We start from the raw sequence: 202,117 nt of genomic DNA, 5'->3' as shown, positions 1-202,117 counted from the left end.
GGTGTGCCATATTTGGGGAGCCTTCAGTAAATACTAGGCTGTGCAGCTGAGGAGGAAATATTCAGGCAGTATGAGAAGGTAGAAAAATGTGGTTTATCAAAAAGCAAGCTGCTTTGGGACTCATTAAAAGCTAAGGGAGAGCTCCAGCTGCTTTCAGTAGGCTTGTGATCAGTCAGAGACTAGAAAGTCCCATCTGGGCTATTAGCAGCAAGTCTTGGTTTTGTTTCTTTCAGTCTGTAAAGTCTGGGGACGCAGCCTCCTTTGGGGGCCAGTCCTGCCATGGCAGCAGGGAGGTTTGCCTGCTTCAGCTCTGTCTTTGCTTTTCCCTTAATCTGGTCTTCATTTGCACCTTGCCCCTTGTGTCTCTGGTTGTTCTCTGCATCCCTGGGTGAGGTGAGCATCTCCCATCATTGCTTCTGGGCCTTGGCTATGGACTGTCAGCACTGCAGGGCAGGTTTTGGGGTGCTGCATGATACAGGAGCAGGCAGAGCTCAGGGGGCTCACCTTAGCCCCCAGAACCTTGACTTCCTGACCTGTGTAACAATCCTTGTCTATTTGGGTCTCATGTTCTATGGGGAAACATTTAAAATAATGATGCTTTTGTAATGATGATAATAATATTAGGCTGTCATATATAACTTAATCTTATTTATTTATTTGTTTGCCCTTTCTTAGAGGGAATTGCTGCTATTTTCTGGGCATCGGGCCCAATTTTTGTTTGTTCTGTCTGCGTCCACACTGCATCCTGGATGCTGCACCCAAAGATGGAGCCTGTGTGGATGAGCACATTCAGGCTGCTCCAAACCTGGAGGCAGCATTTTGTGCCTCCCGTGTTGTTCCCACCCATCATCTTACCACCCGCAGGATTTTCAGCCTCGGCCACGTGAATGCGAAGCAGGTGGCATTTCCGTCTGAATTAATATACTCAGAGTCCTTGGATGTGGGAAGGGGGTTAAACTGGATTTGCTGATGGACCTTGTTGCAGGAGAGCAGTTTGTCTCCTGGCAGGGCAGCACACATCACCTCTACAGAAGAGGTGGGAGCTGCCTGGAGGTGAATGTATGGCCGAGAGAGGAAGGAGCAGCTGAGAGGTCACCATTCTCGCAGATCATTAGAGCATCTGTGTGCATCATGTCCTAGGTACAGAGCGATGACAAGTTTGGATGCTTCAGGAGGGAAATGTTTGCTTCCTGGTGAGAAGTAAATTAGGGTGGTTTGCCTAGTGTCAGTATGTTATGAGTCAGGGACGTTCATTAACATTTACCAAAATCTGAGTGAAAACCGAGTTCTTAGTTTGACAAAAAAGGTTGGGTGTGATTTTGCTGGGTTTGGGGGAAAATTCTCCAAAGAACGGAGCTTTATTTTTAATAGACATCTGCATGCCTGCCTGCAGGAGACTGCAGTTCTGTGTGCGCTGATATATGGCATCTGTTGTGTTGTCAGGGTACCTGGTGGTACGGACTGTCATCAGCGTTACATGGTGGTGGGTGTCCCAGCTTCATGCCAGACCCACCACACCTGAGTCAGCAGAAAGTTTGTAGTGGGGGAGTTGTCCCTACAAAATACTTCAGATACGTTTTCCTGGGCAAGGTGAGTTTCCATGCAGCATTTTGCTCCATGTTCTCACAGCCTTTCGCTTCTGGCACTCCTTGCTTAAAAGTCCACCTCCAGTAGCTTTTGGAACCTGAGATTTATTGATGTGAACCCAGGAGGAGATTAGGTAAAAACACCAGTTTGTGACCAACTCCCTGAGCAAGCCACAACTCGGCATTTTCCCGGGAGCCTGTGGCAGGCTGCAGGGAGCCTGTGACCTTCCTGGCTGGTGATGGGGCTCTGTCCCTGCCCGGAAAGGTTGCCAGAGAAGTGCTGAGCATGGCCACACTGGCTGTGAGACCTCGCCCTACCCATCGCTCGCTCCTCTGTGATGATCTACCTGCTGCATTGCTCTATGCCGGCAGCCACAAACTGGCTGGGAGAGGCTGTGCTGTGAGCAAGTGCCATGTGTTGCTTCCGTCCCTTGTGCGTTCCCGGCCCCAGAGGCTGTGGGTGGCTCACCCAGCCTGCCTAGCTGGTGCTGAGCACTGGAGGGGGCACTGCTGTGTGGACTGCAGCCTGCTTGCAGCAACAGGGCACTGAATCAGGGCGACCCCTTTGAGCAGCAGTGTGGCTGGAGCCGTGAGTGGGCAGCGTGCCACCCGCGCCCCTGCTCAGTATGCACAGAGCATCTCTCTGGCTCGCCCGTGCTGTGAGCTGGGATGCCAGCGGTGCTGCCACAGTCTCCAGGGGCTGGGACAGCCCTGCTTCCAGCTCCAGGGAACGCAACGCAACAGGACAGCGGCTCCTGACCCTGCGTGGTGACCTTCCCTTCTCCGGAGAGGTCTGGTGGGGACTCACCCTGCTGAGGCAGGGAGATGGGGTGAAGGGAGGTGTGCTTCGACCCAGCTTCTGCTTTGCTCCCCTCGGGCACAGCGGGGCTTTGCTAGGGAAGAGGCAGGGGGCTGGCCGCCCTCGCTGGCGGCCGTGCGGGCCGGCCACAGCCCTCATTCCTCCGCTGCTGGGTACCGCTTTGTTGCTAGCTGGTGACATCACCCGAGAGCCCACCCCCTGCCTCTTATCCGTCTCTCCGTCTCGCTCATTTATTCACAGGCAGCGCTGGCAGGATCAGGGGCTGCGTGAGAGCCGGAGCTGGCGGCAGCAGCAGCATGCGTGCGGCGTCTGAGGCTCAGGGCGCGAGAACCACGTAAGGTGCCCGCCGGAGCCTCCCCCTTCACCTGCCTCTGCTTCCTTCAGCACAAACTTCACGGCTCCCTCACGCACGGTCCGGGCTTCTCCGGCGAGGCTTGGCAGCGACAGCCGCATGCATGACACTCCGAAAAGGAGAGAAAATGACCATAAGTATCCAGGAGCACATGGCTATTGACGTCTGCCCCGGCCCCATCAAACCCATCAAGCAGATCTCCGACTACTTCCCCCGTTTCCCACGCGGGCTCCCCGCTGGTGTTGGCCGCAGCAGCACCCTGCGCTCCGCTGTCAGCCAGCCCTCTGTCAGCCCCGCCGAGGCGCCCCGCGAAGAGGATGAGGACGTGGACCAGCTTTTCGGGGCATATGGCACAACACCCACGGAGCAGCCAGCCAAGTGCCAGGCACCCGAGGAGGTGGTGGACCCCGAGGGCTACGAGTCCGATGACTGCAGTGAGTTTCTAAGTTTCCATAGGAGTTTGCTGGGTGCTGAGGGGAAGGGTGGGTCTTAGGGACTGGTCCCCCATGTTACTGCCTGAGCCTTGCACCCTGCCCGGCTGCTGGCCACACTGTCTGTCCCTGGGATTACATTGCAGCAGTGACAAGCTCTGCTCTAGCCAGGGAGGCTGTCACCGCGCTGCTTCGGTGCTGCCCTGGGTGGAGGGAGGCCCTGGGAGTGTCCCTGCTGCAGCTAGGCTGGCCGCTGAACCCAAACTAGGGAAGTCTCCCAAGAGCCACCAGTTGCTGTGCTTTGCTCTTGTGGTTGAAACCTCATCCCTCCTCAGCTGCTTGCCTCCAAAGGCTGCCAGCTGGGTTCAAACCCTTTGGTTAATCTGTCTCGGTGGTGCAGCCTGCTCTAGCCACGCTGCTGATTAGCTGGTGATACACTCCAGCATCACCCGGCTCCAGATCGGAGAGATTCATTGGGAATGATATCTGCCTGGGAAATCTCTGTCCTCTCCCTCAGTAAACTCCGGTGTGCCATTCCTCACCTTCCAGCTGCAGATAGAGCCCTCCGTGAGGTTGGGGGGGGGGGGGGCTTTTGAACAGAAGGCTTTGCTTCTGGTAGATGCAGGTGTTTGCAGTGAGGTTTAACCCCTTCCCACCCAAAACATCCTTCCCACCCAGCTTGCTGGAGCTTGCAGGCTGCAAAGCAGCTGTGTCAGACTCGGCCAGCCACGGTGATTTGGGATAGCATTGCTTTCCTTGAGGTGGGTTAAAACTCAAGGTCTCCATTCAGCCCAGCCTTTAGGGGCCAGATCCTGCGAGGGACTGAGCATGAAGTTTGAAGCTGTGGGATGCTGAGGAAGGGAGTCAGTGCTGCTGAACAGTGCTGCATGCTCTTCCTGGGGGAAGGGGAGGCTGAGCTCCCACAACGCTGAGCTGTTTACAGCCCAACGCCGGGCTTTTCCTATGCAAAATGTCACAGCCCTGCCCCGGCATCACTCCCTCTCTGCCGGGCTGGCCTGGGCTGCTGCCATCTATGCCAGATCCTGGAGTGTGAGAGGGCTCCCCAAGAGCTGTGCTTACTGCAGGGTGGCACAGCCACCCCTGTGCTCCTCTCTGCCCGCTCACCACCAGCTCTGGCAGAGGCTGGGGCTCTGGGTACAAGTCAGACCAATGCTCCCTCTCTCCCCGTCCCAGGGTCATGCTCTCTATGCAGAAGCTGAGAACCGCTGTGCTCCCAGGGAGAACATCTCTGCTAAGCCACGTTTGTCCCAGCCAGGCAGTTAACAGTGACTTTAACCGGATTTGGGTTATTTTCTGCTCTCATCATTAGATCGTCTTTGCTCACCCCAGCAATGGAAATGAGAGCAACTGGGCTTCTTGAGCAGGGGTGTGTGTGGGAGCTGAAGCACTTGGGGCCATGGGGTGCAGCGCTTTCACTGAGCACTTGTATGGAAATTGCCCAGGGCACTGCATTCTGGATTTAGCCCTGGCAGCGCTGCTGGAAGCAGCTTGACTCAGTGCTGGGGCCGGCAGGTGTTTGTCTCGCCCCAGCTGCTATTAGGAAGAGTGTTTCTTACGGCGTAACAGGTGTCAGGCAAACTGTTTTGCCAGATGTGGCGGGTGAAAGCACACCAGTGCCAGAGCGGGGAGGTGGGACTGCTGGTGTCACAGCTCTGGGGACAGCATGGGATGGCCTCAGCTGCTCTCAGGGCACTGGCTGGCATAAACGGGCAGGATGAGACTGTCACTCCTCCATGTTCAGTGGCCAAGTGGCAAAGCCAGGCGAGGGCTCGCTGGCCCCATTTTCCAGGCAAGGAGCTGGGAGGGGATTTGAGTGGCTTGGCTTGAGCCATCCGCTACGCTATGGAGTGGCTTTTAGCTCCCCCACATCCCGTGGTGGGTGATTCAGGGCTGCTGTATTAGTCACCTGCACTAAACTCCCCCTGGGGAACCTGTCTCTGCCTGTACAGCAGACAGGTTGGGATTTAGGTTGTGACAGTTCCCTCAGGTGACACACAGGGATGGTGATGTTGGAGCCTGGGTGCAGCACCCACAAGTCAAGGTCTTGCTGGGCAAGGTCTCATCTTACCTCATTCCCCAGAGATGCTCCCAGCACAGCCTCACAGAGGTGCAGGGAGAGGGATTTTCCTGTGTCAGGATCCATTGGGAGGAGTAGAGGATGGCTCCTTCCCGTTTGTGCCACCTGCCTGTAGGTTTCTCTCCTCCAACACCATTGTGATGGTGCTGGCTGACTGGGAGGGAGGACAAGAGCTGCCCCTGCCTGGAGAAATGCAGCATTTGCCTGGGTTTCCCCTATGCTCATTCCAGTTTGATGTTTCTGGGTTTCCAGCAGCACCAGCCTGATGGGTGATGGGACTGTGTTGCTCAGTCACTGCATTGGGCAGGAGCTGGATGGCAGCTGCTAGCCTCTTTGCCTGATCCCCTGCCTCCCTGGAAGGGCTGCAGGGAGCTGTGCAGGTCATTTAGGCACCATTCACTGGGACACATTTGCAGAGGCTCAGGTTGATGGCTCTGAGACATACGGGGCTGAGGCCAGTGTTTCAGGGCACCACAATTGCAGCCCTGTGGAGCCAGGGAGCTCAGCACTCAGGGGAGCTGTAGAAGTGCCAAGGAAAACAAGCGTGGTCCCGGTGGGGCAGCCATAACCAGCCTGTTGAATGCAGCGAGTGGCAGGGAGCAGGCAGGGCCAGGGAGCTAACAGAGCAGATAATGAGCAGAGATGTTGGGGCTGGCTCTGGGAGCACTGGGAATTGCGTGGAGCCAGCCCTTCCCGTCAGACCTGCCAGCAGCGCTGCTGTGAGGATTTGCAGGGTCATGGCTGGCACGCTTTGCCATCCCAAGTCTCTTGGAAGAAGAACTCATCACTGCTCTATGCCTTCTCTATCCTCTGTCTGCAGGGATGCTCCAGGACTGGAGCCCAAGCTGTACAGAGCAGGTCTCTTCCCGCAGCAGGTTTGTCCCTAATGAAACTGCTGAGGAGGTGGAAGAAGTCAGGAGAGGTGGGGAAACGTGTGGTGCAAACCCTGCAGAAGGGTGGTTGTGTGCTGTTGGACCAGTGCTAGCATCTGCTGTGAGCGGAGGACCCACAGGGATTTGGGGCTGGGAAGGAAGGGGATTCGCTCCTCCTATCTTGGGACACTCGGCTGTCACCTCATCTCTGGTTCCCCTGGCTGGTGCCTGCTGACAGCAGCAGTGCTGTGTCCCCTGGGGTCCGCAGCCGCCAGGGATGCTTCCCACCCAGCCAGGCGGCATGCTGCCGGGGGAACTTGGTTCGCAAGGAAAATAAGCAAACGCCAGCTAGGTGGCAATGTGCCACCTGCGAGGAGCTGGGTCTTGCTTCCCATCTCCCCTGATTCCAATCAAATCCCTGCCCTTCCAGTGCCTGTGCTTTCCCCTCCACAGCACCAAGGTGAATTTGTACCTGATGGATTTTTAAGGGTCTCAGAAACCTCTGCAAGCAGCACAGAGGTAGAAACGTGGACACTGAGGGAGCACTGCTGCGGCTTCTCTTTGCCCGAGGACAGCATTGGAGGCAGCTCCCACCCTTCTCTAATGTGCAGGCAAGTTTCTAACCCTTGAAGAAACGCTTCATTTCCCTTAGCTGCTGTTTGGCTTTGGAGCAAGGCCGTGGACAGTGCTGGGCAATTTCCTTCCTCCTCTGTGTATGTTTGGCTCTGGTTTTTCAGATGGGAAGGCAGCCTGAGAGCAAGGGGATGCAGCGGGAGCTGGTGGTTATGGAAGAGTTACTCCATACTGTTCCTGCCAGTGCTCCGAGGCTATTCATATGTGTACAAACCCAGCCAGTTCTATAGCATGTCCAGCTTTATTCATGGGAGGAGCAGGCTTGTGATTTCCTGAGCTGCAGCAGCATAAAAACAACTTCACACTACAGCTGAGAGGCCTGTCCTGGTGCACGGCTGCTCGTGACGCCTGCTGCAAGCAACGACACAGAAGTTATTTAGGAAGACTCTCATTCTGAGCAAAGAAGATAATTAGGCAGGCAAAGCTGTCATGCAGATATTAATTACTGGCTGTTTAAAGACGTAAAGAAGAATGAAAGTCTTAAGGGGTGCAGGGTTTGCAAGTCACCTGGCAATGCTTTTGGTCAGACAGGAGGAGGCAAGAAGAGATGACGAGGGGAAATGTGCATTGAAATGATGAGGATATTTACTTCTGAAGCACAGCTCTTTAGCATATGCTGCCACTGCTATTTATAACCTTTGAATCGTCTTTTCAATCCAGATAAGGCCAAAAGAAGTATTTTTTTTTTACACAGGAAACAAAACAAACCACTGCTGATTTCGGCAGAGCCTGGAGCATGGGTTTGCCAACCCTATCACAACCCGAGCTGCTGACGCCAAAGAAATGTGTGTAGGTACTGGGCAGTGTCAGACCTGGGCTCAGTCAGACCTGAGAGTGAAGGGTATCAGGGAGCTTGTAGCCCTTCCAAGGGTGACACAGGGTGTTAATTAACCAGGGTGGCTTTGGATTAGCTCCTGTCTGGTTTCCAGGAGGATACCTCGGTATCAGGAAGGTGCTGGCATTTGGTGAGGTCTCACCTTTTCCTGCTGGCTGCCCCATCAGCAGTCTAGGTGAAGGTTGCACATTGGGTGCTCTTGGTCCTCCAGAGATCCTTCAGCCCCTGGAGATGCTCATTCCCAGGGGGTGTCCATGGACTGAGACACCCTAAAGTGCTAGAGATAAATGTAGGGCACCCAGCAAGACCAGCACATGAGGATGGGCAGGGTCTGTCTGGGCATCCCTTCTCCAGCAGAGATGAGGGAGCATATGGGCTGTGGCCTCCAGCGTCTCTGTTAATGAAGGAGCCATGCAGCTGCTGGTTAATGAGGGGTCTCCCTTCTCCCTGGCTTCCTCCCTCCCCAGCAGCCTGCCCAGCCCTTCCCCTTCTCCTGGTCCCAGTGTCCAGGAGGGAAGCTTTCTGTCCCAGGGTGACTCTGCCACCCTCATTCCTTCACTGACACCCCTTGCTCCAATGTGCTTGAGCCCGGGGGGTTCCCAGATCTTTTATCTTTGTATTTAACACTGAAGGCAATTTTGGGGGGTTGTTAATTGCAATGTTGTCTTTCATTAAAGGAAGAGAGAGGGAGAAATTTGAAGGCCATCTCTAAATTGAAATTGCCGAAAGTCTAATTGCTGCTGACATCAGGGACCATTTAGTGCTGTAAAACATAATTACGTCTCTGAACTGTTCTGAACAGATAAGTGTTCCTCTGAACACTCCTCCTGGAGAAAACAGAAGAGCTGATGAGCATCCATCAACCAGCATCACAAAGAAGCAGCTCCATGCTCTGGAGCTTGCCAGGGGCTGGCGCTGTGTCTCCAAAATGAGGCAATATTAATTGCCATAGATTTTAAATGAAAAACCCACGATGAGGCAGGGAGCAGTTGCAAGAAAGAAAAGTTGTGTTTGTTCCTCACTCCTGGTCCTGTTGAATTCAACCACATCTGTGGAACTCTGGAGGAAGGAGGGATTCCTGCCTGTGTGCTGGATCTGGTCCCTGTGTTGGCCCAGAGAATTGGTCCTCGAGCTGCCCCATGTGTGCCACTGGACCTGGTTGAGGCACTGATGCACATCCAGGGAAGCAGGAGTACACACAGCTGCCTGCCAGAGTGATCTTCTGTAGCCCTGCTTGGAAATGGCAAGAAATAATTTCTGTTCTTCCTGAGGAGTCATTTACCAACGTTTTACATGGGGCTGTAAGTGCACAGAATTACTTGCTGCCTTTCAGGACCTTTAAAATTATCTCCATTGCAGAGGAAAATTAAAGCAATGGAAGAATAGGGACCTATCTTTTATAGTGCATTAAAAAATACCCAGTCTGAAGGTTACTGAACCTGTGCTTTCTGTAAGGAAGAGCTAATCCAGACAATCCCCAGCAGTCTTTTTACTCCTCCACTCTGATCTCCCTGGCACAAAATCCATGAGCAGGTTATCTTGGGAGCAGCAACGCTGATAAGCAAGAGGACTTAAGGCCCTTGGACTTCCTTTTAATTAGTTCTATAGTGATTTTTTTTTTTCTGTGCAAACCTCAATTTCTTCTAGTGTAGAGCCTTGCTGGGCTTTCTAATGGCAGTAGTGCTGTGAAAGCTTCCTTGACTTTGGAAGGTAAGGAGCCCATTTACTTCCTTCCTCTGTGGGCTTTGCTGAAACTTGTGGGTCTGTTCTGCATGCATCGATGCCTCTTTTACATCTTGGCCATTTCTTGGGCTGAGAAACTCTTCTCCTTGGGGTGTCCCTGGTCACCAAGGGGTAGATCTGCTGCACTGTGCAGCCCAGGCAAGTGTACGTAGCCCGAAAGACAGGGGCTGGATAAGGAAGCAGAGAAGAGATACCGTGGTACTTTGCCTTTCATCCCTCAGGTAGAAATAGAAGCTACTTCAGCCTCGCCGTCTCCCTGGGCCCTGATGGGAAATGTCAGCAATAGACAACTTCTGCCGACTCCACCACCACGGGCGCAGCGGAGCTGTGCTGGGATGCAGTGATGCCCGGGGGCTCCAGGCGCTCGCTGTATCCTGTGGCTAAGCCCGGAGATGCATCTCTCCATTATGCTGCCGTCTGATAATTTTGTGGCCCACTGAATTAATCAGAATGCCAAAGGTCAGGGGGAGAAGGGGCTGTATTCCTGTGCAAGTCAGATTTATTTTCCTTTTTAGAATGTGTGTTAAATGCCAGATCCTGGCCGGCACCTTCCCATCAATCTCTCCCAATTCATGAAGAAGAAAGAAGGTCAGAACCTGCTAATGAGTTCAGCTCTTCTAATGGTTATTTTATCATTGGAGCAGAATAATTGTAATAATAATGATACATCCTGCCTGCTGTCTGGAGAGCGTAAAGCTGCCTTTGTAATGCCTGATAAAAACATTTATTTATACTTTTTTATTTGCAGCCTGTGTGATTAGAGGGCAGTGTTCAGAGTCGAGTTAAATATGTCTAGTAACAGTGCTTGGAGTCTAATTGCTGCCCTTTGCTTTTTTAGGCACTTACTCCCTTAATTAAAACCACAATCAAGATGCATCTCAGCTGTGAGGATGGGTGGGAAGGGGAAATCAATCAAAGAAGGGTGATTCAGCCACTTTGCAGAGGGCTTTGCTTGTGGCCAGCTTCGGTCCCAGTCCTGGTGTCTGGAGACAGCAGGTCTGCAGGAGGAGTGAGGGTCGTGAGACCCATGCTGGTGTTTGGTGTTGGCTTGCCCGGCCACTCACTTGGTGTGTTCCCTGCTCTGGGAGCACAGGGCTGGCTGTGGTCCCGTTAGGGGTTCACACAGAGCTGCTGTGGGATGCAGGGCTCCCACCCCTGGATTCAGCTGGAGTTAGCCTGATCCCTTTTGTCATCTCCATACGGCTGCACTTTAAACAATTAGCACAACATGTGCTGCTGATGTTTTAACATCCCTCTGCCGAAGGCAGATCCTTCCTTGGGAATCAAGACTCACTGTCAATGAAAAAATACCCCTGTATAGAGGAAAACCCTTCCAGGGCTAGAAGAGAGCTGGGAACAGAATACAGCAGGGCTGGGGAAAGGCATTCACCCCTGTCCATGCCCTCCCATCTGCTGGCAGCTCTGGGGTGAAAGGGAACTGCTCAAGGTTTGCTCATGGACCTCCGGTGCTGGGCAGCAGGACCTGAGTTCCCATTTACAAAACACATTGCTGTGCTTTTAGGTGATGCCTGTCTTGCTGGCACAGGGCTCCCTGCTGCCCTCACCCTGGGCAAAAGTTGTGGCACTGAGGGGACAGGAGGCTTTGTCATTATTTCCTGGCTGAAGGCTGTTTTCACTCCAAGCTTTTAATTTGTTTTATAAATTGCCCAATCCAGCAGGATAAGCCACGGGCCTCCTTCTGTGATAAAAATAAAATAACAGCTTGAACTTGGGAGGGCCAAGCGGTGGAGCGGGCAGGAAGCGGCTGATTAAAGGGCAGGTGGAAATGATGAGGCTCTGAAATCGGAGGCTTCATTTTCCGCTCTCCAGTGAAAACACAGACTAGTGGAGTTTTGCTGACTTGCTTGTCACCCGTGTGCTGTGCAGCTTCCCACTACACCCACCCCACCACAGTGGGCTGTGCCAGCCCCCCCCAGGTTGGTGCTGTGATGCTGCTGTATGTGGCTGTGAGCTCCCCGTCGCCAGGCAGAGGCATCTAGCCACCAGCACACTGGGCACTGATGTGCTCTTTCTTCCTCCCTGCATGATGCAGAGCAACTTTGGACATTTGGAAATGCCCAATCGGCCAAAACCAGAGGTGATGCACAAGGTGTTGCCTCATCCCATATCACTTCATCTTCCCTGAGCCCCATCAGGTAAACCCCACTGATTTATAACTTACCTAAACCAGTAGCTAATGTGCCATGAAATTAGTCCAGGACAAGGGGGGGTACATTATTCTGGCTCTGAAATAGCTCTGAATATTTGCTTTGCTTTGAAGGCAAGATGTTTGCTCCAGAGCAATGATTTTTATTTGCTAGCAGGCAAACCTGTAGCTTGCTTGGGTTTGGGCCGGAAGATCACTGTGAAATTGCAGCAGGAAGGTTTCAGTCCCCTGAATACCTGCCACCTCCCAGGGTGCCTGGTTGCAGAGACTATTGACACTTATTATTTCGTGCCATAAAGTTTGTCAAATTTGCCTCCCAGGCAGCAAACCCTGCTTTGATATTAAACAAAATTGTTCTGGTTTTTGTTTTGGATTCTTTCCCCCCTGCTCTGAACCTGTGTGCTGCACGAAGGTGCAGTTTCCTTGGAAACAGTGGTGGGATGCTGCATGGCGGCAGGGCAGCACTCCAGCAGACCCCTTTTGGAAAGGTGGGCATGGAAAAGTGTGGGTTGTCAGGTCTTGAACTGCTGTGGAAGTTCAAGGCTGGTGGCAGGTGAAGCTGTGTTGGGAGATGCCGCTCCTTGTCTGGGCTTTGGTGTGCAAATCAGGTGCAGAAGCCATGGAGAAGGTTAAATCCTGGTTTTGGAAAACATCTTTTTAAGACTTTTCCTCCGCTCTGGATTAGCGTGACTTGCTCAGATCATCCAAAGGGAAAGACCTTCTCAAATCAAATACACTTCTGCTGCTGAAGCTCTTCTGGTTTGTTCTGATCTCCTGGCCCTTCCCTGTGGTCCCGTCCCAGGAGCTGCCCCATCACTGCTATTCCAGGGTTGCATGTGCCATAAGGGAGTGCTGCTCTGATTAAAAGCTGCAGGTGTTTTTTATTTTAACCATAAAAGTATTTTCATTCTCACTGGGTTTAATTTACAGATTGCAGCCAAATTGGAGCTGGGAAGGGATCCCATTGGTGGCTCATTTGCTTGAAGGTCCCAGTATACAAATATGCATTCTGGAATGCCCGCAGTGCTGGAGGGGGTAGATGTGCTGACAGTGGGTCTGTGCCTGGATCCTCCCAGACAAAACCCTTCAGTTCCTGGGGGATGGAAGCTGCTGGCTGCAGTGGGCCTGCTGATAGATGGGGGTGACCTGTGTGAAAGCCCATGGAGGCAAAGCCTCTGCACTGACTACAGTGCTGGGGTAAGCTGGAGTCATTCATCCCTCTTTCTACTCTCCAGGGCTGTACCAGCCCCACCAACCTCCCAGCATGAAGCCATGTTTCATAACAGGCTTACAGGAGGATGTTTTATGTTTTATAATGTCTGCAGCCATTTCTCTAGCGTCTTTGTCCATTCCTTTTGTGCTTAGAGGGAGAAAAGCCAGTGTTTGCTGGGCTGCAGGTTAATAACATCTTTTATCCTTTGCAGCCACTCTGGGGACGCTGGATTTCAGCTTGCTCTATGATCAGGAAAACAACGCTCTCCACTGCACGATCAATAAAGCCAAGGTATGTCTTAGCACTGGGTGCGTGAACAGCAAGGACTAAGTATGCCCAGAGCTGGCCACCTTTGTGCTCTGTTATGAGGCCACCAGGGACTGTTGATGTCCCCCACTACAACTTTCCCTTTGCCAACTTCATTTTCATCCTGACTCCCAGTGCTTCTGCCTTCTCCTTCCCCTCCATCCCTGCTTTCCAGAGTGTTTCCAGCAGGATGGAGACGGCTGCTCATCCCCGTGGTGAGATGGTTGCAGCTATTGATGCTTTTAGAAAAGCACCCAACCCGATGTTGTTATTTACTTGACGCTGTGACCGGCTGTCAGTTTATAAATGGCTCTTTTAAATGCTGCTAATCATTGCCACAAAGTGCTCTGCCTCAGTTCCTTTGCTGTCTGTGTGATTGAGGCAATTAGGGTTTCTTTTGCACATTTTGAAGCAGAAATAGATAACTGAGGTCCCTTTGGTCCCATGAAAGGTGCTTCTGGGTGCTGCTTGGTTCCTCGTTGCTTCTCCATGCAGGATGACCAGAGCAGCAAGGGCTCCAGGTCAACATGGCTGGACCCCAAAAGATGGGTTGGTGGAAGAAGACCCAAGTCCCTGTACATCTTGGGATAGGGTAGGGGGTTTTTGCAGAAGACAGAAGAAACTGCAGGGTATCAGGCTGTAAGCTGAGCCCCTGGAGGTTGAGACTATGTTGTTTGCCTTCATAGGATGCTCCTCTCCCTTCCAGCTGCAACTGGCTTATTTGCAGCCCTCACACCAGAGCCCACTGTGCTGAGCGCTAAGCTGGATGCTGAGGATGCACATTCCTGCCCCATGGTTCTTCCCATCTGGAATAAGACCTCAAGCACAAAAGCTTGGCTTTGGGGATGAGGTTGGAGGCATCTACCCAGGCAGGCCTGGAGCTGCTCCGGGCTGGGGGGTAAGCACAGCACCCACAGCTCCCTGTGCAGGGCAGAGGCAGTTTTGCTTCCTCCCCTGCCTGTCGCTTATGAATCCACCGGCAGCCGCTGGGTACGGCTTCCCTTGGCGCACTCAGGAGCAGTGCCAAGGAGGAGATTTCTAATTGGGTTTGCAGTGGGTGGAAGATGGAGAGGAAGGAGACCTGCGAGCGGCAAGTGATAGATCTAACATCAGCGAGAGCAAAGGCAGGGCTGGCGGAACAGAATAGCAATTGCTGTCCCCATCCCATGGGGCTGGGAGCACCACATGGCACCGGCATCACCCCTACTCATAGGGTGGGCAGACCCCCCCCCCCCCCCCGCTGCCCTGACATTCAAGCGTTCGAGTCCTGTTCATTTCCATTCTGCTCTCATTCTCCCATTTTTCTCTTTTATTTACATTGCCATCTGCTCGCTCTCATTTCATCTCTCGCCTGGGGAAAGCTGCCAAAACTTGACTACAGAAAGGTAAGGGCCAGGACCCTGGCTGCCATCGGTGTAGCTGTTAGAAGTAGTGGTGTAGAGAAGGTGATGTGGTGACCAGGGACGCCAGGGGCCATGTGCACAAGCCGCAGCACAGTGCCGGGATGTGCAATGCCCTCGGACCTGGGCTGAGGCTGGTCTGGCTGGGGTTTTGTGTGCATGTCTCAGGCCCTCAGGATGTGTCCCAACTTCAGCAGCTCCTGAAGCTTCAGTCACTGCTAGCAGCCATTAAAACCTGGACTCCTTCAGCCATGAGAGAAATGTTTTTCTTTCTCCCTTTGATAACCCCCCCAAGACAACCCTTTTCCTCCCTTTAGATCATTTTACTTCTATTTTTTTGCACCTCCAGCACTCTATATATGTTGATGCCCCTCCTGAGTCCTGTTATCAGCTCCTGAGGAGTGGGAAGGGGTTAGCAGGCTCTTGGAGACACCATTGGCAGGTTAAATCTAATCTGTTGTGCTCCACCACCAGTTCTCTGCTCTGCAGCCGTCAGCTGCTGTAGTGTATTGTGCAGGAGGTCGGGATGGCCACTCAGCTTGACCAGGGTTTTGCCCTGGTGCCCAATGCTTGGGGACATCTGAGCTATTTCTTGTTCCCAGACCCCCACGTTTGGATGGAACTGGAATAGGGAACAAAAGGAGGTTTGCTTCACTGCAGGAAGTATGGGTGTGGAAGCTGGCAGCCTTGGGGCTATCCCAGGCTGTGTGATTACACCAGGATTAAGGTGCTTGGTGCCTCAGTTTCCCTAATAGCACAGAGAGGTGCCCAGCCATCAAGCACTTTGAACTTCCAATCTGGAAGGTGATTTTGGAAAGCAGTGCTGGGCACCTCTGCAGGCTCTAGCCTGGAAAGTGAGGATCTTGTTTCCTCCTGGAGATGAATGGATTGAGTGCGGGATTGCAAGGCGAGTTCTGCCTCTGCAGGATGAGGAATGCTCAAACAGCATCCATCTCCAGCCTTAACCTCTTGGGAAGTCCTTCGCTTTGGCATTGCCTTTAGCAGGTACAATCGAGGTATGGTCTCAGCAGGTGGGGCAGATGCTGCACCTCTCCCTGTGCTGCCTGCAATGGCACCAAGTTGTTACTCTGCCGCAATGGTGTGATCTCTAGGCCACTGCAGCAGCATCAGGGCTCGCTGGTGATGCGCTGTGGGAACAAAGCAGATGCTGTCTTGGGTTACCACAGCACTGGAGAGGTAAAGACCAAGAACCCCCGTCACTTCCCAGGCTGGAGCAGGGCTGTGGTGCTGTTCCCAACGTTCCTGCTGCCTCTCCCTGGTCAGCAGAAAGCTCAGGACCCGTGCAGGCAGGAGCAGGCAGGCTGCCAACAGCCACCTTGCACTAATGTCTTTGGGTCTTGGCAGCAGCCCTGCCTGTACCCTGCCTTTCACGCTTCAGGCACGGCTGAATTAAGGCACGTTGCAGCTCAGCTCAGATCGATGGGAGAATAAATCAGGGCAGTGTGGGAGCCTGTTTGTGGCTGCGGGAGCAACCGTGTGGCAGGCTGGCAGGAGGGCTCTCCCCTTGCTGCCGTGCAGGAGCACCCTGTGCTCTGTTGATCCGTACTGTCATATGTGGGAGCTGCAATGGGCATCACCCCCTCCTGTAAAATCTGATAGAAAATGACACCATTAACTTATCACTGCCCTGGCTTTGATGAGGGGCTCATTTTCTGCTGAGCTTTGCAAAGCCTAACATGTTGCATGGAGGGAGATAATAACCTGCTATAGTGAGGATCTACAGAGGTCTGTGGCAGTGCAGCCACTGTGGGGCTGTGCTATCCTGTAGCTCTGTTTGTCTCCGGCTTTTGGGAGCAGGATGCCCTGGGCGAGTCTCAGGTGTCTGTGCAGGCAGCTCCCTGGCCCCAGGCAGGCCATGCAGGGCAGATGCTGCCCCTGTGAACATGTACCTGGGCTGCTGTCCCTGCACTGCTGGCTGCAGCTGCAGCTAGAAAACACCCGGGAGTTTCCATCCTGCCGAGCATTTGGATGCTCGTCTCTTCCAACTGAAACCGAGTGCTGGAGGTTTGCACTTACGGATTTACTCATAAATATTTATCACTCCAGGGAAATTCCCATCTCAAAGCTGTGTGCTTCCTCTGGGCTGTCAGGGTGGAAGCGGAGACTTTGCCCCATTTCAGAGCAGGATGTCTTGGCCTGGGAAGAGGTATCCTGGCTGGTTTTTGGGTGGCAGGGAGCCTGCTCACCCTGCAGGCAGCTCATCATGGGGTGAATGATGGAACGAATCTGTCTCCTGTGATATCTGTATGCCTCTAGCATGGTGTTAATCGGCAGCCCGATTAGCCTGACTTGTAATTAAATCCTATTGATTAGCTAAATGTCACTGGCACGGAGAGCAGCTGGCAGCAGCTGGGATGCAGCAGGGCTCTTGGTCTCCATAGGTTTGCAGCAGGGGTTTTGAGATTGGGTAGAGGAAGGGGTAAAAATGAAACTTGGTCTGAGCTCCATCACCTGTGCCATGGTGCAAAGCACCATAAATTGGTTGTGGCAGGAAGACTGGTTGGAGCTGGGGCTGCACTGGCTGAAGCCAATGGGAGATTCTACCTCATGTATGAGCTCTTTGGTCCTCCTCTGCCTCTTGGAGCAGCTTTGGGCTGGAGAGTGCTCCGTGCAGGGGAAGCAATGGTGCTGGTCCATCTGTGGGTGCCTGGGAGAGGTGAGCTCCCACAGAAGCAGCTTTGTGGGGCAGAGCCTTTGGGGCTGCTCTCATGTTAAATTCAGCTCTCTGCCAAACTCATATCGAGTGACACAGGAGGGAGGTAGATGTGACATTAAGATGCATTTGCCGGGCTCCTGTCACTCCATCTTCCATAGCGCATTGTCCTGGGTTCAGCAGTAGCAGTCATGTTTTTCCTTTGTGGTAGCTGGTGCAGTGCTGTGTTTTGACTTTCAGCCTGGGAACAGTGTTGGTGAAGCCGATGTTCTCGGTTGTTGCTAAGTGATGTTTACCCTGACCAAGGACTCTGTGAGGCTCATGCTCTGCCAGGGAGGAGGGGAAGCTGTGAGGAAGCAGAGACGGGGCGCCTGACCCGGGCTAGCCGGGGAGGTATTCCATACCACAGCACGTCATGCCCAGGGTGGGAGGTAACTGGGAGTTACCCGGAAGGACAGGGGCTTCCGGGTGGGACTCGTTTTCTTGGCTGGTGGTATCGTATTCTCTTCCCTTGTTATTTTCCCTTATCATTGTGGTAGTTGATAGTAGCGGTGGTGATTTGTGTTGTACATTGGTTGCTGGACTGTTCTTGTCTCAACCCGTAGGAGTTGCACTCTTTCGATCCTCCTCCCCGTTCCTCCGGGAGCGGGGAAGGGGAGAGCCCCGGTGGGGGGGGGGGGGGACGGCCCTCAATTGTTGTCAGCTCGGCACCACTCACTGGGAGTGAGTGAACAAGTTCCCTGACTGGGTTTAAACCACGACACGCATCTATTAAAAAACTCCTTTAATAGCCTCCTCAGAAGGTAATTTAATTGAACTGAATTGATGGGTGAAGTACAGAACTGCCTGTCCTTCTCCATCCATTTTTATTGGAATTTTCTTGCTTGCTTCTGTTTCACTTATGGCACAGCATCAGGCAGGAGGGGCACCTCAGGCTGGGGAGAGCCCTTGCCTAGCCAGAGAGATCCCCTCTGGAGCCTGGGGACCAGTGTCTACCTATGGATCTGCAGCAGACGCCACCACCTTCCTCCCATCCTCCATATCTGCTGCCTTCCTCTTCTGCTTGGCCAGGGACATCACCTGAGAGGCACTGTAATTAAAGCAGAGCCTTTTAGCCTCCATTCGCTACTGATATTTTTATCCTTTTGGCTCTGCTTTAGAAGCAAAATCCTCTTTGCTGGGCAGCACCATTTGGTCTCCCTTGCTCCAGGGCAGTGTGCTTGTCTGAAGCAGAGCCCTCACCAAGGTCAGGAGCAGCTCAGACCCTCAGCTGTGTTGTGCAAATCAGGGAGGGGTGGAATGGGGCATCCTGAGGGGCTGCCTTGGTGTCCTGGGTTAAGTGGGGTGTTTTATCTCACACATGTGAAGTATGGAAGTGATTTCTCCAACATTTCCCTCTTTAATTTGCCTAAAGCCAGGCCTTGATGATTACAATTTCATTGCACGCAGCTTTTCCACCAGCAGCCCATACAAATGCTTTCCTGCCAGGTGGATTCCTGGCAGCTGCACACACTCATTAATCCCATGCACTGAATACTCTGCTCATCACACCAAGTGTGTGACGAGTCTTTAGCATCACCCAGCCTGGTTTCCATGCCCAGGTTGGAGCTGGGGTTGGATGGGTGTCTCTGCAGAGAAACACTCCTCTGATCCAGGCAGAAGATTGCCTTCAGACAGCCTAGCTATAACTCCTACAAGGATCCTGTAGCCAAGATGGAAATAATCCAAGGACTTTCATGATGTAGCCATTATCATTTACACTTAAAACTGGTAAAAATTAGGCTCCATTTTTCATGATCCTTTTTCTTCCCTACCCTGTGGAGTTTGTTTCCATGCAGTCTGTGCAGTTACGGCTTTGGGCTGGGTTTCTGCATCACTCTTGGATAGTTTTCAGCCTGCTTGTTGTTTAGAAGGGGAGCAGGTTTGTCTGCTCCCTCTGCCTGAAGCAGGATCAACTCCAGAGCATCGCTGTGACAAGCATGATCCACATTATCCTTTAAAAGCTATAACGGTCTTGCCGAAAATGCATCAGGGATGGTCAGAGTGAGTGTTTCCTTGTGTTTGTGCTCCAGTACTCCCAGATTTTCCTGCCAATGCCATGGCAGTCGACTGGCGACAACCTCCCACTGGCCCGAAAGCTGTTCTTCCTTCAGCTGTGCCTTAATAAGGAAGAGTAGGTAGGTGCTATCACACCCTCTGGGAGCGCTTAGAAGTAACACCACAACAGCAGAGGTGTGTGTTTGCTCAGAAGCAATTATTAAATGACAAAAGCCTGTAATTTTGAACCTTGAGAATCACTGCGCTGATTTACTTAACCCCCAAATTAATTGTGATCAGGATGTCAGAGTCAGCTGCTGGAAGAGAGGAGCGCTGCTTTGCGACCAATGCCAAGTGCAGATGAGAAGTCTTCCCACAGCTCGGCACAAACCGCAGACAGCATTGGAATGCTGAGTGTGCTCAGCTTTTGCTGTACAAACCATATTCTCCTCCTTCCCCACTCCTGGGGAAACTCTGCAACTACTCCGTGGATCAACAGCATCCCAGGGGAATGGGCATGAGTAAATGGGGTCAGCCAAGCCACGCTACCTGCCCAGCATCCTAACTCCTGCGTTTTCTGTTTCCTCTCCAGGGCCTGAAGCCGATGGACCATAATGGTTTGGCGGATCCATATGTCAAATTGCACTTGCTCCCCGGAGCCAGTAAGGTGAGATGCCTTTTCACTTCTTCTCTTCCTGGGGCTGCACCTTTCCCTTTGGAGTCAGACCAGGGAGGTTTCCCAGGGAGAAGCTCTTCACTGGCTGACCTCAGTGTCCTGCCCAGCTCTTACTCAGGCAACCAGGAGGGAGCAGCAGCAGGAGGTAAGAACTGGGGCTAAATCCAGCCCTAACTCCTCGCCCTTGGGAGCAGGGGGTGTGAACACTGTGCTCTAGAAGCCTCTGGGAAGCACCAAGTGAAATGATCCAGAGCTATAAACAAACACCTCTTTTCTTCCTCCCCCCCCCCCTTTTCTTTTGCATCTAACCCCCCTCAGATCATAATAAACCAGAGTTTAAATCATAAGGGAAATATTTCCATCTACTTAGGTTCAGCACTTGCTGGAGAGAAGAGTAATTAAAGATATTAATGTATATCGTGAGAGCTTGGTGTAACTGCTGGGATGTTGAATTTAAATGCTAAATGTATGTGTTATGAATATCAATTGCACTCTTATTACACTAAAGGAAAGACCTTTTGGGGGGAGGTATATTTACTTGTTACGGTTCAGTTGAATTAATTCATAATGTTCAGGGCGGTAAGCGGGAGTTTTTAACCACATTTCGAGTTCTGCTGGAAATAGGAGAGCCAGAAGCATTTCTGTCAGCGATATTATCTGTCATTTCCATGTTTTGCAAATGCATTGATTAGCATTTCTGCTGGAGGTGATGGAGATGAGGGAGGCGGGAGGAAAGCTGTGTGCTGAGGGTAGTGAAAGAGCTACAGACTCTACAGGCAGCCGTGGGGATCTCTCCTTGCCCACACATCCCTCTGGCTCCATGATTCCTGTCTCTGCACCTTGTTTCCAAACAGCACTGCCCAAATCTGCTCTGGGAGAGGTGAGCACATCTGGGGTAACTGTGTCCTGGCCTGGATGTTTCTGTACAGTCATTCCAGCAGGAGCAGGGCAGTCTTCAAGTTCATTGAGTGTTTCTGTCCCAGACTGGAGCTCTTGGGCACCTGTTGCAGAGCTGAAACCAGAGATGTGGGAAGCAGGGCTGGATTTGTTCACTTCATGCAGAGGTCTCCAAGTGAGCTGGTTACTGAGTAAATCATTCCAGGTGGGAGAAAAGGGCTATCCCAGAGCTCAGTTGCTTTGATTTAGTTTGCATTCATTGCTCAGAGCAGCATTGGCTGCTGGGTGATACCCAACATGTTTACCCCCTTAGCTAAAGCTGCTTTCCTTCCTGAGCCACAGAGCCCCAGGATCAGGCCCCAGTGGGTCTGAGCAGGCAGTGTGTGCCATCAGGGTGCTTCCTCTGCTGTCCTTGTCACCCCTCAGCAGGCTCTTCTCTCTGATACGTATCTTGCTGCTTGGGCTGGAGCCTGGTGTGGTGGCCACAATATCACTGAGGAAGGAGAAAAAATAGGTATGGGATGAAACCTGGTATGACATAGTGGCTTGTTTGGAGCAATTTTACAAAGCTGGGGAAGTTTTAAGGCAAATGAGGTATTAAATCAATAGCAACAGCAGGTCATAAATGAGAGCACCCGTCTGCAGTCTCCTTTGGTCTGCATCGCTGTGCTGTCACTGCTGGACATGCCTCTGGGCACACAGGGATTGTCTCAGTGAGGCTGATGCCCAGGAGCTTCTCTTTCCATGCTGCAAACAGACTTCTGCCTGAGTGATGTGAAAAGCAATTGGTGTTGCAGGGCTTTAGATGCTGCTGCTAATTGAGTCCCTCCTGCCCCTGTATCCCAGTCGGCTCCTGGAGCATCGTGCCTTGCTCCAGGGGTATCCTCCTCCTAACCTAGTGCTCAGCGTTTCACAGCTCCTCACCCAGCTTCATCAGTGCTGCACAGGGCACAGGTTTCTTTAAAAGACAGAAATGGCTTTGCAGACCTAAATGAAGCACAGCACAAAATACAGAGGTTTTCTCTGTCTCTGAGAGATCAAACCCAGCAGCTGCTTTGCATGGTGAATTTGGGAGTGAGACGCTGTGCTGTGGTCCCTCGATGGCTCCGCAGCACTGGCAGCTCCTCAGCCAGTGGCTGTCTGGTGAATCTGGAAGAGGTTGTGTGTTTGGGGTGCTTTTGGTGGGGAAAGGACATGCTAACAAGGTGACTTGCACAAGCTCTTTTCTTCAGCCCGGGCTTCACATCCCACTCAGATTGACTCAGGGATGGTGACCCAAAGATGGGGAATGTAGCAGCTTTTCACATAGCCACACAAGACAAGTTTGAAGTATTAGTTTCCTGAGAGTTCCTTATGCCCAGCAGTGGCTGAGGCAGGGATTGAACTTTCTGACTTTACATGTAATTAGAAGGAAAACTTCTGCTCTGCCTGTCTGTCCCAGGCTGGGGTGCTGATGGAGAAGCCTCATCTGAAGCCTGCAGCCCTTTGCTTCTGTCCTCAGCAGAAGCAGGTGGCTCAGGGAGTGGGAAGATCAATATCCCCTGACCTGGGGGGTGTGTGTGTGCCAGGATGCCCCATCCATGCCAGGGACACAAGTGGCTGTGACAGCCCCGCTGTCCCTCACCTCTGCAGAGCTGTGGCTCTGGAAAGAGTTGCCAGTGATAAAAAATGTGTATAAAGGAAGTTATTTTGAGGCAGGCAGGAATGAGAGCTGTGCTGGGAGCAGGAATGCAAATAAACAGCCAGAACAGCAAATTGGTATTTTTTAATGAACCTGAAAAGACCTTTTTTTCTCTCTGTTGCTCTCTCCTGCTGCATAAATGAAATCCCCATCCTCTCTCTGCTCTCTGCCAAAGTTCCCATTTTGCTGCCTGTTCCCAGAGTGGGGGATGTGGGGTTGGATTGCTTTGCAAATGAGCACTTTGCCATGTCTCTGGTTATTGCTGTGGGTGGGGTGGATTTGGGCCATCCCATTGAGGACTGACCAGGTTACAGCACTGGGGCAGAAGGGTGATAGTATCAGTTGCCCCTTCATCTCCAAACAGTGCTTTCTTTTCTCCCCCTTCACTGCCCATCAATGCCCAAACGACTGCCTGGGGCTGGGTCCTGCTGACCTCCATCTCCTTTGTTTTCCAGGCGAATAAGCTGAGAACCAAAACGCTGCGGAACACTCTGAACCCCACCTGGAACGAGACGCTCACCTACTACGGCATCACCGACGAGGACATGATCCGCAAGACCCTGCGGTAGGGCCCTGTGGGATGAGCGGGGTGCTGAGCCCAGCACTGGGGGGAACACGTATCCCTTCCCTCAGGGTCACCTCCCTATCCCAGTGACAGTTTCCTGGGGGAGATCTTGGGGACCCGCATTCCCCAGCCCCACAGAATGATCTTGGCAGCTCCTCATAGCAGAGTTATTACTCACCAGAGCCTATAGATGGTGGTCATGCCCTGCACACCCCATCACCACCACGGTGACCAGCATTTGATTTACTGTGAGCCTGGGCTGGAATAGCTAGTGAGGAGCATGGTCCTGCATAACTCACTGGGCTCTGGCCTGTAGAAGTGGTGTTATTTGGATTTAACCTCTTCATACCCAGCTTTTGTGGGCATGTGTTAAGGCTTTGCAGTGATGTCTTGCTGGGAAAATCTCCCCAGGAAAGTTCTGGGCCCTTTGAAGGCTGAGCTTTTTGCAAGAAAGCTGGAGGCATCTGTGAGTTATTGCCAGACTAAAAGAGAAGCGTTTGTATGTATTTATTCCATTCTCTTAGTTTGGATCAGTCTCTGTGCATTGGCATCTCCTGGAAGCATCTCCCAGGGGCTGTGTGAGCTTGGAGGTGCTGCTTTGCAGGGTCAGAGCCCTGTGAATGAAAAGGTTTTCGTGTCTTGCCCACTGTCCCACATGGGTGAGGTCAAGGAATGACCTGGAGCCTGTGAATGGATCCTGCCCAGGGCTGCTCCAGCACTGCTCTGATCTAGGACCATTATGCAGGAGGATTTGCTGTAAGATCTGCTGTTGAACAAAGGAGGATCTTACATCCTGCTCTGCGGACTTGGGGCTTTTGTCAGCTCCATGGCTGGCATCTGACCCTCCTTATCTGCAGGTACGCTGGGAGTTATTTTCCCCAAGACAAGCTTTATAAAAGGTCTTGCTCCGAGGTGAATTTGGGCAGAGCCTACCTGTTGTCTGCAAAGTGCATAGAGATGAGAAATTTAGTGCCGCAGATTATTATTTCACGTGGAAAATATTAGTCATGCTCAAAGTGCTGCAGGCTTCTTGGGCTGGAAAGCCTCTGCTTTAATTTATTATTATTATTGGCTACTTTTTCCCCCATTTTTTCACTCCGGGCTTTGAAGTTTTCAGCCTTTTCAAGCGCGGAAATCAGTTTGTAGAGAGGTGTTTGGCTGAGTTGTTTGCTGAAAGGCACCAGGGAGCAGAAGGATTTGACCCCCACCTATTTGAGGCGCTGGTTGCTACTTCTCCCTGGGGAAGAGCTGCACTCACCTGCTCCGCGGAGGCAGCAGGGAGGTGTGGGATGCTCAGTGGCAGGGGGACATGCAGAAACGTGTGCTGGATTTGCCCTTCTCCCCACAGGCATCCCTCATTAGCGTATCCCTGCTCCTGCTGACAGCCTGGGTGCTGCGGGTGCTTTTTGGGGAGCCAGCTGTGGCCATGGGTTGAATGGAGACAGCGTTTCTGTCCTGGGAGCTCCACGGGGAGCTCAGGAGATTGCTGTCGAGGTCAATTAATGGCTCATTACCCAAAGTGGCTTCAAAGGGCACCTTTCCAGGGAGGCAAGGGAAGCTTGGAGCCTGCCTGCCATGCAGTTGTCCTGTGTGAGTTCCCAGCTGGGCACTCTGCAAGGAGCAAAACTCCCTGTGAAGCCTCATCTGCTCATACAGGGGTAGCCTCCCCATCTGTGAGGAGATTTCTCACAGATCTGTGGTTTGGCATCTCTTTGTGCCATCAGAGCCATCCGTCCATCTCGTGCCTTCACACCCATTGGAGCTGCCTCTTTGCAGGGGGTTCCCAGGCTCTCCAGTGCTCTGCACTTTGCAGCTGAGGTTTCCTTGCCAGCAGCTAACCCCAGTGAATTAGGTGATAATTAAGGATCAAAATACTCTCCATATGGAGAGGAATATCCAAGCAGGATTCTGATTCATTGGCATTTGCAGCTAGTCAGTGGGATTTGCTGAAGCACCTCCCCATGGAGGTGGTGAACCCCATGATGACATGGCCACGGGGACCATGCGGATACCCACCTCACCTCCAAGTGTAGTGCTGGGGTCTGGCACTACATTCAGATGGAGTGGGTTCTGTCCTATGGGATTTAGCACAGCCCAGTCCCTGCCAGAAGTGTGGGAGCCCCAAGCCCCACCACCCCAGCACTAATGAGGCTCAAGACGGGGCTGGAAGAGGCTTAGGGAGGCTCTGCTGTCTCCCTGGGGAGGTTGCGTGAGCAGAGAAGTAGAGAGGTTTGTGAAGTGGAACTTGCCATGGGGCTGGGGCTTCTGGCTTTGGTTTTGCCTGGTAAAGATTCCGGAGAATTAAAGAAGCAAACTTCTGGGTAGAGAAGGTTTCCCAGGCATCACCTCTGCTGCGGGGCTGTCACCTATCCTGTGGGCCATCTCCTCTCCTGCTGTGGGGTGGCCCTGTGTCCTTCCATGAATTTGGTGCTTCTTCCCAGCCTGCCCTTGGGCAATGGGCCTGTGTTCAGCTGCTCTGCCCAGTGGGTTTGGCAGAATTTCAGGTGGGATTTCAAGCTCTTGTCTATGGCCCAGGAAATTCCTGTTCTAAAACAAAGCTTCTGAGCACTGTGGCTCCATTTCTTATCTTGCATGGGGGAGCCGGGGCCTAAAATTCAACTGCTCTTCGTTTTCTTTAGGAGCAATTCCCCAACCCCCTCTTTTCTTTTCTCCATCTTTGAGGTTGAAGATATTGGCAAAGGAGATTTTACTTATCCTGAGGCAGGTTTAGATGAGATCAGACTTCTCGCAAACCAGACGCAAGGTAGAAAAATCCATTTTTTATTTGAATTCCTTGCTTGGATTTTCTACTTCTCAGACACCAGGTACTGAATGGAGTAGAAGGACACAAGGCTGGGAGATGTTGCACCTCCTCAGGGGAGGGATCTCTGCTTTACCTGAGGATGGGCTGGGGTCTCTGGTGACTGGGGCTCAGCAAGGACTCTTTTATTTGTGGGTTGAGCTGTTTCTCTTCTATGAGCCTCTCCATAACACCAGTGGCAATGGCCCTTCACCCTTGTGGTGGGTGCCACTTCCTGTAGGAAGCATCTCCCATGCTGTGTATCGTCCTGCCTTCGGTGCTTCACTTTGCCTGCCCATCATTTTGGCAAAGTATCTCCTTCTCTGCCAGGAAAAGAGGACTTCAAAGCTGCAGGGACGCTGGCTTTCCTTGTGCTAATCAGGCAAGGCTCCTGCAAGGCAGCTGTGGGTAGTTGAAAGAGCATGAGTGATGCTATCCTCGGTCTGGGAGGTGATTGTTCCCCGGGTGCCTCCTCGGTGCTGAGATTCATGGAGGGGCAGGGAACGCGATTTGCAAAGTCTCTTTAATGTGAAAATAACGGTGGAGATCAAAGCTGCCGCCAGCCTTTGCCTCCCTGCCACCTGCAGAGCACGTGGTGCAGCAGCAAAGCTGGAAAAGCACCCAAAAATCTTCCCTGTCCACCTGGGCACTTGGTGGGCTGTGTCCAGCACGGGTTGGTGGGGCAGTGCTGGCACAGGGCTCTCTGCTGGTGCCTGCAGCCCTCCTGGGGGGATGAGTGGCATTCACCTCATTGCAGGGGCCAGAGTAGGGGCATCCCCTGCCTCCTGGAGAGCAGAGTAATGGATCCCTCTTGCCCGAGACCCCCAGCCCCATGCCATGCCCCGGCAGGCTGCCTCTCATCCCCATGTGGCCTCATCGAAGCTGGTCGAGTGACTTTGCTGTGACAGACCCAAGCCCTGGGACCATTGGGGTTCATCTCCCAAGGAGAGCCACCCCCAAGGGAGAAGGAGAGGTGAAGGCTGCCCAGCTAATTGCGCTGTCAAGCAGGATTTTGTTAATGAATCAACCCCCTCAAAAAACACCAGATACTTCAGATTTCATGAAACACAGTAGGTGGGAGGATCTTGAAAGGTCTCATCCATTCATTGAATTAAATATCCTTGAGTCTAGCCCAAGGCTTAATAGCAACGAAACCACCCACCATCCTGAGAGAAGGGAAATTCAGAGCCGCTCAAAAGATGCTGGACTCGGAGGGCTGGGATGGCCGTGACTGAGAGCAGGTTCCCGGTTTGCTCCAGGGGGAAATCCCACCCTGCAGTCCCCGCTTCCAGTCCCTGTTTGCAGGCACCGTTTCTCCCCATCTGCAGCTGTGCCGCAGCAGTCTCTGGTGGTGGGAAGCCAGGGTGCATGACAGGGGGAGGCAGAGAAATGCTACAGGGGAAATTGGAATAGGCAGAATACGCTCGCCTACGTTTAAATAATACATGTAATGTGCAATAAATAGATTGTATTCATAATAAATATCAGAGCTGGACAGATATTGGATACAATTATTCATATCCAGATATATTGGCAAAGTGATGCATTATTCATATCATACTCAGCTAGCTCACGAATGCCAGGAATTATTTGTTTAATCATGTGTTTGACAAACATCATGACTCATTAAATATATTATTCAGGAAATAGTATTTGATCAGGTCTAATAGGCATACTGCAGACACTTAGAGATTTGGGGTCCCAAATTGCTTTACTCCAGAAGTGCTGAATAAGCTTTGCTCCAGAACTGCAGGCACACTCCTAATTTCATCTAACTTTTACTGTGGTTGCTATGCTCAGACTTTGAGGCATTTTGTGATGGAGCCCAGCACTGGATACTCCTTTTGCTTTAGGAAAGCTGGATGGTCCCAGGACTCTGCCTTTTTCTCTTCTCTTACCAGGCACTGTCTGTCCTTAAGCCAAGCAGGCATCACCTGCACATCTGCTCCTCCGTTGAGAGCCTCCCAAGTTGCTATAGGGACTGTTCAGGATCTTAGCTACAGGAGATTTGTCTGCACACTCTGGTGCCTATTACATGCATGTGCATTGTAGAGGAGGGTCCTCATTGACCCCTGTTTTCCTTCTTCCACAATGGGAAAGAGGCCGGAGGAATGTGTGTGTGAGGACGAGTCGTGAGTCAATGGAGCGGGGTTGCTTGAGCTGTGCGTGAGTCAGGGCTGTAACCCAGGAGCCCAGGGTGAGTAGGAGGGAGAATAAGTTTAGTGAGCAGCGATTGTTCACTTGCTGCTTAGTTTTCTTCCAAGGTGGTTTTCACAGCCCTTAAACTTAAAGGTGGGGACCCCTCAGTGGAAGCTGTCAAATCAAAAGCTGAGCTCAAGGGGTAGGGATTAATAAAAAGAGATGAGGGAGGGGTGATGTTTGAGTTACAGGGATCAGGATGGCAGGTGAGTGTGGCCGCCAAAGACACCTCTTGGTGCTTGTTATGGAGCTGACTTTCTAATCCAAGGCATAAAATTCCATCACATCAGTTTCTTGTAATAAAGTTCAAGCTGGTGTAATTGCAGAGGGAGGGCTGGGGCCGGAGCTGCCTGCTCATCGGACTCAGCTCTCTGCCCTCACTTCCATCACTGGTGCACCACCAGTCTACCCACCTTAAAAATCCCACCTGGAGAAGATGAGCTGCAGCCAGGGAGAGGGACTGGGTGGGCTGACATGAAACTGTGTCTGAATCCCCTCTGGTCACCATACAAAGAGGGGACCCACCTGAGAGGTGGCCAGAGATGCCAGAAAGAAAATGGGAGAGACCTGGCAGTGTCACCAGCTGCTTGAAGACAGCAGCAGTTCCCAGGTCTTGCAGGTGTGCCTCCCAAGGGACTCGGGTCTGTGCAAACACCTTAACTAGCTGGGGACATCAGTAGGGACAAAGGGGGTGGCCAACACCCCAGTGATGTGTGTTGCCTTCAGTGGGATGCAGCTTGGGCAGCTGTGGGGTGTTCTTGTGCCCTGCTGCTGCTGAAGGAGGGCTCTGTGGTGCAGAGGCACAGGAGTCATCCCTGGGGAGGGCACGCAGGGGCTTGCATGAGCTGTAGCATGCTGTACAGGAGCTGGTGTTCTCAGAGCTGCTTGGTAAGGTGGGAGCAAGTGGGTTCCCATGGCCCCATGGGCAGTGAAATAGGGCTCGGTGGGGCTCTCCAGCTTCTCCTGGTGTGACACCGGAGATGCTTTCCTTGTCACCACTGCTGAAGTTTTCCAGTCATTTCCTTCCTGGGCTTCCACTCGTCCTGGGTGGTTCTGGAGCTTCACATCAAGTAGGACGCTGCATTTGGTATCTTGTGCTTTTGGGCATATCTAGACATTGTCAGGGGAAGATCTTGTTACTCATGTTCTTACCAGGTGAAACAGGCACCAAATCCTGCCTCCCCTGAGCATGCAGGAGACCACACCGCTCTGCAACGGCCGGGTGTGAAAACAGACCCCGGGCTGCCAGCTCCTGGTGAGGACCACGCTCCTCTCCTCTGCTTCGATCGCTGCACGCTTGCTTCTCCTCCCCAGAGCCTTGGCCAGATGGGCGTGGGGTTGCACACGCCTGGCAGATGCTGCTGCTTGTCTGGAGCTCCTGCTGCTCCTTTTTTGGTTTTGTTCTTTAAAAGAGAGGCGGGAGGAGGAAGGGAAATGGGAAATATTGTGCCTGCTTTTGAGATTCTCTTCAAAGATTTTACTGTTGTGGTGGGGTGAGGATTTTTTTTTTTTTGCAGGTATCTATAGTAACGCTGCATCCAGCTATGGTTTTCTGCAGAGCAGCATTCCCCATCTTCCCAATTGGATTACTTTTTGCCAACCCCCCTTCCTGTGCCACTCTGTCGCCCTAATGGTCCTTGTGCTGTGTGACTGAGCCATTCCCATGCCTCCCTTGCCACCTGGTTATTCACTTGTGACCAGGAGAGTGGCATCTACAGATAAACCATCCATGGGTAAACCATCCAGGCACTGCACAGGCCAGAAGCACGGGGTGCAATTAGTTACTCTGAGGTGGAATAGCAGGTCACTATCTTTAATTACTTTTAGCCCTTCCCAAATAGGTCCTGTTTGTTGGAACCCAGCAAGGTGGAGCATGGTCTCTGCAGCAGAAGTGCTGCCCATGAGAAACGGGCACCAACAGGAGTGGATAAAAGAAAGAAAAAATCAGGCAGCAAAAGGATGAGAAGAGACTGTAAGAAGATTTTTTTAAAGTGGGGGGAAAGGAGGAAAGGGAAGGGAAGCCCCTTTCCTTTATGGGTGTAGAGTACTGATGGTCCCTGCGTGGTTCTTGTAGGGATGCCGGATGTTTCCTTTGGTGGGGATGGGATGGCTTTCCCTGTTTCCAGTTCCAGCAGCACTGCTGGGGGATGGCCAGTCCCTCACAAGGCAGCCACCACCCTCCTGAACCCTCTCTGGGATTTTAGGAGCTGCGAGCAGAGTCTTCCTGCAAGCACTAACTGCTCTTCTGTTGTCTCTCCTGATGCTGCGAATGGGCTGGGAAGCAGCAGAGAAATGACTCATTAGCTGCCAGCTCAGGGAAAGGCATTTATAGCTTTTGCATGGAAAACAGCCTTCACTCAGCATCGGATGTAGCTGTCGTCACAGGGTGCAGGACCCCGGCGGGGCTGGGGGAGCTGCACTTGGCCGAGGTGTGATGCCTTCTGCAGTGCTGGGTCTGCAGATCCCATGTCTGCATGGTGGAAGAGGAGGTGGAAGACCCCCTCTGTGTCCCAGCCTGGACAGCCAGATCCCCAGGACCAGGGCACACCCTGAGACATGCTCAGGAACTCCTCAGGTCAGAAGAGAGGGAGCCCTGCTGGGAATCATGCTTCTCCTGGCCCTGTAGTTCAAGAGTGGGTTTAGGAAGAGCCTCCACAGCCAGGCAGGATGCAGCCTGGCTGGTGGTAGCTCAGATGAGTTTTGCTTTAGTCACTGATGACTTTGATAATGGAAGAGCCATGAGGATGCTTGAGGCACTGGGTTGCTTTTCTGACAGTGCCTGGGCTGGGGTGTGTTAGGCTCAGCAACTGCAGCACTGCAGGTTGTGATGTTCAGGGTTTGTGAGCATCTCCCTGGAGGAGCCCAGTGCCTGCAGGGCAACAGCCATCCCGAAGGGTGCAGAAGCCCTGGCCAGGACGGGGTCTGAGCATGAGAGATGGCTGTGGGACCCGGCTGGGTTGTGCAGGTGGCTCTGCGTTTGTGACTCTGTGAAGGAGCTGTGAGACATGGTGTGATGCAGCCTCTCTCTCTCATCCCCCTGCTTCCCCAGACCTTGCCCATAATCCATCCCGGCAGCCTCAGGTTTCTGCTGTGGAGGTGAAGCAGACCAAGACATTGGGTGTCACATTTAAACATCATGAGCTGCTCTGGCGAGGCTGTAGCAGCAGATTTATGTCCTCCAGCTGCCTACGAAGGAGGTGCAGTCACTGGCCTGGGGAACGGTGGCCTTGAAATCCTCCCCTCACTGGGGGACGTGCCAGGGCAGCCCCTTGCCCCATGCCATCGCCTCCCTTCTCCCCAGCAGCCCCGCTCACCCCATGCTTGTTGCAGCATCTCGGTCTGCGATGAGGACAAGTTCCGCCACAACGAGTTCATTGGAGAGACGCGGATCCCGCTGAAGAAACTAAAGCCCAACCAGACCAAAAACTTCAGCATCTGCCTGGAGAAGCAGCTGCCGGTGAGTGTGGTGGGGATCAGACCAGCATTCCCCAGCGTGGGCCCTGTGGCGCGTTGGAGAGTGGGTTAGTTTGACTCCTCAAACGTGATCAGGGATGGGCAGAGCATCCCTCGTGGTGGGGAGGTGGGTGTCCGGCTGTGCTGTCCTGGAGCAGCCCCCAGACTGCGTGCATTCCCTCCCCAGATAGATAAAACAGAGGACAAGTCGCTGGAGGAGCGCGGTCGGATCCTCATCTCCCTCAAGTACAGCTCACAGAAGCAGGGGCTGCTGGTGGGCATCATCCGCTGCGCCCACCTCGCTGCCATGGACGCCAATGGCTACTCCGACCCCTACGTCAAGATGTGAGTGCTGCTCCGTGCCGTGCCAGTCCCGGTGAGGCTGTGCTCTCCCCTCTGGTCTCTCTCTGCAGTGGAAACTACTTGAGCTCATTAGGAGAGCAATGAGCAATGAGCTTGCATTCATCTGGAGCGTGTTACTGCCCAGTGATTGTTTCACAGTGCTCCAAAGCTCCATGTGTGCAGGAGCTGCCCGGTGCTGTGTGGCCCTGCTGGGGCAGCACATTGTCCCTGCCAGCTGATGGTGGCCGTGGTGCCCCGTGGCAGTCTCAGCACTGCCCATGGCACTTGGGAGAGGGTCTGTGGCAGGGGCAGAGTGGGTAGCCCAAGGCAGACAGGTATGGTTGGGCTTTGCTGATTGCATGGCCCCAGCCCAGCCAGTGGTGGGTCTCATCTGTCAGCATGGGGTTGGGCTCTCCCTGAGCAGGACAGTGCCTGTGGCGATGGTCCTGGACCTCACCAGCAGCTGTGAGCACCTTTGTCTTCTTTCCCAGGGTTATCCACAGCTTTTTCACTCTTGGAAGCCAGCATCATCCATGGAAAGGCTCTAACTACATTGTGTGTGTGTGTGTGTGTGTGTGTGTGTGTGTGTGTGTGTGTGTGTGATTAGCTCAGATAGCACTTTAGGTGCAGCCCATGGCTCCGGTGGCTCCAGGGTCTGGTTAGCAGAGCTGAGGGCACATTTACAGGTCCCTCTCCAATGTGAATGACTGGAAAAATACCAGCGTTATTAAACAAAAAGAAAAGACATTTAAATGACTGTAAGGGGCTGCTGGAACTCAGCCTCGCCCAAGTGATTCAGGGAAGGTGGTGTCATCCTGGGGCTATTAAGGGATGCTGAGGAAGATGGTGGTTTGCTGACTCAGAGCCCTGCAGCCACACAGCTCCTGGTTTTTTTTGGCACAGCATTTTTCAAACTCACTCTCTGCAAAGCAGGGGGTCATGGTGAGGAAGGGCCGGCAGCACCCCTGGGCCCATCCCATGCCCTTGTGCTCCCCCAGCGCTGACCCAGACTTTGGCACTTTCAGAGGTGACATTTGTTTAGGCAGAGCTCCTGGGATAAACTGCACCCGGGAGGCCTGTAAGGAAGTTTATCAGCAGCACGCTTTCACCTTCCTATTGAATTGTTCTTTAAAGTGGAGGTGTTTGCCTAAAAATCCACTCTTGCTTTTTTAAATGCTCATTGGAGGCTCAATCTCTGAACTAACAGAATTACAGTTGTTGTACAATTGTTTTGTAGGTGCCCCTTGTGCTGTCTGCAGTAGACTGTATCTGCGGGGCTTTAATCAGAGCAGATATAGACAAGTGATGCTTCTTGGTACAAGCCCTAATTTTTTAATTATGAGCAAGATCTGGAAAGTGTAACGAGGAAGTAGAACTGATGTTTAAAGGAGCAGCACCAGCACAAAAGAATGATGGCACAGATTTCAGGTGCCCTGTCTGCTTGATGACACTTTAATCTCCTTTGCTTTCTGACGCTGCTGCTGTGCTGCTAAATATCTGCAGGTAACAACTGTGGACAAAGCTGCAGCCACTGCACTTGCTCCTGCTCCCTCCTACACACCTGCCTGTGGCCTTTGTCTCCTGGCAAGGCTCTGGATGAGCAGACTGGTCACACAGTCCCAAATCTGGACTAATCTGGGCTGGAAGTGTTTGGGTTTGGGAGCTGGGAGCATGTGTGCAGTGCCAGTGTCCCCTAGGGACTGGAGATGGGATAATCGGTGCTCTCTGATGGCAGCTCTGACGGTCTTGTGCTAACGTGGGGAAATGCTGCTTCCTTCCAGCCATCTCCAGCATCTTGGCAGGTAGGGGAGGAGGGAGCTGCAGGTTTGGGGGGCTCAGTGCCCCATCTCACCCTGCCTCTGCTCAGGAGCTTGTTCCACAGCCAGAGGTTGCCCCCATGTGTACCTGGGCTGCAGGGGGGGGGCCCACAGCCCTTCCTTGCTGGGAGCAGGCACAGGAGCTGTGTGTGACAGTGCATTGGTTTCGTTGCAGTTACTTGAAACCAGATGAGGACAAGAAATCAAAGCATAAGACGGCGGTGAAGAAGAAGACGCTGAACCCCGAGTTCAATGAGGTGGGGTTTTGATGGTTGGTGAAAGCCAGGGGCTTTCTCAGTCCTCAGACTTAAAAGGGGTTAAAAAAAACCAACCCAGCCCCCTGGTTCCTTCTGACTCTGTCTCTGCTCCCCAACAGGAGTTTTGCTATGAAATAAAGCATGGGGACCTGGCAAAAAAGACCTTGGAAGTCACAGTGTGGGACTATGATATTGGGAAATCAAATGATTTCATAGGTGAGTGGGGCACTCCAGAGGCTTCCTTAGCCTCTTTTTATCTTCACCTTCTGTGGCTCTCTTGTTTCATCTGCTGCTTTCCTGCACTTCTCCAGCCACCTGGCTTGTTCTCCATCCCACATTCATTCTTGCTGGGTTTCTCTTCTGCTTTTATCCCACTCTTGCACCTGAGCCTCCTCTCCCACAGCCAGCCCCACTGCTCATTGCTTCACAAGCAGCACCCAATCAGGGAGAAGACGCATCCCCCTCTCCCTTCTGTTTTCAGATCTTCTGAGTAAAAAACAGGTTTAAGGGGAGGTTTCATTTATCTCTATTTGGGTATCTAGGCTTCGTGTGATTTTGTTACTGGTCACTGTGATTTATTGCTAACAAGTGCCCAATGTCTCTGACAGCCACTGCAATTGCAATGAATCCTTGGCACAAGCACAAGCAGGTCCCAGACCACAGCCATGAGGCGCTGGGGAAGCCAGGCTGTGATTGCCCGTGTGTCACATCAGGTTGTGGCATCGGATGCTGTGAGAGCAGCTGTGTGACCTGGCTCCATCCTGCATCCCTCAGCATCCCTCACAGGGCTGATGGTCACCTCCACCTCTCCCTCTCTCTGTGTCTGTCTCTCAAGGTGGAGTTGTGTTGGGCATTAACGCCAAGGGTGAGCGGCTGAAGCACTGGTTCGACTGCCTGAAAAACAAGGACAAGAAAATCGAGCGCTGGCACACGCTAACGAATGAGCTGCCGGGGGCCGTCCTCAGCGACTGAGCACCACGGGGCTGCTTCCAGGGCCAGCACGGCTCTGCCGGCCACAGCCTTTGGACTCCACTCCTTTATGGCTTTGGATACGGGGGATCGTGGTACCGGGGCAGCCGGCAGAGCAGGACACCCCATGCCACGGCCTGGCTGCAGGGAATCCCTTCCCAGGGAGCAGGGCAGCAGTGGTTTGCTCTGCTCAGCAGGTCCCGTCCCCTAAGGCTTTTCCAGAATGCCTCTTTGCACCCTGACACACACTCATGAGCATGCACACGCATGCACACACACACACACGTGCACATGGACACCACACGCCTGCATGCACTGCAGTTGTGACTCCTCTCCTAACTCTCTGCTCTACAGAATTACCTTCTCGCTGCCTTGTAATTCAGTGGCAGGAATGAATGCATCATTTCCATTCATGTATCTAATATGATCAAAAGGTGTCTCTAAAACTGGTACTGTTTTCTCAAGGCAATTGTGCCATATTTCTGGTGGTTTGTCAGTCTCTGTGATTTGGGCCTAAACAGTCTTTTATGCATTTAAAGCTCCTCCATTTGAATGATTGTGTCCTCTGGTAACCTAGAAGACTGTTTGCTTTCCTTCCAGGAATGTTGTGCTCGTCCTCTCCAGTAACCCACGTGAAGGCAGCCAGAAAGCTGGCAGTGCTGTGCAGACTATGGCTTCCCTCTCTCAGTCCCAGGATCAGGCAAAAGAGGGGAAGCAGCCGCTCTCCTAATGAAACCATGCCTTCCCCCCGGAGCCATGCTCCAGCACGGCTGTTCTTCCAGCAAAGCTGGCTTTCAAGCTAAGTTTTTCTATCACTTTTCCCTTATTCTGCCTTTTCCAATTCATGCCATTACCTAAAATCCAACCAAGGCACTTTGCACTGTGAGCTGCTGGTGTGAGCTGAGCCACGGGGCTGAGCAGTGTTCATGTTTGTGGAGATGCTCAGCTCCAGCACAGCCATTCGTTGGTCTATTTTCTGCCTCAAACAGCTTCCAGACCAAATTTCTGTGTACAGCACAGTAACAGTATAATAATATTATCATAATATATCCCAGCTCTCATCCTCCATGACCCACGCTGGCCAGTCCCTGCATCCTCATCCCATCAGGCTCTGGCTCTCGTGCAAACACCGCTTTGTCACATTTGCACAAGAGCTGGTACATGGTGGGATGAGCTAAAACTGTCTGTGAAATGCTGCACCTTGCCAGCAAGTTATGAAGCCTTTAAACCATGATTTCTTAGGAAGAGCTGCTGTTTGCCCATCAGTCTCAATTACCTACAGCTTCTGAGCCCTGTAGCTCTGTGTGTGTGTGTGTGTGTGTTGCCAACTTCTTTCTTTGGAGAGCAATTGGATCTCTGGAAACCTAGGTCTCCTTTCCAAAGTGACGATCGTGTTACACCTTGTTTGATATGGGGGGGACCAACATTCATAGGGTTTTTTTTTAATACCTTAATATTTGTAATATACTCTCCAGATATGCATGGATTTTGTTTGAATGCCGGCAGCGTGTCAAGTAGGATGTTCCCAATAATCCTCTCAGTCTGTCACTGGTCCAGCACCTTAAAACCTGCCTTGGGTTTGAGCTTCCAGGAGAGCCACAGGAGCACCATGTCGGCTGTGCCTCCCTTTTCTGGTGAAGTTACTTTCAATCCATCATTTGTTTTAGCTCATCTTGCTATGAAACCGAAGTAGAGTAGGACATGATGTGTGTGTGGGTCCCTTCACTTTGTATCCCAGTCTTTTCTAAGCGGACATCCGTCCGTCCGTCCCAGCTGCATGCAGTGGTGGTTGTCATGCCAGGCCTTGTGAAATGTTTGATACCAATGTTTTGCTACCATGTGAAGGCTGCAGAAACTGTCCTTACCTGCATCCTAAAAGACTTTTGTATTTCAGTATTATCTATCTGTGTACTTTTTGTCAGATTTGTTAATATTTATAATGAGAACCCAAAATAAAAAGGGAAAATAAAAAAGGTTAGTGCTGGTGCTGTAGCTTTTGAATCTCCCCATGTTGCTATCATGGTGTGTGAGCTTGGGGCATCGCAGATGGAGCATTGAGTGACCCAGAGACACGAGATGAAGAGGATCTGGGCCCCAGCAAGGACTCAGGGGGAGCAGGAGATAGTTTTAAACCAGAGCATCAGGTGTTGCTGGGCTTTATCCTCCACTTTGCAACCTTTTGCTGCTGAAAAAACACCACAGAAGACACTATAACAGTGTGGGTCCCATGTCCCCTACTTCCACCAGGACCCTGCTCTGCTTTGGTGCTGTGAGCTTGCACAGGGACCATAAGGGCTGGCAGTGGAGGGTGAGGGAAATCAGTCAAGACAGGATTATAAAACCAAAAAAACCCCAGGTCTTTCTGAAGTTCCCATTAACTTCACAGCACCCAGGGGCCTGCTCAGCAGCAGCAGCAGAAGGGCATTGGAGATGCCCCATGTGGTGCCCGTGGCTGGGCCGGGGCAGTCTCCACATGGATTTTTGCCATCTTGGACACTGTGACTGTGCTCCCCAGGGTGAAGGTGCAGAGACACCTCCCTGTTCTGGGAGGGTGCCGCGTGCTCCAACTGCCTCCTGTAATGTCTGTTTTCCCCACTATAGTTTTGGGTTGATTGAATGTATATTTGCAGAGGTTAATACTCGGGCCAGGCTGCTTATCAGTGCTTAAGGCAATCCCCTCCTTGGAGGCTGTTATTTCCCTTGGGATGCCCTGATGATGTTAGCTCTTCACATCCACCTTCATCATCACTGCTCCTTGACCAAGACTGTTGCATTGAAATGAAAACACACACACACGCTCACTCTTTACATATATATCCACTCCCTAAAGCAATACAAATATATATATCTATATGCACATACTATATATACCTGTATCCTCATGCATGTGCTTTAGCTTATGGCCATTGCACCTCATCCGGTTGCTGGGCGCCACTGAAAAGAGTCTGGCCCCATCCCCCTGCCACCTGCCTTTGAGATATTGATCTGCATTAATGAGATCCCCTCTCTCTCTGCTCTTCTATAGACTAAAGCCCATCTGCTGCAATCTCTCCTTGTAAGAGAGATGCTCCACACCCCTGATCATCCTTGTGGCCTCCACTGGACCCTGCCAGTCGCTCCTTGTCCTTTTTGTGCTGAGGAGCCCAGAACTGACCACAGTTCACATGAATGAGTTAATTAATTACATGCTTGTCTCTGCAGGAGCAGCAGTGGGACAGGATCCAGAGCCAGGCTGAGCATCCCTGGACACATGCACGTGTGGTGCGTGTCAGGGCAGTGACAGCAGCTAAGGACCAAGGCTCCCATCTCAAGCTGGGCACTGGGTTGGTGCTACATGATCTGTATTGGCCCCAGCCTGCAGCAGCCCAGGAAGAGTCCAGCCCCACACACAGCGTTAATGCATCAACCCCATTTAATGGGCTCAGGGGACCAAAGCCTTGCATGGGGCTGTGGCCACCCAGGGATGTGCGGCCGGGGAGGGGGGGAGTGGGGTGGGTGTCAGGGGTGTCTGTCAGTGTACAACTATACATAGCTAGCTATATAACTATATATATAAGTATATAAATTCACTTTCTATAGTAATTTTTCTATAGAAAGTGAATGCTATATAATTATTATATGCATAGAAATATGTAATTTATATGTGTGTGTATAAAATGTATAACTATAATACAGAAATTATTAATATAAAAGTATACACTATATCATATAGTGTATGTGTATATACTGTAGTGTATACTTTATGTGTATATAGAACTCTACATACATGTATACAAGCTATATATGTATCCATGTATGTATGGACATGCATTGTTGTATATTATTTTATGCATGTGTATAAAAAATATAAATATTTACATAGCTATATATGTGTATATGTGTCTGTTTATATGCTACATCTACTATATAAAATATATACTGTATATATCTAATACTCTATATAAAAATATATATGTGAATTTAAGTATCATATATAGTTACAGATACAGGTAGCTATATTCAAAGGTGTACATACCTATGAAAGCATGCATATATATGCACTCTTTATAACGTAATAAAATATGTATTATATATATACTCTGTATGTTTATATGTATGCAGTACATATAAACGTGTATGTCTATGTGTATACCTGATATACCTATATAAGCCTATATGTATATCTGATATAGATATGCATATCTATGTGTATAACAGATTTTTACTTAATAGGTTATGTAAGTGTATTCTACATATTATATAGGTAGTCTGTATTATATATTATATATGTATGACGCACAGTTACAGGCAGCATGCTTGCTCATGATCTTCCTTGCATGCTCCATCCAAATACATTCATGTATGAATGTATAGGCATACATACACACTAATTCTTCTAGATAATATTATAAATATGTAATATATATTATATAGGACCTATATTTAGTTTTAAAATATGTTATTTGGTATATTACTATATTTAATGTATGTTTATCATGTATATTTGTAACTGAAGCAGCTGAACCAGACCAGGGCCAGCACGTGGCTGTTGGCAGTAGCCGGCTGGCCGCCCTCAGGAGCCAATGTGCTTGGCTGGGATTTTCCTTTGCTCCTTTTCTCAAGCAAAAGGGGAGCTTCTGCCTCCATCCCAACACCCCGCACCTCGCTGAGGCCATGCAGGGCTGGGCAGGGGTCATCTTAATGGGGAAGGCAGCTGGGAAGCAGCAGGCAAACCAATCTATTTACTCAATTAAATGATGCACTATTCAGTCATCAGGTTTTAAGTCACCTTTTATCCCCTCCAGAATAAAGAGCTGATTATAAAAGGGGGGGTGGGAGGCCAAACCCTTCAGATTAAATAAAAGCTTAAGGTATTTCAATGCAAAGCTCCTCTGGGGTGCGTCAGCCCCTCCTGCTTTATAAAGAGGCTTTGCATTTGGGGAGGGTCACCTGCATAAGGGGCACCGGTGCTACTGCTCCAGAAGACCCATGTACTCCAACAGCTCGCAGGAGCCCCCAGATAACAGGACCCCGGGGCCTTTCGACGGCCCCCAGTGGCCCTACCAGGCCCCACGGAGCATGTACCTGTTGGTGGCCGTGCTGATGGGCTTCGTTGTGGTCTTTGCCTCGGTTGTGAACACCTTGGTCATCGTGGTTTCCATCAGCTACAAGAAGCTCCGGTCGCCCCTGAACTACATCCTGGTGAACCTGGCCGTGGCCAACCTGCTGGTGACGCTCTGTGGCAGCTCCGTCAGCTTCTCCAACAACATCAACGGCTTCTTTGTGTTCGGCAAACGGCTGTGTGAGCTGGAGGGCTTCATGGTCTCCCTGACAGGTAAGGGCACAAACCTCAAGACCTGTCTTGGTCTTTGGTTGGGGCTGTTGTGTTTAGTAAAGAAGCTCTGGGGAATGTTTCACTGCACAAAACCTTTGTCAGGGACATTCCAGTGGAGAAACTGGTTGTAACCACGATGTACCACTGACACGCAATTGCCAACTTCATTTTTAAGGGTGAAACAGCCTCCCAGCTGCCCCTGTCATAACAAAACCCATCTGACTTCTTGTTATGACTTCAACAGCTCTTAATCATTGTCTGCCACGTCCCAGCACAGGCAGCAGAGCAGTAAGAGAGCCTGCTCCCAAGCCAACCCTCCTTCTCTCCCAGGTATTGTGGGGCTGTGGTCCTTGGCCATCCTGGCCTTCGAGCGGTACATTGTGGTCTGCAGACCCCTGGGAGATTTCCGGCTCCAGCACCGGCACGCCATCAGCGGCTGCGCCTTCACGTGGAGCTGGTCACTGCTCTGGACGACCCCACCGCTCATGGGCTGGAGCAGCTATGTGCCCGAAGGTAGGGGAGATGTGCTGCAGACCCCAAAGCGTTGCCCTCTTGCATACAGTTCTCAAGAATGGAGTAGTTGGAGAGTGTCTGTGCTGGTACTTAGAATTTAACACCACTGCTTGCGCAGTCAACGATCCTCTCTCAGAGGTTGTTCTTCAGCAGTTACCCACTGCTTGACACAATAAATTGTTCTTCCATGTCTGATGGCCATTGGAGCCACGGGCTGCTCTGGCTGCTGGTGCACATCGAGCAGCACCCAGCACACACCCAGCCCAAATCTGCTTGCGGAGAGGCTCGGCATAACACTGTACATCACAACACATCACTCTCCTCTGACACAGCAAGCAGCCAGCCAGCAAAAGTGGTGGCTGATCTCCAAGTCACTGGGGATGGAAAAGCCAGAGGTGCTTGAGCAGCATCGATACAAGGGGGCAGTGCTGGTGGTTGCTGTTTTGGAGGCTGTTACTGAGACCCTGTCCAAGCCCATGACCAGTTTAGGCTTGATTCAAAACTTACTTGTTCCAGGTCTGAGAACCTCTTGTGGGCCCAACTGGTACACCGGTGGCAGCAACAACAACAGCTACATCTTGGCCTTGTTTGTCACCTGCTTTGTGATGCCCCTCAGCCTGATCCTCTTCTCCTATGCCAACCTGCTGATGACCCTGCGGGCAGTAAGTACGGCCAGTACAGGCGAGTTAATGGTTTTCTGGTCACAAAACTGACGGTAAGGCTACATCACCCCATGTAGCCATGGGATCATGAACCTCACATCAGGTTTTTGTGACAGTCACCAGAGCAGCCATCTCCTGGTGCTGATGTCAGAGTGCCTGAGGGATGGAAATGCTGTTGGAAGTTGTTAATGGGCATCTCTCTTCCCAACTCCCCACAGGCTGCGGCGCAGCAGCAGGAATCAGACACAACGCAGCAGGCAGAGAGGGAGGTGACGCGCATGGTGATCGTGATGGTGATGGCCTTCCTCATCTGCTGGCTGCCTTACACCACGTTTGCCCTGGTGGTGGCCACCAACACAGACATCACTATCCAGCCAGCTCTCGCATCCCTGCCCTCCTACTTCTCCAAGACAGCCACGGTTTACAACCCAATCATTTACGTCTTCATGAACAAACAGGTGAGAGAGAAAATCATTCACTAATGAAACCACGGCTTCACTGGGGCTTCTGGAGAGCAACTTAATGGCCTCATAAAATACGGAGGAACCATCTATCTTACCTGGAAGCGTAGATGCAGGCTCTGGGAGTTGCTGTATAAGCTGCAAGGTTTGGGGGAATAAAATGCAAAAGGAGGGAGCAGCCTCTGAGCCCAAAGGAGAGCTCATTTTCTGCTTCCATGATTTTATGGGGTCGGACAACTTAATTTTAGATCACAAACTGCTCATTGAACAGACAAGGCAAACAGAATGAAACTTTTATTGTCAATGAACTGCCAGGACCTGCAAGGAGGTGGGCTGGAAATTGATGCAGATCTCACCCAAACTACACCAAAGTGTCCACCCCTCAGCCTCTGCCCCCAGGTCTCGAGGTGGACACCAGCCTTCTGCCACGACACATAACCTGTCCCCTCCTGCCCAGTTTCAGAGCTGCCTGCTGACAACACTCTGCTGCGGAGCCCACCCTGGGGGCAAGGGAAGAACTCTTGCTGCCCCCGGCCCCCATGCAGGCGCTGCTGCAGGCAGGCTGCGGAATAAGGTGACCCCGTGCCCCCCCGTCTAACTGCTGCCAGACCCTGCCCGCACCAACGTCAGCTCTGGGCTCAGCCTCGTCCAGCACGGGCAGAGAAGGGCCCTGTGGTGTCGCTGCTCCCCATGCCCAGGAGATGGGTGGCTCTTGGAGGTTAGAGAGGTCCCCGCAACCTGATGCTGCCCTGACACACATGATGTTGTCCTCTTGTGGGACAGGAGCCACCCCGTCATGGCTTGAACTGCAAACTTCCTTTGCTCTCCCAGGGAAACACCCCTGCAGCCCCTCACCTGGGGCAGCAGAGTCTTTTAAGAACAAAACAAAGCACAGTAATTTTAACTCGATGCAAAACATCCCAGGTGGCTGTTCCGGCCCGGAGGGAAGTTGAACATGGTCCAGCTGTGATACCACCTCCAAAGCGGTCATGTTCACCGTCCTTAGACAGACTGAGCCCTGTTTGCATTGCCCGATCCCACACTGACGTCTGAGGTCACGCTGGGAAGCTAGCACAAACCCAGCAGGTATGTTTAGGTGCAGACTGTGTTAATAAACATTAATGAATATGGACAAGGTCACAGGCTTTATTGGCTGATAGAGGGTGCGACAGCAAACAGCTTCCTGCTACTACAGCTGGCACTGTGTCTCGTGTGGCAAGTGCCACATAGGCTGTGGTAACTGATGGCAAGGAAACCAGCTCAAAAGCACAGAGATGGGTTTTGTTGTTTTGGTTTTTTTTTAACATATTTAAGGCAATAAGGTCTTAAATCCACTGATTTTCCAGCAAGGGTAAAAGCACAAGCTGAAACAGGCTCTAAGGACAAGGCACAGCAGAACTACTGCTGCCAGAACGCCAGGACATTATCAGAAAGTAAAATATGCCACAGCCTGCGAGAAACAAATAAAAGACAAAAACCCTCCATGGGGCTCCACGCCTGATCTTGAACCTCAGCACACAATGTTTACCCACAGCAGCTGCAGTTACACTTCTGGACTGCAAGGCAATTCATGTGATTTAGGAGCCTATGGGCATGGCTTCTAAGCTCCAGGTCTAGACAATACCACAGACAGCAATTCCCCAAGACTGTTTTATCAAATCACTCTACCTTTAAAAACTCCATCAACAGCTTGTCTGCCTTCATAGTAAATCATCTTTCAAATTTTGATTCTGCTTTCAAAATGAGACTGATCCAGTCACAAGATGATTTAAAGGTTCATGCTCCGCTCTGCAGTTTTGTTTCTATTGCACATGATCCCAACACACACTTCACCCCACTCCTCCTCCCACCATCTTCCACAGCTTTTGCTGTTGCAGCAAACCCATGAAGGAGGTAGAGGGAAGCAATGCTGGAAGTTGTTCCTCACCTCGCTTAATTGCCTCACTAGCATGCAGCCTGCAAGCTGCTAACAAGCAGTCAGAGCAGCAATTTGGGCTAGCAGAGATAACCATGAGATTTGGGAGGCCAATTTGTTTTTTTCTCTGAGGTTCTCTGCTCCAAAACAAGAACAAAACAGAACTCCCCCAATGGAGACCAGTACAACAGCAGGTACAAGGAAGCTGGAAGACAGCTGCTTAGAGAATGGACATTTTTCTTCTTGTCTTCCTCAAACTGATTTCAAGGCTTCTGCAAGTGCCTCCATCCTGGGTGCAGGGGGACTGGACACACATCCTCACCCCCAGCCCTGTCTCCTCACCTTCCTCTGCTTCTTTCCTACACACCAAGCAGCTCAGAGAGGAATTAGACCAGCTCAGCTTCACTGTTTTTAATTTAATTAATTGGCTTTCATTCTCTATGAAGCCCCAAAGCACCATTACATGGGCCCCCTCTGATCTCCTCTGCTGTCTTTTGCTGGTCCTTGTTTAATTGTTCCTGTTAATTACAGCTTTTGTGTCCATGCTTTATGTTATTAGGATGAATTACATTCATGTTAAACTTAAATCTGGGAAAGTACAAGCAGCTGAAAAACTGTAGTCGCTAGCTGCTGCATTCTGGTCTCGATAAGGAGAGCAGGCAGGCTATGGGACTAGTGGAAAGGCTCTCTGCCAACAGAAATAAAAATTCTCCACATTAAGATTAAAAAAAGATAGTGAAATAGTTCACCATCCGCTCACCATTTGGGCTGACAGATAAAACAGACAAATAAATGCTAGAAGCTAAGGAGATTTTTACATGTTGAAAACCAAAGTAATACAGTTACATGGATATAGAAATGCATGTGTGCTTGCTCCACTGCCACACTGCTGCAGCCCTTCAAGTTTTAATTTCTTTTTATTTCACTAAGCAAGTTCAGGAAAGATAACAAAACACTGCCCAAAGTGACAGAGAATGCCCAAAGTGAGAGGGAATGCCTGCTTATCAGTTATGTGTCACAAGCCACTAAGGACACAATAATACAATAAATTAGTGATTTCACTTTTGCATGCATTTGTCATGACTCTGCTGCTTACAGCACAATGCTCTGCACAGCCCCAGGCCAATGTGAAGTAGGATCTTCTTTCAGCAGCTTATATCAAGAAAATGAAGTTCTTCTGCCTGCAGCAAGGATACAGAACTCACAGGGAAAACCAGGTACCTGCAGTTGACAGAAGCCCAGGTTAGAAAATATTAAACTTTGGCCTGGACAGAATGATGTAATGCCCAAAAAATGAACCCCATTTTCCATGCACTGGCACTGCTGTTAACTTGAGGGGCAGAACTCAAACTGCAGCCTCCTTTTGCTGCTGTTTCTGCTCTAGCTCTATCGCTACCACACCACCACTAAATAGATGGAACATCTATTTTTTCTTGATTTCTTCTGAAGAAAGCTCCCCCAGGTCTGCCAGTCTGCAGCATCTTCCCTGGGAGTAGCTCTGTCAGTATCTAGTTTAACAAACAGTCTGGTGATGGGAAACATAGTTAACAACCAGTGAAAAAACCCCAGACTCCCCAGAAAACACTCAAAGCCAACCCCCCCCAAAAACAGAAAAAGAACCACATGGCAGCACAATAACCTTAGAAACTTTTATTAATTTGGTTTAACAACTCTGACCAACACTTACAGGTAGGCAGCATTTCCCTACACAAACACGAATGGAAAGGCAAGATGCTGTACACCCAGCTAAAGGCAGCTGTGATCCCATGGTCAGGTAGACTGGGACAGGGACAGTCATCACACCTCTTGCACCTCAACAGCATTTATCACAAGAAAAATTAACTATAAAGTTGCTGTACTCATTAAAATCCAGATCCAAACCTCAATTATATGCAGGGACTTTGGTGGTTTTTTGGATGAGGCCTTTACGAGGAGTGTGGTTTAATTAAACAACAAGTATTTTGTAATACTAACCAGATCTTCTCATACTCCACCTTTTTCTCATTAGCTTTTTGCACAGCAATTAATCCCCTTAATCAGTCAAATCAGTTCAACACTAGATCAAAAAAGCACTAAGAAAAAACAATAAACTACCTTGTTAAATTTAATGAACAAGGGAAAACACACACCAGAAGGCTGACAGAAAATAGAGTCATCATGCTAATACTGTGCAGAGAGATACTCTGCAACCCCAGTGAATGGTCCACAATGCTGTCAGTCTCAACTGCCCCTCAAAACTGGAAAATTTCCTCTGGACAACTTAAGCCTAGAGCAGCTTCCTCTCCTTTAAAACCACAGGGTAGAAACAGTACCCAGAAATCAAGCAAAGCAAAAGCTTAGCCTGTGCAAGCTCCACAAATTGAGTGCTAACAATATAATAAACGTGATACTGCCCAGCACAGCATCCAGTAGCTTTTACAGATGAAGAGGACCTTCTGAACTCCCTGCACAGCTTCCTGGTGCTCTGCCTGCGGCCCCAGCTCCCTCCTTTTTTCCATCATCTTCTGGATCTTGCAGACTTGCAGCCCTTGAATGACAGAAATATTGTGTATGATCCCAATTTTTTATACTTGCTTTTAGACAGGATGAATACAGAGCACTAAACCAGAAGCCTCTGGAGGTATCAGATGCCTTTTTATTTTTACCCTGACCTATACTGGACATCTGCCCCCTTCAACCCCCAAAAATCTGCCTCTCCTCTCTGAGACTACAGATGTGCTGTAGTTTTACATATGCAGACTCTAATGATTTTGAATGTAACAGCATTGAGTAAATGTAGTCTAACTACAAGTGGGAATAGGCTTTGGATCGAGCCATTTATGAACACAGCAGTATATACACTGCAGGGATCAGCCTGCCTGGTTGGCAAGATCCTCCTGGTTATCATGACATTTGCCTTCTGTGTTTAGTAACAACAACAATTCCTGATGCAAACACAAGAATATCTTGTGTTCCTTAGTAATATATGTTAGGCATGATTTATGACTATTCACTGGCGTTCAGTTTCTAGGCTCTGATCTTTGGTGCTACGAGGAAAAAAAGTTATTTAGACTATGAATCTTTTCCTCAAAGTGATGTATATGGGACTTCTGCCGTTTTCTTTGTTTCCTCCTATATTGCCATGACAGTATAACCATCTTCTCAAACTCTTCCTTAAAGTCTTTTCTAAAGAGCTTTCATGATTCTGTTTACTTACATTCTTCTCCATCTCAAAAAAATCTACAATTTTGTCAGATTATCTCTGATTTCTGTGACGACTATGCACTGCCTTCCAAGCCTACTGAAGTATTTGCTTTCCACCTACAGGAAATTATATTAACAAAACATTCATTTCCCTCTTAATTTAGTATGGAAGATTCAGATTGCTGTCTCCAGGCAAGTCCCCTGACACACTACTCTCTAAGGAGTGACAGCCCATTTTCTTATGGGCAAGTCCTGCATAGGTCTGTACACAGAACATAGAATAAACTTATGAACAAAAGAAAAAAATCAAACCAAAGAGCATGTTCGTGAGGTTGTTCTTGGATCTCCTCATCCCCAGGAACTGCACGGATCATCCTTTCTAAAATACCATCAAGACTAGAGTGAGCCCTGTTGAGTAAAATATTGTAAATGGATGCTGGCAAGTTTAATGCTACACATTTTAAAAGACAACAGTCATAATTACCAGGGTTCTTAAAAAAGTTAGCTTCCTCTAAGCAATAAATCTTGTTAAAATATATGAAACCATTACTCTAAATCTTTGTGACTCAAAGCCAAACATGCTTTATCCTTTTCTCCATACCTTTCTGTTTCCTCCGATAGATTAAATGACTCCTTAGTCCATAAACTATGATCTCCTTCATTTCTCTCAGATTCTTCTTTTGACTCTCTGTCTTCCATTTGAATTTGATTGGGAACTATTACACATAAACAGAAATATTTTAATATCAAAGGTATGAAGGAAGATAATAAAGAAATTAAAATGTGTTTTCATTTACTATACTTGGGAAGCTTCCAGTTGTCTGCCTCCCAACTACTCTTTCCTCAGCCATCTGATTTTCTACCAGTTAAGCAAATTCACATTCTCTGTAGTCAAAGGTGGCCAGTAGCAAGACCTAGATAAATATTTTACTGCAACACATTTTTAGATTCACAGGACTGAACAGCTTGCTTCATACTAAAATGAAAAATACATGTAGAAATTAATCTTTAATCTTTCCCTTTACAATCCCAGATATGGGAGAAAAATCAAAAGAAAACCTGTGGATGTTAGCTTTGTTACCCTGCTTAGCAAAATCCAGTGATACCCCCAAGAATTATCTCAGTAAGTTCTGTTCCCTACAGCATGTGAATATATTCAGCCACCTTCTGCTAAGCTATGATAAGCAGGAAGCAGTAGGCTGTCACAAAAATGGAGTCTGAAATAGCTGCACTTTATGCAAATACAACAAAACCACAGCGATAGAATGGCAAGCAATACAGGCTGCTGCATTCCTTACCACCTAAAACCAAGATATTCCTATGAATAAACTCAGTAGCTTCTATCCTTTGGGAAAAGATCTAACAAAGCTGTAGGATAACACAAACAAGTGCCAGTGTCGTTCTCAAGTGACTATGCTATTTAGCTTTTTTACAGACTAACTCATGTTCTGCCTTCTTTTTTTTCCTTTTTTGTCTATTTTTTAAACTGCTCTTCCCTTTGTGACTCATTGGAAAGAAATGCAGAGCCTGTGAAGATTTAGGTTTTCTGCTCCTCTGACATTACTTGCTGTACATCTGAAAATTATTCTCACTTATTACTATTTGCAGTTCAGAAAGCAGAGATTCATGACTGCTATCTTTGGTATCTTTGTAAAAGAACAGGAAATATAATACTGATTACCCCAGTGGATGCTATTTTCTTACACTATGAGATCAGAGGCATTATTTCATTATGGTGAATAAGAACCACAAGTGTGCACTGGCCACTTCCTCAACTGAACCACCCTTTCACAATGGAAACCTCAGTTCTCTCTTACATCAGCTGCCCACCATCTATACTTCTGTGGGTTTCATCACTTCTGTTTGAACACAGCATATGTTACAGTGCCATAATAAAAGTAGAAGATTAATTCCAGTAGCTCAAACCAGCAAGCCTTCCACACCAGAACCCTTTAGACTTTAGAGAGAGGCTATACAGAGAAAGACAGCAAACACTGGTGGAGGAGTTACTATTTGCAAAACCACTGCATATAACCTTACTGAGAAAGGGAGAATCCTCTTAAATTTCTGCTGAACTACAAATACACACACACAAAAAAGTGCTAATAACTGAAATTTATCATATAGTTGAACATACAGGGACAAGCATCCAGAGCAATTCTGCAGCAATGCAAAAGTGATTTTCCATTTGCAATCTCTACTTCAGGACTATTATCAACTAACCATTTATTTGCACTCCACAATCATACAACCCATTTTCTTCGAAGTCTTGAGCAACGGAATCTTGCAGCTTTAAATATTCTGTTAAAACCAGCACATTTCCTTATTCATCTACTCTTTCTAAATTGACATTACACAATGTAAAGTACCATATTACGTTATCCATCCAAACCCAGATGAAAATCTTTACATAATCTATAGTTAGTTCATGTACTTATCCTAAAAATTGTCTCTATCATTTATTCACTTGATGCCAGTCTTCACATGTCTTTGTTTTGGTGAATAAGGAACTAAAAAGATTAGAATGTAGGTACCATATTTCTCAAAGAGCATAGGAGCTATATACATTTAATTATCCCAATGTCTGGTTTGTAACTGAATAACCAAAGCAAATTCTTCGGTAACACACACCAGTAAAAACAACGCGGTGTTTTCACGCTGTGTTCTGTCTGAAGATGTATGTGATTACAAGAAGAAACGTAAATCACTGAGACTAAACTCCGCAAAAATACCCGAGGGATGCAGCTGCCTGGCTTGTATTCATTTTAATGGAGAACATGCAGTGCTCCAGGACACCTTTGAAAAGGTCTACACAAAATTCAGTTCCAGTGTTAAATTACATCTTGACTCAACAGACTGGCTGCTGTCTTCATCAGCAAGTAACCATTAGGTGAAATGCAGACAGTTCAGGGACTAACTTAGAGAACTGCCAGTTACTTACGTTGTTGATGCCTAATCTCCTAATCATTGACCTGACTGCAACTAATTTGGAAGCTCTTGTGTATTTTAGCAGTGAATGACTTGGGATAAATCCTGATTGAACACAGCTGGCAAGCCTCATACCATTTTGGGTGAAGTACCTCTTACCAATTTCATCCAGCAGCTCTTGGGCTGGTGGAGGCAGCTCATCAGTGAAGTGGTTAGATGCCTGTGAGAGTGCTGAGATAGAAAAAGAGTCTAGTTAATTAGCAGTGATTAATCCTTAATAACTGTGATACAGGCTTACATTATGACAGCATCTTGCTGACATATTTATCAACCTGCATGAGTCTGGCTCATTCACTTTTTATCCTTTAATAATTTCATAAATGAAAAAATCCTTTAGAGCTAGACTTGCACATTCAGTTCTCAATCCTGTATTGCAAGTTTTAGGCTAGTAATATTTACACTTTAAATGTAGGTTGACTGGAAGCCAGAGTTCTTAGTCTGCAGGTGCAAACACAAAATCCACAACCTAATTAGCACTAGCAATACACAGTTGTGTGCAACTACTGCATCATCCCTATAAAAATTGACACCAGAGATAGAAAAAAGAAGAGGGAGTAAAACTGCACAAATTTTTCAAAGCTGTTTCTCTGTTTATTGATCTTTCCATTTGGGCTGAGTTAAGACACTTACCAGATGCCTTTCTGGTTCCTCTCAAGGATGAGGGAACTGGCAACCCATCCTGTGGAGAAGAGGAGGCTGTGTGGAGACCTCATAGCAGCCTTCCAGTATCTGAAGGGGGCCTATAGGGATGCTGGGGAGGGACTCTTCATTAGGGACTGTAGTGACAGGACAAGGGGTAACGGATTAAAACTTAAACAGGGGAAGTTTAGATTGGATATAAGGAGGAAATTCTTTCCTATTAGGGTGTTGAGGCACTGGAATGGGTTCCCCAGGGAGGTTGTGAATGCTCCATCCCTGGCAGTGTTCAAGACCAGGTTGGGACGAGGCCTTGGGTGATATGGTTTGGTGTGAGGTATCCCTGCCCGTGGCAGGGGGGTTGGAACTTGATGACCTTAAGGTCCTTTCCAACCCTAACTATTCTATGATTCTAAGATCATACTGAATGAAACACAAGGTAAATGGAAGAACTGTTGATCTTCAATCCTCCCCTTCAAAATACTAAACCCCAAATGAGGTAAAGCCTGAATTAAAATCTTAGTTGACCATTACATTTTAAAATAAGCTCTTCAATCAGTTCAGAATATGAAAACAGAGGTAGCATCCAGGTAAGACAGATATGTCAAAAATGTTGCTTAGGCTGCTGTGCACTCATCTTTTAGCCAGCCACAAGGTACTGTCAGCTATATAATCTTTATCTGTTTCAGTACTCTGTATGAACAATTAGATGGGAGTTCTCTGAAAGAGCAGTTCCAACATCTCTCAAATTCCCATTCTCTGCTTTGAATCTTTAATAATTAAAGCCAGGCACACCTATCCACTAGAAGGGCCCACAAAAATCAAGACTGTAATAACAGGCAAGTCCTTGCTGTCCTCAAAATGCAAAGAGGTGCTTCATATACTTAATCCTACAATAAGATTTTAAACAAGAAAGTAACACAGTCAAGTATCTCTGCAGAGGCTGTCAGGGCAGCACTGCACTGTTAATGGGCTTAATGGATTCCAACTGTCTGCTACAAACACAGAAAGACACAGACCTAACCCGATGACAACAAATGCAACTGCTACTGTTCTGGTTGAACAAACTCCAATTTAACCTTTAAATGATAACTCCATCAATGGATAGCAGTAAGAAAAGCAAAAAGGAAACTATTTTATGTATAACTGTCTGAAAAGACAGTTAATGCTGTGGCTCCAGGACACCTTCAGTTCCAAAAAGATTACTGAAAAATCACTAAAATGACCTTGGAAATTGTCAACTCCAAAGAAAGAGGATTTTTTGATACAGAAAAATTGATAACATTATGCCACATCTGTGCAGAATGAGGACAAACTTAATCCCCTAATACAAGGGCTTTCTGAACCTTTACTTGCTTCCGAACTACTAGATAGAGTCTTTCACCTCACTTTTCTTTCTCAAAGACTCACTCGTTTATGTACTCCCCAAAAAAAAATTTGAAGAATGTGAAAAACTTACATACTTAAGCAGGAATGCACATACATTTATTTCCATTAAAGTTTATACCCCACTTCCACATAGTCAAAAGCCTGTAGTTCACAAAACACAGAGTGTGCATTCAGAGTGGTTCAGATAAGCACCAGAAGACCAAGTGATCGACCACCCCCTCTGCCCCCAATAGAAACACACCTTTTCTACCCAACCACTTTGCAGATACCTACCACTTCAGTGTCCTGAGATTACCACATCCAATGCTGGGAAATTCTTTACAGCCAGTGAAGGGGTGGAGGGAAAGCAAAGCCACTTTGAAGGTGGTTAACATTTACATACAATTAGGTGCAAGGGGAAGCCAACTCTGTGTAATCAGTGGCACACACTGACTGCTTTGAAATCAATCTGAATTCCTGTCATTATGTCTACAGACCCGGGATTCCAAAACACCCACAGAGACCTAGAAATACTCCTGTGCTTCTTATCTTGCATTTGTTTTATGGAAAAATAGTTTCTAAAAATGCTTTTAAATGGCTGGCATAAGGCAACTTTTCTAGACTTACAGGTTGATTCAGTGCAGATGAGCAAACTCCTGAAGCAACTGAAGGAATCTCAGCGCTCTTTCCCTCCTTATGGGCTGTAGTGAATATCCTGGATGCTGCAGAGGTCTCTTCAGAACCGCAAAAGGAAGAATCTGAAGCTACTTCATGGCAGCATTTGTATTTTTCAAAGGCTACTGGATTTTTTTCTTCTAGAATTAAAATAAGAGAGCAGAGCTGGAAAGTTCTTTTTGGTTTTGTTTTTTTGTATCTTCATCACATTTCAAAAGAACCAGAAAAAGGCTTCTTGTACTTGAACAGGCACCTGCACAGGAAACTCTAGGTAACTACTGCCCATAAATAATCCCTAAACAGAAGTCCAAATGGATTACCTAGGAGTTCCACCTCAGAATATTTATGCAAAACACTGCCAAGTGAGAGATTTCTACTACTGTATTACACCAAATTAATGAAAGTACAAAGCAAATGATGATTCATTGCTTGTAAATGCCACAAGTTCAACAAACATTGATATCACTTTATCAACACTCAAAACATACTAAGTGCTTATTATATTGTCTGTCTTTAGAATGCTAAAATTTATAGGTATCACTTCAAATCAATTTCTAGATGAACAATTTCTGATTTATGAAGGCTACCATTAACTACCAAGTAATTTCAGAGGCCTTTCAGACAGTGGCTATTTTAGCTATGTCCCCATAAATTCCCCTTTGGTTTGGTGGTTTTGATTTATTTTGACTGAACAGGCTCCAACTACAAAGCTGTAGCTATCCAGACCAAAACAATGAGATTTCAAGCCACAAGTACAGCATTACTTGTGCTTATTTATTCCAAGGCTGACATTTCTGCATTGGTAGGAGTTTCCACGATTCACATCAAGGATTTTTACATTAGCAAGTCTTGGCAGAAAGGTCTGAGTCCTAGCATAGAAAGGTTAAGTAATTCACTGATCCTTCTTTCTTTCCCCTGTAGTTACCTGAGCTGAGTGGAGTGCTGAAGCTCCTTGGTGCATGACTCACTCTGGGAGTTTTACAGTCTACATCCCTGTAGCAGCAATCTTGCTCATAGGGGATATTCGACAAATTGTGAATATCTGTCACTGATCTGAAGTATTGAAAGATGTTCTGACAGTTAGAATAGCTACTTTTACACTTATGAACCAGTAATTCTGCTATTTTTGGGTTCTTTAAATTTTATTTTTGCTCAGCATTATCTAGTTTGCCATAAGAAAGAGAGACATTCCTTTTCAAAACTTCCCATAGAATTCCTGGAAGGCTATAGATCACCACCTTCAATAATCTTGCAGAGACATAAAAGGTTATCATATTTGCTTTCCCTTCCTTTATAGGATTTCTTAATTTTAATAATTTTCCTACAGAAGCGAGCTCAGGAAACTGCCTCTAGAATGGGCAAGAACTCCAAATGTGAGCCACTAGGCAGAAAACTTATCCAAAGCCAATGGAAGACCTCAGAGTTTAATAAAAAATAACAATCCATTAAGACTAAACATAGGTCTTAGGAGCCTTTAGAGTAATTAACCAGATAAATTGAACCTGCTAAAGACATGCACAGTGATGTCCACCCAAGTTACAACAATTCTCCAGTGGCTGCAGGACCACATTATATTAAGGAAACTAACATCTTCTGCAGATATATGCTGGATTACATTGTCCTCAGAAAACCGTAAAATGAACAAATGTCTACTCTCACTGAATCAGTAATTTCTATGCAAATCCCCATTATCTGTAAAAAGAAACTAACTTTACTATTTAAGTCACAAGCATATTGTGCAATTTTTTTCCTGAAAATCTCAATCGTGACTTTTCAGTAATAAAATTTATTTAGCTACAGACTAAAAATTTGCTCTTTTTAGTAATTTTACTACTTGTCATACAGACAGAAGAAACAAGGAATCCTAACACCAATGTAAAGAAGCACACCCAGATTAACACTAATTACTTATGAATATGAAAATATTTCAAACTAAGGACAACTGGATGAGATAGCTCTTTTACACCAATCTCCCATCTTATCACATGAATATATTCTTTCAGTACTTCAGTGCACTTTCTCTCTCTCAGCTTTAGTCTGTTTCATCTTCCTGTTTGCACCAACCCAAAACTTTTACAGTGATAATGACCAACTTGCTGAAGTTTTGATAGAAAATGGTCTGTGGCTCTTACACATCCTTTTCTTGGCATTCTTCCTGTGTTATTTCTTGTGCTGCTTCAACACTGGAATAAGGGAAGAAAGGCCATATTCAGTGCATTTAGTTCTCTCGAAAAGTTGAGAGGACTACCTTTTATCTGAGGCAGACTGCAGCTCATAAAAATATTTTGCTTAAAACCTTGCAAGAAAAATGCCATTTTAAGCACATTAAGGAGAAAACTTTTAACTGACATACGCAGTATCAAAACAGGAAGTTAAATAAAAATCTATGACTATACATCACTATATTGTTTCATCATCCTTTGACTGGTCTGCATTGCAAACTATTCTCTCAAACTGTAACAAGTCCTTTCAAGGTCAGAGGCATTCAAAGGGGATTAGTCAGATGGCCAGAAAGCAACCGTCCTCTGTCCTGCTGGCAAATGCTCAATTCCTAAGTGAAGGGAGCAACCAAAACCATTACAATTTACCTTCAGGCCAAGTATTTACACACTTGCTGCCTACTTTTGACAAGGGTAACTCAGTTCCTCCAGTAGAGGAGAGAGAGCACAACACTGACAAGGCAGTAAAAGCTGCTCTCACTCCCCCACTTGGAATGAGTGAGCAGCAGCTAACTCTGGAGGAACACAAGCTCAGCTACAGTGAGGCTAGGGGTTTTGAAGAAGCCCAAAAGCCACTGCTGAAAGACCGTTAGGGCAAGAACTTTTCTACTTTAAACAGAAATACTCCTTGCAGCATGAGGTGGTGATTCTGGCCAACATCTCTGCATATTAATAGAACATAAAATGCACAAAAATACTGGATATAAACATCTCATGTCTGACAGATGAGACTGCAAGTCTCCGAGCATGGGCTAATGTTATCTGCAGGCAAGATACAGCAAGCATACTTGCGTTGGATTGTTCCCACAGTAGAGGAAAAGGCATGATCTTCATGCCACTTGAGCTCCATAAACGAAAGCACAACAAAATTAAAACAGATGACTGAAACCTTAATTTGAATTATCTCTGCTCTGTTTAAGACCGTAGCTTATCAGTGTGAAAGGAATTGCAATATATACATGACTTCTTTTTCCTATTTTAGCTTCCTCATTAAGCAAGCCACAACTGAGTATTACCGTAAAAGTCAAAGCCCCATGAGATCTGTGAAAGGCCTTTTAGTATTTTCTTGGCAAGGAACTATGATATGTAGATAATAATTAAAAAGCACCACTGGCATCTTATTTGAATATTATATATATTTATATATACAGAATTAATAAAGATAGCACACTTTATAACCTAATTTATGCTTGGAGTAACAATGAAAGTATATTTATCTACCTGGCTACAGGCATATGACTAAGTTGATTCACTCCTAGCATGCTACTGCCAAAATTCTGCGCCGCTGTGCTGCAGAGTAGTGTTTTTCCTCCTGAATACAAATGATAAATGTTCCCTGTTACTGGGTTTTGCAAGTACAAAAGAAAGCAATAACTCATTGAGCAGGAAATTGCAACTTTATTAAATTTTTTTTAGTTCTTATGACCTTTGTTGTTTTCAAGAGACAAATGTGTTTTAAAGACACATTTTCATAAACATACCACAGCTGTCAGACAGTCAACCACTGAAGCATTGGGGAATATCACAACACTTACAAATTTGAGCTAAGAGAGGCAACAGACTACTGAAACAATCATCCTTCCATTATTCTGCGCACAGAATGTTAGCTTTTACAGTTAAGCTCAAGATCCTTCTAGCAATAAGCATATTAACATGTAGATACAACTCTAGCTCAGTTTCCAGCAACATAGCAAGTTGCATAAAAAGATACAACATTGCCCTGGGGTAAAAATAAAAGGGTTGCGAACAAGTTCTTTTTTTTTTAACTGAAACACAGCAAGAACATAATCTTCACACTTGACAATATTTCAGTTACTGCAATGCCCAAACCTCATCTTCCAAAACTTTGAGCGTCCTGAACTCTCACTAAAATCATGAGGAATAAGAGCCCAAGCAACCCTGAAGAATCAAGCTCCAGCCTTCTGACAGGAGTGCTGCTGACAGAAAAAAAAACCAATCTACGTGCAACAAGACTCCATCTCACTGACTCAAAAGTGCCTTCAAAACAAAGTGCACATTTACCTGAATCCTGAATTCCTGATCCTGCATCTTCAGGTAACTGTTTCTGCAAAAGTCGGCCACAAGGATCTTCTAATTTGCCCTCAGCATCTGAGGTCTGAAGGGGGGGGGGGGGGGGAAGGCGGCAAACTCAATTTCTCACAGGCAAGCTGTAAAGGGTAGGACAACACTCACAGGATGATGTTCACAATAATCAGAATTGGAAAGAGAAACTTCTCAGGAGCTTATCAGCAAGCAGCATGGATTGGATTGAACAGACCATACAACAGTTTGGAAACTTAAGAAATGAATGAACACTGTTTGAAGACTACCGAGTACTGTACTTGTTAGATCTGTGAAATAGAGACTATCAACTGCCTAAAACTTTTCTCAGTGACAGGTTATTTAATTGCCTCATAAACAAATTATGAAAACATGTCCCTTATGTGTTTTGGGAGTCTGGGTGTTTGTGTGTGTTTGGTTTGGGGTTGTTTTTTTTGGTTTGGGGTTTTTTTTTTGGAGGGTGTTGAAGGAACAGGGCCAGAATTTTCTTACTTTTAAATAAATCTTTATTTATAGATATAATGTCAAAAGAAAAGAATAAAAACTATCTCTCATTTTCTACAGCTTTTCTTCAAATCAAAAGGGAGCATAATGAAACCACATGATGTGTAACCTGTGTCCAAAGTTCTTGCTGCAGACTTCATTCCTGTCTTTTCTGTTTTTTCTATCTCTAGCTCTGATCTTACCTGAGTAGTAGAAGGAAGGAAATAATCAGGAGTGAAGAATTCTTCAGACACATCAGAACATGAATTAAAGGAACTAGGTAATTCTCTTGAACGCCCCTGTGAAAGACATCATCATTTGAGATGCTTTCTCCACTCTCTACTAAAGAAACCACACACTTTAGTCAGTAATAATAAACAATACTGCATCAAATTGAAATTGCATTTAATTTGATCACTTTGAGTCTCAACCTACCTCCTGCTCCTTACATTACCTTGATGGTTTATAGAACCAAACAAAAAAGGGGGGAGGAGGGAAGATTGTAGGTCAGATTTTAACTGAAAAGATCAGCTCATGGCAGCTCAGTGCGCAACACGGAGACACCAGGCTAAACTGTTTTATAGGTAACTATTCGCACTGCTGTACATACTCTAGAGACATTCTCGATTTGTTGAGGAAGGACTGAATTCTTAAGAATGGCTATGCCAGACTCTGCTTTTTCATCTTGTGATGGTGATTGGGAACTTCTCCCTAGGATGTCAGAATGGAACAAAATTATTAGGCACAAAATAAATGAAGTGAGTGATCTGAACCACTGATGGAATACTAATGAGAGCAGACAGTAAAACTACATTGTCTGCCAGGAACATGGTGAAACAATGACATGTAAATACTTACATTGTTAATCTAGGCATCAGAAGCTTTCCCTGTTCCTTTATCTGTAACTATTACAAAAGTACTTATCCATTATGCTGCCACAGAAAAAAGCATCTCTCTAGTCTAACTGAAGGAGATAAAGTGTGAGAGCATACTTGTGGATTTGAAAGCTTTAGGTCTCCCAGCTCACTGGACATTACCTCCACCTATTAATGTGTGACACCCATCTTAGCCCATTATTTATGTTCACCAATGACTGACTTACAGACCTGGTTCTGGGGCAAGACTCTGGAAGACAAAATTGACAATTAGTGTAACAAAATAACAGAAAGTAAAATCTGCTGGGAGATGAAGAGAGACAAACAGGAGAAATTATTTTTCATTTTTCAACCCTACCTCCAGAACTTCTCAATGCAGATTCCATATCACTCTCCTCCGATTCAGATCTATTCTCTCTGCCCAAATCCTGAGGCTCAACGTTATCACCTGACTGCCACCTATATCTCTGTTGGTCTTGACTTTCTTTGACTCTAACAGTGACGTGTTGAAAGGCTTCATTTGTACTCTCTGCTTCACTTTCAGATGTACATTCACTGGCTGGATAAGGACAGCAAAATTCTAAGCTTCCTGAGGCTGCTCTTCTGGCCAATTGCTTTACTTCAGCTACAGAACAATGACAAAATTACCAGTTTGCACAACAGAATCTGGACCTTCAAGCATTCCCTGTGTTTCATCGTGTCTGCAGACTTGGAAATGCTGAAGTTATAGCCTGTAAACTCCTTCGTAAGGGAGAGAGCGCTAAAAACTTCTTTCAGTTTGAAAGAAAGCTTAAAACCTGCATACCTTGTTATGGGTCTTTACATGAACAATTTTTGGTAGTCTCCATTCTCTATTATTCATGCCTGTACTGCCATCCACTGGTCATGGCTATACTACCCCGTCTAAATTCATACAGTGTCCCTCCCTTATATCCTCCAAAACAGGAGCAAAAATTCCTTGTGCTTTATTATCAAACACTCTTAATGTGGTTGTGATTATTTTATGCCCTTAATGCGCAAGACACAGTATCCCACTCATTTGGTTTTCATCCAAGCACAGCCTAGTACAGCTTTAGCAATTAAGGCAGACAGACCTTTCTTAAGTAACAAAATCTGTTAAGTTTTAATGCACTGCAGTAAGACTTGCTAACATTAATGCCAAGCTAACACTGATTTACTTACTCCTCCATTCTGACTGCATCATCCTTCTCTCCTCACTCATTTTTGTACTGTAAATTTCAGACCTTGATTTTGGATAGCACCTATAATAATAAATCATCATGAAATGCATTAAACTCTGTTAATGCACAAGTGTGCTGTGTTAATTATTCCCCAGTCAGTAGAAGTCTAGAAGTTGGTTTAATGCTAATTAAAAGGCTGAGAGTACACAGGTTCTAAGAACCCAGCAGAACTAGCAGATTGAGCCATCAGAAGCTTAGAAATCACAGCCAGTTATTTAAGACAACCTGTACATTAAAATCTAGATTTCAAAAGCTGTCAATGGCCTTCGGATGATATATCTATATAAACACTAACAGAGAGCGAATGCTATGTAGATGTGTTTTATTCAGGTCAATATGGTGATCAGGGGACAACTGATGATACTCAGAACTTCAGACTTGTATATCAACAACCCTACCACCAACCTGATCCCAACCTAGATTTCCTTCACTTCAGCTAACCTCATATCTGGAATATTCATGTTCTAATCAAGTATATCCTTCAGTTGGTCTTACTGACCCAATAGGGTCATGAATCAACTTCAAAATTGCAATAGTTTTCCCAACTGATTTGACCCAAACATTGAAGGAGATGCCTGTCCCCCGCTTTCCAACTAATAAGATATATTAATTTGCACAAGTTTTGACAGGTACTTTTAATATGTACTTTCCACCTACACGTAGAAATACATAGAGGCAACATTAAAAAGCATGGCAAACAGAAAGAAGTAATGCACGCTCCGTTGTCACTGGATTTAACAAGACTGTTTTACTCCCACAGCCCCTAACATAGGTCCTAGTCCTATAGCTATGAAAACCAAAGTATTTCTACTGAGCATTGAATGAGGCTGTGCAGAACGAGGACAACCACCCCTACTAGTAACTTACTAATTGCTCTCCTTAGGCACTGTTGCAGTTTTGGACCACTGACCTCCATCAGAGAGGCATTTGGAATCTATCTGAACACCACTCTGACTGATGCAGCACCAGTCACCCTGTCAGTTCTGCAGCTGACAGTGACTCACAGTAGGGTCCTAACTGGACAGATGGATTTGCCTTACTGAAAACACATTCAATGCCATCCTTGATTCTGGAAGTGCCTACTTTGGACAGTGACTGTAATAAGATAAATCTGCTAAATTATTTTTTCTGTGAATATGATCAAAACTCACCACCTCTCTTCTTCACTTCCACTTGCTGCAGAATGTGAATCGCCTCCTCTCTGATACTGCAAATTGGACTTTGTTTTGCTTCTTACAGACAAATGTGGGAATAAATTCTGAAATGGGTCCAACAAGCCCTGATTCAGCACATGCCAGGCATTCTGGTAATTACAAGTTGAGCTGTCTATAAGATATACTAAGAATTGGACTGTCCAAATTTTATTCCCTAGGTTATATTTTAGTAGCACTGCTCATGACAAAGGATAACTCCAGGCCTCAGCCTAGAAAAAACTCCATTCTGGATTTATAGCAGGTTTCACATGTACACAGGCAGGCTATCATGGGGAATGAGCGGACCTAAATGACTCAGGATTATTCCCACAGCAGGTAAGTACATACATTTTTATCTTTCTCTCTGGGCTAAGCATAGCAGATACTTATATTTAACAACGAAAATGATCTAGAAGCCCTTATTAAGGACACCTTATGATCTCAATAATAAGAATGGAGATAAATGTAAATAAATTATATCCATAATTAAGTATACAAACAAAAATCTCTGCTTGCCCTTTTCCCCAACAGTCCCATCTCTATTTTAGAACAGGATTTTATCCCCTCCTGAGCCACTGGATTAGTATTTTGCTTGGGATGAGGGGTGGGGAGAAAAGAAATAATACTATTGCCCTGCTGACCTGACAATTTTCATTCCTACAATGCATATGGCATGTGCAATACTGTAAACAACAGATTCACCCCTCCTCTTTGACACCATCCATAACTATGTCTCTTTATCTGCTAAGGAATAAAGGACTGATGAAGACAATCACCCTACTCAACCCTTTACCTCGTGGTCCAGGCTCACTTGATCGTCCTGTATTTTCATCACAGTAAAGGTGGTATCATGATGGTTGTTTTCATTTTTACTCTTATTCACCTCATGAAAGCACTTCCACTTCTCATTCTGAATTGCCTCGATTGCTTTTGCTGTCTTTGAAACAGCTTGGAAAACACCTCCACCCAATGCTCCTTGGGCCTGACATGTTACTACTGGTGGAACATAGTTTCTTGATGGTGGACCTACAGCCTTCCATGAAAAGGTATTAACTCCAGAAAAAGGGTTATCAGTATTTTGGGAAGTACCATCAGATCTGTTAGAGTGTCCTTGAAAGTTTTGCTTAGAAAGCCGATTCATTCTGACTTCCTGGCGCATCTTGTTCTGGTTTTTAGTGGCCTCTGATTTGTCCAGTTTCTCCTCTAGCCTGCACAGGGAATCTGATATCTGCTGCACCATGCTTTGAGATATCTTTACACTAAGGACACATTTGCTGATGCGCTGCTCAGTTCTGGACAGATTACTCACCAGTCTGCCAGCATCTCTCACCTGTGCCAGTTCAGAGGCCTCACTCATGCTCTGCTGGGCTTCTGTAGAGTACTCTGTATCTGACTCCGAAAAGCTGTCTTCCTCATAAACTGGCTTTTCCTCACAGTGCACTCTAGGGGATGCAGACACGTCTTTGAAGCTAGCCTTCTCTTCTTCTTTGAAGGTAGCCTTATTTTCTTCCTTTTGCTGCCTTTTTTTGTCCTTTAGAGTTTGACTTAATCCAGCCCCTTCTTCCAGGAAGTCTTTGTGAAGTTCTGGGAAACTGGCAAAGATTTCATTGATTTCAAAACTACAGAGGCTGTCATCCACATCACTGACACTCATGGTCATCTCAAGCTCAGAAGCCACATCCTGATTTTCACTCTGTGTAACTGTCTGTAGACTGGTTGATGCCTCTTGGGGCACTAAAACACTTTTCTCCTCAGGAAAAAGAGAGTATATTGAGGAAGTAGAGCTGTCTGGGAAAAAAAAATACATTAGAAAAAATAAATGGAGAGAGATTTTAGATGTTAAGCCATTTCTCCAGATGTCCAAACACACTGTTTTTGTACAATCAGGAATTCATGTCTTTTGTAGATGACATGAACAGCATTTAACACCTCTGCTGAAAACATGCCTAAACTTCAAATATTAACCAGATTTAGTCTTGAGTTTACATTAAGGGTGGCAGCCAGAACACAAAACTAACTGCTTTCCATTTCCAAACTGTATCATAAAATCTGTAAGTGCTCAAATTTTAATTATTTATATAAGACCTTTATGGACTGAGGACCACGCTAAGTGAAGGACACACAACATCTTCTAAAAGAAACTCACCAGCCTTGGTTTTCTGTTTTCCCCCAAATTCCTGTGTTTTATTCTGGGTTCTTGCAGCTGATACCAAGCAGACGTTCACATCTGCAAAACCAGTGGGTCTCTGTGCTTTCGGCATTTCATCAGCATGACCAGTTTGAGACTTAAGTAAATCCTGTAACACAAAAAACAGAATAAAAGATAACTACATTCAACAGTTCAATGTCTCTACCTTCTCTTTGAAGGTGGCCTGCCTCCATAATCAGTAAAGGATTGTTTGGATTGTCTCCCACCTAGATTTAAGCAGAACAACTTGAATCTGAATGGATACAAAACTGCTGGTTTAAATACATGAAAGGCTAGAATCCTGGAAGTCACCTTTAAGTCGTTTTTCAGCATATATTGAATATCCTGAAGATTCATGGAGCGGTTCTTCTGTTTAGGTTCCAGCCCTGACTTTACAATATCGTAATAAGGCACAGGAAGTCTAACATCTGCTTCCAACTGCTGTCCTGAAATTATGAGCTGTTTAATAACTGAGTCTTTGCAACCCTTCCAGGGGAGGGTCTCTGCAAGACATAAATACAGACTTCATGTCAAAAGCTGCATATCGGTGCTCGTGAAAACAAAGAAAAAAGAAAAAAAGGTAAAAAGAATCAGATATTGAAGCATTATTATCTGCACATTCTCTAATTTACAGCTACTGTCTCACTAACATTTAGGGTTTTGGCTGAAGGGTTCCTTTTCCAGTTAACTCTGTATAAGCCATCACAGCAAGGTTTCATCCAGTCACACAGAGGAATTAAACAGACATTAGGGGCAGACAGTCTGCACTGAAAACATTTGGTGGCTTACCCAAGTGACAAAAGTCTAAACCTGCAGATATACCTGTCAAGGCCTCCTGCACTACTGCACAGAAGCTATAAATATCCGATTTGACTGTGACAACTTTTTCAAAGATTACTTCAGGAGAGCACCACTTATACAGCTGCACTGGGACAGGAATACGTGTCAGATCACTGTGTTCTCCACCATCTTTGCTGTATAAAGGGAAAAAAGTTGTAAATTGGGATGTACAACACAATCAACCAGAAGGTATATTGGAATTCTGGATTTTGGAATTCAAACACCCGAGTTTGTTGTATTTGCTTTTAGTTTAAATACCTAAAAGGTCCAGAGTGTATCCTCAAATAAAACATGTAGTATTTTCACATCAATAAAGTGTATTCTGGCACATTGCAGCAAAGACTTTCTGGTGAAAGTAACACCTGCTTTAACAAATTTACACTCAAAAAGACATTGGAGAAAGCCAAAAATTTCTCAATATGAATTTTACAAGCAACCCCTGAGCTCTGGCCAGTGTTGTCCGACTGCGGACAAAACATAAGAAGGTATCACCTGGCCTGACAATGCTTATTTTGCGATGTCTAGAAGGTAATTTCCTCCTCATATTTAACTACAAGGATTTTGTTATTTATTTCACAGCAAGTTGTATCTGAAATAGACAAGAAATGGACAAGCTTTATTAATAAAGTGAGCTCACAAGGAGATTAGGAAGTATCTTTGTTCCTTTCAGGGCATTACTACCAGCAAATTTTTGTTTATTATCAATTTTACTCTTTCTTTACAGTCTAACCAGCCACTTACTTCCTTTCTAATCAGACTGCACTACAAGAAAGAAGTAAAAACAATGTATATAAGTAATAATCTACCAAGATGAAATAGTGTCCCTCATAAAAGAAACTTTGTCACCAGTGGCATTTAATTACTACCAGTTCCATGAGGTGTGGAATCTTCAACCATTTAGGTAAGTCTCCAAAAACACAAGTTGAGGATAACAAAAGGACACTTAAATTATTTTTAGCCCAGCAGCAGAATTAATAACTCAAAATGGAATTACATCTCTGGTCTGTAAGATTAGATTCTATTTCTCTATGACGGTATTTTTATACTGCAGTAAAGAGCTGCTTCTCTTACTAGTTTCTGTTTTCAGATACAACACAGAAACTAAGTCCCCCTGAAGCCTGCTGTACTGCCTGTGGCAAAGGTAATGTACCTGAGCAGTTATAATTTACTCCAGTAACTCCATTGCCTAACCCAGAGGCAGGACTCCCTTGCCATCAAGGGGGGTACATCAGCAGAATTTCATACTCAATTTACTCATGTTTGTTCCTTCCACAGAAACAGTGAGGACACTCTTTACCTCTCTATCATGTATTCCAAGTTGCACAGCTTTGCCTCACCAGAAGAAACAATCTGAATAGCGTACGAGGTAACTGAACGGTGAATAAATCCACAGGAGTGTAGAAAACGCAAAGCATCGATAATTTGAAGCAGCACATGCAAAATTATCTCCATGTGCAGTACTGGGAATTCTGTATGCTGGAATAAAACCCAAAAGTACCAAATTAATATTGAAAATAAAACACAAACCGGTTGATTAGAAAAAAAGAAAAAAGCACAACTGAGTTCAAACCTTTGCTTTTATACACAGGCATTTTGCAATGTATTACACACAAATATTCAAGGGCAAAAGCTGGTTTTGCCACATTTGCAGTCTACAGTGACATGCAGAAAATTAAAAGCTCAGCCATGTTAAGACTGACACCAAACTAGAATACCAGTGCAACTGCACCTAAACACTAAGTGAACTATTTGCCAATTATAAATTTTACCAGGTTACAGAGTACCTGGTACTGTGCAAAGAAGCAGAAACCTGGATATGCAGACTGGCAATTTTGTCTTCTTATTCTTTGAGTAAAGTTGGCAGATGTAGTTACTAAACTTCTTCCTCTCAATTAACTACTGTTTAAAAAATAAGTTTTCCAATTACCCTTTCATGAAGGATACTGTACAGAGTACCAAAGTTAACTCTTTCATATACCAAACGGGTTTTCTCCAAGTCACTAGACAGACACACAGCCATCAACTGTAGCAAATGAGGATGTCTGAGTTTACTGCAAAGAGAGAGGTGGGGGGGGGGGAGTAAGGCAAATCTGAGATTAAAAAAGTCCTGGCTTTCTAGATGTTTTTAATCAATACAACATGAATGTTTCTAACTTTTCATGGAAATACACCAAGTTTTAAAAGAACCATAGATTAGGAAGCATTTAGGAAACAGTGCTTATTGTCACAATTAGAAGAATCTATAAATAAGCTATCCAAGCAAAGTGCAATAAAGCATTCATCCAGACATATGAGAAGAGAGTATCATCATCCTCTGTATTATCCACTGGGGAGCAAATGGAATGGAAATAGGCAGGAGAAGAAAGAGACCTGTATTTCTCATTTGGAGAGCAAGGACAACCACAGTCCTCCCGAGGTTAATCACATTTCCTCACATCCCTGGAGACACCCAAACCCCAGGAGCCCTTGTGGCTACTGCACATTCTCTCTTACCTGCTGTGTTCCTGCTCTGCAACAAGAAGATCGGCGAAGCGCAGTTTACTGCAGCTCTGATGGGGCTCTAAGCCAAGTTCCTTCACTGTAACTCTGCTGCCTCCCCACATTAAGCTACAAGAAAAGGAATTTCTACGAGATGTTTTCTGCAGTATTTTCTCCCAGTTACAGGGTTACTTACAAATAATTCTGAAATGCTTTGGTTCTGCCTCCTTTTGTTAGTAACATTACTCTGACAACACCAGCTATGGCATATCCTTTTTCAAACTGACAATAAAGTCTCATCCAGTTAAGGACTGGATGTAACAGGCCAGGTTTGCTGTCCAAAGACGCTACCCTTCCATGACTCAAGGTAAAGAACAAGGTCACTTTAAAACTTCCCCCTCTAAAGGCCATCAGGCTACTGTGATACAAGCCAGAGCTTTGGGAAGCTTAAATCACCAATTTATCAGTTCTCTGGATGCCTCTGAGGCACAACTATTTGCTACACAATACAAAAGATTAAAACCCAAGAAGATTCAGTCTGAACTTTCAACTCGCATTTCACCACAGGTTTGAGCAAGTACGCTGAAGACATGCATATGCAGAAGCCCAAGGTTTGAGCCAACAATTACAAGGACTCAACACTGTGCAACCGCAGCAACTCATTTCCCATCACAAAAGGAATCAGTACTGAAACACCGCTATCAGTGAGTAATGATAATTGGGTTAATATGGCTGGAAAGGACCAGAGCAACCTACCCATGTTGAGGGAGTCTAAAGAAAATATCGGTCTGTGCACTGCAAAAAACAAGTTGCAAACAGAAAGCAGTAGATGAATACAGAACAGACCAGGAAAACTCTCCAAACAAAGCCTGTGCTACAACTTGCTGCTTAATAGATATAGATACACACTAAGAAGGGCTAAAATCTCTTTGATTCCACTTACTTTGTCATGACCATGTATGGACCAACATGGTAAGAGAATGCTGGTTCATCATCTGCCTGAACCAGGTCTTTTTCCCCAATAATAAGGAGAGATGCCAAGTACTCAAGATGCCCGTTACCTGCAAGATAAAACTGAAACACCACCAGACCATAACTAAAAGGAACTTCCCAAGATCCACCACATGTGCCACAAGCTCACTAAAAACCAAGTGCAACCAGTACAATGGGAGCATCAGCCAAAGCATCAAAATGGAATGTTACAGTATCTATACCAAAAGCCTAACTTTCTAACGAAGCTGAAATAAGGAAAGCAGAAACAGTTGTTAAGAACTCCCACAGGTGACATTTAAACAGGAGAGGGTTTTTTTTGCCTGTTCTGAAACAGCTTCCTCTGATACTAATGACTAACAGACTCAATATCTGCACTCTCCACAGGTTTTCCCCACCGTTTCAGTAAAAATAAGAACTCACTAAAAATTTAAAATAACATGGGTGGGGTAATTACTGTGAAGAATATGTGACTGTGAAAAACTGCATTAATATCATTAGAAAACCACTACCCAGAGCATCTTACCTTCCCAAATCCAAAGCTGTAAACGTTCTTGGCTGCATTAGCTCCACCTTTTAGAAATCTGCCCAGAGGACTGACAACACTTCTACGTATTGAAAAAAATAAGCAAAAAGAGTAACTGATACGCCAAGGCTTTGAGGAAAATACAAGAGAAAAAAGCAGAAATTCTTCAACAGCCATGTATTTCAAATGGTTCATTTGAGTAGTCCACACAAAAAGTGTGATGCAGATGCTGAAATTCTAAATTACTGTGCAAATCATTAAAATTTTGTAGGTATACTGTTATGATATGTATTTGTTTAAAGCAAGACAGACTAATACACATGTAGGAATCTTGGATGGCTTTTTGTTCACAAATATGTATTTTTCCTATAACGTATATGACATAAAAGCTCTTGAAAAGGTTGGCAGCACACACCCAAAGACCTAAAAAGGTCAAGACACAAACTACTTCCTGTTACCTTCATTTTAATAATACTAAAGTCCAGTATTGCTGACTTCAAGAGTATCCCTTAATGTACAGATATTTACAATTATCAAGTTTCTATTTGGAACTCTCACAACAGAAATAAAAAGGACCATCATTCCTTACACACACTGGTTTTAATTGGATATTGTCAAAAAGAAACAAGAACATATTCATTTTAACATCACAGAATATGGAAGTAAGAGTCCTTGTAGCTTAGTCCCTCAGTACTGAAGAATATGTTCTTACCCTTGCACAAGGCTACCTAACCGAGATGGACTGTAGGCCAGGGCTTTTGAGGAGCCAACCTTCCTGAGTAGATCAGGGGGAAAATTTTGAATGGCAGCCTGCATGTGCCATGTGCAACGCTGTATAAATTTCAGCATCTAGAGAGGAGAGGGAGGGAAAAACAACAACATGAAATTACTTCAGAACTGCAAGATAAACAATTTCAAATTAATAGATTGTGACTGCTGAAAAATTAACTGGTTAGTGGCAGTATTGTAAATAGGCCTTTCAAGAAATGGACAGACAGAAAAACTTGAAGAAAATCAATTACATGACAATGTAAGAGAAAGCTTACTTTAGTACTAAACGATTAACTTTCATGACATCCACCTACTGAAAATTGTAATATAAGGTTTCTTTTTAAGAGGAGTCTTGTGAGTTTTAATTCAACATCACACTTTGCAAAACTGACACATTTGCTGACACTGTTCATGCACAGTCTCAGACACACTTGAAAATTATTTAAGGTTTACTCCTGAACTGCACATACATGCCAACAAACTACATATATCAGAGGTACAAAACAAGAGCCTGTCATTCTCCTCACTGCACACTTATACATAAAGGTTCTAACAAGTTACGGGCAGACATGCTCCTACACCTGAGCAAAACTTTAGTTAAAACTGAATCACGAGGACGTCAAAATACCATTACTGATGTAGAAAAGTAATTTTAAATATTTAATTATCTAACATGTAAAGGTCAAGAATTGCTTCATAAAATGCTGGAGTTTCTTCACTTTAAGATAAAGATGTGAGCACATATCTAGCACATATTCAAAACATATTACACACACATACCTGAGCACTGGTTTCTTTATCAGCTGACATAGCCCAGCACTGAGGTTTTTTCCCATTCTTATCATGCACCCTCAAATCACCTCCTTCATCCAATAACCTGCTAAGAATCCACTGATTTCCTGAGAATGCAGCTGCATGGACTGGAGTGCTTCCATCGTAACAGCGACTGGGGAACATTAAAGTAGAAATGTTTCAAGCTACCTCTCCTACACTCAGCCAGTTGTGCTTCTTGGGAAAACAGCTGCATGCCTGGAATGTTTCTATACTCCCAAACAATAAGATACACTATGAAACGAGGAAAATTATGCACCTACATACCTCTAAGGATCTTCGGCTAACACAGAAACATGCATCTTAAGCAATTCTTCATTTATATACAATAAATATTGTTTATTACATTACTAAACCCACTAAAAGATTAATTTAAATTTAAGGAAAAAAAAATATACTTAACTGATTAGCATCAGAGCCATAATCCAGCAGTATATCCACTATTTTACCAAGACCCAGCAATGCAGCAGTGAAGAGAGAAGTCTGGCCCATGGAATTTACAGCATCAACAAAAACACCTACAAGGAAACAAAACATTAGGAGGTAAGTGCTTATGTTCTGCCCCCCAACCCAAAATAAAGGAAATGTTTCATTAACACTGACACTAATGGCCATATTCCATCTGAAATACTGAAAACGTGAAAACATTAATGGCACATTCAATGCCAGGCTGGTTGTGGCTCTGAGCAACCTGATCTAAGTGAAGGCATCCCTGCTCATTGCAGGGCGTTTGGACGGATGTTCTCTGTAACGGTCTATACATACCAAGCATTGCTCCTCCAATGTTTTCAAATACTGAATGTATAAATAGCAGAGACACTGTATTAACGGGGATAAGCAAAGACAACACTGAAGGACTGTAATAATAAAATGATAAATCCTTCTAAGGCAGTAACTGAGAGATGGATGAATATTTTGTTACTTTGACCAACTTTCTTCAAATTACCAAGCTCCACTCCACATTAAAACAGAATACAAAGTAACCAGATGGATACGGATCGGAAACCACAACCGCACAGCGAGCTCACTCTAAACCACTCACAAAGCCACTCCATCACCTACTTTTTGAACCGTGATTAAAGAAAGGCCACAAACCACTCAGCCCGTGCTCTCTCCCTCCCGACACCACAAGGGGCGGGAACGGTCATCGATGGCGGGAGGCTCCTGCACAAGCAGCGCCGCCCGCCCGCCTCGCGCTCAGGAGACAGCACCTCGCTCCTCCTCGTGGCTTGTGACGCCGTTCAGGTGCGATCACTCTCCTCTAGTGACCAACTACAGAAATGATCCCTGAAAGTATAGTCTTAACTTCATGCCCCCTGCGCGCACAGCCCCACCGCCGCGCACCGCCCTCTAGCACATGGACACCCGACACCGACCGACCAGCCGCGGGAACCGGCACCGACCCGCCGAGCCTGCCTCCGGGGAACCGAGTCCAGCGAGCCCCCCGGGACCCCCGGCACTGCCGCGCTTGGCGGGAATCGGGCCCCGGTTCCTAATTTCCATCCTCTACCTGAGACGACCAATCAGACGCGCCGCTCCGCCTTCGCTCCCGCACACGTGACATGCCCCTTGCGGCCTCCCGCGACAAGCGCTCCGTTCCCGGCACACACAGAGGTGTAGGTCCGCAGACACCGGGCTCCGCGCTGGGGGTACACCCGCCCGAGCTGCTGCCGTTTTCATTACACCATCCAAGAGACGACACCGCTTCGGTTCGGGGTCCACTGCCCAGTACCGCTGTAGGAGCAGAGGCCCAGGCACTAAGACCAGGCAACACTGAACATCTCTTGCATGGCGCTCTGAAGGGATTGTGCTGGCTTCCGGCATCTACCGTGGCCCAGCACCTTCAGGCATGCTCTCGTGCACCAGCTACAACAACTCCACAGAACACAGCCTTAAACACGATCTTTGACATCCCCCAGATCGAACCGAGCACAAGGACTCCCACACAGGAGCTAATGGTGTTATCACCGGGTAGTTCTCAACCCTAGACCCCAGCAGACACTCTGTGCCCCTGGGTCCAACCTGACCTGCCCCACCTTCCATGGCACTGCATTGTATAAAGGGCACAAAATCAAGCAATCTCTCCCAAACCTCCATCAGACTCTGATCAAATGCTCCAGGTCTGGCCTGAGTGACAGAAGCTCCCAGGAAAGGCGAATCCCAGTCTGCCCCCAGCCTCTCGTCACTCTCTGACAAACACTCAACACTAACCACCGACTCACCCTGCCCTACACCATAGATGGCTCAAGAACACCATCGCCTGCCTTGCACACACAGGTGCTAGCAAACTTTCAAAGTGTTTCTTTTCACTGAACAATCACACCGGATTTAAAGCCTAAATCCGTCTGCCCACTTCCCCCCTCCCCGGCACTGCCTTTGGAAGGTCCCCAATGCCACCGCTATAGAATACCCAAGGAGAGGCTGGGGACGTAGATGGCAGCCGAGAACCTCTGGGAATGCGTTGGATCGCATGTAACTGCCCGGGCAAGAAGCATTCCCCGCTGCCGCATCATCTGCTTTTAGAACTGCGATTAAACAACGGCCAGAAACCACTCAGCCCGGGCTCTCTCCCTCCCGACACCACAAGGGGCGGGAACGGTCATCGATGGCGGGAGGCTCCTGCACAAGCAGCGCCGCCCGCCCGCCTCGCGCTCAGGAGACAGCACCTCGCTCCTCCTCGTGGTTTGTGACGCCGTTCAGGTGCGATCACTCTCCTCTAGTGACCAACTACAGAAATGATCCCTGAAAGTATAGTCTTAACTTCATCCCCCCTGCGCGCACAGCCCCACCGCCGCGCACCGCCCTCTAGCACATGGACACCCGACACCGACCGACCAGCCGCGGGAACCGGCACCGACCCGCCGAGCCCTGCCTCCGGGGAACCGAGTCCGGCGAGCCCCCCCGGGCCCGCCCCGGGCCCCCCGGCACTGCCGCGCTTGGCGGGAATCGGGCCCCGGTTCCTCATTTGCATCGTCTGGCTGAGACGACCAACCAGAGGCGCGCGCTCAGTCGCACCCCTCTCCCGGCGGTCTCAGGACTCCGCCCCAAGGCTCGGTGTCGCCCTTCAGCGGGCTCGGACAGCGCTTCGGTCGGCGCAGGGGGTTCCCCTTGAAGGAGCCGCACAAGCCGTTCTCTGCGCGCCGTTCCCGCAGTCAGCGGGGCGAGGTCCGCGGCGCAGAGATACGAGTGATGCAACGTCAACGGCAAGCATACACCTCCGAGCGGGCTGGGGCGGCCCCCGCACCCCTCTGCGCCGCGCTGCTCCTGTGCAAGAGCGTGCACGGTCCCTCTCTCATGCCAAGGAACGACATCTGCGGCTCAAAACCCAGCCTTCAGGAACAGTCAAGTGACGGGAAGAGAGAGGAGTCACCCTGGCCCAGAGCCTCTCGACAGCACTAGGCCACCTTCGCAGCACCCCTACTGTTCAGGCAGCTAACTGCTGCTGCAGCAGCAGCAGGAAGAGTATTCTCGTTGGAGGGCACTATTTCCACCGCACCATAATTCCCACTACTATTTCTCATTCACCTGTTTTTAGAACTCCGACAAAAAAAAACACCACAAACCACTCAGCCCGTGCTCTCTCCCTCCCGACACCACAAGGGGCGGGAACGGTCATCGATGGCGGGAGGCTCCTGCACAAGCAGCGCCGCCCGCCCGCCTCGCGCTCAGGAGACAGCACCTCGCTCCTCCTCGTGGTTTGTGACGCCGTTCAGGTGCGATCACTCTCCTCTAGTGACCAACTACAGAAATGATCCCTGAAAGTATAGTCTTAACTTCCTCGCCCTGACGCGCAGAGCCCCACCGCCGCGCACCGCCCTCTAGGACATGGACACCCGACACCGACCGACCACCCGCGGGAACTGGCACCGACCCGCCGAGCCTCACCACCGCGGACCGTGTCCCGCGACTCCCGGGACCCCCGGCACTGCCGCGAGTGGCGGAAATCAGGCCCCGGTTCCTCATTTGCATCGTCTGCCTGAGACGACCAATCAGACGCGCGCTCTTAGCCAGGGGCGTCTACGGCCCCGCCCCGGGCTGCGCAGCTCAAGGGGAGCCGAGTACACACTATGACAGATGATCCCGGTTTCTCCCTAGTCTCCTCACTCTCTGATGAACATATGGGTCACATCAGCCTCATGCACCACTGCAGGCTTGGGGAAGAGTGGCTGGTAAAATGTCCGGCATAAAAGGGCTTGGGGGTATTGGCTGACAGCTGAATAGGAACAGCAGCGTGCGCACGTGGCCAAGCAGGTCAAGAGCATCCTGGATTGTATCAGGAACAGTGTGGACAGCAGGACTTGGGAGAGATCACCCTCCTCTGCTCAGCACGAGCGACGCTACAACTCGAAAACCGTGTTCAGGTTTGGGCCCTCACCACAAGAAAGCGAGGTGTTGGAGCGTGTGCAGAGAAGACCAGCAAACTTGCGAGCGCGTTAACTCTCAGGGAACAGCCCGGGCAGGAAGCACTCCCCGCTTCCTCATCATCTGCTTTTAGAACCGTAATTAAAGAGGCCCACAAACCACTCAGCCCGTGCTCTCTCCCTCCCGACACCACAAGGGGCGGGAACGGTCATCGATGGCGGGAGGCTCCTGCACAAGCAGCGCCGCCCGCCCGCCTCGCGCTCAGGAGACAGCACCTCGCTCCTCCTCGTGGTTTGTGACGCCGTTCAGGTGCGATCACTCTCCTCTAGTGACCAACTACAGAAATGATCCCTGAAAGTATAGTCTTAACTTCATCCCCCCTGCGCGCACAGCCCCACCGCCGCGCACTGCCCTCTAGCACATGGACACCCGACACCGACCGACCAGCCGCGGGAACCGGCACCGACCCGCCGAGCCCTGCCTCCGGGGAACCGAGTCCGGCGAGCCCCCCCGGGCCCGCCCCGGGACTCCCGGCACTGCCGCGCTTGGCGGGAATCGGGCCCCGGTTCCTCATTTGCATCGTCTGGCTGAGACGACCAATCAGAGGCGCGCTGTCAGTCACGCAGGCGCGGCCTCCAGGTGCGCAGCCGCACGGCGCGGAGGGAATCGCGTGCAGTGGGTGCTGCGGCAGGGGTCCCGCTCCCAGCGCATTTTCCCGCGGTATCGGCAGCTGCGGCCGTGGGGCAGCGAAAACCGGACTGATCTGCAGCGTTTACACAAGGCCCTGCTCCCACGAAGTTAAAAATCCATATGTCAAAAATCCCAACGTCTGAACCACACCTGAAGCATTCTTCTATCAGAATTAAAGTCCTATTTAATGAGACTATTCCTAAAGTTGACTCTTTAAGAGTTCTAGTTTTATAAAACAGAGCCAATTTCTTTACGAGCACCTTACAACTAAAAGCTTAATTTTCTTCCCAAGTTATTTTCATACTTATTTACATATTGTAAAAAACACGTTTTAAATCTGTATTTAAATAGATTTACAATTTTAATTCAGTAATTAGTGCCAGTTTCCCCAAAAGGCCAACTATATATCATTATGTAAATAAATTCCATCCAGAAAACTGCACTGTACAGCATGCTATTTTTCACCCCAAATCTACTCATACAGCACAAAGTAAAACTCTTCTGCCAGTGCTTGTCTAAACTTCACTTTTACCTTGTTTCAGCAGCTTCTTTACTCTCACAGAGTTTCCTTGCCTGACACACTCATGCAGCTGAGCTTCCAGGGAGTCACCTATGATGCTGCCAAGCTGGGTAGGGCAGGGCATGGTCAGACGGACAGTGTGAGCCATATTCTTTCCTCAACAGAACTAGGAAAGAGTATGAAAATTAATGAAGCTGCAAGGTGCCATAGCTCAAAAATATATATTTTATTTTTTTTTATCCCAAACCCTTCAGGTCTTCACTGAGAGGGTGGTCAGACATTGGAACAGGATTGCTAGGGCAGTGGTGGAATTACCATTCTGGAAGTGCACATTCCCTGTTCCATTCCCTGGAAGCCATATAAACGAGGCCCTTATTAACACGTTTTAGGGTGGACCTGGCAGTCCTGGGGTAATGGTTGGACTTCCTGACCTGCAAGGTCTTTTCCAACCCAGCTGATTCTATGATTCTAGGAGTTGACAAAGTCAGTTCCGGCTGTTTCCTCCAGACAAATCCCAAGATAAACGGTGAAAGCACCTCCCCTCCCCTCCCTTACCCTCTGAGGCAAGGCCTGTCCGTGATGCTGATGAAGGGCTACTTGTGGCACCAGTCTGGCCATGGGGAAACGCGGCCCTAAGGAGGAAAAGGGAGAGGTGAGAACCAGGGTGCGGCAAACACCGCTGAAGCCTGACAGGTGTGTCATCCTCTGGCACGACAAAGCCAGCACCGTTCCCTGATCGGGTCACACCCCGGAGCCTTTTGGCTGCTTCAGCCCCTTCTAACGGCCCAAGTCCGGCCCCATCCCGCCTCACCGCCTCCTCCCCGACGGTCGCAGCACGCGCTCACAGCCTCACGCACCGCACATGCGCAGAGGCCACCGCCGCCTCCACCTCCCTTCCCGCCGCCGGTGGTGGGCGGGGCCCGTCGGGCCGGTGGGCGGGGCTGTGGTGGCCTAGCGGGGCCGCGCCATGCAGCGCGATGTGGGGAGCCTTCCGCTGGCGCCTGCGGTGCGCACTCGGCTCGTCAGCGCCGGCTTCCAGACGGTGCAGGAGCTGCTGGAGACCGGCCCCTGCGGGCTGAGCAAAGGTACCGGCGGGTCGGCGGGAGGGAGCGAGCGGCTCCGCCGCCGCTTCCCGCCCTTCCTCTGCGAGGTCTCCCGCAGCCCTTCCCTTTCCGCTGTAGCTGACTGGCGCGGGTGGGGTGTCGGCAGGTTTAACCTTACCGGAGGGTACCCCATCCCAGGCAGTGCTCAAGGCCAGGTTGGACAGGGCTTGGAGCAAGCTGCTCTAGTGGAAGGTGTCCCTGCCCGTATCGGGGTTTGGGACTGGATGAGCTTTAGGGTCCATTCCAACCGAAACCATTCTATGATCCTATGTGTTTAGTGTACACCGAGCAGCTCAGGCAGGTGAGGGGCTTGATCCATACGGAAGGGCCGTGGCTCGGCTCTGGGAAGCTCCCCTGCGCAGCCTGAGACCCCAGTGAGCCTGGGCGAATGGACAGAGTTAAACCTTTCCCGGATTTCAGGTTTGCCTGAGCAGAGAAACAGACAAAACCCGATGATTCTGATAAAAGATTATTCTTGCAGTGAGTGATGGGTGTCAATGGGATGCAGAAAAGGGAAAAAACAAAGGATTCTCTCTCATTCCTTTTCTTTCCCCATCTGTATGTTCTTTAAAGTAAACTTCCCTGCAGTAAGAAAGTCACCTTTGTCAAGTTAAAATAAGATTTCTTTCTAAGAAACATTTAATGATAGTTTTATTATCTGTAATAAGATGTAATAGTTTTGCCTTGAAGATCAAAGTGAAGTAGCTAGAGTCCGACATATATGTGCGTAAAGGCAGACACGCAGAGGTGTTTGCTGGTGTCTCATCTTTGTTACTGGGTATGTGTTTCAAATCTAGAGGTGACACATCAGGTATACAGCCCTGGAATACCCCAAGAATTCGGAGCACGATCAGTAGCTGTCCTTGTCACTTACCAGTCTGCAGCCTGACTTCTTTTCCAGGACTTTATTTGCTTGAAATTAAATGAATATGATGGGACATTCCGTGCAGAATAGGTGAATTGCTCTGTCAGATCTCATTCATGTAGTGAACGGCAGTTTTGATTATTTTTTCTATTTGCAGACAGCTTACTGGCACCTGAATTCTGAACACAGGGCATCACTGCTGAGCTCTTCTGAAAATCATATAATTAGTTCCAGAGATGTTGGCAAGCTGTATGCATCGTTGTACTAAAAGGATTAATATTTTGTGTTACACTGCAGAACGTTCAGTTTCTGTCAAACAAGTTGAATTATCTCTTTGTACTTTCAATAAATCACTATTTATAAAAATAAGGTAGCGTTTCATGCTTTTGACTTTTCTAGAAACTGGAATCTCCAAGGAAGAAGCCCTAGAAGTGTTACAGGTTGTGAGGCAGGAATGTCATGGGGATGCAGCAAGGACCGCTGCAAGATCAGGTGCCTCCCGAAAATGCACCGCCCTGGAACTTCTGGAACAAGAGCAAGCCCAGGGCTTCATCATCACCTTTTGTTCAGCCCTAGACAATATTCTAGGAGGTGGTGTGCAGCTAACCAAAATCACCGAGGTCTGTGGAGCACCTGGTGTTGGGAAAACACAGCTATGGTATTTCATTTTTAGATTACTTTTGCGTTTCTTTGAGGAGAGATTATCTTTCTTGTTGTCAATCTCTGATTCTTCTACAGCATTATAAATAAAATCATGATAATGGCTGCAGTGCTTCCTGCTCCATGTATTCCTCAGCAGAAATGTCACTTCAGGAGTTGGGAGGGGAGAGCTTTGTGACGTGGATATTTATCTGGTTTTTCTGTTTTCCCTGGCAGTATGCAGTTGGCGGTAGACGTACAGATCCCAGAATGCTTTGGAGGTGTAGCTGGAGAAGCCGTGTTCATTGATACCGAAGGAAGTTTTATAGTAGACAGAGTAGTGGATATTGCAGCTGCCTGTGTGCAGCATTGCCACCTTATTGCTGAAGCTCATCAAGAAGAAGGTACGTTGCCAAGTCATTTCTTTCTGCCTCGTAGACTGGGGGATCAGAGTGAGATGAGTGACTCCTGGGCTGCAGTTCTACCATTTCAGAAGTAGTGTTGGCTCCAGAAGTTCTTGCTGCCAGTCTTTAATTTCTACCTGAAATAAAACATCATACCCTGAACAGCGTCAGCATGTGGAGCCCATGCTGCAAACTGAGCTGATCCACTTTAAGCATAATTCTTCTATGTGACAGTTTGGAGGGGGTTTTGCCCCTCTTTTTCTTTTTTAGCACTTGAATGAATGAATTCACAGCAAAACACAATTCTGTCAGCAGAACTTGAGGGATAATATGGGACAGGAAGAACAGCTGGGGAAAGGGAAGAGGAACAATAGAGGCAGTGTTGCTGCTGAAGCCCCATACTGTAAAACTCTAGTTGGAGTTCACCTCCTTCATGAGGTCAGTATAGCCAAGATGCATTCAATGAAGAGTAGTTCTAGAATTCTAGAACTCATCAGTGTGTTGGGGATACTGACACAACTTTTGTGTTACTCTTAAGAGTATTTTATGCAGCAAACTTCTGTTTGAACTGAATGGACACCATATTAAATGAGCTACTACCTGTACATGAAGCAACAGATGATTAATAGTCAGTGTTGTCCTCTGGTGGTGATCTGGCTTGAAAATGATTTACTGGAAAAGTTCTATTTTCAGAAGTAGATTTTTCATTTTTGGAGCACTCCCTTGGAGGCTCTGGTGTATCTGTGTGCGAATGCTGAGATAGCATCTGCTCACCACTTTCTTGACTTTCAAGCCAGATGGAAGGTATGTTTCCCACACTCTGTACCTCAACTGTTTCTGTTTCAGGGGGTTCTGCTGTTGCTATATGTGGAGGGCATTGTTCGGTAGAATGATGAAAGCAGCAATATGCTATTACAGACTTCTGGCTCATTTACTCATCTGTTTATCTGTTCTCAGATCATCTAAAAGCTTTGGAGACTTTCTCTGTTGAAAGTATCCTTTCTCACATATATTACTTCCGTTGCCGTGACTACATAGAGCTTCTTGCACAGGTCTACCTCCTCCCAGACTTTCTTTCGGAGCACTCAAAGGTAAGGATTATTGCAGATTTAGGGGAAGATACCACTCGTCTTCACACTAAGGATTTTCAAGGTTGCTCAGCTGTTATAGTAAGAGTAACATGAGTAACGCCTGGGTACCTTGTCAGCTTGGCAGTAATGTATTGGCTGATGGTGGAGTACAAATGTAAGCTTGGCTGCTTGTTTGCTTTGTCATTCCCATCCCAATTACTCTTGAAAGCAATTTGCTTTTGCTACCACTGCTGCCATCTTTCTGAATCTCCTTTTTGAAGTGAAGATACTGGACCTATGTTGCCACATGTTTTGTTTCTATAAGCACCGAGTTCTGAATCGTTATAAAACTGCTTTACAGAAGAATCTCTGACCCAGGTGTATGTGTGATGACCATGATGCAGGGGGATCAGAAAGGCTTAGTGCCACTCACTTCTGTCGTAGAAGATCACTGAGGACCAGAGGCATTCTGTACCATCCTGACATACACAAAGGGACTTCTTCTTTCCCACACTTCTGTTGCTACAAGCAGCCAGAGCCTGCAGCTGGACTCTTGGGTGAACTACAGCCAAAAAGTTTCCTAGTTCCTAGCGTTTTAGTGAAATGCTATTGTAGGGCAGATTTTCAGCACCTCTTTTCCAGATTTTTAGGTTCTAACAGCATTTGGGAAAGATGAAGTGTACCCCATTCTAATGGAGCACAAATCAGTGTTGTTTAGTTAGATTGTCTTTTGTATGTAATTTCAGTTTTTGGAACCTGTTATCTTCTTGAAAGCACAGATGGGAGTCTTTCTTTTGCTTAGTGTAGTCTGGTATTTCCCTTTCTCTGCCAGGTACTAACGGTGCCCTGTTATGTTTGCTCTTGTGGAAAGTACAGTTGCATTAGCACAGTTGCATTGGGCTGCAGTTCTCTGGTACCATCTGTGCTGATTATCTGTGCTTGGCCTAGAGCCTGAAATACTACTGAAGGTTGCAGGAGAGCCATAAGACCTTCTGATGATTCCTTGGATAGGATATAAGCGACTTGACAGATTGCTCATTGCAGTCCAGCTCTCATTAAAATTAGTCTGATCCCAGTGTGCAGACCTGGAGCTGAGACTGGGACCACAGAAACCTACAGATTTTAGGTATTTTTTTTTGAGAGACCTAGTTGTAGAGTGTCATTTGGAAACAGGAATTAGTTTGAGATCTTGTTAAGAATATGAGAGAGGCCAATAATATGAAAAAGGCTATGTTAGAAAATATTCTTGTCATAATAAATCTAGTTCTTTAAGGTCTAGTAGAGACACACTGGCATGGGGAAGGCATTTGTTACCAAGCTTTCTCTATACAGCCTATGTTAGAATACTTTACGTCTACTTGTTATTTTATAGGAAGTACCACTGCAAGAAAATAAACTAATCTGCATCCTACCCGGACATATTAATCTGATAGGCAAGTTATATGTATGTATATGTTCCATTCTAGCACAAGTAATTTTTTTCATTTGGAGGTTCAGGGCCATTTCACAGAGTGATGTTTGCAGCAAGCTTGCATGTTCCAGTCACAAAGCAACTTCCCAGTAATGAGTTAAATCTATAATAGAGACAACCCATGTTCTTGTGTTGTTTCCGATTTGTTATCTTGTGCATTAATGCAAGGACTTGCAGATACCTAGGATTTGAGTGACATCTGAACATGCAGATGCTGTAAAACCATCCATTTCCCTTCTGTATTTCAGACAAACTTGGGTCATCAGAACAGCCACAGCAAATGAAGTTAGAATAAATCAAAGTCCCTGACTAATGTTTATCTAGTGTCTTGAGGGTGATGGGCCAGCAGCAGCATTGTGTTCAAGCTTCAGCTAATGATTGCTACAAAAGAAACAATTCAGCAAAGCAAACATCTTCAGGCAAGATAGATACTCAGCTCCATTGCACAGTGTCTGGAATGTCTTCATGCATCAGTTCAACTCCATGTTTCTAAGATAACTCATCTGATTCTGTATCAGTGATCTATCTTAACAGTGACTACAGACAGCATGTGTTCTAATCTTGTTAGGATTTATTTTTTGAGGGAAAAGGTGAAATAAATTAGTGTTCATGGAGAGCTGATCAGAGTACAACCTTCATGTTTAACAATTTATTTTTCTCCAGCTCCTCTTCTGCAAGGCTTTAAGTCCAGGTTTATTATTTTGTATTCTGTGTGGGGTGCTCCAGAGAAGTCAGCTCTAAGTGAGCAAGCTCTGAAACTGGAAAGAGCTCTGTGCTGCCTTAACTAATGGGACATATTAGTGCAGCATTTTGTTTAAGCTAGTGCAGCTACAGTCTGAGCTAGTATCCCTTAATAAAGCAGTACTGCACTTAGCAAGTGTCTTAGTGTGTTCAAAGCTTGGAGCTGTTTACTCTGCACTCTTACGGAGTGCTGATTGTTCCCAGTATATATCTAGAGACAATAGGTGTTACGCTGTTAATGCACATTTGAGTATGAAATAAGGTTGTCATCACCTTATACAAAACATTCCAGTGCACTTAAAAAGATGTCTTGCTGCTTTTTGTCATTTGCTTGTAGGATAATAAAGGTAGTTCTCCTTTTCTTCCACGTTTAGGTCCGACTGGTGGTAGTTGATGGAATTGCATTTCCTTTTCGCCATGAGTTTGAAGACCTCTCACTCCGGACAAGGCTTTTGAATGGTCTGGCGCAGCAGCTGATCATCATAGCAAATGATCATAAGTCAGCAGTAAGTCTGGGGCAGGTTTAGATCAGAAAAGATGCTACTTTAGAATAAATGCATTTCAAAGAATGAAGCAAATGTGATTTGCTGGAAATAACAAAACAGAACTGCAAGAATGCCCTCTACATCCGTGTTTGCCAGTTTAGCTAGTAAATACTGGGGTGTGGGGTGGGGCACAGGCAAAACTATTTGGGTGGAAAATTCCTAGACTTGCCAGAATAAGTAAAATCTTTATTAAAAACATCCTGTGGATCTTAATTAATTGGTAGCATATCAATCTATCGTGCTGTTTCACATAATTTTTTTAATGATTTGGTTGGACAAGGAATGACTTTGGTGACTTTCTACCTACAGAACACACACAAAAAATATGTCAGAGTATTCGGCAGTTCCAAATACTGTCCACTCTTTGTTTAAAAATAAACTACAGTCTTAGTGGAGGAACTGTTCTTAGGGAGGAAAAGCACTTTATCTGCTGGTTTGGTTTGCTCTTCTGGCATCCATGGAAACTCACAGCTTCCTTCCTGGGCATTGTTTCTATGTCATTTACGCCAAGATGGAGGCCAGCAAATCTGCAGCCCAGTAGCCAGCAGATGGCACTCAGAAGCTACATCTGTTCCAGAAGTTGTTTCAGCAAGTCCTTTACAGTACAGAAAAACATTGTTCAGGAATTGGAGCTTAAACCATCTCAAAATGGTACTTGTGCCTGCAATTCTTTCCAGGTGACTTGCAGCCTTGTCACCCACAACTCTGGCGCAAATGGGTTTTGTTCCTCACTGCTAAAAATAAGCCTCCCCTTGTGCTTCCTCTGATAGCTGCAGGAAGGGACAGAACACAGCTCTACATTCCACCCTGGTGAAGCGATTGGGCTTGCTGCTGAAACCATACCCTCTCTGTCATCCTGAAATGAAATATGAAGCTTTTTGCTGGTGTGGGTACCAAGGGAAGTGAATGTTTTATGACTGCTTGATTTTGCACAGCCTCCAGTTTACTGAGTGCTTTCACTCATAAATTTGGTACCTGGTGACCTTGAACAAGAGCAGTTGTCATTGTACAGTCTGTTTTTCTTTGGTCAAGGGGCACATATGTCACTTCTTTCTATTGAACAAGTGAGCAGTTTAGTACAAGCACTTGCTGAATAAACACTTGCTACAGAAGCAATAAACACAGAGCTTCAGAAATGATTTAGCTCCGAGTGGCCCTCCTGTTAGTTTTTGAGTTAGTTCCATGTAGCTTGCAAGCAGTCTAAATTCAGCTGCGTGCCAGAGGTTACTCCTTGGGCAGCAAAGCTGGGCAGACTGAATGCTCTTAATATGGATGGGAGTTTGTTTAGTTTCTAAAGCTGAACTCAGTGGGTTGTGCTACGATGTCCAGAGCAGGCCAGCTCCAGTGAAACAGGGAGCCTGTTTGGGGTTGTTACCATCCATATATGATGAGTTACTTTTCGAAAATACACAGTACATGCCTTGAGGATGTCAGCTATGTAAATGTCTTAGGTGTGTGCCCTCTGTGCTCAGTGGAGTTGCTTGCTCTAGCACACTTTAACTGTTCAAGCAAGAATTGTACAAGCATGTCAAACAATGAAAACCCCATAGGTTTAAGATAGGTACAATTTTTTTATTTTTCATTTTTAATGAACTTTGCAATTAATATTCCTGGCTCTTTTCTGTCTCACCCACCCCCACTTCTACCAGGGATCTAACCTAGACTGTCTGTGAACCTCCTACAAGTGATTTGTGCTGTGAAAACACTCCCCCGCTCTGTCTGTTCACTTTTCATTCTGCTTTGTATTGTACCCACTTGCGCATTTTTAGAAGACAAGGCACAGAAATTCTGTTAATCACTAGGCTTATGCATGTTTTGAGCAGCAGCACCAAATTCATTAATGCCAATGACTGAAAGCTGTCTCTTTACAGAGGGCTGGTGTAAGTCATGTGAACCTAAATACAGATCCAGACAGTATTTAGTACAAATACAGTGGAATATACAGTTTGCATCCCTTGGGGAGGGAGAAATTTAGGTTTCTTTAAAGTCTTGAATGAAAGAAATCTACCTCCTATGCAAATGGAAAATACATTTTTCAGGGTTCTATTATTTTGTTTGGGCTATTGAGCAGATGAGGCACCTTTACAGTTTCTTCTTGCTAACATGGATCTTCACCTGAGTAACTACTTTATTGTTAAAAGTTTTTTGAAAAATGGCTCTCTTCCCTCCCACCAGTGTGCTTATTTTCTGGAGATTTTCTTGTTTGTGTGCTTCTGTTTCCTCTTTTAGGTAGTTCTGACAAACCAAATGACAACAAGGATTGGACAGAGCCAGTCCACATTGGTACCTGCTTTAGGTAGGCGTTTAGCTTCTGAGCTGAAAATTGAGCTTATCTTCAAATATATGACTTTGTTTCTTTTGGCATCGTGTGCAAAGAAAATGAAATTGCTTGCTGAATTTCTGCAGTGTAGCAGAATCCACGGTGAAAGTCATTCCAGATGGGTCTCAGGCTAGTATTGTGGAACTCTGCAGTAGTGTTTACCTATGGCAGCTTTGTCAGTATAATGAGCAGCTATCAAACTTTATTCTAAACTCAAGCATGGTGTGCAGATTAAAATCCTGGTTAGATTTTTTTAAAAGGGATTACAAATATTTTTAAAAGTAGTGACATTTTCAGATTGCAGAAACACAGGTTGAGAGTGTTGTTGGATATTTTTTTCCTTTTTAAAAACCAAGAATGTTAATGCTAAACTTGCTATTAAATCTATCATCATTCCTTTAAGATGACTGCATCACCCTTTATGGGGAAGCACTAGATACTAAGAGCTCTGAGTAAGTAGCTTTTTAGAAGCACAGCTAATGTACTGCAGCCTTCCCCTGAGGATCTAGGCTGTTACCTTTATCCTAGCTGTGGCTGTGTCAACTAAGGAGGCCACTACCCCTGCTTGAGGTCACTGCTGCATCCTATATGCTGGCTGAGCTGTTTATTGATTGTCTCCTACGCCATTTCTGCCAAAAGTGGCCCAGTGAAATTTGAGCCATTTAAATAATAAGTAAACCTCTGATAAATCAAGTAATTTAGACTGCAATTGGCTGGTGAGTATCTTACAGAAAATGCAGGGATGGACCTGGGAGCAGTAAACCTCTAGCAGGAATGTGGTGATGAACAGATTAAACCACTAATAGAATAACACAACTTAATAGTTGCACACTTCAAACTATGCTGCAATTTCTTCAATTCCCTGAGAATCATCCACTGCTTTTCCAGAACAGTTTAAGTTGTTTATTTTGCCATTGCACTTGAGCATGTTCCATTAATTATTTGCAAAGTCATTGCATATTTGCTGCATAGCTGGAGCTCCCTACCCATTGTTCAGTGCAGTTACGGCATAGAGAGAAGTTATGTGTGGGATCCTCAACTACAGCCTGTCTAGAGTGAGTTTAAGTGTTTTTTACAGGCTGCTCAATTTTGCCCTGTAATGAGCAGAGTACCTCATACATATTCTTTTGCTGCAGTCACAGGGGAAAATAGAACAGTTCTTCTCAAGTAGAGATTTTGACACATTAAGAAAAAGCTCAGTGTTTAAATCTTCTTTCAGGTCATAACTTTGTATTATTTTATGGTACACTTAAAGGGCAACAAATCCTCTGTCCACAGCTTCAGTTTCTGTGGACTAAGAAATGATTCCCTTGTTCCGGAGCAGAGGGAGAAGGGGACACGTACAAAGGCAAAGATAATTCCCAGTGTCTGTACAGGCATTGAACCATTTGGCAGAGATGTAAGATAAAATGAACAAATACAGACTGTCTCCATCGAGCATGTGAAGAATGTGGAATTTTGAGCTGTGCACGCAGATATAGACCCAGCTTCTAGTGTCTGACCCTTCTTGTCATTTTTGCCTCTTGCTCTCTGATGTATTATTTTTGGCAGCCTTTCTGGCTATAAACTCAATTCAAGTTAATAGATTCTGTCTTTTTATTTCAGTAGCCAGTGTTTGAGAGGTGGTGTGTTTATGGAGTCATAAGGATAGTAAAGAATGTGAAGACATACATAGTAGGTTATAAGTCAAAGATATCACGTATTGTCTTGTGCATATTTTCTTTTACAAATATTTAATTCGACATAACCTCACCCACACTGACCATAAACTGATTGTGATTCTCACCAGAATGGGTGTGTAGTAAACATATAGTATTGTTGAGTTGTATGTACTCTGCAAAAGTGAAACTTTGCACCAGTTGTTAAAATATTTAGGTTAAGAGATATTCCCCCTATCCTAAACAGCCTTTTCTAAGATTTCACAAGAGCATTAATCTCTAAACTCTTATTCAGCTTCTCAGCAGAAGGGAACTTCTTAATTATGGGGAAAAAAAGGCACAGATGCTGCAAGGTATTAAGTCAAGAGCTTTATGAAGAGGACAGCTTTCTTTCCCACTAGTAATAGCTAAGCTGGGTGTTCCTAGACATTTCTACTGGATATATTTAGAAAGGAGGTCAAATATAAATCTGCAGCCAGTTTAACTCAGAAATACCCCATTTTACCGTAGCATTTTTCTTTCATACTCGATACAGTTGGAAACATTCTAGTGTGGAATTTGTACCCATTGTAAAATGTGTTTTGATCTCTGACTCAGAACCGTATCTGATGACTAGAATCTTCAGTCTCAACTTACATATAGTGGAGCAAGGTCTAGCAAGATACCTACAGGGTCTAGGTCTTCATTACAGCTGAATCTTATTTTTTGTCTTCTCTGTGCTGTAATGACCACCAGAGCACATGGGGCATGTGGGGCTAGTGACATGATGCAGACCAACAAGTGATTCAGAAGTTAATGGGGCAGTATGGAGGTGAAGAGGAGAGGCTTGCAGCACTGAAACAAAATGACTGGTTTCAAATGCAGTCCATCTTTGGACTACTGACTGTATCCAGGGATAAACAGAGGAAAACACCCAATAAAACTGTCTATAAATTGACTGAGCTCATGGTCAGGTGTGAACTGAAACAACAGGACTATTTCCCCTGAAATAGGATAACAATCCAAACTTCCTTCTTTCTTTCCACCATGCCCTCCCTCTTGCATTTGGTTGTGTTCTTTTGCATTTTGCTGTCAGAAGCAGAAGACTGCTTCAGGGGCCCTTAATACTTTAATAATCATTGACTTTTCTCCCAAAGCTTGTATCCCAAAGGGAGTGATGTTTGCTCATAATTATTCCTGAGAGGCAGAGTATCAGAATTTTGAAGTAGGATTTAGCCATACTCAACTAGGCTCTTTCAGTAGTAATTAGAAAAATCTTAATGCTATGTCTGTTTTCAAGACTTGTCTAGTACCTGTCCTTTATTAGTTATATAGAAAATCTTTCTACAAATATGGAAGTACTGCATCAAGCTTTCTATAAAACACTGATTATAGAGGTTATTCCTTGTCTCAGTGTACTTGGTAAACTAGTTGTGAAATCCTTGCACATTGATACAAAATACGTGGTTTATTACTGCGAGAAAGGTGTATATGTGTTTAATCATGGAGGTTTTTTGGAAGACTGGTCTAATTTACTGATGATGGTGCTGCTATAGGAGCATAAATAAAATGGCCTCTATTTTGTGTCACTCAGGAGAAAGCTGGGGACATGCTGCTACTGTCCGTTTAATCTTTCACTGGGACAACAGTCAGAGGTAAGTGAAAGTGTATGTGAAGTACATAACACTGACCAATGTGATATTTGAGAATCCTTCCCTGAATGGCCAAACAGGGATTTGAACTTGACTTCCAGCTTTGCTCTGCCATGTCCCAGGCTACTGCAGCTCAAGAAGAGCTTTCTAGTTCAGGCTAAGACAGCGTGGGCTGAACTGTCATGCTCCTCCCTCTCACCATGGTCAGCTTGCTGCAGCGCTGTACTTTCTTTCTGACAAGATGCTATGTCTCATCGAACTATAACATCCTAACGGCAGCTGCTCAGACACAAGAACTGAGGATCTGGTGCCTAAGTAGAAATTTTTACTCTCTGTATTTTGTAAGCAGGGAGTAGAATGTCTTTGCTTCAGCCTTTTAGGCCCCAGTCAGTACAAAGCCAAAGATGCCAAAGGTAGCTTTCCACCTAGGTAGCAATTCTCAGGACAGAAAAAGCTTGCTGAGCCCTGAGCCTTAGTGGCAGCCTTTGAACCTTTCTGCTTTTGAATGTAGCAGGATGGTTCCAAGTTACAATGACCTGCAGGAAGAGCTTCATTTACTCCCAGTTCAGAGCTGAGTTATGGAGGATGATTTTAGCAGCCCAAAGGAATGAGGATGACCCTTCTAAAAACCATATGAAGTTCTGTTTCCTGGTTCTTTTTTTTTTCCTCTTCAGTATATTGCAAGCTCACTTCTCTTTCCTGGTCAGTTAAATTTGTCTTGTGTGTAATATCACAGTGCAGCAACTTGGGATTATGAAGTCTTGCTTCAATTCCCTAATCTTCTGCAAACAGTGAACAAAAATGCTGCTGGAATGTTGTTGTGCATAGTTTGGTTTGTTAAACCTGAAAGAGACAGGCAGTGACACTTTCTTGTGGAGTTTTGGTTTTTTAAAGTCTAAGTTTGAAGGAAATGCAGAATGATTACAGCAGGCTGTTTATGTTGGAATTAAATTAACATCACTGATCAGTTAACAGCCTTTATAAGACAGAAGTTGCATCAACACAACGGTTGCAGAGTGAACAAAAGTTAATTTTATGTATCAAAACTAAGGAGGTTTTTTTTCTTCTCCAACAGCTAGGAAGGTTGTAGATAACATGTTTCAGGAAGTGAGCCAAAGATAGACAAACATGTTTTATTTACTGTTCTAAACGTGTAGCTAATATGGGCAGGGCAAGCAGAAGCACAGCAATTCCGGTGAAAGCTGCCTAACTGTAAAAAGCAGCAATAGCTACATTCTGTTGCATTTTTCACACAAGCTACCTATACCTGATGATACATCAGGGCTTCTTGTTATTTTTATATTAAGCTATTGAGGCACAAAGATATTTGAGTATCCATTTGCCACCTTCTTCTTTATTAATTGTGCTTTGGCCTAATATGATACCTGTCTCTTTCTTTCTCTCTACTACTGAAAATGGCAGAGCTTAATTATAAGGGGGCTTATTGCTGTGAGGTAAGATCCTGTTGAGTCAGAGGCATGCAGCAGAGCTCCAGCTGAGCACTTGTGAAAGTGTGGCTTCTGCAGCTTCAGATTTAGGCTATTTTGTGAAGTATAACCCACCCCTTAAATGTTCTGAGGAATTCCCTGTGTAGCTAATGTGAAGTGGCAGTGTTCCTCAGGCTGTAATTACGTGCTCTCTAATAGAATGGCACCTCAGGGAGGTAAAAAAACCCTGAAAATAATTAACGGGATCTTTGGCAGGGTGTCTGGATACAGATAGCAGAACACTTTCCATACTGGCTTCACCTAAGTGTGAGTTTTGGGGAGGTGAGCATGGTTTAGACTAGCATCAGCCCTGGGACTGGTTGAAAAATCCCTTATTTTTGAGCTGCTGTGCAGTCTTCTTAAAAGCAGGCATTTATTGGGCTAGGTGCTACCACAAATCAAGATGCATTGCTTAGAGTCTAAATGCACAAAATCAAAGAGACGAGAAATACACGGAGACTATTTTCTCAAGGTTATGCTGTGTGTCAGTGGCAAGATCAGGCTTAGAAATAGAACATCTTATGCTCCTTCTCCATCGACTAGGTGATGTTGACAGGCCTGGGAAATATCTAGGAAAAAAACTTCCCTAGAATATGAATTCTTGAGGGTATCTCCCAGTGTCGAGATGTCAGTGAACGAAAGATTGCTTAACAGAATAGGAAAAAATTGTGCTCAAAACCTTGTTTGTTTGCATTTTAAAAGTGGTGTTTGGAATTGCTATAATGAATATTTTTTTTAAAAATGATGAAATCCTGTGATAAAACAACGGTGATTAATCACTCGTTTTAGTAGGTCTACATTGTATTTGAGCTGACAGGGCATATAAGGATGGGAAATTGGCATCCACACTTTAAATACCTATATGAAAATACATACATAAGAATTCCACTGGTCACGTACCCCATGTTTGTGGGGAAAACTTGAATCTAGTCATTTGGCTACTTGGAATTTTTATTATTGTATTCACTAATCGTAATTATCTGGTGTTTTTTCTTTAACCAGGCTGGCTACATTGTACAAATCACCAAGTCAGAAGGAAGCAACTATACCGTATCACATCACAGTTAGTATTTCTTTTGGGATGGAAATTGCTAGCTGTAAAGGAATTTTCAGACACAAAGACAAATCTGTGAATGATGTTTTCTTAGTGTTGCTTTTCAGTTGCCTTATGAACGTAACTGGTAATACTGGGATATCTCCAGGTTTATTAATATTTTGCACCTTTTCTCTTTAGAAAAATGACCCAGCATGTTAGTTCTCTTAGAATTAAAACATTTTGATTTCCAGATCAAATTTATAGGCAGCCTGTCCCCATTTGTTCTTCTGCTAATACTGCTTATTTTATCTACCCTTGATGTTAACTTTTGGCCTAAGTGCAATTACAGAGAACAATCACACACTTGCTGAGCATTCATTTTGGGAGACTTGGACAAGCCAAGCTGCGTTCTCCCTTGTCAGGTAGTATGCTATTGTTTCCTTAGTGGCTCTTCTCTGCATCTTCCAGGTGAGTTTCTCTGTCTAAGACAAAGGTGAGCTGAATCACACATGGTATTGCAGAGGTTTCACCAGTACTTTGTGCCATACATATTTCCACATCTCTGCTTTAAGTGCATTGCCTGATACAATCTAGGTTGTGTTTCTCTTTCATAGCTCCATCCTACTGGTAACCCTATGACCAGCCAATATATACAGATTTTTCTATTCTGCCACTGTCACATGAGGAGTTTCCAGCTTATGGTTGGAGTTCTTATTCACCCCTAGTTAAATCCTGTGATTTTCTTTTGTGGAGTCCTTAGATACATATTAATGAGAATACACACACAGCCTAAGCTGTATTTAGGTTAAAAAAAAAAAATCCAGCCCCACCACTCGACTCTTATATCTCAAAATGTCAGATACATAGGTACATGCCATACCTATTTGCCATGTGTCCTCATGGAAACACACTGCCGTAGCACTTCCTGCAGATTTGAATGCTGCCATGAGATCTTCAAACTATTGAATAGGTATTTCCTTTTTCAGTCCTGAATGTATTCACCTAGACAGAAGAAATATTGCAAATATATATATATGTGTAAAAAATATATATATATAAATGTTATGTAAGGACTGGAAGGATAAGTGGGACCACATCCCAAAGTTGTTTGGATCGTGCAGTGTGAGCTCAGCCCTTTCTCACCAGCTGATAAACAGATGGACTTTACCTTAGACAGTTTAATAGCCTTTTCCTTTCAGTTCTGTATGCATTATAAAACAGATATACTCTCTTCTTCAGTGTGGATGCACACAATTTTGAAATACAGTTGAGAGTGTATCCTAATCAAAGATTAGTTAAAATTTTAAAAGATTATCCCAGTGTTTCTCCTGTAATCCTGTTGAGCTGCTTCAGCAGACAGTTTCTGGAAGTAAAAAATGTATTATCCCTGTTTTTTTTTTTAACTCCTCAAATTCAGGCTTGATGGTAACGGTCTGCTGTTAGCATTTCTCATTCCCATCTCTGCAGCTAAACTGGAGAATGTAAATACGTGTTCCATGTTTCCAAATCTGATCTAGCACATCTATGCATAACCAGCATACAAAAAAAAAAAAAAAATTAAAAAATAATAAATTCCTCAAGCCTATTTCCTCAAAGATGTTTAGACTTAGACAAATTAGATACTGTGGTACCATTGGCAAACCGGCTGTTCACTCTGAGCAAGTGTGGAAGCTGTGGAACATGTATCAGATGAAGTATTTTCTTTCACAGGCTGGTTAAGGATTCATTCTTAAATGCAGAGTATAGAAATGTAAATTGATTTATGCACAAGGGAGTAATTATATCTTCTGATCCACCTAAATTTCCCAGGTACTGTAACATGATTATTTCACTATAAAAGATAGAGCCCTAGGACCTATATTCTCAGCAGGAATAAACAGTATTTCCCTGAACTGTGGAGGGTCTGCCAGACTAGCAATGAGAACACCACTCAAGTAATAAAGCCATCTGCTTTTGTCAACCTTGATGCAGTCTGTAGCTGCCAGAAAATATTAAAGAAAAAATCAAAATGACTGTAGACTGAGCTTTGTAGGTCCTTGGTTCCATTGCCCACATGGTTGATACCTAAAACTCACTAACAAATATACAGATAAACCACTTCAAAATATACACAAAAACCTTGTAATTTTGAGGCACTCTGTCCAGAAGGGCTTTAACTAAAAGCAAAACCTCCATACTAAGCAGTCTACTTTATCATGTTCTGGCCTTTATAAGCATTGGAATGCTTTTGCTGCAAGTCTAGCATGCTGGATTAAGTGGATTCTTGGCTACAGATCCACCTTTGTGCCTAAGGGAAATGGCAGAGATTAGATGCAAGCAACAGTGAAACACTAAACTTGAAGATTCCCCATTACGCTATTCAGAATAACACTTGAGTTGCTTATAATAGCAGAGGGACTGCACAAATACTGCCCTTGTGGCACCTCTTGCTGTTTGTTCCTTTGAAAAATTAGCAGGCTGCGTGAGGTGAGGCATTTGGAAATAGAAATACAGAGGTAGGACACTTAAGCAAAACATTTTGATTGGGTTCTTATGTTGTTTTGGATTGATCTCAGTGTGGGGGACACTGGTGTTTTAGGAAAGTCACATGTCTGATAGTAACTCTACCTGCTTTTTCACACTGCACCAACACAAAAAAGCTTTAGATGAAATTCTATCATCCCCCCATTGTCTCTACCTGAGTATTTAGGATCCCCAAAGCAATTTCTTTTTCAGATTAACCCCTTTTCCTAAGTCTGCACTGCAGTGAGAGTCGTCATTGTGCTGTCAGCAGTGCTCCCTGCACAGCATTTGCTGGGAGATGGGAAGATGGACAGTCACAGGCTTCACATCCCATCTCAGTATTTCCATCTGCACTGATGACATGATTAACTAACTGCTTTTCCAGATATTTAAAAATCTTTAAAAATCATTAAATTGTGAGGTACAGTAACAGAAAATACAAATGGTACTAAGCCAAATAGATCACTTTAAGCTCTTTCCTGAGTAGCAGCATCTCATTTTCACTTCCACATTTAGTTTTTGGCAGTTAAAGGTTCTCATCCCACTCTGTCCCATAAATTACTATGCTGGGACAGTCTTTGCAGTCTAGAGACTGTTTCAAATATGCTGTTCTCTTACAATGTCTCATTGATGTTTTCAGTTCATTAAGTAGATACATGAAAGAAAAATATCCTAGGTTTTAGAAATTCAGAGTTCTGTTTCTGAAAATGACTGAGGCAATTAATCCAGTCATCTCCTTGCTTCTGTGGAAGCTTGAATAAGGGCTGAAGGATTTGGCTTTTAATTTATTTAAATAGGCAACTTAATTTACAAAGAAGCAGTGCTTCACAGCCATAGGGGTTATCAGTGATAAAATGAAAATAATAGCCTGGTGAAAATAAAATAATAAAATGATGAGACTCAGTTATTAGTTGGCACATGTGTTAAAAGACTTGCTGTTCTGAACTTAGCCTGGTCTAAAAACGGTCTGTGGCCACTCATCTAAAATAAAAGACAACATCATACCTTATTCTGATCTTCTGGGAACTAGTTACTCATGGTTTATATCCATAGAAGTGTTATCACATGATTTTGCTTATATCTCACAGTCTCATGGCTTCCGAGACGTGCAGCCTCCAGCTGTCACTCAAAATGCAGAAGGTGCTGAAATGAACCCTCGCAAACGGCCACGGAGAGAAGAGGAAAAGTAATTGAGATTCAAAAGTTGAATGTTAAAAAATGTGTGCTACAGGAGAACAGTTGCATAGTCAACGTGCAACCAAAGGTAGCCTGAGAGACTAACTTAAATTCCTGCTCTGGATGTTATTTTAACATTTGTGTGGCAGGAAATTCCTTTGTGTATGGCATAATTTTATAATAAAAAATTCTATGTTTTCTATAACAAGAGGCTTCAGCTCTTTCTTTTTTTTGGGGGGGGGGGAGTGGGGAGAGATGGAGAATATAAGGTTTTTTTACTCTGGGTAAAATAGCAATGAAATGCGAGCATCTAGTAGAGTGTATTTAATGACATAAGTCTTGACCACTCATCTGGTTTTATGTGTATCTGAATTTTAACAAGGTTTCATGTAGCAGTCTGTTCACATGCCTCAGACCAGGGCAAAAGGCAGTGGAGCTGCTGATGGATGCTTTAAGATAAATACATGCTTAAAAGCTGTGCCAGATGGGGGCATTAGCCCTTACCTGCCGCAAAGTCCTTGATCAAGGACAATCAAAGCACTGTTTTGAACTTCTCATTTATCTTTTAGTGGCAACAATAGAGATGAAAACCTAGATCTGAAGGACAAAAGATTTAATCCAGCATGGTAATTTTCTGCTTCTATCATAGAAAGAATATTTTATCATCAAGCTCAAACCAAACTGCTGCATAGCCCTTAACTTCCATGTTCATTCTTTACCAAAGCATTCACAGTGAGCTGCTGTAATCAGGATCTGTTTTGTTCATGGCTTTGATAAAGAGGAAGCCCAGGCTGCTTAGACACCAGCAATATAGATTAGCAGCTCCCAAATCTAAACCAAATAAAGGAATGAATGTACACTGAAAATACAGCACGGTTTTGTCCTTTCTAGTAAGAGAAAACAAATCGATCAGATTATTAGAGGGAAAGAAAGGTACTGCAGTGCAAAACAGTAATTACTTCAATTATGAGAGGTGTGTGTACACATGCACACATATGACCCCTTTCTGGCATAGTGCTTGATAATGTTATAGCTGAGGAAACTCAGCCAGCAAGCTAAATGGAGAATTCAAGTTGTGGGAGTCACTATCTTTAATTTATAATTTAGTAACACTAAGCTGCCTTTGCTTTGAAACAAAATTCAATGCTGAATCTGAGTCACGAAACCTGTCTATTCAAAAAGCCGCAAAAAAAAAAAAGTGGCAGTGATTTCTGGATCACTATAGTGTTTAGATATAAATTACATAATAAAGTATTAAAAGGAAAAGTATTCAGCTGCTATGCAGCAACCCAGGCTGTGTCAAAATTTCAAACCTGTGAGTCAGGGAGAAGCTCTCAAGCAAGCATGACACAGGAAGAAAGGCAGTGGGATTTGTGACTCAGACAAACATTTCAATGCAGGAGACACAGGCAAACAAAAGGATCCTACCGCATGTGATGTCAGCAAATGCTCCATTTGGGAATAATAGCTTCCTACGTATTGCAGTGCAAGAAGGGGGAGCTAGCACAGTACACATGCCTACGTAGCCACAAGGAAAACCATCCATTAAGAATGTTGTAGCAGGATTTTAAGAAGCACTGCTGGTTACTAGTGATAGCTGCTCTCTACCGTGTTTGATATTTATGGAAAAATCCGTTTCTCTCCGTTTACTGTGCTCTGATTAAATATCCCCAACACGTTCTTCCATGTGCGAGTAAGGGCATGCCTCCAATATACTATTAATTTCAGCTGACTGTTGTTCTCTTATTTTGTTTGTAGTAGAGTAGCATCCAGAAGCCCTAGCTGAGATGCTGATCCTGTTATACCAAGATAAATCGTTTTGGCTGAGTGAATGTTACATCTTCCAGTATTCCAGGCATCATTATCAAACTAAAAAAATTGTATAGTTACTGGTGAACAGTGGGAGTTACAAAACATCCAGAGGAGACACCAGAGGCTCTCTGTGCTGAGATTTATTTATTTTTTTTATATTGAAGTTATAATAAAAATCAGCTCTGCAGACCAGAACTAGAGAGAAAGATCTGTTGGCTGAGACAAAATTAGATTAAATGAGCCAGATTTTGTTCTCATCTGCTGGAGACAAGGAAGCTGTTCCAGGCTTAGAAATGAGTATAAAGAAAGAATTTGACCGTTGCCTCAACAATAAATCTTCCATGGCAAGTTGGTATTTTCTTACGTGTGCCTGGAACTCTCTTACATTTCACAGCATCAGTGCACAACAGTGAGTGGAATGAGAGAATTCTATGACTGCACAGAAAGTAAGATTCTGACTAGATAATGTCACAGTACTGAGTCAAAAATAAAACAGGTTGTTTGACTTGCTGCCTCAGTCCCAGTTTTCTGAAAGCCAAAAGCTTTAACTATCATGCTGAGTTTAGAATTATTCCATTTTGTAGGGATGACATTTACTTGTGGTGTAAGATCCTACTTTGTCACCACAACAAGAACACAGCATCTACCACAGGGCTCGCCAACAGGAAAACACTGCGGTCACAGTATACTGCTTCTCAAGCCCAGAACCATGCTTTGAAACTCTTCAGTTTGGTCAGGGACAAAACCAATTTATTTCTTCCTGGTTTTATGTGTTCTGCCCCTTTTCCATTATGAAACACTGAGAAGCCAAACAGCTTCCAAGTAGAATAAATTTAAGAAAACATGAAGAAGAAATAGCTTAACATAAGGTAAGAAGATGTAGCCAAGGTCAAGTTCTGCAATCACAGTCTTGTAGTGAAGTCAATTACAAACTTGTGGGCTAATGTGGAAGGCAATTCAGCTGCTAACCTGGATGTTGAATACAGTGCTGAGAAAAGTACATTTAAAACATAACATTTATTTTTCTATTGAATTTAGTTATTTGGGGGCTCTTAACTTAGAATCTAAGGTATTTCATGGATTAACAACAAAGGTGTTGTTGAAATCCTTACTGCCTGCCTTTTTAACTCCATCCTTTTTCTGAACAAAAGAAGATACCTAAGTTGGAAAGAGAAGTCATTGTGTCCCAGCTTCTCAGATTGTCTTTACCATCCTGGGGATCATAATTATTTAGAAAGGCACATTACGCTGTATTATACTGTTTTAACACATGCTAATTCTGTATGAAATACATTTGATGAAGTTTTGAAATACGGTTTGATGCTTTCTTGTCCTAAGATAGAGTACTTTGAGGGAAATGGAATAAATAAAGCACATTGAAGTAACATAAATGTTACAACAGAATACATAGGGGATAGAATACGTCTTTTTATGGGATGAGAACCAGGGAAGTTAACCTGCAATTCCCAAACCAGCTGATACGAAAGGGCCCTGGCTAAGAGTATACACACAGGAGGCTGGCTGCAGGGAAATGTGGCACTGGCTGCTGGAGCTGGCAGTGCCTTAGGGCTGCCAAGCAGCCTGCCCAAGCCTCCTCCGCACCAGTCCTCCTCTCGACTTGAGGAACCAGTGCCAGCTGCTACCTGCTCCTTGGCTTCCCCTCTCCCTGGCTCCCCAGGCTGTGTTCCCAATGTCTTGTGGCTTCCAGCCATAGTGTCATTTTGGATGATTAGGGTCAGGAGAGTTGGCTTCTTCCTTTGGCTACTGCAAGATCCTGCATTAATGTTCTATACTGAAGAATGAAATCACTGGGAACTGGCCCCCTTCCCAGTACCGAGTTTCACCCATAAATGCACCCACTGCTAGATTGTAAGATACTGTCTTGCTTCCTACAAGCAGGAAATATTCATGCAATATGCACTATTTATTGAAGTCTAAGCTTTACGCAGTTTTAACTATACCTGTAGAAATAATAAACGGTATTAAAAGCAATAGTTCAAGCACTGCACAACCAGTAAAAATGTTGGATGATATGCTGAAAGGATCCATAGAAAAGTATGTATTTTACTAATTGATTCTTCAAGAATTATAGCTAATATTGTTCATTACAAGAATTACTTGTCATTGATTTAAATAAAGCCAGAGAAGCATCACAATACAAAATAAAATAAAATAAATAAATCACATTTCATTTTCAAACAATAAGAAGGGGGAATATTTAAAACAGAAAACATCTAGTGATGTATATGGGAAAGCAACAAGGAATCTCTACAGACCTCAATAAATGGTTCTAATTGCATCTGGATGCTTTTCTCAAACATGCTGTTTGAATACTTGCTCAGTTTGGTATCTCACACTGCATTATTTTGGAGTTAGAAATTTATGACACGTGTACTTCTAATACTCTATTTAGTGTGAACCACTGCACTTTTAGCAACACAGTTACAACTACATTAGTGACTCTTTTTGTATTATAGATGTTGATAAAATAAAATGTTTTGGGCTCAAGAACAAGTCTCCTCAGCATGAAAATTATGCCTCTGAAGTCTAGCATGTCAATATGAGACTGTAACATAATTTGTGACACCTTTTTTGCTGTATAAACTTACTACACATTTGGCTGTAAATGCTAAGGAATACATCACACCAATGTATCTCTTTAAAAGTCTTTTTTTTTTTTCTTTTTACAGTTAGCAAAAATTTCTGTGGCTAAATCATAGAATTTGAGACTGTCCACCCACTGCATACATACTTCAAAATCTATGAATCCTACCACTCTATTTTATCTGTTCTCTTATAGCACATATATTACAAAAATAATAGACACAGCAGTGGTTGCTTTCTGGCACTCTTGTGACTGATTTTTAAAAAAATAATTTTAAAGGCATTTCTAAGTACATGCCTGTAAAATTCAAGGTCTTGTGACTGGAGCAGAATATCACAGAATCAGGGATCTAATCTGCAGTGAAATGATGAACAAGTCATTTAAAGTAAGTCCATGGAAGAGCCAATGTATTTTCAATCCCACTAGGCACCTGCCTTAAATTTTGCTCTCATTGTAGGATGAACCTCACTTTCCACCCTAAAAGCACAGAATATGCACTCACTGTTATACCCCTAGAACAGAACATAAATAGGATTGAAGCAGTACATACCTTTGTATTGCCTCCTGTGAGCAGAAGTGATTTGCAGGCTCAGGAATTCCAGTAGTGTTACATTCAGACAGTATGGTACTGTGGGACTTCAGCCTCAGATGAAATGTGTTGCAAAAGTAGAAAGTACAGAGGAAGGCCCTGGCACAGTAGCACTGCCAGCAAGCTCTTCTGTTGTTTGCTGATATCCAGGAGGCCTGTGCCCCTCATCTCTGTTTAGCAGTAAAAGGAAATTATGCTGATGAACAGTGACTGACTGCTGAAGTGGATCAGCCTTAATGAGAAGATACTGGACTCTGGTGTGCTCCTGCCTGCAGGATGATCTCATGATTTGACAACATCCAGACCACATTACTAAGTGTTACGTGGTCAGCTGTGTTTTGCTGCAGCAATCCCATGGGCACCAATCTACAAGCCCACTTTGGTCAGTCAATCAAAGGTTTACCATGTAACAAACTTTGTTTTTCTTAATAAGAAACAAGGCATGTTGTGCTGTATCTGCTTTGACAGTGTTCCAGATCTGTTTAGTCCTTTTGAGGGGCTCAGCTTTTCATTAGCTCTTTCTTACACATGCTTTACTTCAACAGATTTCCAAATCTAACGAAATAGACATGGACTAATATCCTGTCTCTCGCTATTGCTATTCAAAGAACCACCTTTCCTAAAGTGAGGTCTGAATGGAAGGCTGAAAATGGAATTTTCCTTTGGAATGGGATTGGAAATTTCCATGACAGCTGCGAAGTGGTGTACAGGCCTGAAATCTTGTGTTTTGCAATGGATTTGGATATTTCAGAAGAATCTTTGATCATTAAACTGGAAAAGCTGACCTGACCTTAAAAACTTTTAAAAATCCAAAACAAACAAAGGGTGAGTGAAAAAAAACAGAGAGAAGGATTTTGGTATTTAAGAACATCCTAATACAGTACTTATGGTAAAGGAACCAGTAAAATTGTGGTAACAGAAGTTACTGTGCTTTTTAAAACTGCAGCTGAACAAAGACTGCACCTAAGAAAATTAACTGGAGCTTGATGCAGCTTGTCAACAGGAGCCTTCTCACTGCATTCCTTTCAAATTCTTGCTCTCTTTACTCTTAACCAATTGAAATTATTTTAGTGAATTGACCAATAATTGTCTCATTGAATTTGAGGAGACAAAAAGAGCAGGCCTATACAGTGACATTCACAAGGTTACCAATATCAATCATATGAATATGTATAAAGAACTGTATTCTCTTTCAAGAATATCCTGCAAGCATCATTTCGTGTATTATCTCATTTACAACCCTACATTCAACAGTAGATGTGCCTTCAACAGGAGAACAGCCAAGGCTTGAAAATACTTGCTTATCTGGTGGTTTCATCTGGCCAGGAAAACAGAATATAGATTCTAAAACTACTTCTGGTTTATTGCAAAAGCACTACTTTTTTAAAGAGATCACTTTAGAAAGGCAATTTATTTGCCATTGGGTTTTCCCATTACATTTTTTTTTTGTCTGGTGTTAGAGTGTATATCATAGGTATTTTAAGTATTGTCAAATCATGCTTAATGCCCCTACACGTTTTCTACTTGTCAGTGTACAGGAACCACTTCCAAAGGTTACAAAAAATTAAAAAGCACTTCTTTTTGCACTCCATACAATTCAGGTCACCTCCCCAAGGCCTGCTCAAACCCTGCTTATTTCTCACCAGCAAAATGAAAAAGAGGAAGGCACCATTTTACGGCTAAATAAAACAGGTTTCGTTTGAAAAAACACTATAAAACCTTCTTTAAAAAACAAAATCCAACATGATGGAGGCACACAGGATGCAAACGCCTGTGTTTCCTTCTCAACTCAGGTCCTCTGTTTGACAATACATTGCAAACCAGTAATTTTCAGAGTCAAAATTTTATGAATTGTGAGTTTATTCCAAGCACCTAACTTCATCTCATAGAAACCATTCATACTACTACCCAGCAATTCGGAGTGCACTGAGGCATTCTGAATTTAACTTCCAGAGTTATTAAATACTAAAACCATTTCATAATAGCACTAAACACACCTGTCATAGATTAGTGATTTACTTGATAGTACGGTGTATTTAGGGCTTCCTTTTCTGGACACCAGTAACTAACACTGTGGTTACCTCCTGTGGTAATTGCCCACCCCACTGTCTCCACTTCATGAAGCGATAGCAGGTTCCTGGCTGCCTAACTTAGCCATACCACCCACAGCCACCATATGTTCCACACTGCAGGTTAATAAGAACAGTTTTTCACCTTTCCCTCCCAGAAACAAATGTCAGCATGGCTTACAGCCATAAGCTCTTTATTTAATATTGAAGCAAAACAATACTAACTTGACCACAGTGCCAAAACTTGACAAAGTATCCGGAGTATAAAGTTCTACTCTATTTCATTTTAATTAGTGTCCTTTGCAATTAGACAAATGATGAAAAGCACATGGGGACTGCCAAGATGAATCAAGGACATCTGGTAACTTTAACATTTCAACATGAAACAGAGTAGGTATGTCAGATGCTCTTATGTGCTGTTTGAAACAACTAAAAAAAAATAAAACACAATTAACAACAATTTAAGAAAAAGACTATCTAAAAGCTTTTGAGTCTTTTCTTGGACAGCCTTCATCACTGTTCACCACACTACACTAACGTGATTGTATATCTTGTTGAATTAGCTGTTACTTCCCTAAAATACTGTTATAATAGAAATTTTTAGAGTTGAGATTACACTAAGATTATCTGGATTATAGTTTCTTAGAAACTCCAACTGCCTCTGAATTACTAGTGAAAAACTACTTATCATTAACTTAAAGCTGCTTTTTTGATACTTGCAGTGATGCACATTCTCCAGGCTTGTGACTCACTGATGATGTACACACAAACCTAAAAAAATAAAAACAAAATCCAGCAATGACATCATCAGCTGCAACTGTGGGTGATATCTTCAAAAAAGAACTGCAGTGTTTTCTACCCCTCAAACCCACCTGGCATTCCTGAAGAAATGAATGCTACATTGAAAATATATAAATTGTATATATATTGAAAGAAACTACTTGGATTCTTTCAGGACAAGCTACACAATTTTCCGTGGCTCTAACAGCTTTTGGCTGTGAAAGTCTAAGGCTAACTGTGACAACCACATTTTTAACTCTCAGGGCTTTTACATATTCACAAGATTGCAATGTGATCAGTCAATGCTGTTGCCAGAAATATTCTAAAATTAGTTTGGCTCTGAAATAACAATTCACCAAACAGAAGATAGATTTACAGCAGCACCTGACATGCAGAGCTAATTACTATAATGCAGAGAACACCACATTTCAGCAAGCTACTGTCCTGGTTACAATCCGTTAAAACTTGAGAGTATTTTTGCCTGCAATTTGGCCATTTTTCAAGGTGCAGCTGACATTAAGGATACTACTGCCTCCCATGTGTACAAGTCATTTTAAATGCGTGGCAATTATACCTGTTGGTTGTTGGTATTTATGGACCTGGTAGCTCTGAAAATACCTTTTCAGCAGCAATGAATAAAACAAAGCAAAACACCTTTCACAAATGAAAGACATTTATTAAACAGCAGTAGAGTATCAACTACAGGTTGTCTCCCACTGACTGGCTGTAAGTTTTTTTAAGTTTCATTTGGTGTAGTATCTCCAGCTACTTACGAAAACACTCCAGCTACTTACCCCTTCACCAGAACATTGAATAGGTAGAGACCATGTAACTACTCATATAGTGATCTCAGAGAATCACAGAGCGGTTTGGGTTGGAAGGGACCTTAAAGTTCATACAGTCCCAACCCCTGTCACAGGGACACCTTCCACTAGAGCAGCTTGCTCTAAGCCCCTGTGTCCAACCTGGCCTTGAACACTGCCAGGGATGGGGCAGCCACAGCTTCTCTGGGCACCCTGTGCCAGCGCCTCAGCACCCTCACAGTACGTGCCAGGTTTACTGCAAAGTGCTGGAAGTCGGAAAATGCGACCCGCAGCTCCCCTTCCCACCCTTCACCAACCACAGCTCTTCCGCAGAGGACATTTCTGCTGACATTCCCTATGTTTAATTGTCGCTTTCCCTCACGCTAACCCCCTCAGTTTTCCCAACCGCTCTTCACTCCGCCCGGCAGCGAGGAGAGGCCAGGCCGGGTCGGGCCGCCCCCAGCCCCGCTTACCGCCGGCCCCGTCCTGAACAGCGAGCGGGAGCCCGCGAAGGCGACACCGGCGCCGGAAACGATGAGCGCAGGGAAATCCTGAGGCAGAGATTAGGTAACAGGGAATGTGCTCTCAGGTTTCCTTCGGGTTCCTGTGAGGAACCTACGCGTCTGGCTGCCTTCGCATGACTCATCACATCAGCGCGGCTGTCAGAGCGCCTGCCTCCCCGCCTCAGCCTCCTCCCACCCCTTCTCCTCCCGCTCGGCTGCCGTCCCGTCCCGTCCAGCCCCACCGCTGCCGAGACTCCCCTCAAGCCGCAGCCCGGACCCCTCAGCCCCCACAGCGCCGGCCGCGCCCCCGAAGTGCGCGCGCCCCCTCCCTCCCCCCGCTTCGCGTCCCGCGGCGTGCGCGTCCTCGCGGGTCCGGCTCGGGTGCGCGCGCGCAGGCGGGAGGCGGCTGGCGGCGGGCAGGGAGCTCTCTGCGGGCGCAGTGCTGATCCGCCGGCGGGCGGCCGGGAATGCGAAGCAATGGCCGCGGGCGGCCCGGGCAGCGCGGAGGAGAAGACCTACCGCCGCTTCCTCGAGCTGTTCTTGGGCGAGTTCCGCGGGCCCTTCGGGGTAGAGCCGGAGCCAGAAGCGGAGCCGGAGCCGGCGCCAGCTCCCCCCTCCGATGCCGACGCCGCGGCCGCCGCTGCCGAGGAGCCGGGGGCAGAGGGAGAAGCGGGAACGGCCGCCGAGACGGAGGAAGGTGAGGGCGGCCAAGACAACGAGGGCGGCCAGAGCGACGCCGGCGACCCTCAGCCGCCCGCCCCGCCGCCGCCTCCCCCGCCGCTGCCCTCGCTGCCCCGGCCGCTGTCGGAGTACATCACGGAGGAGGAGGTAGAGGGCGAGTGCCTGGACCTCTGCCTGCAGCAGCTCTACAAGTAGTGAGTGCCGGGCTGGGGAGCCTCCCGCTGCGCGGAAGGGATGAGAGGGGAGTGGGGTGGAGGGGACCCCCAGGCATGGGGATGGGGGATACCCCCGTGTGGGGGGGAGGCGGGTGCTGGGTGAGGGGATCCCTAACCCCCGTGGGAGGGGAGGGAGGGTGTGGGGTTGAGGGAGACTGTCCTGTGAGGGCAGGGTGCTCGGGGAGGGGAAGATGCCCGAGGCAGGGAGTTGAGGACTTTAGAGTTGAGCTGCTCGGGATCAAAGCGTCCTGCTCTGTCCTGTTTCTCCCTGCCCAAAAGACGCCTCTGCTCTCTGCCCCCCTCCTTCCCTCTCACCGGGACAGGGAGGGAAGAAGCGAAGGGAATAGACGAGGAAGAGCCCCGAGAATCCATCTGGAGAGCAGCTTGCCTGGGGAGGGAGAGCGGTGGGGGGAATGTCTCACGCTCTGGTGCCAGAGCAGGAGGGGGGGTTGCCTGTGGTTGATTGTACTGAGGCTTGAAATTGAAATGTTCCCTGCGTGCGGGTTTGTAAATGGGGAAACCTCTGCCAAGAAAGAACAAGAGGCAAGGAAAGAGAGGCAGTCAGTCCCCTTTTCCCCCTAAAAAGAAAGAAAAAACACATGGAGAAAACCACACCGTGTATTTTACAGACTAGGGAGAAAAAAAGAAATGGAAAACCTTAGGAAAAAGCCTTAAGAGGAAGCTATCCATAATCATAGGGCTTTTTCTACCGTCAGATGGGGAAAGCCATCTATATTCTGTTCTGTATAGAGGCAGTTTCCAGATCTGTGCTTTCTAAAGGCTGGTGTATAAAAAGAGGAAACAGATGGGATCTATTCCCTGTGTGAAAAGTCTGTGGACTCAAACCGAAAGATCAGTTACCAGTGCCTTGTATTGTGCTCAGCTTTGGCTTTGAAGGCTTGAAATAGAAATGGTTGTTAGTGGCGTTTCTTTAGGAACCTTTTTAAACTGATGCCACAGGAGGAGACAGATGAACCTGTGAAAATATGCACAGCACACCGGGGAGCTCTCTGCCATTGAGCTGATAATTGTAATGAGAGGTGTTACTCAGTCGCAAAAATAAATAAATAAAGAACCGGGTTTTACAACTGCATGGTCTGCTTCTATTTAATTCTCATCATCCCTCTGCGTTTGTGGACGATAGGGACGGCACGATGATAGCTGCAGAGGACAAAGCTCTCCTGTTCACACATGCTCACCCTGCTACCTTTGGAAAGCCTTTCTCTGGAGAACAGCAGCAGCACATTTCATAGGATGTGGTAGGGAGGAGGGAGGCAAGTCCCTTCTGCACATTTAGAATGTGTTTGTTTGTTGGTTTTTTAACAGACTTGTGAAATCGAAAGATGAGTGCAAAGTTTCAGACACAGAGCAGATTACTTTAAAATGTTATTAAAAGTGTATCTATGAAATTATTTTGAACTTGAATTTCTCCCCTGTCCCCTTCTCTCTCTGTGTGGCCCCACATCTCAGGACAGGCACTCTGTATTCCACAGTTTCTGAGGTCCATATTAATGGATGAAATTATTAAGCACTAAAGAACCCCCAACAAAATCCAACATTTTGAGTTTTTTTTTATATAGAAATAGCTCTTGACAAGTTGTGGGGTTTGGGGTTTTATTTGTTTGTTTTTCAGTGTTTGTATAGATTTTTTTTGATGGCTTCTGAATTAAGCATCTCTTTGGCTTTGTTTATGGTGAAATCAATGCAGACTTCCTTCTATAGGCACATGCATTATGAAACAAAAAGCAGTATCTACCTCAAAATAAAGGGAGGAAGGGATCCTCTTATAAGAAAATTGTTTTCCAAAGGCTTAAATACTTTGTCAGTGTATTGAAAATGTGTTTTTAAGCAGTAATTTAATCTTTTGACTGAAGATTGATAGACATTGATTTACATCTACCTAATTACAAAGTGTAAAATATTTTTAAAATATTATAAGCCAAATCGAGTAACTTTTAATACAGAGAGCTAAAGTGAAGTAGCTTTTCTTGAGTGATGGTGGGATCTGAGGTAAGTGCAAGTACACAAAATTGGTCTTCAGATAAAGTATTGTATTTTTAGCACATTCTCCCATCACCAGAGAAACTTGAAACTGTCACAGGATTATAAACCAAGCAAAAGTGGAATGTCTTGCCTCTTCACAGCTAAGGGCTTAACTGGTCAGATGATTCTGGAGATGGGAAACTTCATGCGAGTGAAGCTACTCTAGAGCCAAGTGGTTATGATAGTGTTAAAAAAAATCCCAAACAAAACACATGAAAACTCCTGTGAAGGGGGATATTTTATTGGTATGTCATTAGCAAGAAAGACTATATTGTAAAGGCATGTTTTCTGTAACTGTAACTATATATTAGTCAAATGACTGGTTTGCATTATATGTAGCATGAGGATAAAACCCATTATGGTGAAAAATCTGACAGCTGTTTTTCAGCTATTTTAAGCACCCAGCTTTAGTTCTGTTGGAGGGAGGTAAGACCATCTCAGAAATGAGAACATATTGCCAATCATGAAAGAACACAATAGTTTTCTGCCACTGTGTAGGTCAGTGTCAAAGAATTGCTATTTACAAGATTTTTCCTGCTGTTTTCTGAAAGACTCATGTTCCCCTTTGAGATTTCCAGTTCCTGGTTTCTTTCTAGAGACAGCATATGCTTGGAAAATTAGATTAATGTAATCTTTATATCTGTCTAAATGCCACAAAATGTGTGATGTGTACTTTCTTGGTGCTCCTCAACACAATGAAACTCATCAATAGGATGTAGGTTAGAGGAAAGAAATAATTAAAAATCAGAATAACACTTGATGAGCTGCACTGGAACATTGGCTGAGAGCTTGAAAGTTCATTTTGTGGTTATCTTCTATAACATGTTGTTCAAGGGAAAGCTATGTAATTTAAATAGTTTCTACGTAGAAATAATAAACACTAAAGACTAAATCTGTTAAATATGAGACCCTATTGCTTGTTTCCTTTCATTCAGAGTAGACCTCATTTCTGACTTAGTTTGAAGGAAGAAGTTAATACCTTGATGTAGTGAAGTTATGTATCATGCTCTGTTCTTCTCCTCTTCCTACTGATACTTTTATTAAATCAAATGTGTTTAAAAAGCTGGTTCTTGACAAGATATCTGAAAAACTAATCCACAAATATGTCGTTGCTAAGAGAGAGCCAGACTTAGTTAAATAGTGCACCCTTAGTGCACAAATTTCTCTTCCCTGTAGAAATGAAGTAATCTGAGAAATTCAGTTGTATATTGTTCTTGCTTTTCTTTTTCTCTCCTTTTTATTTCCCAGGCTTTGAAGGGAATATATCTAGTTGGTATCATTAGCAGGCTCAGGTTTACTTTCTGTGATTTTGGTGGTACAATATTTTGCTTTCAAGTATTCATTTAGAAACATCTTTAGCAAGCTTAGAAAGTGGGCCTGTTGCTCCAGTGTTGAGATTTGCAAAAGATGGTAAGTAAAATAAAAATCAGATTGAATGTTATGTCATCTCAAGTGCTTAACTGAGGTGCTGATGACAACATGATTATTTTGGGGACAGCAGGAATCTTGCTTTGACTTGGAACATGAAAGGGAAAACTTTGAAGCCCTGCACTTTTAGATTACTTCACAGAATACTCTGCAGCATTCACTGAATATCATAGATCCCAAGTTTCAGATTTAAAATGCAATATTTGAAGTAAAAGTTTTTTAATTAATTGTTTCTTTGTTTTAAAGAGAGGAAATATTTTTGTTTAGGTTTATGTATTCCCCCCAGTGTTGCTATGAAAAGTAAAGCAATGTAGGCTCAACCTTTTAACACTGGAATTATGTAAAATGTTGGCAGTAAAAAAGAATGGAATTTTAGGCCCTCAACTTGCAGTTTTAGGCTAAAGAGGAAGAAGTTTTAGTGGTCCTTTATGTGAGCAGAAATCTTTTTTTATAAAGTAAGCTCTTAACTTGGAAAGAATGTTCCTCCTGCTGTCTCCATCACTGATGAGTGAAGAGACTGTATCCTCCCTTTACAAAGCAGATGTGCAAGTTTTTAACTTGCTTTCTTAACCCCTATTGTATGAAAGCTGGCATTGTTGTCACTGTAAGTTGAAATTCCTATATTATGCTAGATTAGCTTTCTCAACATCATATTAAATAGGCTGTGATGTTTTACTTTTTTATAATACGTCTTTTATCACCTATTCTGTTGATTTCGGTCTCAAAGCCCTTTTAGGAAAAATAATTAACTACTTGCCATGTCTAATATTAATCACAAGGACCAACAAAAAAGAAATACCACCCTTTTTAAGATGGTACTTGCCTCATCATCTTTTATGAGGTTTTACAATGACCTGTGCTCACAAGAAATGACTGGAGTAGCTATTGGCTGCACCTGTTTTTGGAATTTCTAGGGGTTAATGAAGAGGTTTGACAAAGACCATTAAAATTCCCACCCCCAGCTCTGCTGATGATTTGATTCTACACCTTGGCTTGGTCCCGGGAAACAGCATGAGTTTTATGGCTGAGGAAGGGGAAGGGAAGTGGGACAAGTTGTAGCTGTAACATCTCACTGGAGCCCCCTCCAAAATTAGGAACCTCTTCCTGAGGATAGTTATTGAGCCAGCAACAGCGGGCTGGAGTCCTGGAGACTCATTAGTGAGCATCAGGCTCTGCTGCTAAGGTGTAGAGCCTGGGGGTTACAGCTGCTAATGTCGGCAACCTCAGACCCAAGGGTCTAGAAATCACAGTGCTTCTCTGTAAAGAACTTCTAAATCATCTGACAGAAGCATATGCAGAAAGTTGGGAGAACTTCAGTATTGGGCAACATGGTTTAGTGTGAGGTGTCCCTGCCCATGGCAGGGGAGTTGAAACTAGATGATCTTAAGGTCCTTTCCAGTGCTAACTATTCTATGACTCTATGACTGTTATTAATGCCTTATTACTCTTTAAAAGAAGCTGCTATGAAATTCAACCCATGTATTGTATGATGGTGGTGTCAGAGCACAGAGATGAGCACATTTGTGCACGTTAGAGTGGAAATCATTATAATCTACAAATAGGTGGTATTTAATGATAACCATTTTCCAAACACAACTAATGGTCTACACAGTGAGAGATTCTTTACGTTGCTTTTAAGGCATATTCAGTTCATGCTCCCACGCTTTTAAGAACACTGAATCAAATCAAATATTTTGATACTCCTGTTAAAAAAAGAGTATCAGCTAAAACGAGCTATTTAAATTGCAGATTTGCTTTTTGTAACGGTTAACATACATGGTGACATTTCAAAACTTACTAATTTATGATTAAAAGGATGCTGAATTTTTCAAGTGCAATGGTGACTAGGCTGGGAAGTTGCTTTATATAGCATTAAAAACTCATTCTTAGTGAACAGATTATGGAAATATATTCATTCTAGTGCTCTTATTCCAATGAATGTTGCTAGTAGTACAACAAATTAAAGGGAATTAATTTTGTTAGGAGCTTTTTGCGCTGAGATTTTTTTTGACCCAAGAGCAACTTGGAGAGATTCTACTACTCCTAGTGAAGCTGTTGGCTTTTGCATGCAAATTGATTGAAGAATTAGATCTGTGCTAACATGTTCTTTTTTTGGACCTTATATAACCACTGTTGAAACTAGATTGAGTTACCAAGAAAGAATGTATATGTGAATCTGGATACTAAATTTCACTTGTGATATCTTATAAGATACTAAAACCCCTTTGATTAGCTGAAATCTTACTTGCCATCTTGTAGAACTATTTTTGACTTTCTATTTTGGATGTGATGAGCATGTTAGCCTCCATTCCTTGAGAGAGTTTGTGTAGTGATTCTTCTTTTTTTTTGCACAAAACACTTTGCCTAGAATATTTTTATCCTTAAAATTCCTCATTGCAATTACCTTCAACAATGGTGGAGTATTTCTCCACCTGTGATTTGAAGACAAGATAGTCTACTCTGTCACAGAAGGTATCTACTCTTCTCACAGAATATTTTAAAAAATACATCTTTATGGATGCTAAGGTCAAACTTTCAGTTTGCTTTGCAGTGTGTTAATAGAAGTTTCGGTGCCTTGACTGCTTTGTCACTGGTGCATGCTCTCATTCATTTTCTGTTGTCTTGCTAAATTGCTTCCAAGATCACATTGAAAGCAAAAGCAACAGGGCATGTAGTACACAGATAATGAGAGTTCTGTTTATTCCTATGTTTGATGTCACTCTGAAATAATTCCTGGCTGTTCTACACCATTTTCTTTCTTCACATTGTTTGGCACATACAGCTTCCCATTTTGTTTTCTCCTAGAACGTATTCTCACTGACTAGGAAAGGCGTGTGATAAATGAGATGAAATGGAGTTAGTGCTTTAGAACATGAGATGTTCTTTGAACCATGCTGCAAGACTGTCTTATGCAATGCAGTCATGATTACGTAATGTAAATGGTTATTAAAATAAATGTGTCCTGGACAAAATGTGTCCGTGAGGTGTTAGGAACCTGTGACGTGTTACTGAACTGGAAATGGTCATTGCTACATATTAGAGTGTAGGTCCTCATCTTTGGTGTAGCTGAAATCAAGCACTAAAAAAATATTCTGGATTTCTCTTGTTATGACATATTAATGATTAGATAAAATGAATTGTGGCTGCAGATTGTGGACCTGTGTTACAGAAACATTTCTGCTGTGCCTTTGTACTTCACGAATAAATGTTACCGCCTTTAATAAGACATTTTATAAAAAGGCAATAATCAGAGTCATAAATCAGAACTGCAATGGAAAGAGCTGCCCTTGGGTACTTCAATAATTAATACAGCAGTTAAACGAGTTAACTTGATTGCAGGATTCCCTCAGTTTATGTTTATAGTGGATGAAAAACAGCTAAAGGCAACTAATGATCAAGTAACTGAACCAGCATTTTAAGCTGCAGTACTGCTCACCGGTCCTGAGCTCAGCATGCAAGCAGTTGAAAAGTTTGGAATTTTTTGCTGGTAGCGCAGGATTAAAAAGTTGACTGGTATACTTTGATCATGGGGAAATGTGCTTGGATGCTGACAAGTCTGAACTGGGAAACATTTGTGCTTTATTGTAGCTGTAATTACAATAAAAGTAATATTGGATTATTTGGGTAAATTGTGGGTAGCTCCTTAATTTTCTCAGAGGATATGATTTTGAAACTATTTTTGCTGCCCTTTTATGATCCAGTAAAGTCTGTTAAGTTGTACCTAAAGTTTTTTTCAAGTTTGATTTCTTTTCCTTTTCATTTACGAGAAAGAATTTGAGTACTTTCTCTCACTTGAGAACATGATTTTTTTTTCCAGAAGCTCTGTACTTCCATCATGATGTAACTGAAAATAGAAGCAGTGTATAAAAATAGGCCTTGGCATTTTAACTTCTTGGCACTGTCTCTAGGGCTGTTCCTTTCACCTCAGGCTATGACCTTCTTACTGAGGTTCAAAAATCTGAAATGAATGTGGTAAATTATTCCTCATTAGTGTTATGAGCACTGTACTCTGCATGTTGTATTAATTAGCTTCTAGACTGATTTTTTTCACTTCTAGTTCTACCTTGAAGTTACAGAAGGCTGAAATCCCCATGGTCTGGTTGAGAATTTAACAAATAGTTATATGGGATTTTTTTCTGTTTCTCAAAAGAGAAAATATAAAGTAACTAAGTTCTGTGCATAGCAGCTTTGCATGCAGTGTAAAGCTGCATGTAAACAGCTTTTTCTCAATTAGACATTGCTTGATTACTTTTTAATAACATTTATCAATGCTGTTTATATGAAAGTATTGATAAAGCTCATAATACAATTCTTTTCTAATAAGATATTTGGTTTACTAGTTTATAAAAGATCACCTGAAAATTAAGGGAAACATTCAGTTCCTAATGGAACGCAGGAGTCCAGTTAAGATCAGTGAAAAACGATCTAAAATTCCCACCAAGTAAGCTAGTGTAAACTAATGGTACACACTTACATATACAGCATGATATATATTTAAAAATAAAGCTTTTAAACACCTTTTCTGATAAGTAGTGTCATTCTGTTTAAGTCACCTAGTTGTGTTTGGGGCAAATCTGTATATATAAGGGTCCCTATCTTTAAAGAGTCTGTGCTCTCTGCTCTCTTATCTGTTTCTTTTGAAAAGCTGTGTAAAAACCTAAGTGTTAGCTAATGAGAAGTGGGAAGCTGAATATGTCTAGAGATTAGGAGGATCATTGTTTGGGGAACAGATACGCCTTCTGCTTACAGAGCATTGGTGCATTGGGTTGTTCTTAGTTCTGCTTTCTTAGATAGTTTTGGTTTAGCACCTCACAAAACTTAGTTGGTGCAATTCGCATTCACTTTGGTTTTGCAAGTGCTGATGCTGTTTATGACATACCATAGGGTCATATTTGAAACAGGAGACATTCGAAAAGCAGTGCACTCAATATCTTTGTTTGTGTTCTTTTTTTTAAATAAGGTGTTCTTAAAAACACCTTAAAAATAGGTGTTCTATTTCTATTCATGTGATTCTATATGAAATAGATTTAAAAGGGGGTTATTTTTTGGTTTTGGGTCTGAGAAAATTGCCACATGAAACAGCGATAACAAAAAACTTCTGTTGAGGAAGTACAGCAAGAAAAAGGAAAGCACTTTGAGGAAGTCTGCTTTATATTTGTAAAGGCATGAAAAGTACCTAGTCAGGTAACATGAAATAATAAAACAAAGAGGAAGAAAGAATTAAATAATGTCACAACCTAGATGACCCACCCATGTTCCTTCCATTCATTTCTTAGAGAATCATTGTCTGTGAAATGAGTCTGCAAAATAGAGAAACTCATCAAAGTTTTTTATAAACCCCGCTTTATTGTGTCAAACTTCCTAAACTGAAAGCTGCTTATATACCGTTTTTACGCTTACTTTGACATCATTGCAAGATATTAGGGGCTATATTGTTACTTTTAAGTTAGAGAAAGCTCTGGTACTTTCTCATGCTTTTGCTTTCATGTAGGTTTGCTGTTAATCTTGTTACCAGTTAGAGATGCTTTTCAGGGAGCTGCTTTCAGGATTCACTCAAAGGGGTTTTGGAAAGACTGAGAAAACAATTCAACTGTTTCCTTTTAGTGTTGAAAAAGGAACAGCACCTATTTTGCCTGTGGCCATCTACCAGAGAGAAAAGAAAACATTCAGAGCTGTTAAATCAGGGAAATACTTTTTTTTTGCTTTTCTTCTTTCTTCCCCCCCCCCCTTTTTTTTTTTATAAGGCCTGCGTCTATGTGGGAGTAAACCCCAAATTTCTGTAGGCTGGTAAAAAAATTAGGTTTACATTAACAAGCGAATGGTAGCCTAAGATCATATAGTATTTTAAATACTGTGTGCCAGCAGAATGTTTTCCTTATTTTCCAATATGCTCACTACTGCAAAAAAAATAAAAATGCAGTATCTTCATGTTATTCTGGTAGCCTTGTGGTGTGTTCTATAATGGGATCTTGTGGGATTTTGCTTTGGTGGGCATCAGAGTTGTGTTAGTACTTACAGGAGAATAAGGATTCAGAGAGCTCGCTAGAAGAAAAGATTGCTGCAAAATTGATCTTGTGAAGATAGTCAAGATAACTGAACAGAGAAAGTCAGGGAGCTATTTCACTAGAAGCAGTGCCACAGAATTGTATCTAGCTGAAGTGTCTGTCTAGGCGCTTGAAATACATTCTACAGGAACTTGTATTTACTTTTCTTAGTTCATTTCGGGTGACAAAACAATGTTATCCACTGGAGCACTAGGGAACAGGAGCTGCTAGTCTCACTTAGAGCAAGGTTAAGTGACATGATAAAAATTATTACAGTGAGAAGTCTAAAATAGCTGCCCTTGTAGTAATAGTGGTAGCAACTATAAACGTGGAAAGTTTCAGGAAAATGCCAAGCTCTAGACAATGTGTATGGAAGTTAATTCACATTTTGTGCATTTCAGGAGCTTCCAAGGAAGTTTGGGCTAAATAAAAAGGCACAGGATACAACCCTCCTAAAATTCCTACTTTTCATTCCAAGAGTAAACTAACACATCCTGTAGTTTCATAACCCCTTATGTTTCAGAACTGCATTAATTAATTTACTCTATATTTATCCTTCTTTTTCAGGAAGATGATTTGTTTTACTTTTCTATGAATAAGGACGGATAAATACATAGGCAGGAGCAGGAGGTTGGAAGAAATTTATAGGAAAGAAACCAAAGAGCAAGTCAGTCTTGATTAAAAGTAAACATGAAGAAAATTCCTCTCCACTAAAGAAAATCCTTGTTCTTTTTAGTCTTTTCTCCCTACCCTCTGAAGTAAACCACAAAGTACTATGAAACTTGCCATCAAGGGATGAAATAGTCCTTCAAAACCATAATTTCCAGTGGTTCCTTTGAGCCACAATTTCATCCACTGGACATTTGTTGGGTTTCTTCTTCCTTGGGTTCTTATCTGTAAGAAAAGGTTAGGTGTGATTCTCTGCAGTGATTGAGCCTGTGCTGTTACACCCTCTGGGATGCTTCTGAGCTATTACCCTGTCAGGTGAAATGTGGACCTTTTTCATATAAACATAATGTAATGAAAACCTGTGATATCTTTCAAAAGATGAAATGTCTTTAAAAAGCTATAAAAAAGACTATTGAAATTTCACCACTATAAGTAATCATTTGCCTTTCACATTTTTTTGTGAGTAAACAAATGGATTTTCTAGAGTGCTCTTGAGAGTGTTTGTTTTTTTTTCAGCTGTGATAGCCAAATTCTTACCTTTAAATATTTGCATGTGACATTGATGGGTACTTTGAAGCTTCAGGAATTCCTCCAAGTCTAAGTAATGTACTTTTCATCGCATGAACCCTGAAAACCAGTTCTTCAGGGAGATAGATGATAGAATCTGTAAGAGAGGAAATCTAAGTGTTTTTTTTTTTCCAAAATACATAGAAGTCACCAATTAACACTCTAAGAATAAAGGGACAGAATGAGAAAATGTAATAAACAGAGTGGCAAATGAAAATAATAATTAAAAAAATACTGTGAGAGTGATTAGACCGTGTGAAACAGGAGCTCAGCTGAAGCACTGTTAAAAGGAATTGCTATGAGCATGCATGTTAGCATGCTTACTCCTCGAGTCAGTTACCTGCTAACTTCATACCTAATGGGCTGTATTTAAACATCTGAGTGAAATGTTCATTGAACTTTATAACCTAATCAGTTCCATTTAAAGTCTGGACAGCTGAAATCGATGAAAGCTAAAAGGCTGATGTCCCTTTTCCTTCTCAAGGTGAAGAACTGTATGTTCTGTTTGGATTCCTTGGTGAAAATGGCACCTATGTTCACTTAATAATCTAATTGTCAAATGTTGCTATAGTGCAACAGCTTTAATGTTATTACTATGGATTTACAGAATTGAAATCTTTCATAGATTTCACCATCCTCTTTTATCAGTGTTTCTTCCATGGTAAAGAAAGCCTGGCAAAGTAAATAGATGCTCCAAATTTTGTTCAACTGATGTTTCTGTGTTCAAACCAGCTATAGATGCTGTTATACTTCTAGGAGCCCTTTGAAAAGATAAATCTGTCATTCTCTGTCAGTTTCTCCTTGTGATATTTTACTGTTTTATAAATGGAAAATGGGATTTTATCTTAGTTTAGAAGTCTCATAAAAACAGAAGTATATTGATGTAGCAAGCTACCCAAGAAACTGGTGCTAATGAACTTTAGTTCCTGCTTGTTAGAGATTGTGAGGAGAACAATGTACTTAGTTTCAAAGGTCAAAGACAGCAACTAATCTACTAATTCCAGCCCCCCAAATGCATCATTTTAGATGGAACTGGTAACTAATAGATTTATTCTTCCTGATATGTAAGATGAATTGGTAATTTTTAAATTTGTTCTGTCTCAATTGTAAGAGATCTGGTACTCTGCTTGCTATTAGAATTTCAGTGTGGAGTGGTATGTTGACTTGACATCAAAATAAGGAATTTGCAGCTGTATTATGTATATTTGTAACTCCACAAATTGCATGTTTCAGCCCATATGTTTGGATATCCTGTATAAGAAGGCATTTTCCAAGTACTCTTTTGCTCTGCAGATTCATCTGTTTTTTCCACTTCCTGAATCCAAACATAGTTTATACGTCTGTTGTGTGAATACACTTAATTGTATGAGGATGATGCTACTCTGTATTTGTTTGTAAAGGTTAATCATTAATTTGTAATCTGAGTAAAACAAAAATATACACATGCTAAGGCAATATATTTTTAAACCAGCACTGGTAGCTACATACACAGTTGATTAATTTCACTGTAATTTTTGCTGTTGCTTTCTGTGCGTAGTTATAAAACCATTGCAGTACTATCCATGAAAACAGTAGAGACTACTACTGTTAGTATGAGTAGAAAATAAAAGCTGCTAGTCTCAGTGCAAGGTTAAGTGACACGATAGATACATTTTACAGTGAGGTTGCTACCCTTATTGTAATACTGGTGGGAGCAACAACACGGGATGTTTCTGCAAAATGGCAACATAAACACAGCACTTTAGGAAGCGTTACCCTCGATATCATGCTTGAAAATATCTTTCAGATTACTTTCTCTGCAAATTATTGCCCAAGCCATGGTGTTCAATAAAAAAGAAGCATGTAAATACCCAGCCCAGATCCTGTTTACAACAGCTTTTACCTATAGCTAGGAAATTAAACAAGCTTGCCCATGTTTACCAGTAAGATCAGATTAGTTTCCTTAGTTAAAAATAACATGCTTGTAAGCATACTAAAAATGTGGAATCAGTTAATTGGTATCTTGTGATGATTTGCTTTGTTTTGAATGAAGCATGCAGGAAAATTCTGACAAAGGATAAAGTTTTCCACTAGATCAGAGAATGCCATATGAACATAAATAATCTTTACAATCTCTGAGTTGATTTCTATCACTGGAGTATTAGAGAGGGAATAAGAGCTGGAAGTGATGTCTTGGGAGATAGGCCTTAACACCTGTAGGGAACAGACTTCTCTCAATAAACTATGTGAGACACCTTATTGAATGCCTGTTTATATAAAATATAGCTACACAGTGATAATACGTAGTTAAAGCTTGGTTTGACTACATATGACTCTAAGCCCATTTCGTTTTTACTGTGCTCTCAAACTTTGCCAGGTTTGCTCCAGTGATAACACTGAGCTGTTGTCTCCCTCTTTCTGAAAAATACCTAAACCTCAAGAAACAAATCTGGATAGCATAAAATTCTAAATAGCCACATTGAATCTGAATTCTTCCTATCAATTATCTCTATCTGTATAAGTTTAATTTAAGTCATATCACAATTCAGAGTTGAAATTAGAAATTGACTTTCATTAGCTCCAGGCAGGTTACTCTCTAGGCACTGCAGCAGGTTGTATTCCCTTTCTGTTAGTGAACTTGACAACCAGGTTCAGTTAGAATCCAAAAGTGCAGCAGGAGGACTATATCCCAGTGTCTTAATGTGACAGCCACAAAGGGAATTACTTTCTGAAGCAGAAGAAGGGAAACTGGAAACATTGAGGGGGTGGATGCAGGCAGGTATGACAGGATTCTAAGAACCTGGGATTCCTGATGGCGTAGGCCTTCAGAGACCACCCACTGAGCTCTGGCAGGTAATAATCTAGGAAATTATAATACACTTATTTTAATGAATCTGTTGAGATGTTTGATCCAAGATCTTCGTTACACATACAGGAATGCTTTTGCTGCTAGAGCTCTGTTATTTTACCAAGTTATATCGAAGACAAGGACAGATTTCAGAATGGATTTTGTCAGGATGTAACATCTATTTAAGTGAATAAAAGTATGACCAAATTCTATAGAACCTAGCGTCATTATGTTCCTGTACAAGAAAAATAGCTTAGTCAACTTAAACCTGCTTTTATTGAATAGTACTGGCGTGTATCCTCGTGCTCTGCGTGTGTGTGCCTGTGTGGGTAATTATATTGTAAAAATCTGGCAGGCAGAAGAATCATTGCCACTAAAGATCTAAGATTTAATCCCCCCCCAACTGTAATGTTTCTACAGAAAGTGCTTTCAACAGCGTAACTGTGCAAATGATGGAAATTACTATTTGTAAACATTTAAAATAAGGTGTTTGTGTTGTGTTACATAGCCGCATTCCTTTGTCACAAAGCCACCAGGCAGATTTTCGTTTTACAGCTAACCAGATTAAGCATTCTGGCTTGATCTCTGTACGCTCTTACAAAAGCATTTCGTCATCTCCCCCTCCCATCCCTATCAAGCTTGATCAGTTATTTTAAATCTGGAATTTAAAGCAGTATGTATGTAATTGGGGAGAGAAATGGAATATATTTATTGGTGGCAAGGGAGTTCAGCCTCTAGTGGGGCAAATGGCAGTGTGCATAATGAGGTTCACTGCATAAGATTTACTAGCATTGTAAAGAAATTCCTGTCAGAGCGTGGCTCTGATAGGACTTATCAAAGAGTACATGCTACTTATCTGTCTTCAGCAGAGAACTCTAACTCCGTTTAACTGTCAGCACATCTATAATCCTTCCAAATCTGGAATTGTTGATAGAGTGCCAAATATCTTGGGTTATGTATTGTCAGACAGAGGAAGATCTGTGATTGTAGTATCAAACAAAGCAAATGTAGCTAGCTAATGGAATGATGCTGAGCTTTTAATATGGCATAACATAAGCCCAGGGTTTTTTTTTTGTTGTATTTTTTTTTTCATTTGGAAACATGAGCCATTTCAGTGTTGTATTGGAGATGGGTAGACAGATAAAGACTTCAAGGATGACAGCTACCTATCTACAGATAGATAGCACAGACAGAACTAGCATTTTGGGGTTGGTTTTGATTCTTTTTTATAGGATAGAAGTCTTAAGATACACACTGTTCTGGCCAATTTGTAGCTTTGTGGCATTATTTACATGGTATTAAAATACACTGGAAACAAGGCAATGTTATAACATTCAGCAATGCAAAAATAACACCAAATAGGACAGAACAGCCCAATGCTGAATTGTATAATTGACAAGTAGACTGTTTTAATTTTAACTCCATAAATCAACATCTGTCTGCTCGCTATTTTATCTTTAAAAGCATACACACAAAGACACGTGCGTATACAGGCTCTGTAAAGAAATATATTTTAATTTGTGGCTCATAGAGACTGTTGTTTCTCACTTAAAATGAAGTGCTGTGTTAAATCTCAAAACAATTTCTGTCAACCGCAGTACAAGGCATTAGCTTAGGGATTCTTTCAGTTTCTGGTGGTTGTTCCTGCTCCCCCTTTCTCAGTCATTACATAAAATTTCATGTTGTTGGCAGCTCTACCCCTGATTTATGTGGTAGGGACAGTCACGTATGAAGAACCAGACCAATGTAACCAATTCATGTAATCTCAGTTCCTTGTCAAATGAGTAGATTCTCATCACTTTCAGTTCTCTTGATGCAACTGCCATTAACTGTTGACACTTGCTGTGAAGACTGCAGCACCTTGTATCTGTACTTGTCTGTGAGATACGTCTGTTAACAAAAACATTTAAAGGAGGTGAATAATTCTTGTCTCCTACTCAAGAGTAAAAACTCTTGGCATGTTTTTTCTTCACCCTTAACAAAGCTCTTGGGCAAACAACTCATACAAGCCTACATTTTTCTCCATTTCCTTTTCAACTCAGCAGTAATAGCAGTTAAATGTAGTAAAATAAATGTTGATTGATGGAGTTTATTCATCATGCCCAGCTAATGAGGCATCATAAATATATATTTTGAATGTGTAAAATTCACTGGGGGTATTGCTACAGTTGGATAAAAGATACAGTGTCTTCTTGATTCGCTTGTCATGGAGTCAGGAGTTAGCTGAGTGCATCACTGTTGATACAGATTTTTTCAACGTGCAATGTTGCAAATAGATTCTTCTTCAAAATTCCCCAGAGAAGAAACATGACAAAGCAAGCCTGTCTGGTTTTTGAGTTTATCCCCAGAGATGCAAGAAAATGGTGGAATTGGATCTAGAATTTCAAGAAGTAAAATAAATTAGCGTTTCCATTTCTTTTCTGCTGACATACTCTGTTTACAGAATCTTGGCTGAGAGTGCTTTTGTGGCTCATCATTTACCCTTGTTTGCCACAGAACTGGCTGCTGTTCTAAAGAGAAAGGGTTACCTGTATATATAACACTATATATTGATAATAAAACAGTGATCTTGGTCTACTGATAAAGTGCAAGTCTGCAGTTAGTGGTTAGAAAATGTCTGCCAGTGTTCAAAAATGTTTGTCATGATACAGGAATTACAAAGCCAGTTGACAGCTGGAATTCCTTTCACCTGGGCATCTCATTTGCATCTTAACTAGATACTCCTCATTTGTCTGAGAATGCAGGTCAAAGAACCTGGTCAGAATTTGGTCATTTTGCTTCTGTATTCTGCTGTTCACCTCCAGGAGATTTGGGTTGAATGAGTGAATATGGATTCTCTACTCATTATCAGTATTATTTGTGCAGGGAGAAGCAAATTAACCTTTGCTTGCAAAAATACCTCACTGCAGTGCGTATGTATTAAATCAGTGGAAGGTTTGTTAGTCATGTTGATATCTTACTGTGTTTTGCAAAGTTCAAGTGAATAGTATTTTAACATCATATTCCTTTGGGTATGATGATCACACTGGTTAAAGTTTCCTGTAAATTGAAATGTTACTTTTAAGGTCATTGTTCTTTATGCATAAGAATAGAAAGAAAATATAAATGGAAATGAGCATTGCTATGGAAAATGTCAGCATAAAGTGTTTCTCTTGTGTATACAGGGTTCTGATGTCAAAGGCATTAAAGGTTCTAGTATTAAATGCCTTGGAATTTCTTTAGCTATAGTAAATGTTCTCAGACTCAGCTATTCTCTGAGTATCAGCTTGTCTGATTTGGAACTCAGTTGTGAGAACCTGACACATTTATCATGAACAAGAGAGCCAGGAGCAAAACCGGTGCAAGTGGCAACATCCTGACTTGCCAGAGAAAATATTCTTGCTGTCCTTATTCCTCCATTCAGGTTTTAAATTACCATTCTGCCTTGGGAAAAGTGTGCAGATGTCCTTCTAACCCAGACATAGTATGAAAAATTCAGTGCAATAAATTAAAACAGAAGGTGGAGGCACTTAAGCTGGATTTGTGAGGTAGTTCAGTTGATCAGTTTTTGAGCTTAGTTTTCCTGGGATGAGATATGACTTTGAAACTGTGACATTTACTCTGTAACTGCGCTAAGTTATTAGTGCAATGACTGCACTAGTTTGGCCATGCCACCATCAATGGGCTACACTCTGTGGCATTACCCTGACTGTAAAAGACCTATAGCATCTGCCTCGGCGTCATGGCTTAAGTTTATGTGAGCTGCAGCCAGAACACATTGAAGTGGGCTTTGAGCTGACAGCACAGGAATGGAGGCCCTGGGACACTGCAGCACTGCTCTGTGTTGACTCCAGCCACAGCCCACACAATATGAATTATTGCATTAGGTGAAACACAGATTAAACCAGCAATTCACATGAAGGGCTCATGTTTTAAGAGTTCAGGAGTATGGTTTGGAAAATCCTTTGCAAAGTCTGTTTCCCTTTCACTTGCTATCTTGCCTCCAAAGGCAAGATGAAACACAGATTTTATTTTTTTTTATAGGAGGTGAAAAGGAGTGTATGTAAATTACTACAGGCTTCTTTTTGGTCTTATTTTGAAACCACTAAGCAAGGAGTGCTAATGGTATTTTTATGATCTGTTAAGCTCTGAAAATGTTCTCAGGACTCACATAAATGTCTGTCAGTAGTTCAAGATTAAGCGTTAGCTCTTGGGTACTAAACTTTGTTTCTGCAAAATTCCTATTAGCATTTTCTCAGCCACTTACTACTTGTTTCTTTATTTTCCTAAGTAAAAAATAGGCATAATTTTGGCAACCTCAGAGGTGTTACTCAATATACATCAGCTGTGTGTTGTGGAGTCTCAAGAATGTGATCTTAAAAACATAACATGACCTGTTGGGAGAACTGCAAAGTAATTTAGAAATCAGCCAAATATCTACATATATAGAGCAATGTTCATTATTGCATTAAAAATATGTAGGGGGATGTTCCCTAGTAAAATCTTTTGGAGGAACAGTTGAATTTTAGATTTGCCTTGTGAAGGTGTGCAAGAGCATACAGCCTATCCATTAGATTGTTATTCTTTCAGAAGCGTGTTCAAGTGACTTGTTTAGACAATACAAACTCTTAATGGTTCCTCAAAGAGGAGCTGTTTCATTCCTTTGACATTTTTGTTGCCCTTTTCTGTACTTTTTCTTGGTTGGTTGTGTGTTTATGAACTGGGAGGGAGAAGGTGTAAGGAAAGAAACCTGGACTGAGATCCAAATCAGAGATAGTGTTCCAGTTGCATGCACACTTGGGGTTTATAAAGTAGTATACAAGGTTCCTGTTTCTAATAATTACTACCATTCTGTTTGCTTTATTTTCCTTTAGTGAAAAGTAAGCTGGCTTTTTAATAGACCTGTTTATTTTAACTTAAAAGCTGTTTCTCCCAAGTGGCAATAGTCAGTTCAGAGCCTACTGTTTTCTATGTGAATTTAGGATGGATGATTTCTCTCCGTATGCATCACTTTACATTCATCTACAGTATAATTTTGCCTGCTGCTTTGCCACCATCACCAACAGCATGACATTGTTGCAACTAACTTTATCCTGAGTAAATATTATATTAAGATATGTAATTTCAGAACTGGTGTATACAGCACTGTTTAACTTTTAAATGCTTAACAGATCAAAATAATGAAAATGCTCCTATATCAAATATTAGGAGAATGCCCACAAAGTTGAAAAAACTGGCCTCGATTATCCTTCCTGCTGTGGTGCTTTCATTCCGATAAGCCTGCAGCAAAGCACTTGGCCTAAAGATGTTCATATGCTGTGGTCTCTCCATGGAAACAGTCTTAAACCATAGAAAACAATTCCATTTTAAAAAGGCAGAATCTCCTTTCCAGTTGGCTCCTAAAATAACTTTTAGTTCGGCCTCACACATGCTAACTGCAAGTTAACTAGGCAAAGGCTGGGGGATATTGTTAGAACTGTTTTAAGGGGAAAGGGAGGGACATGGTTATGACTGACTGCCATTTCACTTATACTTCAGCTGCTAGTGTTGTCTTAAAGAATGATCTATTCCTCCAGCACTGAATTTTAATGTTACAGCCCTTTTAGAAAGCAGAGGATTATGAACTTTACTAAACTCATATTGTGGAATCCTGCCGTTAGATAACTGATCTATTTTCAGAAGCAAAAATTACAGTTAAAGTTCCTTTTTCAAGCTCTTTTGGCAGTTGCAGGTCTGGATGTGAACAACCTTGTTTGCATTTCCCTGTTCTCTCCAGACAAAACCAATTCTCCTAAAACACCTAGGAAAGAGAATCACCATTTTTGTCATAATTAGCCTGAATATTAAGCCCAGCAGACATTTGAAGTGTCTATTAAAATTAAATTTGTATTATAAATTCCCTTGGAACTGAATATTGGTTCATTTTGCATCCTTTTTTTCCTTCAAGGCTCTCACATAGTAAATTTTCCTTGAGAGAAGACTGCATACAAGAAAACAAACCAAATTATTCTGTCCATATGTCAGGGATACCCAGCAAAGTATATTTTGCAACATGACAGCTTGATCCAAAAGACATAAAACAGTCTTTCCTGCTTTAGTGATTTTAGGTAGTGAGTACTATTGTGAACAAATGAGGTGTTTTAGTCATATGCCGATGACATAAACCCCCCCCCATTATTGACAGGATTGGGAGCTGGGACACAAAGGTAAGTCAAGACTTCCTTGAAGGAATGCCAAATCCTTTGTCAGCTGTCTGAAATGCCTCTACTGAAATGACTGGATTATGTTGATTCCTTATCACCAAGATAAACAGCAAAAGCTATACAACTGCTCCTGTCATGTTGCCATGACATGACCTCCTTTGGGTAAATTACAGTCTCCTTTTGGAAACAAAATTATTTTTAACTTTAATTTCAAGGCTCCACCTTATTTTAGTCAGTTTATTTCCACTTTGTTTATGACCTGTGCCCTACCAGCTTCTCGCAGTCTGATGTTCCCTTTTGCAGCAATCAAATCTAGTCACCTTTCAGACCCTCTGTGCCTATTATATTTCCTCTGATCTTGAATAATATTGTTTTCCTCTCGTCCTTTAGCTCGAATTTCTTCAAGATTAACATTTCCATCAGCCTTCTAATGCTGACTCATTCCTGATCTCTTCACTGGCTTGTTCCCATAAACTGTAATATGAAAATAATTTAGATAGGAGAAAATATACAGATAATTAAATAACATCGTATAATTTCCCTTACTCTTCCACATCTGTCAGGTGTTCTCCCCTGGAGCTTAAAGATTTAGCCTGGTTTTGTCTGTGTAATTGCATGTATCCAACCATGGGCCTATAGAACTCATAGAGATGATTGTCCTTTTTTCAGGAGCTGCACAGCTACTTTCCTTCCGGGAAGATCTGTACGTTTTTCTAGTGGTTTTCATCCATGAATTTTCAAGCTCATCATTTATCTCCCTTACTATTCCTACTCACATGTATTAAATTTTGTCTTGGGTTATTTTTTAGCATGGGGAAAAATGGGATTCTGCAGGTGATTGATTTACCAAAGAAAGCCTGTAATAAAGGTAGGCACAAGCCTGGGCTTTCTTGATTCCCTGTCTTTGCTGCTATTGTTTCTCCTTTGCTAAGCTAAGGCATAGCAAATAAACTTCCAAAGGGTTTCATGGTTTTGGTTATACAAATTTTAGCATCATTTTTGTATTGAGGGAATATTGTCTCTAATTACTCTGGTATGCTTAGAATCTCTCACGAAAATGAAACCACATTGCTTCCTGGTTTCTTTCTCAACTGCTTTTGTGTTTCTGTAACTTCAGTTAGATACTTGAGAGAGCTAGATAAATCTGGAAAGTGCTGTTGTCAAAGGTACCTGTTGGATCTGGGATAAAAGGAACGGATGATAGAATTGTGTACAAGAGTAAGTACTTTATGCTTTGGTTCTATTGTAAGGTGTTCTGAAGCAAAACCAGGACGCAGGGTTGCAGCTCATGCTGCAAGGATTCCTACCTGCTTTCGGAGTGGTGTCCTGCCCTCAGAGGTTGCATGGTGGCAGAAGGAACTGCAGGATGAGGAAAATAATTTATCTTCACTTAGTAGGCTTTCTCAGTGGTTAGCACCTGAAAACTTCCTTCAGACCGCTACTGTAATAATGGAAGATAGCCAATATGTTTGATTTCTGATAGTTACCATAGCTGCTGCTACAGCCATCTGGAAAGAGAGATTTCAAGTCTGCAGCACAAGAATGATCAGGAGACGGCTGTAGCTGTGAAGAGGTGGAGAGATGGTGCCTGCCTTCAGGCACCAAAATGTCTTGCAGTGTCTCTGCTCCTAAGATACGCTGGCCTGTGAATACACCACTGAGGAAGTAAGAGGAAACCTGTACAGCTGGAGCTGCCCTTTGAATTACTATTTTATTTTCCAGGACTGTCAGCCCAGTGCTTTTCACATGCCCCAAAATTTAAAACCAATTGGAGATATTTTAGAATTGTAAGTATACACAGCCTAATCTGTTTAATTACTGGCTGACAATATGAAATCAGTTCTGAATGTATATCATTCAGTAAAATAGTAATTACCATAGCAACACACACTACATCTGAAACATAGCTCTTCCCTATAAAAGCCCAGAAACAGAAAGCCTGAACTCTTCTGACGGCTCTAAGAGCAATTAGTGAGGTTTCTTCCCTTTTTTCAAATCACTGTCTTTGAAAGAGGCCGACAGATGTCGAAAGGTAAACAACAATCTAATGTTGTTTCTGTGCTTCAGCCTTAATTAGGAATAAATTAGTGTATTCTGTCTTTTATGGCAGAGATTGTAACTGATTCTGTGCACCAAAGATAAAAGTGCAGTATAGGCAGGCTATCAGCAGAGATGTCATCCTCATGCTTCTTGAGTCCTGCTCACACTTGGCCTGAAGGAGAATACCTGTTCTGTGACCATTTCCCCGCAGGTTCTTTGTTGCAATTATCCTTCTCCGGGCTAAGAGGTGCCAGTAAAGCTCACCAGGGTGTTCCACAGGGTCTTCCACTGCAGGTTAGAATCTTTATTTCTTGAAATACAGTGGGTCAGATAGAGATGCTTTATTGTGTCACTTTCATGTTCATAAATATATAGAGACTTGGGTTTGTGTGGGTATGTTGCTAAGGAATACCAGAAAAGCACAGGATGGCTTCTGTGGGTATCCTCACAAAATGAGGTAAAATGCTTCATTTTGAAAAATTACACTTTCTCCCTCCACCCCACCCCCCCCCAAAAAAAAAAAAAAGAAGTCCTATTAGGTCCTGATAAAATCAGTGTTTCTAAGTTTTACTTCTTTCTGAAGAGCATTAGTGAGTTTGGCAGGTATTTGGAGCTAAAGGTGTGTGCAAGTGCATGGACTCAGCAGGCCAAAGTTGATTGTAGGAATTTAGTGTTTCAGTCACTTTCTGTAATCACAATGGTAACATCCATGTGAATATTTCTTGATTTTGTTTGTGCATGTTATATGTGTGACGAGTTAAGTGTTTTTTCTTAACAGATACCATTGCTGTCAGCATAGCTCATGTCTGAGTTCAGAGTTCTCAGTCACAAGAAGACATAAAATTTTGTCTCTGAAAGAATGAAAAAACAGCAGTGGTCTTAGGTGTGTAATTTGTTCTTTTCTGTAGTTTAAAATGACAGAAGCAAGGATGAAGAGACTTTGCCCTGCAGGGAGTAAAAAGTTGCTGAGCTGGGTGAATGATGTATGGCTACCCTAAAAATGGTTTTCTTTCCAGAATGAGTTTAGAAGTTATTGGGTCCATAATGTGAACTCTGTGGCCTGTTTCCCTTGGGTGTTCTTTTTTTGGTGTTTTGTTTTGGTGAGGAAGAGAAACTGTTTTCAAAGGTTATTTATGAAAGTGCTTATTGGATGTGCAGTTGATTTCCTGCCTGTTATTCCATCAGCAGCAGTAATTGTTCAATAGGCGCAGTCAGGATATTTGACCAAAAACCGCTGAGGATTCACTCACAGTGTCTCTCTCAAATATGTAGAAGTAATGACAAGCCCTCTATCATAATCTTTTGTTCATTTACATAAGCTACAAGTAAAAAATAATCTGTTTTATTCATTCTGACATGGTGGAAGGGTGTTTTCAGTTAGATCCAAAGATACGTGCTCTACTGTAGAGAAAGTGCCAATTTTCCATGCTGCTCAGTAAAGGATCTGTCATGATTCCATACCCCATTTTCACTAAGACATTCCATGATACCTGACTGACGTAGATTATCCAGGTACATAAGAACATTACAGCATTTACACAACTGATTTGCACCATTTCACTAAGCATCACCTAAGTGCAATGAGTATTTTAAATCCAAATTTTGCTAATCAGATATATCAGTTATATATATGTGTACAGTTATTTACCATATTTCTTGATGTAATTTAGGAATATGTCAGAATATTTTAAATTGGCTTTTTAATGTGCAAAAGATTGTAGACGAACAGATAATAATTTTTTACATTCTATTCTGCATGTTCAGAGTAAGCTGTAGATAAAACAACCAGTTTGTAATAATTCCATTCTCTGAACATAAATTACTTATTTCTTTGGCTACCTGCTCAACACGTACAAAATACAAATGTATGGGGAAGGAAAAAAAACTATTTTCCTCCAGATAAATGCAGGATCATGTCTTTTTTTCACCACTCTGTTGATTACTTGAAGCAGTAAGCGTTTGAAGTTACTGCATTTTCAGCAAACTAGTTCTTGGGGGTGTGAAAATACCAGTTTGATAACTTTATTCCATATCCTATTTATAATTTTGTTACAGTGGATTTAAAATGTTCCTCTGTGTCTCTGTGGGGGAAGAATTTGTAGTTTTTAGTTGCTTAGATCCACAGCAGCAACAAAATCCTTTGGAAGTTCTTTTTCCGGGAAGCAGGAACATGTTTATATTTGCAGTTCAAATTGCTGCTTTATTTGCTTTTCTTTTTCTAGCCTGTGCTTTCTGTGTTTCCATAACAACAGAAAAACTCTTTCTATAGTGCCTTAGTATTTTTTCATCAAGGGGGGTATGTTTCCCCCTTTTCTCTCTTTTTTTTTTTTTTGGATTGATACTGAAATGAGTACAAATTGGAACAGAGAGTGGGAAGAACAGTTCTCTTTTCTCTTAGTAAGGTACTCATAGGTCAAGATTGCCTCTGACTTGCTGAATTCAAATACATTTTTTTCCGGGAAGCATGCCTGCAATCTTCACATTTTCCACAGGGTTTTTTTTCCATAATATTCTGCAGAAATATATCATAGCAACTCAGTCTCCAGCCAAGGAGCACTGAGAAGAGCTTGCCAGCACTTCTCTGAGCTTTGACAGGAGGTGATGGCTTGGGAATGACAAGGTAGGCTTAAGAACACTCTCTGCTTGTTAAGTCATATTCTTACCAGCCAGATTGCCCAGGCCTTGGTATCAGTGGCAGGCTTCAGCGGATGCACCTTTTGGCAGTGCTTTCTGACTAAATGGGCTTAATTTTATTATTTTTAACCACACTTGTCAGTTTGAAAGCACTAATTTAATTTTGTATGCGTGTGTGTATCTCTAGAGAGATTATTTGTGACATGAAGACTAGAACACAGAGAAATTTCATGGCTTTTCATTGATTTTTTTTCTTTTTTTTTAGATTTTTCCCTCAAGGTATCCTCTATTGCTGTTTCTGCTTTAAATTTATTTAAGCCTTAGATTTGTTAAATATCATTAAATTTATGTAGCAAGTTTTGATTTCAGATTGAGAACCATGCAGTAATTGTGAACAGGGAGTAATACCATGTTGAAGTCACTAGGTTATAATTCTTTTGGGTGTGATATGTGATTCATCTGGGAAAAATAAGTAAGGGGTTTTAGTAAAGTTTTGGTGTTATTTTAATTATAAAGAGCTGTTCCTGTTTATTAAAGGTAACATTTTAGAATTTCAGCACATAAGGAATCAGTGTCGCTCGTGTATTTTGAATGCTGGTAGTCTTTAAATGAGCATGTATCTGCTGAAAATTCAAGACTGTTTTCTTGTCATGCAGAGGCCTCATTCAAGGTCAGTCGCTTTTGACAGCAATACTCTCTTTGCAATTTCTTCACTTTTTATACCAATCATTAGAAAAACTGAATAGTTGATAGCATATAATTCTGAGTTAATTTTTTGATAGTGTTCAAATCAGCATTAGTGTTTATCTTCTATCCCAAAGTGTCTGTTTTGTGCCATATCTTTAATAAGAAAAAATGAAAGTGTAAACATTAGAAAGTCAATTGGGAAGACTTTGTTGCTATGGATGTGTTTTTCCTGCTGTTTGTGCAAAGCTCTTGCTTTTTATTTTTTTAAACATACCTCATAAAATTACCAGTGTCAAACCAAAGGTATTCATAATAGCTGGAAGAGTTTTGTACCAACAGATTTTTGTGGGTACACATTCTAATACATTACCAGATGGTAGCACCTGCAGATTTACAGATGTAGGTATGCCTTTGTACAAAATACAAGTTCTGTTGTGTTTCTAAAGATCAATTGCTGAGAGTTTGCTTCCAAAAAAACAATAGTTGTAATATTCACAGTAAATATAAATGGTAGATAGAAAAGGCTAGTCATTGTGGAACTTGACTTTTGAAGATGATGTATGCTGCATATGGAGGTTAGTCCAAAGAAAGCCCAGTTCGTTTTGTAGCTGCTTCATTCTCATCTTGTGTGTCAAAGCTGTAAACCAGACTCTTAAACTGCAAGTGTATTAAAGTCTCTTGGTTTAGCAGAGTGCATTGAAAAGTTTTACTGGATGAAGATCTTATTCCAAGTGGTGCTAGAATGTTTCCTTTCTTTCAGTTCCCCAAAATTTGGCATAATTGTTAGAAGACATCTCCACTGGACTTTGGCACTGGACTCGCTGATCATTATTCCTTACTCCGTTTATTTTCCACTTTCACTAGGTTCATTAAGTATCTCCAGATGAGGATTTAAAAAGATGGGTTGGAGGTCACATCATCCTCACCAACTTGTAATTATGTCCCTATTATCTCTAAAATCAAGACTGATCTTATTAAGTAAGGAGATTTCCCTCCCACTCCCTTGGGCATGCTAACCTGATTAACACAAGGTCATTCTCAGATTCTTTAAGATGCCTGAACTACTTGGGTTTTTTTTTTGCCATAGCCTAACAAATATGTTGCTTTCCATCCTGTGCAAGTAGGTTGCCCATTATGTCACGCTTCTGAGCTCTGTGTACTTTGCTGTGTGTGTTGGCATCGTATCTTGAAGATCAGCATGGTACACTGCAGTCTCCAGTTTTATGACTGGCCCTTCAGAGTAGCCTTCACATGGATCATGAATCCTGGAGCAGAAGTGTTCTGCTTTGTCCTGGCTGCACTCTAAGACAGTTTTATTTTCCGTTATTTTTCTTTACTTCCTTACAAATAACAGCAAGGCATCCAGGTATATTCATCAGTCTTGCAGAGTTCAGAGAGTTATTTAGCTACCAGGGCACCCTGCAGACATCTCAGTGCCATCTCAAGATGTTGGATTTTCAGTTGTTTCAGATGTCTGCACTTCGTCTTTTTCTGTCTGTTTTGTTCCTTTAGAGAAGTGTGGAGAAACTACTGCCTTGGGCCACTTGGTCTATACTTTCTGTGCTGTTTCATGCACTGTATATCAAGCAGCATAGAAATCACTCTTTAGCTCAATATTGTGTCCAGTTCTTCAGCATGCAACTTAAAATACAGACTCCAGCAGGTCTGCACAAAAAGGCAGGCTTCAAAATATGGAATTCCTGTCCAAGGGAGGAACAGTAAAACCAAGCATGTTCTTTGATACTTACCAGGTGATTGAATACTTCTCTCTTTGGGAAGCTCTCTAATAGATTCAGCTTAGAAAGTGAACAAAACTATTGTCTACCACTGGGCTGTAAATCGTATTAACATCCAAGTCATATTCAATAAGCTTTTTCAGTATGTAGCAGTACATTTTAATGTGTTGGGAAATCAGCTGGAAGCAAATTATTAAGGAAAAAGTAAGACTGGTTTTGTCTTTTGTGTTGCTAACTGTTTACTTAGACTGTAGGCGTCTGTGTGAACATGAAATGTCCTGGGCTAAAGCAGTGGCAATTTACCTGTCTCTGCGTGAAATTAGTAATTATTGATCAGCAGATGCAAATGGAACAATTCTGTTCTGGTTTAGAAATTATGTAGGCGTTGGATGCATTTACAGTAATTACCTATTTACAGCTAAAATCAGAACTGGAAGAAAAAAGATACAGGACCCTGTTCACAAAATGTCATGCCCTCCTCTTTTGTGTTTGAAAAATTAAGCAAATGTTCTTCTAATCCATATGCACCAGACATAAACGCAGTTGCTGCCTTTGTGTAATGTATGCATTGCGTTTTTCCAACACGCCAGTGGAGCCTGTTTGCTATTTTTTGTTTGCTACTTCAGTTCATAAATAACAAGTCTTTTTGGAAACAGGAGGAGAGAATATATCAGGAATCCATATAGCCTTTTGTGACTCCTTATATACTCTGAAAGACTTTGCACTACTGGAACTTGCCTCCGCCTGAGGCAGGGAGGAATATGGGTTTCATCAGGCTTTGCAAAGCCATGCCAGGTATGGGAAAAGTGGTTTGTAATAAGCATTAGGGTATAGTTCATTCTACCCTAATCCTCACAGGGATTTATTAATTCATTTCAGTAATTCATTAGAAGGAAATTATATTCTAGATTACAGTGCAATAATAATAAATACTTTGCTGCATAGTATAAAGGGGAGTTCTGAAAAAACCCTGTCTTCTCTAGGTGTCAATTTTTGCGTTGCCTAGTTGCCTGAGCTCTCAATTTCTATTTACAGTCTTACAGATATCTATGATTTGGGGGCAAAATTAGCCATGGCCTAATTCTGCAAGGTTTTTTGATAGCTCAGCTATTTATGTTGTTTGGAGAAATCTGCACATTCATCATTGGGTTTATTTGCTTGTTTTACTGTATGAGGAACTATTGTAGAGAAAGCCGAGAATGGTTGGCTGTTCTGTCTTTACATGTGTCTGGGCATCACAGCTGAATGCTGGTTGTTTCCAGCAGCCTGATGTGCTTTGTTCTACAGGAGATTGCAAGTCAGCTTCGTGGTGCTCTCCTGTATTGGTAAATTTTAGACAGAGTATGAAGTTGGTTATCTCCAGAGGTCAAAGATCTCATTTATAATGGCTTGTTGTGCCCTTGTTGTTTCAGTGCCAAATCTGGGAAGAGGAGGTGTGTGTGCATGGGGGGAGTGTGAGACTCTCACTGCTTTTAATCAAATTGTTGCTTATTTTATAGTTTTGGCATGTAATGTGTGTTTTACACCAGAGATTATTCAGCTGTTGAGCCTGCTGGACTCTTGACATTTGTCACTATGTTAAAAACCGATTCAAAGACATCAAATAAAACACTTAGGAATGAATTTCAGACAGACAAATCCAGCTGTTGCATGTAAAAATAGCTACAGATGTCCTCAACAGAAGGAAGGTTTTCACACGTTGTTATAGCAACAGAAATTCAGTAGAACTTTAGGATTAGATATTGTCTATTTCTTCAACATTTCCATTTAAAAAAACATCCCAAATAACTTGCTTTTTTAAGAAGCACTAAAATTTAATAGAAGTTATGTAGTGTATTAATTCCAATTTACAGGATATATCTACTACTTTTGCATGATGTAAAACATCTAACTTTTTTTATTAAGTGGCCTACTGTGAACTTGAAATACGTTTTGTGTTACCTGTGCAGAATTCATAGATGTGGGACACCTGCTATGTTTTACTGTCACTAATTGTTAGCACACACACATGAAATCGTATAATCACATTCTTCATGGAAATAGTTGTGTTGTGCCCGAAAGTCTGGAGATATGATGAGGAATTTATGTAGATATTTTGTTTTTCAGGGCTAGTATTCTGACCTGAAAACACAAATATTTCTCCTGTGACTAATGGAATTTATTTTAGCAAGTGTCAAATCAGCTCCTTCTTTGTTTTGCAGCTGCATTTGAGTTGACTGTGATTTGTATTCTGGGTATTGCCCCATGGTTCCTTTCCCTAAGTTTAGGGGATTGACATATGTGGCAGCAAGACTAATATTTAATTAGAAAAGCTTGTCATTCTGAGTGCTTCTGTTTAGCAGCATTTTGATGTGTTTTAGGCCTCTGTTTGAAAGTTGCTCTGTCTTCCTTTTTTGCCCCACATTTCTTTATGCTTTGTTATCTGTCCTAATTTCATAATTATATAAACAATATTTAAACAGAAATCTATCTCCCAAACTATGGAACTAACTTGAGAGGCAAATCATTATTCTTTTCATGGAATTAATACTTCTCTTGCCCTCTCTCCTCTCCCTTTGATGACTGAAGTATTTGCATTGTATGTTCTTTGGGTCAGGGAGCTTTTTCTGCTGTGTGCAGTAGCCATCAGTTGAAATGCCACTGGAATACAGTAAGTGACAGTCCAGATACTGTGACTTCTAATACATATCAGTATATCCCTGTACTGGGGGACTAGGGTAAAAGCACTGCCATTGAGGGCTGTGTGTTAAGTAAGGCCTTCAACTCCAGCTGCCACCACATTGCTTTTACTGCCATCCTTTCTTTGCGCTTTACTTTCACTGCTCCTTTACCCTATTCAGCCTTCGTATTGTACCTCCAAGCTGGTTTATTTTGTATGCTCACTCACTTGCGTGGAGGTGACAGGAATACTGTCCTCGGAAGTGCTGAGTGACAAAGAAGACACCATTAGGATTCTAGTCACTGTCACTTGGCAAACTAATAGATGGAGCTGCAGAAGGAACACCACGTAAACAGAAGAGTTGCATGGGGCAGATGCAGAAGTTAGAAAGCATTGTGTAAAGATAGTGAGAAAGTGTGCAACAACTACGTAGTGTTCTGTTTTGGTCATACACAGTGTAATTTCTTTGTGATGGCCTTATTTATGAAGTTACCTCAGGAATTTGTAAAAATGGTGACAAAAGGTGACAACTTGATGTAGGGAATTCCAGTTAAACAGCCAAGTACTGCACCACTTTCACTGTCAAAGTATAATGTTGTCTTTCAAAACTTTCAAAGGAACCTTGATTTGCTTGAAAGCAATTTTGCTGATAAAAATGTGCTTCTGAAATAAATCAGGTATGAAGCTAAGGTATCCATTGGTTGGAGTAAAGGTAATTTCTTCTACTCAGCTAAGTTTGCAAATTCATTCTCACTAGGACAGAATAAAGAATTCCAGCCTTCCAGTTTCTGGGAAGTATAAGGAGCCTTATTTATTCTAAGTTATAATTTGAAACATTCCTGCTATTGTATCCAAAGATACATTGAACAAATGTCTAATACCTGGAAAATTAATGCAAGCAGTGTGAGACCTAAATGGAGAATATTAAGCGTATTTTACTGCTGCTTCAGTGTAACTTAACATTGCAGAAGCAAGTTTGGGTTTGCTGTTTTTTTTTTTGTTAGACATCAGGTTTGTTTCCATATGAAACTTGGTCTTGAAAATTACTATGACTAATAAAATCCTTCAGTCCTAACTTAAAAGAACTTAGGTCAGCCTTGTACACTGTAGGTCCATATTAAGTAGAATCATCTGCGCAAAACCAGATCACCAGAGAGTAGTAGATGAACCTATTACAAGCAAATCTGCTCTTTCTAGTCGGAACAGGATAGTAAGTCTATCAGCTGAAGGGGGATGTTATATAGCTACAAGAGGAGACATCAGAGGACGTGAGATAGTGGTTGCAAAGGAAGTAATATCAACAACTGATTTGCGAGGGACATCTGTGTGATTGCATATATCCTTGTTTGAATAAACTTCTGTACTTACGGAAAAAGTATGTTTCATCCGTTCTCTCTACTAAAATCCAAGTACATTTGAACCTCTGAAATCGGCTACAGCTTGGATGATAAGCAATGGTTTATGTCAGACCCAATCCACACGATCCTGTGTTTGGAGAAGTGTCTGTAGTTCTGACAATTTTGTAATGCTGTAACTGTGTGATGTTTACTTTTTCATGTAGAAAAGGAAATTGAAAATGAAACATGAGAATTCAGGGTCATGGTGATGTCACGTTGTCCTTCTGGATTCTGAGAGCTACTGTTCTTATCGTCTCTGTCTATCTTAATGAATCAGGAAAATGCAGCTTTTTACAGGAACAGAAATTGCTCCTAGTTTTTCCATTTTAGGTACCTGTGTGTTTGTGGCTATCTATTATCAGTATCCTAAAGTGATCCTGGATGATTTAGAAAAGTGTTCCATATAGTCTTGAAGTAGAGAGAAGAACTGGTTTTAGTAATCAGGCTTCTTTAAGGTAACTCCTTGTAATAGCTTTTTATCAGTGCAGTTTGATTTCCTTTCTGTGTCATTGGGGAATAAAGATGAAAGTAAACAACAGGTTTTGTAATTGAAATCAGTTAACTTCTTGCATTCTGTCCTTATGTAATTACCTTTTTAAGACTTTAGCTTTAAATAAGTGAGTTAATGGAGGTTCTATACATAAAGTTATTAAAAATTACAGCTAGTTTTCAGATTAGTATTGACAATACAGTTAAAGAAATAAATAAGTTCTAGGTCTGTTGAATTATAAAAAATCAAAAAGTTAATGAAAATGAGGAGTATAAAGGTAGGGTATATATAAAAGGCACAGTATGTGTAATTATTTGACTACTTAGCCTTATAAATAGCATACAGAAATCATATTACACAGAGTTGCATACAGAATAGAGAAAAAATGTGCAAAAGGATTGCCTTAGAAAACCTCAAGCTAAGTACCAAAGTGTAATAGTTAAGCATGAAAATAACTTTCCAGGAGACCTTTTCTACCTTGCATATCAGGTCTTTCATGAACAGCATAGATTTTTGGTTTTAGATCTAGTTCACATGAGGATAGCCCATCAGAGACACCCTCTCTAGCATGTAATTAAAACAGTGTCTTATCTGAAAAAGAATGCTATCCTATCTGAAGAATGGAATTATTGTAGGGAATAAATCTGTAACTTGAGGAAGATTTTGCCAGATTCAGTTCAGGAATACAGAGTCATATTTCACTCAATGACCTTTTGTGTTGTCTTTCTCATTCCCTGCTTTTATTAGCAGATAATAGTCCAGTTTAAAAATACTGGTAAATACTCCCATGAAAGCAGTCAATAAGTCAGCATTATGATCCATTTATAATTTAATATTAGATGTAGTTTCAGTTAATACTGTCATGTTCATTCAGTGAGACTTTGCCCAGTGCTCAGCAAACAAATCTAAACAAAGGGATGTGAGAGAGTGAAACTCTTCTGGATTGCCTGCCAAGCTTTCCATTATTCATAATCAAGATCTTTCTTTTTTTTTTAATAAGTTGACCTGTTTAATGATACAAATGCCTGTGAGTGTAATTAAATTGAATTCTGTGCTTAAAGTGACCCTGTGATTCATGGGCATTTGCAGTGGAAAGAACAAAAATAAAATTAAAGCCTATTGAAAGGTACAGTAATTAAGTCTCTCAGTTCTGATTATTACCAGCTGGGATGAGAACAGTGAATAAGCAGAGTACTGCTCCAGCAAGAGGCTGCAGTATAGTGTACCCAGAGATCTGTCTGCATGGAGATAACTTCCCTAGGAAAAAAGACTTTATTATTATTTTTTTTTAATACAGCAGAGAAGGCTTAGAGGAACTGGAATTATTACAGAGCAATTTTTCACAAACAGATGTAAAAGGGTCAGTTCTTCAGTGTTGCATCTTTTTACAGCCATAAATGAGCAACACTGAGGAGCAAGCGTAAAATGTTATCACCAGTGTAAATGTCTGGTAAATTTTACTTAGGGAGTTGGCTCCTCTTGCTTTAGGTGTTAAATGGAAATGGGAGACAGAGCAGGCTCTGGACCGGAGACAAAGATGCTGCTTTCACGCAGTCAGTACATTGTTTGGTGCCTGTTTTGAATGATTAAGTAACTAATGTGATTCTAAAAGCATGCCTTTCTATTGCTTTGGACTGAGGGCCTGATTACAATTCTTAATTAGTTACCTCAGTTCCCATTGATTTCACAGAGAGTTAGGACACACCAGTATCTTTGTGATCAAGCTCTGTATTCCGTAGCCAGAAGACACTCTTATGTAGGCCAGGCACTGGAGGGGGTACGAAACACTGCACAATGTTACTGCAGGTTACGTTATGAGGTTAATTAATAAGGGCTGTGCTCTGGAGATGCTGTGCCTCTTGAATTACCCTCCTTCCTTTTAAGGAAAAGAGCTAAGGGAAATTTCACATTTTTAATAGACTAGAAAAACCATAGAAAATAGGGCTGAAAAGCAGCTCAGGAGGTCATGTAGTCCATCTTTCTACCTCAAGGAAGAGCTAGCTAAATCTAAACCCTATTCTGAGAGGTACTTTTCTGACCTCGTCTCTAAATTGCTGGCAGTGGTGATCCTGCACCTTCCTTATGCAGTAGCCTCCTTATGCAGGCTCTTCCAGCTCTTGGTGGTTTTAGTTACAGGTGGAAAGTTTTTCTTGCTGCCTAATCGGAATCCCTCCTGTTTTTTTTTTCAGTAATGTTTGTCCCTCCCTCATTAACACAGAAAACAGTATGATGTCTTCATCTGCCTCATTGTTTCATATGTGCGTTACCATGCTTCCTTATGTGGCATCATTTATTCATGGATAACATTTTCTAAACTTTTGATCGTTCTCATTGCTCCCTGACTGCTTCTCTCTAACATTTGCATTTTTAAAACTAAGGTCTTTATTGCAGTTGAACTAGTTTAGCTGTTATATGTGTGGAGGAAAAGAAAAAATAATCAGAAAAACAGACATTACCCTTGAATCTAGTGGGTGTTATAGGATGTATGGATGTACAGAGTGGCTTCAGCTTCAGTGGTCTTTTGGTGAGTAACCACTGCCTGTGCAGTAAATCTCATCTCCAGCACGTGTAGGGTAATACATGGCCCTTGAGTGTTCACAGGGCTGCAATTCACTGGAGGGCTCTGCTGCTGTCATTAGCTTGGGAATGGTACCAGGGGCCCAGAAGTGAACTGGGGCGTGCATTCACTCTTTAGCCATCTGGTGTTTTTTATTATAGTCTTCAGATTTCTCATACTTTGATCTTACATATTTCTCTTAAAACCTGAATAACTTTTATTCCCCCTCCCCCAAGGGAACTTGTAAGCAGTAAAAATATAGGAATGGCTGAAGGAATACTCCTTGTGAAGGAGTTGTCTCGATGCGAAAATTGTGGTGCATGTTTGAATGTCATTCTGCCAGTTTCTAGCTGTCCTTTTGTAAAACTCTTTTCAACAAGCATGGTCGGCAAGCCTCTTGCTATTTCTGTCCTGGATCTCTTAACGCACAGAAAGTGCTCGTGGAGCATTGAGGGGTTTTGTGCCAAAAAAGCAAATGGATGATTTTTAAGTCTCTTCTGCATTTGCCAAGTTGAGAATCCTGATATCTTATGGTGAGTGGCTTAGGCCTCACTTAGGTCCGTAGCAGATGAAGTTTCTTATAAAGGAGTTTATAAAGGAGTTTGAATTGATTGTCCATAATGGGAAAGTCCTCATTACCTGTTCCACTGTATGATGATGCATTGTATCAAGTTGAGTCCAGCACAACTTTTAAATAAATCTCACTATATGTGTAGTTTTGTACTGAATTATATTCGCTGCTGAGTGTTGCTGTGGTGTGTGTACTGTTCCTTTTAAAAGAGGGGTAAAAAAATCAGGTTATCAGAGGTGGTTTATGTTTAAAATTTATGTAACAATGGTAGGATGGACTTATGTATGTTTTATTAGTTTAAAAGCAAGATAAAATCATAGCTTAGAGTTTACATATTATGCATGAACAACCTTGAAATATTGTGCTAATGGTATAAAGGAGAGGGCAGTAGACTGGCTTTAAGAGCATGTTCTGAAGTTACATTATGAATTTTGCCTGAAACAGAGCACTGAGTCTGTATGGAGGCAGATGTGACTTCCACTGGAAGACTCAATCCCAACCATGCAATGCAATGGACTTGATCTAACAGCATTTTTCCGTCTCAAATTTATGTAAATCAAAGTGTCTCCCTGAGTACTCCCACTTACTAAAGGCTTTCATCAGGAAACAGCATAATATTAAATACATGTAGTGAGAAATCTGCTTGCCTTTTTTTTTCTTTTTTTTTAATTGGTTTCTGCTTTAGATTCTTTAAAATATGACACTTCAACAGGCATTTTATTTCCAACAGTGAAACTCTGAAGGAAATAGAGAGAGAGACTGATTATTGGAACATCCTGTAGTACAGCCAGGCCTTCCCCTGGCAAGACATTTCTTGTCTTTTTATGCACCTTCACATCATAGAAATCTTTTGTGGAGGAAATGGTTTGTCCTGGAAGGATGTCCAAAGAAAATGTTGGGAGGTTTTCTCTGTTAATCAGCAGCTGCTTGTCAGACTTGGGCTCCACAAAGCAGAGGTGTGACTGGAGGTGTGGGTTTGCACTGGGTGTGCCTGGGCTGGGGAGTGGGATGTGGGAAATTGAAAAGATGATGGATGGAGAGGATAGGGAGGAGCAAATGGCTTATTATTTCTCCCATCTTGGTCCCATATCAAAGGCTGTGGCAGACATAGGACACAGAAGGATTTGCAGTCCTGACTTAATGTTACTCACTGTTTCTTTCTCCAATCAGTCTTTCTCACTATTTTCCTTTAATAAATTCCAGGCAGTAGCTGCAGTGAAAGAGAAATACTTTCTACCTTGGAAGTGAAATATATCAGCATGTCAACCTCCCTTATGAATGAAACGCCTGAGATATTCACATTATAAGAAAGGTGTCTTTAATTATTGTTATAGCAAGTATGCAAATTAATCTCAATCATTCTATTTTTTTTTTCTTTCTCTCTTTTTGGTAAGGCTTTGCAGATATCTAAACCTGAAGAGTTACTCAGACAAGTCTTATTGTACGTTATTGTTCTCTTCCTTGCAAACCTTTCATAACTGCTGCTAAACCTCAGAGAAGAGCTTTGATCACTGAGGTGTTAAAATCAGTAAGATTAGCTACTATTTTCAGTTGGGATCACATTAAACTCAACACATGTACTAAATAGGGCACATATACTCCTCCTTTTCCAGCCTTAATAACATTTGCTATCAAAACAGACATTTTCTTTCTAACAGGACTAGATCTGTATTTAAGAAATGGCTATAAGTACTAATATTTTTTTCCATTTTCCTTCTTGGTAGGTAGATTGAGGCAATCCATTTTTCAGGAGGAAGAACACTGAAGGAAAACTCCTTTGTTCCTTTATGACATTCCTGCAGCAGAGGGAGTGTAGCAGAGATATAAAGTCTTCCATCAAATGTAGAAACCCATTTCCCTCATGTTCAGGACTATGATTGTTTCCTGTGATGCTGCCTACTGAAAATTAATGACATTTTCATAGTTTTATTAAAAAAAAGGGGGGGGGGGGGGAGAAGGGAAAGAGAAGACATTAAATAAATAAATAAATAAATAATGTAGCCCTCTGGATCAAAGACCTTAAAAAAATATGTAATTTACCCTTCTGTGTTGTCTAAATTAAGCTCACTTTTTCCTAATATAATGGTGACTCATAGCTAGAAGGCAGAAGAGCCTCATGAAGAATTGTGCAATGCTGCATTACTCTTGACAAGCTGTGCTAAATATCAAGACTTAATATATAGCTATAAACAGGGGACTCGGGCACTTTTCGTTATGGATTTTTCAGACCTCCTGTCATGGGCTGTCTGTATGGGTAAGAGACCATAGACTGCGTTGGCTTTGAACGTCAGAGCGAGGTGGATTTTCATTCTTGAGTGCATTGTTTTCCCCTTCTTTGTTTTGTGGCTACTTGAGCTAATGTCTCTATTTTATTGTCATAAGCATTTTCTTTTGCTGCCCTCTAGCCCATATGAGAGTGTGCCAGTGCTAAGGCTCCAGCCTGGCTATACTTTATTTGGGAATGAATTGATTTTTTTGCTGTCTTTGGTACTAATAAAAATCTGTAAATCAAATGCATGATCTCAGCATAAATGTGGCAGGGCTGATGATTATATAACCAGCTCTGATCAAAAAGAACAGGTTGAATATTGAAAAACGCAGTTTTGATTAAAGGGTGAGGGTTTTGTCACTAGTCCATTATTGTTTTCTAACAAAGCTGTAACATATTAAACTTATTTAAATTCTCTGCTCCCTGAGGAGTTCATGTTGCTGCCTTTGTACTCCTCTGTATTTGATATTGCTACAGCTTATTAATCTAATTTGAATTAGGTTTGTAGTTTTGAAATAGAAAGACAAAACTAATGAATGCAAGTCTAACAACTAAAAAGATAGTGTAAGACACAACAAGCCTTTTTTTCTGCACGTGTAAAATTCTACAATGTTTTAAACTTGTAAAGGTTTTTGGATGTGACCTTTTTGCTCCTACTAAAGGGAATAGTTGAGTTTAATTATGCAAGGTGCTTAAATTTGCATTTCTGGAGGTTTTTAGCATCTTCAGCTCATGACACATCAAGCCCCTAACTTTTCCTTCTCAGTAACTTCAGGAAAACTTTGGATCTAGATTACTCTTTCATGCCTCCTGTAGTTTTTCATCTGCTTTTTACAGTACTTTTTAGAATAAGATTTAGAATAATATTTGTGACTACATGAATGAAGCAGGCTTCTTCCTCTATTCTGTGTAAATTATAGGAGCAACTGCTAATTGTCTGTCCCACCTGTGGCACTAATGTTCCAGGTTCATTACCGCAGCTCTCATTCTGTTATCCCAAGGCAAAGAAATGATAAAGTCATGAGGCACTGTGGAACCCAGGAACCGAAACAGGAGAGAGACAGATGAGGAGTTCACTGAAGTAAACGCTATGTTACTTTATTAGGTAGTCTTAATTTTGTAACATGGTGTCCTTTCCCAGCACTTTCTGTCCAAGGATTAAAACATATTTTTCAGGTATTGATAAATTAAATTTCACAGTACTCTCCTGAAGTTTTAAGGCAGTAAACCTATTTGACACCTAGATGGATGGATGTGTAGAGATTAAATGATTTGCTGGCAGAAGTGTCATTTGTCAGATGCAGAACTGGGAGCAATGTTCAGTCTCCTATCACGTTACATCTTCCAATTTACTACCGCTGTGTTATTATAACTTAAATCTTGCTTTAACAGTAACTTTTTCTGTGTTATCTCTGAGCTCAGCTGGTGTTCCTAATCTTTTTTTGCCTTGGTATATTATTTTCAGTCTAACCAATCACAGTTGTGTCTTCTAAGTTGACTCCATGCATCATTAAAAAGCTCTCTCATGCAGGTGCACTACCTGTATTTTCAGTAGAAAACTCTCTGCCCTTGAGGCAGTCTTCGTGCTGCCTGACTGTACTGATAGACCCAACTGCATGCTATTAGCAATCTTTTACAGCTAAATCCAACAACGATAACTCATTGCTATTTTTCAGTGTGGATTTAGAATACAGATTTATTGATTTTTTTTTTTTTTTTTTTTTTTTTTTTTACATCTGGTGCTTTGACGTTTAAAATTTCTCCTACTCTCGTGGCTCTTCTCACGGTCTGGCTAAACTCTTTGACAGAATTTTCTGTTACATCTGAGAAAACATTTGTATTTAATCTTCACTTGATTGCCTCCTTCTGAATTCATTCTTTTGTGATTACAGAATTGCTATTCTAGTTTACTGGTACCCTTAGTCCACAACTGTGCCATTCGGAGGCCTCTTTATTTCTTTAGTTTTTCAAGGCCATTCTCATTGGTGCTGGTTGGTGCTGGTTTTGTGTTTCTGGGGCAGAATTGATAGAACTTTTTATTTTCAAAATACTACTTGGCACAGTGTTTTAATGATGTGTTTTCTGGGTTAGCTATGTGCTTTTGTGTGACCTTTGATCTTCTGCCTCTTCCCTCTTCCTTTTCTCAAGAAGTCTGTGGGGACTCTTCATATTTAAGCACACATGTGTGTGTGTGTGTGTGTATCTATATATATTTATATATATAGATTTGTATTTCAGCTACAGATGTTGAATATTCTCCTTCAAGTCAGTGTCTCAGGATGATGTTAAAGAATGGTGAGAGAAGGATGATGTAGACTGGGGAATGAGGTATCAAGGCAGACATGATCACAGAACGTTTTGAGTTAGAAAGGACCTTAAGGTCATCTAGTTCCAATCCACCTGCCATGGGCAGGGACACCTTCCACTAGACCAAGTTGTTCAGGGCCTTGTCCAACCTGGCCTTGAACACTGCCAGGGATGGAGCAGCCACAGCTTCTTGGGGCACCCTGTGCCAGCGCCTCAGCACCCTCACAGGGAAGAATTTCTTCCTAATATCTAACCTACATCTCCCCTGTTTAAGTTGGAACCCAGATGTTCCTAACCAATCTTATTTTTACTGAAAATCCCATCATGGGTATAGAAAATCAAGGTGATCTCCGCATTATTCTGGTTAAATTTTATCTTGGATAACTTCAATTCATGTATTCCCGCTGTTCTTTCTAGCATGGCCCATTTTTTGCTGTTTGTTGAAAACAGTTGTGTAATGTTTCTATCCATGGTTAGTAATTCGCTGTTTTTCATCCAAGGTAGCTCATATATCGGTCCTGGTAGAAGTAATTATTTCTAGATTCAAAATCATTTGGGAATGTATAAACCACTGTACATACAGAAGATAAATACTTGCTTCCAAAGGTTCCTTATTTTTATTAATGTTTTGATTTCATATTCTCTCTCTCTGCATATTGCTCCCTGAATACGTATTACCATTGTAATTTATAATGTGACTCCTAAGTAACTCTCTTAACTGCTGGTTATAACTGTGACACTGTTCTATTTGAAGAAGGTTTAAGCCTACTCATCACCAAGGGTGAGTTCTCACTAGTGTATTATTTACAGTCGTGGTTCATGGAGCTTTAAACAAGTTCTGTTGTGTTTGAGCAAGACTTCTTTTGATCTCCATGAGTTTTTGCCAGATCCCAGATTAATTTCCAGATAACGTTGCTTGTTTGCATTTATCTCTCACAGCAACAAAACCCTAAGATTTACACATATATTACATGATTCTGTATATTTAACTCTACACAGGATGGACCTAGGTCCAGGCACATTAATAATGCAGATTTTCACCCTCTTTCTACTTTCTCTTTTTCTCCGGCTCGTGCTGTCTACAGGCTATTGTGTGCTACCTCCTTTCTCGAGGTATTACCTAACAGATATTTAGAGCTCATGTCTTCTGAAGAGATCACAGATTTAATAATAAACTTACAGGAAAAGATGGCAGTCCTCTGGGGGGGTGGGGTGTGGAGGGAAAGAAGAACTGTTGGGTTATTCTTACATGAGCTGCAAGAGATTGAAAGCAGTGTTATTGCCTGTGAGGTAGGTGAATTGAATGTGTTAATCCAACATTGTTCATACAGAATAAAATGGGAGAAATAACATTTTAAGTAAAGACTGATCCTTTTGCATAAACAAAGCCCTAAATTCTGATGAATTGGAAGGTAGAGTTTGTGTTGTATTGAGAAGCCTGTGGCAGAAAAACAATGTCTATAATCTCTCAAGATTTACTTTGTAATGTTATAGCTATAAAAGGTGACAGTTCTTATTTTCTTGTTTGACCTTACAACAGTGATTGGAATATGTACACAGATTTTTTTATTATGATTTCTCTTTAGAATGCTGATGGAAATAATTCTAGGGCGTGTTTTCCAAGTTTTAAATAATTCACTGTCCCTTTCAGGATGGAAGAGAGGCTACAGCACTGCAGACTTGTTTGAAATCCTCAGCTTGTTCAGAATCAATTCATATAGCCTTTGTGTGCAAAAAGAGCTATATATAGACGCATACTGCAGGCAAGCTGTATGTTTCGCAGGCTGAGGACCTGCTTCACCCAAAGCAAGAGCCATATTCTTCATATCGTGAGCATGGTCACTCCCATGACATACGGCATCTTGAATACAACTGTCTCAGTAAAATCAGAGCGTAGATTTTAAATAAGCCTTGGAACTGGAAGAATGGGGAAGCTAAACCAAGGAAGGGGGAGTGGGGAAGAACAGAGACCCATGTCACTTGAGCCTGCTTGATGGTTTGGATACTATGCCTCATTCCTGCCATTTAACATGTGATGAAGGCAGTTTCGGGTGCCTTAATAACATGACATGGCCTGAAAGCGGTTGCCTCAACCTGTTTCTTTAACATTTTATAGGAGGAGGTTTGTTTCTCTTACCTCTCCAGGTTTTCATTTTTCCTTCCCTGTACTCTTTAGAGATGCTACGATTTGCAGCATTTCCTGCTATAAACACATCCATACAGAAAGTGGAAGGTGAACTAAAAAAGGAAAACTCATTTGCCTTAAGCTTATGTTGCTACAACTACTCCCCCAGTTCTTATCTTTCCAGCATTTGAGTGTAAATCTCTCCTTGTCATTTGTGGGCATGTTTCTCCTTGGAAGATTAGTGAATTTCACACTGGTGTGGTCCCCTGTGAAGTCAGTACAAGGTGGGAAAGCAAAAGCTTCCCACCAAATTTCTGCCCAGACACAGCTCAGGAGATAGTCATGTTATCCCATCAGTCAATCAAGACAGATATTTGAATGCATCTTTTAAGCCACAAAAAGCATAAACTGAGCTAGTGCCTTTATTTTATTAAGTATTGTCAAGATAATTTCTGTCCCTGTTGGTTTTTGTGTGTTTAATGTTTTCTGATGTGGCCTCTTAAAAAAGAGGAATGGAGGAGAGACAGGATTTAGGATTTCCATGTTCCACCCCTGAATGTGAAGTTGGATTTCCCATGGTAAAATGAGGACAATACCTGTGCCTTTTTTCAGCTAAAGGGAGGAGGGATTATAGGCAAAGGAAACACAGAGTTTGACACTGTGAGCTGCTTTTAGCCCATTAATTGGCAGGTATAAAGCCATGCTAAATAACATCTCAATAAGTTCTGGTTAATAATACTGAATAGCAGTTTGAATGTGACCCGTTCAATCAAATCACAGTCTGTGCCTTTTTTTCCTTTTCTTTTTTTCCCCTTTTTTTTCTTTCAATAATGTGCTGTATTTGGAAAACTCTCTCCTACCTGCTCTTCATGAAGGGGATTAATGAAGATGAATAGCAGTAGGTTTGCCTGTTGCCTCTTTAGGAAATCTTTTAAACCAGGATTGGAAGCCGAATATTTTACAGCCTGTGGAAAAACCATCTGAAGGCTGCCATTGTGTTGTTCAAGCAAGAACAACTGAAAGCCCTAATGCATTTTATCTGCTGTTCTGTTCCTCAACACTATAAATAATTCAGATCTGTTGGCTTAACTACTACTGGCAACTGTTATTTATTAAGAATGACTGAAATAACTATGTGGCTCAGTAGAACAGAATGCATTAGGGACTTTAACGCGAAACAGAATAGCTAAAAACATTTTGAATATCCTTTAAAGAAAAAACCTAAAACCTAAGCCTGCCAGTATTCTTTGCAATTCCATATAGGGTGAATGACAGTGGGAGTTAGGATGGGATCTTTCTGGAGTAAGTAAAGGTTTATTCCTTTAAAAGAGCATGCACCCTGATCCTAAAGCCCCATTTATCCCTGTGGTATCTTGTTCTGTGTGCATTAATGTTGAAATTGAGGTTCTAATAAAATCTTTAATTTTCCTCACTATATGATGTTTGAATATATGTTTATCTATAAAATTGTTTTTAAAGATACTGTATAGTCTTTTAATGTTTGCTTTTAGTTTGATTTCTCTTTCATGTCATGCTCAGGAGAAAGTAGATAGAAAAGCAGCAGTGTTTTCTGGTGATGAATGCAAGCAAATTGCTGTTCTCTTCTTCCAGTCCTGGTTTAGGGGTGGTTAATAATATCTGGCCCTTCTTGGTGCTGTTCATCATTAGAGTTGAAATTGCTTTTCAGAGGTCAGTATCATTATCCCTGTTTTGCAGACAAAAAATAAAGTAGCTGGGAGGGCTAAGATCAGGCAGCGTATTGCTGCAGCAGAAACAGAATTTGTTACTACAGAGTGGCAGATATTTGGCTATATACCATAAGATGTATTACTGTATAACACCAGAATGCTTTTGCAAGTCAACTGATCATAAATGGTGCATTTGGAATAAATTTTTTTAGCACAAAAAGGTTGACATCCAGGACTCAGATGACTAATTATCTGATCTTACATCTGGCATAAACACCTAAACCGTTTGAATGATGAACTGCATTTCACCAGGGTGAGAAGGGAGGGAGAGATCATTCTCTGCTGACTCAGTGGTCATCAATCTTCTGGGGTGTTTTGCCTTACATTTGATATTTGTTCAATGGGTTGAAGGAAGTTAAGTAATCAAATGTCATTCGAAAATCCTGGCCTGCAGCTTGTATTTTTGTCTTGTTTAGAAGAAGACAAATATTATAATGCAAGCGCAATCATTTGGGGGCCAGTTCTATGTGGTGGTACCGAAAGCTGTTTGTTTGAAGGGGCACTGTAGATTCATTGTCTTCAGCCTTTTTTAAAGAAGTCATTTTGCTTTTTTTTTTTGCCTTGATGATCTGCCGTAAGGATGAATACAAATGAACAGAGTGGTGTGCGCTGCTGTGCAGCATTGAGTGTCATTTGTTTGAAATTAAGTCATTACCTATAACCGCACATGCCATTTTTCTTTTTGACTAGTAATCAGAGGACTTTGGCATGTTAATCTGATCTGAAATAAAATAGATGCTCTGCATTGGGCGTTCTTTTTTCTGGACACATTGAATTTGTACAGTTTTATGTCTTCAGGTTAAGGGAAGTATCAATGGAAAGTTGTTTTTAACAGAGATAAAAACTAGGAGATGAATCAGTCGTAAGTAAATTATATAGTTTTAATTAGAAAGTTTTCTGCAACATGAACTTTTCTAGGTGATGTGTCATTAGTAGTTTATAGTAAAGAGAGGAATAATCAGCAACTCCAACTAGAACATAAAATACCTGAAATAGAATATATGGAAGTATTTTCAGCACAAATTCGGGCACACTTACTGATTTCAGACAGCATCTCGTTCTGGCTTGACAAAATACAGAATTGATAAATTAAATCTTAGGTATACTGTGTATGGGTTTATGCTGATGTTGGCACAATTTCAGGTGTAAAATTAAATTACCTTTTCAAATAAGGCAGCATAGATTGAAGCATGGATTCCTTTCTTTGCTAATGGAACTAGTAGGAAAATATTGAATTATGCTGACTTTCAAATTGACTGAGAGCCAACAAGAGAAAAATCAATGACATTTTTAATGTCCTGTAGAGCTTTTAAAACGGCCTCACTCTAGCAGAGAAACTCATTGTGAGATAACTGTTGTTGCCATAGGTTTTCCAGTTAAGAAATGTGCTTCTTCATGTAAGGGTGCATCTTTCCTTACTGTTCCAGACTTGGAGGTGCTAAGTAGGCAGTGACTGATTTTTGGAATGGCAGCCAAAGACTCTGGTTACAAGGTATGTGTGTCACTCAAATGCTAAGCATTTCTGTTGGATCAGAGAATGCACTGTGTAAACGTGCAAACTAATCCATGTCGAACAATAACAAACCCCAGAAGGATCTTTTATCTCAGTATAAATTCCTGAAAGTCGCATGTAATTCCAATATATAATCTTTATTTTTATTAATTAATGATAGAGTAAATACAGATGATTTTTTAACATTTTTTGCATTTACATAGCTGAATTCTAAAGATCTAAGCTTGATAACGCATGCCCATCAAGTGGCCTGCTGGTATTTTGAAAAAACTATCATATTTTTATACTTTTGTGAAATACATTTTATAGCAGTAATTAAAATGGTATAAAACAGGCTATCCAATCCCTCAGAATCATGCTGCTCAGAAAAGGTTCTGATTTAGATAGGGGAAGACTGCTGTATAGCTACATCCTTGACCTCTCAGTATTGTAACTGAGGTTCATGGATTCAGGTCTATTCCTGTAATAAGATGACTTCTCTTTTCATTCCTTCAAAGTCTAGGTTTACGTTTCTTTTAATAACAGATGGTGACATGGTGGGTTCCAGGGCAAACTGGCCTTGCTGGAGAGGGGAGTTGAGGGACAGAGCACACACATTTGCAGGGGGCCTGGGCTTGCTCTTCCTGTTGTTCATGGTGTGGTATCTCTTACTTGGCCTTTAATTAGCTTCTGGTGAGAAAGATGCTTGCAGTAGTGTGCTGGAAAGTCTGTGTTAGACGTGTTCTGAAATACATTGGTGCAAGAGAGATGGAGTGTATGTGTGAATGTAGCTGGAAGGGCGCCTGATGTTAGGTTTGGCACTCACTGCCAAATCCGGTGCCAGCTGCCTCCAGACCTCACAGGCTGGGAATCTGAGTTGCACTCGCCTGCAGTGCTCTGACTGGAGAAGGGAGGTAGGATATCCCTTTGCAGCCAGGTCTCCCAGATAGTCAGAGAATATATGAACCACGCTCTTGCAATCATGCTTTTGCATGAGCTACTTTTTTGTCCTTATATTTTTCATCATCGTGCCAGTATTTTAGTTTTGCTCTCTGCCCTGATTTTTTTCAGCTAGTTTGATATGCCAGGCAGCACAGCATTTCCTTTATTTCCCTGTGTATATTATCCTATCAAAACCGCCTGACAGATGAGTGCAGCACCCAAGCGCTTTCACGGGATCAGTGCCAGCACACTCGTAATTGAGTTCTGTGGTTTTGCAAATGTTTCCCATCTGATCACCAAACGTGATTTCCTAGAGGTTTCCATTCATACCTATTTCACGTATCCTTTACTGAAGAGAGCATTCTGTTGACTCTTGCCATCTCATTAAAAATGAGGGAAGAATTGAATATTTTTTAATCTCAGGTTAGATCTTAATTTGTAAGCAAAGACCTGATGTCTTTGGCTTACAGTGGTTTACAATTAATAGTTAACAGGTTATTTCTAAAGGCATTTTTAAACTGTTGTTCTTTTTGTGTTCTTCTTGGGTTTTTTTCATTAAGGTGGTTTGTTTAAGATTGAGACTATAAAGTATTTTACCTTTGTCATAGCTGTCAAGTATGAGCTTCATATAAGGTTTTATTCTGGTTTATGACATAGACTTTCAGTGATTGCAGCTAAGTTGAGAGCTTGTATTATTCACCATCAGCAAAAATTTCAAGCCTAATAAGAATTTGTGAAAGGAAATTATTGTTTCTACAGGAGTTATTTTATTCTCATTCAGTACATTTATCTGTGGAGTCGTTACCGTGTTATCTGATGAGCAATGCACCTCTGTATTTATTTATTTATTTGAAGTCTAAGATGGACTTAGCTGCAGCGAAATACCTGTATAAACTTGATCGTACTCCCTAGAATATGGCAGTGAGCACAATGAAAAGGTTAAATATTTGGTAGAAAAGAGGTACCAGTGCGGTGTCTGTATCAAATAAGGGCACGGTAAACACATCAGAAAGAGTGTATTTTTGTGATGGTTGTGTATTATATTTCTGTTGCTTACAACTGTCACCACAAGGACAGAATAATTTTGAATGTGACCAGGCAGCTGTCTCTGTGAAGCCTATAGATAGCAGCTTCCTTGTGTAGCGCATTTTCAGCTCCTTCAAACAGATTTATCAAGCATCTTTTCTATCTCAACACTGCCAGCTCAAATGACTTCTCAAGGAGCTTTGGTTATGCAATCTTCTATAAGGTGCATTGTTTTTATTCTGCTTGTTTGTTCTTTTGTGTGTGTGTGTGCACTGGGGTTTTTTTTAGTAACTCACTGCAGCAGCTAAAATCTAGCGCAGGGTTTCACTGTGTGTTAGGAAAAAACCCCATACTCCACCGTGACCAGACTTTAAATAAGCATCAGAACTTTCCCCAGCAGTGCAGAGCTGCAGAACAGCTCAGGTCAGACAGAGTGGTGAGCTCGCAGGGGAAGCAGGAGAACCTGTAGAGACAGGAGCTGGAAATAGCATTCACTTGGCATAACTGGAAGATTCATACATAATCATTTTGGGGTTTAAAGACTGCTTAACAGAGTATTTCTCTCTGGGTTTTGTCTCACTTACAGAGTTAGGAGATCAGCGGAAGCTCCTCAGCTGGTCCCCTGGCTTTCTGGATGGCCACTGGAACAGGAGGCAGCTGAAGGAGGGGCTGGGGAAACAGCTGAAGGATCTTCCCAAAGAATTTCTCTGCTCATTACTGCTTGTCCTGGGTTCCGCAGTAGCAGTCATGTTTTTCCTTTGTGTTAACTGGTACAGTGCTGTGTTTTGACTTCCAGTTTGAGAACAGTGTTGGTGAAGCCGATGTTCTCGGTTGTTGCTAAGTGATGTTTACCCTGACCAAGGACTCTGTGAGGCTCATGCTCTGCCAGGGAGGAGGGGAGGCTGTGAGGAAGCAGAGATGGGGCGCCTGACCCGGGCTAGCCGGGGAGGTATTCCATACCACAGCACGTCATGCCCGGGGTGAGGGGTAACTGGGAGTTACCCGGAAGGACAGGGGCTTCCGGGTGGAGCTCGTTTCTCTTGGCCGGTGGTATCGTATTCTCTTCCCTTGTTATTTTCCCTTATTATTGTTGTAGCTGATAGTAGCGGTGGTGATTTGTTGCTGGACTGTTTTTGTCTCAACCCGTAGGAGTTGCACTCTCTCGATCCTCCTCCCCGTTCCTCCGGGAGCGGGGAAGGGGAGAGCCCCGGTGCGGGGAGGCGGGGGGGGGAGACGGACACTGACCTCGATTGTTGTCAGCTCGGCACCACTCACTGGGAGTGAGTGAACAAGCTACCTGACTGGGTTTAAACCACGACACTGCTGCAGCTCACAGCATGAGAACTTTCAATAATAAAGACTTAAAAGGCTTCTTCAAAGAGCTTCCAGGCTGGATCAGAAGCTCCATCTGGAAGAATTCTCATGAGACTTCAGTTTAGGGTGTTTTGTAAATACAAGCTGGGGACAAAGGAGGTTTTTCTTAAACTGAATCTTGCAAAACTTGCTTTCTAACAGGAACTTGCAACAGGCCCCATTAACACAGGAACAGGAGCATTTACCAAACTGCATCCCAAGTGTAATGGTTTTTGGAAAGGGTGCAGTTAGCTTGTCATCCCTACAAAGTCTTTCACTAACACAGTAAATTATAGGCCTTAAGGGAATGTGTTGTACTTGCTTCTTTTCAGGTCGTGTTCTTGGTCTTGGAATCTTGGATTGCTGTGTGAAACCATATACGATGCTTTGTACTGTTTGCCTGAGGATTTGTTTTGTGTTTCAGCAGATTGAATAGCATTTCTATTTAAATCATGTTTCATTCTAACTAAACCAGTTGCTGTTCTGTAGTGTCAGGGGATTCCTGAGATAATAGAAACACTGTATGGTTTGTGATTTACTGACCTCTTTGGCCTTTGAAAGGCACCAGTACTTTTTGGTCCATTTTCCTTTCTTTGTTTGGGTTAGTGAAACCTTACCAGTTTGCCATCAGACCATGGCAGTGTTAAGTATTTTCAAGCAGTGGTGGCACTCAACTGTGTATTTTGGTCAGGGGCAGCAATGTGCCTGTAGCATTATTTTCCCATCCATGGTGCTAATGCTCCAGGAACACCAGCGTTACTGAGTTTCAAGAACTTGACGTTCATCTTTCATGGTTTTCCTTTTTTGAGATGCATCAACTTTTCTAAAAATGTGTTTATGTCATGCAGTTGTTCATGACTGTTGAGTCCACTGCCTGCATCAGACTATACGTGCCTGTCTAGAGTTGTTGTTTGCCTGGGTATTCCACTTAGCGCTTTTGGCAGCGTATGATAACAGAGAGTACAGAATGAAAGTGTGAAAGCTCCATAAATCTTGTATAGACTGAAAATATCTTCCACTATCATATTGGTATTTTTCCCTTCAGTTGTGCTCTCATCTAGAAATCTTGAAGACTTTTTTACAAGCACTGAATTAAGCCTTCTGTTTCCTGCTTCCTTTTCCTCTCACCGATGAAGTGACATTATCATCCCTTGTTTGTAGATGAGGAACTGATGGTCTGAGTGATGAAGTGACTCGTCCAAAGTGGGCTGCTGAATTAGTGGCATGGCTGTGAATAGATGAAGGCATTTCTAGCTCTCTGCTCTCTGCTGAACAAGATCGTGCTCTCCCAGTTTCAATTTGTCATAACTTAATGACTAATAAATTTTGAGCATCTAGAATGTGGCAGAAGAATTTATTTTCAGCCAGCAGATAATCCTTAGTTATGCCAGCAGCGAGATGCAGTGCACCTCCGGTGTCCGCATGAATCCTGTCTGCTGCTACTTGTTTTGTGTAAAAGGCATGAGGACTACAAGAACATCAAAGTCTGATCATTCAAGAGCGGTTCCTTGCTGTTTTGTGGGATGCTGTAGGTGCTCACCTGAATGTTCACATTTGTGATAGGAACAAAGATCCTAGAGCTGATTCTTCATTTGTCTTGGTGTAACTGTAATGAAGTGTCCAGGTAATGGTTTGACTTGAACATCTCATCTATTGTAAAAGAAGTTAAAAACCTCTGGTGCAGTCTGCTGTTCCTTGAAGGGGAGAAGTAATTCAACTACAGTCCTCTCAGGAGCCAAGGAAGAGAAGTAAATTTTGAGTTGCACTAATCAGGAAGAGGAAGTTATCTGTCTGCATCTGGTCACTTCCCTGCTTACATGGCATAGTCCTGTAACAGCTACATAAGAAGCTTTGTGATGAGCAAATGTCAAGGGCAATTAATTCTTTGGCAGGCAGCTGTTATTATTAGGACAAAGAGTGGCCAGACAAAGAAGGAAAGCCTTCAGCTGATTTATTTTTCTCTACATTTTCCATCAAAATTGATGTCACTGAAACCCCAGTGGTGAGTTTGCAAACAATAAGAACTGTAAACTTGTCATCTCTTTTTTTAGTAGAAGACCTTATATTAGATTTAGAGGATAGCCCAGAGAAAATGTTTGGAAAGTCTTTGCCACTTTAATGCTCTCAGGAAGGAGCAGAGTTGTGCATTAAGCTGGTAACATAAAAATATGTGGGCTGAGTTAAGCCCACTTCAGACTGTTTTTCCTCAAACTTAATTGATGGAAACGTTCCCTCTTTTGGGCTTGATTTATTACCTTAGTAGAGTTATTCCAGGTTTGCTGCAATGCAACTGTGGGTGTTCTAAACACACCCACGCTGCCAGAGAATCAGGAAGGATGTACTTAAAATCCTTTATTTTATCTAGTAACATCTTTAGCAGCTTTTTGTGTAGGTTTAGCATTGTAATGGGAATGGACTCTTTGGCTACCTGAAGAGCTCCTATGCTAAACTGCTACCATTGGCTGTAGGGACATGTAAATAGCATTTGGAGCTGGACAATACTGTGACCAGCCACATAGGTTGTAAACGCACCTTTCAATTTTGTAATCTGTCACTATGGTTAAAATAGTACCTGAAATTCCAGGTATTAATTTTCATTAGTCTGGGTCACCACAGATGTGTCATTGCCACCTTCCAACCCCAGGCAGAGCAGAGGTTCCTCATGTCAGGAGGTGGTGGTTTAGGTCCTGTCTCTATTTTAGCCACTGTTGTTGCCTCAGCTGTTAGCCAGGTTCCCTCTGTGTGCATCAGTGGGTGTTCTGAGGGGTTGTTTAAAAGTGACCCAAAACAGGTTAGGTTTTCCTTAAAGTTTTCAGCCCTGAGCTGGTGAGGGCAAGCCTTGGTCTGTGGAGTGAGCTCGGATTCCTGCAGATGCTAGCACTGCTTGCTGCCTTGGCACCTGAGGCAACCTCTGCCTGGCTTGTGGTTGTAAATGCCCTCAGTCTGGGTTCTTCTGTGCATTACTGAGGCTGAATCTTCATCTTTCTCTGTGCTTTTTTCAAAGCCTTGTCCTCCCAGTGCTGCTAATTGCTGATAGAATTATTCTGTCCCAGCCATCACAATCCCTGGCTTTTTTGGTAACGTGGAAATTGCACGTAACATGAACAGTAACCAGTATCACTGCTCTGGAGTGTTGGAGCTAATAATAGAAATGAAAAGCCTGCTCTTTGTGAGCTAAATAAAGGCAGATAAGACAAGATAGAAAACCAGCTTCTACACACGCTAGAAGTAAAGGAGGTCCCGGTGTGTTTTCCTCTTCCTGATTACTCTTACCACTGGGCATTGCTGTACGTAAATAGGATCAGAGTTCCTGTGTTGTGCTGGGGAGAGCCAGTCCTAAGACAGCTGATTTCCTCCAGCAGTCATGCTTCATTAGCGTGCACGTTGCTGAGGCTTGGAGGTGCTGCGTGAGCAGAATACTCTCCTAATTCTAGGAAATACTCTTACTGATGGTGCAGGATCCTGGTGCGAGTGGCTTTCTGAGTAACTTCAAGGGTCAGAGCTTCTCTCATGGCAACATGTCACTTGGGCAAAGCTATTTATTGCTAATCTCAATGATTAATAGATGTGCTGAATAGTAAATAATGAGGGTTGGAGGACTTATTTAGCATGCATTTTATAAATCTGTTACATGATGTTACTGATTGTAGCAGCGTTTGGTATCAAGTATCTTGAAAACCTTACAGTTAAATGGCTTTTCAAAAAACCTAAGTCTGATTTTTTCCTGGAACTTGGATCTCCCTGCTGAAGCTATGGCATATGGGCCAGTTTAGGGTGGCAGTTGGCTTTCCTGGGCAGTGAGCTTTATGTGAATGCAAGTGATGGTCACCATGTGCTTCTCAGGCTCCAGCATGAAGGCTGATGAGTCCAGTTACATGTGTAGAAGTTTTTATCCTCTGGATCTGGTTGGTCTGATTCTTCTATGCTAATACCCCTTCTCCAATCGTGCTAAAATCATGTGAATGGACTTACTGGGCATAAGCAGAAGAAATAGGCTAAGGAAGTATATGTGCTTATTGCATATTCCCTGAACTAGCTGATGCAGAATTCTGTTGTTGATGGATAGTTTCTGATGTGGTCCTGCAATAGTAGACATGTCTTACGGAGGACATTGTTAACCCTGATGATAATGATGGAAACGGGAACTTTTAGGCTGTGTCAGTAAGGAACACCTAGGGCAGGTAAGGCAGACCAATGGGAAATAAAAAGTCATACATAAATTAAGACGTATTAAACCCACCTTGAACGAGAAAGTGTACATTAAAGTGACTTGGTTTGCTATAGATTAATTAACCCTGGGAGATATCAGGCTTAATTAAGCTACAGTGAGTTAAAGCCATTTTACTGTTGATAGAGATCATTCATGAGGGAGCTTTTTAACCTTATGCACATCAACTTCTAGCCTTCTATGGATTTGCCTTAACTTCCAGTGTCCCTTGGTGAGGTTTTGGACACTTTATCTGAAGGGGGCCTACAAGATTGCCAGAGAGGGACTTTTTATCAGGGACTGTAGTGATAGGACAAGGGGGAATGGGTTTAAACTGAAACAGGGGAAGTTCAGGTTAGATATAAAGAAGAAATTCCTTTACTGTAAGGGTGGTGAGGCACTGGAACAGTTTGCCCAAAGAAGTGGTAAATGCTTCATCTCTGGCGGTGTTCAAGGCCAGGTTGGACAGAGCCTTGGGCAGCATGGTCTGGTCTGAGGCACCCCGGCTCATGGCAGAGGGCTTGGAACTAGGTGATCTTAAGGTCCTTTCCAACCCTAACTATTCTATGATTCTCTTACCCTTTGGAATCCTGAATCCAATTCTTAGGAGAAACTGGACAGAATGAGCTCAAGATAAGCGTAATGCATATGTAGGAAATGTACGCTAAGTAAGGGTTGTGTGACAGACTCTGCAGGGGGGGTAAAGTCTAGATTTAAAAAGCATTTAAATAGAGGTCACAAAATGGAATGTTTAAATTTAAAAACCAGAGAACACAGGAGGGAAACAGAGTTACTAGAAGTATTGTTACGCATTTCCGCCTGCAAGCTACCTTGCTCAATCAGATGAAAATATCTTTTTGTGGGTTTCTTTTTGTGTTTGTTTCTTTTTTTTTTTCTTTCTTTTTTTTTTCTTTCTTTCTTTTCCAGTAATTGCCCTTCATTTTTGGCTGCTGCTTTAGCTAGAGCAACTTCAGATGAAGTCCTTCAGAGTGATCTTTCGGCACACTACTTACCAAAGCATGTGGACAACGCGGATGGAATCATACGTAAGTACATCTGCACATGATGATGTACAGTTTTACGTGGTGTGGATCTTTCATTTACACTGTATACTGGAGCACTGCAGATGATAATTGATAGCTTTTTAAAGTCAGCATTACCTTCAGTGATCCATCTGGTCTGACCACTGGAATGGTACTACATTTTCCTCAAATTAGTTCCTTCTACCAGCTAGCTGAATGAAGTTGGACGAGATTTCTTGTAAAGGAATATCCCATATTGATTAATCCCATAAAAAGATTAATGGAGAATCCACCGCCCCGCATGATAGAGCTAATGGCTAATTTCTTAGTCAAAGTTTTCTCATCTTTAAGCATTGTCTAGTTTCAACTTTAACTCTTGAATTCCCTGTTTCTAAATGTCTTTCTCTGATTGTACTTGATTCTTTTATCAAATTTTTGTTCCTTAAGACCAAGTGGAAATCAGTCCTGTCTTTTAAGTGTGCCTTCATATCTGGTGGCCATGAATTTCTTTATATGCACTTTAGATTATGTGGTCCCTCCTGGCAAGTGCCAGTTGTCCTCTTTCATCCTTAGAGCAAAGTCACATGTATGAGGGAAGAGAGAATTTAATTCTGAATTATTTCAGACAGCATAGTTTTTACTATGGCTTTTATTTTTTTATATAGTTTTAGCAAAGGATAGTATAAAGATACTTCATGCTTAAAAGGAGCATTTCCTTTTCTCCATTGCAGCATCCAGCTCAAAGTCATGCACCCTAAAGCATTTCAGGATTCTGTTGACCTAAATAACCTTGCAAAACTTTCTGAGGTGCTCAGTACAATGAAGATCAATGTTACTCAGATGTACTGAGAGGCATTCTGCCATTTTTATCTGGAATATACAGTCACCAAACCATTTGTTCATTCCTTCCTTTTTTGACTAAAAAAAAGCTAGTAAATGGTTCTGGGAATAGGTGGGATATATAAATCTTGATCTACAAAAAGGAAGATTGTTCTGTGTTTCTCAGAGGCCTTTGGAAACCTGAGAACAGGAAAACATGCCATGGGTTCTCTTTTTGTAGGTATTGCTGCCTCCTCCTGCTGAGCAGGTAAATGGAATAGATTTGTCATTGTTCTGGCTGAGCAGCCTTCATTAATTCAAACTGAGATCTCTGAGACTTGCATAAATATTTGACAGTCTCCAAGGAAATGTTGACTAAGCCTCCACACAGAATATCTGAGGAGTTCAACAAAAGGAAAAGAAAAAAGAAGGAAAAAACCCCCCCAAAAACCAACCCACGGCAAACCCATCACACCTACAGGGATTGCCATTCAGATACATCTAAATTTGTAATACACAGATGCAAACATACATTGGTATGTGTACAGGCAGGCAGGCACTAAAAGTGCACTCCAGATGCACTACGTTGAGGTGAATTGTCACAATGAAGGTACTTCATTATGTACCTCAGTGAGCAGAGTTCACTGCTTATCCTAGTAACGCTTGGACATGAAACAGAACATGAAAGCAAGCTGAATTTTGCTGGCTGGTTTTGATTTATGTTTTTCTTATGACCCCAGCAAGGATTTTACTCTGTAATACAAGGAAACATTTACCTGATTTGCCTCAAGTTTGGATTTGCTAGAAGAAAGTCATTCCAGATTTCCTTAGTGACACATTTCACTCTGGAAATTGCAGTGCGACAAATCATACTGCATACTTAGGAGTGATAAAAGCAGTTACTGGTGCACTGGTGGAAAGGAAATTAGAAGCTTCCTGAAAGAAGAATGCTAATCTTAAAAGAAGGGAATCTGTTTTGAGTCCGTAAATGTAGAATATGGGCCTCTTATATTTGGGGTGACCATGTGTGTTTGGATATCAAGAACAAAACCTAAAGTCATAGGCCGTGGGAGATTCTTGTTCTCCAGTTGGACTGGAGAGGAGCAAGAGAGCTTCCATGAGAACTAAAGGCATTTGTTTTCCTTCTTTCTTTTTAAGGTAAGAACCTTTAGTTTTCTTTTTTGAGGAGGAGGATATTCATGTAGGGGTTTGGCCTTGTTAAAGAACCACCAAAGGAGCCTGGATAGTAGGATCGCATTATGTGGTGAAGGTATCTACAAATCCAGCAGACTTCACAGAGTCCCATTACCCAGTCTTTCCAGGATCTAGGAGATATGATTACTACAGCTGAGGAGGTCATTGACTAGTCAGAAAATGGAGCTCTTAGATTAAGGAAAACCTTGGTCATTGGCTTGCTGATGTGTCTGTAAACCTGAGTACTAAACCTGTTGTCACACTACCGGCGTCAAGAAAAGTCTTAAAATTTAAGTACTAAAAAGCAGACTCTGATTACTGGTATTCTTTCTGCCCTGATTTTGCCCTAGAAGTCAGTCTTCTTTGGGAACAGTAATGCCTGAGCTGGATTTCCCACTAGCTGTGGTACAATTAAGTGCTACTTCCAACGCTGGGGATTTTGGAGCAGCAGGAGGGAAATGAAATTCTCCATGACACAAGTGCAGTGACAGCTGAGTCAGCTCTGGCTCAGCACCGCAACATTAACAATTGATGAGTAATTTACAGCTGTGAGGGGGTGGTTTAGCTGTTGTGGCCCTTTCTCCTGTTTTAACCTGAAGAGCAATTATTGATGATGCTGACACTACGCACACTCCCTGCTGGGGAAGGGTGTTTAGTATCTCAGCACAGCCAATGGGTTTGCTTCCTTCCTTCTTCACAGTGACACTCTGAAGTGTAACAGCCATGTGACATTGAAATGTCACCGTTTCCCTTCATATGTGCCCAGTGGAAAGAAATGGAAGAGCAGGTCTGTGGGGTTTACTTCTGGAAAGTAAAGTTTGGACATGTCAGGCTGTAGGTGTTTCCTCTTTAAATGTATTACACAGCAGAGAGATTTCTGATGGCACTGCTGAGATCAGTATAGGTGTTGTGGGAGAGTTGGTACCCGTTAATATGACAGCGGTGGGATGACCTTGTCATTCCATTTCCACCACTTGTTTTTAAAGCTGTGTAGTCAAGAATCTGACTCCTTCTTTTCATTCTGTATATAGTTTATTTCCAGCTTAATGGCTGTTCTGCAAATCAAGCTTTAACAAACTCGTAATCAGCAGAGCTGGGAATATATCTTGCTCCTAAGGATCTTGGGCACCTGATCGTTATAGCCCACATCTTGTGTAGACCTAGTGCAGAAATGTATAAATGGTGCTTTTAGGTTCTTAAGGGAATTTCTGTGAACTGAGAGATGTTGTAAGTCTCCCCTCTATGCCTGATTTTTGAGCTACTCCTTCTCCAGGAATGATTGACACTCATGGATTGCTGGTGTTTAGTTTTGGAGATCTCTGGCTTTGGTGAATGCTCATGAGCAAAGAGATTTTGATGTGTTCAGCTTTGATGCTTACTTTCTGTTTTCCTCCCCTGAATTTCAGAACAACTGCCAAGTGCCCAAGTTTTCACATATTTTAAAATTACTGTTTCTCAGGAGTTCAGCATTTCCTTAAATGTAAGACTTTCCTGGCTTTCCCGTTCGCTCATGCAGATCTCTTCGACACAAAAGCTAGTCAGGAATCTGGAAATAATATTATTAAACTAAAGAAGGTACCGGAATGTGTGTACTACTGAATGTGTGAACCACCAAAACATCTTAAAGTAACACTGTTCATTTCTGCAGATTATTTACCCCTCTATTGCCTCAGCACTGCAGTGAGGTATTGTTTGGAACAGAGTTTGGTCTAAACCCAGTACATCATTGTAATGGATGCGGTTTTCATATGTGATGCTGTGAGCCATGACAAAGTCCCTCTCAGAGCTGCTGTGGCACAGTTGCACCACCCTGTGCGGAGCGAAACAGGGGATCGAATGCTGAGGGAAATGTTCTCGCTTTTCATTTTTTTCTGATGCCGCAAATGAGTTCCCCAAAGGCACAGGGGAATGTTTAAGTTAAAAAAGACAAACAGCAAGTTGCTTACTAATGAATGCTGATTGTGGTGAGTTTGGCTTCCTTTTTTATGCACCAGCGTCCACAATTTCCCTGCTGACATACATTTCAAATGGTTAGCTAAACTGGTTTTGTTTCATCTTTGTAATGTATGCAAGAAAAAACCTCTCTTAATAACACTCTTGGCCTCTCATTTGTGGTTTTTGTCTTCCCTAGAGATCGAGACGGTGAAGTTGGCCCGCTTAGTTTTCAGCAAGCTGCATGAGATCTGCAGCAACTGGGTGAAAGACTTTCCACTCCAGCCAAAGCCCCACCGCTACTATGAGACATCCATCCATGCCATCAAGAATATGCGCAGGAAGATGGAAGACAAGCACGTCTGCATCCCAGACTTCAACATGCTCTTCAACCTTGAGGTAAGAAGAGATCATGTAGAAGACAACTGCATGTGCTAAATGCAGTCTGCATGCTTGGGGAAACTAGGAAGTCATCTACTGTGAAAATGAAATCCATACCTGGGATGGACCTGAGGAGGGTTGACAGTCAGGTCACAAACCTGCTCTTAAGTTAGTTCAGTCGATATTCCATAACCATAGTGGCAATATGATGTGCGGTATCTACATAAGGTATATAGAATAAAAGAGCACTTTTCAAAGACTTCTGGTGAAATGTTATCTAACTGAACAAAGTTTGTATCTGGGCCATCCTGATGGTCCACTCATGTAGTGGCTGAAGGACTGACCTGCCACTGTGCAGAAAGTAGCCTTGCTTTTGTGAGTGGCACCTGATGCATTGTAGTACCAAGTGATGTAGTACTGTAGGGATAGGACAAGGGGTAATGGGTTAAAACTTAAACGGGGAAAGTTTAGATTGGATATAAGGAAGAAATTCTTTCCTGTTAGGGTGGTGAGGCACTGGAATGGGTTGCCCAGGAAGGTTGTGAATGCTCCATCCCTGGCAGTGTTCCAGACCAGGTTGGATGAAGCCTTGGGTGACCTGGTTTAGTGTGAGGTGTCCCTGCCCATGGCAGGGGGGTTGGAACTTGATGATCTTAAGGTCCTTTCCAACCCTAACTGTTCTATGATTTTATGATAAATTAAGGTAGGACCCTTTCTGTGGCTGAAGATGCTCAGGTGTAGAAGAGGACTGCTGATGGAAACAAGGAAGTGGTTCACCTTACAGTTCATCGCTGAAGACAGGTGGCTACAGGGGTGGATCTGTACTGCTTTCTTTTGGGAGGAAAAAGCCAAGAGCAAGAATAAGGAAAGAAAGTAGGGAAAAAAAATAAAACCAAGCACAAAATTTAGAGGAAAATGGGGTGCAGTTCACACAAGAATATAGCAACATGAGTAGTTTGCTGGAACTAGGGCCAGACTTCCCTCCATTAATTTCTTTATGTGACCGTCAGTCAAACACGCCCACTCTTCCTTCAGATATAAAACTGGACACTAAAGGATGGCAGATAATGGCAATAATTTTACCTTTAGGATCAGCTTGCTGCGTAATTGGTTCTTTATTACCTCCTGTCTCTTTATTAACCATCTTCTGCCCCATCCACATTCTTGTCTTAGGTGATTAATACAAGCAGAGGTAGATGTTTCCTTTGCCTGTCAGTTGTCAGCTTTCTTATCCCAATTTATGTTGGAGCCTATTACTAAAAAATTACAACATACAAATATTCTAGTCATCGAGATGGCTGTCAAGGTTGAATTGGCACTGAGAGTGGGTTGGTGTGTTCTGTGTATGCATAGGCACAGGAGTTGCTGTCTCTTGGTACAGCATTGTTTCTCTGAACAGATAAGGGGAAGCTGAGAAAACTGACTTGAAGACGAGTGATTTTGCTGTATTCCATTTGTGAATGTAATCACAATTACCTGATGAGAGAGTACATGGAGGGTTTAAAAGAAAAACCCAGGCATCTACAGTGATATGGATGAGATTTAAAAAAAGAATGAAAGCAGAGGCTGGCTGGCTTCACATTTTACCTGTACTGGCATTTTATCCCAGGTGGTTTCCAGTCCTCATGTAGGCTTCATGCAAACTGTATTGCATGTTCTTCTCTCTTTGTGATTTCTGCAGTCACAAAACCTCCTGCACAAGTTGATGAGAATGGCACTTTCTATTTGAGTTGAGTGAGTGAATTGTAACAAATGGGACATAAGGAGCGCTGAGAGTGCTACACAGCTGGTTCCTACAGGGCATCTCTTGCAGTTTGCAGGTAGAATTCATCACCTATAAGGTGGAAATTTCCCTTTGATGCAGGTGAAGATGGTCTGAATAGTTTGATTTTCCAGTGGAAACTCTGTCTCTAAGTGCAGTTAAATAAGGATGCCACAGATCTCAAGTTCAAAAGTTTTAAGACAATCTAATTAACTGTTTGCATTGCTTTTTCTTGAGTTGTTTTCTCAATGTGTTTCCATTGACAGGACCAAGAGGAGCAAGCTTATTTTGCAGTGTTTGATGGTCACGGGGGAGTGGATGCTGCCATCTATGCCTCCATCCATCTCCATGTGAACATGGTCCATCAGGAGATGTTTCAGCATGACCCAGCAGAAGCGCTGTGCCGAGCTTTCCGGGTGACTGATGAGCGCTTTGTCCAGAAGGCAGCCAGAGAGGTGACTGAGTTACTTGAGTGTATTAGTCAATAGATTTTGTCCTTGTAAGCGGTGGGCTCCAAGTGCTGTGCTGAGCATAGCCCAGCGCTCAGCACAGAGCTGTCCATGCACACTCCATAGGGCCAGGGCCCACTGCTGGGCTTCTTCATGTTCCATAAACATGTCAGCCTCCACTTCTAACAACAGCCAGTTCATTTAGAAGGATGCTGCTGAACATTCATGTGTTCAAATGCTAACTAGGTTTAGTCCTTGGGGTGGTTTTTTCCTCCTCATCTCTACAACATACATTTTGGTTAGCTCCAGAATAAATGGATAACTGACTTCCAGGCCTCCTAAACTCATGCAAGGGCTGAGTTAAGTGCAGGGAATTCAAGATGCTTACAACCAAACCTCCCTCCAAGTTCATTAACAGGTGTATGTTAATGTCAACTGGTAGGAAAGTGGCACAGGAAGTCAAGTACAACAGGAGCACAGGAGAGCCCAGCTTCCAGAAAGCAATTCCAGTGCAAGGGAAGCCACAAGGCAAAAATCAAGGCCTGTTCCTCCGTGGGAACAGGCTGTGTACTGCAATATCAACATGTTCAGTCATTAAGCAAGGAAATGCTTTGAAATGGTTCTTTAGTTGCTTATTTAAAACTGGGGCCATTTTTTTTCACCCTCTCCAGAGTCTGCGTTGTGGAACCACTGGGGTGGTGACTTTCATCCGAGGAAATATGCTGCATGTGGCTTGGCTCGGGGACTCCCAAGTTATGCTCGTAAGGAGAGGCCAAGCTGTGGAACTGATGAAACCCCACAAACCAGATCGGGAGGTGAGAACAGCCTGTTTGAAATACACCCGGGCGGTGTTTACCACTGAAGCTGACAGGTATCAGCTTTATGGGGGGTGCTGGGACACTGCGTGTTGCCTTGTCAGTGTCTCCTGGAGCAGGAGGGTATACTCCAGTTATCCTGGTTTGTTTCGAAGTCGGTATGGATGTGTGTGCATCTCCTTTCTTCTTGTTTGTGCCATGTTTGTGAAAACACCCAAATATTTATTGTAGTGTTCAGAGCGTGATGGCAGCACTAAGGGCTCTGTCCAAAACACTCTCTTACCTTGCCTTGCTGTTTAGGATGAGAAGAAGCGCATTGAGGCACTTGGTGGCTGTGTGGTCTGGTTCGGAGCCTGGAGGGTGAACGGGAGCCTGTCAGTCTCCAGAGCTATTGGTAAGAGTGGGCTTTAATTCCTTTTTGAGACTTGCTTTTCTTTTTAATTAAAAACTTTAATTTTCTAGTAATCAAATTGGAAATACAGCTGAAGATAGACCTGTGAGCAATAACCTCCGTTTTCTTCCTCTACAGTTTGAGGGAATAATTTCCAAATAATTGCTTTAACTTGGGTTAAGAGTGATTGGCTTCATGCTGTGTTAATAAAAGGGCTTCCAGATGCAGTGGCTGCAAACCCACGGTCTTACGTGTATCTGTGTGTTTCTCCACAGGGGATGCTGAGCACAAGCCATACATCTGTGGGGATGCAGACTCTGCCTCCACTGTACTAGATGGCTCTGAAGACTACCTCATTTTAGCCTGTGATGGTTTCTATGACACAGTCAATCCCGATGAGGCAGTCAAAGTGGTGGCTGACCATCTAAAGGAGAATAATGGCGACAGCAGCATGGTAGCACATAAATTAGTGGCATCTGCTCGAGATGCCGGTTCCAGCGACAACATTACTGTCATTGTGGTGTTTCTCAGGGACATGAACGCGGCAGTCAATGTTAGCGAGGAGTCAGACTGGACAGAGAACTCTTTTCAAGGTGGGCAGGAAGACAACGGGGAAGATAAAGAAAACCATGGAGACTGCAAACGGCCGTGGCCCCAGCACCAGTGCTCGGCACCTGCAGATCTAGGGTATGAGGGACGGGTGGATTCTTTCACTGACAGAACTAGCTTAAGCATAGGGTCGAGCATCAACCTGTTTGACGATCAAAGCTATTTAGACCTGACAAAACCAGAAACTAGTACACCTCAGAGTGCCAAATGTCTGCCACCAATTCAAGTGTTTAGTCCTGGCATACCAAAGAGTGCAAATTTGATCGATGGCCTAAGAGTGAAGAATGAATCACCAGAGTGCACCACATCATCAATGTGTGGACAGAGCAATCCCAGGGAGTACAACGCTCCTCTTAGTTTGGGTGCTACAGGGCAGAGTATCTACAGGGTGAAGGGCATATCCCCCATTTGCGTTGGGCTGGAAGATGAACTATTCAAATCCTTGGGAAAACGAGCTGCGCTCTTTCGCTTCCGGCTCTGTAGCTGGAAGAGGCAACGAGGAGCCAGGCTCAAACCAAAGTTTCACATGCTGCTCTTGGCTCATGAGCCTCCCCACACAGATGGATCGAGTCTGTCCCTACCTGTCCGGGGCCGCAGGAGCACAAGGGTGTGGGGCAGACACTCCCCATGCTGGAGGCTGGCTGGTCACAGAGCGTACAGTGAAAGCATGGTTTTGATGCGAAGACAAAGTCATTGTATACCAGAGTCATACCTTCATCAATGCTGTAAAATGTAACCACCCCCCTCGTGTTCCCCCATCAGACTCCCAAAGTAGACATTCCCAAAATAAAACCGGCATCATCAGAAAGCGAAAACAAGGTGGGCATTTCCGAACTGTACTCCCATCCCCTGCAAAGCTCAAACTATGTGTAAATACATCTAGGAATTAACAAATGTAGTTGTTTCAATCTCAATAAAGTTTGCTGGTGGTGCCACCCTGAGCAATGCCGCAGCCACCAACCACCCGCACACGTGAGTATCTGACCACATTCACCGGTGGAAGCCAAACAGCTGGTTCACCTCATAGACACTGTTAGGGAACGAACAGTCCTTACAAATGTGAGAGGTTGAACCTGCCTGAGATACATCTGTGGAGCAATATGTAAAGCAAGATTCTGGTTTAGAACTGCCAAATTTTTTTTTTGGAGTGGGGGGGGGAAGTTTCCGTAGAAGTCCAGGTGTGTGGGGTTTTTTTGTGTTCTGCTTTCTATTTATTTCAGGCAAGCATTAAGATGAATTAGAAAGTTCTATCCACTTTTGCAGGTAGATGACTAAAAGCCATACAGGGTTTTACCAGGTAACTTAGGAATGGACAAACTGAGCTCCTGCTGCTCTGTTCTCAGACTCCAGCTGAGGTACAGACTCACAATTTACCTATTTTTGTTCATGTAACATAGAGTGGAATATGAAGAAAATTAGGTTTTGTAGTTAAAAACAATTCTTTCCTATGGCTAGAGGTTCGTATGTTTCCGGTGCTTTTAGTGGCATTTTTCTTGTTTGTCAGTTTAGGAAACTGTTCTCAACTGGTTTTCATTGAACATTGATTGTGCTTATTTCTGTGAGCCAACCTCGTTCCTCCGTAACTTCATCTCAGGTCTTAAAAGAAACCAGTCTGTGGAGATGTTCAGTACAATACTGCTGCCACTCAACCAGTCAAACCAGAGAACTGCTTGCGCAAGATAATGAGCAATCTGATAAGCTGTGTGGTTTCTACGTGGCAAAGGCATAATTTCATATTAAGTTGCAGCAGGAAGGATGGTAGCATCCTGTGCCTCCGAGCAGCATCACTGCTGCAGTGTGGTGTTTTCTAGTGTGTGTAGGATTGGATGCCAGTCTGCCAGAGCAGTCACAGACATGTGGAAACGTTGTGGGTGCAGCAGAGCAGGGGCTGCACTTGGGATTTTGTGGAGCGAGTAAAACTCAGTGGCCAGCCAGAGCTCTGCTTTGGTGAAACCTGGGTTAGGAAAGGGAAGTGAGCAATGTTACTTACCACAGTGGAAAATGCGTGGTACCTGATGGCTTATCTCTACTGTTGAGGTGATGTTGAACCCATGGGGGAGCGCTTAACTGGGACATAAGTAAGCAGACGATTCTCATCAGCTCCACTAAATACATACCTGTTGCTGTTCTTCGTTACAGTAAAATATTTGGAAGGGTATGAATAAAGTCAGTCTTCATAGGCACTTATTGTACAACTCATATCATTTTAGCAGTAACAATTTAATAACAGTATTTAGCTAGAATTTGCAAGGTATTTTAGTATTAAGTAGTCAGGAGATTATTCAACACGACAAGATGGCAAGGTTTGAGTTCTGCCACTTTCTGCTGCTTCCGCCTTTGATGCACTATTTTAAAAGCAATCTGAGGAACAGTGAAAGGCTTTGTGAGTAACCAGGAGTTGGAGCGTGGCTTTAGATTCTTTTGATCTTTTTCAGGCTTTTTGTTTTTACTCTTACAGGATCACTGGCTCTTATCCATCATCTTACTAAGCCTTAGCTGTTGTCGCCGTTCTCTTTAGCTGCAGCATATGTTCCAATTCAGATTTACTGAGGAAATTTGAAAAATCATGAGATGATAAAATATGCAAATCTGGGGCATCTCTGCGGTGCCTTTGTTTTAAATTCTTCACAGTAATAATGACGTATTGAAAGTCCATCTTACTGTCGTGTTTCAGAGAGGAAGGTGGTGTAAGTGCAATTCTGTGTGTGAGTAAATGAGAATGAAGAGCTGTGATAGATGATAAAACTTTTTCCCAGTCTGCAGGAGTGGTTGATGAGTGCTCGACTGCATGTGTGCTGTTTTGAGGAAGGATTTAGCTTTTTAGGTGTGGATTCATAAGTGATAATTCTGCCACTCATACCATTTACCTTGCTAGGAGAAAAAAATCTGCCATCATAGTTCCAGTGTGGTCAGGTTAAAACGTTGTATAGGTAGCAAGTGTTCATTTCTTCACTAAATGCATATTTATAGAGTAGATAGGAACCATTTGTAAGGTAAGTCCTTAAAAGTTCTATACTATTACAAGTAGTGGTTATTGGTCTGATATATGCTGCTCTTGATTCTATCCACTAGACAAAAAGCAGTGCTTTGTGAAATGCAGTGTTTTCTCTTAACGCCACTGATGATAGGAAGTAGTTCTCTTCAGTTCAAACTCCTGTGCCCTTACTTGCTGCTTGCTAACGTAAGCAATAATCCCTCTCTAACGGTATCTAAGTGTTCTGTATCTCGTACTTTGATTGTCTATCTGGTGACAATGTAAAGATACTAGGCTAATATAAAAGCATCTAATTGTATTTATTAACTGTTGCTACTGAGATTCAGTCTGTGACCTGTGTTTTGTATTTTTATTGTGTATCGTAGTGGTGGTGAAATTTGTATAACGAATCTTTCCAATAAAGAGCTGAAGTATCCCTGTTCCGCGTTAAGACAACCCACATCAGTTTCAGTTTACGCATTAACCCTGTGTGCAGAACTAGGAGGTAGGGAGTGAAAACACCATTTTTTATGTTGGTTTTTGTGAACTTGTGGTGGTTTTGAGAAGGGGGCTCCAGGCTGTTTGTCTGAAGCTGCTCAAAACTCACTCATAAGCTTTTCACTGTGAGTCCTGATGGGATTCATGCAGTCCCCGCTCTGGTTGTTCCCTGTGCACGCTTTTGGAAGGTGTAGCTCTGGGGTGTCTGTACTGCAGGGACAGGGGTGCCCTTAACCCACCGTGGTTTGCACTGACGGTGGGTGGAAACACATGTATAGAACTTTTCTTTACCTGGAAGTGCCATCGATTGTCCTTGCCAGTTAAAACCATTTAGTAGTGAATTGAGATTGCATTGCAGCACCCAAGGACAATGCTGAAGCAGACTTTACCTTACACCACATTTATAGTGGTGCATCGGTGAGAAACATGTCCTGTGGGCAGATGAGGTGTAATGGGTTCCATGTTCATAGATACGGCTGCTGTAATTCAGAGCCAGCCTCCTCATGAAATCCCACCGTGGCAGTGTTCTGCAGGAAAAAGCAAATGAAAAAGATTGGTCTAAGTTAGGGACTGTTTTAGCATAATTTACTCACTGGGCACTAGTCACATAAAGCCACTGAAGGGGATACTCCGGCTTTGATCACGCCTATAATTTAGGGCAATCTTTCTTTAATTCATATCCTTTGCAACAGGAACAAAACTTTCTACCCTTGTATCATGTGCAATAACGAAGCATTAACACAACCTTTGACTTAAAACGTTCCCATCCTTTCCTTGCCCTCGCCCATCAGGCACTCGCACTGTACTTGCCAGCAGTAAAGCGAAAATCCTCTCCCTTAGGGTCTAGTACAACCCTTGGGGTCTCTAATACAACTCCTGTATCGCATGTGCACTGTGGTTTCCTCACCTGAGACAGGAACAGGGTGCGGGACCAAGTTCACACCATATACCAAGCACTCCTGCCAGCGGTTGTGACATGGGGGCTTGTGTTGACCTCTCTGTGGTACCGTGTTCATGACAATAACATGTTCTTGATGCAGTGAATAAACTAAACCATTTGCCAGTGTTGGGACTTCCCTCCGTAGTCTTGTTCTACAGTCCACCTATTAGTTTCAACCATGTATTAGTCATCCATATTTTATTTATGAAGCTGTTTATACAGGAAAAACTGTTCAAGTTTTACCAATATCTTAATAAAACAGTAATTTAAACCACACTTCAGATAGTCTGTTTATTTAAGAGCTAACAGAGATAGCAACCACCCTCTGACTGAAACATCTTTCCCATGGTGAAAGCAGCTTACCTCTGTGTGGCATGTACCAGAACTGGCCAACAGTGGTTGTGTGAGCTGGTACCATGGTACCCATGGTGTTATCACATGGGGCCTGTCATAACTCAGCTCTGAGCTGTTCTGAAGGGAAGGAAGGGGCAGTTACAGCAAATCAGATAACTAAGTCCTCCAAACCTCCTTCCCCCTCCTCATTAAAAAGCCAGTGCTGTGTAAGGTTATTTTCCGTAACATAAGCAAAGTGTGGCAGCTCCAGCTCCTTCCCTGGACCCCAGCAGCAGAGTGGGGCACATGCCCCATCAAACCACTTCCTTCACCATGGGCCTCTCATTAAAGCAAAGCACCTGTGAGTGGTGACAAAGCAGAGCACCATAATTACTGCTAATTGAGCTGTGTGTAATCAACACAGCCCTGTACAACACCAAACACCCCCTATCCACTACCACAGGGCACAGCCTGTCACAGGCCACCCTCAGCACTTGGCCATCAGAGCAAGTGGTGCCTGAAGTGGCTCAGGGCTGCGCCTCCCTCTAGCTAGGAAACACAAAACTACACAAAACTACATTTGTGTGAAAGCATTGGCTCCTCCGCAGTTCCTATTTGAGTATAGGAGGTTCTAGAATATAACAGCTTTACAAATCCCAGGTGGATTTAAGCACTTTTCATGGAGCAATTCAAGAGAAGGGTGACCAGCGCATGACAGGCAAGTGTTCTCCTTGGAGAAGGTCAAGGCAGCAGCACTGTACTCACTGACATGCTTTACCGCAGTACTTGTACACAAACACCTCAAACATCACATCAGATTTCAACATTCATTTTATTAACAAAGTGCAAACAGTTTTAAACTAGGAGTTGTACAGCACTTACACTGTGGAACACTCAGACAGGAACACTGGTACAGCCAGCGGAGACACGGACAAGAACAGTGACAGTTACTCATGCTTTGTCACTGACCAGGCATTTGGCTTTCACCACAGCGTCACAGTAGTTTAGCAGCTCAGAATGCAACACGCCATGGCAGAGGGTGGTGGTGGGTTCAGGTGGTCCACGTCTCGACTGAGGAAAACAGCAGCTGCTTCACCCCAACTCTGTCCATCCCATCTGCCAGCTTCAGCAGCCTTGCACAACCCGCTCACACCAGTTTAACTGAGGACAGTCACATAGTCATGGTTGGCCCAGCGATGCAACACGACAGCAGCAGCCTGAAATGGGGCTTGGGCACCTTTTAAGAGCGTGTGAGCTGACAGAGCCAGCAGGAATGCAGACATTAGTGTAAGACCTCCAAAGGTCACTTCACCCCAGGAACTGGGTTAAGACAACTGTAGAAGAACCACATGAGGGTGCTGGACAGAACACAGTGTGCTCACAGCCACGAATAACAGCCTTGGGCTAAGCTCCAGCAAATAAATGCCCCTCTTCCCAAGGACATGAGCCACAGGTCTTCAGGCCCTGAACGTGTTCTCTACCTGCTCCGAAGAAAATCAGCTGTCAGTGAAACCAACATGTAAGGACAGTTTTAGGGCTTCAAGCAGAGTCTTATGAATCAAAACTTCATGCCAGGTACTTAAATTCAGTCAGTCTTCCACTGACATTACACTGCAGTGCAAACCCAGCCAGCCCTCCCATGGTACTGCACAGTGGCTACAGACTGCCTTGAAAAGCAACATGGCCCTGGGGAAGCCAGGAAGGAGCCCCAGCACCTGCCTGTCCATCACCAGTGAGGTGAACCTGCCCCTCATCGCTGCAAACCTGAGATGCGGTACAGGGAAGGAGCATCCCCAGGGCTACCACCACCTTGCAGGCTGAGCAGCTACCCTTACCTGGTGCTGTCTTCTCCAGTAGCAAAGCTGAGATCATCAGGACCGGCTTGGTCACCCTCTGGGAATGCTGCACACTGCTCCGAGGCTGAAACCAAAGAAGAACCAGCATCCATTACCAGAGGAGCAACTGGAACAGAGCAAATGAACATTCTGCTACTGGCAGAGCCCGCTGTGTGGTACTTCATCCCCAGTATACTGGCACACAATGCACTTGACACTGAGTTAAAACTGCCCCAGGGGCTTAAATTCAAACACAGATATGAACAATATTGTGATTCTTCCCATGAGCTGGGGTTTTAGTGCCTGCTGCAGAGACACAGCAAAGCAGCAAACTCCAATTACAGAGGCAAGTTGTTTGGCCATGCTGCTACTGCAGTATGGGATGCTTATTCAACCAGAAGCCAACCTCATCCAGCATCAGCTGTCACCTCACAGCTTTTAATTTGATCAGAAGGTTAAAGCTTTTCAAAGAAGCATGAGATGAGTTTTGGAAACTACATTGAAGTGCTCAAAGCACATTCCTGCCAAGGAAGATGCAAATCCACGTCTAAGGCAGCAGTTACCTCCCTGAAAAGAGCTGACATACAGCACCAGTCCTAGTGTGCAGGGAGTTCCAAGCCAGAAGAACAGGAGCTCTGGGTTTCCCAGCACCTCCCTGACTTCTCAGGGATAGAAAGAGTTACCCTCTGATCTGTTTATTAGGATCCCAAGAGAGGAGTTCCAGATCTCACTGGCACTTGCTTGAGTATTGATACCTTAACAGCAACCTTCAGCAATCTCTGATCTGGCAGCATCCAGCATGGCAGGAGCAGGAGGTGGGCTCCCCGGTCACTCCTACCTTCACTGGAGGACTGGACTGAGAAGGACTGGTTAAACCCCACTGAGGCAGAGGCACCATCTTCCTGCTCTTCATTTTCTGTGTCACATTCAATGTCGCTGTCACTGCTCATTCCTGGTAGGAGATGAAGGACATGCTTCTGACATACCCCAGCTGTGAAAAAACCCAAAAAGACCCACAAGCCAAAAATGATGGCAGCAAGACCTATGTGACTGAAGCATTCAATGTCTCACAATTGGTTGTGAGAGGAAGCAATATCAAATCCCAAGAGCTGGCAGGAGAACAAGAGAAGGAACACATTCAGAGCCAGAGGCATTTACCAAAGCACTAAGGGACTGAACAGAACAGCAGGTACCAGCTTTGGGAATGCCCTCATTCTGCTGTTTGGCACAAGAGGAGTTCCAGCACGTCACCAGCTGAGGCAGGCTTGGTTGCCTGCAGCCCCTTCCTGCCTGAGCTGTGCTCCCCTGCCAGCTGCTCTGCTCACCTCTGCAATGAGGACAGAAAATAAAAGTAGCTTTTTTTTCCCCCCAGAATCCTACAATGGTTTGGGTTGGAAAGGACCTTTAAGCTCATCCAGTTCCAACCCCTGCCATGGGCAGGAACACGTTCCACTAGAGCAGGTTTTTAACAGTTCAGAGGTAGCATGACCCATGGAGCAGATGTACCCACCCACCACACCTTTCAAGCAGCAATACTCTGTTCAAGTCTCAGGCACAAAAAAAACTAGTTTTCCTACAAAAAGAACCACAATAGTTAATAATCAAGGTGGCTTCTTTTGTTTTGCCAAACACTGAGTAGGCACTGGCAGAGGTGAACATGCTCCTTTTTGCAGTTTTGTGGGAGATGGAAGGGGTTTGCTCTGCTCTTTCACTTCTTAAGAGTGGATACTCATTGCTAAGAAAAAGCAAGTAAAGTGAGTTGAGGTACCAGCCCTACCGTAGTTTCTCCTCTGAAAGGAAAGAAAAAAAAAAAAAAAGTAAAGTTTGTTTCCTGGGGTTTTTAACAATGAACTATTTCAGTTCTTAAAACATTTTCCTATTAGGTTCTCTGCTATAATAGCAGAGCTGCGGGAGCGCATCATCATCACACTGCAGTGACTAAGAGCAGAAATTCAGTTTTGTCACTGAGAGACCTTCTGTAAATGCCAACTCCTACACAATATTGCACACTGCAGCTAGAGATGGATGCTGGCACCTTAATATAGGCTTTGCGCTACAATTCAGTCATTGAAATTCAAATTAGTGCAGGGGTGGAAGGCAGCAGAGTTTGAGCAAGATAAGAAAAACTCTTCTGTGTGGACTTTCAAAAAAGAAAAAAAAAAATGCAATAATAATTTTGCCAGCATGGTAAGGATGCAGGAAGGGAGGGGAAAAGTCTCCTCCAAGTCTCTAAGGAAACTGGCTTACGTACCACAGCACCCGACACGAATGAAGTGTTGGAGAGAGTCTAGTGCAGACGTGGAGGTAGTTACCAACGCGTTGTCCCTGACGGCAGCAGGCTTAAAAGCCAAGGTCACTGACTGCTATTTTAATTAGATAAGAAATTATTTTCAAGGCCATGCAACTGAACACCAAAGCAAAGACCTGGAGCCCTATTAAGAGGTATGAAAAGCAAGTAGGAGTCCAGAGAAATAGATGGCCCCATGTAATGGCACCGGGTCTTTGCCTGCTGCACTGTCCCATTGCCATTTCTCCCCAGACAGAGGTGACACAGAGACATTCACTCCTCACTCAGATTCACACTACAGCTGCCAATTATTACAGCAAAGGTCAACCGGCATGAAAACACCTTTTGGGTTTGATGGAGGGTTTTTTTCCCTCCTCTTTTCCTTTCCCCTTCCAACTATTTCTATTACAGAAATGGGTCATCCCAGACTGGTGTGTGGTCAAACTACATTTGCCCTCTGCAACATTCAATTTACCTTCTTCTGGCCCTGCAGAAGCCCCCTCAGAAAGGACAGTCTGTAGGTCACCTGTGTCAGAGCCGCTCTCCAGACCACCTGACTGGGCTCCTTCTGTACGACACCCTTTAGAAGTTGACCTTAAGAGAGAATTGAGGAGAAGTAGAAAAACTCATGTTAGAGATTCAGCTTTAATCCTTCTAGTCCCACTTCTAGTTTTACTCATTGTTTAACTCTCTTGCATATCCACTTAAACTTCCAGCTTGGACTGATGCAGAAATATTTAACATCTTCACAAAATAAACCTGGAAAAGTTTACGAATATTTTGCAAAAATGGTGATTCCAGGTATTTAGAAAAAAAACACCAAAACCCTGAGTACTCCCATGGCACTTTGCTTTGTCAGCCAACAGGGAGTTATTATGAAATTGCTGAAAAACTAGAGTCAAAGTGAAAAATACTGTCTTAACTGAGGAAACCTTAAGTTGTAAATTTCAGTTAGAGGGTATTTTGCAAGGAATAGTGGGAATATGGATGGGCCTGCCTTCCCAAGCCAAGTGTCAGACTGCATCCACAGCTGATCGAAATAAAATAAATTAAAAAAAAAACAAAAAAAAAACAAAATGGAAAAGATGACTTGTAACCCTTGTAACCTAGTTATTAAACTAAAAATTGATATCCAGAGGAAACAGCAGCAAACCAAATAAATTGAAAGGAATTTCTCTTCCATGCTACAAGCACCTGGGTTTAGTTGATTGGTGTCTTTCTTCCTAGATCAAGGAAAGGCAGGTGAGGAGATAACAAGAGGAAAAGAGAACAAATGCTTACCCTAGAGCACCAACTTTCCTTGTCTTCTCTACAGCAGCTAAGCCATTTAAGCCAGAAACTCCCATATCCGAATCTGAACCATCACAAGGCCTCTCCTCTGTCTTTGGCAGTGACTCAGGGACACTACTGTTAGCCAGGGCCCTGGCAGAATGGTGCCGACCACTCAACTTGGAGCTCCCTACGCCACCTGAGAAAAGGGGGAAAACTCTAAGCATGTCAAGCCGTATTTCAAGAAGCTGAACACCCAGCTGTTTCACAGCACCAGCCTGGTTCCAAACACGTGTATGCACAAGCACACCTGCCCCACCCTCATGCTTAAAACCTTACAGTTTCAAGTGAACATATGGGCAACACAAACCATCTGGTATATCCACTCTCTCATCACACAGAGCTTTTGTTTCAGCTGCCATTTCTGATGGGAGACTATAGACAAATCCTTCCCCGCATTGTGTAGTTAAAAACTTATCTTCTATTTATCTTTCAGTAACAGACAACCTCCTCACTATCATTTTCCACAGCTATCAATGTGAAGTTGCCTGGCCACAGCCTTTCAAGCCTTGGACAAGGGTGAAGCTGTGTGCAGAGGTTATAAGTTACACCATCTAAATGACTCTCTGGCATTTTCCAGTTTCCCACCCAAGCCTTCTTTATCCATTTAGCACTGTAAGAAAACAACTTTGGTACTCCACTCCTCCTCAGAACACTTAAAAGGGGCAAAACATAAGTCCTGTGTTAGATGTTTCATTACCACTCAAGGAAGGGCACCTTAAAACTCAGAGCCCACAGTATCAATACTCTTTCTCACATGTATGTGGGATTTTCTTGTATTCCTTTTAAGGCAAATTACAATTTAAACATGGGTCAGTACTTTTTGGATCTATGATTCTCACTATAAAATTAGTTCCTGAAACATCTTCAGACATCAGAACTTGTTAACACACATATTTATGTTCTGCAAGTCATCTGTGAGGTTCTCTTTCACAGATCAGCTACCAAAGGTACAACATCATTAACTATATTCAAGAAAGGATCCAGCCAAGTCTCAGGGAAACATCATAGAATGATAGAATAGTTAGGGTTGGAAAGGACCTTAAGATCATCTAGTTCCAACCCCCCTGCCATGGGCAGGGACACCTCACACTAAACCATATCACCCAAGGCCTCGTCCAACCTGGCCTTGAACACCGCCAGGGATGGAGCATTCACAACCTCCCTGGGCAACCCATTCCAGTGCCTCACCACCCTTAACAGGAAAGAATTTCCTCCTTATATCCAATCTAAACTTCCCCTGTTTAAGTTTTAACCCGTTACCCCTTGTCCTATATCACTGCAGTCCCTAATGAAGAGTCCCTCCCCAGCATCCCTATAGGCCCCCTTCAGATACTGGAAGGCTGCTATGAGGTCTCCAAGCAGCCTTCTCTTCTCCAGGCTGAAAAACCCCAGCTTCCTCAGCCTGTCTTCATCACCTACCAAGCAAGACTTCCTGAAAAGCTTTCGTACGTGAGATGCTGAGATGCCCCCCACCTCACAAAGAAAGATGTTTACCTTCAGAAGTTTGAGTGTCCCCCTTTAAGCGAAGATTGCTGTCCACACAGTCCATAGCTCTCCGTAAAGACAGGCTGCCTGCTGCTCCAGAGCGAACAGTTTTGGGCGAGTTATTTTTCTTACTTGCAGCTGCAAAAATATTTTAAGATGTGACAAGTGTTCAGTCAGAGTGCTGCAGCATTCTGCCTTTGTGCTTAAGTCAAGTTAAGCTTCATTTTAGTCTCTATGCTCATTAACTCCCAGTCCTGCACAAAACTCATTCCTCATCCTTCCTGTCAAAGACGTGAGCTACAGGGAAGCCTGGCTAGCTACAGATGTGGCCAAGACTATACAAAATAACGTTCACTTGCCTTACACCAAGATGCCCTTAAGAAAGCCACTATCCAGATTCCTTCAGCCATCATGATGAGAGTGTAAAGGATTAAGAGGAGCCCAAACCATCCCTTCAGCTCTTAAATTCAAAGTCGAGTGTAAAAAAGGACCTCGAAATCAAGAGTGACAGACAGGTTATGGGACTCTCAGAGTTTACCACTTCCCAAATGAACCATTCTTCAAGCACATGATACTGTGGATCCTGCCACAGAAACTCCTCCAGGTAGAGGAACAGAGCAACGCTAACTGGAACAGCAAATCCAAGTTCTGCAGTCACCCCTTGGAGGTGGGGGATCCAGGCTTCAAAACCAGAAGATTGCTCCTGTTTTACGGAACACCACAAGCCTAATCCTCTCCTCCTACCCGGTGCCTTAATAAATTTTGAGGAATGAGGCATTTGCTAAAGAAAGAGCTGGCATTAAAACCACACAACAAACAAAAGCTAGCACTTCCACTGAAGTGAGCTGAGCCTTCCACATCTTACTGATGGCAGAGTTCAGGGCTCCAACTTTAACTTTCTCTTTCAGAGAATAAATTCTCTGCTCTGTGGGACTGATGAAATACAGAATAGATATTTGCTGGAGCTGCAAAAGCGCTTTTGCAGGTCAATACTAAAAGGGATGGAGGGAAATAGAACTGTTCTACCAGTTCTTTAGTCTGCTCATGTGTATAATATATTTTTTACTCATCTTGGGTCCAGAATAATTCAAGTAATAACTTGAATCAAAACTCAGAAGGCTACAAAATCATCTCCCCCAGGCAACAGGGAAGTTGAGAGAATTAACAACTAGTGCTTTTATTCAGGATCATAAGCAGCAGAGTACTTGCATAGTCTTCATGCTGGCATCCAAAAGATTCCACGTTGGCTTACCAGCTCTGCCACCAAGACCCAGTGACAGGACCTGAACAGAGAGGGCCCTCTCTGAAAGAGGTCACCTGTCAAAAGGCAAAGCCTCTCCCAGGGGAGCCTTGGCAAGATTTCAAGTTATTAAAGTATAACAAATCTGGAATGTTTTAACTTTATTCACTGGCAAGCATCAGGAAACATCCTCAAGTTCATAGATGGGCCAGACACAGAGCAGCAGTCAAAAGGAAATGACCTTCAGGTAGGATCAATTCAATACTGGACTAAACTTCAGAACTCTGAAGTTTACTAAGAAGTTTACTCTCACTGCATTAGGTGTGTTACTGGCTGTGAAGCGAAAGTTTTGGTGCTTTTACCAAGAAAGGCTGAAGCCAGCTTCAGTAACATTTACTGGAATGTTCACTAAAAATGTTTAGTAAAATTACATTACTAACATTTACTGAAAGTAAGGCAGTGCAGGTTTTAGGTTTCTGTATTCTTATAGCTGAACTTGAGCATGGCTAACTGTAAGAAGTCTATTTCAGATGCTTGGATATATAAAACCACCTATACAACCAACATTGTAAGGGTGACATTTAATGCACTTACAATTCCTTATGTAACAACTGGTAACTGAAGACTTTGTTAGTAGCTCCATTCCTATTTCTTGCAGCTTGCTGCAGCTTTCTGTTCCACAGGCAGCTAAAGCACCCTGCTCAATGGAGAAGAAGGTGGGCTGACCATCACATGAGCCAGGGTTGCTGCTTCTCACTTCTGACAGCTGGTTTTTCACATCAGACATTTTGCTACGAACTTCAGCCATCTGCGTTTTGAGCCTTTTCAGCATCTTCAAGTCAGGGGGCACGCGCCACATCGCCTGGTGTCTCCGCTGGTCTCGATCTTTTAGAGAATAGGATGATGCTTTACCGAAGGAAAGTTAACACAACAGGTAAGTAACGCTGTCAAATAAACACAGACATCTATTTTTAGCAGCTGTAAGAATTCTACCTTTTGCCCTGCTATGAAAATGAGGGACAGACATTCTTGCACCATATTTAGGTTGCATGCACTGCACAACTACCAGGTCAGGTTTCCATTCCCTGCCCGTCATAGAAGACTCCAGAACATGCTCGCTGGAAGAAGCAAGGCTTCCAATACTAATGCATGAATTTTGATGACAACTGAGCTGCTCCTCTATGTTGCCAGACCAGCTTCAGTTCACAAGCCTGGATGCCAGTCAAATTTGTTACACATTTCTGTAAAATTTGCTGAGTGCCTGTCCAAGATTCTCATACCACCAACACAACACCCCATTAACACAGAGAACTCACAGAAATCTGCAACTGGGGAAGGAATCCCCTTAAGTACCTAACACCAGAAGATCAGGTTGAGCAGCTAATACCCAAGTAAGCCTGTGTGCTGCTCAGCCAGAATTAGATCACATCTGATGTTTATTTGAACCATTATGAATTCTGTGTTTCACTGCAAATTCAGCTGTTCAAAACCATAAAGCCAAGTGGCTCTTGGAAACCTTCACCTTAGGAGGTGAAGTCTGGCAAAATCCAAATGTAGTAGCAGCTTTCTCTTAGTTGACTGACCTGAATAAGCTCTGGGAACAGTCACATCTTAAGGGAACCTCAGCAAACCCAACAATTTCAGCACTGCAGTGAGTAGCTAAAGATGACAAGGAAGCCACTTAATACAACAGACCTTAATCTTGCTCAAGCAGGACAGCACCAAATGCAACGCCTGCGCCTAAGGTCCTTTTGTCTCAGCCTTTTTCCAGCCAGAACAGAACTGAGACTTACAGTTCATGTGCTGCCTCCCCTTTTTGTACTCACAGAAGAGACTTCCATGTTTAGAAGCATGGATTACATTCAGCTGAAAACTCATCTGTTTAACCTGGCAACATTTTAAAAGCTAATCACAAAGGAACAAATAATTTGAGCCAGCTTTTAGATTCACTATCAGCAATGTCATTGCTGCAGCCAAAGCAAGAGTTTGGAGCAAATGGACCATTATTATTTCTCTTCTATTCTATTAAGTCACCAAACGGTTGTTTCAGAATAACCTGAAATAAGATGTTGTGGTAGTGGGCCAGCTACCTTCAAGTAAGTGTTAATCATGATAAATGTATCACTGAGGTTTGATCTGATTTTAATTCTTCACTAGTAAGAGAAACAAGCAGCCTTCAGCAACACCCAGGGGTGCTGGAATTGAGAGCTAACTGCTTTTGCTGCACATGAAGTTAATCGCGTTTTTTGGTTGAAGGGTCTTAACTGTACCACAGACTCTCTTCCAAGTCTTCAATTATTTAAACACCATCACTGTTTTTGGCTCCCAATATTCTGATCCATGTTTCTTCCATATGGGCTTTTCCAGCTTCATTACCACACATTTTTCCTAGTTTGGGTCTAAATGCCTTTTTCATGCAAAAGCAAATTCCAGGATTTACTTCTTATCAGTATAAATTGTGCTCTTGGTACTCTCAGCCACCAAGCGTACAAACTGTGTAAGGTGAGAGGTGTAACTACTTCCGCAGCTGACAACCACTTTGTGCTGTTTTGTCTCTCAGCGCTAACCCCTTCTAGAAAAGGACATTTCATTCATCTCCCACATTTGCAGTCAAAGAAGCTGTATGAACTGCACCTCTACAAGGTTGTTAAACAAAACAGCCAAGGGTTCAGTCACATTCCTCAAGGAAAGATGAGAAGGCCCTTCCCGATACACACTTCTGTTTCCAGTTGAGTCACCCTGTGTTCTCAAGCTGAGGTCAACCATTAAGGAAAAGAACATGTGAGGAGGCAGCAGGATGCAACATGAAGATACGGAAGCGTAGCTTTCCATGAAAAGGGCTGCCTGTCATCCTTTTTTACTCTCTCCTCAAATCTGCTTCTAACTCTGGGACTGCATTCCCAGAGACACTTCCAGGTTGGAATTAAATCAGAATGTATGTCAGAAGTACAGTTACCTCTATTCTGCAGAAGAGAGGGAGGTGGACGTGGCTGAAGGCCCCAGAGGTTTTCCATTCCATTTCTATCTTTCAGATCCAGCAAGTGGATTAAAATTAAGGGATCTATATCTAGTAAACTGCTACTGGCTGCTGAGCCTAGGGCACTTCCTCCCCGCCTTGAAGGTCTTCCACTTGCACTGATGTAGCTGTGGCTAGTACCTAAGGAAGAGTTACAGAGAAAGAGTGTGTATACACAGGACACAGGTGACACATTAGCTCCTGTACACTTCATACCTTTTATATAACTCTCTTAATAAATAGACTGGTAAGCAAATCAATCAAAGAGCATTTATTCTGCTGACAGTACTTGCACTCAGACTTGAAAACAGCACAAGCAGGTAAATGCAAGAAGCTCAAGTGAAGAGACTGTGCCAGCTTTCACAAATGCTGTTAAAAATTACTTTCTAAAACCTCCTAAATGAATGCTGTTTCTACAGCCACTGTGCTCCTGCTCTAACAGCCAGCTTTCAGAAGGTAATAGGCATGTCCCTCAGCTTTCTGGCTCACAAGAAATCTTCAAGTAGCTTTGAAACAGCAGCTAAAAGCAGGACAGTTAAGGAACTGTGTCTTTCAAACACACCCACAGCAGCACAAACATTACTGCCAGTGAACACCACATCCAATATCTTTGCCATAAACAAACACACTCCATATACATATATTTCTTTCAGAATCTTATCAACCTATGGCTAATTTGGGCTATAATCATCTCTAGGCTTCAAGTAATCTTAGAGCACCTTTTCATTATTGCACTTAAAATGTATTTCTGCTTGACTTCTAAGGATTCTCCACTGAATTCCCTCCACATCCTTCAGATTTTACAGTGCACTAAAACCCAAGTGAACATGTCACACATTCAGAGGCCACACAGGCATCAGTACAAACTGTCCATCAGGCTACTTTTGATCAGAATGGAAGGGGTTTCAAGAGGCAGAAAAACCTCCCTCTAAACTTATGCATAATTTTTTAAACAAGCACGTTCAGAAGATTTCTCCCCCTTTCTCTATTGAACCAATGAAACATTTCTGCTACACTGCAATAATCAGTATGAACCACATGATGCAGCATTTCCAAAAATAGAAATGCCTGCAGAACACGCAGCTTGGCGTCACTTCCAAGAACAGAAGAGGAATCCAGCAGCGTTTTGCATATATGGGAATTCTGAAGGCTGTTTTTCATACCTGATGCTCCAGGACTAGCAGCAGCTGCTGCATCCTCCATGAGATCACCTTCTTCCAACTCCATATTACTGCTATATTCCACATCATTTTCTCCAGACCTTAGGAAATGATTGGGTGGAAAAAAAGATATGTAATTATTCACTTTTCTTCAGCTCTTCTTAGTCATTATGGCACATACCTTGAAAACATTAAACACAGTAAATAGTATTTTCTGCATCCCAAGCTACGTAAACTGAACAAATAAAAATAAAGGGTGACTGACTTGCTATCCAAAAGTCCAAAAGTGCCGTACATATCTAAACTGTAAAATAAGATCCTGCAAGCTTCTTTATTTGTACATGTTACAACACATTCGTGTGTTTTAATGAAGATTTTAGGATCTGACACAATCTCAGCTAAGAACCTTAAATTCTCTAGTTTAACTGCCCTCATTATCACTCTCCTACTACTACAACACTTCCTAATACCAAACCTCTCTTTCGTTACAGTGAAGAAACAGATTCCTTAATAGTGTTTTGGGAAAGAACCTTCACAGACTATCACTTGTCAGACAGAACACAACGCTAAACAAAAAATTAAGAGATCAGAAAGATGGTAACAAACTGACCAAAAATTCCAATGTTTAATGTTAACTCTATCAGCTTATGTTGTTTGCAGATTAGGAAACAGCCTTCACATCACACTGGAGCCTACCCACACCCTTTGCTACAGCAAATCCATCAGCTTCCATTGGAATTAGGAATAACCTGTCAGGTGGTGATTTGAAAGGCTTTAGGTTACTTACATAGTCTCTTCATCAATATCATTTTCTTCAGTGTTACTAGTTGCTGTTGAACTAGCTGAAGAGCTGCTGCCATCAAGGTGGTTTACCTCATCTTCTCCAGCAAGATCTATATCCAAGTCACCATCAGAGAGCTCAAGCTACCAGAAAAACAGAACAAACCAAAAGCTACTAAGAGGAACCCTCTCCCCAGAGCATCACACAGGAATTAGGAGGGTCTCAAAGCACAGTAAAAGCTGGTAAAACCCAGGGAAGCTGGATTTTTTAGCTGCAAAACTGAAACTTGGAAACGTTTTTGTGGTGGGATCAATTAGATGTGCTTTGGAATCTCTCTTGTGTCATCTCTCGCTGCTAGCTGTTGAATGTGTTGTCTCCTAATTCCACACAGAGGATAATAAATCTAATTCACAATTCGTAAGCTCACCTATGTCTCTACTGCTACCCTATCACACAAAGCTACACACAAACAAAGAGGCAGGAAAAAGACAACTCTTACATTAAAATCTTCATGCTGGATCTTCTCTTCTTCCTCTTCCTTGCTATCGCGCACTAATCCTGGAGCAGCAACATTCTCAAGCAGTGCTTCAGTGGTTTGCCCAGATTTCTTTGATCTCGATTCTGGACCATCATCATTCTGGGGACTCAGATGAGTGTCTGGAGGTGAAATGCCTCGTGATTTCTGGGTCCGGGAAAGTTCAATTGCAAGCCTCTGAAATATTAGAAAGATACACATTAGAAGGATATACAGAGAAGGCAACAATGGAGCATCAAATCAAGTAAGTTTGTTGACTTGCATATGTATTATTTTAATAACACCCAATATCAAACTACCAATAGCAACTCAAACACAACTGTCAAATGTTAACACTGAAACCTAAACCAGGTAATTACTCGTAAGTAAAACGTGATTTTTACAGTAGTATAGATGCCACTTACTTCTTTAAGGTTATTTATTTGTTGAATATAACTTGTCTGAGCAGCTTCTAACTGAGCAATGTACCAGTGTTGATCTCGGCACTTTTGGAAGAAGGTTGGCGAGCGCACCTGAAACCTTCAAAGGAGCATTTGAAAAGGGGTTTTTAACGTTTTTTTTCTTTGTTTTGGTTTGGTTTTTGTGCCCCCCACAAAATCCTAAAAGCCCTACATTAAAATATAACCCAACCTGAAATCCAGTGATAAAATAAACTTAACAATGCCATATTCAGTATCCTGAGCACACTGAATGGCAACAGGAAGTATTCTGAAGGGCAGTTATACAAGAGGTTTTTATCTTCACAAACCAACACTAACAACATTAACACTACAAAGCATTTAGCAGGAGCAAGAGTAGAATTGTACTTAGAAGTAGGTGGATAAAGTTTCTGTATTTTGTCTTAACACTGCAACTCCCATTGACAGCATTAGTTCAGACATCCTTTATTCCCAAAGTTCTCCTATGATCACTACAACTGCTTCTGAAAAGGGGAGAAAACAGCCTTTGCCTTTAAATCAATTAGCTACAGACCCCTAACCCAGGCTTCTTAGTGCCAAGCATAGCTTGATACATAGAAGATACAGTTTCCACAACTCCCTTCAGCACATTCTCTTTAAAGCTTATGAAACTCAAATCCCATTTATGGCAAAACATGTCACAATTATTTTAAATTCAATTACTTAATTATTTCCTATTTCAGCTGCAGGTGTGATACTTTGTGAAATGATAGCAGCAAAGAATCCTGCTAAGTTGCCTTCCTTACCTTAGGATCACAGTGTCATTTTGCCTGTTTAAATAGCCTTCATTGGCTAGCAAGTCCAAACGAAAGAATCTGTTGTAACCCCAGCATTCTCCAACTTCAAAATCAGAGGCAAACTCTCGAATTATGTTTTTGGTGGGATCGTTGGTGGACTGGTGAACCATTTCTACACGGTACTCATACCTACACAGGAGAAAAAAATCACAGTTATTAATACCAAAATAAAGACACTGGAACTGCTGGATGTATCAAGTTTAACAGAAGCATGCTTTCTGGAAGAGTTACAGGCCCAGCTGAAGAAGTGGTTTGGTCTGGCAATTTTACTCAACACTTATATAAACAGTACAGCAGGGGATAAATGTAGTAATAGTGAGAATGGTAAACCAACTTTAGGGTTGAATACTAGGGGACAGATGCTCTTCTCTGTTGTTTTGACAGCTAGCTTTTTATCTTGAGAAAGCCACCAAATACCAGCTTTCAGGCCCAGGGAGGTTGTGAATGCTCCATCCCTGGCAGTGTTCAAGACCAGGCTGGACAAGGCCTTGGGTGATACGATTTAGCGTAAGGTGTCCCTGCCCAAGGCAGGGGGGTTGGAACTAGATGATCTTAAGGTCCTTTCCAACCCTAACTATTCTATGATTCTATGATTATCTTTGGGCACGATTCAAAGCTTCTGGACAACAGAAGCCCTGCTGTTCTTTTCAAGAGGACTCTGCATCAGTCCCCAGCAACACTACAGAACTTCAGATCATTCTTTGCAAACCTCTCCAGATGCTCTGCCAACTAAAAAAAAAAAAGCCTAAAGAAAAAGAAATCAAACCAGCTGCTCTTACTAGAGGTTTACTTACTTGGATGTCTCTGGCAATCCAGCAGACAGCTCCAAGAACACAGACAGGTAGTAGCCCCTTACCACACCATTTCCATCCTTGAAATAAATCGATAAATTGATTAAAATATAAAAGCAAAAACCAGAAAAGCAAAACACCTTGACATACCCTTGAAGGTGAGAAAGCAGCTTCAGTCAATAGAGAATTTGCAACAGCACTTTACTTTGTATGATACAGTTTTGATTTTAATCTTCTGTGACCTGGAAGTCTTACTGTAACTTGAATCAACAAGGTGTTTGCATCTTAGATATAAATCTCAAAACAGAGCTTTCATTACTCTATTAACACTTTAAGGGTTCAAGTAAGTGGAAGACTGAACAGACAATTTATGTAACAAACAGAAAAAGCAGAAAAAAGCTCATAAAATGTACTTAGCAATTTATTATATTCCAGTTCTTCTCAAATTCTCCACATTAAACCAGCTCAGGTTAAACATTAGTTCTGAAATATTTACTATACAGCTGCATTTCAAATTGGTATTTGAAATAAGGGTAATTTCTTTACAAAAAACATGCAATGCGAAATTTAGGTCAGTTAACTGAGAAACAATATTAGAATCAAGTAGAAAACAAGAAAAAACTTGGCAAAACCTCCATCACACTCACCTTCATCAAGGATGAAGAATGGCTCAACTTGAATCCTCTAGGTTGAAGAAACATTTTAACTTACCATTTAAAAAAAAAATTTTAATGCCTTCTGACAGCACACCTTATGTAGTCAATCCTGAATTTACAATACTCTGAAAACTTACACAGGGGTCCACCTCTGCACCCCAGAAATACAAATCCTGTGCAAACATGGGCTTAACAGATTAATCCAGTTTTCTGAAGATGCCGTGTCAACCACTAACAAACAAAACCTGCACTCCACCACTAAACAATGTATTTCTCCAAACACAGCTGCAGGAGCAGCCAGAGCTTCCTTGAAGCACTGACCAGGCTATTGGACTGCAAAAAGATTGCACCTTGCGGGTTAACATTCCAACACTGACAAAGATAGTGCTTCAGAAATCTGACTATTCAGCTCACTGGAAGGACATTAGTACAATACACGTTTTAGCATACATCCAAACATCTGAGAACTGGATGCGCAGTAAAACAGATTCACCTTCGACTACTACCTCGTCCTCTTCCCAACTGCCCAAATAAGTACTATTCATAAGCATAAATATTTTAAGTTATTCTATACTTCAGTTCTGCAAGGAACATCTATAAAAACCACTCAGACAAAAATAGTAAAAATATCTATTACAGTTCCTATGGTATATTAGTAAGACCTTTTTTAATTGCTTTTAAATTTACCAGATTAACTACATTGTGAACGTTCATGCTGCGTATCTGGAAGCAGAGCAGGAATACTCCAATGGTTTGTGATCAACTCTACAACCTTATTACGTTGTTTTCATACAGCTTTTTATACACAACATGGGAAGACACTAACTGATGTTTCTTCACAAGAGAAGCACACGAATGCTGCTGAAGTGTTTTGGGTGGGATAACAACTCTAGTTGAAAACATAACTCACTGGATAAACTTTTAATCTCCAGCAAAGTCCTGACACTTGCAGAGGTGGACTGTACACAGGATCTGCTCGCTGGCGCAATGAAAAGCACTTCCTGAGAACCCAGCACCAGCAGCACTTTATGAAGAATTGTGCTATGAAATTCCTGAGAACCCAGCACCAGCAGCACGTTCTTTATGAAGAATTCTGCTGTGAAGTGGTTTTGGCTATATCTTGTGAATTAAGGTGTCGTGCAGAAGCACCTCATGGGAGCCTTGCAATTATATACTCACGGACCCAATAAGAATAGGAAAAGGACAAATCAGTAAACCAAGCGTAAAAGAGAAAAGAAACTGTCGCTGCAAGCCACTGCTGTGACTCCCCAGCAGGGACTGCAGGCATAAAATAAGCCCTGCCAGAACAGAAAAGCCTGCTTGCGGCACAGGTTACTAACAGGAGTAATTAAGCAGTTAAGAATTTTCAGTGTATATGCCTGGACCCAAATTCAGTCAGAGATACCTGGTTTAACACAGAAACGGACAAAATCACTTTACTCCCCGGATTACCAATGCCACAGCTCATATTGTGGAGAAGCTGAGCATCAGGCAACCTCTCCACCAGCCGCCTATCATTTACTCTCTCAAATTCTCCTCTTAAAATACAGTGGCACTCTCCTATCATAGCTTTACAAAAGGCTGAGGTACATAATACGCTTACCTTCCAGATTAGGCATGTCCTCCTCCATACAGCGGTACAGCAAAATGAATATTCTCCTCTAATTTACTCTACGGATTTTTTAACAAGCAAAACAAACCTTTGCGAGATGACTTTCAAGTTTAAGCAAAGTATTTGCAGTGCTGACCTTGTGAAGTCTGGGGGGACAGGAGTGGTGACAAATGAGGCCATAGGCTTCCGATGAACCTGCTGGAACATCATCAGGATCTCCGAACTTTTGGAGATCAACTCGCTCTTACTGCACGATCGTAACTAGGGGAAAAAACAAGAAGGAAGAACATTAGTAGAAACCATAGATTTTGACCACTTCTGGTTTTAAGAAATAAATTGCATGTCTGTTACAGCTTCAGAAAGATTACCCACAGTGCAATGTAAAATGCAGCTTGGAACGTTCTGGGTTCTTTGGGGTTTTTCATTTGTTTGGGTTCTGGCAACTCCTAAGATGAAGAATTTGCCTACAACAGCCGATGGTCACGTGTTCTAAAATTTCTGTTAGGAAATTGAAATGGATATTCTAACTCTGGCTCACTCCTAGGCCTATGCAACCCAGTTGGGAAGTTCTGAATGTTTAAGGCTTCGAAACCCTACAGTGAAAGTTACAGCAACTATCACGTACTTCACTTAGGTTGAACTAATTTATATAGATGTCTGATTAATACCAAGTCACATCTATTATGGTGTTTGGGCAATAAAAACCAGATTGATCTGGAAATGACACTTAATCAGACATTAGGATAATCTGCCAAATGCATCACAACACAGCAATAAAAGCGCCTGTGATATTAATACATTAATAATTAAGACTAATATGTACATTTTTTAAAGTCACATTGTTGCTATGAGCTCTTCAAATAATGAGCTCTTCAAATAATTCTATCACTTGTAACCTTATCTAGGTGTTCCTGCTCCGGCAGGGGGATTGGACTAGATGATCTTTTGAGGTCCCTTCCAATCTCTAGCATACTGTGATACTGTGATACTTTCACAAAAAAGACCATGAAGTTCAAAGCCCCTCTTGACATAGATGATGACTTTAAATAAGCAGTGGAGACCTACACAGTTGCCACATGTTTGCATGTTCTCACTTTTTTTTTTTTTTTCAGTTAGCATGCTTTTCCTCCTATTTGCAGGGAGGAGAGGTCACGTTTCACTAACACTGATTTATTAATATTTTAATGGGGCTTTATTCTGAAAAGGAGAAGCTGACCCGTAGAGCTGCATACTCACTGCTGTTCGGGATTTAAAACATCCTCATTTGGGATGCAATATATGCAACTTCACAGAGAGCTCTCAACAAACAGACAAAAAATATATATATTATGTATATAAATAAAAATAAATAAATAAATACATAAAATATCTTCTTGGAAAGACAGGTGGACAGAAATAAACAGCTAGAACCAGTTCAATTTTCCTCAAAAGCAGAGAAACAAAACACTTTTGTTTATTCTCAATTTATAGCCACCACTATTCATACGCACTTGACAGCAGCAGAACTAACAGAATCTAACAGACTAAAAGACCCACACCACCTAAATGCTTCAAGTTCAAACTACGACAGAAAGGATTTGCAATGTCACATTCACCAAACGTGCAACTGTGTAGTTTTCTAGGATACTGCTATTAATCCCTGTACTAGTTTTTCAAGCAACTTTTTAAAGAAGAAATTGCGTGACCTAAGATGACTTAAATGAAAAGATACCCTCAAAAAATATGCATCAATTGACAGTTTAAAAACAAATTAAGTAAGGAAGGCTGACTGAGGAGGGAGGGATCTGTGTAACACAATATTTCAGCTCTTTTCATAAGCACCTGATGTTCTACTTCTTGAAGCAGGGATTCCAGAAGTTCAGTTTCTTGAGTAAGTGATGTCTTTTGACCTGTTAAAAGAGAAGACAATACGTTTAAAGAAAAAAAACATAAATCACTGGATTTTAAGAAACTGAGCTTTTTCTTTTTTTCTCCTTTTTTTTTTTTTTTTTTTTTTTTAACCTGGAAGCTGATCCAAAACCTACTAAGGTAAAGAATTTCTAAATAGACCAAGGTTGATTGAGAAAGCATTTTAAAAGTAAGCCTACATTTTTAATTAGAGCTGTAGTAAAGAGCTCACTTGAGGTTAAGTCAGTAAGGAATCATTCTGTGTCCCAGAAATGGGAAGTCTGTTGTTCTGGGGTGCTTTTTTGGACATAAAATAAAAAAAGACAGGTTTGACTTCACTTCCATCACACATTACACACCTGAAGAGTATGGCGGCTGTTAGAAAAAAAGTGTTACATGAACAAAATGTTAACCTGTACATACAAATAATTATTGTATTTACCACAGCTTTAAAACTGATCTTTAACCACTACACACTAACACAAACCTTGTGACCGATTACTGTATTCAACAGGGGCACAAAGTAGGTATGAATCCTGGATTTAATTTAAAGCAAATATTTTAAGGTACTGACATGTATTTGAAGACGTACTTGAAACACCGGTAGCGTCTATCTGTTATATTGTTTTAGTTTTAATAAAAATGACCTAAGAGAATAAAGACAAGCATTATCAAAGCTAAGAACATTTTCCAAGCATGAACACTGCAGGTTTTCTTTGGGTGGGTGGCAGGGAGATGGGAGGCGTGTTCGAACGTGTGTGAAGATTTCGAGCATCAGAAATACATTTTCAGCACAGCTATTTTACTGCCTTACTTTTATTTCCACGACAAGTACATAGATACAAGGTCAAGGATGTTTTCTCTGTGTACTTTAACCTACTCGTTGTGTACCTTGCAAAAGTAAGGTCATAAGTGTAACGTCTCAAGAGGGTCTAAAGAAAGATGTCACCTTTACTATGTGCTCCTGTCAATGCATTATGGAAAGGAAAGCACAGGTGGAATAACCAAGGCACAGATGCAAAATTAGCTGAGCAAAGCATGCACAGTTTTAGCCAACTGCGGAATATTCCGTCCTTCTCATTGAAAGCTGCGCTTCATTTTTAGTAGTGCACCACCCGTCTTCTCACCTCAATACCAAAGTAGAGCTAAAGTGACCAGTCCCAGCTAGCAAAAGTGTCAGGAACCAAATAAGCAGCTCTGATTCCAGATGCCACGTTCTTCATTCGCAGACAAGGCTGCCTGTATGTATGGATTGAAGTCTTGGCTCACCAGACAGCTCATACAGACTATTCATTTTTTAAAATTACATTAAAAGGAGCATGTAGATTACAAAGATGTCAAATCACAAAGACGGACATCTTGGCTAACCAAAATGATGGTATATAAATATTCTAGGTGAAAGGAACTAAGTATCTTCCAATTAGACAGAAATGTTCTCCAAGTTATTATACTGGCGTTTCCAACAGAACCAACCACATTACATCTAACAACTTAGAACTGTATCACAGTAACTACGTGATTAATTAAAAGCTTTGCTGCAGGCAAAAATCTTCTAACAGTGCTTAACGTGCTTAAACACCAGAATGTGTGTAAGGAGTCACACTTCCAGGACAAGAAAGTTTCTTAATAGATTTACAGATAATTGATATGTTGTTCCCATGCATAAATACCTACCCATCAATGTTATAAGCTTATTCTTCAGCTGAGTGTCTAATCGGGCAATCATCATCTCCACTGCATTCCTGATTTCCCGAACTCGTTCATCCTTCGCACTACGCACTGCATCTACATTCCTCTCCTAAACCGGAGTTCAGGAAAAAACATGCACAAAATCAAAAGCTTCACACTTCTCCACATTTCACTCTTTTACACGTTGGCTCCATTCTTTCCTAAGCTTTGCCTACAGCAGTCCCCTCCAGCTCTAGTTCTCTATGAGGGGAAAAAAAAAAAAAAAAAAAGAAAATAATCCAGGTCTCACTGGAGCCCACTTATTTAGAATACGAAAATAGGAATGTGGCTTTAAATGAGGTGTATTACAGGCTGTTCCTGAAAACACCCGTTGACTCTTACGGAACACATAAGTGTGCCCTCTGGTGGGTGACCAAAGGTTAACAGTAAAGTTGAGCAACATTTTCTCGCTGCATACAGATTTCATCATACAGGAATTCTTTAGTACCAAAATTTATAAATACAACTGCCATTTTCTCTTCTGTAATTTGAGCAGTAAAGTTACCTTCTTGGTAACAAGAATAATTTGATAAAAATTATGCCCTTCACCCTGGAAGGTGAAAGCAACAATCCTCTATAAACATTTGGGGCTGGAACTAGATAATCTTAAGGTCCTTTCCAGCCCTAACCATTCTATGATTCTACAAATACTTACAAAGAGCCCACATGGTGATGTAACAGTCACAAAAACCCTACTGAGACTTGTTTAAAAAAAAAACAACAAACCAACTTATTTGTGCAAAGAATGCATGATAAATCCACCAGCATTCAGCAGAACACAAAAATAATCCTCCCTAGAATACAAGAAATTAATTCCTGCGATTCCCACTAAAAACTGCCAAAGCTGAACATATCCAAATATTGACATCTAACACATTTACCCCTATGGGGAAGAAAAAGCAGGTACACAAACTCCAAATCTTTAACTGGTAAGCCGCTTTACAGACCTCCTGTAAGCTCAAATATATTCTCCTAAAAAAATGAAAAATGCGTTCTACCACAAGCAACAGCTTCTGAACAGGTGCTGACAACACCACGAGCCTATACAGTGGTGTAATATTTCCATGCCTCTCTTTACAGTTACCCCTTGACAATGGTGTACTACAGGAAAACTTCACAGTATCTTGGATCGGTTTCTTACCACTTCTTGAACCAAACTGATCAATTCCATGAGTCTTCTCCTAAGCTTTACTACTTCTTCATTGACTTTTGTGACATGCTGCTCGTAGATTTCTGCCAGTGGCTTAAAAGTATGTCCTCCATGCTGTTAGAAAAAGAGGGGGAGCAGATGGAGAACAACAGAGCATCTCATTTTAACTTCAGTCCACTCTTATTAAAGTACCAAGAGGGCAAGAAAATCTCTTAGTGTACCACTCATTTTGGAAAAGTTCCAAAGCAGACTGTATGTAGGAAGTCTGTCCTTCGCTTCCCTTTGTAAGAAGTTGTGAATTTGGCTTTTACAGCGTCAAAGCTTCCTGTCAAGAGCCTCAACAGGCCCCCAAAGATAGACTGCTTCATTCACTGTGCAGTTCTCTAATCAAGTGACAACAGAAGGTTATTTATTTTTATTATTATTACCAAAACACCCTTCCCAAACAAAGGCAGCGCACTTTTAAACCACTTATATTCCGGCCGATGACAGCGGTCTCTCCTGGAAATATGCAACAGAAAGGAAAGAATTGTGCTAATAGAGCTTTGAAGATCCTCAGGATTACAGGCCAGAACGTTTAAGGAAGCTAAGAGTTACCTGTGTTTTCTGAGAAAGACTTCTACCTTGGCCCATAAAGTTCCCACCACCCTCTCAAGTTCATGCAAGACATCATGAGGCTTACAACAAGGAAGGTAATTCTGACCTCATTTCAGCAAAAATTCAATTTGCTTCTCTAATTACAAACAGGAGGCATGCTTCTCAAACCCGATGCTCACATTAAATTATAAATACACATACCACTACAATATTTGCATGGCAGTTCAACTGCCATTACAACAGTTTCACAACATTTCTATTTCTTCAAAATATTGGCAAACGGAACACTCGCAGTCTCTTACTGCAGCACACCATATGCACACATGCAAGTCTCTTCTTACCATTCCTCCCCAAAGTGCACACTGGTGACAGATACACTTCTTACAGGTCCAGCAGAAAACACTAAGTTTTTCATGATGACTTTCACACCTTAAACAAAAAAAAACACACGTATTATCAGCAGAAAATAGCCATGAATTTTCTGCAAATTCAATTTAACATTTTCACTTGCTTTGCTGTCCAACACCGAGAGTAAAGACACCATCAGCGCATCAATCCCATTATTAAAGTCCTGATCGTATGCTACCTAAAGTAACCACAGAGCAATGGCTCACAAGCTATCGGGACAAATCAATCTTTGGCATTTCTTAACATTTCAGGAACGGCATCGACCAACAGATCAAGCACAGACCAGGACAGACCTCAAATACAGGCCTCTCCTTTCCTCCTCCCTTAGGATTCACAAACTTGAGGAGGAGGCAGGCACAGAACACATAACTGGTCCCTGTTCATTTATCAATGCTTCTTCTCACGCTTTTCTCCTCCAGATCTCCGGAATATATCTTAACACACATAACAGGACTGCTAACGGGATAAAACCAAGAGAAAAGCCTGCTGAGAAAGTTCTGAGAGTTGCTCCTAGGAAGAGAATATATCAGAAAACACAAGAGGCTCCAAAGACGAGGAAGGAAAGTGAACAGCAGTCACGCTGCAGATGTAGTAATAGAAGTGCTTTCTCTGAGACTTTGCATATTTTCTTTGATCTCAATCTGGATTTATCAATTACATTTTCACCCATGACTAGAAGACACCTCCTCACAACAGCTTCTCTGCTTTTAGGCGTTGAGATAACAAATGAGCACCCACAGTCTTAATGGGACTGCCAAATGAACAAGCCATTGAGCGGAAACTTTTATTTCAGCTCTACTGTCACGAAGAAGGGCTAACGGTCTGAAGGAGTATTACCACCCTTCACGTTTCCTCTAGCTCTCATTTTAACTATACTGAGCCAAACAAGAAATAGTAGTTTTCGAGGCAAAGACACTGAAGAGTTTTTCTCGTTCCATTAAGTATGACAGAAATTAACTCCAACTTTTAGTCAGACAAAGAGCATAATTCAGCTTTTAAGTCAAAGTTATCCGTTTGTTCAGCTCCTTAGAATCAGGGAAATTAAGAGCCTGCTTATATAAGCTAACTGCAACACGCTTTATGTGAAGAAAGCTCCATTTACTTGTCTTTCTCATTTTCTTCATGCTTTGTGAGATTGCAGAGTTGAAGTGTATCAAGCTGCTGTGTGACCTCTTCTGCCCAACGACAGTTTACAAGCTCTCGCAGCTGCAGCGGGGCTCTGCAAGAAGCATGACTAGAGTTAGAGCAAGAACTCAGCTCCAGGAGATACAAGAGAAGCATCATTGACTTAATTCAGCTCAGTGACTCTACACTATGGGAAAAATTCAGGGGCAAAAAAGTAGAAGCGCTACTACTTATTTCAGGGAAAAAAAAACATCCAAAAAGCAAAGCAACGTTTGAAGTCAACATGGGGAACCCAAGAACTATTTCCAGATTTCTTGATAGACTCCTGGATAATGCTGGGCAAATCATTTTGTTTTTCAGTGCTTCTTCACTTTAGTGCTACAGATCAAATCCTTGAAAAGCTCAGTATTTAAGAAGTTCCATGGAAATGCTTGATTAACTGGGTTTAAGGACCTCCCTTTCCTTAGGCAAAAAGAATATGTGCTGCCTTCCAATTTTTGGTCTATCAAAAGCTAGTATCGCTAAGTGCCCAGAAGTGCTAACGGAGGCCACGGCTTGCATTAAAAAAACCCAAACCAAACAAACACCACACTGTAGCTAAAAAATAAAAAAAAATTAAAAAAAAATAAATAAAATTTCAGTCTGAAAACTGAAGTTTCTGCTCTCTGACTCTTGCAAGAATAAGGAGTTCTGAGGGGAACACCATCTAGTTACTCTTATTACACCAACTGCACACCCTGAAAACAGCAGCGTGATGGGAAGAATAAAGATCTTGCTTAGCTGGTCGCAAAACTAGAACATATTTTACAGTAAGCATTATACCAGACTAAATATTTACAGTAACAGCAGAGTCCTTAAAAAAAAAAGATAAAAATAAAAACAAATCAAGCGTACAAATTTAGTGCAACCTGCACTGAAAAAAAAGAGATTGATCACAACAGGACAGTACACCCAATTCCTGGTAATTTCTTTCTGATACTAAAAATACCTTACCTACAATGAGGGCACTGAGCTCTTTGTTCCGTCAGCCAACGCTATGAAGGAAAAAGGAAAAACATTTTTAAAGAGACTGCAAAAAAAGAACTGCAAGCAAATACATTCTAGCACTACCCGGGCGGATTCTAAGATTTACAGTTTAGCTGTTCCACCACTTAGTCACAAAGCAACCACTTTTCTTTAGATGTCAAAGGCACCCCAGTAAAAAATATACAGAGGATTCTGAGGTACCAAATATTCCATGAGAAACCACACATGTGGGGCAGACTCCCATAGTCACAGACTGAAGAGCGTGTTTCAACAAAAGAAAGGAAAAGATACAAGCCTAAATTTCAGTCTAAATTATACTCTTCAACATAACTTATTTCTTCCTCTTGGGCTATCTATACACATATTAGATACCGGTGGATCAAGGATCATCAAATCCACAAGGACCCTTCGAATCCTTCTCTTCCAGAAAGCTCCAAAGACAAGTAGCTGAGGAAGGAACTTCACCTGCCCACTACAACTTACAAGTGTAAAAGCACAGCAGTTAATGGGCTTGTATCTGTCTGCTCACTTACTACATTTAAAGACTCTCATGAATAATCTCTCAGCACCCAGCAACAATGTGCTAACATTCTTAATGTGTAACATGAAGCCTTCACCTATAGTTCTTGTCAGAGCTTTCGAAGCAAACGATTGCCTGTTCCAGTTTCTGGAAATACTACCAGAGGACTGAAAACCTCAGCTGAGCCCTCTCCCACAGCACCTACAGCTTCCAGACTTGGAACTAAAGTGTTATACACTGGAAACCAGGATTTCATCAAAGAATTGGGATTCAGATGCTGCTTCAGCCTGATATATCAGGCTCTCTTGAGAAAGATTGAGCCTGTATCTGCTCACACTATACTAGTTGGGGAAGGATTCTAAAACATCTCCAAGGTGACCAGAGGTGGTGTTATGATCTTCCAGTGCTCCCTACTGAGATGCCAAGTCAGCATTTCAGTCCTGTCCCAATTTTGGGTCTTCCAAACAGGCACCACTGACTCCCAAAAGATGCCACAGATGGGATCATTATACGTCTGCTTCTTTAAAGCAATTATCCAGATAGTCCCTATAATTAGCACTGCTGAATGCAATGCACAGCCTGCCTCATTTTAACTCGGGGAGTTGTAAAGGATCCTGAAAGGGAAACTGAAGAGCACAGGGCAGGAAAAAGGAATCCTTGGAGCACCAGGGAAACAGACAAGAAAGAACCAAGAACGTGTTCATCAGATCACTGAGTTTTAAGTTCATACATTTGCAAGAATAAACCATAATGAGGAAACTCACCCGAATGCAACTGAAACAGCACAACTTGGAGCAATGAGGACAGAGGCGTGCATCACGCAATTTCTCCATACAAATAAAACATCGGAACACTTCAGCAATGCTCTGCAGAGGGTAGATTATCGCTACTGTTAAGCCATATACTTCAAGCATATCAGAGTTGCATTTATTTCCCAGGCAGAGTGCCAGGTTCCATACACGCAGTCCCACACTCCAAACAGCTACCAATAGCTCATCTTAGAGTCAAAACACCATGTCAAACACAGCGGCTCTCGCCGCCCGCCCCCCCCCCCAACTTCCTCCTACCCTACACCAGCTCTTAGCCCACATTTTGCAACACTGTTCTTCAAGGCATAGTTTCTTTCTTTGGCTCATCTTTTTTGACGTGGGCCTTTCTAGAGTCAAGATACCATTCCTGTTTGCGTTCACCTGGGATTGAACAGATGCCAGAATAAACTGCTGCACCTGCAGACTCTAAGCACACGAGTTTCAATGTACTGGCACTAAACTAATTCAGAAGCATGGCAAGTGCATGTAGCTGTTATACAGAACGCTAATGAGGTGGGTTGAACTGTATGGGGCTTTTGATTTTACTTTTATAAGGCTTACCTTTTTTAAGGTCTACCATGAGCACTAGCTCCACAACGTCTACGCTCTCTCACACCCCATTTAATAATTCTCCAGCAATAAAAGTGTATTTTGACAAATTATCTTTTACTATCCCCGTTTGAAGAGCGAAGCATTTTGTTCTAGCATACACCACCTCAGCTCTTTCCATTCCCAAAATGAGGAAGGTGCTTTGAAATACCAAGCTATGCTTGCTTTCCATACTGAGAAGATTTTGCACTGATAAGAAGTTTTACATTCTGTATTGTACAGGAGTAAGACCCCTTCTGGCTTCAACTACAGAACTCTGAGATTCTTCTGATGGGCTATTTATTTTCCCCAGAGTCAAAACTATAAACGAGCACAGAAGAATTTCTTGAATTTACAGACACCACAGCACCTCTCTCCCACACATTAGTGTCTTCTTTAATGGCTGCAAACCATTAAAACACAGTACATGCATTTACAGGAAGTTATCACACACGGCCTTGTTAAATCCTGCCCCGGTTTGGCTCTTATTAATACGGACAACAGCAACGTGTACGAACTGCCCAGGTCGCAGACAAGCACCACTGAGGGCTGTGCCGTCACGGGTGCCAGAGTGGCTTCTATCAGCGCCAGGTGTCCGTCCAACCCCTTCATTTTCTAACCTGGACTATGTAAAACAACCGCGGGTCACACAGAAATACCACCTCTTTACATCCCGCTTTCTTCCTACCGGCTCACCGGGCACACTGGAGCAAGACTCCGCACGATGTGCATCCCTGCCCGCGGCAGAGCTGCCATCCGTGTTCCGCCTCCGAGACCGCCCACAGCTCCCTACCGCTCGGCCCCTCTCCCCTCACACAAGGGCGAGGGACGAGCCAGGGGCTCCGCGGCAGCGGCAACGTCCGCCAGCCCTTCCCCGGCCCGTGAACAGCTCAGGCCGCACGGCACGCACCACACCGAGCAGGCCCGTCCCCGCCACTCGCCGTTCCCCACGGAAGGGAAGGTGCCGCCGCGGCCGCAGCGCTCCGTCCCCATGGGCCCGGGGATGCGCACCCGAGGACACCACGCTACCGCCAAGCCGCCCTTCCCGCCTCCCTGAGGCGGCGCGAGCGCAACAGCCGCCAGACCGCTCACCTCTACGCTCTGCTCGTCCATGGCCGCGGCCCCGCCGGGGAAGAAGATCCTCGCCGACCACGCTCCTCACCACACTGCCCGGACCTGAACAGCAACGGCTGCTCGAGAGCCGCCGGGGATCGGCTGCGCCCCGTGCCCCGGTCCCGAGGAGCTCAGCTGCTCCTCCCACCCCAACTGCCGCCGCACGGGCGGGACCCAACGACGCCCCGCACTGCGCACGCGTGAAGTGGAATTTCCGTGCTGCTGTCTCGCCTACGCGCTCACCGGCTGGGGGGCGCCCGTGAGCCGCTCGTAGCGGTAGCGGGGTGCCGTGAGGCTCCCGTGGGTGCTCCTCACGCGTGGCGCCCAGAGGAAGTGGTTTCAAGAGCTGTGCAGAGCCCAGCCGCCTGGTGCTGGGTGTGCTGGCGGCCACCAGGTCCCAGTCCGGTTGTGGTGTGCACACCACAGGGCGTGCTGAGCCCTGGGAGTGCTTGATGGGGACAAGTCTCAGGCTGGACCCACGGGGGCCCCTCTCGCCTCCCCGCCCTCAGGATGCTGAAGAGGATCCATCTGGGCCCTGGCAGTGGCACAGCGTCACTCTATGTGTAGAGCAGTGAAAAAACACCACCGCCTTTCCCTTCAAAGGGATTCTCCCATTCTGCTTTCTGCGTACGGAATTCCTTCCACAGAGGGACAGACAAGGAAGAATGGCTTTGTGAGAGCTCTGCCAAAGTCTGGACTGAGTGACGGAGAGCAGTGCCACGGAGTTGCTATGCTGCCTGGGAAAGTGTACGGCAAAATCCTCAAACCACCTCCAGCCAGCAAGTGCAACACTCGGTCAGGCTTCCAGTGCAAGGATTTATTTTCAAACAAGATGCGGTTAAATACAGTACAAAAGAAGAGGATTTACACAAAGGGGGGGAGACAGCAAAGCCGCTCAGACCAGGGAACGCACATTTCTCTCCAATAATACCGAGCCGTTATGATAAAAGACCTGACACAGGCGCTTCCCTGTTTCAGGCGATTCCCTTTCTGAGCTCTCATCTAGGAAGTCTCATCTTCTCAGTCCCTGCTACGTGCAACTTTGGATTTTCATCAGGCAACACGGGTTAAGCCAACGCGGATGGGAACCGTTTTGCCTACTGAAGGTCTGAATAAAAAAAAATCTTTGTTTAATCTACTGCTGTGCATGAACACGCATTAGGTTTGTGGGGCTGATGGTTAGCCAAACACGGTGCCCTTAGTGATGCGCCCTCCGTGACCCACCACGGTGCCCTTTGTGACGTGCCTTTGTGATGTGCCCTTGGTCACACCCCAGGGCACTGTATAAAAGTCAGCAGGCCACATCCTTCGTGCCAGTGTCCGGCAGGACGGTGACGGGACAGAGCGGGAGCGAGAGACTGGCGCAGACCCCTGAGCGCAGCCCACGTTGTTCCCCACTGCCCCAGCAGCCCCGCAGTGCCGAGACACTTCTCTCAACCCTACTCGTTCCTCACCCCTATCCTTTTGTCCGGCAAGGATGGAAGAGGAACGCACTGCACACATGCGGTTTATCCAGACTTTCCTGCAGAGCTCAGAGCAGGTAACCGCAGCCGTTTCCAGGCTAGCAGTGCCCGTGTCTCCTGATGGGGCCACTGGCTCTGCTGCCAGGCTGCTGGCTGGGCAGAGCTGCTCCCCCGGGTCTCCTGCACAGCACTGCAGCCCCACTGCTCCAGTCCCGCTGGCCACGTGCCCCCCTTCTCACGCTGCCTGTTTGTGTCTCTGCCCCCCGGCTGCCCAGGAGGAGGCTCAGAAGGTGAAATTCCTGCAGGCCGTCTCCAGCCTCTGCACAGCTCCCAGGGACCAGGGCTTCTTAGAGGAAGTAAAGGAGTTCTGTGAGCAGTGTCAGGTGGTAGAGAACATCAAGGTGAGGGGACACACGGCTGGCCTGAGGAAGGGGGCAAGTTGCCAGGCACCGGCACACTGTGAGGACACACAGGGCCCGTGCAGGGGGAGGGCAGGGACCAGCGTGCGCAGGCAGACACTGAGCTGCAGGGCTGAGCAGCCCTGGCAGCGGGGCCACGCTGGGGGCCAGAGCTGGGCTTGGGGACAGAGGGTGTCTGCCAGCCCTGCTGCCTGGGGCTGGGTCTGCTGGCACTGGGTGCTGGCAGCCGCCAGGTCCCATCCTGCTTGTGTTCTGCAGGCGCTGGTGGAAGAGGAGCCCATGGGCCACCTGCACACAGCGGTGCGGCAGGAAGCCATGCTGACCCTCGCCCAGATGAGGTGCGTGCCAGCTCCTGGTTTGGCAGACACCTCTGCAGAGCCCATAGCCCTGGCCCTGGCAGTGGGCATCTCCCATCCAGGCGGAGCCCAGTGGTGCCCTCAGAGGGCCTGGTCTTTTCCCTGCTCGTGGCTTGCGGAGAGGCGCAGGTGAGAGCAGAGGGATCCTGCAGGTCCCCACCACATCTCGGCTGCTGCCAAGAGCAGGAGGCGGGAGGCTTTGCCTGCCAGGACCGTCCTTTGGCCTGGGCCACGTCAAGGAGGGAGGAGGCACCTCCTGGCAGGGCTCCCCGCACACCAGGGCTCCATCCCCCTTGGTCACCTCTGCTCCAGAGGTCTGTGTCCAGCTGCACAGGGCACGGAGGCAGCGCTCCCAGCGCCCATGTCTGACAGGTCCCTCTCTCTCTCTTTTTAGCAAAGTGGAGATGCTATTGGAGAGCAAGAAGAAAAGCCTTTTGCAGTCCTGTTTTAGGACGGTCTTCTTGCTTCCCCCCATCACTGCTAGGCAGGGCCAAGACATCTTTCTCTACTTTAAGGTAAGCGCTGTTGGGCTGCCAGGAGCACTCAGAGCTGCTCCCTGGCTGGCAAGTGCTGAACCACAACCAGCGATCCACGGCACGATAGGGTCTCGGCTTTACTTTCCCACCCTTGTCCCTTCATCTCCTTCTCGTGGGCCTTGCCATGTCCAGTGCCTCTGGACTGGCTCCTCTGCCCACTGCAACTTGTCTGCTTCAAGGTGTCCCTTGGGTGGCAGGGGTGCCCTCCCCATGGCGTGGGGGGTTAGATCCATCCCCGGGGAGAGAGGGACTGCAGAAAGACTGACGTGACCGTTTTCCTCCTTGCAGACCCTGGATGCCATGGACGTCCTGCTGGAGAGCTTGGTGCTCAGCTCCCCGGGCTCCAGGGACCTGCGGAGAATCTTGGAGGTGCGGCACTGGCAGAAAGCAGGGTTGGAAGGAGCCTGGCCCGTGGCACTTGTGGGCCAGCTCCATCCCCAGAACTTTCCTCGCACCAAAGCAGCGGGAGGCACCTCAGGCACCGCAGCAGTGGCAGCGGGTGCTGCCCTTCTTCCCATGCCTCGCAGTCCCTCCTGCTTTTCTGCCCAGGTCTGACCGGGGCAGAGACCCACTGGGGCCTGCCTGTCCTGCACAGGGAGCCCAGCTCTGAAGTTCGGCACTCCTGACTTCTCAGGGAGCCGTACGCCCATTCCCCCATTGCAGGATCACCGCCCCCCGGGAGGGTGCTGCCCAAAAGCCCAGCCTTCACGGAGAGGGAACACAGGCCTGTGCTCACGGGGAGGGCACAGAAAGAAGCAGACTCTACCCTGGGGTGGC

At 43.5% G+C, this 202,117-nt stretch overlaps 7 protein-coding genes, 1 long non-coding RNA gene and 4 other non-coding genes across 24 annotated transcripts; 5 read left to right on the top strand and 7 right to left on the bottom strand.

Moving 5' to 3' along the window:
- Positions 1-351: 351 nt before the first annotated feature.
- DOC2B (double C2 domain beta) lies at positions 352-36,982 on the top strand. 3 transcript variants are annotated; one of them, XM_062623479.1, is made up of 10 exons: positions 352-1,720; positions 2,647-3,192; positions 12,962-13,041; positions 19,760-19,834; positions 22,877-22,986; positions 31,316-31,442; positions 31,626-31,783; positions 33,773-33,854; positions 33,974-34,070; positions 34,690-36,918. In XM_062623479.1, exons 2-10 carry the CDS (start codon positions 2,862-2,864, stop codon positions 34,824-34,826), a joined length of 1,197 nt encoding a protein of 398 aa, XP_062479463.1. In that variant the 5' UTR covers positions 352-1,720; positions 2,647-2,861; the 3' UTR covers positions 34,827-36,918. The 3 variants fall into 3 exon arrangements, with proteins under 3 accessions (XP_062479463.1, XP_062479462.1, XP_062479464.1); XM_062623478.1 differs by lacking the exon at positions 352-1,720 and adding an exon at positions 1,979-2,377; XM_062623480.1 differs by lacking the exons at positions 352-1,720; positions 2,647-3,192; positions 12,962-13,041 and adding an exon at positions 14,106-14,441 and having other exon boundaries at positions 34,690-36,982.
- Positions 36,983-39,681: 2,699 nt separating this feature from the next.
- LOC134166122 (pinopsin-like) lies at positions 39,682-41,846 on the top strand. The gene is given in 6 exon segments (XM_062623455.1): positions 39,682-39,762; positions 39,765-40,137; positions 40,468-40,650; positions 41,167-41,312; positions 41,531-41,778; positions 41,780-41,846. Coding segments are annotated over 6 exon segments (1,098 nt in total).
- A 3,477-nt stretch (positions 41,847-45,323) lies between these two features.
- On the bottom strand, positions 45,324-75,379 carry TEX14 (testis expressed 14, intercellular bridge forming factor). Of its 8 annotated transcripts, none has more exons than XM_062623448.1 (29): positions 74,819-74,972; positions 69,638-69,752; positions 69,184-69,349; positions 68,345-68,481; positions 67,633-67,714; positions 67,060-67,190; positions 66,132-66,245; positions 65,566-65,689; positions 64,936-65,114; positions 63,621-63,772; positions 63,111-63,301; positions 62,757-62,907; positions 61,404-62,398; positions 60,569-60,675; positions 59,359-59,438; positions 58,535-58,801; positions 57,912-58,012; positions 57,505-57,600; positions 56,780-56,873; positions 55,979-56,069; positions 54,671-54,721; positions 53,464-53,591; positions 52,491-52,678; positions 50,490-50,538; positions 49,959-50,030; positions 49,095-49,172; positions 47,473-47,587; positions 47,184-47,279; positions 45,324-46,215 (listed from the first exon to the last, which is right to left on the bottom strand). In XM_062623448.1, the coding sequence occupies exons 1-29, from the start codon at positions 74,952-74,954 to the stop codon at positions 46,104-46,106; spliced, it is 4,398 nt and encodes a 1,465-aa protein (XP_062479432.1). In that variant the 5' UTR covers positions 74,955-74,972; the 3' UTR covers positions 45,324-46,103. The 8 variants fall into 8 exon arrangements, 7 of the variants coding, with proteins under 7 accessions (XP_062479432.1, XP_062479433.1, XP_062479435.1 ...); XM_062623449.1 differs by having other exon boundaries at positions 60,572-60,675; XM_062623451.1 differs by lacking the exon at positions 47,184-47,279.
- On the bottom strand, positions 70,328-70,537 carry LOC134166156 (small nucleolar RNA U3). The gene has a single exon (XR_009965774.1). It is a non-coding gene; the product is annotated as a small nucleolar RNA U3 (small nucleolar RNA).
- LOC134166157 (small nucleolar RNA U3) lies at positions 71,783-71,992 on the bottom strand. Its single transcript, XR_009965775.1, has one exon. It is a non-coding gene; the product is annotated as a small nucleolar RNA U3 (small nucleolar RNA).
- On the bottom strand, positions 72,796-73,005 carry LOC134166155 (small nucleolar RNA U3). Its single transcript, XR_009965773.1, has one exon. It is a non-coding gene; the product is annotated as a small nucleolar RNA U3 (small nucleolar RNA).
- LOC134166154 (small nucleolar RNA U3) lies at positions 73,754-73,963 on the bottom strand. The gene has a single exon (XR_009965772.1). It is a non-coding gene; the product is annotated as a small nucleolar RNA U3 (small nucleolar RNA).
- Positions 75,380-75,721: 342 nt separating the features above from the next.
- RAD51C (RAD51 paralog C) lies at positions 75,722-93,674 on the top strand. Of its 2 annotated transcripts, XM_062623445.1 has the most exons (9): positions 75,723-75,891; positions 77,174-77,432; positions 77,651-77,817; positions 78,775-78,908; positions 81,474-81,605; positions 83,874-83,940; positions 87,196-87,256; positions 89,743-89,803; positions 93,367-93,674. In XM_062623445.1, the coding sequence occupies exons 1-9, from the start codon at positions 75,774-75,776 to the stop codon at positions 93,466-93,468; spliced, it is 1,101 nt and encodes a 366-aa protein (XP_062479429.1). In that variant the 5' UTR covers positions 75,723-75,773; the 3' UTR covers positions 93,469-93,674. The 2 variants fall into 2 exon arrangements, 1 of the variants encoding a protein (XP_062479429.1); XR_009965755.1 differs by lacking the exon at positions 83,874-83,940 and having other exon boundaries at positions 75,722-75,891; positions 93,367-93,440.
- LOC134166119 (uncharacterized) lies at positions 80,912-93,423 on the bottom strand. Its single transcript, XR_009965756.1, has 3 exons — positions 93,284-93,423; positions 90,657-90,778; positions 80,912-81,611 (listed from the first exon to the last, which is right to left on the bottom strand). It is a non-coding gene; the product is annotated as an uncharacterized LOC134166119 (long non-coding RNA).
- Positions 93,675-102,841: 9,167 nt separating the features above from the next.
- On the top strand, positions 102,842-169,573 carry PPM1E (protein phosphatase, Mg2+/Mn2+ dependent 1E). The gene is made up of 7 exons (XM_062623444.1): positions 102,842-103,490; positions 156,439-156,557; positions 160,678-160,877; positions 162,888-163,076; positions 163,742-163,885; positions 164,186-164,279; positions 164,552-169,573. Exons 1-7 carry the CDS (start codon positions 103,093-103,095, stop codon positions 165,619-165,621), a joined length of 2,214 nt encoding a protein of 737 aa, XP_062479428.1. The 5' UTR covers positions 102,842-103,092; the 3' UTR covers positions 165,622-169,573.
- Positions 169,574-171,461: 1,888 nt separating this feature from the next.
- TRIM37 (tripartite motif containing 37) lies at positions 171,462-198,679 on the bottom strand. Of its 2 annotated transcripts, XM_062623446.1 has the most exons (24): positions 198,546-198,679; positions 196,821-196,922; positions 195,504-195,544; positions 194,488-194,604; positions 193,319-193,406; positions 192,372-192,494; positions 191,177-191,300; positions 189,437-189,504; positions 187,752-187,876; positions 187,427-187,437; positions 186,914-187,044; positions 185,351-185,427; positions 184,506-184,685; positions 183,706-183,820; positions 183,266-183,478; positions 182,773-182,909; positions 181,989-182,086; positions 180,766-180,966; positions 178,404-178,715; positions 176,579-176,707; positions 175,034-175,220; positions 174,228-174,346; positions 172,304-172,456; positions 171,462-171,550 (listed from the first exon to the last, which is right to left on the bottom strand). In XM_062623446.1, exons 1-24 carry the CDS (start codon positions 198,564-198,566, stop codon positions 171,462-171,464), a joined length of 2,961 nt encoding a protein of 986 aa, XP_062479430.1. In that variant the 5' UTR covers positions 198,567-198,679. The 2 variants fall into 2 exon arrangements, with proteins under 2 accessions (XP_062479430.1, XP_062479431.1); XM_062623447.1 differs by lacking the exon at positions 187,427-187,437 and having other exon boundaries at positions 172,304-172,417; positions 186,914-187,004.
- A 1,121-nt stretch (positions 198,680-199,800) lies between these two features.
- Positions 199,801-201,710, top strand: LOC134166115 (uncharacterized). Of its 2 annotated transcripts, XM_062623443.1 has the most exons (4): positions 199,801-200,106; positions 200,305-200,430; positions 200,707-200,786; positions 201,199-201,710. In XM_062623443.1, exons 1-4 carry the CDS (start codon positions 200,044-200,046, stop codon positions 201,608-201,610), a joined length of 681 nt encoding a protein of 226 aa, XP_062479427.1. In that variant the 5' UTR covers positions 199,801-200,043; the 3' UTR covers positions 201,611-201,710. The 2 variants fall into 2 exon arrangements, with proteins under 2 accessions (XP_062479427.1, XP_062479426.1); XM_062623442.1 differs by having other exon boundaries at positions 199,801-200,430.
- The last annotated feature ends 407 nt before the right edge of the window (positions 201,711-202,117 follow it).

This window comes from Pezoporus occidentalis, unplaced genomic scaffold, assembly GCF_034315485.1.
Source record: "Pezoporus occidentalis ecotype Australia unplaced genomic scaffold, CSIRO_AGI_Poc_V1 ctg253, whole genome shotgun sequence".
NCBI lineage: Eukaryota > Metazoa > Chordata > Aves > Psittaciformes > Psittacidae > Pezoporus > Pezoporus occidentalis.
This window is presented reverse-complemented; position numbering and strand designations above follow the sequence as displayed.

Coding starts and splice junctions, on each gene's coding strand:
- TEX14 (XM_062623448.1), bottom strand. CDS start 74,954: ATGGCTCACACTGTCCGTCTGACCATGCCCTGCCCTACCCAGCTTGGC. Junction 67,715..68,344: donor TTAGGTAGCCTTGTGCAAGG/GTAAGAACATAT, acceptor TTCAATACGTAG/AAGTGTTGTCAGTCCTCTGG. Junction 62,399..62,756: donor AAAACAGAAAACCAAGGCTG/GTGAGTTTCTTT, acceptor TTTTTTTCCCAG/ACAGCTCTACTTCCTCAATA.
- RAD51C (XM_062623445.1), top strand. CDS start 75,774: ATGCAGCGCGATGTGGGGAGCCTTCCGCTGGCGCCTGCGGTGCGCACT. Junction 83,941..87,195: donor CACATTGGTACCTGCTTTAG/GTAGGCGTTTAG, acceptor TGTGTCACTCAG/GAGAAAGCTGGGGACATGCT. Junction 89,804..93,366: donor CTATACCGTATCACATCACA/GTTAGTATTTCT, acceptor TATATCTCACAG/TCTCATGGCTTCCGAGACGT.
- LOC134166115 (XM_062623442.1), top strand. CDS start 200,044: ATGGAAGAGGAACGCACTGCACACATGCGGTTTATCCAGACTTTCCTG. Junction 200,431..200,706: donor AGGTGGTAGAGAACATCAAG/GTGAGGGGACAC, acceptor TGTGTTCTGCAG/GCGCTGGTGGAAGAGGAGCC. Junction 200,787..201,198: donor CTGACCCTCGCCCAGATGAG/GTGCGTGCCAGC, acceptor CTCTCTTTTTAG/CAAAGTGGAGATGCTATTGG.
- PPM1E (XM_062623444.1), top strand. CDS start 103,093: ATGGCCGCGGGCGGCCCGGGCAGCGCGGAGGAGAAGACCTACCGCCGC. Junction 103,491..156,438: donor CTGCAGCAGCTCTACAAGTA/GTGAGTGCCGGG, acceptor TTTCTTTTCCAG/TAATTGCCCTTCATTTTTGG. Junction 164,280..164,551: donor GTCAGTCTCCAGAGCTATTG/GTAAGAGTGGGC, acceptor GTTTCTCCACAG/GGGATGCTGAGCACAAGCCA.
- DOC2B (XM_062623479.1), top strand. CDS start 2,862: ATGACACTCCGAAAAGGAGAGAAAATGACCATAAGTATCCAGGAGCAC. Junction 13,042..19,759: donor GCACGATCAATAAAGCCAAG/GTATGTCTTAGC, acceptor TTTCCTCTCCAG/GGCCTGAAGCCGATGGACCA. Junction 34,071..34,689: donor GAAATCAAATGATTTCATAG/GTGAGTGGGGCA, acceptor CTGTCTCTCAAG/GTGGAGTTGTGTTGGGCATT.
- TRIM37 (XM_062623446.1), bottom strand. CDS start 198,566: ATGGACGAGCAGAGCGTAGAG. Junction 185,428..186,913: donor GGAGATTAAAAGTTTATCCA/GTGAGTTATGTT, acceptor ATTTATTTCAAG/GATGGAAATGGTGTGGTAAG. Junction 182,087..182,772: donor GATATTGATGAAGAGACTAT/GTAAGTAACCTA, acceptor TCATTTCCTAAG/GTCTGGAGAAAATGATGTGG.